The sequence below is a fragment of the Girardinichthys multiradiatus genome, chromosome 2 (genome assembly GCF_021462225.1).
Source record: "Girardinichthys multiradiatus isolate DD_20200921_A chromosome 2, DD_fGirMul_XY1, whole genome shotgun sequence".
Taxonomy (NCBI): domain Eukaryota; kingdom Metazoa; phylum Chordata; class Actinopteri; order Cyprinodontiformes; family Goodeidae; genus Girardinichthys; species Girardinichthys multiradiatus.
In genome coordinates, this window is record NC_061795.1 from 5881279 (window position 1) to 6132870 (window position 251592).

Genomic DNA, 251592 nt, shown 5'->3' on the forward strand with positions numbered 1-251592 from the left:
GGTACGCTTCTTTGGGGCTTCTCCACACCGTAACTCTCCCGGATGTGGGGAAAACAGTAAAGGTGGACTCATCAGAGAACAATACATGTTTCACATTGTCCACAGCCCAAGATTTGCGCTCCTTGCACCATTGAAACCGACGTTTGGCCTTGGCATGAGTGACCAAAGGTGTGGCTATTGCAGCCCGGCCGTGTACAGGTCCTTCTCAAAAAATTTGCATATTGTGATGAAGTTCATTATTTTCTATAATGTAATGATGAAAATTTAATATTCATATATTTTAGATTCATTGCACACTAACTGAAATATTTCAGGTCTTTTATTGTCTTAATACAGATGATTTTGGCATACAGCTCATGAAAACCCAAAATTCCTATCTCACAAAATTAGCATATTTCATCCGACTAATAAAAGAAAAGTGTTTTTAATACAAAAAACGTCAACCTTCAAATAATCATGTACAGTTATGCACTCAATACTTGGTTGGGAATCCTTTTGCAGAAATGACTGCTTCAATGCGGCGTGGCATGGAGGCAATCAGCCTGTGGCACTGCTGAGGTCTTATGGAGGCCCAGGATGCTTCGATAGCGGCCTTTAGCTATCCCAACCCAGAGTGTTGGGTCTTGAGTCTCTCAACGTTCTCTTCACAATATCCCACAGATTCTCTATGGGGTTCAGGTCAGGAGAGTTGGCAGGCCAATTGAGCACAGTGATACCACGGTCAGTAAACCATTTACCAGTGGTTTTGGCACTGTGAGCAGGTGCCAGGTCGTGCTGAAAAATGAAATCTTCATCTCCATAAAGCTTTTCAGCAGATGGAAGCATGAAGTGCTCCAAAATCTCCTGATAGCTAGCTGCATTGACCCTGCCCTTGATAAAACACAGTGGACCAACACCAGCAGCTGACACGGCACCCCAGACCATCGCTGACTGTGGGTACTTGACACTGGACTTCTGGCATTTCCTTCTCCCCAGTCTTCCTCCAGACTTTGGCACCTTGATTTCCGAATGACATGCAGAATTTGCTTTCATCCGAAAAAAGTACTTTGGACCACTGAGCCACAGTCCAGTGCTGCTTCTCTGTAGCCCAGGTCAGGCGCTTCTGCCGCTGTTTCTGGTTCAAAAGTGGCTTGACCTGGGGAATGCGGCACCTGTAGCCCATTTCCTGCACACGCCTGTGCACGGTGGCTCTGGATGTTTCTACTCCGGACTCGGTCCACTGCTTCCGCAGGTCCCCCAAGGTCTGGAATCGGCCCTTCTCCACAATCTTCCTCAGGGTCCGGTCACCTCTTCTCGTTGTGCAGCGTTTTCTGCCACACTTTTTCCTTCCCACAGACTTCCCACTGAAGTGCCTTGATACAGCACTCTGGGAACAGCCTATTCATTCAGAAATTTCTTTCTGTGTCTTACCCTCTTGCTTGAGGGTGTCGATAGTGGCCTTCTGGACAGCAGTCAGGTCGGCAGTCTTACCCATGATTGGGGTTTTGAGTGATGAACCAGGCTGGGAGTTTTAAAGGCCTCAGGAATCTTTTGCAGGTGTTTAGAGTTAACTCGTTGATTCAGATGATTAGGTTCATAGCTCGTTTAGAGACCCTTTTAATGATATGCTAATTTTGTGAGATAGGAATTTTGGGTTTTCATGAGCTGTATGCCAAAATCATCCATATTAAGACAATAAAAGACCTGAAATATTTCAGTTAGTGTGCAATGAATCTAAAATATATGAATGTTAAATTTTCATCATGACATTATGGAAAATAATTAACTTTATCACAATATGCTAATTTTTTGAGAAGGACCTGTATATTGACCCTGTGGAGCTCCCGACAGACAGTTCTGGTGGAAACAGGAGAGTTGAGGTGCACATTTAATTCTGCCATGATTTGGGCAGCCGTGGTTTTATGTTTTTTGGATACAATCCAGGTTAGCACCCGAACATCCCTTTCAGACAGCTTCCTCTTGCGTCCACAGTTAATCCTGTTGGATGTGGTCCGTCCTTCTTGGTGGTATGCTGACATTACCCTGGATACCGTGGCTCTTGATACATCACAAAGACTTGCTGTCTTGGTCTCAGATGTGCCAGCAAGACGTGCACCAACAATTTGTCCTCTTTTGAACTCTGGTATGTCACCCATAATGTTGTGTGCATTTCAATATTTTGAGCAAAACTGTGCTCTTACCCTGCTAATTGAACCTTCACACTCTGCTCTTACTGGTGCAATGTGCAATCAATGAAGACTGGCTACCAGGCTGGTCCAATTTAGCCATGAAACCTCCCACACTAAAATGACAGGTGTTTCAGTTTCATTGTCCAACCCCTGTATATATAGAACCCTAAAATAAATCAGTCGAAACGTGTATTTATTTATTTACTTCCTTTAGTGGTGCCGAACTTCAGCTTAGAGTAGACCTTAAATCGTTGTGGTTTCATGTTTAAGCTAAAAATGGTCAAAAATCAAGTTTAATGAGTTCCGTTATTGCTGAAGGAAATGCGCATAGAAAATCGTCATTATTGGCCAGTGTCCCATCGGGTCAACTCGTATTCTTTCGGCATTTTCCGGTTTATCGCTTGCCGTAGATTTCTAATAAAAAGAAATTACGATCGCCCTTTATTTTGCCGGGTTACCTTCTCTAACATAATATTATCCGCGAGTTTCGGGTAAATAGAGTTCATTTCAGTGAATATAGTTGACGTGTTTCGTAGCTTTTGCATCGTTTTTTGCAAAGCTCGGATCTACCTCTTTGTTCCGCGGCCGCTCGGCCCTACTCGGTTCTTGTCGTTCCGCTGAAGAATGGACGAGGCAGCCTCGGCCACGAAGGCACTCGGGCTGGATGAACCGCCCATCGATGGGTCGCCGGTGGAGGGAGTGGGCTCGGAGACGGAGTCGGAGGCCGAAGTCGCTACGATGGCTGTGATGGCGGAACCGGGAAACATCGTCATGAGAGCCGAGCCCCTCCCGAACTCAGACGAGGCCGAGGCGGCATTCGCAGGTAGGCAGCAACAGAAGGCCATGGCTGTTCAGTCGGGCGTTAAACAGGAGGTTGGGGTTAGTTAGCATAAGAAGCCTAACGAATGTATGAATTATTGTTGGTATATCTCACATAAACCACAGAAAGCATCTTAGCAGTATCCTGAATTTTAAAAGAACTACCGAAAGGTTGTGGTTCACATCAGGACGCAACTTCATTCAAATATATGCCAAAAATAATGTCGGAGTCACACTAATTTAGCCAATGTTCTTACAGTCTCCGGTAAGATTACTCATCAATGTAACTCCACAGCTTCGAGAAAATGTCAGTTTAGGAAATAAATTATGGAAGATTCTTCAGTAGCAGTGTAGACATACAAAACAAACAAACATTTCACTTTACAAAATGAGACAAATTCAATTCTGTGTTTTATTTCAATTCTGTTTTATTTCTATAGCGCCAATTCACAACACGTCATCTCAAGGCACTTTACAAAGTCAATTCAATCGAATCGTAAAGATTTCAAGTTAGGTACATACATTCCAATTAATCCCAACTATCAAACAGTGCAGTCGGATTCAGTTATTTATTCAAATGGGATAAAAAGTTTTTCTATCTAAGAAAACCCAGCAGATTGCATCCAGTCAGTGACTTGCAGCATTCCCTCCTCCTGGATGAGCATGTAGAGACAGTGGAGAGGAAAACTGCCTTTAACCTTTAGCAGAACCAGAACCAGGCTCAGTGTGAGGCTCTGACACGGGTTTGAGAGAGCAGAGTAGAGTTGCCAACCGTCCCTTGAAAAACGGAATCGTCCCATATTTAGAATAAAAAGTTCGCATCCCGTATTGAGCTGAAACGGGACGCACGTAGTCCCGTATTATTAGGTGGATCAAAAATCTTCACTAAAATGTCAATAGAAGTAATAAATGATTATATTTAACATTACGGTAAATTCATTACCAGCCATATCCTGCTCTGTAACCAATGAGCTGACAGAATATTTCGGCTCATCTCATTGGCCAGCAGGTACCGTTGCTAAGGATAGATACAGACGTCGATTCGCGTTTCCCCATCAGATACGGTTTCCCCAGCGTCTCCTCGCCGCTTACGCGACAAAAAAGGCGCGTGCTTGTTCAGCGCTCGTAACCAGCGCGCCGTGCTTCCGCCGCAGGAAATCTACGGGCACCGTGAAAGCTCAAACAATGTGTTTCGGCGAAGCTGTGCCAATTTTTGTGCAACTGTGTTCTCATCATGGATGGATGGATGGATGGATGGATAGAGAGATAGATAGAGAGATAGAGAGATAGATGGAGAGATAGATAGATAGATAGATAGATAGAGAGAGATAGATAGGTTAAACCTGTCCATGGATGAGCTTTATGAGGAATGTGTTCCTGCAAACTGCCTACTAGAGTCCCTCACTACAGTCTCTCGGGGAAAAGGCGAAGTGTCAGTCCAGTGGAACAGCAGAGAGGTGGATGCAAGTTCTTCAGACAGCTGACATCCCCAACATCCAGGCTATTGTACCCTTTGTCCTCAGCATCCCTTCTTCTAGTGGGTTTGTAGAAAATATTTTCTCCATCATGAAAAATAAGGGGACTGATGTGAGGAACAAATGTTCTACAGAATTAATGAGAAGTGAGCTAATTGTCAGTCTAATTAATGAAATGTCCTGCTCAGAGTTTTACTCGGTAGTCCTGAAAAGCAAAATGAAATATAAATGGAAAAAATAGGTTGTTTCCACATAATTCAGCACTGCAGTTTTTAGTTCACTAGTTCAATATGTTTTTCACCACAACTGTACAGTCATGGCCTTTAAGGCACAAGTGTTTATGTTTACATCTTTTCTACAGACTTTTTGTTTGCACTAAATGCACTATTACAAAAATGTTTTGCATTATACTGTTATGCTTTTTTATATTGTTTTAAGTTAAGCAGGATGGAGGTTTTTCAATAGTGGTTTATTTATTTTAGAAGGATATTTGTTTTTGTCTAGTAATTTTATTTTGCAAAAATAATAAATTATTTTATAAATTGCTGAATAATTGTTTTTCCATGGATATTTGTATCAGTCAAAACATGCATCGAATTAAACTTTGGTTCGAGTCCAATGTTTCCAAAGTCATTTCACACAAAGAAAAAGGGTGAAAAAAAATCACCAGGCCGGTAGAGGTGCAGACAGTGGGGTAGGATAGCCCTACCAAAAGATGTTCCTTATTTATTTATCAAGGAGTTGGCAACCCTAGAGCAGAGACACAAAAAGAACACAGAAGTACTGATCCAGGAGTACTTTCTATAGAAAAGAAAAGTGAAACATAATGGTTACAGCTCCTTTAGAGGCTTCATCTAGGACAGAAAGACAGCTAAGCAGATGAACTCTGAGCCAGTTTTCAAGTCTAGAGGATGAAAGAGAGCACATACAGTTATGTACCGTATGTCTAGGAGAGACAGGGCTAAACACTGAGAGACAGGGCAAAATGGATCATCTGTAGAAGGTGAGCATTGAGTTGTTGCATCATCATTTCACCCTGGGAAAAAAATTTAGTACAACATTTATACCTAAGGTGAATATATGTAAACTTCTGACGCCCGTCCTGTATGAAGAGAAGTAGTGACACTTATAGTGCATTGAATTTGTACTCAGAAGTAGCAAAGTCTGAGTCCCAGTCTAAAAACCCAACTACAATGTCCCCTGAAGTCAGACTTCTGATTGGGTCCTCACCAATACCAGATTCAAAATCCAATATGTCTGCCAAGTGTATAAAACATTCAAATAAACAAGGGAGTTTTGAGATTTTGACTCGGATTGCCATAAGAAAAATTTCAAAAGTCGAGAAGCCATGCCATAATTGGAAAGACTCAAAGCTGCTGGAAAAAACTTCTGCTACAAAGATCAGGATGGATACAGTGATGGAATTAAAGTTCTTGCCAACAAAACAAAAATAGGATCTGTCTACCTAACTAGCTTGTGCCTAACTTCCTTATTGGAAGCATCTGTATCCTCGTCAATATGGTGGGCTCATCTGATTTCTTCATGCAGACTGGATTCCACTTCATCCATGATAGTCAAAATCATCTCCCCACATCGGACGTGGTGGTTGTAGGATGGAGTGCTCCATACTTTTTGCAAAGGGGTACGTTGGTGAAAGGTAGCTCTTCTTTTGCGATGCCATAAGCCAAATCAGAGAGCATCCTCATCTGCTCTGGTCTCCAGTCTTTAGAGAGTGGATGACAGTGCAAGCACACTGGTTGTTGCTTTAAGATGAATGCATCCTTGGCCTGAATATGTCGGTATGATGTGTGGTGTTTTTGAACATTCCCTCTTTGAAATTTCTTGTTTCCCAGTGTGATGTCTGATCATCTATTTCAGTTTTTCTGTGCAGTATTGACAAAATAAAAGTTGTGCGTTAGCATCGTAAATCCGCAACAGAAAGTCCTTTTTCCACTTGCTGTTGTAACTATAAACTTTTCCTTTCTTGTCAGATGTACCTTAATGTGTTCCAGTTTGTATTTGTTTCTTCCTAATGGGCTTGTTTGCTTTCTGTTTAAAGGTTTAAAATATTGCTCCAGCAAGGACATACTGGCAGCAAACACACAGTAACTGTGGGAATTGTTGTAGGTTGAAGGATGTCTACACTGATATGGTCACAATTTGTTATCACAGTAGACTACAACTATTATGTAGCCATGTGACGTTCCATCGCCTCATCTGTGGCGGCTGTCTTACAGTTAGGTAAAAAAAGTGGCTTGCAAAGCTGTCGCACAAGTATTAAGTGTGCAAAATAATTTATCGCCCTGCTTTTTTCATCGCATGTGTGGCATTTTTGCCACGCTGTACAGCCCTGGTCTTGGGTTGTAGAATGACAATCCTTGCAGGAATGGGGTTTACCATACAGTTCTCCATTGCAATGCTTAGCCCCACCCTGCACCGCAATGTTAATGCAATACACACACATAAGGCTTTAAGGTTGGGGTGGGGGAGACTCCACTGTTGGCAATCAGTGGTCACCAACACTACAATTGCAACCCAATTTTAATGCATTTTAGACATATACACCTTCATTCATAGCAACATTTCACATTAACACAGATAAACATGCATACATCAGAGACATGGAAGGGGGGTGGGGGCAGGGTGGCCGCCCCCCTTGTTGTGGTGTTGTTTGTACAGGGTCTTTGGCCATCTTGCATCATGGTGGTTCCTGACTGGCAGCCTATGGTTCTTGAGGATTTGCTGTGTGGGCTGTGTCCCCTGGGGACTGGGTTAGGCTCTGGTTGGGATTCCTTCCTCTTGGTCTCCCGGGGGGCTGTTTCACCAGGCACTGCACCCTCCTTCGGTTCTTCTGAGTCATTTAGTTTCTGTCTACCTGGGGCTGATCTGGCTTTCAGAGGCCAAAGCTATATGCACTGTCCTGCTCTTAGACACCGAGTGTCATGTTGTGGTTTGTGAAGGACCCCAATGACGAGCTTGACTCAGGTAAAAAAGAATTCTCTAATAATGAAAATAAATGAAGACTTATAACAGTTGCACAGGTCGAACAGGACATCGAGCATGGGCAGAGTAACAGGCAGCAATGGGCATGGAAAGTAATGGCAAATGAGGCAGAAATGGACATGAAGCAGGTAGACAAACAGAAGAATACAGTGAAGAACAAAAGCCAACAGAGAGCTTAAATGGGTGCAGAATCCAGTAGATTTGCTGAGGGTGGAACTGAGGGTGGAGCATGAATAGAGCAGACAGAAACATAAGGAAGAATCTAACAGACATCTAACAGGAAATAACTATAGATAAGGAAGGAACAATAAAACACAAAATAATGAACTACTAAGAAAATCACAAAACAATAAAGACGGGTAAGGAAAATAAATAAAGAAGGTTAGATCTTAAGAGTAAAGGAAACTGTCCAGAAATGGTCAAAAATACAAAAGAAAATCAAAACTCAAACATGTCAGGATCGTATGATAAGGCACCCTTCACACCATTGTAACACACACACACACATGCAATTAAAAGTTCCTATTTTATTGTTTGATGACAGTTTCAGTCTTGATTAAGAATAGATTTCTGAATTTAATGCTGCTGTCATATGGACCAAACCGACTGGACATTACTTTTATCTTCTTGACCACATACATCTATGTTTTACTAGTTCAAATCGTTGATATCAATGCTTGACCTAAAATGGTCCTCTCACAACTTTCTTTTAGATGTGTAGCAATCTTAAATTCCTGTAAAGGATATCTATTATTGTTTACATGGTAATACAGGTTTTTATTATGTCCCATATTTTCAGCTGTGAAACAGATGTACTGCTGGTTTGACTCTATTCTCGGGTCATAATCCTATCTTTGTAATAGAGCTAATTTGCTGTCATTTTTCTTGGACCTTAACGATTTGTATCTTTTGTGGCTGATCAGAGGTAACTGCAGTGACAGTGGCGGATGTTCAAGCAGAGGACAATGTTTTCACCACCACAGTTGCCACGTCAGGAAGCCTTCCAGAACATGTACTGGTAAATAACACACCTCAATGATCAAATTTGCTCATGTGGTCAATCTCTCTATGTATTTTATGTTTGTCTTCAGGCTTACTTTATGAAAAAATAGCTGTTTCAAAATCCACTTCCACATAGATTGTTTTTCCATAAATATTGTTGTGAGACTGTGAAAAACAATGTGTCTAGAAATTCCTCAAAAAAGTCTGTTTACCCCTTTTAACTTTAAAAAACTTTAATCATGGTGGATATTAATAGCTTATATTACACCAGTTCCTTAACACCAAATCTGAAAACAACTGAACCGTTCACTAGAGTAATTGTTTTAGGGCTGAAACAATGAATCAGATTAATTAATTGATTATTGAAATATTTGTCAACTAATTTAGTAATCTAGTAATCATTAACTGGAGTATACAGACTCTATAACTTGTCATTTGCTGATAGAGCAACTCACTCAGAGCAGTCTTTAGACCATAATTAACATTTTAGATGGAAAAACCTTCTTTGTCTGTAAATATGATCTATCCAGAACTCCAGAAGTGGCATAGTTTTAGCTTCATCTGGTTGAAAGTCTCGGGTGGGGGTGTCATTATTATCGGGCTGCAGTGACAGTTTCAATTACACTGTAGTTCACTGCAGAACCATTTTAATGATTAAAACAAAAACTTAAATAACATAAAATGTTACATTTAATCATTTAAATATGTATTTAGCAAATTATCGACACATGGAAATAATTATGAACACTTTCATGCTTTTATATATAGTTACATATTTTTATTTCAATTTTTATTTTATTTAGACATCTATAAATAATATTTTAATGGTTTATTTATTTTACTGTACCACTTGTAGCACTTGATCATTTCCATATCTGACACTATGCAGTGTTTGCATGTTTACAGAGTGGCAGAACTACTCTCCAACTGGGTGAAGGTCTCGGTACCCAGAAGGCCACCCTGATTGTGGTTCACACTGATGGCAGCATCGTAGAAGCAGCAGGCCTCAAATCTGCAGCCACCATCACATCAGGTATGTGCATGTTGTGGTCCTGGGAACATGTCGCTTTTGCTTTGTTGATTTTATCACCATGATCACAGATAATCTGTAACCCTCTATGTGCGTCTTCCAGGCCCGCAGACTCCACCCACTCCTTTGACTCCGCTGCAGGACAAAGACTCCTACTCCAAATACAACTGGGACCCCTCCGTGTACAACAACGAGCTGCCGGTCCGCTGCAGGAATACAAGCGGAGTCCTTTACAAGAATCGACTGGGATCAGGTGACGATTCTTTGAGAGGGTTTCGCATCTTTTGTTAGTTGTCAAAGCACCAAAACATTGGTTTTGTGTTTCAGTAGAGGCTTTGTGTGAGTTAGCTGAGTTTCCTCTCTAACATTGTTGTGTTTTGTTCAGGGGGAAAAGGTCGCTGCATCAAACACAACCATCAGTGGTTCACTCCGACAGAGTTTGAAGCTTTAGCAGGACGAGCGAGCAGCAAAGACTGGAAGAGGAGCATCAGATATGCTGGCAGACCTTTGCTCTGCCTCATACAGGTATTCAACAGTGAAAGTGCTAGATTATAGGACTACAACTGTGCTGAATGGTTTCATGTTGAACAAAGCATTCGAGTGTTCTCCATTGTCGTGCAGGTCTGCTGATTCTAAACAGAAAGCTGGAAAATGTTTCTGCCTGCTCTGTATTTAAACTTGTGTGTGTTTGTGTGCTTTTAGGAACATATCCTGAACCCTCATGCTGCTTCTTGTACCTGTGCAGCCTGCTGTGATGACCTGACACATGTGAGTGAGCAAGACTGGTCTTAGTTGGCCTGTAAGGTTCAAGACATTCCATCATCAAGGAAAACATTCATAGACTAGAGGAATACTAATGGAATAGGGTAAATGGCATAGACTACAGCTTCCTGGCCAACTAAGGTTTTCATATTTTCTATATGCCTAAATCTAAACTAAAATCTGAAACTGCACTGCCTCAGTGAGGCAAAAAAACATTTGTAAGAGCTCTGTAGAAATGTTCAACTCTCTAGATGGCTAAAGCTGTTAGCGTTTTAAATATAGATGTTATATAGACGTCATATAGAGGTTTAATAATACATGTAACTAATATACAAAGCGAGGTGTAACAAAATCTCATGTCATAATATTAAACATCAGAAGACTTTGTGAAAGGGATGTCTGCACTCCTCTATCTATGCCTGAGACTCCTATTATGGACTAAGACAGGAAGTAGTTCTTGAACTGTCCCGCGAACAATGACTTCTTATTGAGCTGACCGACAACACTTGTTACCTAAACATTGAAAATGCCCTAAACACTTTTAAATCACTTGTGTGGCAGAAATTTGTGCATTCAGTAGAAAAAAATAAACAGTGACAGAGTAATCAGCAAGATAAGAATGATTTGTAAGCACTGTGAAAAAACTGCAACTGGCCGGTGTCCTGCATGCTGTAGATTTACCCCTAGTTCAGCACATCTGAATCCAATGATTGAGTCATTAGCATGTTCCTGCAAAACCTAATGACAAGCTAAGAAGCTATTTAAGGCTGAATATGCTGTGTTGGTACAGGAACACATCTAAAATATACAGGGTTATTTCACAGTTCTTATTTACTCTGGACTGCATTTGTTAACCTCTGGTTAAAAATCTATCAAATTGGGTCTGTATGATGTAAAAGTGATTTGCTTTGTTGCTTTGCAGGAAAAAACCTCTCTGGGGTGTTTTTGCATGAAATCGGCATGCTTCACTGTGCATGCGTGGTTTCTCTTCAGGTACTTCGACATCACCCTGAAGTCCAAAAACATCAGTGTTAGATTAACTTGTCTCTCTAAGTTGCCCCTAAGGTCAATTTATGCTCCCCTTTTCACAAGTAAATAGGGTTGCCTGTTTCTAATGTTGCAAAGTGTCACAGACCTCATGCTTTCAATGCGTTAAGCTGGCATGTCTGTTTTTCAATGTAGCAACTAGAAGACAGTTCTCAGTTATAATTCAAAGGCTAGTTTCAGACAACAACAAACATGGTGATGGGTGGGAACACTTCACTTTGATAATCTACATTCTCAGAAAGAAAGTAGATGGATGTAGTAGAGTGATGTCGTTTATGTGGCTATTAAATACAACGCGGCATGTAGATGGAGAAGTTCCACCGTTTCTGTCATTGTCTTCTTCTTCGTACGTTTTGCTGATTGCACACCATCTATGCTGCTCCACACTGCCCCTAAATGGGTTTAACCAATACTAGTGGTTGGTTTTGAGCTGGGTAACTCTACACTGTTAAACCATTCTTTAAAACACTGGTTGACATTTGTAACACAATTTGAGTAAACAAACAAAAAGAGTGTTCTTAGCTTCCCCAGTCTTGTGAAATTAGTGTCAGGTGAGTGTCTTTCAATCTCGTCTCGTGAGCTGGACGTATTGTTATACCCCTAACACATAATCATAATCATAATCATGAGAATCAAATAATTAAATCTTTATTTATCCAAAGTTCTTACAAAAAGCTGGGTGGGCTCAACTGTTATATCACATGTTCAAGTGGCAGAATAAGGATTTTCTTATGCAGATGTATTTATCAGTATGCAATGCTTTTTTTTATAGTCACCAAAGGATGGGGACTCTCTGTCACCAGAAAGTATCACCATGGTAAGTGATTATTGTTTTTCTGTCCCTATGATGTAAAGATTCTACTTACTTTTAACCTGTTGCCTGTGTCGTTGGGGAAAAATAAAAAACGTTTCAGTAGGAAGGTTGCCTAAGTGTGCACACCCTTAGATGTGTTCCCACTTTAGGAAACCTTTTTCTGGGGCCATTATTAACCCCCACCCTGTATCTCCATCCCCATTTACCTGGGTTAAAAACAAATGACCAGGGTAGAAATTTACACCAGTAAAGGCCCTGGTAGTGAAGGTAGTACTTTATCAGGAACGTTTGAGAGGGGCCCATCTGGAGACACTGCATCTAGCAGATTACTGGAGGAGGCACCTGTTTTCTGCTTGTTTTTATATTAGATCCACTGATATTGTATAAATTATTATTACCTCTGGCAGATTTAAATAAAACATCATTTTCATTTAGCCAAGAAGTTTGTTTCTGGTAGAAAACGACACTAGTATCTCTCAGAAAATGTGGAAAATATAAAAGAAAAAAAAAGGTTTTTATTTATATTAATTTCTTTAAATGGAAATTTATATGTCCAAAAGTACTGATACCTTCTCAATAATCCAATGAACAATTATTATTGGCATTACAGAAAACAAACTCTTCTCATAATTGCTGAAGAGCTTTCTGTTTTGGCTGGTATTTTGAAGATACGTATATATTTGCTGATTGGAGTACTTACAACCTACCTCATGCTTTTTTTATATTGGCTGGGATAAAAACAAGATAGAAGCAAGTGAAGGCAATCACTTTTAGGGTTACCAAGCTCCAGGTAATGAAGCCTCCTCAAAGCTAGAAGCACACACACTAAGCCAAATAGTGCTGTCATGCAGTTGTATATCGCTCAATAGGTTTCAGGCATTTACTTTGATAACTGGATGTTTTGTGTAATTAATTCTTAAAACAGCATTATTGCTTTAAATAATGATGATCAATTATCTTCATAACAGCTGATAAAAAATCAGGGGATATCCCTAACAAACCGGATCTAGCCAGTGCTCACATGGGGCTTTGTTACAATTCCCTTCACAAACAAATGACCCTTCACCTATTGGATAAAGAAAAATGCATTTTGCTACATAAGGTGTTGACTGGCCTAATCTAAGAACCATCAATCTGACAGCAGACGTCTGTAGGAACACAGAACCAATAGGAACAGCTTGTAGTACCAGAACATACGCCTTAGCGAAGCTGAAATGAGAGAAAACTGTACTGCAGCACAAAGCGCACATTATGGCTTATTGATTGTCAATCCATAAAAATGCTTCGATCAAACCAATGCCTGAGAAAGAAATGTTTATTTCTGTAAAGTAGTATTATTCCAGAGGTGCTATCTCTGTGTAGAGGAGATGTGTTTGTGAATGATTATCTTATATGCTTAAATGTGTTGCTTGTGAAAATTGAACAGTTCACCTGTAATTTTTATTTTGTATATGCACATTTATTGATCAAAGACAAATTTAAGTATAAAATTATACAGGAAGGAGATTTTTATTTTAAAAACTGTTTTCGCCTCAATATTGGATGTAATCTGCTAACATTATGATGGATTTTTTAAAGACAAGGTGGAAAGGTAGACAAACGACATAGCTCCTCAAAGAAATCCCATTACAATTATAAGATCACACGTTTCTGACATGCTCCCGCCATCTAGAGGAGCTCCGCCAGATACAGTGTCTGCAGGCAAGCGTTGCATGCAGCAGAACAGGAGAAGGGTCCGGCAACAGACACTGTGTCAATCAGTAAGCGGAAGAAATTAATAAAAAAATACATAATTCCTAGCATGGGAATGGCTTCAAGACGGCTAAAATAATAATTTTTTAGCTCTTAGCAAGCAGTCGCTGTACTTTAAATAAAATTTTGTAAGATGTTTTTTTTTAACAAAGACTGTAGTAAAAAGCCATACAAATATAAATGTCTTATTATTGCTACACTCCAGTTGCTGAGGCATGAACCGTTTAACTGGTTCAGACAAGACTAGAAGTCACATTGAATGTTTTATTCAAAAATGCAGTTTGAAGCAAGAAAGAAACCAAATCTTCTAAAATGGTGTTTGTCTCAAGAATCTCATCAGCACTCATTTAATGCACGAATGCTGATGGATGCTTTTTTTGTCCAGACCGGCCCTGTCCGCCTCTTTGTCCCTTACAAGAGACGGAAGAAGGACAATGAGCTTCCAGTTGTACCAGTCAAGAAGGATCTCAGCCCCCTAAAGAACATCCAACTGACTCCAGGGACAACATGTATGTCGCAGGAATAACCTTTCATGTGTGATTAATGGCTCAGAATAAATTAACTTTTAACTGATGTATGGTTTATGATTTGAGCCCAAGCAACATAGCTCTTATCTATGGGGGAAATTTACTGCCAAAAATCAAGAGCACATATTTTCAATTTGAGAGCAGGATTTCATTCTGCGTGTACTCAAACTTAGTAAGGCTTGCACTCAAAACTTCTGCATTTTTTCAAATATACTCTGTTCTCTCTCAAATCTTTGTTTCTGGAAACAAAGGAAACAAGCAGCCCTGGTAGGGCTGCAAGAAAGAAAAAAAAGCATCCATATTTTTCTGTTCCTGCAACTTATTCTTGACACATTCTGAGCAGATCACTGATCTTGCATGGTGTCCATTAAATATTGTGTAAATGGTCATACATTTATAGTTACCACACTGCAGTGTGAGGGACCTTTGAGATCTTTCCAGGAGTTTTGCACTTGAGTTATTGTGAAGTATGAAATGTCCTGGAAACTATTGTGTCATGTGTGCCTTTTTCTAACAGTCACAGTGTCCCCGTCAGGACAGTTTGCTACCTCTAGCACGTTGACCTTTGATCGTGCGCCAACAAGCGACGCTGCCTCAGCTGCCATCATCTCAGACGAGACGGCGCAGAGTGACGTGTTTGCCGGTACCACAGGTATGGTTACAGTGTTTTGTTTTGTTTTTTATCAAAATTGGAAAATATTATTTTACAAGGGTAGTTTGAAAATAACCAAATGTTACTTTTTTGAGAATTCATACAAGGATAGAGATCAGCAATTTATTTGGTACACCTTTTTATTTGCTTTTTGAAACAAATAGCAAAACAGGCATCATCTTAATGCTGAAGTTTAAATCCAGCATAAGAATGGGGTAGAAAAGGGGATTTTTAAGTGACTTTGAACGTGGCCTGGTTGTTGGTGCCAGGCGGGATGGTCTGAGTTTTTCAGAGACTGCTGATCTACTGGGATTTTCACCAACAACTGGAACTGTTTTTGAAGAATGGTCAGAAAAAGAGAAAATCTCCATTGAGCAGCAGTTGTGTTGATGAAAATAGGTTGACAACAGTAGGCAACAGTAACTCAAATAATCTACATAGTGTTCAGAATACCATCACACGTTGAACCTTGAAGGAGCAGAAGACTCCTGTCAGCTTAGAATGGGAAACCGAGGCTACAATTCCCACAGGCTCATCAAACTTGGACAATAACAGACTGGTAAAGCCCTGCATGGTCTGATGATTCTTGATTTCAGCTGCAACATTCTGATGGTAAGACCACAGCCTGGAGTAAGCAACTTGAAAGCATCAATAATTCAGGCTTGTAGTAATGATTTAATTCCCCTATAATGCAGAATATTTTCTTGGTACATTTTGGGCCAATAAGTACCATCTGAGTAGTTTAAACACCACAGCCTACCTGAGTGTGGCTGAACTTTATAAGTGCATTGTACCCACTATTTGTTGGCTACTCCCAGCAGGATAATGATCTGTGTCACAAAGCCACCAGAAATAATCTTAAACTGGTTTCTTAAACATGACTGTGGGTCAGAACAAATCTCAGTCCAGTAGACCACCTATGGGATGCGGTAGTATCTGGCATCATGTAGGTGCAGCTGGCAAGTCTGCAGCAAGTAACTGAAGTAACTGTCTTTCTGCGCCATGCCCTTATGGATGACCGATCCTGACAAAATAAAAACAGAAATACATATATTTTCCTTTTCCTTACACATGCCTTTGTTCTTTTTACATTTCCTCGTCTCTCTTTTTCCTTTACCGTATGCATTTCTGCTTCATTATGCAAATTAGGAGGGCTGCCTTCTTCTCTCCAGCTCCTCTCCTATTGGTCAATAAACAGGAAGAAGGAGGATCCATGTGCAGGCCGAGGGTGTGTCCCAATTCAGGGGCTGGATCCTTCCAAGTAGTGGGCCGATTACATCACAGCGCGGCGCGGAAGGTCTGTCAGATGCTGCCGACAAATGTGTCCTTCTTTTGCCCGATTTGAAGGATGCGTTGTGAGTATCCTTCGCGGTCCAACTTTTCCCATGATTCATTACGGGTCAAAGCGGTTTGGTCAAACAGGGGCAGCCATGGCGGACCACAGTGGCAAAAGCTGTGAGTAAACTGTGAAAAATTACACTTTCTGTGACACAAATTAACTTTTACAATGTTTTTAGTGCGGGAATATAACTGTGTAGACGTGAAAAATCTGCTTGATTTATCAAGACATCACTTAATTTCAAACGTGCTCCGACGTGTTCGGAGTTTTCCGCTCCCACCGTAGTAACTGCCGGCTTGCTTCGCCAGCCCTACCGGTGGTGGGGCGAGCTAGACCCGGTAGAGATCTGACTGGACTATCGGCACTGAGCTCCTGCTGGCAGTCATCACAGTGAACGTTAAACACAAGTGATTTCTAACAGTTTATGTTAGTGTTATTTTAATGTATTGTCTCATTTGTTCATGTAAGTCGATTTGACATTACAGGTGATATTAACGCTAAGAAATATTTTTATTTGTGTGTGACATGAGAACTTCTGAACATACTTTATATTTCCTTTTCATATTGTCCCACTTTTTTTTGGGCCTGCAAGGGGGTGACCTTCCCCTGGTGGCCCATCTTCTCCAGAATTGTCCTAAACAAGCAAAAGGAAAGAGGGAAAACCAAAAGAAGAATGTTAATCACTGGATGGATATTTATGAAAGTTAGAAAGATAGGAGTTATTGAAACTGGACAGAAACTGACTGCAAAGAATGTTGTTATTGTACCTCCAAGCCACGGTGGCTGAGTTTTTATCTCCAGTAAAAAGGTGCTCATTCTCACCCTTGAGCTTAATAAATTGGCCCGTCTGCTCCTTTGTCCCTAAACAACAATAAAAAACCCATCTTGCTTAAAATCAGTGTAAAAAAAGCCTTTTTTTAAATTTTAAATTTATCTTAATTTGCAGAAAATATTAAAATATTTCTACTCAAATGCCTAAAACAAGCTCTTTCAAACTTTTCACTTCTTTACTGAGATTTCCTTGCATTTGAAAGTGTATTTCTCTTCAGCTGTACCTGGAATCACGAATTATAATGCTAGCTGATTTATAAACACATATAGCACATTTCTTCATCAAAAATGAATATTTAAAAGCTTATTTATTCTCAATCACACTCTCCAGCGATACGGTAGGATTACATAAAATCATCCATTTATTCAGGTTAACTCTAATATCACCTGTAATGTCAAATCGACTTACATGAACAAATGACACAATACATTAAAATAACACTAACATAAACTGTTAGAAATCACTTGTGTTTAACGTTCACTGTGATGACTGGTAGCAGGAGCTCAGTGCCGATAGACCGGTCAGATCTCTACCGGGTCTAGCTTGCTGGCGAGGCAAGCCGGCAAATACTATTGGATCGGTAAACTCCGAACATGTCGGAGCATGTTTGAAATTAAGCGATGTCTTGATAAATCAAGCTGATTTTTCATGTCTACACAGTTATATTCTCGTACTAAAAACATTGTAAAAGTTCATTTGTGTCACAGAAAGTGTAATTTTTCACAGACCAATCCGCTTTGACCCGCAATGAATCATGGGAAAAGATGGACCGCGAAGGATACTCACAACGCATCCTTCAAATCGGGCAAAAGAAGGACACATTTGTCGGCAGCATTTGACAGACCTTACGTGCCGCGCTGTGATGTAATCAGCCCACAAGTACGCACTTGGAAGGATCCAGCCCCTGAATTGGGACACACCCTCGGCCTGCACATGGATCCTCCTTCTTCCTGTTTATTGACCAATAGTAGAGGAGCTGGAGAGAAGAAGGCAGCCCTCCTCATTTGCATAATGGAGGAGAAATGCATACGGTAAAGGAAAAAGAGAGACGAGGAAATGTAAAAAGAACAAAGGCATGTCTAAGGAAAAGGAAAAAGAAAATATATGTATTTCTGCTTTAATTTTTAATTTGGTCAGGATCAGTCCTCCATACATTTCAGGTCAGTGAGGCCCAGTTTATGAGGAGTTTTTAGTACAGCAGGTTAAATGTACAGAATCAGATTTAATACCCAAAATAATTTCAGCTGCCAGATATTCCTGGCCAATGTTGGCCAATTTTAAGAATATCTATTTAAGCAGAAGGCTTAGAAATGATAGCTAATGATTCATATTTAAACTGGAAAATATTTATCAAGTTCTCGATGTGTGACACAGCTCAATCTACTATGGGAAATATCTTCATAGGAAGCTGCTGCAGTTATTCACAGGGCTCTCCTGACTCCTGCATTGACTCAACTGAAATAAAAATCATGTCCTGCTTTGTAAATATTTTCTGAGAACAGAGAAATTGAGAAGTTTGATCTGATGCAGTCCACAAATTTGGTTTGAAGCACACATTTTACACTTTAGAATAGATCATTTGTTGCTCAAAAATGCTCAAACACGGTCTTGGAATTTGGATCTTAATCTTAATGTGGTGTAAATGGGCAGAAACTTTCTTAAAACTGGTGTAAGACATCTTAGTTTAAATCAATCTCAGTTGCTGCTGAATAGCTAAAGGTTTTCAGACAATGTACAAGAACTTGAAGAGTTCTTGATCTATTAAAAGAAAAACTATTAATAAATAGTAGCTGGGATAATCAGCAAGTCATTGAAGCATAATGGGATAATCATGCTCATGCAGAGTCCAGTTCTATCCCTTAAACAAGCTGGTGGTCTAGTTTAAGTAAATTTCTCTTTGGTTGCTTGTTAACAGCTTCTCATTTAAAAACAGTCCTGTGATATTCCTCTGCCTGTGTCTTGCTTTCAGTGCTCACAGCATTGCCAGCGCTGGCTGTTGCTCCTCAATCGATCCAAGCCAAAGTAGCAGTGGCCTCCGCAGCATCATCTCCGTCTGCAACACTAGTGGCGGGACTGGAGGTGGCGCCTGTGGGGGGCGGATGTTCGGCAGTGAACGAGGGCGAGAAGAACACGTGGGTTTACCTAGAGGAACTCGCTAACACGCTGATGAACAATGTGCAGCAGCTGAAAGCTCTGATAGAACAGGCCAAAAACTCTGCTGGGGAGACAGGAGGGGTCAAAGATCAGGGAAGCAGAAAGGAGGTGAGGCCACACACTCAATTAGAGGTTCTAGTAATTAGATACAAACGCTCAAACAACTCAGTGACTTACAGTGCCTTGCAAAAGTTTTAAGAACTGTGCAATATGTCCTGTTACCGCCACAAACTTGAATGTATTTTATTGGGATTTTCTGTGATTGACCAACCCAAAGTAGTACATAACTGTGAAGGAAAAGGAAATGATACGGGTTTTGATTTATTTATTTTTTTACAAATAAAAGTCTGAAGTCTGGTTTGCATATGTATTCAGTCCCTTTGATTTGGTTTAGTACTACCAACAGCCTTCAGAAGTCACCTAATTAGTAAATAGAGACCTCCTGTATGTAATTTAGTCTGACTATAAATACAGCTGTCATCTGAAGGAGTTTTTTTTAGAGAACATTAGTAAAGAAACATTGTCATGAAGACCAAGGGACATAGCAAACAAGGGATCAGGTCCGTTGTGGAGAAGTTTAAAGTAGGTCTGATTATTAAACCATGTTCCGAGTTTTGAAAATATCACAGAGCATTGTTTAATCCATCATCCAAAAATGGTAAGTAATATGTAAGTAACTGCAAACCTACCAAGTCATTTCTGTCCAACTAAACTGACAGGCTCAGCAAAAGAAGCATTACTCAACAAAGAACCCACGAGGCCCATGGTAGATCTGTGGTTTTTATGGAAGAGTAGTAGGAGGAAAGCCAATGTTGAAAGAAACTTATAAGGAATCCTGTTTGCTACAAGCCATGTAGGGCACACAGAAAACATGTGATAAAAGATGCTCTGGTCAGATGAAAATGTATATTTTTGGTCCACATTAAAAATGCTATTTGTGGCAGAAAACTAACAATGCATATCACCCTGAAAACACCATCCTCTATGGTAAAACATAGTGGTAGGATAATGCTGCTTCAGTGCTTTTCCTCAGCATGGGCAAGGACATTGGTCAGAGTTGGAGGCATGATGGATAAAGTTAAACACAGGACTATCACAACAGAAAAGCTGTTAGAGGCTGTAAAACACTTGAGACTGGGATAGAGGTTCCCTTTCAGAAGGACAGGGATCTTAAACATACAGCCAGAGCTAAAAAGGGAACGATCAGATCAAAGCAAGAATTAAAAAATACTGTTCACAGTCCCTCTCTCTCTAACCTAACTGAGCCTGAGCTACGTTTTTAGCTTTTTATTTGTAAAAAACATTTAAACCAAATACTATTTTCAGTCCACTTTACAGAAATTTGCACTAATTTGTGTATTTATATAAAATCACATAAAAAAAGAATTTTATTGTGAAAACGTGTAAAAGGTCCAATAAGTATGGATACTTTTGTAAGGCACTAGATAATATTTAGAAAAGTTTGGATAATAACTTAATAAGTGTCTGAATATTTGTGTTTTCATCTTTAGTGTGGCCTTGGTCAGCCGTTTCAAAGCCACATCTCGTTTCAACAGCCAGATGACTCAGAGCCCAAGAGGAACTCTGACATCACAGAGATCATCATCAATGTATAAAAAACTTAACTTCCACAATGTCAGTGAGGCTATGAAATATCCTCAGTAGCCTGAAATGTTCTGTTCTGGTTCTGCAGGAGATGTGTGTGAACTGTGGTCGGATGGCAATGAGCGAGTGTACAGGCTGTCGCAAAGTCAATTACTGTTCCACGTTCTGTCAGAGGAAGGTGGGTCTCACATGACCACTTTTAAATTAGTTCTTTTCTCTATGAATGTGAAAATGTGTTTTCAGTTCAATAATGCCCTTTTCCAAGATGCTCACAAAGTGGCTCCCTGGCACTATGGGTCATAGAAAAAACAGCCATACCAAACAAGCATGGACTCGTCATCACTTTTAAAGTATACCATGTATGGTTGTCAAAATAATGACATCCCACCACATACTGTTGCCCCTCTATTAAACTGGGGAAACGCATCCTGATGGGTCTAAACACCCCGTCAGACACTTGTTCCTCCTCTGTTAAACTGGGGAAACGCATCCTGATGGGTCTAAACACCCCGTCAGACACTTGTTCCCCCTCTGTTAAACTGGGGAAACGCATCCTGATGGGTCTAAACACCCCGTCAGACACTTGTTCCTCCTCTGTTAAACTGGGGAAATCATTCCTGATGGGTCTAAACACCCCGTCAGACACTTGTTCCTCCTCTGTTAAACTGGGGAAATCATTCCTGATGGGTCTAAACACCCCGTCAGACACTTGTTCCTCCTCTGTTAAACTGGGGAAATCATTCCTGATGGGTCTAAACACCCCGTCAGACACTTGTTCCCCCTCTGTTAAACTGGGGAAACGCATCCTGATGGGTCTAAACACCCCGTCAGACACTTGTTCCCCCTCTGTTAAACTGGGGAAACGCATCCTGATGGGTCTAAACACCCCGTCAGACACTTGTTCCCCCTCTATTAAACTGGGGAAATCATTCCTGATGGGTCTAAACACCCCGTCAGACACTTGTTCCCCCTCTGTTAAACTGGGGAAACGCATCCTGATGGGTCTAAACACACCGTCAGACACTTGTTCCCCCTCTGTTAAACTGGGGAAATCATTCCTGATGGGTCTAAACACACCGTCAGACACTTGTTCCCCCTCTGTTAAACTGGGGAAATCATTCCTGATGGGTCTAAACACCCCGTCAGACACTTGTTCCCCCTCTGTTAAACTGGGGAAATCATTCCTGATGGGTCTAAACACACCGTCAGACACTTGTTCCCCCTCTGTTAAACTGGGGAAACGCATCCTGATGGGTCTAAACACACCGTCAGACACTTGTTCCCCCTCTGTTAAACTGGGGAAATCATTCCTGATGGGTCTAAACACACCGTCAGACACTTGTTCCCCCTCTGTTAAACTGGGGAAACGCATCCTGATGGGTCTAAACACACTGTCAGACACTTGTTCCCCCTCTGTTAAACTGGGGAAATCATTCCTGATGGGTCTAAACACCCCGTCAGACACTTGTTCCCCCTCTGTTAAACTGGGGAAATCATTCCTGATGGGTCTAAACACACCGTCAGACACTTGTTCCCCCTCTGTTAAACTGGGGAAATCATTCCTGATGGGTCTAAACACACCGTCAGACACTTGTTCCCCCTCTGTTAAACTGGGGAAACGCATCCTGATGGGTCTAAACACACCGTCAGACACTTGTTCCCCCTCTATTAAACTGGGGAAATCATTCCTGATGGGTCTAAACACACCGTCAGACACTTGTTCCCCCTCTGTTAAACTGGGGAAATCATTCCTGATGGGTCTAAACACCCCGTCAGACACTTGTTCCCCCTCTGTTAAACTGGGGAAATCATTCCTGATGGGTCTAAACACACCGTCAGACACTTGTTCCCCCTCTGTTAAACTGGGGAAATCATTCCTGATGGGTCTAAACACCCTGTCAGACACTTGTTCCCCCTCTGTTAAACTGGGGAAATCATTCCTGATGGGTCTAAACACACCGTCAGACACTTGTTCCCCCTCTGTTAAACTGGGGAAATCATTCCTGATGGGTCTAAACACACCGTCAGACACTTGTTCCCCCTCTGTTAAACTGGGGAAACGCATCCTGATGGGTCTAAACACACCGTCAGACACTTGTTCCCCCTCTGTTAAACTGGGGAAATCATTCCTGATGGGTCTAAACACCCAGTCAGACACTTGTTCCCCCTCTGTTAAACTGGGGAAATCATTCCTGATGGGTCTAAACACACCGTCAGACACTTGTTCCCCCTCTGTTAAACTGGGGAAATCATTCCTGATGGGTCTAAACACCCTGTCAGACACTTGTTCCCCCTCTGTTAAACTGAGGAAATCATTCCTGATGGGTCTAAACACACCGTCAGACACTTGTTCCCCCTCTGTTAAACTGGGGAAACGCATCCTGATGGGTCTAAACACCCCGTCAGACACTTGTTCCCCCTCTGTTAAACTGGGGAAATCATTCCTGATGGGTCTAAACACCCCGTCAGACACTTGTTCCCCCTCTGTTAAACTGGGGAAATCATTCCTGATGGGTCTAAACACACCGTCAGACACTTGTTCCCCCTCTGTTAAACTGGGGAAACGCATCCTGATGGGTCTAAACACACCGTCAGACACTTGTTCCCCCTCTGTTAAACTGGGGAAATCATTCCTGATGGGTCTAAACACCCCGTCAGACACTTGTTCCCCCTCTGTTAAACTGGGGAAACGCATCCTGATGGGTCTAAACACACCGTCAGACACTTGTTCCCCCTCTGTTAAACTGGGGAAATCATTCCTGATGGGTCTAAACACCCTGTCAGACACTTGTTCCCCCTCTGTTAAACTGGGGAAATCATTCCTGATGGGTCTAAACACCCCGTCAGACACTTGTTCCCCCTCTGTTAAACTGGGGAAATCATTCCTGATGGGTCTAAACACACCGTCAGACACTTGTTCCCCCTCTGTTAAACTGGGGAAATCATTCCTGATGGGTCTAAACACCCCGTCAGACACTTGTTCCCCCTCTGTTAAACTGGGGAAACGCATCCTGATGGGTCTAAACACACCGTCAGACACTTGTTCCCCCTCTGTTAAACTGGGGAAATCATTCCTGATGGGTCTAAACACCCTGTCAGACACTTGTTCCCCCTCTGTTAAACTGGGGAAATCATTCCTGATGGGTCTAAACACCCTGTCAGACACTTGTTCCCCCTCTGTTAAACTGGGGAAATCATTCCTGATGGGTCTAAACACACCGTCAGACACTTGTTCCCCCTCTGTTAAACTGGGGAAATCATTCCTGATGGGTCTAAACACCCTGTCAGACACTTGTTCCCCCTCTGTTAAACTGGGGAAATCATTCCTGATGGGTCTAAACACACCGTCAGACACTTGTTCCCCCTCTGTTAAACTGGGGAAATCATTCCTGATGGGTCTAAACACCCCGTCAGACACTTGTTCCCCCTCTGTTAAACTGGGGAAACGCATCCTGATGGGTCTAAACACACCGTCAGACACTTGTTCCCCCTCTGTTAAACTGGGGAAATCATTCCTGATGGGTCTAAACACCCTGTCAGACACTTGTTCCCCCTCTGTTAAACTGGGGAAATCATTCCTGATGGGTCTAAACACCCTGTCAGACACTTGTTCCCCCTCTGTTAAACTGGGGAAATCATTCCTGATGGGTCTAAACACACCGTCAGACACTTGTTCCCCCTCTGTTAAACTGGGGAAATCATTCCTGATGGGTCTAAACACCCTGTCAGACACTTGTTCCCCCTCTGTTAAACTGGGGAAATCATTCCTGATGGGTCTAAACACACCGTCAGACACTTGTTCCCCCTCTGTTAAACTGGGGAAACGCATCCTGATGGGTCTAAACACACCGTCAGACACTTGTTCCCCCTCTGTTAAACTGGGGAAACGCATCCTGATGGGTCTAAACACACCGTCAGACACTTGTTCCCCCTCTGTTAAACTGAGGAAATCATTCCTGATGGGTCTAAACACACCGTCAGACACTTGTTCCCCCTCTGTTAAACTGGGGAAATCATTCCTGATGGGTCTAAACACACCGTCAGACACTTGTTCCCCCTCTGTTAAACTGGGGAAACGCATCCTGATGGGTCTAAACACACCGTCAGACACTTGTTCCCCCTCTGTTAAACTGGGGAAACGCATCCTGATGGGTCTAAACACACCGTCAGACACTTGTTCCCCCTCTGTTAAACTGAGGAAATCATTCCTGATGGGTCTAAACACACCGTCAGACACTTGTTCCCCCTCTGTTAAACTGGGGAAACGCATCCTGATGGGTCTAAACACCCCGTCAGACACTTGTTCCCCCTCTGTTAAACTGGGGAAATCATTCCTGATGGGTCTAAACACCCTGTCAGACACTTGTTCCCCCTCTGTTAAACTGAGGAAATCATTCCTGATGGGTCTAAACACACCGTCAGACACTTGTTCCCCCTCTGTTAAACTGGGGAAATCATTCCTGATGGGTCTAAACACCCCGTCAGACACTTGTTCCCCCTCTGTTAAACTGGGGAAACGCATCCTGATGGGTCTAAACACACCGTCAGACACTTGTTCCCCCTCTGTTAAACTGGGGAAATCATTCCTGATGGGTCTAAACACCCTGTCAGACACTTGTTCCCCCTCTGTTAAACTGGGGAAATCATTCCTGATGGGTCTAAACACCCTGTCAGACACTTGTTCCCCCTCTGTTAAACTGGGGAAATCATTCCTGATGGGTCTAAACACACCGTCAGACACTTGTTCCCCCTCTGTTAAACTGGGGAAATCATTCCTGATGGGTCTAAACACACCGTCAGACACTTGTTCCCCCTCTGTTAAACTGGGGAAACGCATCCTGATGGGTCTAAACACACCGTCAGACACTTGTTCCCCCTCTGTTAAACTGGTTCATATACAGTGGTGTGAGAAAGTATTTGGCCCTTCCTGATTTATTTTTTTGTATGTTTGTCACACTTAAGTGTTTCAAATCATCAAACAAATGTAAATGTTAGTCAAATGCATCACAAGTAAACACAAAATGCAGTTTTTAAATGAAGGTTTTTATTATTAAGGGAGAAATAAAATCCAAACCTACATTGCCCTGTGTGAAAAAGTGGTCTGATTGATTACTAATAGACGTTTGATTTAAATATTGTTCTCAGTAATCAGTGTACTTAGACCATCTTTAGAGGTGCAGGCTCAACCTGACAAGCTAATAAATGTGCTACTTCCTGATAGTAGAGATGGTGTCCTTTAAAAGTGTTGCAGCACAGCGGCATTTAGGCACATTCGATTATCATACAATATAACTAACTCTGTCCAAAACAATATACACCAAATAATTAGTTTTTATTTTCAGCTACCTGTAATTATCAATCACAATGCCTTATATCTATCATATACCAACTAGAAACATCAAACAAGTATAGCGGTAAAATGACAGTGAGCCCTGCCAAGATCAGGCATTACTCCGCAGAGTGAGCGAGGTCTAATTCCTGCTGAATCCTGTGTCTAATGTAGACCTTTGCGTCTCAGAAACCATCGTTGTGAATTTAAAAGCAGGCGCATTTTTTAAAGGACTGACTTCTTATATGGCCTTTTAAGGTCTCATCTAAAAACATCCCATACCATTATTTAAAACCAGACTTGCAGATTTTTTTAAATAAATATTACTTTCTGCAGTCACCTTCACAGAGCTGGCTGGCTGGCTGCTCCACCCCTTTTGTGGACAGAAGAGGTATTACAAATATACACAGACGACAGAATTGACATTCCAGGCTTGAGATGAGAAAAAAAAAGCTTAGAAAAATAAACTAAGATTTTTTTTTACACTCTGTTGATTGAGGTATTTTTTCCAGTTACTTTTTATTTAGTTGTTGTCACTAAAATATAAACAAATGAATACATGTACACATCATTAAAAGGGTTCATATTTAAATTTTTGGCTGATAATTTAATATACCCCTTTCTAATCTATTGTGATAAGCATGTACTGACAGCAGGTTTTAAGGTAATTTGCAAAATACAGTCATGGTCTCAAGAAAGTGCAGTCATGGTGGGTAATTGTTATTTGACCTACAATCATCCTTGATCAGTGCTGTAGTTAATTCTATATCACACATGAATATACAAGCTTGGTATGATACCAACATAGAATGGCCAACAAATTCACTATTTATGTGCTTTTATTGTATTTTATTTTACTTTGTAACAATTTCATTTAGAAAGGTTTTGTACACTTTACCCACAGTAAAATTCAAGCAGTGTTTAAGCATTTTTAAGGTAAATTCTCAAACGTTTCCAGCAACAAACCTTGGAGCTAACTGTATCTTTGTGCGCCTTTTCTTCATTGAGCTTTATAATCACGGCATACACAGCGTTCCCTATGAGATGGGAGCCTATCAATCTAAAATACTGTGCAACTGATTAAAATTCTGCCACTCATGGTATTAATATGAGATGCACATATAGACAGAATTAATTACAAAACTGTGTAGAATATCAAGCACTTTTAAGGACATTATGCAGAAATCAAGCACTCTCCGAACCTTGAAAACACCTAAATTTCAAGCATTTTCAAGGATTTCAAGGACCTGTACGATCTCTGTTTAGAAAATAGGACATTGGTTCTTGGAAACGAGCCTTTTGACTACCCATTTGAACAATTCAGCGGTTAGTGGAGCTGATGCTTTTATCCCAGTGCCTCTAGTGGCAGAGCAAAATATTACAAGAACACTTCTCACCTTTCAGGGCAGAAAAAGAACTCGAAAAGCACAACAGGACAGGACATGAAAACAAAAACATGACCTAACATGACATGACCTACAAGGGCAATAAACAACATGAAATTAAAAAAAAGTATTGAATGAGCACCTAAGAAAATCATCAGAAAACACAAACCAAAACCCAGATACTTAAGAATCGTAACATTCTTTTTGTTACATAACAAATGCTGACCTTAACTGAGGCAAATGAGACCTCCATTGCATTAGCTGTCATTCAGGCTTCATTTATCACCTCCCGAATGAGGTGTTGATGAACTCTTAGAGCAGTTTTGGTTGCCTGGTCATTCCTGGGAAGGTTCACTTGGTTCATTCGAGTCCTAACGTTTTTTTAATCTGTTGCAACCCCTTTCAGATGTCAGTGATGTCTTTAATTTCTATAGATTGGGGCATGATTTGTTTCCTATTTGAGATATTTTAGCCTACCTCATGTTGTCGTCATAATTTAACTTTTCCTTCTTTAGTTTTGTGTTATTTTCTTATTGTTAGTACTGGCTCTTACTTCTTCATTTTCAAAGAAAAGTTGGTATTGTATCACCAAAAGCGTTGATTAATTTGGTCACCTATACAATATACAGGAATGATTCTCCTCAATTTTCCCTCGTTCTGTATTTGGTTAGCATAAGAGAGCTACTCTGTTAAAGTATTAATGTAACTAAGGCTTACATTTAAGTAACATGAAATAAATGTTGTGTATAAAGAGAGAACAGAAGCATAACAAACTTATTTTTCCCTTTAACTGAGGATCACACTTATTCTTTCCAGACTCCCAGGTAAAGTTGAAGTTCTAGAAAGGAGTGGCGCTGAAAGAGTTACTAAACTAAGCGGAGGAGATGATGAATCTCAGGCTCTGGTTCATAAGTGGGAGCTGAACAGAACACAAAGTTGGAAGACAGATTGGCTATTGTGGTGTGGAGAGAGCTGAGCTGGGTTAAACTAAAATGGGGAGTTTGATCATCATGGCCTGTTGGTTATGACTAGAAGAAAGAGACTGAAGATTCGTTTTAGCATTGGAACATTTCACTTTCAGATTATGTCAAACTCACTCATTTTCTGATAAAACAAACACAGGTGACCTGTTATTTTGTCATCACTGATATTAATAGCACTCCGTATTGATTATTACTATTTTTTTACCGCTATATTTTATGCAGGACTGGAAGGATCATCAACATTTATGCTGCCAGTCATCATCAGGTGGCGTAGCTGTTCAGGAGGAGGAGCCAATCACAGCTATTGACATGGACAAAGTGAAATGAAGCTGGAGCAGGCTACCTGCTGATCATCCTTCCATCTTCAGCTGCCGTGTAAATAGTGGCAACAATTTCACCTCAGCTCAGGAGTGAAGTACTGCATCATCATCACAGCAGCATCTAGTGTTTGTAAGAGGAACTACATCTAAACCATCTGGAAAACAGTTCAGCAGATAACTGCAATTCAGTGGAGCTCAGTAATTATGCCAACATGGAATCCATGTCGGTATGTTATGCTGTTTTGTAAAGTTGTAAAATCAAACTACAAATATTACTTTCTCTGCAATGACAGCCGCGGTAAAATGAGGTGAGACAAATCATTCACAGATAGAAGTTATCTTACATACTGTATGTTACAGTAACCATGCGCTGAAAACTGAAAATACCCTGATCTCAAATAATTCTTGTTCCTGAAATATTTTTATATCATTACGATGGAAAGTTTCATTTTCCATTTTGTTATGAATTAAATATAAATGATGAAAATAAAGGTTAATCAAATTGCAGTTTGTTGTGTATATAAACTGATTTCTGAAGGTCTCTTTCTGTGTAGGTCTCATGGTCATGTTGGCAAATTTCTATTGGAATTAAGCTGCCAAAAAACAACAACAATTGCTTGGGGGGACAGTGTTGCCGGTGGTATAGGATCATCCTGTAACCGGTGGGTTGCTGGTTAGAACCCCCGCTCTGTCTGATTCAGCCATTGTGTCCTTAGGCAAGGCACTCGCCATGCCTGCTGATGGGTGTTGCCCATTATGATTCAGTCAAAAACAGAAAGTGGAAGCTGCAGAAAAATTGAACTTTGCTCAAACGTAGTGTTCATCACACCTCAGAAGAACAGAGCCACAGGTCTGCATGAGGCTGAGTGAAGCAATGGCAATGAAGCCAAATGAACTGCAATCCTTTCCTGTTTGTGTTGCTGCAGCAACATCATGTTTGGATCAGAACATTGTAGGCATGTGTCTGGAATAGCACACAGAAACTGTAAGTTGATTTTTGATTAGACATTTTGGATGAAGATCATTTGCCATGTAGATGATTTTATTTAACCACTTCTTTCATCATATTAATGCCAGTAACATTTAATTAATCCTACTACCCTTACAAAGAACTAGATTGGAGATATTCGAGTCCAAATATTTTATTCATCTCAATGGGAGGTAGAATATTGTTGTAGCTCATATTATCCAAGGTCTTTCAAAGAGTTGTAGATGGTGATGGGCAGCAAAGATCTCTTGTAGTGATCGGTTTTACAATGGATTTAAAGAAGCCTCTGACTGAAGACAGAGATTTTGTATTACAGTCTCATGAAGAGAATAATCAGCGTTTGTCACGGTTCTGTCACGGTTTACTTGGAATTGGACCCCAGAATGCAGACGAGCAGGCAGCGTGATGGTAAGTGAAAAAAAAAAGGTTTAATAACAAAAACTCACACTCAGCAGGAGGCAGGAACAAAACAAACGGGCAGACAAGACAGGCATGGCATGATAAAAAAAAAACAAGACTTGGTTAGAGAACTAGACATGAGAGCTAGACATGAACATGAGAGTGAAAGATGTCTCCGCGACGACTAACAGAACAGGTGTGAATATATGGCGTGAAAACCAGGTGGAGTAAGGAGACAGATTAACTTGAAGCAGGTGAACTGAATAAACTTAATTAACAGAACAAAACGTGACTGGAGCAAAACAGAGACTCTTGAACACAAACTAGAAAAACATGAAGCAAAAGCCTAACCAGATCCGAAAACCAAACTTGACAAAACATGAACAAGACGACAAAACAAAAGCATGAACAGGAAAATAAACAGAAACATGATTCAAAACTTGAACAGTGAAAAACATAAGGAAAAACCCTGAAACCAAAAACCAAACAGCGTTGTCTGCAATGTTCTTCAGTTTAGAAAAACCGTCTTTGCACAAGCATCTCCAGAGGTTCCAGAGCAGCCCCCAGAACAGAACCAGGCTTTTTTTTTTGGCTTGTTAAGTTTTTAAGTCACTGGCTTTGATGCAAACCCAATAGATACTGAAGATGGTACTCTCTACAACAGACTTGTGGACGATATGCAGCATCTTGCTGCAAACACTGTAGGATTTCCTCAGAAAGTATGGTCTGCCCAGTCCCTTCTCGTATACAGCATCTTAATCCTTACTCTTAAAAATGAGTTAAATGGGATAGAATATTTTAAAATTTTAGGCACCCATGCTCCAACAACGGAAGACAGTAGAATGCCCAGTAGCTGCCTGATAAACTGATAATAGAACAGAATAGAGTAGAAAAACCCTTTATTGTCACACAATGGGGAAATTCAGGTGTGTCAGCAACAAAGTAAAAGGCAAATAGTGCATACAGGTACTCACAAACATAAAAAAAACAATAAAGATCAAAAAGTAAGTAGACTGAACAGTAAAGATAAAAAAAATTACAACATAAGAAAAAGAAATATTGTACAGTTACTAAAATGGCACACTCAGATTAATCAAAATTGCAACTGATTTGAGCAGTGATGGTTATAAGATCTACCAGTTGCCGGGAGGAAAGATCTGTGATAACGCTCCTTTGTGCACCTAGGATGCAGCAGTATTTCACTGAAGGAGCTCTCCAGTTCTGCAACAGCTTCATGCATGGGGTGGGAGATGTCCAACAGTCATGTTATTTTTACTTCCTTCTGTCTCTCACCACCTGCACTGGGCCAAGAGGGTATCCAAGGACAGAGCTGGTTTTCCTGATGAGCTTATCTAATTCCTCTCAGCTGTAGAGAAACTGCTGCTACAACATACTACACCATAGAAGATGGCTGATGCCACTTTAGTCAAAAAAGGTCATCATCTGCACTCCAAAAGATCTCAGTCTCCTTTGCAGGTAGAGTTTGCTCAGACCCTTCCTGTCAAAAGCATTAATGTCATGACTTCAGACCAGTTTATTGTTCAGGTGAACACCCAGGTACTTATAAGAGTCCACTATCTCAACGTCAGTTCCCTGGAAGTTTACCATATGGTGAGTCTGTGCCTGCGAAACTCCACTACCAGGTCCTTGATTTTCCCTGCGTTGATGAGGAGGCGGTTCCGCTGGCACCAGTCCATACGTCCACTGTCTGTAATCTGCCATAGTCGGACTCACCAGTGATGACCCCGACCATGGCAGAGTCATCAGAGAATTACTGTAGATGGCAACCTGGGGAGTTGATGGAGAAGTCTGCAGTGTAGAGGGTGAAGAGGAACGGTGCCAGCATAGGTAGAGACACAGTCCCATGTCCTCAAATACTGTGGCCGGCCAATGAGGTATCCACTGGAACAGATGGTGGTCCACTCCTGGCTGCTCCAGCTTGTCCCTCAGACGTCCATCCTGGATGGTATTAAAAGCACTGGAGAAATCAAAGAACATGATCCTCGCAGTACTTCCAGGCTTCTCCAGAAGGGTTAAAGCTCGGTGCAGGAGATAGATGATGGCATTATCCATCCCTTTGATAGTTAAATGCCCAGACTTGCACCATCTATCATTCACAAACATAGCCAGACCCCCAATTCTCCTCTTAGCACTCTCTTTGGTTCTGTCAGCCTGAATTAAAACAAAACTGTCCATGTTTATGTGTGTGTCCGGAATTAAAATTGTTTTTTTAAGCAAAAGAAACACTTAAAAATTTGTCTGAATATTGTCAACACCTCTGATAAAAAGCTGTAAGCAATGTTTCCAACAAGGACAGGCACTTCAGCTGGAACATTTACAATTTTATAACTCACAGCAGTTTTAGAGGGAAATAAATTTGATAATAATAATAATCATCTTTATTGGTCATTGCAACAAAATTTGTCCTCTGCATTTAACCCACCCCTTACAGGGAGAAGTGGGCTGCCATTGTGTGGCACCTGGGGAGCATTCTGGGGCTAAGGGTCTTGCTCAGGGACCCAGAGTGGTAATCTGTGGGATATGAACCTGGCCCCTTGTGTCCCCTCTGGAACACAAACCTCCTATTCTAACCACTAGGCCACCACACCCCAAAAGAACAAAATGATTCACATGGAGATTCTCCAGGAAAATGGGGAGTCTTGTTTTGATATTGATCTGGTACTAAAAACAGTGGGAAATGAAATTTCAATCTGAAAAGACTCACAAAGAGAGGGTTGGCAATTAGAAAAGTTTTAATGATGTGAAATTACATTATTATATCTTTGGTGCTCGGACCTGGGAGGAAGACATGAATGCTGTGAATGATATGAGCTAAGATGATCATTTGTAAGGGTTAGATTTAGAGATGTCTTCCCCTCAAAAAATAAGGTCGTGACGTGACGAGGCCTAATTGAGTACTAGAGGGGACATCTATCAGGAGAGTGGGATGAAAGAGGAAAGGATGAGAGAAGTGAAAGACGCAGGAAAAATTAAAGCAGAAAAAAGAAGTTTGTAAACATGGTATGAAGTAAGGAAAATAATTGAGAAGCAGAGGAGATGATAGATATGCCGAGAGAGGCAATACGTAATGATAGATATGCCCATAAGGCTGTTGGGGCCATCCATTTTGGTCGCACATTTTGACGCACGCAGCTCAACAGACGTCGCAGCTCTGACATCACTGGGAGTATAAACCGGCTGAGATGCAAAGTTTCGTTGCCATTCTTCCGCCTGTCGCAGGACAGCGTATAGGAGGCGCATTTCTGGTGAGACAAGAGCTCGCAGGCGAACTTTTGCTCCACAAGGCCATTCCTGGAAGAGCTCGAAAGCTGGAAATCTGTTTGATACGAGAAGATCAGAGGATTTATTTGCCAATTGAAGACCCCGCCACAACCGGCGCAGGTGAAAACCTACAGAGGTTCTATGTCCAAGGAGAAGAGTTTCCTCCTTGTGTATGCAGTCGACTAAAGGTTCTTCATATTCTCCCCTCGTGGACGGATGAGAAGTTACCGTTTTTTTTTTTCTTCCTTTAATTCGATCACGGACGCATGATCCCTCCCCTCCTTTTCTTCAGACCTGATCCATCCTCAACCTGTGGAGAGCAGAAATCAACTTCAAAGTAATTTCGTTCTTTTCATAGTAAACCGGATAGGTGCATTTAGAGGTCCGGGCAGGATGAGGCAGTTAAGGTGATTTAGAATCACCAGTAGTTAATCTAAGGTATTAACTTGTTGCTTGCAATACTGATTAAAGTGTTTTATGCTGAGCTGTATTTTTGTTTGCTGCGCAAGCGCTGCTGAATTGTGGTTAATGGCTGATCCCAAATCAGCCAGGAGTTAGAAGTTGGACTTTTAAAAGTTTTTCATTCAAGGCAGCTGCGGTCTGGGCCTCGCCCGACCACTCTTTCTTCCAGTTTTATTGCTGGAAATTTTCCACTGGGTTCCCGCCTCAAGAGTTTTATGACCCTTTGTCAAGATTTGGGGCGATCAGCTGGTTGTGGCTAAAGGGGCGTGGCCCCACCGTTTATCAACTGATCGCTGCGATCGAGACATCAACACGACAGGAGGACTTCTTCCCATTTAACCCAAATTACACATTTTGTCCATAAACTGCTGGTTTGATCTTCATAGGCACTAAATGCATATATATATTTTTCTTTTATTATTATTGTTAGGTAGTCATTGTTATTCCCTTTGTGTAGAACGGTGCTTGTTAGTTAGGTGAAGGTTTTTGGACCAGAATAATGGTATGTCAGGATTATTTGGCTTCAATAAATCTTCATATATATAATTAAGAGAAGCGTTTGTGTTTATTTCGTGCAAGAGAGATTTATCTGTCAAAACAAGGTCGAAGTTCCCCCACCTTTAGTGAAGCGGTTGAATAAACAGTGACAGTTTGTGGTTTTGGTTAATAATTTCTAATTATTAAAGAGCTTTGAGCCCATAATCACAACACCAGAGGATATCTCTGATTTCTATTCGTAAGTGATGATTTTTGGTTAAAAAATTTATATTTTTCAAATTATTATTTTAAATTATGATTCTTGATGAATATTAATTAATCAATAATCATATTCCTTACAAGGCGATGCGAGGTGATAGATATACCATTTGGTAATGCTTGATTATTATGCTTAGATCAGATCAAGGTGATAGATATGCCGAGCTGGCACTGCAAGGCGATGCAACGCTTGATGAAAAAGCTTAGAGAGCAGAGTAAGGTGATAGATATGCCGCTTGGCAATGCGTGATTATTTCAAACTTGGAGAGCAGAGCAAGATGATAGATATGCCGTGTTGGCAATGCATGATTAGAGGTATATTCCGCTGAGGATTTTTGAATAAAGATATGAAGTTATGAACTGATCAGCTAGCAAAGAACACATAGAACGTGTAATGAAAGAAAAAAAAGCAGGAAATGAGAGAGTAATTAAAGGAAGAAGTATAATCGAAATGAGTAATAGGATTGGTTAACGGGGAAAGCTAAATAAGATGAAGAAATTTCAGAAACTATGGAGTGCTGAAAATGCCATAAAAGAAATGCAGATGAAGATAAGAAATAAAGTTAAAGATCTATGAGTCCGGGTTGAAGAATAAATTGAACGTCAAGGTGAAAGCAGGAAGATGAGTAAAGTAATTTAATAAAGAATGAGAAGACAAGGAATAATCGGCCTCCAATTAAGGAAGGGCAAAACAAATAGAAGTACTTTTCGAAGAACATAGGTGAGCTACAGTGAGGGAGAAAATTAGACAAGACTGGCAGGTGCTGAGGGGAAGAGACCTGCAAAACAGTAACTTGACGATTGAACAAAGCCAATGATGGATAAAGGCCAACCACCACCAGAAATTGTTGGGAGCTCTTACCTGAGAGCTGATAAAACAATGAGCAGATAGAACGGAGTGGAAATCAGGGTGAACATAGGAAGAGAAGGTTGAAAAAGACTAATGACCCAATTGCTGGAGAGCGGCTGAGGGAGAGACATTGGGTCGCTGCCATAGTGGCTGCTCCTATTCTGAAGGAATGGCGTGAAAACTGGATGGGGCGTAATGCATGAACTGGGACATGCCTATAATATTGAGGAACCAGGATGCGGACATAGGGCTCCTTCTAGCGTGAGAAATGGGGCATGTGAAGGAAAAGGATTTGACAGTAGAAAAAGGCTAAACCTGATAAATAATAGAATGCGGGTTGATATTAGCAAGGATGAAGAGATGGATTCAATCAACCTTAGACTTTAAAAAGGAGAAATTGAAGTAGACTGATGGGGAGAAACAACAGAAGACCTAGGAACTTAATAGAATAACCTGGAACATGATGGGCAGGAATGATGAAGTTATAAGTTATGACTTGCCAGGATGCACTGGAGGTAAGGCATAATGCCTTAGAGGACGAGCGGCTTTAACTAACGGGATTGACCACTGCTGCATTATCAGAAAAGCAGCGATGCACTTCTTCCAGAAATGCCCCAAATGCAGCAGGCTATAGTGATGGGATGATCTCATAGAAAGCTGGGGATTCAGATCGGGGAAGAAAGGAGGCCTTACAGCGGAAACGAATTGCCCTGAGAAACCCCCCCAAAACCCACGAACGGAGCTGCGTCCGTGTAAATAACCTTACTAAAGATTGACTGTTCATAAATTGTTTCATAAGAGTTTGTTAATCTGCTGCGGCAGCAGCACAATTAGTACTTATGTTGAAACGCATAGTCCGGGGAGATGCTGTAAACCACTGAACAGAGCAGCGCCAATAATGTGCAGAGAAAGTGTGCTTTACAATCATCACGGGAAAAGATAGTAATGATGAATATCGTAGCAGGAAATAGTTTTAGCGCCTGGTTGATAAGGGAACAAGGTTGAAATATTATAATAATAATCCCTGACTGGCTGCTTGGGGTTCCGCCATCAGGAGATAACGGTCGGTAGTAAATGAGAGGCACGTTGCTGAACTCCACCCCTGGCGGGTCATATCCACCTGTTCGCAGGTTACGGTGGAGCATGGTGCCAGTTGCCACAGACAGGAAGAAAGAAGAAATGTTCAATGATCTCTTAGCCGTGCACTAAGGAAACATCTCAATGTGTTACTCAGATGATAAACACCTAAATGAATTCATAGCTGAACTCTGCTATTAAAATGACTCTCAAATCCTTTGGGGAAGAAGACCATGTGGACGAGCCATTCTCGTCAACTAGAAAACTGGCTGCTTCCGGCAAAAATAAGTGCTTACATATTAAAAGCTGCGTCGAGGACAAAGATTTGTCGCTCAAGTACAATTTCCTTTTTGTTGAGTCACAGAGAAGCACACACAGGCTCTTCCATTACATCTCGGTGTTTAAATGGAAGACAAACAGAAGAGAAGGTGTGCAGCAAGGTCATGTGCTGAGCTTATTTGACATGCGAATACCAAGTTACATTTTTATAAATTTTTTTTTTTAGTAGAGGGTGCCAATATTCTTAGAACGATATGCACGCTCAATCGCAACGCGAAAGTTTATCGGGTTCGATATCATAAACTAAGTAAAGTAACAGACAGTTGAAATATATATTTTATATCATTTCATGGCACTGGGAAATATAGGGAGGGGAGATGTTTAATAAATATATGGCGAAACGGGGTAAAAGCACTCAAGGGAAAGATTGTCAAGGACAAAAGGGTTGTAATAATTAAAGATAAATACGTCTTTTATGGTAAGGTAATGAGGCGAAGAAGTTAAAAGCTGCATATAGATTGAGTTATTAAAAGGCGTTACATTCTGCATATCCTTACATCTTACAATGTGATCACATGCAAGGCTCTTTCAACCAAAGGATTGTGAACCATCCGCTGAGAGACCTTCTTTTAAATCGGGATGCTACAGACTGTAAAACTTAAGACGAGTCAGCTGAGCGAACGACGACGCTGGAAGAGAAGGAGATACCGTTCCAGTTAGAAAGGAGACTGGAGCGGAAAGCCCGGCAATTTATGACCGTGCCGAAGTTCTGGAAAAAGGAAGAGAAAAGCAAAGCATTGATGGCCAACTAAGTCACTGGAATCAGAAGGTGGCTTGCAATATAAATTGTCAGTGGAAAGAACAACGCAGTCTTAAGCGGGCTCTTGATTGAGCGAGGGTGGATGCAGCTAAGGCTGAGAAGGACTAGAGATACTGATGAAAAACGAGCAGCCAAATTAGAAATAGGACAACGATGAGGGACGGAAAGTATTGAATTATCTATGCTCGGGTGAAACTATGTAGCTGGCGACTCTGAATGCCTAGAGACGGCTGAGCGCCAAAAGATGATCCTAAGAAATGTTAGGGAGAACCTTTAATAATATTAAGCATAGCTGATTTCTTCCATACATCCCATAAAGATAAGAATACACATCGACGTACATACAAGGATTAATGGCCTAAGGTTTTGACATGAATGACCTGTGGCTGGGGCACTGGTTTTTTTTTAAAGGGTGTAGCCGATAACTGTTTGATTAGAAAGCCACAGCACACTTAGATTAAAAATGGACACCAGCTACTACACAACCTATCAGACAGACACCGCAATGGTGACACGTAATCTACTGATAAACACTAGGGGAGTGCACATCTATTGCTTTGGAGTGCCAGATAAAAAACCACATGTGACCTTCTTCGGGGCTCTTTGTCATCCTTTCATATACGGCGATGATCCAAGATAGGAGCCTCAGCGCTGATCTCTGTAATCATTCCTCTGCTTAATTTAGAATAAAAGAGCAGAAGTTAGAAGCTGTTTGAGAGTCGTTCCTTTAAGAGTCAGTGTTAGATAGACAGTGTGACCACTTCTGGGGATCAAGGAACGGAGAAACTCCAAGAGGTCTGACCGGCAGCACGGTGCGGTAGTTCGGACAGAAAGCCGGGGACGAGATGATTTAAACGAAACAGAAAGTTATCAGAGGAAGCGATACATTTAGACAGCCTCGGGAGATGGTAAAAATGAGAGAAACCAGATTAATGAGTTGCCTCCGTAGGATTTAGAGCTGAGCCTGAACGAGATGGTAAAATACATGGGAGTTAATGATCAACCTGAATGAAAAGAGGGGTGGGAAACACCGCACGTTTAAAGAGCACATTAATGAAAAAGATAGAGAAGAGAGAGTGGATTGATACATCTCACCTAGAGACAAGATAGGCCGGGCGCTAGCAAGGGCGAACGGCAGTGGGAGGACAGGAGGATCAGGCAGCTACGATGGATCGGGAAAGAGGAAATGCTGATGTGGCAGAGATGGTGGCGAACTCACAGAGCAGGTGAGTGAAGGATGACGTGGAACGCTGGAGAGAATCCATGAACGAGATGAATGAAGCATGGAAATTTGTAGGATGATCGGTTTGAGGGATGAAGATGGAAGGAGAAACTGCTGGAGAAACCAGGCCGGGTGACAGAGCAGCGGGAGCCGGTGAGGAGGCAGGGCTACCTCGGCGACGCTTAGCAGGAGAAGTGTAGGAGGTCTTGATGCGCTTTCCACTTGCCCAGAGCTGAGACAAGGAAGAAATGAGCCATGAAGCGAGGTGAGCGCTCCTACGAGCGGTAGGGGAGGAAGGATTATGAGAGTCTGTTATGAACAGTGCGAGGAGGCGTTGGAGTCGTAGATGAGCTCAGCTGACAAGCGAGGAGGAACACAGCCGAAGGTCCTTTAAAAACAAGGCGTCGGAAGGTGATTGGATGATGAATCAGGCGGACAGGATGCTGATTGGAAGGCCGGGAGACGCACGGGGAAGTCATTAGATGGTGGAGACGGCAAGGGTAAGTCTTTCATTCTGAATTTTCATTTAAACTCCATATAGTTGTTTTAATACTTGCAATAATTCCTTATTGTTTAATGATCCATTTTTAGATGAGATTCGTTCGTTCGTTCGTCGTCTTCCGCTTATCCAGGACCGGGTCGCAGGGGCAGCAGACTCAGCAGAGACGCCCAGACGTCCCTCTCTCCAGACACCTCCTCCAGTTCCTCCAGGGGGAGCCCAAGGCGTTCCCAGGCCAGCCGAGAGACATAGTCCCTCCAGCGTGTCCTGGGCCGTCCCCTGGGCCTCCTCCCGGTGGGACGTGCCTGGAACACCTCCCGAGGAAGGCGTCCAGGAGGCATCCGGTATAGATGCCCGAGCCACCTCAACTGGCTCCTCTCGATGTGGAGGAGCAGCGGCTCTACTCCGAGTCCCTCCCGGATGGCCGAGCTCCTCACCCTATCTCTAAGGGAGTGCCCGGCCACCCTACGGAGGAAGCTCATTTCAGCCGCTTGTATCCGTGATCTCGTTCTTTCGGTCATGACCCAAAGTTCATGGCCATAGGTGAGGTGTTTGTAAAGTAAAACATGAGCTTTAAGCTGGAATGAGGCCAATTCCTAAATCTCCAAAAGTTGACCTATTAGTTCCTTAGAATTTCAGAAGTATCAGCCTGATGAGCACAGTGTATAAAATATATTCTGGAATACTTAATCACTGATTAGGTAATTACTTAATGACTTATGATGTACTGGTGGGTTGTTTTAGGGTGTATTCACACTTGCCACTTTTGGTCTGCTTTAAACGGACCAGAGTTCGTTTCCCCCCTTGGTCCGGACCTTTTGTGCAGGTGTGAATACACTCAAGCGAACCCTGGTCCGGACCAAACAACCGGACCGAGATCCACTGTTTGAGGTGGTCTCGGTCCGCTTCCAAATGGACTCTGGTACGGTTCGCTTATGGTCTGAATGCAAACCGGCCCCGATCCGAACCGACTACAAAAAGCATATGTCTCTTTGGACATAAAAAGCCACCGTAGCCGGTAGCAAAGGTGTGTGTTGTAAGGTGATCATACCTGATAAGCTGTGTGTTGCTTAGCAACGCTACCGGCTTGTTGTGGGACAAGCCACGTGGAGAACGTCAGCGTTCAGCACGCATTCTCCGACGGGGTTCCAAAATTATAAATGGAACGTCTCGAAGTCTGTGTTGAATGAGCTGCTCTTCACCCTCACAATAATATTGCAGCTGTGATAACGGTATAAATATGCAGAACAGAGGTGCTGCACGCAGCATGTCTACAGATGTTTTCCTCAATTTCCGGGTTTGTGCTCTGTCCCGCCCCCGTCATTTCTGTCCAATGGGAGCCAGGATTGTAACCCGCGTGGCTTTGTTTACAAATAATTGTTCACTTGCAAAAAGTACAATGTGAAAACAAGCAGCACCAAATGAAAAAAATAAAGTTCACTTTTAGTCTGGACCAAACAAGCGAACCAAATGACTTTCCTGATGTGAAGACACCGAGTCGAGCTTGTATTGATCATATTTATGTTTTGGCCACAGTAGTAAATACTTCTGCTTGTTTTGTTGATCTTTAGAAAGCTTTTGATAGCATTAAATAAGACCTTCTACATGATATATCATAAAATCTTGGCATTAGTGAAAATTGTTATAGTGTTATTTAAGGTCTTTATAATGATCCATTTTCATGTTTACAATTTAATCACTTTTTGTCTGGTTTGTCCAAGCTAACGCACCCTGTTGGTGGTTAGATGCCTTTCTGTTGTCTATCTGATAGAATGTGTAATAGCAGGTGTCCAATCCTTAATCTAAGTGTTGCTGCAGCATTCTAATCAACCCGGTTATAGACTGTTCCACAATCAAACCCAATGTACTGAACTTTATGTCAAACTGTAGGTCATTTGTCCTTGTAATTTACATCAATGAGGATTCTTATCCATATCCTAACAAAAATGAAAACATTAGCATTTATACTTTACCATTATGGAGTGTGTGTGTGAAAGCTCATCTAAAAGTAATAATAAGAAAGGTTATTCCCAACAGGTTGGTTTCCAATTGTTCATGGAGTAAAAGAAGGAGATGTACTTTCATCATTATTTACTCTTTATATAAATGGCCTACCTGAAGATATTAATTTAGGCATTTGTATTTATGGTTGAGATTTAGTATTTCATCATATGCTGATGATATTATGTTGGTTGCAGAAACTGAGATTAAGCTACAGAAAATGTTGCTATACTGTTTTAGTAAAACTAAATAATAAAAGAAACACAGAGACTGCGCAGTTTCTTTGCCCGGCCGGGGAGAGGTTTTCAGCTGCATCACCACGAAGACTTCTGAACTGTTTCTCCCCAGAACAGGGTTTTTATTCAACAGCAAGGCGTATACATTTGCAAAGAAAAAACACACTTGTCTCAGTTGAACTCTTACACCTGGCATTCAGCTGACTGTTCGTCCTTCACAACGTTATCTGCAGACTTGGACAGAAATCTGCAGACACATACAGAAATATCTTCACTGTTGCAAGGCAGATTATAGCTAAGTCAAACACACAAAGGCCTGTTTTGAGCAAGCCACTAAGTTACACAATACATTTTATTTCACACATTATTAAACATAACTTGAGCATAGCAATGCAGACCCTATTAAGCATTTGAAATGTTTTCCAACACAACCCAGCAGCAGGACCGCTACCTCCGGCTTTCTGCAAGAAGGAACACATGAGGAGCACTGCCAGAGCCCTGCAAAATGACCCCCGGGAGGCCACAAATGTGCATGTGTCTGCACAAACAGTTAGAAACCGACTATGAGGGCCTGACGTCCACAAATGGGGGTTGTGCTCACAGCCCAACACTGTGCAAGACGATTGGCATTTGCCAGAGAACACCAGGATCAGCAAATTCGCCACTGGCGCCCTGTGCCCTTCACAGATGAAAGCAGGTTCACATTGAACACATGTGACAGATGTGATAATGTCTGGAGACACCGTGGAGAGCGATCTGCTGCCAGCAACATCCTTCAGCATGACCGGTTTGGCAGTGAGTCAGTAATGGTGTGGGGTGGCATTTCTTTGGAGGGCCGCACGGCTGTCCATGTGCTCGCCAGAGGTAGCCTGAGTGCCATTAGGTGCTGAGATGAGATCCTCAGACCCCTTGTGAGACCATATGCTGGTGCGGTTGGCCCTGGGTTCCTCCTAATGCAGGACAATGCTAGACCTCATGTGGCTGGAGTGTGTCAGCAGTTCCTGCAAGATGAAGACATTGAAGCTATGGACTGGCCTGCCCGTTCCCCAGACCTGAATCCGATTGAGCACATCTGGGACATCATGTCTCGCTCCATCCACCAACGTCACATTGCACCACAGACTGTCCAGGAGTTGGCGGATGCTTTAGTCCAGGTCTGGGAGGAGATCCCTCAAGAGACCATCCACCGTCTCATCAGGAGCATGCCCAGGCGTTGTAGGGAGGTCATACAGACACGTGGAGGCCACACACAATACTGAGCCTCATTTTGACTTGTTTTAAGGACATTACAGGGGTTGGACAATGAACCTGAACACCTTTTATACATAGTTTTGTCATGATCTGCCTGTTAGGTTTTGAGTTTGAGTTGCTTGTCTGCTTTCTCAATTGTTAGTTATTTCTGTTTACTTAGATGTTTTGTTGCTTCACTGGATTCACTGCTCATCGGTGTTAATGAGCCCCCCTCCTTCAATTGTCTTACGCTCTTTCCCCCACCAGCTGCTACATATTTTTCCTGATTAGCTTCCATTGTTTATTGGTCCACTTTCCTTCCTACATCATTATTTATACTCTATGGTTTTCTTTTCATTTCACGCCACTGGATCATGCTGTTTGTTACCCCATTTCACGTCTGATGTCCTACCCATTTTCCATATCCTTCTTCTGCATGTAAGTTTTCAGATTTATGTCATTAAAGAACTTTGACTCACCAAGCACCTCTAAAGTTCCTGATCTGTACGTTTGCCCTGGTATACCTCCACTCCAAACCATGGCAGTTTCATTGTCTTTTGAGTGAAGGTCGTCTCATTTCTTATCAGAAACACTTCTTGGATGAATGAAAATCTATGTATGGGGTATTCATACTTTTTGGCCTCAACTGTATCTGCATGAAACATAACACATATTCGGCCGTTGGATCCCAAATAATTTGAATGAAAACGTTACAATTTTCTTTGACTGTCAACAACTTTTTCAACACATTGGAAAATGTCACATTTAACTATTTCAACACAGATAGATTTTAGATATTTTTGCTGTTTTAGATAAAGTAATGTTTCGCTTTTGTTTGTGTATTGTGTCCATAATAAACGGTGGTGGTCTGATTTACAGTTTTTTCTTGAGTTGGTTAAGAGCTGTATTCATTTCAATATCTCAAAGAAAGTTTAAAGTTTCACATTTAATTATGCTAGATGAAATAGTTTCCAATTTTAGCATAAAACCTTACTAAAGTAGTTTATTTTTTTATTTTGCTTTGTCTATCCAGAAACTTTTGTCGTCTCTCGACAGGAATCTCATCAAGACTTATACCGTGATGACTGGCCCTGGGAAAGAACAAACACAGATGCAGAATAAGAAAGACAGACAGAGAAAACAAAGAAAAGCTCAGATGTTCAATAACAATTACTTTGATTTTTGGTTTAAGCAACAAAGTGAGTTCTTTCTAAAATCTGGTTTCACAATAGAACATTTTAATCAAAAATCAAAATATGCCAATGACATTAATTACTAATATTAATTACATATGATAAGTCAGTGAGTGTCAATATGACATTCAGTAATTTTTATGACCAAGATCAGAAGTTGACATACTACAATATTTTCAGTTTTTTTCCAATTCTGCAAATTTACATAAAGATAGTTCTTCCATATGTCATGTGTTCTTACCCTCCAGCAAGATCAGGGGGAATAGGAAGAGGTTTATCAAAACCATCTCGACCCATCAACCAGTATGTGTCCTCTGCGCCCTTTACCTTCAAAACACAAGAGCATGGAAACATCACTGTGTTGCTAGACAGATGGCAGTCTCATTCAAATAAATTACATCCATTTATTCCACCCTTTATCATAGTAAATGTTTGAGCAGGTGGGTATACCTGTGCCTTTCTGGTGTCTATGTGATAACCCACTTTGAGACTGGTCAGAACCTTGACAGTGGAAAGACTGATGTGGATCCTGTAGGCTGAAGAAAACAAGTATAAAGCAAGACTGAATGTTTGAGACCCAACAGAAGGCAGGCTTGAGATTCAAAAACAACATCTTTAGCAGCAAAAAGGACTGGGAATCCAACCAAAAACTGTGAGTTTAAAACTCATAAGCAAGATTAAACTGTCACAGGAGATAACTATGAGAAGGATATTACCCCAAGGTGTGCTCGGGTCAAAATTGCAAATAGAACCAGATGGGAAAAAACATCAGAGAAGCAAGACTCGAGATTAAACTAATTAGAACAACAGGTGAGCTCACAACTCTGGCAGTCCGCTGATGGTTGACCCATGGAGTAGTCCAGAAGAGGGTTGTGTAAAAAGTCTGGACCGAGTTAATGCTGAGTTTGGGTTTTCTGTTCCAGGAAAGGATGTAAGTCCTCTATATATATATATATATATATATATATGTATATATATATATATATATATATCAGACTCTGGGAAGCTGTGGACCAACTAATGGACCAGCTAAGGATTAATGTGGACCAGCTAATAATGGGTCCACACCCAGGAATTCATGCTGTTAATCACATTGAAATAATCTTTAAATTAACCAAAACAAGAGCTGCTAAACTGTGTTTTTTTTTGTTTTTGTTTATGGAATAAAAACAGTAATATTGTATTTTACTGTAAATAAAGAACATTGAAGTAAACCAGACCGTGACATTTATTGATTTGTTCCATATTTTTAGTCGTACTTACGCAGCCCACTGGATTCCATGAGGGATGCTGTGGTCACTGTGTCTCCAAACAGACAATACCTGGGCATGGTAAGTCCAACCACACCTGCAACCACTGGTCCTGAACACATTGAAAAGTGTGAGAGGCTGCTTGGCAAATAGTTCACTCTTGCTTTTGGATACACCATTATGGTTTCTCACATATACTGTATTAGTCAATAACATCATCAACTGACCCACCATTTGTAAAGGTTATCTTGATTATTATTATTTTTTTTGGTCTACCTAGAGTTTCCTGTTGTGACCGTACACTCAAGACTAATTAAATTACATGTTGTTGACTTAAGCTGGCATTTAATTATTAATTGTAAGGTTAGAGATAAGTCCTGATTATCAGTTGCGATGAGTTTTAGGGGCTACAAACTGGACAACTTTGTCAGAGATTATACCAACAGAGTGCCTTCGGATGCCAGCGGTGAACTCTCTGAAAGGTAGAAAGTGGGAACCTCTCTGGGATATTAGCGGGTAGGTGGATATAATTCTGTCTGGATAAAATAGACTGATGCGTTCCACCTCCATGTTCGCTGGTAGTCCAGGGAAGGTTGTAATGTTTGTTGTTTACCAAAACAATACGTTTTTCTTAGTTAGGTGGTTCGGTGAGACCACATTTGTCTACCAGGAGAAATTTCCTGCTTAAAAGGGTTTCATCGCCTGAAGAGGATTGTTTGTCATGGGGAACACAGTGGGCACTGGGCAGCACAGAGGAAGACTGAGCTGAAAGGCATTGACACTGTGTTAGTGCTACTCCATAGTGTAGCTAATTATCTTCAAGGGTTAGTTCAGATTTTCTGAAGTGAGGTTCTGTTAAGTTATTATTGGTAATAGTTCCCTTACCTGTCGTAAAAAGATTTCACATCACAGTGAGCTTTTCATTGTAGTAGATGTGGTGGATAGCTAGTCAGCTAAAACCAGCAGTGTTAGTTAACGTTAGCATCTTAAAACTATTCATAATGAATAATGAATGTTGATATTAATATGAACACAATATATTATGGCATATAAAACAGACAAAACGGACAACAATTTCACATCAGACTGTTTTGATATTTGTAACTGGTTTGTCCAGCCAAACAACGTCCCTGTTTCTATGTGAAGTTAGGTTGGCTGCAGCTCTTCCACCAGAAGACTCTGCCAAGAATGGAGTAAACGTTTGGTTTTTGCATCAGTCATGCAGCAACATCGGAGATTTTTACCTCCGCCAAGGAGGTAATGTTTTTGTCTGCTTATGCCTTTCTGTCTGTCATGATGTGTCACCATGTGGGAAGCTGCTTCACACTCGGCTGCAAACCGCTTCAGTGAGTTGGGGTTCAGTGCCTTGCTCATGCCTCTGAGGATAGCACTGAACCCCAAGTTCCCTATTCATCTGTGCAGGTGTGTGCGTTTGTAAGTGTGACTGGATGAATGTGGCTCTATTGTATATTGTTTTCAGCGGTCAGCATGACTAGAAAAGTTCTATATAAAATCTATCCATTTACCCTAGACTAGTGTAGTGTTATAGCAGCACTCGGGTCTCTCCCAGAGAGCTGTCGGTTGAGCTTCACCAGTTGGACTGGGTCCGGATTGACATGCCATTGAGAATCACTAGTAGCCGGTAATGATATATGTAGCTAAAACACTAGTGATGTTTGTACGTTAGCAACTATGATAGTAAATGTGAAAGATGATTTAAAAGCAAGAATGAGTCCCCTATTTGATCTACAATATCTCATACAGGAAGAGTTTGAAGATTTAAAGCTTTCAGAGTAATGCTTTTAGTAAGATCAACTGTATCCTCAGGTCAGTCAAGTTTTTATAAGATTGTGTATAAGGGTGGTAATGTACCTGAGTGCAATCCAATGCGTATTTTCACTTTGATTTCAGGCATGTGTTTGATCTTAAATGCTCCTATTGAATGCAGGATGTCAAGAGACATGTTTGACACTTCAGCTGCGTGTCGATTTCCATTTCTGTTGGGAACCCCTGAAGCCACCATGTAGGCATCCCCAATAGTTTCTACCTAAACATAAAACACATTTTCATTTAGTTAATTATGTTAACAAAAATAGCAGGGGAAATAATAGTGCCCTTTGTCTTTTAATAAAAAACAATTATATTACATCAAGTTATTGGTCTGATATGATGAGTGAAAAGAAGCATAGATGTACAAATGTAGGTCCTTACTTTGTAGACATCATGAGTAGCAATGATGGCATCAAACATGGTGTAAAGGTCATTAAGCAAGTCGACCACCTAAAAACACAATTTCAATTAAACAGTGAAAATGGATAGAATGAGCAGATGTTTAAGTTATTTTTACCTCGATGGGTTCACTTAGAGCTGAGATGGTTGTAAATCCAACGATGTCACTGAAGTAAAGTGTGCAATCTAAATAGTCTTCAGGTTGGACAGGCTTTCCCTTTTTTAAGGCCTGAGCCACAGACCTGAAACATGCAAGTCAAAGGAAGTTTATTTTTATATCACATCTCAGCAACAAAACTATTCAAAGTGCATTACATGATGACAAAAACATAAAAAGTAAATTGCAGTGGTATGATAAAGGAAAGTAAAGAAAAGTAAGGAAAAGCTATACTACAGACTGAAATTAATTACACCAACTTTTTTGCAAAATCATAATAATAAACGAACCAGCTGCAGGAATATTTACATCTTTAACCCATTCACTGACGCACTCGTTGCTTTATGGTTCATATGTTTTTACCATAAAATGAAACGTTTCTCCGTGGGGAGGAAGTATTCTTTAAATCTGTGCTGATTCTAAACATGTAGCTCTGGGTTTAAAAAGGATAATTAAGAAATAAATCATAGCAATTAATCACAGGTGGACCATTGATTAGTTAACTATTTTATTTTTCTAAATTACACATGTAATATTATATAAACTAAACTAATTAAACAAGGATACAGTTTTACAGAAGGTGAGACATACATACCATATGTATACAGTTATTAATAACTAAAAAAGGTGATCTGCTTCTCACTGCATCTAGCTAGATCCGCCTTGCTCACTTCTAAAGTGGAAACTCCCAATTTACAACTATAAATGTAATGTCATATAATATATAATGATCTCCACAAAAGATGTTCAGCTTTTATCGCAGTAATATTATCTATCTGGTCTTCTTCTACACTCTGTTCACTTCATGATGCCCTAATAGGTTTTCTGTAGGTTTTAGGGAGGAAGACTGAGATGCCATGGGCTCTAACATGACTTCTAATGGCATTTTGGGAGAGAAAAAGAAAAACTCACTAATCCTCCATCAAACGTAACAGTTGTCACAGAGTGCTTTTCCACATGTAGCAGCGATTCCATTGTTTGTTAAATTAAAGATCCAAGGATTAAAGAGCCACTGCGGCACTGAGGGTATATTTAGTATGCAGCCAAAAAGAAGTCCAGCGTCCAAAACTTGAAAGTTGCTTTTTGCAATTTATTTATCCCGTCTGGCAAGTAATAAACAAAGATCTATTTTTGTTTGTTTTCTGCTGCTTCTTCTGCTCTGGTAAAAAAAACGTATGCCTCATTGCATGCTGGTCCTATACCAGCATCTTTACTTATAGAATGGCCCCACAGTTCTTCCACACTAAATTAATTACAAAGCACACAGTAAAAACAAAACAAAAATTTAATTACTGACCAACAAATAAATCTTGTACAACCCAAAAATATAAAGTAAACCAAGAATACATTTTAAGAAAATTCCAGTAATACAGAATAAATAACTCCAACATGTTGGACTTTATCTATGCATACAATCACACTTACTTTAAAGTTCTTTAAAAAAGGAGCTGTTCCCTCAAAACATGCCCTTATCCTTCTTGATGATGTTTTGAGCAGCAAAAGAAGTTTTGCAACTTGCCTTTCCAAAACACTGTTCTTTATTATTGTCGAAATAGGGACCATCCTAAGCTCTGTTTAGCTTGGGAGGGGAACTGCAGACCCTTAGTTAAGATATAATGGAGAGAGCCACTGCTCAACATCAGTAGGAGTCTGTTAATGCCTTGTGGTTGCCTCCCTTTAGACGTTCTTCAGGCACGTCCTACTAAAGGAGATCCCGGGGGAGACCATGTTTGCTTCATACCTTACATGGCATATGGTAAATATAAAATGATTTCTGATGGCTTTCTTTCAACAATAGTTTTTTTTCCAGATTTCTGCAGGGTGCTAATAACAGCTGTCATGTCAACGGATTCTCCCATATGAGCTGTGGATTTCTGTAGCTCCTCCACAGTAAGCATTGACACATTTGCTGCTTCTCAGATTAAGTCTTTCCCCGTCCAGCTTGGTAAGTTTAGATGGACGACCATAACCATAGGTTTTTAGTTGTGCCATAATGCCCAGCTTTTTGCTGTTCCTGCTGAAAACAATACACCTACAGCTGGTCCCTGCACATCTTTCACAGTGGGGATGGTATGTTGATGGAGAGGCAATGGTGTTAGTTATCCTCCACACATTGCATTTAGTGTAAAGACCATAACATTTAATTCTAGTCTCATTTGATCAGAGCACCTTCTTGCACATGTTTGCTGTGTTCCCTACAAGACTTGTAGTAAACTTCAAATTGGAATTTTTATGGCTTTCATTCAACAATGGCTTTCCTCTCGTGTCTTTTCCATAAAGGTCAGATTTTTGTTGTGTACAAATTGTCCAGTCAACAGATTTTCCAACCTGAGCTGTGGATCTCTGCAGCTAGTACAGAGATACCCTGGGCCCCTTGGATCTTTATCTCATTAATGGTCTTGCCTGGCCTTTCATTTTAAGTGGGCAGCCATGTGTTGGTATTTTTGAATTTGTGCCACACTCTTTCTATTTTTAGGTGATGGATGGACATCCAGCCACAGTCCAAAGACATGACTGTTAGGTCAAATGTGTGCATGCATGTTTGTTTTTCTGTATGTCTCTGTAATGCGCCCCTACCCCGCACAGATAAGTGGGTACAGGCAATGAATGGAGCGATACCAGTCATACATCGACTCATTCTTATTCGAAAGCTGCAAACAGAAAAATAAACATGTTTTACATGAATATACTTCAGCATTTCTCATGAACCAAGTCTTACTTTGGCAGGAGCTGTCCAATTAACTTATCCGTCTTGGTCCTCTCAACCTCTAGTTCGTCTGTTCGTTCCCTGATAAGATCCTCAAGGTTAGAGCTGTACTGCTCCAACATCCGTAACATAGAGTCAATGATGTTTGCCCTCCTCCCTCTGCTAATGCCTCGGAACTAAAAACACAAAAATGACAAACAGTTACAGAAACTCACATACTTGTACTGTCTGAGCTATTGATTTCTAGGCAGCACTCAAAGGTTTTCACATAAAGATGCATCTGTTCCACAAATTGTTGGTAAATCCCATTTGTATAAATACTGAACCTACTGTCATGATTTGAGGGTGTTAAAGTTTTGTCTTAGGTTTTCTCTGATTATGTTTTCCAAATTGTATTTTTGGATCCTGTTTCTGATCTTTTTCCAGGTGGTGTTTTAGTTCTTTCCTTAAGTTTAGTTTCTCACGATTCTTGTAGTCTGTTTTGAGTGCATTTTAAGTTTATGTTTCTTAGGTTTTATGTCCACTCCTGCCATAGCCTATAATCAGCTTCATTTGGTCCACCTGCAGAATACCAATCAGTCTCACTGCTCCTCCATTGCCATGTCCATATATGCACAGTCACTCCATTCATTCTCTGTGGAAACATTCACTGGTCTCTGTCGTGCTGAGCCTTTCTGCTTTACCTGTCCAGTTGTCATGCCTGCCTCTGTTACCACCTGCCTGAGTGAGTTTTTATTTAATTAAAGCCCTTATTTACTGCTGTTCTGCCTGCCTGTCTGCATGCTGGGGTCCACCTGTACACCACAACCTGACACCTATTGCAGAATGAGTTTAATTCTTTACCTTTGTCCAAACCTCTGATCCTCCTTCTGCTTGAAACCTGTGGCCTTCTTCATCTTTGCCCACACATCTCTTACATTGTTTTGCTGGAGCTTATTCTCCAACAAGCATTTTTTTCTTGTTTAGCAGTTCTTGTTATGATTCACTGGTGTTAAACATTTGAGTTCCTTGTTTGTTTCTCTGCATTTCCTTGTTTATGTCCTCTAGTTGCTGTTATTTCTGGTAGATTAGTTTCTTGGTTCATTTTTGTGTTACTTCTCTGGATTGCTCTGTGTTCCCACTCATCTGTGTTAATTTGTCTCTTTGCCTCTAGTTGCCCCACCTCTCATTTAATTAGCTCCAATTGTCCATTGGTCATTTCTCCACCCTGCCACTGTTTTTATACTCTGGTTTTCATTGCTTGCCTCCTGTTGACTACCAATTCTATGTCTGTTGCCTCAATTTCTTTGTTTACCTGCTTCTCCATGTAAGTTTACCAGTTTATCTTAAACTATTCTACTCACCATTTGGGTCCAAGGCTCTGGTCTGCACGCTGGTCCTGCTAAACATTATGATAGTTCTTTCACTTAACTAATGATCCAGGTTCTGTTATTGGAGTAGGCCATTACTGTTCTGGTGGGGATGTCCTTATCCACACAGATCATTAAATGGTGAGTCACACTCAGTTGTATCCACAAAACAACCTCAAATGGCTTGTTTAGCTTGCTGTGGCCATCTTCTCACAGCTCTTTACATAACAGGATCCCTCGAAGCAACAGATTTATACACCGAGGGGAGAAAGGCAAGATTATGATCTGCTTTGACAAGAGCAGGTCTAACAGTGAAAGTACATGCAACCTTGACTTTGCATAATACAAATCAAACATCTAGTTTGACAATTGTTGTCTCAATTCACCCACTGCATCCTTTGAAGGAAGTGTCTTTCATACACTATGTTTACATTATGCTGCATTATCTGAAGACCGCAAAGGCTTGATGGAGTTCCAGTGGAAGAGACGTTCTAGCCTAGCTGGGCAAGACCATCAAAAATTTCATGGAAAGATGACAACCTGCTCCCACTTTTCCACGCAGACTCCAACATGTGATTTTATTTTTGACAAAAGTTGACTTACCAAGGTAAAATAGCTTTTATAAAGCAGTGTGACTTTAAACAACAACAATGTTAACATTAGCTAGTTAAAATAACCCATGCTTCTATCAATTAAAGTAGCTACTCTTCTCTGCTTGGAGTTATAGTTGGCAAAATAAAAATAAGGAAATTCTGGTGTACTTAGTCTGTTTGGCTCAGATTAGGACATGTGGGTTTCCTGAAGTAAGACAATGGCTGCTTATGAGTTTTTAGGTTGATCTATTATTTTATACTTTTAATGTCTGATTCCTTGAACATTTCAAGTGACAAATTGTATTGACTCAACTATGAGGTCTAAACTAAGTTTGTATTTGTAAGTGTGTGTGTGTGTTATTTAGTATTATAAACTAATTTCATAATTTCAGTTGTGATGTTGCCGTAATGTCAATGTGTGGAAAGTAATTTGTATATTTTGATTTGTGGGTGAACAATTAAGAGAATATTGGCCGGGTACATTCATTCCAATTAATCCTAATCATTAAACAGCGCAGTCAGATTCTGTTTATTATTCAAATTGGTTATAAAGTTTTTCTATTTGAGGAAACCCAGCAGATTGCATCCAGTCAGTGACTTGCAGCATTCCCTCCTCCTGGATGAGCATGTAGAGACAGTGGACAGTCACTGGCGTTGACTTTGCAGCAATCCCTCATACTGAGCATGCATGTAGCGACAGTGGAGAGGAAAAAATCCCTTTTTAACAGGAAGAAACCTCCAACAGAACCAGGCTCAGAGTGAGCGGCCATTTGCCAAAACCGACTGGGAGTTTGAGAAAACAGAGCAGAGACACAAAGAGAACGCAGAAGGAAAACAAAAGTAAAGTATAAGAAAGAAAAGAAAAGTGAAACATTAATGGTTCTCCTTTAGCTCCTTTAGAGGCTTCATCTAGGACAGAAAGACAGCTAAGCAGATGAACTCAGAGCCAGTTTTCAAGTCTAGAGGATGAAAGAGAGCACATGCAATTAGTCACAGTAGAAGCTCAGACAGTAGCTATGTCTAGGGGAGAGACAGGGTTAAACACTGAAAGACAGAGCCAAGTGTATCATCTGTAAAAGGAGAGCATTAAGTTGTTGGCAGCAGCAGCTTGGCAGCTTGGCAGCTAAACACAGAACCAGGTCAGATGTAGCTTCTAGAAAGAGAAAAAACAAAAGGAGAACATAAAGAATAAAAAAAAGTTCATGGTTTCCTCCTTTTTAGATAATTTTTTTATCTATTCAATTTTGGCTGTGGGCAAGACACTGTCTTAATAGGGTAATGGGTGGGTAACAGTAAAGAAACTGCAGAGAGGACTGTTAAACTACAACTCTGCTTCCTGGTCTTAATCTAAAGAGTTGTTAAAGTTGAGGTGAACAGGATGTGCACTAACAACAAGCTTTCTGGAAGCCATCAGAGACAAAGTTCAAGTTCGCATCATCAGAAAAATATCTGTTGTGCAGCAGGAATAGCAATTTCCAACTAGAACAATACTACACAGAGCTTCATTGTTCAGAACCCAGAGAGAGCACAGCGATATCAGAATGCCGCTGAAGCAGATGAGTTTAAGTTGTATTTCAATTTTTTTATTGCAAGAATAACAATCTAAATGTGGAAAGGTCTTTGACTTACTATATTTGCTGTAAACTTTGTATCCTCATAAAAAGGCTGGGTGCTGTCAGGTTATTTTGCATGCTGGTAATCTTGGCTAAAACTGGTCTACATTTAGACTTTTAATAAATGTCTGAAACCAATTTACATGGGGTGAATGACACCTTTTCTCATGCCTATAAGAGGCAAGATCTTCCACCTATACAGGTAAATGGACTGATTTTATATAGCACTCTTCTAGTCATATTGCCCATTCAAACCAATTTGAACTACAGCCACATTCACCCATTAACATGCAGACACCAATATGCAGATAAGTCGGCAACCTGTGGCTACGTTCCTTGCCCAAGGTCAAATCAACATGTGACAGGAGGAAGCTGAACCTACAACTTTCCTGCTGCAAGACAAATATACTGAGCCAAAGTCACCTACAAGGTAGAAGTTTCCTTGCACCGGCATGGCTTTATTTCTAGCAATGCCCCTGTTCGTTATCCTGATTCTCACCTTTGTTGTTTCTGCTTCTGCAGCTTTACATTGTTGCCCTGTTTCCTGTGTCACAAAACTGTTCCACAAAACTGAAAAGCACAATTTTAAAGTACAGCAAAAATATACTGGATGAGTGTGTTTGGAAAAACATACTTTGTATTTGTGGGGATAAGATGATTAGTTATTTGAATCATTTCTTTAAGCCCTTACAATAATGTACTTTTTTATTGTTACTTTTTTGTTTTTACCTCCTTTATACATTAGTCTGAATAAACCTGTTTTTAATCCATCTATCTGAGTCCTTGTTCAGCTTTGCACGGTGGAATTTTGTCATTCCCACTCGTTAACACAACACTAAGCCTTCAGCAACCCAAAAAACATGTCCAGGATAAAAGTATGCATGCTGTGATGTTAGGCTCCACAAACAAGACAAGTTACAGCAAAGATCATATCACCTGTTTAAAAATCTCGTCAAAGCTCGGCCGCTTGCTCGGGTCTTCATTCCAACATTCATTCATCAAATTGAGACACTCAGCTGGAGCTTCGTCCACTGAAACGAAAGGTCTGCAGAGAGGAGGTAGCTTCTTCAGACGCTCCACAATCTCTTTAATAGTTTGACAGACAGTGAGAGAGGTTTGGATGATTGGATACACAAGTGGTTGCTAAGATGGGTTCAGTCAGATCAACAGATCTTTAGATGAGGGAAGCATTCTTACCATGAGCAGGCATATCCATCATGGCATATGGCAGTGTTCGTGAGATCACTTCCTGTATAATGATAGAAAAACTAAAGACATCTCCAGCAAAAGAACCTGTTTGTACTACATTCCTCAGAAGTTCAGGAGCCGTCCACAGAAGATCTAAGAGAAAGGTGAGAAGACTTAGATGAGTTTAAGTCAAAAGCTGAAGTCAAATGTTTGAATCTCATCCGTATATTTAAACACTTTGCTACAAGCAGCAGTAAGCATTCGGACTGGGAATCAGCTTCTAAAACCACTTATCATGAAATAAAAAATAAGTTGTAGCAAAGCTGATGAAGCAAGGAACTGATGAAGACCGTCTCAGATTCTGGTCCACTGAAGATGCCAGATGTTCATAAATTCTCATTTTCCCGACAGCATCCTCTCTTGTACACTTGCGTTTAATCTCTTTCAGTTTTTGTTCTGGTTCTGATTACAGAATTCAAATTTAAATAAAACAGATTCTATGCTCTGGCTCACTGAAGACTCTGTTTCACAGTCCAGGGTTTGTTTGAGTAAGTTGAATTTAAGATTCTTTAAAACCCCTTTAAGACCATTATGAATAAAATTTTAGACCTACATGAAATAACTTAATTAACTCATTAACATCCATCCATTGTCTATACCCATTTATCCATGCAGGGTCACCGGGGATCGGGTGCCTATCTCCAGCAGCCATTAAGTGAAAGGAGGTGTACTCCCTGGTCAGTTTGCCGGTCCATCACATGGCCACTAATTACTTACTTACCAAATATCTTGAATTTAACTTAAAGTGCTGTTAAAGTACTTCCCCCCTCAAAGATGTCTTGTTTATGCTTTTTGGTCACACTTTAAAGTTTCAGCTCATAAAACAAATTTTATGTCAGACAACAACAACATTAATAAACACAAAAAGTAGATTTCAAATAATAACTTGTTAAGTAATGAATTACCTGTAACCAACCACATTTTTAGGAAAGCTGAGTTTCGTTTTACTAGCAATGCCTATGTAGTAAAGTGGACTGGATGGTGCATAAAATTTCTCATTAAAGTATACCAACAATGCAAGGGCAGCATCAGGGCAGATCTCTTTATTTAAAATTATATCAGTCTCACTTAAAAAATATATTAATCAGTCTGAAATCTCCAAAAAATCAATCTGAAGAGTAAGTTCTCTTTACAAGAATGTTATAGAATTACAGAAGAATATTTTATAAAAAAAAAAAAAAAAAAACTTTTAATGCTCTGGTTCGATCTATTATCTGGTGCATAAAATCAAAAGTTACTAGAGTCTGCCATATATGACCCTAAAATTCAGCAGTCCAGATTTATTTCAGAATCAATCTGTAATTCCCTACTTTTCTGACATTAATTCAGTTTAATTTTGCATTTGTTAGATCTCTGGTTATCTATTTTCTGTCTTATTAGATCTTTTCAAAAAAAATATCTGTCTGGTTTATTATTATTGGGTTTTTCTTCTATACACCTTTGGTATTTCTTTCTTATGATATTTTATTTTATTGAAGACACCTTCATGAGGACCATAAAATTGAGGCACGTGACGTTGCCCGGTATGGCGGAGCTGGGGTCCGACCCTGGAGCCAGGCCTGGGGTCAGGACTCGTCGGAGAGCGCCTAGTTGCTGGGTTGCTCCATGTGGGACCTGGCCGGGCCAAGCCCGAACAAGTGACACGAGGCCATCCCCCAGTGGGCCCATCACCTGCAGGGGGAACTGTGAGGGACCGGTGCAAAGTGTGAGGGACCAGTGCAAAGAGGATTTGGCGGCAGACGAAGGTAGAGACCTCGGCGGTCCAATCTCTGGATGCTTAGGCTGGCTCTAGAAACGTGGAATGTCACTTCACTGGGGGGGAAGGAGCCTGAACTTGTGCGGGAGGTCGAGAGATTTCAACTAGAAATAGTCAGGCTTGCCTCCATGGACAGCGTGGGCTCTGGAACCCAGCTTCTCAAGAGGGGCTGGACTCTCTTCTACTCTGGAGTGGCCCACGGGGAGAGGCAGCAGGCTGGGGTGGGTTTGCTTGTTGCCCCCCAGCTCAGCCATCTCGTGTTGGGGTTTACCCCAGTGGATGAGAGGGTCGCATCCCTGCGCCTTCAGGTTGGAGACAAGTCTCTGACTGTCGTTTCGACCTACGGGCCGAGTGGTAGTGCGGAGTACCCGGCCTTCTTGGCATCCCTGTCGAAGGTGCTGGACAGTGCCCCTCCTGGGGACTCCATTATTCTGCTGGTGGACTTCAACGTCCACGTGGGAAATGACATTGACACCTGGAGAAGCGTGATCAGGAGGAATGGCCTCCCCAATCTGAATCCGAGTGGTGTTTCGTTATTGAACTTCTGTGCTTGTCGTGGATTGTCCATAATGAACACCATGTTCAAGCATAAGTGTGTTCATCAGTGCACTTGGCACCAGGACACTCTAGTCAGGAGGTCGATGATATACTTTGTTGTCGTGTCTTCAGACCTTCGGCCGCATGTTTTGGACACTCAGGTGAAGAAAGGAGCTGAGCTGTCCACTGATCACCACCTGGTGGTGAGTTGGATCTGCTGGAAGAGGAGAAAGCCGGACAGACTTGGCAGGCCCAAGCGCATAGTGAGGGTCTGCTGGGAACATCTGGCAGAGCCCTCGGCCATGGATGTATTCAACTCCCACCTCCGGGACAGCTTTGACCATATTCCAGGGGATGTTGGAAACAAAGAGTCCGAGTGGACCATGTTCTCCGCATCTATTGTTGATACTGCTGCCCGTAGCTGCGGCTGTAAGGTCTGCGCTGCCTGTCGTGGCGGCAATCCCCGAACCCGGTGGTGGACACCGGCAGTAAGGGACGCTATCAAGCTGAAGAAGGGTTCCTATTGGCTGTGGTTGGCTTTTGGGACTCCTGAGGCGACTGATGGGTACCGTGAGGCCAAGTGTGTCGCGGCCTGGGCTGTGGTAGAGGCTGCCCTTTGTCACCGGTCCTCTTCATAACTTTTATGGACAGGATTTCTAGGCACAGCCAAGGCCCGGAAGGAGTCTGGTTTGGGGACCAGTGGATTTCTTCTCTTCTTTTTGCAGATGATGTGGTCCTGCTGGCCCCCTCTAGCCAAGACCAACAGCATGGGGCAGTTCACAGCCGAGTGTGAAGCGGCTGGGATGAAGATCAGCTCCTCCAAGTTCGAGGCCATGGTTCTCGACCGGAAAAGGCTGGCTTGTCCTCTTCAGGTTGGAAGGGAGTTCCTGCCTCAAGTGGAGGAGTTCAAGTATCTCAGGGTCTTGTTCACAAGCAAGGGAAGAATGGAGCAGGAGATCGACAGACAGATCGGTGCGGCTGCAGCAGTAATGGGAGCGCTGTGCCGCTCTGTTTTGGTGAAGAGAGAGCTGAGCCAAAAAGCAAAGCTCTCAATTTACTGGTCGGTCTACGTTCCTACCCTCATCTATGGCCATGAACTTTGGGTCATGACCGAAAGAACGAGATCCCGGATACAAGTGGCTGAAATGAGCTTCCTCCGTAGGGCGGCTGGGCACTCCCTTAGAGATAAGGTGAGGAGCTCAGCCATCCGGGAGGGGCTCGGAATAGAGCCGCTGCTCCTCCACATCAAGAGGAGCCAGTTGAGGTGGCTCGGGCATCTATTAGTATTACAGATTTATTCTTGCTGTTTTATATTCCACTTTCTGAGCTGTTATATGCTGGTTTGTGTGTAAGTCGCACACACAAGTACTCTGTGTGTTATCTCAGTCACTTATAGGAAGAACTATACACTAATAACTGCATGAGACATTTTGTTATTCTAATGGGAGGAAAGACACACTAAAAATGGTTTTGAAAAATAAGTAAATTTCTCCAATGTTAGTTAAACACAGTTTAAGTAACTGGTGCAATTTTCCAATATTTAGGAAATAGACAAATACTGTTAATTCTGTTTTACCTTGTGCATCGTCAGAAATATTGACACCTTGAGACTGAAGAATCATGGGCAGACCATAGTCTGTGATTTTCAAAACAAATCGCCCATCAACCAAGCAATTTGTGGACTTCAGGCGACCGTGAGCCAACCCTCGTAGGTGAAGATACTTCATTCCCTATAACAAAGTAAAGACAATACAAGATGTCAGACATTTAATCTGAGACCAGTTTGATCAAGCATAGCTTGATAATGTAATAGTTTTAGAGTACACTGACTGCTGGCATCAGAATTTATTTTGAAGTGAAACAGAATCAATTCCTTATGGCTATGGGATCAATGAAGAGAAACAGAAAACAGTGATATGAAACACATTTTGGCAAATGTTAACAGATACTTCATTCTGTATCATCAGTATTTTGTTTCAAAATCAGATCGGAAAACTGTAATATAAAACTAAACCCAAAATATGCACGCCCCTGACAGATTTAGATAAAACATTATTTACATTCAACCGACAATATAAGTATATATGTGTGTGTGTATACAGCGGTTGGACAATGAAACTGAAACACCTGTCATTTTAGTGTGGGAGGTTTCATGGCTAAATTGGACCAGCCTGGTAGCCAGTGAAGGTTCAATTAGCAGGGTAAGAGCAAAGTTTTGCTCAATATATTGAAATGCACAAAACATTATGGGTGACATACCAGAGTTCAAAAGAGGACAAATTGTTGGTGCACGTCTTGCTGGCGCATCTGTGACCAAGACAGCAAGTCTTTGTGATATATCAAGAGCCACGGTATCCAGGGTAATGTCAGCATACCACCAAGAAGGACGAACCACATCCAACAGGATTAACTGTGGACGCAAGACCCGGATTGTATCCAAAAAACATAAAACCACGGCTGCCCAAATCACGGCAGAATTAAATGTGCACCTCAACTCTCCTGTTTCCACCAGAACTGTCCGTTGGGAACTCCACAGGGTCAATATACAGGTACTTCTCAAAATATTAGCACATTGTGATAAAGTTCATTATTTTCCATAATGTCATGAAGAAAATTTAACATTCATACATTTTAGATTCATTGCACACTAACTGAAATATTTCAGGTCTTTTATTGTCTTAATACGGATGATTTTGGCATACAGCTCATGAAAACCCAAAATTCCTATCTCACAAAATTAGCATATTTCATCCGACCAATAAAAGAAAAGTGTTTTTAATACAAAAAACGTCAACCTTCAAATAATCATGTACAGTTATGCACTCAATACTTGGTCGGGAATCCTTTTGCAGAAATGACTGCTTCAATGCGGCGTGGCATGGAGGCAATCAGCCTGTGGCACTGCTGAGGTCTTATGGAGGCCCAGGATGCTTCGATAGCGGCCTTTAGCTCATCCAGAGTGTTGGGTCTTGAGTCTCTCAACGTTCTCTTCACAATATCCCATAGATTCTCTATGGGGTTCAGGTCAGGAGAGTTGGCAGGCCAATTGAGCACAGTGATACCATGGTCAGTAAACCATTTACCAGTGGTTTTGGCACTGTGAGCAGGTGCCAGGTCGTGCTGAAAAATGAAATCTTCATCTCCATAAAGCTTTTCAGCAGATGGAAGCATGAAGTGCTCCAAAATCTCCTGATAGCTAGCTGCATTGACCCTGCCCTTGATAAAACACAGTGGACCAACACCAGCAGCTGACACGGCACCCCAGACCATCACTGACTGTGGGTACTTGACACTGGACTTCTGGCATTTCGGTATTTCCTTCTCCCCAGTCTTCCTCCAGACTCTGGCACCTTGATTTCCGAATGACATGCAGAATTTGCTTTCATCCGAAAAAAGTACTTTGGACCACTGAGCAACAGTAGAGTGCTGCTTCTCTGTAGCCCAGGTCAGGCGCTTCTGCCGCTGTTTCTGGTTCAAAAGTAGCTTGACCTGGGGAATGCGGCACCTGTAGCCCATTTCCTGCACACGCCTGTGCACGGTGGCTCTGGATGTTTCTATTCCAGACTCAGTCCACTGCTTCCGCAGGTCCCCCGAGGTCTGGAATCGGCCCTTCTCCACAATCTTCCTCAGGGTCCGGTCACCTCTTCTCGTTGTGCAGCGTTTTCTGCCACACTTTTTCCTTCCTACAGACTTCCCACTGAGGTGCCTTGATACAGCACTCTGGGAACAGCCTATTCGTTCAGAAATTTCTTTCTGTGTCTTACCCTCTTGCTTGAGGGTGTCAATAGTGGCCTTCTGGACAGCAGTCAGGTCGGCAGTCTTACCCATGATTGGGGTTTTGAGTGATGAACCAGGCTGGGAGTTTTAAAGGCCTCAGGAATCTTTTGCAGGTGTTTCGAGTTAACTTGTTGATTCAGATGATTAGGTTCATAGCTCGTTTAGAGACCCTTTTAATGATATGCTAATTTTGTGAGATATGAATTTTGGGTTTTCATGAGCTGTATGCCAAAATCATCCGTATTAAGACAATAAAAGTCCTGAAATATTTCAGTTAGTGTGCAATGAATCTAAAATATATGAATGTTAAATTTTCATCATGACATTATGAAAAATAATGAACTTTATCACAATATGCTAATATTTTGAGAAGGACCTGTACACGGCCAAGCTGCTATAGCCAAACCTTTGGTCACTCATGCCAATGCCAAACGTCAGTTTCAATGGTGCAAGGAGCGCAAATCTAGGGCTGTGGACAATGTGGAACATGTATTGTTCTCTGATGAGTCCACCTTTACTGTTTTCCCCACATCCGGGAGAGTTATGGTGTGGAGAAGCCCCAAAGAAGCGTACCACCCAGACTGTTGCATGCCCAGAGTGAAGCATGGGGGTGGATCAGTGATGGTTTGGGCTGCCATATCATGGCATTCCCTTGGCCCAATACTTGTGCTAGATGGGCGTGTCACTGCCAAGGACTACCGAACCATTCTTGAGGACCATGTGCATCCAATGGTTCAAACATTGTATCCTGAAGGCGGTGCCGTGTATCAGGATGACAATGCACCAATACACACAGCAAGACTGGTGAAAGATTGGTTTGATGAACATGAAAGTGAAGTTGAACATCTCCCATGGTCTGCACAGTAACCAGATCTAAATATTATTGAGCCACTTTGGGGTGTTTTGGAGGAGCGAGTCAGGAAACATTTTCCTCCACCAGTATCACGTAGAGACCTGGCCACTATCCTGCAAGAAGAATGGCTTAAAATCCCTCTGACCACTGTGCAGGACTTGTATATGTCATTCCCAAGACGAATTGACGCTGTATTGGCTGCAAAAGGAGGCCCTGCACCATACTAATAAATTATTGTAGTCTAAAACCAGGTGTTTCAGTTTCATTGTACAACCCCTGTATGTATGTATGTGTATATATATATATATATATAATATATATATATATATATATATATATAGTGTTTGATTCACTGTCGATTTCACAGGTTTTCCCACTTGCAAAGCATGTAGAAGTCTTTAACTTTTATCATAGGTACTCTGTGAGTACTGGAATCTGAAACAAAAATCCAGAAAATCACATTGTGTGATTTTTAATTAATCATTTGCATTTTATTTCATGACATAAGTATTTGATCACCTACCAATCAGTAGGAATCCCGGCTCTCACAGGCCTGTTAGCGTTTCTTTAAGAAGCCCTGCTGTTCCCCACTCATTACCTGTATTAACTGCACCTGTTTAAACTCATCTATATAAAAGACACCTGTCCACACACTCAATAAACAAACTACAATCTCTCCACAAATAAGCAGCTTATTATTTTTCCGTTGCCTCTTTGCGGGGCAATTTGGGGACTTTGCCAAGCCCCTAGATGCGTGTGCATCTAGGGGTTATGATTATTGATTGATTAATCTTGATCAGTAATTATAATTACAAATCATAATTTGACAAAATCAATTTCTTAACCAAAATCCTCATTTATAAATCGAGACCAGAGATGTTTCTGGTGTTGTAATTGCGGCTCAACGCCTTTGACAATTACAGCCGTTAAATACTCAGTAATAATTAATAACTATTACCGGAGATGTCACTATTTAATCGACCGTTTCTGCCGAAACGTATGGAACTTTTAACCTTATCTTGACTGACAAATCACTTTTTGCACACAATGAACACAAAATGCTCTCTCTTTATCTATGTGAATATTTATTAATCTTCACCTACTCAACATGCAAAATTCTACATAACAAGGGTAACACATCTAAATAAGCAAAATAAAGAACACAGCAGTGGGTGTTGAATCAACCAGCATTTATGGCAAAATTGAGAATATGGCGAAGAGGTGTGGGATGAGTGGAGAGTGGGCGGGGGCGCAACTCCAACTGTATTCAGTGATGTCTTGATCATAAAACGTCCCCCAACTCCTGAGCAGACAAAGAGTTATAAACCTTTTGGCGGCAAGCTAGCAAGCAGTGAGGTTGAAGACAAAGGAAAATGGAGAATTTTACCATGAGGTGATTTTAACAGTCCAGTCTTACCACACACCTGCGTTGACTCTCATGTGGTAAAACACGCACAGAGCTAGGAAAGCTGCGGCTCCAGATATCAAAATAACACATCAAAGTTTCAATAACAAGGTTACATGCACATATCATTCAGAACACATTAGATCCTAACTAGCGATTCTGATCGCTTCTACAACCTCTGACCCTGCCCAGGCCTTCTAATAAAGAAATAAAAATAAAGGATGGGTTTTACTTGGTGAAGTTTCCTTCTGGGTCAGCAAGTGGGAGGGAAAGATGGGGGGTTGAAGCGTTGTGCGCGTCCGCAGCTCAACTCCAGGAAAGCGGTCAGTCCCCGTCCTTTGGCCTTCTTGATGAAAAGGAAAAATATGATCTGACCATCAAAGTCGACTTGGGATGAAAACACGGTGGCGGTTCGTTCCTCGAACTCCGTGTTTTTAGTTACGTGTTAAACTCACGTCTTCGATCGGCAAAGTGAAATTTCTGGCCTTCCTAGTCCAGAAACCTCAGTTATGAATTGTTCGTTGGCCAACGAGAGAGAATAATTGAAGACTCCACGTGGGATCTCTTCTTCTCCAGAGGATGCTTCAGTTGCGTGGTAACCGTGTCAAGATTTCCAGCTGAAGGCGGGGTTTTCAACATGGAGGCCTCCATATATAGCGCCCTGTGACGTCAGACTTGGGGCGTGTCATATCAGCCGCCATGTCCTGGATACAAAATGGCCGAAAGCACCAGGAGGCCTGGTGTCTGTGCAAGTAGTCCAATATTCAGCAACAAGTGGTCCAACAAAAGTTATCAAAATCGTGAGTTTTCCGCCATGTTTAGCGGACGTGGTCGGGGCACGAAAATGGCGTTCACGCCCAAAGTGAAAAAATGCAATAACTTTCCCAAAGAAACGCCAAATCACACCAAAGTTGGTATGGTGGATGCTTCTACCACCACCACAAAGTGTTAGTATTGTTTCATTGTTTTACATTTATTAGTTTCAGATGACACTATACATAAGTTTAAGTTATTTTATTTAGACAGATATTTTCTAATGGGTGCTCACTTTAGTTAAGATTTGTCTGAATGGTTTACTTATACTTGGTTTTTTTTTCTTTGAGGTTCTGCAAATGCAGAACAGCTGGAGATGGAAGCCAGGAACATACCATTATGCCAAAAGACTGAGGGGGGGACTTAACTTCTTAACTTGGTAAAGTTGTTAGTTATTTTGTCACTTTAGTATTCACTTATTTGTGTTAAGTTAAAGAGTAATTTGTGTCATTTATGTTTAATTAGTTTGTATGTATTTTTCTCATTTGTTCTTATGTTGTGCCTTCCCCATTTGAGTCTAGGTTATTCCACCCCTATTTAAGTAGTCTTTGTTTTTTGGTCTGGAGGTCAGTTTTGTTTGAGTTTTGTTGCTGTTCAGTTGTCCTCAGCTGAGTTGGGCCCAAACCCATGTCATTTATTATCTGAGTTATTTTTGTATTGAAGTTGACCTTTTGTTAACTATTTTTGACAGTATTAAATTGAAGCTTTTCCAATTTTTGAACACCTTTTGTCCTTGCTTAAGCCTGGTCCACCACAGTTGGCATGAAGGAGAACCTTCGGGTTCCCGACGATCCTATGGGATCATATGCTGACATCACCAAAGCCGTGGCATTGGCCCCTGAGAACAGGAAGTCACTTTTTTTACTGGGAAAGGTTGCTATCTGGCTGTCTACACTCAATCAACTTCAAACAGTGTCAGATGACTGATAACTAGTGGGTCTAACTTCATTTGAAGCACAGTGACCTTTCATAAAATGGCGTGGCTGTGGTGGCGGGGCGAAGTTGGACGTCACGCCATGGCCATACGTTTGGCTTTAATTTCCATATACATCATCTGATCTGCACCATATTCAATGTGATTGATTGATCCTAGTCCAGTCCCCAACAGAGATCTGATGACATGTTTGGTGGGTGTGGCCTAATTCCTCCACAGCCCCCCCTAGAAAATTTTAAAAAATCAGCCCCAAGCCATGCTTTGAAATTGTGAAATTTGGTACACATATGTAACTTGTCAAGACCTACAAAAAAGTATCTTGGAGCATTGGTCCAAACCCCACAAGAAGTCGGCCATTTTGGATTGAATTTGCCATTTTGACCCCAGTTTTGCTGTTTCTAGACCGCATATCTGAGCGAACTCCTCCTACAGCTTTTGACTTGGAGACTTGAAAATCACTCAGTATACTCTTAAGGCACTGGGGAGCAAAAGTTATCAGAAGCTTTTTGATACATGAAACTGTGGGTGTGGTCATGCCTCAAAATATGACTTCTTGCCATGAAAGACAAAATTAAAATAGCTCCTACAAGGAAAGTCACAGAGACCTGATACCTTCTGAGATTGATCTGCCTCTGGCCCTGAACAATATTCACTGATCAGATGGTGATTATGGTTGATCTTTGTCAGCCTCAAACAGCTCTATTGGATTACATTGGAATTTGGATCAACAGCGCCCCCTAGGACACTTCAAGGGCTATATCTCCCTCATACATCATCGGATCCACTTGAAATGCAGTATACATAATCATGAGTTAATGATGGACATGTTGACACAGTCAATAGATTACATCACTTTAGCCCCACCCACTAATAAACAAATGAGTGTAGCTTCCATATGGAATGTCCGATTTACTCCAAATTTTGAATGCTTCTCACCAGACCAAAACTCTGCGTGACCGGAGATCATATGGCATGTTGCTCACAATGCCACCAAGTGGCAACGTGTTGAAGTGAAGCCGTGTCATCGTCAGTGGCGTGTAGGAGGTGATGCCAGGCTCCCGCGGTCGCTGCACAGGCCGAGTTGCGATGAGGTGTGAGGGCCTTCAGTGCTGCTTGCAGCTTTAATCTTTTATTATTATTGTTAGGTAGTCATTTTACCCCCTTCTGTAGAATAGTACATATTTATTTACGTGAAGATTTTTGGACCAGAATAGTAATTGTACTGCTACATGGTCAATAAATGTTCACATAAATAAAGAGAAGTGTTTGTGTTTATTTCATGCAAGAGTGATTTATCTGTCAAAGTAAGGTCAAAGTTCCTCCACCAATCGGTGGAGCAGCTGATTAAACAGTGACATTTAGGGTGATTTTGGTTAATAATTATCAAATATTAATGATAATTAACTAATTGTAATTATTAAGTGCTTCTGAGCCCATAATCACAACACCAGAGTGCATCTCTGATTTCTATTCGTAAGCAGTGATTGTTGGTTAGGAACTATTTTTTGTAAATTATGATTTTTAATTAATTTAATAAATTTTTTGATAAATATTAATTAATCAAGAATCATAATCCTTACACCGTCACTCACAGTTGAAGAGTACCTATGATAAAAATCTAAGTATTCTACACGCTTTGCAAGTGGGAAAACATGCAAAATCTTCTCCCCACAATGTATATATATATATATATATATATATATATATATATATATATATATATATATATATATATATATATATATATATATATATATATATATATATAGGAATGAATAGTCTTAGAAGAACCTTAATGAGGTCCATGAGCAGTGATGACTTGAACATCCAGTCTAGCCTCACATCGCTGTCTGCCAGCAGGTCTGCCAGACTTCCCCGTGGACAGTGCTCGACCACCAGAGCTAGAATTCCTGAATCCACAAACAATCCCAGGTACAGATTCAGGTTCTCATGACGCATCTCACGCAGCTGGAAACAAACACACAAGAACCATGTTGAAACAGTTATCCAACTTTTAAAGTGTTGAAATGTACTGACAAACTAAAGGTTATATATGTGTTGTATGTACCTTGCTTGGATCCTTTAGCTGTGGAGCTGCGATGTTGTGTGATTTGTGTACTTACTGTGTTTCCTCTGTCTGCTCTGTGTATACTGTGTTTGGGTTGTTTATTCATTATGTTCTTAGTCTCTGTGCATTTTGACAGTACAGAAATTCCTTAAAAATACATAGTTTGTCATATAAATTACCAAAATATTCCCATTTAAACATGTGTATATCTACAATAATATATATTGTTTATAACGTCCGTAAATGTAATAGTCCTTGAACAAAAAAATGAAAAGGCTTTGTTTATACATTAATAACCTATAATGAACCGAATTTAAATATTCATTAAAAATCCATATTTAATCAACAAATTCCCAAAATATTTTTAGATCTCCGTGACTATAGAAGAAACAATATAACTGTTTATTCAAGTGCCTAAGTTCATTACCTTTTCAACCAAAAATCATTAACAGTCATATCCATAGTACTTAACCAAATTAAAAACATTATATAAAATATATGGTAATGCTAATAAAAGTCCCTAAACATTCTCAGAAATCCATATCTTTATGTGGAATGATATACATTGTCTGTCATGTCTCATTTCAATATTAGTAATAATGACCAAAATTGAAAGATTCATGTAAAATCCATACTTTGTCAGAACAATCTCAAAATATTTATCAATAACCTCGTTCACATGTAGAATAGGCCAGATGTTCTTCAGCCAGAACAATGTAATGAGTTCATCAAAAGTAATTTATAATTGCCATTATTGATTAGCATATATATTTATGAATTAATTGTACACAAGTTGGCAGTCCAAATTGAACCATGTTTATTGGGGATTATAGCCATTGTCTACTTAAGTAGTGTGCAAAAGTCCACGGCATTTGGCCCAACAGAACTTGAGATACAACTGCTAGGTTTATTAGCAAACATTGCACACTGTAGTGACGCGCTTTGGGATAGAGCTTTAACTAGAATAGGTAGTTTTCAGGATTATATACAGAACATATCCTGAGGGTTTGGGCTCTCTAGGTACGACGAGTGATTTTTGGGGAATTGTTTTATAAGTGAAGGGTCGGAGGTACATTTTCACACATAAGCTACGCCCACTTTGCTCAATCATTACCATATTGATAACATATTCTCTAGGTGGTATCCTGAAGAAATGTACCAAATTTTATAAAAATCCATTCAGCCATTTTGGCTATATACATTTCTCTTGCCTTTAGTGTCCCCTAGGCTTAGATCCCTCTGAAAATGAGTACATACCTACAGTTTGACCTTATGCACTACTGGTATGAAAATTATTTGTACATCTTAATCTATTTTCAAGTTGGGCCAAAAAAAGTTTTTTTTTGCTTAAAAAAAGTTTGATTGCAATATAATATATCTGTAATTTTCCCGACAAAATCTTTTAAATTCACTGAGTTCAAAGGTCAAATGTGAGATAGCATATAAGCCACGCCCACTTTTAAATTATATTAAAAGTATGTCCTGAGATCAAGGTCTTGAGCATATGGACCAAGTTGCGTGTCAATCCATCAATCCGTTATGCAGATATAAACTTCTGGTGCCTATAGCGCCCTTCTATTACTGAATGTGTATCAAACTCAATGTATAGGCACAATAGCTCATTCTCTATCAGGTTCTCCAATCTTGTTTGGAAATCATGAAATATAGCAGAGATATAGTCAATTAACTTTTGTGCTAGTTCGCGAATAAAGTTTGTCCGCATGTAGCTTTAACAACTTTTGAACATTTGACAAAGATTTCATACCATTTTGTCCCGCTAACTCTGTAAATGGTATGTACAGAGTTTTATCTTGATTGAGCTCAAAATGTAGGAGGAGTTGTGGAAAATAGATTTTGCCGTTGTCGTGACATAGCAAAAAATCTATTTAGGCGGAAGTGGGCGTGGCCAATTACAAAGTGATGCAGAATCATCCAAATGCCAAACGTCGCTTTCAATAGTGCAACATGTATTGTTCTCTGATGAGTCCACCTTTACTGTTTTCCCCACATCCGGCAGAGTTACGGTGTGGAGAAGCCCCAAAGAAGCGTACCACCCAGACTGTTGCATGCCCAGAGTGAAGCATGGGGGTGGATCAGTGATGGTTTGGGCTGCCATATCATGGCATTCCCTTGGTCCAATACTTGTGCTAGATGGGCGCGTCACTGCCAAGGACTACCGAACCATTCTTGAGGACCATGTGCATCCAATGGTTCAAACATTGTATCCTGAAGGCGGTGCCGTGTATCAGGATGACAATGCACCAATACACACAGCAAGACTGGTGAAGGATTGGTTTGATGAACATGAAAGTGAAGTTGAACATCTCCCATGGCCTGCACAGTCACCAGATCTAAATATTATTGAGCCACTTTGGGGTGTTTTGGAGGAGCGAGTCAGGAAACGTTTTCCTCCACCAGTATCACGTAGTGACCTGGCCACTATCCTGTAAGAAGAATGGCTTAAAATCCCTCTGACCACTGTGCAGGACTTGTATGTCATTCCCAAGACGAATTGACGCTGTATTGGCCACAAAAGGAGGCCCTACACCATACTAATAAATTATTGTAGTCTAAAGCCAGGTGTTTCAGTTTCATTGTCCAACCCCTGTATGTACCAAAATGTCAACTCTCTACGACTTACAAGTTGGCCTATCTCACTTTAGCGGGCGATGTAGAGCCGTTTGGCCACGCCCATTTTCAATTCCATTAAAAACCTTAAATTTCACTAGGTCTCTGTAGGTCTCTGTGTAATCCAATAGAGCTGTTTGGGGGTTGTCAAAGATCAACCATATTCAGTTTGGAGTGTATCGGACCTTCCATTTGGAAGCTACACTCATTTGTTTATTAGTGGGCGGGGCTAAAGTGATGTCATCAATAAACTGTGTCAACATGTCCATCATTAACTCATGATTATGTATGCTACATTTCAAGTGGACCCAATGATGTATGAGGGAGATATAGCCCTTGAAGTGTCCTAGGGGGCGCTGTTGATCCAAATTCCAATGTAATCCAATAGAGGTGTTTAGGGGTTGTCAAAGATCAGCCATATTCAGTTTGGAATAAATTGGACCATGCATGTGTAATTTAGAGCCAAACGTATGGCCGTGGCGTGACATCAGAATTTGCCACGCCGCCACAGCCACACCCTCCAGCCAAGCCAGTTAGTACTGGAGTCTTGGGCCTAATTACAATAGGCCCTTGCAGGCCTTCCTGCTCGGGCCTAATTATGAAAAAACGAAGCAGAAACAATAGGGTTCCCTGCTCCGCTGGGAGCAGGCGAACGGCCATACCTTGCATGGCCTCGCCCGCACCCGCGGGCTTGGAACCCTAAAAATCTCTAGTCAAGGGATAATCTCTTGCTATATATGTGTAGTGCATATGCTACAGTAAATTGAACAATTCATACCTGTACTAACTGTTTTTCATGTCACTCTTTGAATTTCTGTGGAACACTTGTTAATTATGTGTGTGTACGTTTGTGCCTGTGTGTGTGTGTACGTGGGTGTGTTCATCAACTATTTGTGAATCTTATTCATCTGCTGTGTGACTACTATATGTGTTTTCGTATGATGTTCATTGTACCTGGCTGAATAGATTTTGGGTGTTTTGGGTGACAGAGGTTGTTGTCTTTTCAAAAGGAATTTTCTTCAGCCAAACCCAGTCTCCCTGGAAACAAACCAACCAATCAAAGCAGAATTAATGTGATGGCAAAAGCAAACAAAATGAAACAGATATAAATAACTTTAGAGATACTTAACCATACAATACCTCCATAGTTACACCCCCACCCGAAGAAAAACAGCAGTTTTAAAATAAATGAAACTTTTTTTCACAGTAATACATTCTTTCAGTGAAAATGTTTCTTAAGTCAAAACATTAATTTGAGCGCATTTTTTTCATTAGGTAAAAATGCAAAGATTTATTTATGAATTTATGTATTTATTTAATGCCCAGTGTAAAACATATTAGCACATCTAACAACTCCTATGAAGAACCTGTAACTGAAATATTCTTTTGAATTTACATAGTCTCTAGGTACTGTAGATCAGAATGTTTAGGAACTTTATATTTATAATTCAATTTTCCCTAAAGTATAAATATAATGTGACACAGGGGCAGACAGTGTTGATTTCTGTAGGTCAGTAAATGCCAAAAGGACAATAGTTTATCGCTTTAACACTTACAGTCAGAGCAACAATTAAAAAGGTTTAAAACAAATGGGAGTGAGTCAAACAAGGACACAAATCTATTATGGAACCATGCAAAGCATAGATGGTAGGACAGGTTTAAAACAAACCCTCTAAAACTCATTGTTGTAAGAACTGCAGGAAAGAGTGACATCTTTGGCTTAATAAGTGTGTATAACAACCATTACTCTAAGACTGATTTGGAAGGCATTTTAGGAAAAAGCTTTTTTATGTTCTACTGTCACAAATGTAAACTGAGTGGAGTTTGCTAAATGCTACTAAAAATACAAGCAAGTTTTTGGTTTCAAACACTCAAACTAGGGCTGATATCAAACAAATCATTAATATGTGGAAATGCACTTGAGGCCTACTTCTAGATATGATGCTGTGGGCATGTTTTTCTTCAAAAAGCTCCTGGAAACCACATCACAGATTTATTAAAGTATGAATAATTAATAAATATAGGTAAGTTCTGAAAAACAAAATGAGAAATGGAACGTCATTGGGTCTTTTAGCAGGGTAAAGATCCAAAACATGTGGGGAATCAACACCAATTCCACCAAAAAGAAAAATTAAACCATGGCTATCTAGGTCTCCCGAAACTAATTCATGGAAAAACTTGTATGGTACTGGCTATTTTGTATAAATGTATTATTTTTAAAGTGGATTTTTTTCCCTTAATAGGTCATTTTAATGGGTTTTACACATCTTTACCAGTGATCCCAATAACACAGATGCATACAAACACAAGTACCTCTAATATCCCAATGTTGGAACTCTCAGGTGTTGTCAGGATGTAACTTCTGGCAATCGAGCGGAGCGGAGTTTTAATTTCCAAAAGACTCCTCATGATCGACTCGTCATTTAATTTCTGGAAACAAACAGTTAGCTTGTAAATATCAAACTTATGTGGTATACCCTAAGGTGAGATCTTGTATTTCTATCTCTGAAAAAAAAACTTGTAATTATTTGTTGTCTATCCTTGATTAGTTTTTTTCCTAAATCAACACTATATAAGATTAAATTGCAAAGGAGACATTAAACATTATAAATATATGGCATATATAATTATGTTATTGGTTTTAACCTATGCAAATTGTTCTTATTTTGGCATACTGCACTGACATTTAATTCATTCAGAAGCTTTAAAGAGCTTTATAGAATGCCATCCGTTTTATTCTTTTAATAACAGTTGGTGTCATTTTTTTCCATAAAAAATGATTAATTAGGACTTTAACATTTCAGAAGAAAGGTATTTATACCAATGGTGGATATTTATAAGAAAATGTCTTCTTTTTCTGTAAATTGTCATTGGAGTTATTTGCTGTGATGTGCGCACCTAAAAGAATTGTTCAACAAAATGAAAAACAACTGAATATTTTGTAAAATAGTTTTTCAACTCCTCTACCTTTGCCTAAATAGTTTGGCTGCAATAAGAAAAACAATATATATATATTTGTTTTATATAAATAAAAAAAAACATTCTGTTCAATTTCTGTAGAACAATGTGCCAGCTTACTTATTTTAGTTGCTCTACATCGTTTGCTTTTTGTGTTTTTCAGCCCATAGTTCATATTAGATTATGTTAGAAGACATCTTCCCAAGAACAATGTTAAAGGAAAGTTTGCAATGTTAAAGCAGTTTAACTCTATTTTGGTGTATTTTAAACAAAGGCATGCATGGCTTTCTAACCATGTTTCAAATAGTAACAAAAACAGTTTCTGACCTTTTTACTAACTTGAGTGTCGATGAACACAATGTCGTCCATGGTCAGGATTAATTTGGTGACGTTGGCTGTTCTCTTGTACTTCCTATGCACATAAAGACGATTCAAAGCATTTGTTATTCTGATCAGACTTAACAAAATAAATCTATTCATTTTTATTCAATTTATGATATTTATAATAATTTATATCTTCTGATTACAGTTTGTAGCAAAAAAAAAAAAAAAAAAAAACATTATCTTGCAAGCCAGTTAAAAAACTAAACACGAGGTTTCAAAAAATGTATGTTTTGGCAGGAACAAGTATTGGACATACTGCCTAGCTGTACCTATGAATTATTAGCTGAACTTGTGAATTTATTCAACTACAAAAACAAGAATGTCTATCAATCTTATTGGGAATGATATGAATACGGAGGATACTGGGATAGCAGGGTGCAGTGGGACAGAAGCAGAATAGAGGCAAGTGAAGCTGCTCGATAGCAAGGCTATTGGCTACACCTGACAGACCACCAATCCTGTCTGTTTTTCTTGCCAGTCTCTGGCCCTTGAACAATGAATTGAACTTTATTTGATTGACACTGGGGTCCTCCTGAGAAATAATGAACTGTGCTGCGCCCTGCTTAACAAAATAGGCTAACATGCCTTTCAGATGCATGGCTTTCTACTACTAAATTGTTTGGAAAAACTCATAGCACAAACTGTGCTCTGGTGATCAGCCACTGTTCTAAAGCAATGACGCACTTAAATGAGAATTGCTGGCCACACTATCTCCCTCATGAGTACACAGGAATGTTTGACATTTACAACCTGTCGGATCAACATCAACGAATTGCTAAAGTAGTCATACAACAAGATCTGTCAGTTCTAGAATAAGCATGATTTTTCTAGACTCCACTTTCCAGTGCTCCCTATCTCCTAGAAAAAGGGCTTCCAGCATCATAGAAGATGCCACCCTCCCAGCAGGACCCTTCCCCTCAGGTAGGAAGCTGTAGAGCATCAGCTGCTGAGTTACCAGACAGAGAAACAGCATCTTAGCAAAGGTTGTTGAGCTTTGGTCATTGATTAATTTGGGTAATGTGAGGTTACATGACATTTGATGACCAACTCCTAAACTTTTGTTAATACCTTTAAAATGACAGAGGTACAAACAAAAATGCTTGCAGGCCGAATCATCGGCAGCAATAATGTAGTAGAAACATTTGACACCATTTTTGTTGGATCTGTAGAATATATCCACACACAAGTCAAGATGTACAGTACTGTGCAAAAGTTTTAGGCAGGTGTGAAAAAAATTATGTAAACAAAGAATGCTTTCAAAAATGGAAGTGTTAATCATTTATTTTCATCAATCAACAAAATGCAGAGAATAAACAAAAGAGAAATCTAAATCAAATCAATATTTGGTGTGACCACCCTTTGCCTTCAAAACAGCATCAATTTTTCTAGGTACACTTGTACACAGTTTTTGAAGGAACTCGGCTGGTAGGTTGTTCTAAATATCTTGGAGAACAAACCGCAGATCTAATGTGGATGTAGGCTTCCTCACATCCTTCTGTCTCTTCATGTAATCCCAGACACACTCAATGATGTTGGGATCAGGGCTCTTCCAGTAATTCTTGTTCTTCTTTACGCTGAAGATATTTCTTAATGACTTTGGCTGTATGTTTGGGTTCGCTCACTTAGCATTTAGTAAATAGATAAAAATAAACAATCATTTATATTTCTGAAATAATTCTTTGTTTACAGCATGTTTTCACAGCTGCCTAAAACATTTGCACAGTACTGTATGTAGCACATAGTTTGAATAATATGATAGGAAATTTGGCTAAATTACAACACGATTTGCAAAATAAGTGAATAAGCGAGAATAAGTGTAATACTCGGTGTGATCTTTACACATTAAATAGATAAATAGGGGTCATGTCCTCTGTAAAAACCTATACTTGTGCCTCGTGTAGTCTGCATATACATCCACAAGTCTGTATTAGAATACTGTAGTAAAAGGAAAAAAAATAGATGTAATATTATATCAGCCACGCTGAATGGTAAAAATGGTGTTGGCATCAGAAATAACCGCTGTCATTTTTTCTTTTTTAATTCATAGTCTGACATCTCTGCACTGCAAAGGAGCACCTTTTTAATCTCCTTGTACATTTGCATAATGACAGTAAACTTATTCTATTCTAAAACCGAGAGGTTGCGCCCAATCAGACTAACCAAGGCTTAATCAACTGGGTTAAAGCTTGGTTGCTTTGTTTTTATTCACCGTCATATTCTTTAATCTTCCAGCAATATATTTTTTTGAACTTCTCACAACCAACAGCTTCTGAGAACTCAGAGTAACCTGCCTTTGCAGATGGCACTTGTGGCATTTTCAGCCAACAGACTTAAAGTCCAGGGCTGATGGAACTACTCTGGTACTATTTCTGCTGAATTCCTCGTTCCTTCACAAACATTACCTAAAGTTAAGACAAGTATTCAGAAAAGCTTACATTTCTGTGGAAACCTTGATTACATTTCAGAGAGAGTTCTGATAACAGCCATACTGATCAAGTTACATCTTTAATCAACTAAAGCCAATTTGAATTTGAATAAATAATTAAATCTGACTGCACTGTTTGATGGTTAGGTACATACAATTAATCCTAACTTAAAATCTGTATGATTCGATTTAATTGACTTTGTGAAGTGCCTTTAGACGACATGTTGTGAATTAGCGCTATATAAATAAAATTGAATTGAATTGAAATAAAGAGAATCTCAATGGTCATGTTTAATTCCCCTGAGAATTGCCCTTTAAGTAGTAATATTTCATATTTGTTCTCAGCATGCCAGAAAGCATAAACCGAAACAGCTTTATTTGATTCAGTATGAAATACTGTTTTCTGTGTTGATACTTTTTTGTTATTTGACATTGTGGTAATAATATCAGTATGCATGACAAAAATGTGTTGTTTGTTTAATTAAGAGCTAAAAAGAAATGTGACAAGATATTATTTGTGCTATACTGGAGGAAGGGATCACATAACTCAGTCTTAAGAGTTAAAAACATTTGAGCTGTAGGCTAATCACGGTTTTCTCCATAACATCAGAGATAAAGTTTAGCTTATTTAAAAACAGTAAAACTGTCAGTTTTTAAGAAAGAATTGTAATTTCCAAACAGGATTTCACACTCATGTAGTAGCTGCTCAGTGACTATGTTTGTTAGTAGCACAAAGAAGATGCAGCGCTGACAGAATATTTCTGAGTCATATAAGAGATGGATAACATGAAATTGCAAAAACGAAATGTCCTTAATTCACAAATAACAACAATAAAACGATCAATACATAACAATTCTCCTGGACTAGTATATTATTTGTTCAGTTATTATACAGTATGTGGCTTCATGGCTTATTTGGTTTAAGTGCTTGAACAGTCATTGAGAGAACTCAGTTTTCTCTTTTTAAATCCATATCAATGTTGACTAAAACAGATCTAAATTTAAACCTCTAATAAATGTCTAAAACCAAATCTAAAGTTTGAAGAAATGTTTACTTTTAAACTAAATATCTACCAAATTTAGCTTAGATGTCTAAGAACCATTTAGACATTATTTAGATACACTTCTCAAAAAAATGTAGGATATTTGGCTTTTGGGTGAAATGTCAGGATGAAGCTAAAATGCACTATATAACCTTTACAGGTCAACTTAATGTGACCTTCTCTAAACGTTTGAATGCCTTTGAAGTCCAACGGTTCAATGTTTCAGTACTTTTTGCACAACTTGCTGTTCTATAAATAGAGCTTAATGACAAAGTTAACAGGATATGTTTGATGCATTAATCAACCAATTCATTTCCTGGTTCTATCAGAACTGGTTTTTAAACAGTTCTCCTCATCATCACATTCTGACATCATGAGAACAAGATGACCCGTAACAAATGAGCAACAGTACCTCATCATTGCGAGGCTTCAAACAGGATGTTGTCAGATGGAAGAGACCACTGAGCTTAGAGTGTCACTGAGAATCATCAGCAGGTTGCAACAGAGAGTGGAAGAGTCACAGAAAGTCATAGAAGTGGACGTCCTTTGGCTACAACCCACACTGATGACCACTTCATTTTTAACAGAGCCCTGCAGAACCAGATGATGAAGGCCATTGAATTCCAGGCACATAAGGGGGTGAGAGGCATCCAAGTGTCACCTTAGACCATTAGAAACCATTTACATCAGAGTAGTCTGCATGCTAGATGACCTACAAGGGTACCTGACCACACAACCAGGCACAGACATCATCATCTTGCCTGGACCGTGGAGCATTTATGCTGGATGAGGGACCAGTGGGCCTCATTGCTGTTCTCTGATGAAAAAGTTTCACACTGAGCAGAAATGATGGCCGCCAACCATGTTGGAGACGTCAAGGATAGCTCTATGCATCAGCCACTGTGTCTAGTCAATACAAAACTGTCTTCACACTTTGTAAATTGTACAGTGATTAGACCATACTACCTAAATAACATCATTAATCCAGTCATTGTTCTGCATGAACAACACAGGCCTAATTTCATCTTAATGCTCCAGCTCATCGAGGGACTATTGGAATGTCTACTTGAGACCCATTTGTCTAAATAAATAGTTTGAGATGAGGAAATCAACATCACATGCTTCTACTTAAATGCCCTGCTTTTATGATATAATATCACCATAGCATAAACAATTTCTATAAATTTCACCCAAAAACCAAATATCCCTAAGGTTTTGTGAGTAGTGTATCTAAAGTAGAAACACAGAGAAGATGCAGTGTGATAGAATACCTCTGGGGCATATGAGAAATGGACAATTTATAATTGTCAAAAAATCCTTAATTCTTTCATAACAATAAAACCATAATTAAGGTACAACTAGTGTCCTAAGATGTTCTGTGGGTTTTCTTGATAAAACTGTTTGAACAGTAATAGAGAGGTTCAGCATCTCAGACTAGCTGACTTCATTTTATTGCATTTGAATGTCAGCTACAACCCTAATAAACATCTAAAACCAATTCTAGTTATTGAAAGAAGTTTCACTTTTAAACCGTATTTAATCTAAACGTCTATGAACCATTCAATCATTACATAGTTGTACCTTCATCTAAAACATGTTCAGTGGGTAGTAATACAGAATTCATACAGCAGAGAACTAACGAGGCACAAAATTATTCTAAAGAAAATATTAAAACATGTTAACTGTTATTATTTGAATAGATAAGAAAGAATACCATACAGAACTTTTGAATGATAATAGATGTCAAAGAAATATGGAAGGTTTTAAATTGCATTGTTAAAACTGGTTATACACAAATGTTTACCTTACATTTTACCACTCTAGATGGTTAATTGCTTCAACAACGTTTGGTCAATGTTAGGCCTGCACTGGTAGAAAGACTTTCTGACTCAAAACCATCTATAGAAATCAACTCTACTGTTACAAATCTGAGCCCCAAGTTACTAACAACAGTGGAGGAGAAAGAAATTGTTGGAATGTGTCTTAAAACATGTCATGTTTTACACAATATTTGATGCTCATTTTGTACATCGTTTAAACCTGGGCTGGCGTTTTGCTGCTTGTGGTAAATGATTTGTTTATATTTAGGCAATCCTAAAAACATTAAAAACCCTTTAATAATTGGTATAGGTAAAGTTGAAAATAGGTTTTAATCTCAATTATATTTAAACATAGCACAAAAAGGTAAAGGAAATGTTTGTTTGTTTGATTGTTTATTGTATCAATGCTTCTAGGTAATAAATCTTTCTGTTTAAAAGTTGTTTTACTTCCATATATGTGCCAGATTTGTATGGAATTATTCATTTTTGGGTTGAGCATCGGGGTGATCATTTGTGTTGCACCCATGAATAAGTTGCCAAATCTTTGTCAGTTCCAAACAGTTCTTGGTTAAAACATTGTGATGGTGTCAAGCAGCATCTTCCTCAATGGAAAAACAAAGCTTGTCATCCTTGGGGGCAATCTCAATGCAAGAGAGATATCAAGATTAGATTCTGCACCCAGCTGAAATTCCATATCTCCATTCTTAATGATGAAACTCTATTCAGAAAAGATGTTAATGCTTGTCCCCACAGAGCAGGGTTAATCAGAGGAGGAGACGCTATAGCCAGTCCTGACCTAAAACACAAATCTTAGTGAAAGAATGGGATGCATTTTTACAGGAGTGTGTGACTAAGATGGTGACCAGCATCAGGAGCAGGTACCATGCTTTTGTGGCTGTCTGTGTATGGTTTTCCCACACACTCTGAAGCCCCTGTTTTATTTATTGGATAAATTGCAAAATGACCAAGATGCCACCACTCATTATTACAGTGTTTTCACATAAAGCTGTCTGGCTTTGGTGTAAAGGATATGCCAGGTGTTTCATGGCTGTAACCTGCATATTTAACTCAGTTCATAAAGGCATTTTCTCTATAAATATGGGATCATTTAAAAACAAATAAACAGCCTTTTTATTACTATCAGATTTATTGCTAAGAGCAATGTTACAAAAACAAAAAAATACAGCACCAAACATAAATGGCCATAGATTTTGTGCTCTGTAAATATATATATAACTTTAACAGAGACCTATACAATATAACATAAAAAAGCTAAAAAGTAAAGGAAATAAAGAAAAAGTGAAGTGTTGGTGTGTGGGTGTGTGTGTGTATACCTATACCTGAAAAAAAAGAAAAAAGCTGCAGTCAGACCACAAAGCAACAGGAAGATAAAAAACAGTGTCACTGAATCCACACCTGAAAGAGAGAAAATGTCTTCAGATCAACTAAGATTTCTGGGTCCTCTTCATTCATAGGCAGATTTCTACAAAAACTAAAGTATCACATTTTCTGACATCACAGACAGTAGGGGAATACCTGACCTTAAAATCACCTCATGACCCCCACAAAAACAAAGATTTAATTCAGGGAACCTCTGGAATCTACTGTCTCCTTGTGTCATTAACCCTACCTCCGCTGCAAGCTTCTTCTGGACTGAACCAACAAAAGCTGGCTTTGGGGGGTTTTCCTCCTGGAAAGAAGAATGACCGGCTCAGAGGTGTCAGACCTCCAACCATTCCATCCATGTGTTTCGGTCCAAGTGAATGTGTCGGCACGAGACGGTCGCCTTCACTGTCCAACACCACATATTTGGCCTGAAGGCCAACCCCACCTTTACCTCCATATAAAACCTGTTTAAAGCAAATAAGAAATAAAGGCCAGTGGTAAATTGAATGTCACAGTTGTTGAGGAGTGATGTAAAATACAATGTAAGACAAAAAAAAAAAAAGCAGAAGGCTGACGCTTTAATAGGATAATGCCTGTTTGTAAGGTATTTGTATGCAAAACATAAAGGTGACTAAACACAACTTTACTAGATTTATTTTCTTAGAGATGACTCTGAACAGCTTGAAGACACAAATTTAACTCTTCTTTTTGTCGTTGTCTTCCGCCTCATCCAGGACCGAGTCGTAGGGGCTGCAGACTCAGCAGAGATACCTAAACATCCCCATCTCCTCCAGCTCCTCCAGGGGGATCCCAAGGTGTTCCCAGGCCAGCCGAGAGACATAGTCCCTCCAGCGTGTCCTGGGCCATGTCCTGGGCCTCCTCCCAGTGGGACGTGCCTGGAACACCTCCCGAGGAAGGCGTCCAGGAGGTATCCAATACAGATTCCCGAGCCACCTCAACTCACTCCTCTCACTGTGGAGGAGCAGCGGCTCTACTCTGAGCTCCTCCCAGATGGCCGAGCTCCTTACCCTATCTTTAAGGGAGTGCTCTGCCGCTTGTATCCGGGATCTCATTCTTTTGGTCATGACCCAAAGTTCATGCCCATAGGTGAGGGTAGGAACATAGACCGACCGGTAAATCGAGAGCTTCGCTTTTCAGCTCAGCTCTCTCCTCACCACAATGGACCAGCACAGCGTCTCCATTACTGCGGCAGACGCACCAATCCGTCTGTCAATCTCCTGCTCCATTCTCCTTCTCCATCCCCTCACTAGTAAACAAGACCCCAAGATACTTGAACTCTTCCACTTGAGGCAGGAACTCCACTCCAAGCCACTCTTCTTTTCTTCAGGTCTACAGGAATTTTGTAACTTGTTTAAATTTAAAACAATCTTTCTTAAAGTGTGGAAATATACCCATAACTGAGCTGTTATGTACTGTACTTTTCTTATAAAGTACAGTTCTCACTACATGTACATTATTGGCTGTGTTTTAATTTATCAAAGGCAATTCAGTGTTTTATTCCATTATTGTTTTTACGTGCTTGAGATTTAACTCAGCCAACCCTAAAACAGACTGCTGCTTGCTTTGAAAAATAAAAGGTTTTAAATTTTATTACTATTAAAAAGATTCTACTCTTTGTTTATCCACTACTGAAGCAACATTTATATTATAAAATAAATATGCATCATTGTCTGAACTTCTAAATCTAATGCCGGCAAACATTTATGTTTGTAATACCAGTCAATATAAATAATGCAAAGGTTTACTTAATTATAGATTATAAAAGAAATTATTATTTTAAAAACAAAAATACTCAAATACAAATTTTAATTTCATCAAAATGAGCACAGTTAGGGACATCCTATGCAACAGCCGGCCCTAAAAATAAGCAGTATTATGGTCCAAAACTTTTGCACAGGATGCAAACTTTGTTGAGACAGAGGAAAACTAACTCATAATAAATAACACAATCTTAACTTTTCAACAGTTCCAGAAATTTACTGTTGAAATATCCCACACGTATATTTGTCATGTCCATGTTGTGGAGGGTTTAGAGTAATCTCGTTAACTTTGGGACTGAGCTTTTTTGGCCATTAGTCCCTGTTAGAGTTTCCAATGGCAAATTGGCCAAAGGAGCAATGAACCTCAGTGAAGCAAGACAGCAGGAAAACAGCTATTTTGCACTGAAAATGGAACTGAGCTATCAATTAATCACTGTCTTGTGGTGATTTGGATTCAGAGGTGAGAAGGTAGCATTGTAAACAGCCAGATCAGATACAATCAATGGGTTAATCAAGATGAAGAAATAACATCTAGTCGAGACCCAGATTTTGAAAGAAACCGAAACAACTTTGACAGCATAATTGATGTCCTCTTAGAAAATCTTTAACTTACATCTCTACGAGAATTACATATCTTTTAAAAGAGCCATGTTTAATGTTCTTATTGCAAAAAGATGATCTAGGAGAGGCAGTCACAGTGGCAACTGGATGACCCACTGGCAAAAAATGTGACTTTTTCTGGCTTTGCTATCAGTATCTGGACACTGCTGGCTGGTGCAGAGTGACTTTTGTGGATGAAAGGTAAAATCTTGAATGTGGAAGAAATCTGGAAAGGTCATGAGGAAGGATGTTTTGACAAAATATTTGAGAATTGAAAAGGAAAAATGGACCTGTTTTAAGCTGTCTTTGGTTTGAGTGGGAAACTGTTGACTCATACTGGGGGATATTTATGAAAAGTCCACTAATGAGGAGTCAGAGTCTGAGGAAACAGCAACGTCAAGTTCATTACCTTGTGGCAGCCTTTCTCAAAGTCCAGAGTTTGGTCCAGATCCAAATCAAATGGCAAGTCGATTCAGACCCAGCCAGTTGTGCAATAATATGTTTGTTATTTAAATTTTAATTATATAACTTTCGGTCTGTGTTGTCCTGTGAATTCGAGCCAAATGTACGGTGGTATTAGAACAATAGATAAATAAATGATTTGAGCGCTGCAATTCTCAAAACAGCAAGTTCTGCATGCATATGGAATAAATTTACTACAACTTCTTTTCAAAATATAAGAATTTATTAAAGGAAACAGTTCAAATCCAACGTAAACAAATTTCAGTCAATAACTTTAACTGGCAAGAAACAATTCAACTAAAGAATACCTGTCACGGTTTACTTGATATAGGACCCCAGAATGCAGACGAGCAGGCAGAGTGATGGTAAGTGGAAAAAAAGGTTTAATTACAAAAACTCATACTCAGCAGGAGGCAGGAACAAAACAAACGGGCAGGCAAGACAGGCATGGCATGATCAAAAAAACAAGACTTGGTTTGAAAACAAGACATTAGCATGAGAAATGTCTCCGCGACGACTAACAGAACAGGTGTGAATATATGGCGTGAAAACCAGGTGGAACAAGGAGACAGATTAACTTGAAGCAGGTGAACCGAATAAACTTAATTAACAGAACAAAACGTGACTGGAGCAAAACAGACTCTTGAACACAAACTAAAAAAACATGAAGCAAAAGCATAACCAGATCCGAAAACCAAACTTGACAAAACATGAACAAGACGACAAAACAAAAAGCATGACCAGGAAAATAAACAGAAACATGATTCAAAACTTGAACAGTGAAAAACATAAGGAAAAAACCCGAAACCAAAAACCAAACAACCCCAAATCATGACAGAACCTTTTGCCCTCGCTATCCCCAGACTTCTCATCTACCCTGTTTTCTATCTTCATGGTGTCCGTCTTGAAGTTGTCTCTGACAGAGGATCCTCGGTTCATAAGCAAAGTGTGAAAAGACTTTTCCTTAGCTATCTGAGCCAAGTCACAACTCTCTTCTGGTTTTCACTCCCTAACAGACAATGTGAGAGAATAAATCAAGATATGTAAAATTCCCTGTGTTTTGTGTGCTCATCCAATCCCACCACCTACCATGGTTTAAGTATGCACACAATTGCCACACCTCAGCACTACAGTATGAGCACCTTTTGCATACTCTGTAGGTTATCAACCATCTCTCCTTCTTCCGTCTTTCCCCCAAACCATTCTCCCTTCCATCAGATATCAACTTACCTACTTTCTCTGAGTCTGGTTGCACACCTGCACTGCTGAACAGAAAACTGCTGAACAAAACCAGAAAATAGCTGACCGCAAAGCAATTCCTTCCTCCTAGTACTCACATGGTCAGAAAGTTTGGCTCTAGACCAAAGAGCCAAGCCAACTTCATTCTCCGATCCATTCTCCAAAAAGCTATCTCTCAAATTGCTTGGTCTTATTGAAATAGAATCCATAATCAGTCCTCCAGCTGTCCAAAGTGCCATGTCTCAAACATCAAACCTGTTCTTTTTGGCACTTTGTGCTCTTCAGCCAATATCCCTCCACCTGCCCTCTGTCATTGATGGATATCACGCCTTTACAGAGCTTTGCGTCATTGACAGGGAGGGTCATGGTCCTGGGGACCATTCTTGGGTTCTTCGATTCATCATCTTGAATCCTTTGCTCAACGCTTCTCACATTCCAGACTGGTGCCTGAAAGCAGCGGAACGACATATTAATCTCCTTGGCAGATTTATTCTCCTGCACCCGCTGTGCCAACAGCAGACATTGCTTCTCTGTCCAGTTTGCTTTCTCCACTTTTTTTCTCCATTTTGTTGGGCTCATTTTACCAAATCAGAACTCTTTATACAAAAAGGAAATCACAGTAAATTGCTGACGAGTGAGTGTCGACATTAATATCAAATAGATGAAGTAGGAAAATGACCAGCATGGCGAGCAGACATAATAGTAGGCAAATCAAAATAAATAAGGTTCAAACATTTTGATGCTGTGTGACAATTTCATTCTGCTAAGTTTTGTCAGCATGACTTGGACATTTCTGAATCCAGTCTAAATTCTATGATTGGTTAATTTCTCTCCATTGATTACTAGGGGATCATGTTTTATTTTTTGCTGAATAACTCTTTGGACTGAGACTCCTTGGCACGAATTTTTAGGCTAAGTTAGTAGCTCTCTGAAAGGACTCTCAGATTCTTTGACAATACGGGCCCTGATCTCCGAAAATTAATACCAGCAGGTCAGGGGGTTCTTGGGTCCTCTTCATTCATAGGCAGAAATCCTGGGGGTGACAGAGAGGATTTTCTTTTTCATTTGCATTTTAAACAAAATTCCCTTAACGGTTAAGAGTAGTGTCTAATCACTAGTCCCTCCAAAGAAAGGTGAAAAATTAATGCTAAAATCACAAAATATCCTTAGAGAAAGACGTTGTAACACTCAGAGCATAGTGTTGTCACAAGTCACAGGTTAAATGATCAACTTGTGCGCCCGTTTTACAATCATACAAATGTTTGCAGTATATGTATAGTCAAATACAGGTCCTTCTCAAAATATAAGCATATTGTGATAAAGTTAATTATTTTCCATAATGTAATGATGAAAATTTAACATTCATATATTTTAGATTCATTGCACACTAACTGAAATATTTCAGGACTTTTATTGTCTTAATACGAATGATTTTGGCATACAGCTCATGAAAACCCAAAATTCCTATCTCACAAGATTAGCATATTTCATCCGACCAATAAAATAAAAGTGTTTTTAATACAAAAAACATCAACCTTCAAATAATCATGTACAGTTATGCACTCAATACTTGGTCGGGAATCCTTTTGCAGAAATGACTGCTTCAATGCGGCGTGGCATGGAGGCAATCAGCCTGTGGCACTGCTGAGGTCTTATGGAGGCCCAGGATGCTTCGATAGCGGCCTTTAGCTCATCCAGAGTGTTGGGTCTTGAGTCTCTCAACGTTCTCTTCACAATATCCCACAGATTCTCTATGGGGTTCAGGTCAGGAGAGTTGGCAGGCCAATTGAGCACAGTGATACCATGGTCAGTAAACCATTTACCAGTGGTTTTGGCAGTGTGAGCAGGTGCCAGGTCGTGCTGAAAAATGAAATCTTCATCTCCATAAAGCTTTTCAGCAGATGGAAGCATGAAGTGCTCCAAAATCTCCTGACAGCTAGCTGCATTGACCCTGCCCTTGATAAAACACAGTGGACCAACACCAGCAGCTGACACAGCACCCCAGACCATCACTGACTGTGGGTACTTGACACTGGACTTCTGGCATTTTGGCATTTCCTTCTCCCCAGTCTTCCTCCAGACTCTGGCACCTTGATTTCCGAATGACATGCAGAATTTGCTTTCATCCGAAAAAAGTACTTTGGACCACTGAGCAACAGTCCAGTGCTGCTTCTCTGTAGCCCAGGTCAGGCGCTTCTGCCGCTGTTTCTGGTTCAAAAGTGGCTTGACCTGGGGAATGCGGCACCTGTAGCCCATTTCCTGCACACGCCTGTGCACGGTGGCTCTGGATGTTTCTACTCCAGACTCAGTCCACTGCTTCCGAAGGTCCCCCAAGGTCTGGAATCGGCCCTTCTCCACAATCTTCCTCAGGGTCCGGTCACCTCTTCTCGTTGTGCAGTGTTTTCTGCCACACTTTTTTCTTCCCACAGACTTCCCACTGAGGTGCCTTGATACAGCACTCTGGGAACAGCCTATTCGTTCAGAAATTTCTTTCTGTGTCTTACCCTCTTGCTTGAGGGTGTCAATAGTGGCCTTCTGGACAGCAGTCAGGTCGGCAGTCTTACTCATGATTGAGGTTTTGAGTGATGAACCAGGCTGGGAGTTTTAAAGGCCTCAGGAATCTTTTGCAGGTGTTTAGAGTTAACTCGTTGATTCAGATGATTAGGTTCATAGCTCGTTTAGAGACCCTTTTAATGATATGCTAATTTTGTGAGATAGGAATTTTGGGTTTTCATGAGCTGTATGCCAAAATCATCTGTATTAAGACAACAAAAGACCTGAAATATTTCAGTTAGTGTGCAATGAATCTAAAATATATGAATGTTAAATTTTCATCATGACATTATGGAAAATAATGAACTTTATCACAATATGCTAATATTTTGAGAAGGACCTGTATACATATATAGCTGGACGTACATTCGTTAGATGTTGTTGCTTTTAGCAATTTCTCAAAACTTTGTTGTTGTTTTGTAGTGTCTGCCAGAATGATGGAATCAAACTCCATGATGAATTCAGCAGATGTGGAGATGCAAAAGGTTGTTGTTGCTGATCTCATCCGTTTGTCTGCAGATGAGCGGGATGTTTTAAATCAGTTTGACCTTGCTGCATGTGATGAGAGGATTCAGGAGTTTGTAAACTTCATTAAGTATTTCAGATGTTCTTTGTCAGCTTACCATGTTGTATCAGCAGAAATCACAACTGGAAGCTAAAAGATATCTTCAGATACAGACTGCCCATCAGATGACTCTCCAAAGAGAGAATGCTACAAAGCTTGAGCTCTCAAAAGCTGAAGAGAGGATGGAGATAGCTGAAGCAAAGTTAGTGGACCTGACGGCAGATGAGGTCACGAAAGCTTCAGCCCAAAGGGGGGAACAGACCCCCACCTTTCAGGTACCTGATTTGCATTTTCACTCACAGCAGCTGCAGCAGCCACAGCAGGGGGCAGACTCAGACAGCAGACATCCAGCACCTAGGTCAGAGTCTTCCCTTCCTAAATTTAGTCAAAGTGTTCAACTTACTTCCACAAACCTTAACAAAAGTGTTGGAAGTCAGATGGTCTCCAGTGGTGTCTTGCCAAATCCCATTGCAGTGAACAACCACCAAGATGACCAGGTGCCGGACTCGGCGTGCACAAGTGGTCCAATTGGGTGGAAGGAGCACCCTTCCGGCCTGATCGGCACCTCTCCCTTCTGACTATGTCGACCCCTAGGGACCAGGAGAGACGCACATGGTTTTCAGGTGACTCACTCCAACCTGACCCACCACCATTTGCATGAGTCTATTCATTAGAAAGCTCTCATTTAAATCATGAGAAAACTTGTTTTCTTCCCCAGAGGTTAGATCACGATCTTCCGCCATTTTATGAATCTAACCAGCGTGACTTCTCAGATGGACATGATCCACCTTGGGAGCATGGTGTCCCTTTTAAGCAGCTTGAATCCCTTGCTAAGGACATAGAAGTTTTTGATCCAGGTAGCCAGGAGTCAAATATTGATGCTTACCTGTTTGAGGTTGAATATTGTCTTCTTGACTTTCATTTTCCTTCTGATCTTGAGAAGCTGAGGCTTATTTGGAAAACAACAGCTAAGAGTGTTCATGTGTTCATAAAAACTCTTCCTCCAGAAATTAGTGACAGCTATCCAGCTCTCTGCCAGGCTCTTAGAGAAGAGTACTATGTTTACAGAGATGAAGCCGCTGCCACTATTAATGCTTTGACAGTTTTGTAAAAACAGGACGAACCTCCCCGAGAATATTTCCACTGTTTAAAAACCACACTTTTAAGTCGTTGTTTCTTCACAACTTCCACGTTAGCGTGGAGTATGAAGTGACCATGCATTGCATAACAGAGAATCTCTCCATGCAGGAGACTCGTTCAGTCTCAGCAGGAAAAGGCAAAGTTAGAGTTAGAGTTAGAGTTAGAGAACAGGCCTAATAAGAAGCGCAAAGTCAGTCCCCAAGTGATGCAACAGAACCAGGGGGGTGGTAACTGGTGCCAGCCAAAAGACAAGCAGCCAGGTAAAAGACAAACACCTTTTCACAGTGCAACATCAAACTGTAAGGTTGGTGGTAAAGAGTAGAGCCACTCCAAAGATGTCATCACAAAGGAGGAGTTTGAGATGATCTGCAGGTGTGTTATAACTGAGGTAACGGCGTTCTTAAAAGACATGGCAAGCCATTGCAGTCCAGAATCAACCCTGTAAAATCTATCAAACAAGGTATGAAGATGGTAAATAATTTCCAACACCCTATATTCTGTTTTAATCTTTTTCTTTCTTATGGTTTTGAACTTGAGAAATTATTAAGGTTTTAAAAGCAGTATTATTATAGTGTGATAATTATTACATGACATTTGTTTTGTTTAAAAAAAAAAACCATTTTATTAGTGTTAGTCTCTGCCCAAACCTGCCTCACTCCTGTCCAAACACTAACCTCTGAACCAAAATGAACTGTTGAATTCTGCCTACCTACAGGAAACCAGTGACTCTCTTCATATGGCTGAGGACTGATTATTAGTCCCGAAGACTGTGGACTTCATCCCATTCTTTGAAACTAAAAGGGGTGATGTTGGGACCACAGCCATGGATTTCAACATCAAAACTCCGGTACAAACTTTTCTGGAACTTTCAAAATAAATTGCATTTAACCGACTTCCAGCACAACTTCAAAAGGAGGAAACGGGATAACTGCGGAGTTCCTGTGACGTCACTGCCCAAATAAAAACACCGCTCTTGCTACATCCTGCCTCTTCCACGCCGGTGATCATCGGGATAGGAAGGGAAACAGCGTGCTAATGTCTCTTTGCTGGCAAAAAGACATCAACTCCTCAAACTGGATCCAAGGCTGTCATAAGATCACGCGATCATATGCAAAGTTAAGTACGAGTGAATCACTGTTTGTGTACCCGGTGATTTCATTCATAAAGAGAGGAAATTAAGGTATAAGCATTGCTTTACTTAGTCTCTGAGGCCTGCAGAAGGAAACTGTGTCCCAGAGGATTCCCCGTAGAGACGCTGTGGTAATGTGCAGTGTGGTCAGCGGACAGAAGGAGCCTTCCAGCCACTACTCCGGAGGTTAGCTGGAAGCTAACCCTTTCTTCATTAAGCGGCCGCACCTTCAAACCCCTAACCCTTGTGTCCCTAACATCATTTTACTAAATTTGATAACTAAGTAAACACCATTAAGCCCCATTTCTCCAGAAAGATTTGTCTCTTTTCCAAAATATTCCCTTAAATATTTTATCATTTCCTTTAGTAATATTTCTTTAAATATTATTTCAATAAATAAAGGCAGCTAATGAGACACCATTGAGAATTAGTCATCCAGAAGGTTGGTTGTATTCAGCAGATCATTCTCTAAAACATTATTTTATTAAAATAATATTTTATCTGATATTGCATTGTGAATGGTTGTCTAAACATTGCTGATTATTGCCTAAGTTGGTTCCAAGACTAACTTGACTTCACTTCCAGATCCTTCAAGATAATCCTTGGTTCTCAAACATAAATAACATTGCATCGTAATGTTGCATCACTCTTTCTGTCATGGTTTTCAACCATCTTTAATCAACTTGTTTATATTGTACATAGCCCAATAGTCTTCCTTATTCTTTAATTCTGCTTGGTAGTTTAGTTGGATTGTTTTAGCATAGTAAAGACTTTGTTGATTGAAATATGTTTGACTTTGAGTTTACTTATTTTTGTTAATAAATTCTTGTATTTTAAGAAACTGTGTGAATTCATTCCATGTGTGTACAGAGTTTATGCTGTTCAATAATGTCAGAGCTCATCTCACACCTTTCTATTTTGTCCTAATACCATCGCCTTACTGGGCTGGTATTCACAGGACAACCCTTAACAGACCAAAATATTATTTGATAAAATATAAAAAATATTTAATTATTAATATTAAATATTAAATAATATTCTCAGATTCATAATCACAACAAAACCTAATTCATATTTTGCTAATATTTTAGATTTGTTCCCTGTGAGAGATCTAGATTTTGAAATATCTATGTATTCGCAATTTAAGTTTGTGGTCAGAGTTGTGATTGTGTTTTGTAGCCTAGTTGTTATTATATGACTTAAATGTTTGGTTTGACAGATATCTAATTTATTTTTAAGTCCAAGACTTAAGACATTGGAACTTTGAGATTAAATTTCTTCTAAAACTACTTTCATGGACAAGAATGTAAATTAGAGCAAGATGCAAATAAATTCTGTTGGATGTAATCATAAAGATGGACCATTGCTACCTTCCATCCACTGTTGACATTGCTGGTTGACCATAGAAAAACCTGGGGTAAAATATGGACTAATAAAGAACAATGCTATAACTACAAATATTACTTTCAATAACATCATTTTAACATACTGAAAAATTGCCAAGGAGCAGGAAAGAAGGGTCTTAGGGTTTTGGATGATGGACCTTGATGACATGAGGGCATTACCTTTTCTCTTTCTCTCTAGTCATAAATCAGCCAAAAGAAACTTGATCCTCTCTCAGTTGTTAATTGGCTCAAAAAAACTGATATGGAGGAAATGCAAAATATTCACCTGCCCATTGTGCTCATACAGGTACTCGTGACATTCATATCTACATACCTGTGTGAATGAGGTTTCTCCAGTGTTAACATTGATCAAAAACAAGTACTGGTCAAGCCTGCAGATAGAGGATGATATATGTTTATTCATGTAAACAGTGCATTCCCGCATCCGATGCTTGTTCAGATCAAAGCAGACTCATTGCTCTCACTAAGATGAGGCAATAAAAGGGGTTGTGGTGATGTGAGGTTTTAAATGTATTTTTAAAAAAAGCATGGATGTTTAAAATGTGTAAAAAATGATGTTTTTAAAAGGCAGATGTTTAGAATATGTAAAAGAAATAATAAAAGTGTACAACAACCAGTTTCTTTTATGCTGTGCTGAAGTGATTTGGATCAGCAATCCCAAAGCTGCGGTGCCTGGATCCCTGAGGGTCTGCGAGCCATAGATTGGGGTAAGTGTCAAGAATATGAGCTAGTGCATCAATTCGAAGACAACATTGTGAGCCAATAAGGGGTTCTGAAGTCAACTAGAGAGACTGAACTGGAATAAGGCTGTAGGTCCAGATGGTGTCAGCCCTAGAGTCCTGAAGGCCTGTGCAGAGCAGCTCTGTGGGATTCTGCAGCAGCTCTTCAAACTTAGCTTGGCCCAGGAGAAGGTTCCAGTGTTGTGGAAGACCTCCTGTCTTGTTTCGGTACCAAAGAAAACTCACTCATCGGTCCTCAATGACTATAGACCGGTTGCCCTGACATTCCACATCATGAAGGTCCTAGAGAGACTCCTGTTGGCCCACCTGAGTAGGCAAACAATGAACTATCAGGACCCCCTTCAGTTTGCTTATCGCTGTGGAGTTGGAGTTGAAGATGCCATCATACACCTGCTTCAACAAACCCACTGTCATCTGGACAAAGCCAGCAACACTGTGAGGATCATGTTCTTTGATTTCTCCAGTGCATTTAATACAATCCAACCTGATTTGCTTTTTCAGAAACTCCAGAAGATTCAGATGGAGGCCTCAACAATCTCCTGGATCAAAGACTACCTGACAAACAGACGTTTTTGGGGGGTGGATCAGAGATGGACAAGAAGCTGAATACAGGGAGGTGGTGGACCGCTTTGTGGCATGGTCTGGAAACAATCATCTCATCTTAAACACGAATAAAACAAAGGAGATTATTGTAGACAAAACAAAAATAGGTCAAACTCTATTGTCATGGGAGAAGAAGTGGAGGTGGTGGAGAAGTATAAATACCTCAGTGTTCACCTCAACAACTGACAAAGAACAGATGGGCTTGTATATAGAGATAGAGAATACACCTTTTTGAGTTTGTGTTGACTAAATCTGGACTAAAATAATAACATAAAGAAATGACTAAAATATGACACAAAAAAAAAAGAGCATTTTTGTCCAAAAGACTTAGGCAAAAACTAAGATGGCTGATAAAAAAACACTGATTGCGGATACCTTGCTCCCAGCAATGGTTAGACTTTATAACATCACTGCTCTCAATAAGCTCAATAATTGTTTAGATCACTGCTGTTATTTGCACATAGTTTGGCTGCTTTGTGTGACAGGCAGAGCAGATACAGGGAAACAACACAAAAGAAAGAGCACATGTAGCAACAGCACACAGTGGGCTGGCTCATGCTATGGACCCTGAACTCTGAACTTGCCAACCATATTTTAGACATGTATTATATAGTAAATAATTTATAATTGGGGCAGTCATAGGCAATTTATATTTTGAAATATTCATATTTAGAGGCTCCACTGCATTTAGAAATTCCAAATTATGCACAATCTTTTTACATTTTTATTAAGGTACATTTTTTTAAGCAAAAGAAAACCTGAACATTCATTTTTCAAACCTTTCAAAATTCTGTGTAGGTTACTTAGATTTCATTTTTGTTTATTTGTGCCATGTTCATTAATGTATCATTGCATTATTGTGATTGCTAATAGATTAAGTATTGATTCTTTTGCAGACTAGATCCAGTATAATTATCAAGTTTCCAGTTAAAGTGTTAATATTGTGATTTTGAGAATACAATTTTTTTAATATATTCCTCTTATGAAATGAACAATATAAGATCCCCGAAAAAGAAAATTCAATCTTCAAAACAGCTTTGAGACTAATAAATGATATATTATATTAATGAGATATATAATTTAATACATATTGATGCTACCCATGCATTGTATGTAGGCTTGAGAGAGACTTTATGCCATAACATTCATTACAATAGGTCACTTTAATAAAAGTGTTCTTTTTCATGTGTTTTCACCTGGTTGAAGCCCTTAAAGTCAAAGCCTCCCTCTGAGTTGAAGAACTGGCTGCCTGTCACCCAGTGCCCACCACCTGCCTGACGACGCTCTTCCACAGACTTAGCAACAAAGTACACCATATTGAAGATGGTTCCAAACAGTGGAGACACCTTTGAAGAAAATCAGAGAAAAACGTTTAATGGCAAAAGTGGATAATAAAAATACACAGATTTTGACATTTATTCATAGAATGTTTTAAGGATCTATATTTATTTCAAGCCTTTGGGAGATAATTGAAGTTCTGTTGGATCTGTAGTAGAACCTCCAGGATATTCCACAGGTACTTCAAGGTTATGGTAATTTGAATAAATTGGAGGAAAGCTTTGCAGATTTTGCTTTCTTGAAACCATTTGTGTAGCAATTCTATAGGTGTTTTGGGATCTGAAAAAATTGTATGCATCATAGATGAAGTTTGTAATCATCTACCTCTTCATTTAGGTTTGTGGTATGATGAAATCAACCGCTATTGTGTTTTTTTTTATTGCTTATAGTGATATTCAAGAATCCCTGCACCCAATAGCTTCTGTTCCATGCTGAATAGCTTTTATTTATTTGGCCAATATGGCAATGTTCTTTGTTTTTTACCCCACATCAGAATTTTATTACTGTCTTTTGGCACTGAAGATCTGCATAGTAGTACACAGAAATGAGCTGCCTGAAGTAGAAGCTTCCTTCTCAGTTGACTCAAATGCACCACCAGACCTGCTTTGTTTTGCCCCCAAGTCTTTAAGGAATAACCCAGATACAGTCGCTTTAAGATCTTCTCTGTCAGTCAGAACTCATAACTCCCTGAAGCTATATTGCCACTGCAGGTATAAATGCTTGTTTCCGATTTTTTTGATGAACTCAAATTTTTGCTTTGTTTTCTCCACATAGTTGTTGAAATTATAACTTTGATGCAACCACCATCATACTGCAATGTAAACAGTCCCTAAAGTGACCCTCATGTGCAGTTAAAAGAACATGAAGTCCCATGTGGCTTTATTCTGAACGAAGAGTAATGAAAAAAGAGCAACTAAAACCTGCAACTCCAAACAACGGCGAGAGTGTGCAATTGTGAAACTGAGTAATAGTTACACCATCCGTCCTGCTTCTTTTGGCCATTTTTTACATTCAATTTTGCTCTCACATGGAATGACGTGAAAGACAGATTATATGCAAAAATCTAATTTGTGTTGTTCAAACTCTAATAGAAAAATCAGATTTTGGTCATATATGGCCAAAATGTTTGATTTGATCTACTCCTACCTGCAGTGTGAATGTAGCCTAAGATGCAGGTTTTTGAAAAGGTTATCTATTAATTTAACAGAAAAACAATTTATCAGCTCACTAGTGTGTTACATTTTTATCTGATTTACATGGAAACCAAGATATTAATGTTTTCACACTGATTAAAGCAGCACACTGTGGTTTGAGTTTCAACAGTTAGTGGCTCCTTCCTTCTCTGTGGTCCAGGAACTCTCCTTTATTTAAATCTCCTTAAAATTGTCTTTTGTATAATTGATTGTTTGTACAGATAATAATCAAAAATATTATATTCGTTATGCTATTGTATATGAAAGGTTGCCTAAAAACCTCTTTGCAGTTGTCAAAATTAGCTGGTGCCTATCTACATCAGTCTATAGACAGCAGGTAGGGTACACCCTGGTCCATCGCAGGGTAAAACAGACACACACACAGGACAAACAACCACGCACACAGTCATTCACACCTAAGGGCAATTTAGAGAGACCAATTAACCTAATAGTCATGTTTTTGGACTGTGGGAGGAAGCCGGAGTACAGAGAGAAACCACGCATGCACGAGGAGAACATGCAAACTCCATGCAGAAAGACCCTTGGTCAGGAATTGAACCCAGGACCTTCTTGCTGCAAGGCAACAGTGCTACCAACTGCGCTAAAGTTAACCAAAAATTAAACAGAATAGCAAATAAAATGCAGCTGAGAGATGCTAATTAATCTCAAAACAGTTACTGAAGTTGAGCTTACATGTCTTTTGTACTCCAATATGTTCGTTCGTTCGTTCGTCGTCTTCCGCTTATCCAGGACCGGGTCGCGGGGGCAGCAGACTCAGCAGAGACGCCCAGACGTCCCTCTCTCCAGACACCTCCTCCAGCTCCTCCAGGGGGAGCCCAAGGCGTTCCCAGGCCAGCCGAGAGACATAGTCCCTCCAGCGTGTCCTGGGCCGTCCCCTGGGCCTCCTCCCGGTGGGACGTGCCTGGAACACCTCCCGAGGAAGGCGTCCAGGAGGCATCCGGTATAGATGCCCGAGCCACCTCAACTGGCTCCTCTCATTGTGGAGGAGCAGCGGCTCTACTCCGAGCTCCTCCCGGATCTCGTTCTTTCGGTCATGACCCAAAGTTCATGGCCATAGGTGAGGGTAGGAACGTAGACCGATCAGTAAATTGAGAGCTTTGCTTTTCGGCTCAGCTCTCTCTTCACCACAATGGACCGGCACAGCGCCCCCATTACTGTGGCAGCTGCACCGATCCGTCTGTCGATCTCCCGCTCCATTCTTCCCTCACTCGTGAACAAGACCCCGAGATACTTAAACTCCTCCACTTGAGGCAGGAACTCCCCTCCAACCTGAAGAGGACAAGCCACCCTTTTCCGGTCGAGTACCATGGCCTCGGACTTGGAGGAGCTGATCCTCATCCCAGCCGCTTCACACTCGGCCGCGAACCGCCACAGCGCATGCTGTAGGTCTTGGCTAGAGGGGGCCAGCAGGACCACGTCATCCGCAAAAAGAAGAGACGAAATCCACTGGTCCCCAAACCAGACCCCCTCCGGCCCTTGGCTGCGTCTAGAAATCCTGTCCATAAAAGTTATGAACAGGACCGGCGACAAAGGGCAGCCCTGCCGGAGTCCAACATGCACTGGGAACAGGTCCGACTTAGTGCCGGCAATGCGGACCAAACTCCTGCTCCGCTCGTACAGGGACCGGATGGCCCCTAATAAAGGGCCCCCGATTCCATACTCCTGGAGCACCCCCCACAGGGCATCACGAGGGACACAGTCGAATGCCTTCTCCAGGTCCACAAAACACATGTGAACCGGTTGGGCAAACTCCCATGAACCCTCAAGCACCCTGTAGAGGGTATAGAGCTGGTCCAGTGTTCCACGGCTGGGACGAAAACCACACTGTTCCTCCTGAAGCCGAGGTTCGACTATCGGTCGGACTCTCCTCTCCAATACCCTGGCGTAGGCCTTACCAGGGAGGCTGAGGAGTGTGATCCCCCTGTAGTTGGAACACACCCTCCGGTCCCCCTTCTTATAAAGGGGGTCCACCACCCCAGTCTGCCAGTCCAGAGGCACTGTCCCCGACCGCCACGCAATGTTGAAGAGGCGTGTCAACCATGACAGCCCTACAACATCCAGACACTTGAGGTACTCAGGGCGGATCTCATCCACCCCCGAAGCCTTGCCACCGCGGAGCTTTTTAACCACCTCGGTGACTTCAGCCTGGGTGATGAAAGAATCCAACCCCGGGTCCCCAGCCTCTGTTTCCACCACGGAATGCGTGATGGCAGGATTGAGGAGATCCTCGAAGTACTCCTTCCACCGCCCGATAATGTCCTCAGTCGAGGTCAGCAGTCTCCCGCCCCCACTATAAACAGTGTTGGCAAAGCACTGCTTCCCCCTCCTGAGGCGCCGGACGGTTTGCCAGAATCGCTTCGAGGCCAACCGGTAGTCCTTCTCCATGGCCTCACCGAACTCTTCCCGGGCCCGAGTTTTTGCCTCTGCCACAGCCCGGGCCGCAGCACGCTTGGCCTCACGGTACCCGTCAGCCGCCTCAGGAGTCCCACAAGCCAACCACAGCCGATAGGACTCCTTCTTCAGCTTAACAGCATCCCTTACTGCCGGTGTCCACCACCGGGTTCTGGGATTGCCGCCACGATAGGCACCGCAGACCTTACGGCCGCAGCTATGGGCAGCAGCATCGACAATAGATGCAGAGAACATGGTCCACTCGGACTCTATGTCTCCAACATCCCCCGGGATCTGGTCGAAGCTCTCCCGGAGGTGGGAGTTGAATACATCCCTTGCCGAGGGCTCCGCCAGGCGTTCCCAGCAGACCCTCACTATGCGCTTGGGCCTGCCGAGTCTGTCCGGCTTTCTCCTCCAGCGGATCCAACTCACCACCAGGTGATGATCAGTGGACAGCTCAGCCCCTCTCTTCACCCGAGTGTCCAAAACATGCGGCCGAAGGTCTGATGATACGACAACAAAGTCGATCATGGACCTCCTGCCTAGGGTGTCCTGGTGCCAAGTGCACTGATGGACACCCTTATGTTTGAACATGGTGTTCGTTATGGACAATCCGTGACTAGCACAGAAGTCCAATAACAAAACACCACTCGGATTCAGATCGGGGAGGCCATTCCTCCCGATCACGCCTCTCCAGGTGTCACTGTCGTTCCCCACGTGGGCGTTGAAGTCCCCCAGCAGAATAATGGAGTCCCCGGGAGGGGCACTATCCAGCACCCCCGACAGGGACGCCAAGAAGGCAGGGTACTCTGCACTACCACTCGGCCCGTAGGCTGAAATGATAGTCAGAGACCTCTCCCCAACCCGAAGGCGCAGGGATACAACCCTCTCATCCACTGGGGTAAACCCCAACACGAGACGGCTGAGCTGGGGGGCAACAAGCAAACCCACACCAGCCCGCCGCCTCTCCCCGTGGGCCACTCCAGAGTAGAAGAGAGTCCAACCCCTCTCAAGGAGATGGGTTCCAGAGCCCACGCTGTGCGTGGAGGCGAGCCCGACTATTTCTAGTCGATATCTCTCGACCTCCCGCACAAGCTCAGGCTCCTTCCCCCCCAGCGAGGTGACATAGAGCCTAGAGCCAGCCTAAGCATCCGGGGATCGGGCCGTTGAGGTCTCCACCTTCGTCCGCCACCCAATCCTCTTTGCACCGGTCCCTCACGGTTCCCCCTGCAGGTGGTGGGCCCACTGGGGGATGGCCTCGCGTCTCTCGTTCGGGCTTGGCCCGGCCGGGTCCCGCGAGGAGCAACCCGGCCACCAGGCGCTTTCCGACGAGTCCCGACCCCAGGCCTGGCTCCAGGGTGGGACCCCGGCTCCGCCGTACCGGGCGACGTCACGTGCCTCGATATTGTGTTCTTCATGAGGGGTTCTTGAACTATTCTTTGTCTGACCCATCACCTAGAACCTGTTTGCCATGGGAGACCCTACCAGGGGCATTTAGGCCCCAGACAACATAGCCTCTAGGATCATTTGAGCACTCAAACCCCTCCACCACGTTAAGGTGACGGTTCAATATGTTTTCCAAATTATCACGCTGATCAATACTTCATCTTGATGTTAACATTTTGCTGCTGTTTATTTCCTTACCTCTGTAGCAGATATAGCAGAGCGAATCTCTCGAGTAATCTGAGCCTGGCGAAAGGTTTCATAGAAACTCTCATCAGAGGCCATGGTGACAGTCAGGACGGCGCTGTAGGCGTGACGAAGCTGGGTGTTGTTGGTTAGCAGGGGGAATGTTATGTCCTAATTTAACAAATTAGAGGGCAAATATCTCATTAGATTTTTGAATCAAAAATTAAGATTTTCACAAACTAAATCCACATGTTTAAACTGTTCACCACCAGAAATATCAAAACAAAATGAAAGGAAAAAAATACATGAAGTATAGGCATATTTAGCAGTTTCTATAGTTTCATTTAGTAGCTTAGTAAAGTTCAACAGGAGCTTACCTTAAAAATCATTAACTTTTTTTAGTATGTAGATGTTGTCATATGTCACAAATGAACAAAAACACGTTTCACTATATGTGACCAAAGTCAGCAAACAATATTGATGAGGGTGAAAGATCTATTAGAGTAGGATTAAAAGGATTTTCTTACTTGGTAAGGCATGGCATATAGCAGAGCATCATAGGGAATAAAGATGTAACCATCAGCAACCATCCCCATGTCTAGAGCAGCCAACAAGAGTTCTTTCTGGTGCTCTCCACCAATCAGAATGGAGCTCATACACATGATGACCACTTAAAAAGAAAAATAAAGTTAAGTTCCATGTCATAGCAAACACATCTAATGACAGCTGAAGATAAACTATTGGTTAGTCAAATCTTTTTATGAAAGGATTGATGAATTGATTTATTTTACTAACAAACTCGTCTAGGTTAAGACATCTTCGGCTAAACATGGCTGGATATTTTCCAAAGTGATACGCCGTCTGGGCTCTTTTCCTGTATCAGAACAACATTTCCCTGGGGCAGACTTGTCATGAATGCCTCGGACAGGACGACTTTTGGACATGAGAGAATATCAACGTTTTTTCTAGTAAATTTGTGAGGTTTTTGGGTGGAAATTTACATCTCGGTGGCCATATTGTTTTTCTTCAATCCACAAAGGCTCTAATACTCCAAATACAGAGAACCCTCTGTATTTGTGACATATTAATAAAACTTAATTAAAAAAGACAAAGAAAGCATTTTATGTGGGTGATTCCTTTGTTTGACATGATGGAGAGGTGGGTTTTTGAAAACATATATAAATTTTTTATTTGAATGAAAAACAGTTCCATTATGAATTCATAGAAGAGAACTTAGAATATTTCACCCGAGGTCTACCGCACACAATGCCGAAACATTTGTGGCAGCCATCCCATACTTACATTTAATGTCGATACAAACGGTGGTAGCACTCACACTACTGTTTCTAGGCTTCCATTTAAGGATTGTGCTTCTGTCTGCACTTAATATATTACTGAAAGTGTCTTAACATTATCGTGCAGGTTGCATATGTAACATAGTGCTTGGGTGACACAGTGCCCAGCTGTTTTTTTGTTTTTCCAACTTTGTGCACAGCTCTTTAATAGTGCTGACTGACAGGACCTTCCCACCATTGTTTGCCTCTTTGCTGTCATTGTAGGATGCAGAAGAAAGTCAGATGAACAACAAATTGTAAATATTTGCAAATGGCCAGAAGCAAGCAGCGGTTTGGATTGCGTGCCTGGTACACTATGATAGAACTGTGCCAGATGTACAGCTCCACTGAGACACACTTCAGGTTGGTTTCAGGTCTCAAATCTTTTCAAGTCAAACAGTTCAAGTCTAAGTGAAGTCATAAGTCATTATTGTGAGAGTCCAACACAAGTCGTAAGCCTTTTGTGATTTTATCCAGTTGTGTCTAATGTAATTACAGTTGTAACAATTGTGTCTGACTTGATTCTAAGTAACCTGAATCCATACCTCTGGCATTTCAGCTTTTAAATGTAAAATGTACCTGTCACACTGTAAAACAGTAATCCTAACATCATATGATGCAAATAATAAGGAGGAGGAGGTAAAAGCTCAACCAGGAGGTTACAGGGTTTATAATATAAATGTACAATAGCAGCTCTGCAATTCACTAAAACATTTTCAGGGTTCAGATTCAGTGCAGTCAGTTTCCTTTGATAGACAATTTTATAATTAATTTTTTTTGCAGCACTAGAGGCCTTTATTTTTTCATTTTTCAGACAGCAGGTAGACAGGAAAGAGGGCAAAGAGAGGGGGAGACATTCAGCAAGGGTCGCCGGGTCCAGGACTCGAACTCGGGACACTGCATCAAGGACTATAGCCTCTGCACATGGTCGCCTGCTTAACCCCTACACCACCAACGCCACGCCACAACTTTATACTTCAGTAGACAACCTTAATTCCCCTGAAACTGTATTGTTTAATTATTTAAATTATTTAATTATTTTCATCTTAGTTGCAAATAATTACATGGGAATTCAATCTGTTTTCATGTAAAGTTCTGTTTTGCTCTAATTTGGCACTTTTAAATAAACTTGGACACTAGTAATCAGTAAAATCTTTCCAATTTTTTTTCAAACAGGGCACCCTTACACAAGTTTTGAAAATGTATTGATTAAAATCATATTCATACGTTAAGTAAGCAAGACAGGCCAAAGTTAAACAACAGTATAAGTATAGCAAATGTCAAAATTTATAAGATAAGCTCGAGCCATTGTGCCCCTGCTAGTTTTTGTTTCTGGCTCCATGCAGCTAGGTCATTTAACAGTAGCAGGATCACATTCAAGTCTTAGAGCTGACCTTTGGCCTTGTTGGTCTGTCTGATCTCGTTCAGTGCGTCCCGAGCCCCGCCCTTGTTCTTTGTTTCCATAGTAACCACAGGATCAATTGGCAAACCCATAGCCCGGAGAGCAGAGGCCACTTCTTCTCCAGTACTTTCCCAGAGATCGGTTTGAGCTGAAAATAAAATCAAACAGAAAGACAAAAAAAAAAAGCTTTTCTGTGAATTTAATGTTTAGAGTCCTCATTTTCAAGCAGGTGCAAAGACTCATGAATATTTGTCCAAAATATGAAAGAAATCTAATGCACCAAAGAAAAGTAAGAGAAAAACAAAAATCATTTATAGCAACATTTTCAGTTAAATTTAAGTCGAGTAGGAGGCCAGGTGATATGGTCTTTAGGGGATGATACAGGATGGTGGAACAAATGTGACGTAGAGATATGATACAAAGCAAGGACAGATGCTCATATTAATGCTGGGAGATGTAAGCCACAAACATTTGGCCCTGCAATCTCTACTGCCTGTTTTGAAACCACCCAGGGACCATAATTTTGACAGATCAGTATGAAAGTCAGATAACAAGGTAATTCATAGCGGGGGAATCGTGGTTGCATGTTTGTTGGGGCACTCTGAACTGGAAGTGGCTCATCGCTTTGCATTTTTTATATATTTAAACAAACTAATTATAAGCTCAAGTTGAATAACTGAATACACCTTGCATCTGAACATATTTGCAGAGTAAAATGATTTACTGATGTTGATGTGCAGGTTATGTTAAAGAGAATAAAGCAGGTGAATGTGTGTGTGTGTGTGTGTGTGTGTGTGTGTGTGTGTGTGTGTGTGTGTGTTTTAATGCCGTGTGTGTGTATGTCTTTTCTATTTTTTGCTACAAAACACTAAAACTTTGGACCCAAACCAAAGAAAGTGGGAGTAATTTTAGGTACTCCCTTTATCAGGAACATCACGACCCTGCTTCTGTTATCAATGCCCACTAAATGGTTCTAAACAGCACCAAGACAGGTCCTCCTTCCGAACCATTTTTGTTTCAATTGACTGCAAGTTTGCCTTTTAACCCATTAGCCCTCTTCTATTTTCTATTTTACCAATCTCATCCCTGAATCACTATTTTTTTTTAAATGTCTCTCATGTCTCTTCAGGAATAAATTAGCACTACACTGCCAACACTATTTGATCACGTAAATTTAACAATGTTTTAAAATTACAATAACATGGAAAGGAGGAAGTCTTCATTTCATGGAACATATTATTTGGTTTTTATGACGAAATTGTTTTTGGACAGTGTTCTGTGTACTTATTTGGGGGGTGAGAGGAGGGTAGAGCGTTGGGATGAGATCCTGTTCAATTTTGATTACTTTTTGAATAAATTAGGTAAAGTAATTCAAGCTTCTCACATAACCAAACATGATGTTTTTATGTATTCATACAAATACCACATTATTTCAGACTTGATGATGTTACATCCTCACCTGAAATGACTGCAACGTGGGCCCAGCGGAAAAATCTGAGAACAGTGATGAGAACTTTAGCAGGAGATGTTATGGGGGGCAGGTTCAGCCAATCAGCATCTAAACAGCCTGGAGATGCCAGCCCAGCCTCCCAATGCTGGGCAAATAAGGAGGCTGCATGGCAAAGGGTGGGATTAAAAGGTCCAATGTATGCATGGCCATAACCCTCCATCTCCCCTAGCTCAGTCAAGGCTGAAAAGAGACAAGTTTCACAGGTTTCGTTAAGATATTAATTCTAATGTTATAGTAACAGGATTATAAGATTAACTGAAATATAAAAAATAAGAGTGGCTACACTAAAAACTCAAGTTGCTCTTTTCAGTTTTGTACTGTTCTTCATCTCAACCTTAAAAATTTGCAGTGTGTATTACTGTTTCTGACTAGTTGGTACCGCTAATAAGTTTATGCTATTCTCATTACTTGGTTAGTAATTGGTAGCTGGTACTTGTTTAACACACCTTTGGAAACAGAGCAGTCCTCGTTGAGTAGTTTTACATCATACCAGTATCCTCTGCTCAGATAGATGTCGGTTCTTAGCCGTGACAATGCCAGGTTAGCTGCTGCTACTGGCATTGCTCTGGAGAACAGGGGATCACATGACCATGGGCCAACCAGGGCAAGCTTAAAGGTTGCTGCCCCCACATCCTTATTGTAAAGTAACCAGATAGACAGCCCTAGCAATGAGGCAAGCTGCATCTTGGTGACCTGCAAAACATACATTAAATTATTTGGGGTTTGCTTTACATAAATTCATTCTTTAGAGCGCTGTTAATCGACCTCTCATACATAGACATTTAACAATTTTTTCCCCCTGGCTGACAATAAATCTGACCAATGTTTTCCTGTTTTCCTGAAAATATCTACTTCCTAAATGCTTGAATAATAAGGGAGATAACGTTCATCAAATTTTACTGATTCTTTTTCTTCCAAATTTAGAAGTTTCGTATTTCCATAATACTTGGTATGATTGCCATTTCAATCAGATTTTTTCAGGGGCACTCTTTCACAATCTTCTCTTTGTTGGTACTTTGGCCCATTTGTCCTGACATAACATATAACCATTTCTTGCTGAAGGATCGGTTGGAAAAACCTTAGCTTGGTTGGAAAAAGTAAATTAAAGTGTTTTGTCATTACCAACCCAGAGCTAGACTGACCACTCAAACAAGCAGTGAAACTTGTCTAATGTTAATTGATTCACTTTGAAGTGACTAATAGTTAAGATACAGAAGAAAGGCTTTTCCTTTTTTAATGTCTGCTTTTTGGGGAAAATGGCCCTTGGTCTTGGACTGGATTCATGGATTTAAAACATCTTCAGAGAATATTTTGAAACATAACAGCAGTACAATGCATTTGGACAAATGTGCGAAGCTAGGTCAAGGCCAAGTTGAATACTGCAACCCAAAGGAATAGTATACAGTATGCAGGTCTTTGAGCTCTGCACCAACCATCTGTTATAATGTTAGAAAATGTGAAACAGCACTCCAGGGCCAGGACAGGTTCGCCGATACTTTCAATCTAGGAATATTCATATTTCACATGGTATAATATACTGAAAAAAGACATTTAATTGGATTTACTTAATTCAACTAAGTGGATATTAGTTGCACACAAACATTTTGCTTTGGCAGCGGTCTCCAGTGTTGTGTTGATTTAACACGAATTTGGTGTGTTAAGTGAACAAATGTATTTTGGGTTGTTACAAAATGCCTGATTTTTTTCCTTTTTTGCAGCACTAGGGGCCCTAATCTTTTAACATTAAGCTTACAGGAAAGGGGTGAAGAGAGGGGGAAGACTTCCAGCAAATGTTGCCTGGTCCGGTAGTCAAACCCGCAACTGCTGTTTCCAGGACTGAAGCCTCTGAATATGGTCATGCTTTATATATACCCCTGTGCCACTGCTGCGCCCTGAATTTGTTTGATTAAAAAAATTAAGCACTGCATTGATTTCACTCCTATGCAGTTTGGTCACTTTACTTCAACACAGCTGTGTTATGATTATGCAGTCTTTGTCTGCTTCATCTCTGTCTGCCTGCTGATCTTCTCTGTGCTGCAGCTATTAGGAGTATTTATTTCACCTACTCTTTCCCAGCCAGCTCCCTCCTGTGCACCTGGCTTTATAAGCAGCACTCTGGCAGACAAATCGCACCAGATTATCAAAAGCCTTGTGTGAGTAAATGTCCAGCGTTCCTTCTTTGCCTGCCTGCCTGATTCTGATCTTGTTAATGCCCTCTGGATTTCTCTGTACTGCTTTGCTCACGTCGAATATTCTTTTGGCTTCTGATTTCTGGACATTGACCCTGCTTCTGCCTCCTGACTACCGCTCTCTGCCAAACCCCCGGATCCGTTCTCCGTGAATCTGCCTCCCTGTTCATGATCTTGCCTCTGTGCCCTGATCAACAATTCAAGCCTCTGCCTCGGATCCTGTCGCCTTCCCCGGCTTTGACCCAGTTTCTGTCCCCTGAATACCACACTCTGCTCACTCACTGGGAGTACAAACCTGAGAGCCCGTTTGACGTTGTACTGCTGTCACTGGATCATCCTACCTAAGAGTCAAAATTCAGTTTATCTCTCAACGGATTCTGAAAAGAGGTTCCTGAGCCTGCCGTTGGCGGTTTTCTGTAGACCATCTTCCAGAGCTTTTAATAAATCTTTTGAATCTTACCTGTTGTGTCTGGCTGAAATTTCGGGACCTCTAGATTATTCGTTGCATTCAATCCCTTTTCTGCCAACACTATTTGATCACTTAAATTTGACAATGTTTTAAAATTACAATAACATGGAAAGGAGGAAGTCTTCATTTCATGGAACATATTATTTGGTTTTTATGACGAAATTGTTTTTGGACAGTGTTCTGTGTACTTATTTGGGGGGTGAGAGGAGGGTAGAGCGTTGGGGTGAGATCCTGTTCAATTTTGATTACTTCTTGAACATGAACATACTTGGACATGAAGTTACATCTGTCTATAACTGCATGAAGCAATGCTACAATTTCGCAGAATTTTTTGCCTCATGCCTCATTCTCTTTTTTTAGAGACCTGATATTGCGAGAAACTTAAATTGATATAAGCGGTAAAAAATGACTGACTGACTGACTGACTGACTTAAATTGATATGATTGATTCACTTTATCCCAAGATGAATAGAACATGTTAATAGACAAACTCTAGATATAATGCATCTACGCAATACTATTACACTTTTTTCAGTACATGAAACAATACTGTTAAAGTAATTGGAGTTGCCTGGATAGATCCAACAGATGCCAGTTTCCTTTTTTCAGTGTGCATCTGCTAGCTTAGAAAGGCATTGCATCATCTGGGCTTTTCAAAATTGTTTAACATAGTAATCTTAGTACATGTAAGCTTCTGAAGAAATAAAACACCTAAACAAAAACAATCTCTCTGATTATTTTTTTTTTTTGACATTTAATATTTTTTTGGTCAAAAACATTAAAAAATAATATTAGTAGTCATATATCTGACCTAAACAGGAAATGTTTTGTCTGATTTCATTCCAGACACTGTCTTTTTATACAGTGTATAAATTCACACATACACATGCACACACACACACACAGTATGGCGTACACTGCTATTACTATAAATAATGAAGGACCCCTTCATTCAGAAATGGAAAAAAAAAAACAATTTCAAGGTTAGCAATTATAGCTCTTACAGAGAAATCAAAATTGGGACCACTATTAATCTTGAGCTGGTACAGCAAAATCAAACGCCATAGCATAAGTTTTAAACTATTCTTAGTCATATTTATTTATTTGAAAAATAAAACTGCAATTTGGGAGTTATAGAGGAAAATGATTGCTCTCAGAAACCTGCAGCTTTTTAAGAAAATCTACATCATATGTCATCACCAGGGTTTTATCCAGGTTTCTTTTGCTTTATAAATCTGAGTTGAGTTTTTAACACAACAGTTCAAAATATATTGACATCTATCTATAGATATAATTATGTGATATCAATTGAAGCACATTTGCACGAGAAATACCTGATCAGTGTTTCATAGACTGTGGTATACACTATTCAAAAACATAGATAATATTAATAATCTAAGTTTTAGAATTTTAATTCAATCCTGAAAGTGCAAAAGTGCATTGAAAAAAGTTTTACCTTTGTCTTAGAGTTTCATATGTCCACAGAAATGTTCAGCTTCACTCAACATGAGTTTGTGAAAGACTAAGAATAAAACAGAAGGCTGCTACTGAAATCCTGAGAGGATTTACCTTAATCCTATTAAAAGCTCAAACTCGTTCAGGATGTTTAGTGTGAGCTCAGAGGTTGTGATTTGTGCTTCTATGTAAATTTGTCTTTGCATATGCTGCAACCCTTTATCAGTGTGAAAGAGCAGCAATTACACTCCATTAATAAAGGTGGAGTTATGCAAATATGGGCCAAAATTCTTTATAGAATTCTGTAGGAAAATAATTTTGTCCTTTCCTATTATGCACTTGTTAAAGGGCATCATAAAGATACAATATTTCACACAAAGAGGTGAATCCAGAGGCAGACATTGTTGCCTTTTTAGTTTAGGAAGCGTAACAGATTTGAAAAAATCTTCAATGTCAGACATATATGGAGGACCAATCCGGCCATAATTAAGAATAAACAGAGAAATAAACAAATGACTCAACGAAATAATTACTGGGCCAAAACGTAGCTAGACTAATGCAACAAAATAATAAAAAGGAGATTTATTCAATAATTGATCAATTTACCAGATATAAATATAAATATTTCTATGCTAATCTTTAACTGTTCTAATTGATCTCTTTGCTATTTTTTATTTAAACCACTAATTTTCAGTCATACTTTTTTAACTCTATTTTTTCCTTTGTTTATTTAACAAAGTTTTTTTTCTGTTGTTTTATTTTAAAGCTCTTTTATTTCTTTTACATCTATTCCCACCAAAATATTTTTTCCCCAAAAATATACAATGCTCAAAAAAATATAGGGAACACTTAAATAACACATCCTATATCTGAATGAATGAAATATTCTCATTGAATACTTGTTGAATGTGTTGATGACAAAATCACACAAAAATCATCAATGGAAATCAAATGTATTAACCAATGGAGGCCTGAATTTGGAGTCACACACAAAATAAAGTGGAGAAACACACTACAGGCTGATCCAACTTTGATGTAATTTCCTTAAAACAAGTCAAAATGAGGCTCAGTATTATGTGTGACCTCCACGTGCCTGTATGACCTCCCTACAATGCCTGGGTATGCTCCTGATGAGACGGCGGATGGTCTCCTGAGGGATCTCCTCCCAGACCTGGACTAATGCATCCGCCAACTCCTGGACAGTCTGTGGTACAACGTGACATCAGTGGATGGAGCGAGACATGATGTCCCAGATGTGCTCAATCTGGGAGGTCTTCATCTTGCAGGAACTGCTGACACACTCCAGCTACATGTCCTGTATTGTCCTGCATTAGGAGGAACCCAGGGTCAACTGCACCAGCATATGGTCTCACAAGGGGTCTGAGGATCTCATCTCGGTACCTAATGGCAGTCAGGCTACCTCTGGCGAGCACTTGGAAGGCCGTATGGCCTTCCAAAGAAATGTCATTCCACACCATTACTGACCCACTGCCAAACCGGTCATGCTGAAGGATGTTGCTGGCAGCAGATCGCTCTCCACGGTGTCTCCAGTCTCTGTCACGTCTGTCATATGTGCTCAGTGTGAACCTGGTTTCATCTGTGAAGAGCACAGGGCGCCAGTGGTGAATTTGCCAATTCTGGTGTTCTCTGGCAAATGCCAAGCGTCCTGCAGGTGTTGGGCTGTGAGCACAACCCCCATTTGTGGACGTTGGGCCCCCATACATTCTCATGGAGTCGGTTTCTAACCGTTTGTGCACACATGCACATTTGTGGCCTGCTGGAGGTCATTTTGCAGGGCTCTGGCAGTGCTCCTCCTGTTCCTCCTTGCACAAAGGTGGAGGTAGCAATCCTGCTGCTGGGTTGTTGCCCTCCTACGGCCTCCTCCACATCTCCTGGTGTACTGGCCTGTCTCCTGGTAGCGCCTCCAGGCTCTGGACACTACGCTGACAGACACAGCAAACCTTCTGGCCACAGCTCGCATTGATGTGCCATCCTGGATGAGCTGCACTACCTGAACCACTTCTGTGGGTTGTAGAGTCTCATGCTACCGCGAGTGTGAAAGCACCACCAACATTCAAAAGTGACCAAAACATCAGCCAGAAAGCATAGGTTCTGAGAAGTGGTCTGTGGTCCCCACCTGCAGAACCACTCCTTTATTGAGTGTGTCTTGCTAATTGCCAAATATTTCCTCCTGTTGTCTATTCCATTTGCACAGCAGCATGTGAAATTGATTGTCAATCATTGTTGCTTCCTAAGTGGACAGTTCGATTTCACAGAAGTTTGATTTACTTGGAGTTATGTTGTGTTGTTTAAGTGTTCCCTTTATTTTTTTGAGCAGTGCATATTTTTCCAAATTATTTTATGGTCCTTTCATTTCTTAAGCACTGATATATTTTCTCCTCTAATATATCCCTGTTGTATTTTCTTACCCACTGTATTTCCCTGAGCCCATTTATTTACATGTTTGTTTGTTTTTTGCATTCCTTGGATGCTTGCTGCATTGTCTTTTCCACCTCAGCATGCTTCTGGAAATGTAAAAATGAATGGGATGGGACAGAGATGATCTTTGAACAGCATCACCATCTCAGCTACTCTTGTATTGTCTGAGGTCAAGCCTCGGGGAGGTAGGTCGTGAGTCTCATTATGGCTGCCTGCCTGGTTCTGAAAAAGGGCTACTAGGAATGTAATAAATTAAGATGGATAAATTGATCAATTACTGAATAAATCTATTCTTTGTATTATTTTGTTGCATTTAATGGCACTCTGATTTATGTGTCTTGCAACATTTTGGCCAAGTGATTATTTTATAATTTATTTATTTCTGTATTTATTCTTAATTATAGCAGGATTGGTCCTACATTTAGCACAAGGTCCAGAGTATGAAGACCAAAGCGGGTAGGTTTGCGGATGTTTTGAGCAAAGCCAATTGAGTCTAAGAAAGCATTAAAGGCTATATTTAAGCTGTATTTATATCATTTTCAGTGTCAACATGAATATTAAAATCCCGTTCTATAATGACTTTATTTAACACTAAATCAGATAAGATATCTGAGAACTGAAGTAAAAATTGTGAAAAAGGGCCTGGTGGACGATACTAACCCTTACCCTTATACAGAAGTGATTTTAATGCTTTGCAATTTGGATAAGGAAATCTAAGGGTTAAATATTCAAAAGAATTTTAGCTAATAATAGGTCTGGGACTAATCAATAAATCGGGCTGGAAGATGGTTGCTACTACTCCTCCTCGGCCCGTATTTCGAGGTATGTGAAAATTAAAACAATTAGAAGGAGCTGATTCATTTATACTAACAAAATTATTTCACAGTAGCCAGGTGTCTGTGAGAAAAATGATCACAATACATGTCACTAACCAACAAAGTCTTTAAAGAGAGATATTTTATGTTCAGTAACCCACATTTGAATATTTAATTTTTCTGTTCAGTTATTTTTTTATGTGATTTTCATGCTTTGCTCCTTTTAGATTAGTTTTTAATCTAATTGATTTTGACAGGAAAGACACTGTCTTAATAGGGTAATGGGTGGGTAACAGTACAGAAGCTGCACAGAGGTGTGTTAAACAACGGCTCTTCTTCCTGGTCTGGACCCTGGAAGATTTGGAGAAATAAGAAAATTGTCCAGATTCCTAGAAAGAAGAGCAGCTCTGTGCAAAGTCGGATGGATCTTGTCTTTCCGGATCAGACAAGGTTTTCACCAAAATGTTCGCCAATTAACAGTGTAGCCCACACTGTTTTCAGGACACCACCTAGACATGTCGTTACTGGTCAGTTCAGGGAGGGGATCAGAGAAAATCACAGAGTCCAACATTGTTTTGACAAACTTGCACACCAAAGCAACATTAATTTTAGTGAACTCCGATTGGCCAACCAGACATTATCACCAGTGGCGCCGCCAGGGTGGGGCCAGAGAGGGTCACAGCGTCCCCTGGAATAACATTGGCCACCCCAGTAACTAAACAGTGAATATCATCAAAAGCCGAGTATGAATGCAGCTTATGTAGTATCTTTGAAAGTGTGCATCTATAAGGGTGGTGAGTTGTGTTCTATAAGAATATTTGTTGATTATGTTTGTTGTTCTGAACATTTTCTGTTAGTTCTTTTTACTTAATATAAGATATGGTTTTTACCTTAAGTTGGTGATTTTTTTATATTGAGTAGCGTTTTTTTATCTTGATCTTCACATCTTAAGTTACTGAAACACAGGACTGCAGTAATGATAAAAGGGTATATTTCATTTGTTATCAAGTTTCAGGCTACCAAGAATCACCTTTTGGCCAATCAGTAAGCCAACAAAACAGCTTATGGCTGTAGTATTTTCTTGAAATATGGTGTGTTCGTTTTTGTAGAACCACACACACCTGTACCTGGCAACTGAATATGCTTATTAAAGAACCCATAGAGCATCACCTGGCCTGGTCTTTGACTTGGAGTTCGTACAGGCATTTTACTAGTGTACACTCTACGATCACCACCATAGTAAACTGGTCATTAATCTTAGAAATCACCATTACAGTTAATGTATTCAGTTATGTTTTTAACTTTGTTTATCAAGCACTGAATGAAAACCTCGTTCGTTCGTTCGTCGTCTTCCGCTTATCCAGGACCGGGTCGCGGGGGCAGCAGACTCAGCAGAGACGCCCAGACGTCCCTCTCTCCAGACACCTCCTCCAGCTCCTCCAGGGGGAGCCCAAGGCGTTCCCAGGCCGGCCGAGAGACATAGTCCCTCCAGCGTGTCCTGGGCCGTCCCCTGGGCCTCCTCCCGGTGGGACGTGCCTGGAACACCTCCCGAGGAAGGCGTCAAGGAGGCATCCGGTATAGATGCCCGAGCCACCTCAACTGGCTCCTCTCAATGTGGAGGAGCAGCGGCTCTACTCCGAGCTCCTCCCGGATGGCCGAGCTCCTCACCCTATCTCTAAGGGAGTGCCCGGCCACCCTACGGAGGAAGCTCATTTCAGCCGCTTGTATCCGTGATCTCGTTCTTTCAGTCATGACCCAAAGTTCATGGCCATAGGTGAGGGTAGGAACGTAGACCGACCAGTAAATTGAGAGCTTTGCTTTTCGGCTCAGCTCTCTCTTCACCACAATGGACCGGCACAGCGCCCCCATTACTGTGGCATCACAGCATTTTTCAGTCATTTGTTTCGATTTTAGTGTGCCTCAACCAGATTTTTAATGGCCTTATGGGGCCCTCCTGTGAAAAATTTCTGGTGGCGCCAATGCTTGGTTTTTATGGCTAACACTAATGCAGACTTAAAAATTATTTCAAACTGATTTAGCCTAAATGAATTATTACTTAATGTAGATATTTTATTTCAAGCAAAATATCAAAATCTGTTGGGATCATTAGTGCTTGATAGAAATGCTTGATAACTCTTTATGACAGTTTATCTATATATTTATGGGAAGGTGTATTCTTATATTTATAGGCTATTTGTTCTGCAAAAAAAGAAGTTGAATTGTGTCATTTAGTTCCATGTTTGATCATTCAGTGCCTCAAATTTAAATACCGTAAGATCTTTACAATTTTTGACATACCAATATTTAACTATTTTAATAATGAAATTAGCTACTTGCCAGCATTCTCTTTAGGTCCTCTTAAAACCTTATTTGTGAAAAATAGTAAAGTATACTATCATAATAAAAGACACATTGATTAGCTCCACCTTCCACATTGTAGTGCTAAACCTCTTTTCTTTTTATTGTTATATTCTTTGTCATGGTTCATTTTTCTATTTCACTTATAATATGGTGATTTGAGTTTAGCTGTCATTTTATATTAGCTGCAGTGATATTTATAATGAGTCCTTTGGGATTTTCTCATCCCATCTGCCCATTTAGCTTATTTCCTTGTGGATCCTTGTTTTGAATTGTGTTTTATTATGTAAACAGTGCAAATAAAGAGCTTGCTAACTAACTAACTAACTAACTAATGTGTTTAATTTGTTATTTATTTTTTATTTAAGTACACAGCTCGGTGTTTGATTTAGAGACAGATAATCTCGCCTCAGTCTCAATTTTGGGTTTGACATTCGGATTCTGGGCCGCACTCCAATCCAAAGGGGGGCAGTAATTAGAGCTGAAAGTGGTTTGCCAACGTCCTTAGAAAGAAGAACACATTTCATAAGCCCTTCCTTGCTCGGCTAACCTTCTTGTAGGTTACTTCCTCTCTGTCAGGGACACAGAAAACATGCAGAGCTGTACACAGCTTTACCGTTCTCTGGCCACGGTAAGAATGAGCATTGTTTCTAACTGGTGTCAGAAGTTGCACCTAAAGGGTCTACCAGCTTGCGGACTTGTTCAAATGAGGCTTTATTTTGACTAGCGGCCTGGGGCTTGCTAACAGCTCAGCTAACAGCCTTTCTCCGGTAAAGTGGCGTGTAGAACTCTTATTGCTTAGTTCTGTGGGAAAGAACCACTGTACAAATGTGTTAATAAGTAAGTTAATATGATATCAATGTCCTTGCAGATTGTGGCATGTTTTTTTTCGTAAGGTTGACAGTTTTGTTGGCGAGGTTTAAATCTGCAACTCTGAATGTGTTGAATCTCAAATCCCCTTTAAAAGCTCCTGTTTTCATAGACCCATAGACTTCTAGTGCACATCTGTTGTCTCTGGACACAAGAACATTCTAATAAAGAAAATATATTATTGCATCGCCCATCCATTTTAGATTGCCTTGAACTTTTTGATTATGAAACTGATCTCTACTCTGATTTTTTGGATGAGCTACTTGTATGTGTTTTTAACTTATGCCTTATTTGCTCATCAGCGAAGTCACCATCTCACCTTCAAGCTCCATGGAGCCACGGCGTTGTCTGTCAGAACATATGCTGACAAAGCAGAAAGTAAGCTAACTGTAAACCTAACTTTTAAATAATGAAAAGGACTATGTGACACTTTATTGTTACAGACGCACTGAGCAGAGACCTGTGGTTTTGGGAAGCTTTGACCTGTTGGTTTTAGCAAATTATTTTTAAGAGCTTTGATTTGCTTTATTGAAAATATTTTTCCTAGCCTTCCCTGCATGAGGGGTCAATAATTAAAAGTAATGAAGAGCCAAGCTCACATCCTGTGTGAAACTGTCGATAAAGCTGGATTTTACTATCATATCACCGGTTGACACATCAAAACACCAAATGGTGCCAACACCATGAAATTATCAGTGAAACGTAACACCGGCGACAAAGGGCAGGTCCTGTTCATAACTTTTATGGACAGGATTTCTAGACGCAGCCAAGGGCTGGAGGGGGTCTGGTTTGGGGACCAGTGGATTTCGTCTCTTCTTTTTGCAGATGACGTGGTCCTGCTGGCTCCCTCTAGCCAAGACCTACAGCATGCGCTGTGGCGGTTCGCAGCCGAGTGTGAAGCGGCTGGGATGAGGATCAGCTCCTCCAAGTCTGAGGCCATGGAACTCGACCGGAAAAGTGTGGCTTGTCCTCTTCAGGTTGGAGGGGAGTTCCTGCCTCAAGTGGAGGAGTTTAAGTATCTCGGGGTCTTGTTCACGAGTGAGGGAAGAATGGAGCAGGAGATCGACAGACGGATCGGTGCGGCTGCCACTGTAATGGGGGCGCTGTGCCGGTCCGTTGTGGTGAAGAGAGAGCTGTCCCGAAAAGCAAAGCTCTCAATTTACTGGTCGGTCTACGTTCCTACCCTCAACCTATGGCCATGAACTTTGGGTCATGACCGAAAGAACGAGATCACGGATACAAGCGGCTGAAATGAGCTTCCTCCGTAGGGTGGCCAGGCTCTCCCTTAGAGATAGGGTGAGGAGCTCGGCCATCCGGGAGGGGCTCGGAGTAGAGCCGCTGCTCCTCCACATTGAGAGGAGCCAGTTGAGGTGGCTTGGGCATCTATACCGGATGCCTCCTGGACGCCTTCCTTGGGAGGTGTTCCAGGCACGTCCCACCGGGAGGAGGCCCAGGGGACGGCCCAGGACACGCTGGAGGGACTATGTCTCTCGGCTGGCCTGGGAACACCTTGGGCTCCCCCTGGAGGAACTGGAGGAGGTGTCTGGAGAGAGGGACGTCTGGGCGTCTCTGCTGAGTCTGCTGCCCCCGCGACCCGGTCCTGGATAAGCGAAAGACGACGAACGAACGAACGTAACAATATCTGAGAGTAAAGCTGCTTTCGCAGTACGTTGTGTGCATAGTTTAGACAATAGATCACAGCTTATTCACCAGCTCTTTTAACTCCATGGTTCTGATATAAAGAATTTGATGCACATTTAGACATATCACTTTAGTTGGATTTCTGCTAATAAAAGTAAGGCCTACTAATGCCATAAATGTAACTGCTGTCGTGTCAATAAGGTTTTCCATTGGTTTATTAAGAAGGGCATAAATATTCTTTGGAATGCCATTTTTTTTATTAAGTATAAATAACAGATTATATAATTTTAAAATTCATACTTCTTTTACATTGTATTATCAATTGACTGATTATTTTAAATCTAAATCTGCCATGGGTAACAATGAACTGTTATTTACTGTTGCAGGTTGATGTTTCAGGCCCTGCTTAAATATATTTTACAAAAATGAACTACGGTTTTACTGTGCTGAAATAAAAAATAACTAGACTTTCCTTGTACAGATAAGTTGTCTTATATGCTCCATGTTTGCTGGTAATAAATGTCCAGGTGTTGCCTCTCCACAGTCGACGCAGATGTCACCGTGGTGGGTTCTGGTCCTGGCGGTTATGTCGCAGCCATCAAAGCAGCACAGCTTGGTTTTAAGGTGAGCCGCCTTCTCATTTATGAAATCTCTTTTTATTTTGACTATATACAACTTTTGATTGTAGATGTGGGTCTAAATGCATTTTTGTTTTAATTTAATACTTTAAAATTTTTTTGATAGACGGTATGTGTTGAGAAAAATGTCACACTGGGTGGGACCTGTCTCAATGTTGGCTGCATCCCCTCGAAGGTAAGAAACAGTTTCATAAAGATTGAGCCATTAGCTTCTCAATAAAGTTCTCAATAATTTACACGTAAATGTAAGAGTGAACTAGAAAGAAACAAAATCCAGGGCGATTAGTGTTAGTTCTGATAGCGGAAACAATGGCGAGAATATTTCATACGTATCCTTATTTTAGTGTACGAAACTTGACTTCAAAAGTTAGTTGGAAAGATTATAACTATGATCATGAAAGATTCATCTACGAATAAAAAATGAAACGAAAATAGTGTTTGGAGATTAAATTAAATCAGATCTAATCTCATTCTTGTGAAAGGCGGGACTAGGTTAAAAAAAAAAATAGCCAATGAGATTCAATCCGTAAGTGGTAGGAAGTGAAAAATGGCTTGCGTCTCGCTTCAGGCGGAGGTCATGTTTCTCCAGCGGAGATTCTCTCCATAGTCTGCAGCGAGAGGCTCTCAGAGCGAAAGGTCACACTGGAAGCAGGTCATCCTGGGGTCACGGCAGAGGTGTAAAAATGTTTTTATTGGCAATGATCTGAAAAGGATTTGCTGTCGTCATGTTAACATCATTATTCGTCATCTTGCCACAGAAAACCTCAGATAATTTCTGGCTGACATACAAGCACCTCATGCTACATTCAATCATTCTGCAATGTATAGATTCATAGAGATTAATAACCGTTTGACATCTCAAAAGTTCAACTATTCACTACATTTTGAACCCCAGATGAGTTAAAAAGATGTTGTGGTTGCAGAGCAGAAGAAAAGCAAACACAGCAGGTGAACTAGCAACGCTAACCAGGACCCACACTGAGATTAGCAGTGCTTGTCGGACGGTTTACTCCAAGACATGCTACTGTCAAGTATCGTTTTCTGCAGCCTGAATATTGAACTGCTAGCTGAAAGTTTCAGTCCATATTATCTAAACAGGGAGTTCTCCAGTGTTTTCTTGTCGACTGTATACATTCTGTGTCACTGTGCACATCAGTGTGCATTAATACTGCAGTGACAATAAATCTATGCTTTATTGTGCAGCCCTAGCCCAGATGGTGCCGACCCCAGAGTGCTGAAGGTCTGTGTGGACCAGCTCTGTGGGATTCACCAGCAGAAGGCTCTAGTACTGTGTAGAACATCCTACCATGTCCAGGATCAATAAAAAACTCAATCATTTGTGCTTAAAGAAATTTGACCTGTTGCTTTGACATCTTACATTACGAAAGTCCAGGAGAGACTTGCGTTGTCCCACCTGGATATGCCAACAAGCATGTTTCAGGATCTCTGTTTATCATCATAGAGCTGCAGTGGAAGATTCCATCATACGCTTGCTTCAACAAACCCACTGTTACCAGGACAAAACGGGCAGCTCTGTGGGGATCATTTCTTTCATTCTTTTTTTTCAATTGCTGTTAACACAGTAAAGCTCAGTTTACTGTCCAGAAGCTCCAGACCACAGTTAGATGCCTCCATAATCGTGCAGATCAAAGACTACTTGACGAACAGACCACAGTTTGTTAGACTCGAGGCTTGTGTATCTTACCAGGTGTTCAGCTGCATAGGAGCACCAAAGGGGGCTGTACATTCATTTTCACGCTTAGAATTTCTATGTTCAGTACGAGTCGGAGACCTGTCATCTACAGAAATACTCAGATGGCTCTGCAGTTGTTGCTTGTGTCTGAGCTGAGTACAGAGAACTGGTGGACTGCTTTGTGGCATGCTGTTGGAACGATCATCTGATCTCGAGGGTAAACAGAATAGGACAGGATTTAGGTTACAGGTAAACAAGAATGTATAAACTATTTCCATCATGGAGATGAAGTTGAGGTGGTGGTGGAGTATAGATGTTTTCACATGGACAGCAGCCTGGACCGGGGATGCAACAGTGATGCTTTAAACAAAATGGGAGACTGTACTTCTTTAGAAACCTTAGGTTCTTCAATGTTTGCAGCAAGATGCTGTGTATCTTCTGTAAGTCTCTTGTGGAGAGTGCGATCTCTTCTGCTGTCCTTGGTTGGGATGTTGGCCTCAGAACCAGCGATTTTATAAAGCTGAGCACGTTGATGAAGAAGGCTGCCTCTGTTCTGGGGATGGTTCTTGAGCTGATTGTACAGAGAATGATTCTTAAGAAGAACATAATGGACAGCCCTGAGCATCCTCTTCACAAGACTGTAATACAATATTTGCACTAATTGAACCTTGTGGTCTTCTTTTGTAATAATATGTAAATATAATAATTCTTCTTAAAATAAAAAGATTTTGATTTTCCATTAAATGTATCTATGTATATACATGTTTGTGTAATGAGCTGCATTAGGATGTTTTTGTAATTTCTTTTAATGAAACTGTATTGAATTGAAGTTTGTTCCTGTTTTTGTTTCTTCAGGCTCTGCTAAACAACTCTCACTTGTACAAGATGGCACATGGCAAAGACTTTGAGAGCAGAGGCATTGAAAGTAAGTCAACTGTAAAATTTCTTTTTTTAACAAATAATGACAACCTTGTGTGTCCTGACGCATTCGTACAGGGTTAGTTTTAAACAGGAGTCAATGCTTATATTACTAATATAAATTTTTGCGGAGTAATATTTGGGAAAGCCAGTCTGTGAGAAGTTGTCTAAAGATGACTCGGCAAAAAGGTCGTCTTTATATCTTTTATCATGTTGCAGATTCTGACAGAGGTTGGGGCTCTGCAGATGTTGTGACCGTTTCAGAGTCCTTTCCCTGCTCACTCAGCCAGTCAACACAGGTGTTTAACACAATGCTAACGTGTCTGACAATGGTCTGTAATTGTAATCTTACATATGAAGACCCATTAAATGTCATAGTAAATCTCCTAAAGGTTCAGATATTGATTCCCAAAAGAAATGTCATTTTGTACTTATGTGCCCATAATGTGAGTATAAGGCATAATTCACTAAATAAACTTCAAGTTACCGTATTTTCCGCACTATAATCCGGAGCGCCTTACATATGGATCAATTGGTTAATTGGTTGATCCATACTGGTTGTACACGGCGCTCTGTCAAAATGTTTCAGTACGACTGGTAAACTACAAAGCCGCACCGCTTGCAGCAATACGGGTACCGTAGTCAGGGGCGTCGCCGAAGTAATAGCGGTAAACACCTGTACTGTGCTTACTCCTAGTCCAACACCACTTGTGTGTGTATAACGACCCCAAAATGGCACCTTTCAAGAGACACGCTTACGATGCTGAGTTCAAACTCAAGGCTGTCAGCTACGCAGTCGAACATGGGAATAGAGCAGCAGCGAGAGAATTCAACAGTTAACGCTACTATATTGTGAATGTACTAACGTTTGATTTAGTGCATCAAACTGTTTCTTTTACGTGTTTACTGAATCAGGGAAAAGTTCCCTTTCACGTTTTAACTAACGTTTGATTTCAACTTCATAGACTCCAATGCATTTGGCTCTATTCAATAGAATTCTATGTAGATGAGACCTTACCATGGGAGTGAATGGAGTTATCAGAACGCTGGTTTGTAGTGTATTAATAAAGTTTGACTGACTGACTTATCTGACTGTTTTGTTGACATTCTCTTTAGCACAGCTCCATCTAGTGGATGCATAACGCAACCCCAGTCAAACGTTTGACTGCAGTAGCTTCTATTCTATGCGCCTTATAATCCGGTGCGCCCTATATATGAAAAAAGTTCTAAAATAGGCCATTCATTGAAGGTGCGCCTTATAATCCGGTGCGCCTTATAGTGCGGAAAATACGGTACCCCTCACAATTCTTTGCAATGAAGGCCAATCATCATACAGTGTTGCCAAACAGAGCATTGTAGAGGAAGGACATGTTGGAAGCTTCTTAATGGCCTGCTCCAAGATGTCAGCCGACAACTTACTTTCTAGCAAAGTGACTGTTAAGAACATTTTAAGACCCCAGTTTGATTCAGGTAAAAGTAGAGTTTAAATGCAAATAGACGCGTAGCACCATTACCCAATGTGCTGTCAACTAATCAGAACCAGACCTGTCAATTTGCAGACTTTAACCAATTTAACAGCTAGGTTTTTTATAGTGCAAGAAATAATAAAATATAAAGCATCCATTAAAACATTTGATGTACTATTCTCTGTAACTTTTATAATTGCACTGAGGTAGGTAATAAAGTGCGTGTTAGCATTCGGCTAGTCACGGTTCTAGCTGTATGTACAAAACTATTCCTGAGTCTGTTGGTTCTTTAATTATCTCTAGCTGCTGTTGGCAGGGCAAGCAGATGTTGGTGTGTTTGTGAACGGTTTCATGCATTGGTGTGGATGTTGTCTAGGGTGCTCTGTAACTTTCTGGTGAAGTACAGTTGCTGCTGGGTCTTCTTAATGACTGTGGTTAAGGTTACATCTGCTGAGATGAATGTGTGGACACCCTCTACAAGTCTCCATTACATGAAGAGTGAGGTCAGGTCTGTTCTCTGTGAACCTGACAGTGATTACTTGACAGTGGTTTTTGTTATGTTCAGCAACTGATTCTTTGAGGAGCACCGCTTTGTCTGCTTCAGTCAGGTTTTCGCTTGGAATCAGCCATGCCACACTGATGTCATCAGAGAATTTTATGATGAACATCTCAGAATGGGTGGGAGTGTAGTCATGCATGTAGGGACAACAATGTAAATCTTTACTGTCTGAAGACCAAGATGTAGTCTCTGAAAACCAGGGTGAGGTGGCGAGGTGTGGAAGCCGTGACTCTAGCCTCTCCTATAGATATGTATACATAGCTGAGATACTGCTGTGGGTCGTAGCTGGGAAGGGGACAGACTTTTATGTGACGTTGTACCAGCCTCTCATAGTGTTGCTGGAACAAATCTGTGTGACAGGGTGCTTATCTTTTAAGACTGTCTGTGGTTTGCTTCTTTGCAACAGTGGTGATTGTGGATCATTTCAAGAAAGATGGAGGAGAGACTGTGACATTTAGAAGTTGAAGATGGAGGTAAAGCCATGGGAGAGCTCTGAGAACTATTCCCAGTTCTCTTTCTGGGCCAGCAGCTTTGTAGATTTTCATTGTCCTGATCACCTGCCTTACATCATGCTCGGGTTAAATATGACCGAGTGGCTGGGTGTTCAACTCCTGGGCCGGTGATATACAGGTGCATCTAAATAAATGAAAATATCATCAAAAAGTTTATTACTGTCAGGAATTCTACTTTTAAAATAATTTAAAAAGTAAAACAAACTCATAGGGAGTGATATTTTTGAAGATTCAGATTTAGTCATTTATTTATTACAGGGACAGTGCATATTAATAACATTTCTGTCAATTTAATTAACATTTAATAAAAATACTATAAAAGCTCAAATGTTATTAGTAACACACAGGCCAACTCAAAAAAAAACTTCAAAGATAATAAAAACAGACACGAGATGAGATGATAGCGGAGCCAGCAAGAGCAGGTCTAATTATAGCCTAATGTTGATAACTCTGATTTTAAACAAGCCATTGCATCCGAAATGCTTTGTAGTCATTTCGATTTCTGATGGTCGTGGGGGTGAGGTTCCATTCAGTAGCAGCTCGAACAGAAAAAGCAGTTTGGCCAAATGGACTAAAAGAATTAATTCAATCTCCCTCGCTGCACCTCTGGTTCTGCTCCGATTAGATGTTTGGATATTAACAAACTGGTGAAGTGGGGGGGATGATAAACCATGACTAGTCTTATAGATAAAACATAGATTTGAATATTTGACCATGTTGTGCCAACTGTGTAGACTGTATTTTTGTAGCATTGGACAACGATGACGCATGTTTGTTCTCTTTTCAGAGTTTTTATAGCTTGTTTATAGAGTGATTGCAGAGGTTTCATAGTTGTAACATCAGCTTGAGACCAGCTAGGTAAACAGGAAGTAATATGGGACAAAATCATAGAATGCTTGAACATTTTTGCTGCCTGTATGGGCAACTGACGACGAATGTGTCTGAAATTACTGAGGTTAAATTTAATCTCATTACAGACCCTTTTTGTCTGATTTTTAAATGACAAATCTGAATCAATTACCACCCCAGATATTTATATTCTGACACAATCTGCAGTGACTTCCAGCTATTTAAAACTCCGAATTGTATTTATTGCAAAATTTGAATATTACATATAAGCAACAAAACCTAGGTTTTTGGATGCAGAAATGTGGGCCTACTGAATTTGTATGGTATAAACCTTCCTGGTAGATTGCTGCACTGAATTTGGACTTATTGAAACACAGTGGGCCATATCTAGCAGATTACTTGGCTTTGAAATTTCAACTTGACCTCAATCAACTTGGGTTCTCCTGATTTCCAAATGAAATCTCAGTAGAGGACTTTAGACCAAACAGCAACAGTCCAGGTCTTTTTAACCATAGCAGATGTAAGACGCTTAGAGGACTTCTCCTCAAGTTCCACCAGCAGATGAATTTAAAATGTTGCCATTGGCCTGTAAAGCACCAAATGATCTTGTGCTGAAATACATTTCTGAGTTATTTGTCAAATATAACAATAAAGGCCCCTCAGGTGATCAGAAATCTGCTTACTTATTGTTCCCAGGACCAGAACTAAAGAACAGGTGGTAGAATTTAGTTTCTATGCTCTGAAACAAACCCACTGAAAACCTCAGGTGTGCAGAAACTGCCTGCCTCTGTAAATAAGGACTGAAAACATTATTATTATTGTTATTATTGCTTGCTGCAGCATTTGATTTAAAGGGGCCAACTAATGAACTATTTCCCAGATGAGTGATTGAAGGGTGAGATTTAAGAATACAATGCATTTTACCATTTGTTTTTCAAGGGTTAAAGGTTTTTGTTGTTTAATGTTTTCCCTTTGATATTTTGTAAGGTATCAGCCATGCCACACTGGTGTCATCAAATAATTTTATGATGAACATCTCAGGGTGGGTGGGAGTGTAGTCATGCATGGAGGGACAACAATGTAAAGCTTTACTATCTGAAGGCCAAGCTGTAGTCTCTGTAAGGTACTTTGGACCGCCTGGTGTAGAAATAGAGCTTAATAAAAATCCTTGTCTTTTTTGCTGCATCTTTCTGTTTAAGCTAAATGCAAAACAACTCAAAAGCCAATTCTACCTTCTCTGTATGTATCTGATGATGATTATCATGATTAATGTTCAAAGCAGTCCTGATTTCAGTGACTGTCTTAATTAAAGGGGAACATTTACTGTAAGCAGGCCAAGATAAGTTGTAGATTTATGCTCATTTTTCTTGTGGTTTTAACTATTTATTAGTTCCACAAAATGATTTTAATGTAATTTGAACATCATCATAAAGGATTTTCTGCATTTTTCTAACATGGTTGAAATTCACACACTTTAAACATCAGTTAGAGAAACATTTTGTAAACTATACAGGAAAATGAACAACCGACATTTGGGATTAGCCTCTTACACAATAAGATAATGCAATAATGATGTTAGCTGACCTTAATGACCTTAATTAGACAGAAATGCTCCATGGTAGCTCATCGTCTCTCTTTCTCTCAGTTTCTGGAATCTCATTAAACCTGGAGAAGATGATGGCTCAGAAGAGCGGGGCAGTCAAAGCGCTGACTGGAGGAATTGCACATCTGTTTAAACAGAACAAGGTAAAGATTTTGTATTTTCTCTTTGCTGCTTCACAGCTAATATATTAGGTACAACTGGTTTTTACTATATGATGTGTCTGTGTTCAGGTAACCCATGTTAACGGTTTTGGTAAAATAACTGGTAAAAATCAAGTGACCGCCACTGCTGCAGATGGCACCCAGCAGGTTATCAACACTAAGAACATTTTAATTGCCACTGGCTCAGAGGTCACCCCATTTCCTGGCATCCAGGTACCATCTCATCTCTAATTCACGTTCAGTTACTAAACTTGCAAGAAGTGTTTGCTCTTTGTCTCATTCTGCGAAATAAACCTTTATTAATGTGTTTTATTAGATTGACGAAGAGTCTGTTGTGTCATCGACTGGAGCTCTGTCCCTAAACAAAGTGCCAGAGGAAATGATTGTAATCGGAGCAGGAGTTATTGGAGTCGAGCTGGTTAGCAACACTTTAGCTTCCAACTTACAGCAACAGTCTTTGCCTCTCATGGTCCACAAGATGCAAAGGCAAGTCCAGCTTTTTTTCTCACGGACATGTCCACATTGTCTTGCAGGGGTCAGTGTGGCAGCGTCTGGGTTCCACAGTAACAGCAGTGGAGTTCCTGGGCCATGTAGGTGGCTTGGGCATCGACATGGAGATCTCCAAGAACTTCCAGCGCATCCTGCAGAAGCAGGGCCTGAAGTTCAAGCTGGGCACCAAAGTCCTGGGAGCCGCCAAGAGGCCTGATGGCAAGATTGATGTGGCGTGAGTCAGCAAGAGGGAAAAGTCTCTTGTGCTTTTGTAATCAATGACTAGTGTTGCATAGTTTGTAACTCTTAGGAGTTTATTGTTGCAGAGTCGAGGCAGCAGCTGGTGGGAAGAATGAGACTCTGACTTGTGACGTGCTGCTGGTCTGCATCGGCAGAAGGCCATACACCGGGAACTTGGGTCTGGAAACTGTTGGTATCGAGTTGGACAACAGAGGTCGTATACCAGTAAACAACCGCTTCCAGACGAAAGTACATGGGTATAACACCTAAGCTTGTCTCGTACTTATCCAGATACATCCATTGTGTGGAGCTGCTTGTTCCTACCTTAGGGCTGTGGGGGAGCTGGTGCCTGTCCCCACCAATCATTGAGCTAGAGGCGGGGCCCTATGGGGCCCTAAGAGCAATTAAAATGAATAAAAAGTTAGTGCTCACATTAAGTAAGTGCATCCACTGACATTTTACTGTTATGTTGCATTCTGGAGAATATCTGTATCAGACTAATGGGATCTATTGAAAGCAGGTCTTATTTACAGAAACCATGAAAATATACTGGTCTCAACACATCTGTTGCTGAGGTCCCAGTACCAGACACACTAGGTGACAACCAGATGCTCTTTAATACCAAAATACTGACCAGAACTGAAAGACCTTAAGCTTAGAGAATAGAATTGCAGCTCAGTACTCTATAGCTGTGTTTGTATTTAGTGTTGTAAATAAGTCTGATTTAAAAACAAAACTGTTATAAATGTTTCTGTTTGTTTTCCCACCAACCCTTTCTTTAGCATTCATGCAATTGGTGATGTGATCGCTGGCCCAATGTTGGCCCACAAGGCTGAGGATGAGGGCATCATCTGCATCGAAGGCATGGCTGGTGGTGCAGTGCACATAGACTACAACTGTGTTCCCTCAGTCATCTACACTCACCCTGAGGTGGCCTGGGTGGGGAAAACAGAAGAGCAGCTTAAGCAGGAGGTGAGGCTGCCTAATGGACATGCATAGAGTAGTTAGTTATGAGCCTGTTTGGTGTCAGAGATGACAACAAAGCTCAAGACTTGAGGTAAATATTGGCCCTCACCGAAAAATTAACTTGTGAGATTCAATAATAATAATAATATATTTTATTTGTAGGCGCCTTTTTAGACACTCAAGGTCACCTTGCATAGTTTAACATAAATACAGACACAATATTAAAATACACAGTAAACATAAGTACAAAATAGGATTTTAAGTAATTGCAATCCCAATGTGTATGCTACTTTAAACAGATGAGTTAAGGAGGGGGAAGGTTGTGGACAGCTTTGAAGGTAAGGAGAAGTATTTTGTAGATGTGAAATGGGATGGGAAGCCAATGAAGCTGTTTTAGAACAGGTGTTATATAATGAATTGAGGGGGGTTCGTATGATGATACGGGCGGCTGAATTTTGAACCAGTTGTAATTATGGAGGGTTTTCTGTGGTATGCCAAAGAGAAGAGAATTACAGTAATCTCAACGACAGGTGAGCAGACTGTGGTCCAGAACAGCAGTGGAGTGAGAGAAGGACGGAAATGATTAATATTTCGAGGATGGAAGTTGGCTGACCGAGTGATATTATTGACATGGGAAGCAAAGGAGAGGGTGCTAATGAGGATGACACCCAGCCTCTTGACCTGAGGGGGAGGGAAAGATGGAGGAGTTATCAATCAGAAGATATAAGGTTAGTATTGATTTAGTGCCAATTAAAAGAAGTTCAGTTTTATTGTAATTTAATTTAAGAACGTTTATGGTCAACCAGCGTTTTATTTCAAGGAGACAATTCGTGAGGGATGAAGGCATAGTAGTGAAACTGAATATGATGCTTATGAATAATATAACCAAGGGGGAGAAGGTAAATGATGAACAACAAGGGTCCCAGAACAGAGCCCTGGGGAACACCTGAGATGACAGGAACAGATTTAGATGTGAATGATTTTAACTGAACAGAGTGTGGCCTGAAAGATATGAATGGAACCAGTTGAGAGGTGTTTTTACAATGGCAAGAGAGGAAAGTGTATCAAGAAGGATGTTGTGTGAAATTGTATTAAAGGCTGCAGTCAGATCAAGCAGAAGAAGTATGGATAATAGACCAGAATCAGCAGCAAGGAGAAGGTCATTGGTGATTTTAAGAAGTGCTGTGAAAAGGACAAAAAAACAGATTGGAATTGTTCATATAAATTATTGCAAGACAGATGAGCATGAAGTTGCAAAGCAACTGTTTTTTCAAGAATTTCGGAAATTAATGGAAGATTTGAAATGGAGCAAAAATTCTTACAGTTATTGGGATCTAAACCAGGTTTCTTGAGCATTGGGGTTACAGCTGCTGTTTTGAGCGTGAGAGGAACAACACCAATGGTGAGGGAATAATGTATTATGTCTGTGATGAGAGGGGACAGAGAAGGAAGGGTAGCTTTAACAAGAACAGTTGGAAAAGGATCTAATTGACAGGTTGAAGATTTTGATTTGTGAATTAATTTGAAGACGTTATTGACTTAAGAGAGGGTGAAGACTGAAAGTGAATTTGTTGGGGCAACCGGAACTGGAACAGATGATACTAAAGCAGCAGTGGGTAGAAGTTGCTCGTGGATATGTGCTATTTTTGAAGAGAAAAATGATACCACAGTGTTACAAAAATCAGAGGAATACAGATGAGGAGGAAGTGAATCAAATGGTTTTGTAATATTTGCAAATGGGGACAACCTCATTTGAACTGATTAAACTGGAATAATATATGGATTTGGTTGCTGATTACATGAACATTATCTCCCTTTAACACTGAACTACTGTTGTTACCAGCATCAAACTAACTTGGTAATATTTCATTGTTCTAATTTTTATCAGGGCCTCTGACAGCGGACATTTAGTTGCATTTTATGCCCATATTTAGGGACGTTCTGTGAGTGTGTGTGCCTATATGTCTTATGCGAGAACTAAGGCGTTGTAGGTGAGAAAATTGCTCTGTTTCCTTGCAAGGTGTCCTGCTGTATGAACCCTGGTAAGACACTCGCTGTCCCATGCTGAATGTCTCTTTTGGTGGCTCTAGAAAATCTGAAAGCAACAAGTAAACACATACTCCATGACAGAGCAGAGATTCTGATCAGAGTGAGATGTATAATCAGAGGATTTTCAAAGATACAACAGTTCATCAAGCACTTGGACGGTTTTTCTAACTCATGCAGATTATAACAATCATTAACATGTTAACTCACCCCTCTATAGATACGGAAAGCAGCCAAGAAACATCCTGAATGACACAGCAGATGTTAAAAGGCAACACATGGATGTAGTAGCTGACTTTGGAAAGAACAGGGGTGTGTGTGTGTGTGTGTGTGTATGCAGCTATTTAAAGACTTGTTCAAATTGAGTCAACATGCGACTTCAGTAATGTTTTCTGCTCATGAACTGTTGAAGGCTAGTGATAAATGTTTTTTAAAAGCTGTTATAATATTTCAGAAATATCTAGCTGCTGTGTTTAAAATATCTTTATTCATAAACCTTTCCATTGACATATAAAATGGAATTTGTCATTACTTAATAATGGCTGTTTATTATGTAATAAAAAGGAATTCTGAATAAGTTTTTTGTTTTTTTAAAATCAACTTAATTTGTTAAATTGATCTAATGGCGCTGTCCTTTTTGTTTCCTCTATTAAGGAGACCAGATCTGCTTTTAAAAAAAGCTACCGTGAAGCAGTGTATAAATACATTCATGCATCTTAATTCTTATCCTGGTGAAACATTAAAGAGTTTTCCTTTTTTTATAGGTATTGAATTTGCCGTTTTTCTGACCAAGTTTGAGAAAGGATGATTTGTGTGTGTAGATGCGAATGGCCTTTAGGTGTAGCTTTTGCCTGCAGGTTTTCATAGATTGTCACTTTTCCTCGCAAAATTCAAAAACTGAGTTATGTAGAAAATGTAACAATACTTTGACCTGACCAGATAAGATGATGATTAAACAGGGTTTAGGACAACAAGACGGGTTGAGATTTTAACAGTAGTTTCAGTAAACCAAGAAAAACCCTGTTATTTTTTTTGTCTTCTCATGTAGAATCAAGGATTGGGAATAATTTCATGTTAGTTTTGACTTTTTTTTAAATGCTGCTGTTGTGAGACATGACTCCATCTAAGGTGGTCCTGATACCCAAAACGGTGATCAACGGAACTTTTCAGTTTTTACATAAACAGAATAAAAGTTTTTTTACACTTCGGATCCTTCTTGGTTGGTTTTTCGTCATGCATTGACACCCAACTTATTTATTTTTAAAATAACGTCATCACTGTTTAGCGTATTTCGCCTGCTTTCGTGACTGCTTTGTGCTCTGGACACTTGTTTTACACTTTATTGTGTTTTACACATTTCTCAAATTCTGACATAAAAAGAAACGTGCCCATTGTGAGCTGCAGAGTATTGAACAAATATGAAGGTGAAATGCAAGTTTGAAAGTTAAAAAATTACATAAACTAATGTATAATATACTCATCTGACTTCCATGTGCCTTATATAGCTTCTGGCTAACAGCAAATGCGGCTTCTTTCGGATTTCCTTAAACGGTTGAAAGAAGAGAAAATAGTCTTTCTTGTCAGTCTTCCATCAAGGCCAGTTTTGTGCAGGGCACCACTGTCAACAATCATGGTCCTCTTGGCAGCTTCCATGATGAATTCTTTACTCGCATGGCCTTTCTAAGTGGATGGCCACGTCTAGGTAGGTTTGCAGCTGTTCCCTTTTCAGATGAGGGTGTGAATTAATTTCTTGATGACCTAACCCAGCTTTAAACTGGTCCACATCCCTGATCTGTCTGGTGTTCCCTGGTCTTCAGGATGCTACAGGAATGTTCTCTAACAAGGCTGAGGCTTTTCAGTACAGCTGTAAAGTTGTTGATTAACTTGCATACCAGGCACTAGGCCAGACTTTGGCAAGGTTTTTCCAGGGATCTATCCTTTTTTTTCTTTTAATCACAGGATGTTCATCCAACACTGCGACTTAGGTTTCGGAAGAGGTACAAACTCGTATCACTAAGAGTTGCTTCAAGTTGTTGGACTTTTACCAGGCAAGAATTTCAAAATGATGTCACAGCCTCACCCACCACCCAAGCATGTGAAATGTAATGTTTAAATCTTTTTATGGACTGCTGCGTGAGATTGGCACCAGCCCCCCAGCTCTTGTTTTTTTCTTGCTTTATTAAACTAAAATCTGTTAAAATGAGGATGTTATTGTTATGTTTTTTCATGGAAAACCTCAGAATGTTCTGATGCTTTTTTATTTTTTTTTATTTTTTTTTTCACTTTTTAAATTATTGTTGGTCAAGTGATGATTACAACCACCACACAGTCATTCCCTTGGTGTAGTAACTCATAGAATGGAGTAAAAGGTCATTCAGATGTCAAATCTGATCATTGTTTGGTTTGCCAATACCTAGTATTTTAATATTAGAATGTTTTCAGCATCATTTCAGAATAAATATCTTCCCTTTTTTCTTCCCAGGGTGTCTCATACAAAGTTGGCAAGTTTCCTTTTGCTGCCAACAGCAGAGCTAAGACCAACGCAGACACTGATGGCCTCGTGAAGATTCTAAGTCACAAGGAGACTGATAGGATGCTTGGAGCGCACATCCTTGGAACAGTAAGGGCTCAGAAATATTAACATTAATAACTATGGACTCAGTGTGTTGTTGCAGGCATCTTCTATCCTGCATTGATTAACCAACTTGTTGTTGAAACAGTTTTTCTGATTAAAAATAAGAGATGGCGCTTAGAAATTTGAAAATCGTGTAAATGTTCTGCTTTTTTTGTGACTTATTTTAGAAATTGAAACTCAAAAATATATCTTAAAGGAGAAGTTGCCGCATTTGCAGTTACCAATACTTTTCCGCACATGTCACGAAAAAAAAAAAAAATTCAATAAACAATTCATACATATATTCATTCAGAAACAATTTTCAAATGTTTCATATCACATTTGAAGCAGTCGCCAAAACTATAGCAGTATATCCACAGGATAACCTAAGCTAACTAACTATAAGCTTTATCAATAAACATACTACATCCATTCATTACAACAGTTTCTACTTTTGAATATTTAGGCTGTTTTGAATAAATTGTTCTTTCAATTCCAGTTTGTAGCGATTCTGATAAACGCCGTTCAGGGAGATCTTAAAACAAGGTTCCTAAGTGAGTTGGTGTTATTGGGACATGTGGGATTAAGATTTAAATGTGGTTTTGTGGTTATTGTCCTGGTTCTTTTATTTAGTCCTGGAATCAGATAGGGGCATCTCTACTAATGCTAAAACAAAATGGTTTCAGCTTTAGTGTGAAAGACTACAGGTTTTCAGTTTAGTAAAAATCAATGAACCTATTCAAGGTTAAAATGTTTGAAGTGTAAACTCTAAACATGGACTATTACAACTAACATGCTTGTTCTGCATGTGGCAAAAGGTTGAAGTGTGTCTGCAGCCTTTTCTATTTTACTCTATTTCCTGTTTATAAAATGAGCCACCTGTTCTGTTCATCTTTGAACCTTAAATTATGAACTCATGTTTATGCACCACCTCCTGATGTCAGTCTTTTGTAATTGATTACAGCTTGTGTTTTGTTTTGTTCTGTTTGGACTGTAGCTGTCTGTACCAGAGTACCAAAAATGTCCCAGGTACCGAATCTACGCTAGAAATCCATCTGTTGCTTGCTTTCTAACAGTTATCCTGTTTGGTAACTCTAGCTTACAGCAAGGAGCCGATGTTGTCAGGTGGCATCAACTTTTAATGAGGGGTTTTCAACCTTAAGCCACAACACTTTTAGTTGGTGGGTTGGTGGTGGCCAGTTTACTGCCATCTGCTCTCCCAGCTTTGCTTCTCTCTTGCCCATCTACTAGAAAGAAGTTTGCTGTCCCATCCTCTAAAAACCTGCTTCGTACTCCTATCTTCCATAAACAGAACTGTTACCTACCATGTTGATTTGACTGTAAGGTTTCTACCGACATCTCGCCAGCCTCCCTTTAATCCACTCAATAAGAAGTTGGTAAGTCAAGGTCTTCCTCTCATGAACCTTGTCCAGCCCTCTTTTTGGAATACCATTGTGACCTAAGTGAAAGGGTGCCACTGGATAACTTAGCATAGCGTTTTTAGCCGTTTATATCACCTAGGTTCTCAGCTGCCATCTGGCCTTGAAGCCTTTTGTCAGTGTTTCTTGATCCGGGACTTAAGCTACTGTGGTTTTGTAGGTCAGTGAGATCTGGATTTCGCAGCAATTGCAGGCATTCAGTTGTCTTTTTTTTTTAGATCTGCTTGTTGCTTCGTTTTCTAGCTCTTTGTCAGGAGAGCAATGACAGATTCTTGAGGACCTGTAGAAGGACACAACCTAGTCCTTGGTACAGGTATGAGGACATCACTTAGGTCACAATTAAAATGTAGCTTACATTAAATGCCTTAATAAATGAATAAAAACATCCAGAGGAATAACTTGGTCTATGCAGTCCAATGAGTTGAAGAATACCCAGAGAAACCAAACAACTGTATAGTTGACTCATGGCTCAGTACACTAGAGATGGTGCTTTAGGTCAAGATTCAAGGGTGTAGCTACATCTTAGGAAAAAAAAACACTTTTGAGGGCACACATTATAGAAAAGTAAGGATGCAAAGCCTTTGTATGGATGTGGAGTTTTGAGATATCTAAAACGTCTAAATTGGGGATAAATAGAACTGTGGATAAGAAAAATGTATCGATTTTGTAGCTGATGTCCAACTGGATAAAATATTGTTGATTAGCTTGTCTTTGATACCTTTTTTAGTATCTGGTTATCTAAGCCTTTTAGCTGACACATTGTAATATGCAGCCATCACAAATGATCTGCGTGTGCAATGAAATAAAAAAAAAAAACAGCAGGGAAAATACAGCTCAGCTCCAGGGCTAGAGGTCAGTAAAACAATGTGAATACGAATTTTTTGACAATCTTAGAATGTGCCTGGGATTAGGGAGAGAAAGCCAATAAGTTAGACGTTTGGAATCTGATCACATGTTTATGTTTCAATGCAGGGAGCTGGAGAGATGATCAATGAAGCTGCGCTGGCCATGGAGTATGGTGCTTCCTGTGAGGACATTGCCCGGGTCTGCCACGCACATCCTGTATGTTCCCTGCTTCATCCTAACTTTACTAAACACTTCAAGGCATCATCCCTATAGCAGACACCTTGCAGTCTTGCAGATGAATAAGATTTTGAGAGGAGAATAATTGTTTAGACATTATCCCCTAACCGTATCTAATTTAAACAGTGATTAGAACTATGCAACATCTGGTAGCAGTCCAAACTCATTTAAAGTGAAACTAAATCACAGATAAACTGTATAAACTGTGGCTTATGGATGCTATCTTTGATGTCTTAGTGCTGCCCTCTTTGGGTTGATCGGTGGCTACTACAGTTGAATTTTCCTATTGGTTCAACCGGTACGGTTTGTTACATGTCTACGTCACAGCCCCAGTTTTGGGTATAAAACCATCTCACTCCGACACACACCCCCATGGCGAGTCAAGAGTAGTTAGCAATGATGCTGATAACGCCACTTTACCACTCAGAAACTGGACCCATTCTGTCCTCCACTGCCTAGGCATTGCTGCCAGTGGAGCCTAGTGGGTTCAGGCCCACTGGGTCCAAAAAGCCTCCTTAAACCTCCAGAGATGAAGGGGATGAAACATCCTCGACCACAAAGGACCGATCCATGGTGGAACTACTCTGATTACTCTCGTCCTTCTGACCACACCCCTGCTTAACCCCCTCCACTAATCCCACTATTGGCCGCTCCCCTCAGTGTCTCTTTGCACTACCCACTTAGGTGGCATTTTTTCAAAATTTGTCTGGGGGTGGGGTTATGATTTTACATCGGGGTGGTTGGGGTTTAAACTTTAAACTACACAGTGAAAGGTTTTAGTTAATGCATTGTGTCTGCACAACATGCTGTAAAAATGTACAGTATGCATGATGACCCCTCTGCCTCGTGCTGCTTTGGAGCAGAAATGTCATTTATTTAATTTTTTTTTCTGTAAATAATGAATCCAAAATCCCAGCCGTAACTTACTTGGATAGAAGGATAAGCCCCTTCTCCACTGAATGTCCCAGGACTTAAATACCTGGGATTTGTGTGCTTTCTGTTTCCACTGTTCTGAAAGGCTGCAGAACATTTATTTAAACCAGCCTAATCATATCTGTGGACGTTGTGAAGAACTGCACTACACCTTCAGTCCAAAATTAAAGAATAATAAAATCAAAAGGAAAAAAAGTTACATATTTTTAAAGCTTTTTTTAGTCTCGGTCCATTATTGAGAAATGATTTACTAAAATTTGGCTTATGATTGAAGAAATTGGATTTATGAATTTAGAATTTGGACAGTAAAATGAGCTGGTTAATAGCATAAAAGTGAGAATTAAGGTTACTGTGAATATCTGTTTAACCAAACACAATATTCTTCCTCAAAAAATCTGGATAAATGTGATCAAAAATAAAATGTGAAAGTCTGCTCTAAAGTTGAAACTCATCAATACCAGAATAAATGAACCATTGGTTTCCTATCAGCTTCACAAAAAGTACAATTTACATTAACAAAGCCTCTGAAGGTAGTGGTTAGCTGGATCGATCCTATGAAGCATTTGTGAGGTCATCAGTTACCACCTCTTCTATTGAATGAGTAGTTGTATTTCATTTTGAATGATTTTTCTCACTTCAAAAAGTAGGAGGAATTTTGCTTTCCTTTCTCTAACCAGTCTTTCCTAGTTCTCATAAATGCCCCCTCCTGTATGCTATCCAGCCTCTATTTTATCCCCTCTCTGTTCGAGACTGGAGAAATCTGTAAGAGAAGCCCATATTCCCTCATTTGTTCACAAAACATAAAAAATAATAGATTATGAGCAGCTTTAGAGTTATACAATTGATTAATCTTTTTCCATTAATCCTTAAATTTGATTGGATCCATAAGCAGGAAAAGTTTAAATAATTACTTTACATTTCATTTTTTACCAAGCTGCTTCAGGCCAGAGTTGTTGCTTTACAACTGCATGATTCAGTTACAATAACTGCTAAACGCAGATTAACACACTTATTTTTCTTTTATTATCATCAGGTAAACTCATATAACTACAGCACAAATGGAGACAAACGTTTTTAGTAAAATTGTGTTTATTAGAATAACAAAGCAGTTAATCAGCCAGCAGGTAGAGGGATTTGATACCCGAACTGTCTAATCATAAGCAAATGTTAACTAATACAATTTAAAAATGTAAAAGAAGATACGTAGACACTGGAGCAGTTGATGGCAGAACACAGGGGTGAAGAGGATCACTGGGAGCTTTTGGGAAACTTCACACAGTCCACAAAATGACAGTGTGATTAGCTGGGCTTTTTACTAACTGTGATTATAAGCTAAGTTTATATTTAAATTGAGATGATGGCAGTTTGAATCTATATGATAGATTTGTGTTTAAAAAAAATAAAAAAATAAAAAAAGAATCTGTCCTGTGCGTTAAGATGACATTTGTTTTGAATTGGCACTATCCCAGAGATGAGTTCTCCACACTGTCTTGCCTTAACTTTAATAGTGATGAATATTCTCCTGAGTGGAGAGAATGTAAATCATCAGCTTTACTGTGGAACAGATATCCAAATAATTTAAAGATTAAAATCTATTTATTATTGAAATGAAACATGTTTTCCTTCATTTGTTATGCATAAACTCTGTACTGTTAGTTTATTAAGGTTGTTAGTTAACAGTTTTACTTTGGGTTAACCCTTCTTCTCGTTTTCCTGTCTCTGTTCTGCCCTCCTCCTGTAGACTGTGTCGGAGGCTTTTAGAGAAGCCAACCTGGCAGCATCGTTTGGCAAAGCCATCAACTTTTGAGGTGCCTGCGGACGCACACTGTCGTTGGACATGGCGGTGGAGAAATAAGATGCTCACAGTCTGCATCCAGACCTTCACTGACTTAAAACCACCTATGATCCCATATCCATCACATCGGCATAATTACAATTAGTTTTATGTTATTTAAGTGTTCCAAAAACAATATTAAAAGGGGTTTTATTGGTAAACAAATGCTGACTTGTGTGATACTGCTTTGTTTTCAGCGCATACTTTAACGTTTCTGTAGGAGAATTTTCTTCACCCGTTTTTGGAACAGGGAGATGGACGATATTTTGAGGTGGTTGCATTCTCTGCTAACCTAAGGAAACAATGTGTTTGTTGGAGTTGTTTTTTTTACTATGTGAAAGAATTGTGAAAAGTCTAATTGGAGCTGGAGCAGAAATATTTGCTATAGATTAAAACCTTTCTATTGTGTCACAGATATTTTACAAAAGTCGTCTCTATGTTTGCACCCGTTCCCCACATGTAAACAACACATTTTTCCAAAATGTTGTCTTCTCCACAACTCTGTTTCGGTCATTATTGACTCTGTTTAGAAAGAGAACTATTGGAGAGGCCTTTCCTGATTGGGTTGTTGACTACGATTGCTCTTCTCATCCAAACCAATAAATACAGTTCCATACATTGTGGCAGTTATTATGGGGTGATGTTTCTATTCAGGTTTATGAAGGTTTCAAGCCAACTGAATACACTTTCTATATCTGCTTGTCTTAAATCTAAATCTTTCTCCCCTGCTGTCAAATCAACACATTAAGATAGTCTGGACATAAAACGGATTGCTTTATTTCCTGTAGAGGGAAACTATGTCAAATGCTCACATAATACAAAGATGTCTTGACTGATGTCATCGGTACAAATGTACAGGCTTTGTTGGTTATTGAGCCAACCAAACGTATGAGGACCCAAGCAGAAAATCATTTGGGGGCACCATCTGGAGTTACCAAAACTTTGAATATTGTGAAAAAGTTGTTTTTTGTCACTCATTTGAGAAAGTGAAAGTTGCATATAGATTCATTAAACGTGAAATATTTTATTTAAATCAAAAATTTTGAGGAGTTTCATAAGGACTGAATTGAGGTTGGAGTTACGCATCAAGAGCAACAACTCATAGACTAATGTTAAACATGGACCACAAATGTTGCACTCCTCATCTCAAGCTACTCCTGAACCAGAAACTGGACTGCCAACCCCCAGTGGCCCAAAGACTGGTTTTCATTTGGAAGGCAAGGTCCCACAGGTTGGAAAAACAGGGAAGAGGCACGGATTCCACGTTGCTTGAGGTCCAGTATGAAGTTTCCACACTCTGATGATCTTGGGTGCCATGTTGTCTGCTGGTGTTGGTCCACTATGTTTTCTAAAGTCTACACTCAATGCAGCCATCTCCCAGGAAATTCCAGAGCACTGCATGCTTTCTTTTCCAGACAAGCTTTGTGGAGATGCTTATTTTATTTTCCAGCAGGACTTGGGACTGACCCACACTGCTAAAGGTACCAAAAGCTGGTACAATGAACATGGTGTTACTGTTCTTGATTGACCAGCAAACTGGCCTGATTTTAACCCCATAGAGACCCCATGGAGTATTGTCAAGAGGAAGATGAGAGACACCAGACCCAACAATGCACATAAATTGAACGCAATTGAAGCAACCTAGGCTTCTATCACACTTGACAAGTGCTGTATAATAAAGTGAAAAGTATGATTAATTTTATTGATCTTATGTTCTAAATGTCTGACAGAGTTTTGGGTTTTCATTATCTGTCAGCCATACTGAGTTTCATATATTTAACTCTAATGAATTTATATAATGTGAGTTTTACTTTTTGACACAAGTGACAAAAATATAAAACTTTTTGCACAATATTTAAATTTGTTTTGACATGTACTTGTATCTGCTTGGTCATTTTTGCTTTCACCAATTTTTTTAACTTAACTTTTAGGCCAAAGCTAAGTTGATCCCAACAGAAGGTTACTTGCTTGATATCAGTCCTCTGACATCAGTTTTTAAATAAACTGCACAAAAAATAAAATGTTAACTAAAATATTTCAGTTTTTTAGTATCTGATTTCCAGGATGATTTAATGAAGCTTTCCTCATCACTGAAGCAAACTTTGTGACACCTTGGGGCCCCCAGCAGGGAGACATAGACAATCACAAAGTTAGCTTGGATTTCCTGATTAATATGTTGGACTTTTCATTTAGTGCATTTAACTTGTTCTTATATCTTATGTACCACACTTAAAATGGAAACATGTAAGAGATACAAAACTATATCAAAATGTTTTAGAAAAAAAACTGAATATATACATCTCACAGACTTTTTAAGGTAACTTCAGTCATTAGTACATTATAAAAAATTTTACTGACTACTTGGACACAAAAAAAGGAAAACGTATTAGGTGCTAAAACGTTTCTGTTTAAAATGAGTGGACATTTTTTCTCTTAGGCAGAAACATGGGACCAGCAGAAACTTACATATTGGCCACTAAAAACAATGATTCTTAAAACTAAAACGTCTAAAGATGTTTTAAGACTTTTTATACACTGGTGTTGTGAAGAGAGCAGTTTGTTTTGTCAGCAGAAGCTGTTCTGCTAGATGACACATGCTCTCATTAAATAAGAAATACAGGTCCTTCTCAAAATATTAGCATATTGTCATAAAGTTCATTATTTTCCATAATATCATGATGAAAATTTAACATTCATATATATTAGATTCACTGCACACTAACTGAAATATTTCAGGTCTTTTATTGTCTTAATACGGATGATTTTGGCATACAGCTCATGAAAACCCAAAATTCCTATCTCACAAAATTAGCATATTTCATCCGACCAATAAAAGAAAAGTGTTTTTAATACAAAAAACGTCAAACTTCAAATAATCATGTACAGTTATGCACTCAATACTTGGTCAGGAATCCTTTGGCAGAAATGACTGCTTCAATGCGGCGTGGCATGGAGGCAATCAGCCTGTGGCACTGCTGAGGTCTTATGGAGGCCCAGGATGCTTCGATAGCGGCCTTTAGCTCATCCAGAGTGTTGGGTCTTGAGTCTCTCAACCTTCTCTTCACAATATCCCACAGATTCTCTATGGGGTTCAGGTCAGGAGAGTTGGCAGGCCAATTGAGCACAGTGATACCATGGTCAGTAAACCATTTACCAGTGGTTTTGGCACTGTGAGCAGGTGCCAGGTCGTGCTGAAAAATGAAATCTTCATCTCCATAAAGCTTTTCAGCAGATGGAAGCATGAAGTGCTCCAAAATCTCCTGATAGCTAGCTGCATTGACCCTGCCCTTGATAAAACACAGTGGACCAACACCAGCAGCTGACACGGCACCCAGACCATCACTGACTGTGGGTACTTGACACTGGACTTCTGGCATTTTGGCATTTCCTTCTCCCCAGTCTTCCTCCAGACTCTGGCACCTTGATTTCCAAATGACATGCAGAATTTGCTTTCATCCGAAAAAAGTACTTTGGACCACTGAGCAACAGTCCAGTGCTGCTTCTCTGTAGCCCAGGTCAGGCGCTTCTGCCGCTGTTTCTGGTTCAAAAGTGGCTTGACCTGGGGAATGCGGCACCTGTAGCCCATTTCCTGCACACGCCTGTGCACGGTGGCTCTGGATGTTTCTACTCCAGACTCAGTCCACTGCTTCCGCAGGTCCCCCAAGGTCTGGAATCGGCCCTTCTCCACAATCTTCCTCAGGGTCCGGTCACCTCTTCTCGTTGTGCAGCGTTTTCTGCCACACTTTTTCCTTCCCACAGACTTCCCACTGAGGTGCCTTGATACAGCACTCTGGGAACCGCCTATTCGTTCAGAAATTTCTTTCTGTGTCTTACCCTCTTGCTTGAGGGTGTCAATAGTGGCCTTCTGGACAGCAGTCAGGTCGGCAGTCTTACCCATGATTGGGGTTTTGAGTGATGAACCAGGCTGGGAGTTTTAAAGGCCTCAGGAATCTTTTGCAGGTGTTTAGAGTTAACTCGTTGATTCAGATGATTAGGTTCAGAGCTCGTTTAGAGACCCTTTTAATGATATGCTAATTTTGTGAAATAGGAATTTTGGGTTTTCATGAGCTGTATGCCAAAATCATCCGTATTAAGACAATAAAAGACCTGAAATATTTCAGTTAGTGTGCAATGAATCTAAAATATATGAATGTTAAATTTTCATCATGATATTATGGAAAATAATGAACTTTATCACAATATGCTAATATTTTGAGAAGGACCTGTATGCCTGAAACTCCACCTGTGTTTGAACACTGACGGTGCAGGTTAGGGTGTGGTGGTGCCACAGGCTGAAGTAAATAGAATCAACAAGCTGAAGATGACGGACCTGAGCAGAGCAGAACACACACACACATTTTCCAATAGTATGAACTAATACAAGAAAATACAACATTTTGGACCAGCTGACTCAGGTATTGTACTGGTTATATTTTTTTTCTATAGATGTGGCGTCACATTAATACAATATGATCTTCAGGAATGAGTAAAGATATTGCAAGTACTTTATCATAATAGTTAGTCAAACAATCCCATTGCCTTTACATTTATTAGTTTGTGTTTCAGTCATAACAAAAACACATTTTCTGTTATAAGCTGAAATAAACATTTGAAATAAACTTAATGCAAGTTAATAAAGCAGATGTTCAACAGACTTTCAAATGTTTTACTCTTTACTCTTTTAGTCCAACACACTACAGGTTGACCTCTCTGGGTTCAAAATATAACACAAGTTTAAGGTTTACATACCTTCATTTCAGAATAAATGGGACACCATCTTTATTACCTCAAGTAACATGGGAAACACTGTTGATTTGGCATACATGGTGTGTGGAGCTTTATGTACTGTACACAGATCTAACGAGTGATCAGCGCAACCTCAGGACTCAGGCTCTCAGTCCCGAGTGCAGTGGTTGAATGGATTTTATTATTAGTTTCATTTGGAATTATACCTGAAATATTACAAAGTTATCAGTCAAATGAAATCATTGTGGAATAAATAAAAATCCGTAATAAATTTAAACTACATTTCACACACAAGTAACAAATAGCTGGGGCAGGTTGGCCAGTTCTATAATTCCCATGCATGTACAGCTCTAAAATATTACAATATCATAAAAAAGTTCTGTATTTTTTGTCACTCATTTCAGACAGTGAAACTCATATATTATAGATTCATATAACAAGGAATTAAATATTTATTTCTTATCAGTTTGATGATTAGGACTTACAGATAATGAAAACCCAATATTTAGCATATCAGAAAATTGGAATATTGTGAAAAAGAAAAATATTGGAAACTCATTGTGTCACACCCTGTGTGCCTGCTTTCTTTCTTCTTTTCCTTTGGTTTGTCCCTTGCACCTTGCAAGACGTGCACCAACAATTTGTCCTCTTTTGAACTCTGGTATGTCACCCATAATGTTGTGTGCATTTCAATATTTTGAGCAAAACTGTGCTCTTACCCTGCTAATTGAACCTTCACACTCTGCTCTTACTGGTGCAATGTGCAATCAATGAAGACTGGCTACCAGGCTGGTCCAATTTAGCCATGAAGCATCCCACATTAAAACGACAGGTGTTTCAGTTTTATTGTGCAACCTCTGTACTTGAAGCTTGTGATCTTCTATCATAGTAGTTTACAAATCATCAATAGTTTCCTAGCATACCTTCTAGCAATTGCTAAAGGGGTCAATAAGTAAAGAAACATGCTTACATCAGCTTTGGGGTTGTAGTTCAATTTAAATTCATTATTGATACATCTGAACCTTTGCGTGGAAAAAGCTGTACACAGGCTTTTTGTGTGTAAACTGTGCTGTCTGATCTATGTTTTTGCATATATTCTTCAGACTGGGACTGAGATTTTAATGATGATTAAAAACAACATTTATTTTAATTTCTTTAAAATAATTCTCATCAGGTTATCCAATCAGGTTATTCAATTCAAGTATGTATGCCTGCTTTATTCAATCTTGATAGAATTGCCATCTTAATGTGATGGAGAGGTTTCAGATCCAGAGGGCCATGTTATCTCGCACCTATTTATTTCAGTGTAATGTTACCTGAAAGTCTTTTCAGTGTTTGGTTGTTGAACACAGAAATTGAAGAAACAGGACTTTGTTGTTGCTATTATCATGTCTAATTCTCATTTTATATTTTGTGAGATTCAATACATTTGTGCTTTACTTAACAAAAAGGATTTTGTGTTTGTGTTTGTTTAAAGCCTTGGGAGATAAAAATTTGTCTTTTATTTTTTTTAGGTTTTTAGGTTTGTAGGGTCTTCAGGAAGAACTCTTTAAAACTTAAATATCTTATAGGTCAAAAGAGCGACCTGACTGTCACCCCTACGAATAACCCCAAACCATCACAAGTTACAAAAGGATTGCAGCTGTGCCACCTATGAGCCATACGTCTAGCAAATTAAAACCAGGAACCTCTTATTACAGATTTTTTCAAAATGTCCATAAAAGTTTGATGTGCCTCAGAGACAAAAGGAGGCTTAGTACAGAGCCTTTGAAAACCTTTACCTGACATAATAGGGGATTTAGCAGTGCGCTCATTTAAATTATGAAACTAAAAAAACTGAGTTTCAAAGAAGTTTGACACTTTTTCATTATTTTTTTAGCCTATCAACATGAATGCAACTTTTAATGGCAGTTTTTCTTTTTCAGCTAAACGTTGCATAAAATGCACATTTTACTGAGACATTTCCTGATATATTTTCCTGATTACACTTAGACAAAAGACTGAGACTGAGTGTAAATGCAGGAAGGAGACGTTTCCTCCCTCTGATCAAAATGCTTAGACTCCAGTTCAGCAGTGAAATGTCCCTTCCTTCCTCTTCAGTCTCACTAAAACACAACTTTTCTTTTAGTCAGAGTCAGATAACTCAGTAGCAGTGGTCTGGGCAGAAAAAGGATGTTGACTTCTCTGTGAAACATACCCAGAAGTGAGTACAACATTTAAATTACTGCTTGACTCTGTTTTGTGATCAAAAAAAGTTAATCTTTGACTCAAGGGTTTACTGCTATTTTTTCAAGAGATTTATGAATGGAAACTGAGGTAATAGGAGCTAAGGTTAGATTTATTTTCATATACTGAATGAAAATTGGTCAGCATAAAATTAAAAGAAAAATTGGTTTGTGTTTAATCAGAATGGATGTAGTAAAAGTGAAAATGTGTGTATTGAAACTAGTTTTAAGCCTTTTGAAGAATTATATGAAGAGGTTGGTTGTACCAAAAAATATATGAAAGCGTTGTAAAGAAGGCCTTTATCAGTGGAGGAATCTCACAAGAAGTTAATGTGCTGTATGTAGTTGTTTATTCAGGGTGGAGGCCTATGGGTGGAATTTCAACCATGCATGCTAGTAGGCATGTTGTTTATCTGTAGCTGCTGATCCTTCTGTTGCTCCTGCAGGTTAATTTAGCAGACTTCATTCTGCTCTTCAGGAGCAGAGCAATATCCTTGCCCGTTAGCCATTTGGCAGTGTGTAATCTACATGGTGGTTCATGTTGCCTTTTGTGTAAAGCCTGGTCTCATCTTTGATGACAAAGTTTTGTGGCGTAGGTTTCATAGAAGAAAGGTGACTGTGTTCTCACTCCTTTTTGAAAAGGAGAGGGTAGTTTGGCCTACTTATTTGGTGTTACATTGACTTTGGTTTTGTACTAACCCTTTGTTTCTTTCCAGGGTTTGGATTTTAAATGATTTCTTAATTATTTTTTCAAAAGTTGTTGTTATTTTCTCTGACTATTGTCTCTTCATTACGCCTCACCACCAATAACAGGGAATGTAACATCAGCATACTGAAATATGATAGAAGATCTGTTAATTTAGATTTCACATCGGTGTTAAAGAGCTTCAAAATCCAGAGGAGGATGTGAAGCGAGTTTAATTAAGATGGACCTTTTTATTGTAGGCCAGTTTAACAAGCCCCCGGGGACATTACTAAAGGAGAACATGCACCAGTGTATGATGTAATTTTGTTAACTCAGGCTTTCCATTACAGATCTGAAGTTAATATGTTAACTAGGGACTAGGGCCACACCTCTGATAATCCAGTTTACTTACTATACATTACAGCTATATTTCTGGAACATCCTGAAGACAAACAGCATTATTTTTCTTGAGACCTTGAACATTGTTCAAAAACGAAATAAATGCTTTTTCAAGATTTCAGATTTTTGCTTCAAAACATCAAGTGCGCCTTGATGAGCTTTTTCCACTATTGCATGCTCTACCATGTTCATCAATATTTTCTATTAGATATCAGACACCATATGATTGACAAAACAAAGTAGTTTGGTGTTTTCTTGCTGCAAATGTGTCTAAACTCATTCATACCTCCATCACCCACTATAAGGGTTCATGGCCTGGTGGCTGGCTCTTTCTGAAGCCATTGAGGAGCAAACCGTTTCAAGGACAATCTGTTCTTATAACTGTCACTGGTGAAGGATGATCTTTCCATCTGGGGGGTCAGAGTCTTGCAGAAGTGAAGCAAACCTTTTTTCTTGTGGAATTCCCAGTTTTTCCGTTGGTTTGCTCCTGTCATTTGTTGTGAGAACAGTTCACAACAGTTCTCCTTTTTGCTGAGGTTGAAAAGATGCTTCATCTAGGTGCAGGGTTCTTCCTGTTAGCGGTCTTCCCAGATCTGAAGGAAGGGATTCATCTCTTGGCTTTTCACCAAGAAAGTTCTGGGAGGACTGTTGGTTTACTGTCATTTACTGCAGCATTCTGTTTCTTGATGGTGCCAGTTGTCTGCCAGTTTTATCACGGTAGGTAGGGTCATTTCATTTTCATACCCAGCATTTATCTCCACATTCACTTCGAGCCGAAGAAGTTTCGTTTCCATCACTGTTATTTTCATGAGAGGTTTGGCCCAGTCATCTGTGGAGGAATCTTTTTCGGATTAGCTTGTGCTGCCACAATAAATGCAGCTGCTCCTAGCGTTGTCTGGTTCTTCTCTCCAAAGCAATTAAAATAAAAAAAAACCTTGAAAAAAATTCTTGAGTGTTACTGATTTAATGTAGTTTCAACCAACTTTTTTGTAGTTTTTGGCTGAGAGAAGTTAAGAGTAAAAGAACGCAAGCACACAGCAAGGAGAAAGCATCCGAGCCACCAGAGAGGTGGAAGTTGATGCCACTGGATGTTTTAACATTCGGAACAGGAACAGTTTTTGATCTTTTGAACTATGATTGTATCCACAATGTTACACGCAAGAGGGTGTAGAATGTAGTAAAGACCTCTGCAAACTCAGATGCAATGACGTTGCACAACATCTGGTGGTGGAGTGTGTGTATGTGTGTGTGTGGGGGTGCTTTTAATCAGTGATCGCTCTATTACTTGCTGGAAGTTGAAGGAGTTGTTAAAATGAGCTTGAGTGTAGTTTTTATGCCAATTTGGATAGAAAAAATGCCCCTTTACAGTGCAGACCTGGCAACACTATGGTTTATAAGCTGTATCTCTTGATAAATAACTTTGCTTCATGCATCATCCAAGGTTTCTAATTTGGAAAAAAAACAAATCTTCTTCCAACATGGAACACTATCCCCACAGAGGTTGATGTAATCCAAGACTGAGTTTGAAAATTCCTCCAAAGACCACTGTGTCCACTAGTTTCTAAACACCCCGGAGTCTGGGGTGCGGAACCAGTCCTGAAGCCTTAGGATGGCATGTTCTGACCATGACCTCATAGATCTGACTGTGGGTTTCGTGGTTTTAAATTTAGGGGGTATACCAAGGATATAGCAAAAGCAATACATGGCCTGACATACTTAGTTAACAGTACACATGGGCTCTATATGCATGGGCTACCTTAGTTTACACTTTGGCCCTGATCTTCAAAAGGTTTGCATGTACAAAACCACAAGCGAACCTGTTTGCGTCCACACCTGTTTGCTGATCTACAAGCCAGGTTCTAATCAGATTGCGTGTATAAAATCAGCGGAACAGCGGCGCAAACTTTTTAGTGTGTTTGCCTTCATAAATTTGTAAAACATATGATAATGACCCAAACACACAAATTTATGGAAATGCAAATGTGATCCTTTACCACCCGCAATGGTGGATCATTGCAGCACACCACAGGCTTAAATATTGTGGCTGTTTATGATAAACTCCGAACTCTTCAAACACGGTGAGTCTCTGAAAATAATTAAAAGTTCAATGGAAACAAACCTCCAATAAATGTATTCACAGACATGTTTGTCTTTTTTATTGTTAATATTGATTGGCCAATTTCTAAGTGCAAATGCTGCAAGTTACGTTGAGCAACACAGTTAACAAGCTGTGTGCGCTCCTGTGGTGAAGCGCGCCACTCTGGACACTGCTCTGCCCTCCTGCGCAATAGCTTGTCATCCATCATTCTGATTAAAGGTGAAGCAGGATGTAGTCTTTGCCTCACTGGGTCTGTCCAGACCACAAACATAAAGCATCTGCTTGAAGAACTTCAAACTCAGCCTTCTGCATGCGCAATTACGCACTCAGAGGCACCCTACAAATGAACATAGAGGGGGTCCAATCGAGTCAGAGCATAGACTACAATGACAAACCTGCTGCTGTAAAAAGACGAGAATGTCGGAGAAGGATTTTGGGTCGGACCAAAGCGCAGACAAGAGCTCGGTAGCCGCATCATAGTTACTTCCTTGTTTATTCATAAAAGTCCAAAAACTTAACAAAAGCACTGCAGGAATAAAACAAAGACAAGATCAAAAACTTGCGCTAATCTGCAGGTACTCATGGCAAAGCATAGCATAGTCAAAACGAAGCATAGGTATCCAAGGCATAGCATAGTCCGAAGCGTAGCATAAACAAAGCATAGACGTGGTAAAGGGGTAGTGACAGACACAAGGAACACAAAGAACACAGAGTACAGAGAGGGGAACAAAAGGCAGGTAATCAAAGAAACAGGAAACAGGTGTGACAAGGAACAGGTGAAACAAATACAAAGGCAGAGGATGGGTGAAAGGACTAAACAAACAGAAAACACAAACTAAGCAAGAGAATAAATCAGAGGAGGAAATAAAGAACTAGAATAACTATGAACTAAAGTAAACAGAGAAACTAGAGGGGAACATAGACACAATAACTTAAGAAATAAACAAAGAGCCATAAGGAGAATCTAAATTACAAAATAAACCATCAAGTCCAAAATGTCACTCCATGACAGAGAAAGGTTAACAAACTTAGCAGTCCAGAAAAGCAGAAGCAGAACTGAACAAAAGGAAAAAATCAACATCTGGATCATTTATAATGATGCAGCTAACAACCCCTGCATGCTTCAAGGACCACAGCTTTTGTTCGCTTTTCCTCTGGTTCTGCTGGGGGCAGTAGCAGCCAGTAGCACACACAATTATGTCATTTAAATGGGGCGGTCTGCACCTCTTTTGCACCTGCCATCCATTGCAGGTGAAATCTTTGACGATGGCTTCCAATGCGTCCACTTATTGCATGTGCAATTTTATTTTTGTGCAAGCAGTTTAGTGCCCCTTATTTGGAATCTTTGAAGATCAGGCCCTAGTCTTAGGTCTTCTTTTCTTTAGTCATGCTGTTGACGTTCTAATGAAACATGAAGAGCTTTATGTAGATTTGGTTGATTGAAGTCATCTGCAGCAATAAAGGCATTGTAAGGATGTGCCCCAAGGCTTGTGTGTAAAGCTTCATGGAACCATACAAGTGCTACCATAGTGTTGGCGCTGGTACTCTATACACAGCACATTTAAAAACTCCAGTAAATTATCTGAGTAGGTAGTGTGGATCTCTGGGCCGCATAATGTATCGACCTCCTTTCTGTTTGTAGACCAAGGGTCATTAATGTAATTACACGGGCCTCTGCTGGTCGTCTAATATCTGCAGTCCGGTCTGCTAGGTAGGCTGTGTGACCTGATAACTAAAAAGCCACCTCTGGTGTTGTGGAGTCCAGCCCAGTTTCAGTAAAGATCCAGGTGCAGCAGTGGTTTTTGTTGAGCTGTTTTACCAATCTGAGACAGATTTCATCACCTTTTGAATCAACCAGCCACTTGAAAGGAGGATGGAGGGCAGTGGAGGCTTGAACAAGTTAGTTTTCAGCATTGTTCATACGTCCAACCACCTTCCTCTCAACTGCCTGCGCTCATAGTATCTCCTTCTCTGGCTTGAGTGATTTAAAATAAGATCAATCACTATGCTGCTGTGTCTATGATTACAATCATTTTTCTTCTGTCTTATGTTATATGTAGCTTTGCTGCTGTGTTTGGGATCATTGTTTGCTTGGATGACCTAGTTTTAGCAAAGCTTCCAATTTGGAATTGTGAGATGGCCTCACATTTACCACAACAATACCCAACAATAAATGACAACATGATTCTTCTGGAATTTTAGCATGCTTGAGTTTATGTGCAAACAATCTTAGAATCTGGTCAAAGAAAAAGGCAGAGTTTTAAAGTATGTCCCAGAAAGTCAAATCCTAGATTTAAATAGAGGCATGCTTTCTTTTATGCCACTTTTAGACCCTTTTTACTAATGACGACTGGACTGCACTATAAGTTCAATATTTTGATGACACACAAATATTAAATTATTAATTTTTTCTATGTAAAGAAAAATACTGCTGTTACCTTCTTTCTTTATGCGTGAAGCAAAAATACTGAATAAAGTAGATTCTCAGAGGGAAATGTTTTCACATCTTTTGCTTTTAGACCTTTTCAGAATGCCCACAATTCAACAACCTTTAAGATCTTCAAATCTGATACGTAAGGGATCAAAACCACGGGCTCAGATGAAAGCTGGATCACCAAGTCTGATTGTCACCAATCAACCCATCCACACCATCTCCACCATGTCGACCCACACTAATGCGTCTGTTAATCCAGCTGCCGGCTTCTTTGAAGACCTGCTGATCCACCTTCACTGTAAGTCAGTAAACACATCAGGGCAAGAATGACTTGTTTATTTACATATTCAGGACAAGGGACACTCCTTTAAACACAACATGTGCACATTTTGGACATGTGTCCTAACTGACCCATTAGAGACCTTAATGGCTCTCCTAGGTTGATTGTTCTGACTACAATTTAGAAGCCTGTTAGTTCCAATGAGATGAATGTCTTTAAGAAAAATTATTTTTTTTGCCTCATACTTAAGCATTTAGGATGGCTTGATCTGTTTATGTATTTTCAACGATAAAGTAAGAAATCTTTTAATAGGGTGCTTAGGCTGAGTGCATCACCATCACTGTCACAGAAAACAATTGTCTGTCTTTTCTTTTGGAGGCTTGCAGGCCATTGAAACGAGTGACAGTAAGGTTGGCGCTTTAAGAGGGAGGCCTAATATATATGCAAGAGCATTATTCTTGAGTCCACATAAATGTACCTGTTGTTGTGCAGGAGAGCAGCTGTTCACTGGATTCCCAGGACAAGCTAAAATAAACACATGTCTAAATTGTGTCATACAATGTGCAAGGCTTGGGGACAGTGAAGCTCCTTATTCAGTGAGGCCTAGTTTTGAATAAGCTCCTTGGCAACTTGTAATATACTGTGTTCAACGGACCTATTAGGAAAAGGACCCCTCACTTTCAGTCAAAAAAGTGATTTAAGACCCCTAATGACTTTTAGTCATACATAAGTAATTTAAAGGCAATTTATAGCCCCTATACACAATTATATACCAATGCATACTCCAGTGCACACTGCAATATTTTCCCTGTTATATTACATTTCAATCAAAGTTAGTTGATCATATAATGCCAATTGGCAAAACAATTCCCAATCTAAAGAAGCCCACTTTCAAGCATCTGGCGACAGTGGATGGCTGATTGCATCGCTTCTTAAAGCAGTCCCTCACCATGATCAAGCATGTGTTGACAGTGGAAAGGAACAACTCCCCCTGCTGGAAGACTGCTTTAAGCAAACACTCCTGGTGTCTTTGTGCTGTCTCTGCAGGCTTGGCTGTTGTGTTTTTAACATTGCAAAGCCGTGCTCCAACTTTCAACTGCTATTGAAGTGTTCATATACACTGCTCTAAAAATTAAAGGAACACTTTTTAATCAGAATATATTATAAAGTCAGTTTAACTTCTGGAATATTGATCTGGTTAGTTCGGTAATAGAGGGGGTTGTTAATCAGTGTCAACTGTTTTGGAGTTAATGAAATTAACAACAGCTGCACTAAAGAGGCAACAATGACCCCAAAAACAGGAATGGTTTTGGAGGTGGAGGCCACAAATATTTGTTCTTTATTTTCTTAGACTGCTATTCAGTAGTTTTGCATTTGACCAGGGTCAATGTCACTACTGGTAGCATGAGAAGATACCCTTGCACAGGCAGTCCAACTCCACCAGGTTGACTCTTTAATATCTGCCATTGCCTGAAGGTTTGCTGTGTCTCTCAGCACAGTCTCAAACCCATGGAGGAGATTCCAGGAGACAGGTAGCTACTGTAGGACAGCTGAACAGGGCTGTCGGAGTTCCTGAACCCATCAGTAGGACTGGTATCTGCTCCTTTGTGCAAGGAGGAGCCGGATGAGTACTATCAGAGCCCTACAAAGTGACCTTCTGCGGCCACTGACAAGAATGTCTCTGACCAAATCATTAGAAACAGACTCCATGAGGGTAACCTGAATGCCCAATGTCCTCTAGTAGGCCCTGTACTCACTGCCCAGCATTGTGGAGCTTGACTGACATTTACAAGAGAACACCGGAATTGGCAGATTTGGCACTGGCGCCCTGTTCTTTCTACAGATAAGAGCAGGTTAACCCTGAGCTCATGCCAGACATGAAAATCTTTGGACGAGCTACGGTGAACGTTATGCTGCCTTCAACACTGCTCAGCATGATGGATTTGGTGAGGGATCCGAGTTGGTCTGGGGAGTCATATCCATGGAGGGACGCACAGACTTATACAGTATAAATGATGGCAGCCTGACTGCCATTAGGTATCTCGGTGAATTCCATAGACTCATTGTTAGACCCTTCACCGATGCAGTTGGTACTGAGTTCCTGGTGGTGCATGATAATGTCCGGCCTTAGGTGGCAAGTGTATGCAGGCAGTTCCTGGTAGATGAAGGAATTGATACCAGTGACTGGCCTCCACGTTCCACTAACTTAATCCAATGGAACATCTCTGGGACATCTTGTTTAGGTCCATCTGATGCCACGAGGGTGCACCTCAGACTGTCCAGGAGCTCAGTGATCCAGCACGATTTTTTTTCCAGTTGAGATTTAATGTGTTTTCAAAGGTTCCTATAATTTTTTGAGCAGTGAATTTATATATGTATAATCATTATTTAAAACTGATAACATGACAATCTTTTGGCTATAAAATTTTACAGATAATTTATACTATTACAATATCAGACCATGGTGTCTGAACCACTTGATGGATCCCCTGAATCAGATGGTTGCTCAATCAATAAATGGTCAATGCCCTGGATGTTCTGAAAGAGAAAAAAACACTACAAAGATCCCATCTAACTGCTTTTTCATTTTATGTTCTGCAGTGCCGCGATGGGCAATCTACACCATCTTTGGAGCTGGTGGCCTAATTATCCTGCTTTGTTGCTTTTGTATCTGCATTAAATGCTGCTGCAAAAGAAAGAGGAGACAGAAAAAGGATCAGCAGATTATTTTGAAGGGGTTAGACGGGAGAACAGCCACAGCTCTGGTAAGAAAGAGTTAATAGAGTTCATGTGGAAATCTGACATTCACGTATTTGGGATAAATGACATCAAATATGGGGTTTAATAACATATTTGAATATCACCAGGTTGAGATGAGTTTGAACAGTTTCAGTAAATACTAAATCTAGAAGTTGTTCAAAACTTTAAACTTGATTTGGCTTTTCTAATCCACATGTGGCTACCGTTATAATTACAGGTTCAAATATACTTACACACATACATAAACTACATTTAAACTGTTTTCCTAGCACATTTTATGGTGTCATGGGCAAAAGGAAGGGCAAGAAAAGTCAGAAACATTTTCATATTGCCTTGCAAAGTTATCATTCCTCTTTAAAATTGTAATATTCTATCATATTACAACTACAAACTTCAGTATACTTCATGGGATTTAATTTGATAGACCAACACAAAGTAGTGGCTAATCGTGCAGATTAAGAGAAAGTTTATAGTTTTTTATGTATTCAGCCTGTCATAATGTGCTGGCTTATTGGACCAACGTGCAGATCAGACCATGGGAGCCACATGGTGAGTTGCAGTGCTCTAATAATACTAAAGCTGGAAACTTACAGGCAATGACAGGACACGGAAACACAGGTGGGTATACAGACATGGAGCAGGTAGTACACAGGAGGATCCAGTGGTGAGCACTGAAAACCACAGAGTATAAATATGGAGGCAAGGTGGAGAATAGACAAATGAACCAGAATAGCTAATCAGATGGAATGTGAAGCAGCTGGTGGCTGGAAAATGCAGAGCAACTTCAGAAGGGAGACTAATTAAGACAAAGGAGCAGAGAACTCCAGGTAAGTAGTATTAAAATCTAAATACAAGAATAATCTAATCTAATAAAAATAACAGTAACTAAGCAGATAAGGGCAGAGAAATAGACAAGAATCTCAAAACACAAACACCTAACACAGCAAGATCATGACACAGTCCCCTGAGTCAATGCTTTGCAGAATCACCATTTGCTGCAATCACAGCTGCAAGACCTTTGGGGTATGTTTCTACCAACTTTACTCACCTAGAGGCTGAAATTCTTGCCCATTCTTCTTTGCAAAAAAGATTATCAATAATAGTTAAGGCTGGACTTTGGCTGGACCATTCTAACACATGCATATTCTTTAAGATAAACCCTTCAGTTGGAAATCTGTCCACGTTTAGGGTTTTCGTCCAGCTGGAAGGTAAACCTCTTAGCCTTTCTTTCAGCATTGCCCTGTGTTTATCCTCATCCATCCTCCCATCAACTCTTTCAGCTTTTCCTGTCGCTGCTGAAGGAAAGCGTGCCAACAGCACGATGCTGGAACCACCATGTCTCACTATAGGGATGGTGTTTTCAGGGTAATCTGCCCTGTCAGTTTTGCTCTACACATAGGACCGTGTATACATGCCCACTACATGTTTTTATGGCAAACGTTAAGCAAGTAGCTTTCTTCTAGCCATTAATGATAGTTGTCCTGTCAACACACTTCTTCACTTTAACTGTGGATTTCTGCCAATATAACTACGGGCCTTTTGACTGCTTTTCTGATGCCTTCTTTGCCCAAGCTGACAGTTTAAGTGCCATGTCTTGGAAGGTTTGCAGCTGTGCCATACTCTTCTTGTTTGATGATTGTTAGATGATGGATTGAATAGTGCTCTGTAAGAGGTTCAGAATTTGGGATATTGCTTTAGAATTCTATTCTAGTAATGGAACTAATGGCTTTTTGAAGGGAAAAGAATCTTCAGGATCCGTTCGCTTCAAAGAGCCATTCTAAAGAGCCATTGAAATGATCTTTTGAAAATGTACATATTTTGAAGAACAATTAGTTTTACCCTTAACATAAAGTCATATCCAATAAATTAGAATATGCAATGGCTCATTAGTTAGATTAAAACTACATTTCTAAACTAACCACCTATAGGGAGGTACTTTTTAATTAAGCCCACATTTCTGTGTTACAAAATGCTTTTTTATCAGTCTGATGTAATATTCTAATCCTAAATGTCATATTTTCATTAGCTGAAGTAAAAAATAATCATAATTAACAGAAATACAGGCTGTAAAACATCAGTCTATCTGTAAATAGTCTTTATAATGTGTTTTACCAACTGAATTGAGTTAGTGAAATAAATGAACTTTTAAAATTCAAATCTATTGAATATTAATGTTGTGTTAAATATATTCATTTTTGGGAAACCTGACTTGTGTGGGTGAAATTTAGAATTAGAACTAAATCTGTATTTAAGTAATCTTAATATATTTATCTAAAAAGCACAAAATAAAACCACAGTATGTTCATGCAAAAGATTTTTATTAAATCAAGTATAAAATATCAAAACATAAATATCAAATAACAATGTAGTCCTTTACTAAAAGTGTTGTGTGCATTAATAGCATTTTAATGCAACATGTAATATAGAAACAAAATAAAGAAAGCAAAATAAAACAAAATAGAAGAAAAACGTCCACTTGAGTTGCTTTGGCAGAAATAAAAATCACCAACTGCAGCATTAAATATAACTATGAGGGCAACACACTAACGGCAAACAACACTTAACCAAATAAAGTGTGCAAACTTTTTTTGCGCCAGTTGTTGTTTCATCTTTGAGCAACAAGCACACTGTGACTGTTCTTCTTTATCCCACTGCGTGTGTCGCCATAGCAGCCAGGTCTCACACAGCGCCTGGCACCCTGCAGCCATGACAGGTGACGGAAAAAAACAGTGAGCAATGAGCACGTCTGCTGTATGCTCATACCTCTCTCCCTTTTGGTTTTCTTATTTAATTGCCTTAGTAATATTACATAATTTGAAATTAAATTATATTTAAAAAGTAGCATTAAAAGAAACCAAAGTAGTAAAAAACAAAGGATGGCTCTCACTAACTAAGACCCGAGTCCTATTGCTCAAGGTAAGGAGCCGTTCAAAAAATTGATTCGTTAGTGAACGTCACATCACTGTTCTCTACAACTTTCTTCCTGACTTGTCTGCTGTGTTCTTTTATGTGCCCTTCAAGTGTCTTTATGATGCTGTTTTTTGACCGATGTTCTCCACCAAACCTTTGAAGTCTTTACAGTTGCATTCATAGTGAGATGAAATTACGCCCAGGTGGACTCATTTTTCTCTTCTATTTGTGAATAAAAAACCTTTTCCTTCCACTTAAGTTATGTACTACATTGTGTTGGTCAAACACATTAAATCACAGCAAATACGAAGGAATTATTGATTGTAATTACAATATAAAATAGTTTATAAATACTTTTGCAAGGAACATTATGGCACAGAAAAATGTGTAGTCAAGATGTGAGCTGCAAATAGCCATTTAACCAAAGATTAGTAGGGGTGTGTTTAGATATTGGTGGACTAATTGGTGGACTAATTTTGACCCTCTGATTTGCTTTCTGTGTGGTTTAAAGAAAATCCACCATAAATTAAAACTGAAACACCTAGCTTCTTGCTTATAAGATTCATTAAAGTTGTTGATTACAACAGTTTAAATAAGTAATTTAAATCCTGAAATAATTTCATTCATGCCCATGATGAGTTTATGTAAACATCCCTTGTTCTTAAAGCTTTACATTATCACACAAATAATTAACTGTATCTCTTAAAGAGCAGTATACAGTATGAGAGAGCAGGCAGTATGAGGCCTCAGCCAATCACCCAACAGGTATAGAAAAGCACTTGATTGCTTTTTCAATTCTTAAATACCTGTCAACTTGCGGTGGTGGTAGAAAGGACCCATAAGCACACAACCAAAAGTAAGTCTGGCAGAGTTTAAGGGAAAGTGGTAAGAAAAGTTATCTGAGACTGACTGAAAGAAGTGGCTAAACAAACAACAGGAAGCACAGACCAGGAACACAAAATAAAAAGCAAAATTAACAAGCACAAAAAATCACAAAAACAGAAAAACTAGCACAAAACCTCAAAAATACAAAACCAAGCCCAACACATGATGGACCTAAAGAACAAACACGGTACACAAAACTCAACCCCACCTGAGGCATAGCTTCTAGGCATTCCAAAAAATATAAAAAATATAACTAAGAAAACTAAAATTAAATCCAAAATCCAACGGGAGGAGAAGTTCCCAAAAGGAGAGAACAAAACAAATCACTTGAGAAAGATGATCTGTAGGCCATCAAGACAAGTAAGTAGTCATGAGGGTGGTTTGAAGGCCCCAGAGACCAGCAATGGGGCTCTGGAGGCTGCAGGATATGGCAAAAGAGCACTGGAGGGTAGTCAGTAGATAATAAGCAAAGGAACATTTACCTCCAGTTGAGGTTTGACCTCGACACCCCTTAGGGACCAGAGAAGCAATCACTTACTTGTAAACCCAGGTATCTCCAACACCCTCGGCAGGAACATAAACGTGCAGAAGTAGCTAATCGTCAGCTCCTTTGGCAAGATCTCAGCTAGAGGTGTTTCATCCAATTCCCTGTTTGGAGATAGACCACCTTGACATCTACAAAAGGAGCAAAGGTGAAGCAGAACATGCCAATGGCTGACCAACCTGGATCGACTTAACGGACCCTCCAAGACTAAAGAAGGGGGATGAGGAACGTGACAGCGATGGTGAGCCTTAACCTTTACGAGAGCTGTGAAGCTCTGGGGAAGAGTGGGTGAACACCACATTTACTGGGCTTCCTTTCCAGTCCTAAACCCTAGAAAGATGTCTTCCTCCAATTCGCTATAACCATCAAGGGAGACAGCAAGATGTCTACATTCTGGATGTGGTCCTTTTTGCCCCCTGCTTTATCTCCTTGACGTGGCCTTCATTGCTGCCCTGGGTCGAGGACGAGGTAAATTAACCCTCACTGGGAGGAGAAAGGTTTAACATTCATGTGAAACAACCACCAGATACCTGAGCAGTTTAAGTTTTTTTATGAAATGAGAAAAATTAATATTTTGTCAGGGGATTCTGCTTAGCTGATCAGGTTCTCTAGAACATCTTGGTGGAAGAGAAACCAGGCTAAAGATTCCAGTAATGGCTTAATTATTAAGCCATTACTGGAATCTTTATTATAAAATTCTCACATCTATTAAGCCTTTATAGATGTGAGAATTTTATAATAATTTTCCAACTTCACTGCAGGAAGAGGCTGAATTGTGAAGGTTGGTGACTTATTCCAGTTGGAGGAGTTTTCTGGAACCTGATCACCATGAGTTCTTCACTGACTGACAAACAGCTTCACCCTCCAATTTTCTGCTTCAACAAATAGAGCTGCCTTAGCAATGTCAAAAGCAAAAAAGTGTATTGTCCCTTTTTAAAATCAAGATGTTCCCTTGTAAATAAACACAGATCAATATAAAATAAATGAAAACAACAGTATATTTTCTGATATATATTGTACTCTAAAACAAGCTTTATGAATAAATAACAGTTAAAAAGGAATTAGACATTAGATGTAACAAGTGCTGGATGTTTATAGCAGGATATGATCAATTCTAATAAGATATAAACAAAGATTATCAATGAGGACACACTCAGAGTTAGTTAGCCTCTATTTTCAGTATGTTTGGTGTAATAGACAGTCTGTCAACTGTGCATGTTGAGGTACAATCAGGGGGATACTAAACAACTGAGGGAGAGTCTGAGAAACAAACTTGTCAACTTGAGAAAAATGTCAACTAAACACAGAATAAACTCGTGGATCACAGGGTTAGACTGAAAATAAGAGTCTAAACCAGGGACAAGTCTTCTGGGGAGCTACTATCCTGCACCTGAATCAGATGAATGCCTCATTAGCAAGCCTCTGCACAGCAAAATGTGTCCAATGCTGATGAGGGAATTCAGTCAATTGATTCAGGTGTGTCAGAGCAGGGGTGCAAAAAGTTGCAGAATAGTAGCTCTTGAGGACTGGACTCGGGCACCCCTGGTCTAAAGTAAAATACACAGAGAAGAGAACACAAGAAATACCTAAGGAACTCAACACAACGGAATAAACCAACATGGAAAGATCTTAATGACAAGAGTAAACACCTCTAAATGATCAAAATACCAACACATGTGAGGATCAAAAATTACACCTATGCATCACAACCCTATTGTCCTTAAGAAACCACAAAAATACTTAAAACATCATAAATTATCATACGAATTCTTTGAGATATGTCAAAAAATGAAATACTCTGAGGCAGTACTTCATTTGAATATCAGATGTTTGATATACAGGTCCTTCTCAAAATATTAGCATATTGTGATAAAGTTCATTATTTTCCATAATGTCATGATGGAAATTTAACATTCATATATTTTAGATTCATTGCACACTAACTGAAATATTTCAGGTCTTTTATTGTCTTAATACGGATGATTTTGGCATACAGCTCATGAAAACCCAAAATTCCTATCTCACAAAATTAGCAAATTTCATCCGACCAATAAAAAAAAAGTGTTTTTAATACAAAAAACGCCAACCTTCAAATAATCATGTACAGTTATGCACTCAATACTTGGTCGGGAATCCTTTTGCAGAAATGACTGCTTCAATGCAGCGTGGCATGGAGGCAATCAGCCTGTGGCACTGCTGAGGTCTTATGGAGGCCCAGGATGCTTCGATAGCGGCCTTTAGCTCATCCAGAGTGTTGGGTCTTGAGTCTCTCAACGTTCTCTTCACAATATCCCACAGATTTTCTATGGGGTTCAGGTCAGGAGAGTTGGCAGGCCAATTGAGCACAGTGATACCATGGTCAGTAAACCATTTACCAGTGGTTTTGGCACTGTGAGCAGGTGCCAGGTCGTGCTGAAAAATGAAATCTTCATCTCCATAAAGCTTTTCAGCAGATGGAAGCATGAAGTGCTCCAAAATCTCCTGATAGCTAGCTGCATTGACCCTGCCCTTGATAAAACACAGTGGACCAACACCAGCAGCTGACACGGCACCCCAGACCATCACTGATTGTGGGTACTTGACACTGGACTTCTGGCATTTTGGCATTTCCTTCTCCCCAGTCTTCCTCCAGACTCTGGCACCTTGATTTCCGAATGACATGCAGAATTTGCTTTCATCCGAAAAAAGTACTTTGGACCACTGAGCAACAGTCCAGTGCTGCTTCTCTGTAGCCCAGGTCAGGCGCTTCTGCCGCTGTTTCCGGTTCAAAAGTGGCTTGACCTGGTGAATGCGGCACCTGTAGCCCATTTCCTGCACACGCCTGTGCACGGTGGCTCTGGATGTTTCTACTCCAGACTCAGTCCACTGCTTCCGCAGGTCCCCCAAGGTCTGGAATCGGCCCTTCTCCACAATCTTCCTCAGGGTCCAGTCACCTCTTCTCGTTGTGCGGCGTTTTCTGCCACACTTTTTCCTTCCCACAGACTTCCCACTGAAGTGCCTTGATACAGCACTCTGGGAACAGCCTATTCGTTCAGAAATTTCTTTCTGTGTCTTACCCTCTTGCTTGAGGGTGTCAATAGTGGCCTTCTGGACAGCAGTCAGGTCGGCAGTCTTACCCATGATTGGGGTTTTGAGTGATGAACCAGGCTGGGAGTTTTAAAGGCCTCAGGAATCTTTTGCAGGTGTTTAGAGTTAACTCGTTGATTCAGATGATTAGGTTCATAGCTCGTTTAGAGACCCTTTTAATGATATGCTAATTTTGTGAGATAGGAATTTTGGGTTTTCATGAGCTGTATGCCACAATCATCCGTATTAAGACAATAAAAGACTTGAAATATTTCAGTTAGTGTGCAATGAATCTAAAATATATGAATGTTAAATTTTCATTATGGAAAATAATGAACTTTATCACAATATGCTAATATTTTGAGAAGGACCTGTAGATTGCACCCTAATAACTCATGTCCTTAAATTTTCAATAAAACAGCACATGTATGAGTTATTCTAATCTCTGATCACCTCATGCACCACTCAGCACTCTGTTCTCTCAGCACCACGTGCTTGTCAAATTTCATCTCTGCCAGCACACAGCTTAATAGAACCAGATAAGCTCTACCAGGGGTGTGGTACAACTATCTTGACTTCATCATTTCCACGCCCCAAGAAGCTCACCTCTGGTCCTAAGTGTCCAAGACTAATGGTTAGAGATCTCATGACTACAAAAACAACGACCAACCTTTTAAACCAGGTGTTTGCGATAACCTTATGGTTGAACAAGATGTTAATTAGTGACAGCCCTGAATGGGAATTGAAGTCCCGCAAAGTTAGATCAGAGTGCAAAGATTATTCCCACTAATAAAGCAAGCAAACTCAAACATTGAGTAGGTGAGATGGGGGTCATTAATAAACTTGCCAATATCTGCAGTCTTGATTGCAGACTGTAATGGAGTCCAAAACTTCTTCGCAGAACACTTTGGTAGAACATGACTCTTTCTCTCCACTCAATAGCTATATAATCCATGCCCTTCATAAAGTCATTGAGTATACCTGTTATATTCTGTTGACATCACCTTAGCTGGTATTCTTACTGTGCTCCACTAATAGGTTCAGCCAGACATGGGGGATGTTGACTACGGTTCAACCAAACAGTATAGAGGAAAGCTTCTCTACTCGTTGGGGTACAATGCCACTCTGTCTGAGGTACGCTCTGTGAACTGCTGGGATAAAATAACATTGCATATACACTAAGAGATATATACACTTTATCATTTAATGGTTTTCTTCATGTTTATTACCACTTATATTGTACGTAGATTCTCATTGAAGACCTCAAAACATTCAGAGTTCATTCATAGTTTTGTTGCCTTTGGTGAGAATCTACAATGTAAGTAGTCATGAAAGTAAAGAGACCCATTAAGTGAGAAAGTGTAACTAAGACCTTTGACCGGTAGTGTAGATAGAATGAGAGAGATAGAGATGATGATGTAAAAACTAACATAAGTTTATCATAGAAAAAATATAACTCATGAAGTGTATTAAATAAGTACATTTATAATTAGGACATGTATTTTCTGCTCTTAGAACTGTCCTTAACAGTCATTTTGGCAATGGGCTGTCCTGTAAGCATCTCTGTTACCATCATTGCTGGCTTGTACTGTTCTCTAAGTACACCTAGAGTATTTGTTTTATATGACCCATATAGAAGTGATAAAAGTCAGCTCAGTTATGCTCTGTTTTGTTTTACAGCTTACAGTGGGGATCAAACAAGCTGTCAATTTGAAAGCAATGGACTTGGGAGGAAGCTCTGATCCATATGTCAAAGTCTACATCCTCCCGGAAAAGTTCAAGGTTTTTGAGACTAAAGTCTTCAAAAACACACTGAACCCCTTCTTCAATGAGCAGTTCACCTTTCAGGTAGAAGGTTCTTGTTAAATGTTGTTTCAATGTTATGGCAAAAAGTGCAACAGGAAAACCCAATTCTATATTCAGAATATTTGATCTGTAGCAAAATTTCATGAGGTTTAATGCTCTTCCCACAGAGTCTGAGAATGAAAAATATTTCTGCAAGGGTAACATTGCATATGGAACAAAGAGTCAGAAAGGGCTGTCAGTAAAACTATCAAAACATCCGTCCATCCATCTTCTAAACCCACTTCTTCCATACAGGGTTGCGAGGGAGCTGATGCCTATCTCCAGCGTTCTACTTGTTATCCTAAAGTTTGAAATGAAACTTGAATATATGAAATGAAAGTCTGCATATCTTAAACAAAACACAATTGGAGATCACGAAGAAAGGACGATAATCTTTACATCTATAGCTACATGCGTGTGACTGCAGGAGAGCAATACACCGGACTCACCAAGGAGCCAAGCTGCAGCAATGCTAAATGTTGCATAATAATAATAATAATAATAGTAATTAATAATAATAATAATAATAATAATAATGTTGCATCTTCTTTTTCACAAAGTTCTCAACAATGACTTTCTGTATTTCTGCTGGTATGGGGAGTTATTACATGAAGTTGTTCAATATGAGCAGCAACAGTGTTATGCAAACCATATTAACATTCAATAATAAAAAAAAAAGACTTATTTCCAATTACCATTTAAATGAAGATATCTTAAATACAACTTTCTATCCACGGTGTACATTCTAGGGTTATACAAACACAGGATTCAGGCTTCCCACATAACCCAGCCTAGTTCCAGCACCTCACAGTTAGTCGACACATCCTCTAAATCCACCAGGCTGCTACCTGGTTCTAGTTCCCGCACAAAACAAACAAACAAACAAAAAAAAAAACACTGCAGGCCCTCCCTCCCAATATTTCCATAGGTCATCCCCACACCACCAGTAGGAAGAAACAGGGACATGTCTACTGACCTAAAGGACATAAACAAGGGGGGGAAACAAGACCTATGAGGAAAAATAAACTAAACACAAGGAATATAAATAAACCTGGTTGAACAGAAAGTAAACAAACTCAAACCTAACAGACAGATCCTGACAGGTCCCCATACCTTTTCGTCCCCAGTCAACCAAGATCCAGAGACTGTAACTTTCTTGGTGAGGTCAGATTCCATTTCATTTTATGTTTTCAAACTTCAATTGAAAATATTCAGACTTCAGTTCTATATATTCCAAAATGTTATTCAGCACATTCTGTTGGACTAATTTAGACTTTATTCTATTTATTCAAGTTTAATATTTAAACTTTCTTTTCATTAGACACTAATTTCAACTTCTAGGGTACCTATATAAGGTGCTGAGAAAAAGTGTTTGCCCTCTTGAATATTTGTTTACTTTTCTCTACCACTCCTAAATATTTCAGATTTTTTTTAAATATTAATACCCGACAAAGATAATCTTCATAAATACAAAATGCAATTTTTAACGTTGATTTTATTTATTAAATCTAAATGTCATGATATGTTATTACAGTTCATGTTTAGATTCATCACTCCACCCTTGTGTTTGAATTACTTTCTTGGATTCCTGTGTTATATGAGTTCCTTCTATTTCCTTATAATTATGGTTCCTCCCTGTTTATGTTCCTCAGTTCGTTTCATAAATAACTCTTTAACTCATCATGTGGCTCCCTCGCCCTGCTCTGCACCTTGGTCCAGCACAACTCCAGCAAACCCTGACCCAAAAGCTATCCAAATCAACCTTAACACATGTAAAAAATAATTACATTCTAAACCTTCTAAACCTATAAACAAACTGGCTTTGACTCTTTAACACTTCTTTGTAGAATTGTTTTCAGTCGGCAACATCTGAGGAGTTTCAAGATGGGACAACCTGTGTTAGGTCATGCCACAGGTTCTTAAGAAAAGAAACTATTTTTTAAAAAGATATCCCTTACACATTATCTCTCTATCTTTTGGGATATTGACTAACAAAGGATCTTAAGCCTAAAAAACTTAGAAATGATCATTTTTAGCCTAACTGTATTCAAGTGAGCCCAACATTATTCATATACCTAGCAGATTTAGGTTTATACTAATCTTTTATTTTAATTCTTGTGTTTGGAAGCAATATAGATGTTTTCAAATGGCCCGACCAGAGTCCAGACTTTGGAAGTATCTATGGAAGTATCTAGAGATTAGGGAGATGGTAAGGAGGCTGTCCAACCTTAAAGACCTGGAGCTCATTGCCAAAGATAGATTATCCAAATACGAGTGGAAAGGAGGAAAAGCTGCTCTGAAGAATTTTGTACACAACCATTTTAACATGCCATTTTTAAAATAAAATGCACATAAAAACTAAACTTTTTTTTAAATTGATGCTTGTTTTTTGATATTATTTTAAGAGATGCCTGTCTCATTTCCTATTCGTAGCAAAAATGGAAATGAAAATAAATATTAATCTAAATCTGCGTGTTAATCGTGATAAATGTTGGCCATGGTGTCATTCACTAAGACAGTGTTTAGTACATAAAATCAAATTGAACTGTAATATTCCTCATCATCAGTAGGTATCACATAAGCTGATGCTTAAATTTGTTTAAATTAGTTAAAAAGAAACAGCCTTTAATACAATTATTATTTTGCAGCTATCCAAGTCCACCCTTCAGAAGTCCACAGCCGTAATGAAGGTGTTTGACTTTAATCGCTTTACCAAACATGAGATCATCGGTGAGCTCAGAGTACAGCTCTGCAACATCGACTGGAACCATGTCATCGAGGAGTGGCAAGACCTTGCAAAGCCTGCCAAGTTTGAGGTGTCATTTTCGTACTGTTTTTTTCTAAAAGCTCTACAGGTGCCATTAAGGTAAAAGTGGAATGTTTTCTTTATTGTGTATTGAAATTTGTTATAACACAGGAGCTTGATTGGCTTCTTACAGTAAGAAGGTCCTGGGTTCAATCATAGTAAATGGACTTCCCTTGTATAACACTGCTGTAGTCATACCCAACCTCCTAAAGCATTTCTGCACTTCAGTTGGCAAGCTGCACTCACAATGCTCATACATTCACACACCAATATGCAGATCTGTAGACAATTTGGGATTAAGTGCCTTGCCCAAGGCCCAGGCTGGACTTGAGCTCATTACCGTTTGATTACCAGATGACTATTTCCTCTTTTGAATGGAGTCTTTTAGTGTGGAGTTTACAGTTTATCTGTCCATATGTTTGTCTGTCTGTCTGTCTGTCTGTCTGTCTGTCTGTCTGTCTGTCTGTCTGTCTGTCTGCCTGCCTGCCTGCCTGCCTGCCTGCCTGCCTGTCTGTCTGTCTGTCTGTCTGTCTGTCTGTCTGTCTGTCTGTCTGTCTGTCTGTCTGTCTGTCTGTCTGTCTGTCTGTCTGTCTGTCTATCTATCTATCTATCTATCTATCTATCTATCTATCTATCTATCTATCTATCTATCTATCTATCTATCTATCTATCTATCTATCTATCTATCTATCTATCTATCTATCTATCTATCTATCTATCTATCTATCTATCTATCTATCTATCTATCTATCTATCTATCTATCTATCTATCTATCTATCTATCTATCTATCTATCTATCTATCTATCTAATAGAAGAATAGTATAGGACTTTGCTTTGTTAAAACAGAGCCACTTATGAAACACCTAAAACAAAGGTAAGCTAATATTGATCATTATAAATGCTGATGGCAGGAAGGACTTGTTTCTACGTTGAGTCCTGCACTGAGGTGGTACCAGTCTATGACTGAAGGTGCTCTCCCTACTCTATGCCGTGGTCTCAGTGCCAAAATAAAGACTATTGCACACACAGCGGTGGCTACTTCCTTGTTAATTTTGGCACTGATATTGCACGCCACACCCTATGTGATATACTTGAAAACTTTGGCTTGACTCAAAATGTTAATTAGCTGACATAGATAGGGGAACTGCGCCATCTACCTTTAAAAAAGAGAAGAAAAAAGGCAGGGTAGTCACTAGCCTCTCCAATGCTATCGCCAGCCTCTTCAAAGCTAACACAAGTGAGTACTTGCCTTCTCATTTGCTGGGGCCAGCCGCTCAGTTACCAGTGCCAGCCTATCGTTAATCAGATCAGTAGCCCGTTGGGTATGCAATAGTCTTCATTGTGGCACTGATACCGCGCCATACCTATGTGACACACTTAAAAATTTTGGCTTGACTCAACATGTTAAATAGTCCCCCTAACACATAGGAACCTATGTATTATGGACTTAATCATCTGTAAGAGTCTGAACATTTCCAAGGTCTTTGTGGCTGATGTTACCCTATCTGGCTACTTTTTTGTTATCCTTGAAAGTGTCATTTCCATCAACCCAGTTAGACAAAGAGATATTATAAGTAAATGTTTTTTAAGGACAATTCAACTGAAACATTTAATTGAATTTACTATTCCATTTCCACTTCATCCTGTGACTCCATGGATGAGCTGCTAGATAACTTCCTTTCTAAAATTCAGACATCATTGACTCCATTTCTGCCATAAAGGTAAAGGTTGTCTCTTGTAAGAAGAAATCTGCATGGTGAAATGATCCATAAGTGAGAAGTGAGAAACGAGAGTGTCAAAAAGCTGAATAGAGGTGGCGAAAGACTGGACTCCAGGTTCACTGTGACATCTATAGAGAGACTTCACATGTTTTATTTACAACCAAAAATATGCAAGTGAAGCTTTTTTTTTTTTTTTTTTTTACTGAAATCATCAAAAAAAAGGAGGCCTGCAATTAATTTGCTAACTTCAGCAGCGGTGCCCCCCAGGGGTGTGTTCTCTCTCCCACTCCTCTTGTCCCTCTACACAAATGACTGCACCTTAGCGGACTTGCCTGTAAAACTCTTGAAGTTTGCAGATGACACCACTGTTATTGGACTGTTCCAGGACAGTGATGAGTCTGCATACAGACAGGAGGTGGATCGTCTGGTACACTGGTGTGGTCAGAACCACCTGGAACTTAACCCACTCAAGATAGTAGAGATGATGGTGGACTTTAAGAGAACACCACCCCCACATACCCCCCTCACCATCCTCAGCAACACTGTGTCTGCTGTGGACCAGTTCCGGTTCCTAGGAACCACCATTTCTCGAAACCTGAGATGGTCCTCACACGTAGACAATGTTCAGAAGAAGACCCAGCAGAGACTGTACTTCCTGAGGCAACTCAAGAAGTTCAACCTTCCACAGGAGCTGCTGGTCATCTTCTGCACTGCCATCATTCAGTCTGTCCTGTCTTCGTCCATCTCAGTGTGGTTTGGCTCATCCTCCAAACAGGACAGGTCCAGACTGCAATGAACAATCAGGTCTGCAGAGAGAATCATCAGGGCTGACCTTCCCTCTATCCAGGACTTATATAGGTCTAGAGTCAGGACACGGTAGACTAAAATCTCTGCAGACCCCACACACCCTGCACACAAACTGTTTAGGCTTTTACCATCAGGTGGCGCTACAGAGTGCTGTCTGCTAAAACCAGCCATCACAGAGACACTTTCTTCCCCCAGGCTGTTTCTCTGATGAAAACCTGACAGTCAGAGTTCCAGAGCAAGACCAAGCATACTTGGACTGATCTCACATTATAATCTATTGTAAAGTCAATTGTGTATATACGGTGCATTGCGAAAGTACTCAGCCTCCTTGAACTGGTCAACGTCTTGCCACATTTCAGGCTTCAAACATAAAGATGTAAAATTCTAATTTTTTGTGAAGAATCAACAACAAGTAAGACACAATCGTGAAGTGGAATGAAATTTATTGGATTTGTCAAACTTTTTTAACAAATAAACTGAAAATGGGGCGTGCAATATTATTTGGCCCCCTTGCGTTAATACTTTGTAGCTCCACCCTTTGCTGCAATTACAGCTGCAAGTCGCTTGGGGTATGTCTCTATCAGTTTTGCACATCGAGAGACTGAAATTCTTGCTCATTCTTCCTTGCTAAACAGCTGGAGCTCAGTGAGGTTGGATGGAGAGCGTTCATGAACAGCAGTCTTCAGCTCTTTCCACAGATTCTCGATTGGATTCAGGTCTGGACTTTGACTTGGCCATTCCAACACCTGGATATATTTATCTGTGAACCCTTCCATTGTAGATTTGGCTTTATGTTTTGGATCATTGTCTTGTTGGAAGATAACTCTCCGTCCCAGTCTCAGGTCTCTTGCAGACTCCAACAGGTTTTCTTCCAGAATGGTCCTGTATTTGGCCCCATCCATCTTCCCATCAATTTTGACCATCTTCCCTGTCCCTGCTGATGAAAAGCAGGCCCAAACCATGATGCTGCCACCCCCACCATGTTTGACAGTGGGGATGGTGTGTTCAGGGTGATGAGCTGTGTTGCTTTTACGCAAAACATATCGTTTTGCATTGTGGCCAAACAGTTCGATTTTGGTTTCATCTGACCAGAGCACCTTCTTCCACATGTTTGGTGTGTCTCCCAGGTGGCTTGTGGCAAACTTTAAACAAGACTTTTTATGGATATCTTTGAGAAATGGCTTTCTTCTTGCCACTCTTCCATAAAGGCCAGATTTATGCAGTGTACGACTGATTGTTGTCCTATGGACAGACTCTCCCACCTCAGCTGTAGATCTCTGCAGTTCATCCAGAGTGATCATGGGCCTCTTGGCTGCATCTCTGATCAGTCTTCTCCTTGTTCGAGATGAAAGTTTAGAGGGACGGCCGGGTCTTGGTAGATTTGCAGTGGTCTGATACTCCTTCTATTTCAATATGATTGCTTGCACAGTGCTCCTTGGGATGTTTAAAGCTTGGGAAATCTTTTTGTATCCAAATCTGGCTTTAAACTTCTCCACAACAGTATCTCGGACCTGCCTGGTGTGTTCTTGGTCTTCATGATTCTCTCTGCGCTTTGAACAGAACCCTGAGACTATCACAGAGCTGGTGCATTTATACGGAGACTTGATTACACACAGGTGGATTCTATTTATCATCATCAGTCATTTGGGACAACATTGGATCATTCAGAGATCCTCAATGAACATCTGGAGTGAGTTTGCGGCACTGAAAGTAAAGGGGCCGAATAAAATTGCACGCCCCAATTTTCAGTTTTTTATTTGTTAAAAAAGTTTGACACATCCAATGAATTTCATTCCACTTCACGATTGTGTCCCACTTGTTGTTGATTCTTCACAAAAAATTAGGATTTTATATCTTTATGTTTGAAGCCTGAAATGTGGCAAGAGGTTGAAAAGTTCAAGGGGGCCAAATACTTTCACAAGGCACTGTATGTAGATTAAAAAACTATTCTTTATTATTGAGAGCAAAGTGTACCAGAGTCAAATTCCTTGTTTGTCTGAACAAACTTGGCAATAAAGCTGATTCTGCTTTTTTACTGAGAAAATTCAGATTAGAAGAGTAGTCCAGAAGAGTAGTCCAGGTCCTCCTCTTGCTGTCTCAATATTTTACCCAGCTATCTCTAAGAAGATTTTGCCAATTATAGTATCTGATTTGATTCAAATAATAAACTCATCCATGTTGTCTGGTGTTTTCCTTGAGGCCTTAAAACAGCAGTTGTCAAACCCAAGTTGAAAAAGAATAATATGGACAAATTGATATAGCAACTTTACAGCCTTATCTCAAATCTCGGCATTTATCAGTAAGGTTATTGAAAAAGCTGCATTTGAACAGTTAAATACTTTCTTAACAATAACCAGCCACTTTGACATCTTCCAATCAGGTTTCCATGCCTACCACAGTACCGAGACTGTCCTTGTCAAGGTGTTCAATGCCATCTGCATAAATGCAGACTTTGGAACATTTACAGTGCTCATATTACTGGACCTTAGTGCAGCATTCGACACTGTTTATCATGTTATATTATTGAAGCGACTGGAGAACTGAGTCGATCTGTCTGGTACAGCACTTGACTGGTTTGAGTCTTATTTGAAGGGCAGCATGATCGGATTGGGGGCATACCATGGAGGGATGCACTGACCTGTACAGAATAAATGATGGAACCCTGACTGCCATTATGTATCAGAAATAAATCCTTAGACCCATTGTTAGACCCTTTGCAGTGGCAGTGGGTCCTGGGTTCCTCCTGGAGCATCATAATGTCTGGCCTCATGTGGCAAGAGGCAGGCAAGTAATTTCTGGAGGATGAAGGAATTGATACCACTGACTGGCCTCCACGCTCCCCTGACCTAAGTCCAATAGAACATCTGTGGGACATCATGTTTAGGTCTATATGATGCAACCAGGTTGCATTGTCTATGGGCTCAGTGATGCCTTGGTTGGGATCTGTGAGGAGATATCCTAAGACACTATATGTCATTGTATAGTGAGCATGCTCTGACGTTGTCAGCATGCATACAAGCACATGGGGGCCATACAAACTGCTGAGTGTCATTCTGAGTGGCTGGAATGGCATTTCAGCAAATTGGACTAGCCTGCTGCATCAGTTTTTCATCTTTAATTTCTTGGTTGATTTCAGGTTAAGCCTTCTGTGAGCTGATCATTTCCATCAAATCCTTTTGTTCCTAACACATTACCCAAACATACTTAAATTTTTTAATTGGGATCTTATGTGTGTACAAGGCATACACACATCATATTGAACATTTTTAAAGTTTAGTCAGTCATTCATCTTCATCATTTTTAAAGGTTTTTTACAATTTTCTGTTTGCTACATTATTCTATATCTGTTCATTCACAGTTTTTAAGCCTTCAGTGAGAATCTATGTACAGTGTTAATAGTCATGGAGATAAAGAAAACATATATATATATATATATATATTTATATATACATATATATATATATATATATATATATATATACACATACATGATTTGCTTTTTGTTTTTGTTCCTCTGCCTATTACATCCATTGTTATATTTTGTGGCTTTTCCAACCAGAAGGTCTAGTTCATAAAGATAGCATGATAGCCTAGTTGTGTATGTGCATGTATGGCATTGAGGCCAGATATGCTTTTGGCTGTAAATGGATGTAATGATTGCTGGCTTTACACACATTTAACATAGTTTCAGCAGTCAGTTTGCTTTCTGTGACCAAAATGTATGAGCACACGTTCAGTGTTTCAGTCTGACATTTTTTTATTGCAGGAAGAAAGCTTGGGGGAGATCTGCTTCTCCCTGTGCTATGTTCCAACAATTAGCAAGCTTACCATATTAATACTCGAGGCCAAAAACCTGAAGAGCATGGACATAGGAGGAAGCTCAGGTAAGACTAAAACATTAACCCGTATAATAATTTACGATGAGATAGGTCAGACTCAGTTTTGTTCCCAAATGTTTCTTAAAACACTTTTTTGGACATATTAAAGGAGCAGAAATAAAATAATTGGAGTTCACTGTCAGTTTGTTAAAGCTAATCAGTTTCAAACCTAGCTTTCAGTCTCATCAATGTAGCTACATTTTGTACATTCAAGCGATAGTAATTAATTAATAGCTAATTAATGAAATTCTTAAGCATGGCAACCAAAACCTGGTTAATCTGTTTTCTGTCTGAGCTCTGGGTATTGTTCAGGGACAGAGTTTATGAAATTTGATTCCAGAAATTCTGTGATTTTCTTCCACTTGATGTTTTATATAGATCCGTATGTGAAAGTACAGCTGGCTTTGGACAAGAGGAAGTGGAAGAAAAGAACAACATCTATTAAAAAGAAATCACTGAACCCCTATTTCAATGAGTCCTTTACTTTTGATGTGTCATTGGATCAAATACAGGTAAGAATTATTAGTTATATTTAATAAATTAGAAGATTATTGAAAAGTTCATTTGGTTTAGTAACTGAATTTTTTTGTAATTAAAATAAGTGAAACAGATGCTACAGATTGATTACACACAGACTGATGTTTTCCAGTCTTTGTTTCTGTTAATTATGATGATTTTCGATACCAGTTACAGAAGCTATAAGACCAATGTGGTAATGAGGGCTTAATAAATAGTATGTTTAATACCTCCGTAAAGGTTGTTATTTTGAAAAGGTGCTTTTTGATCTGACAAAAGAGCCTCATCGGAACACATAACCTATTTTACTGGAAATTATTATACAATTTTAAATTAAAATTGATGTTGCACAAAAAACTGCACTAAAAACTGTTAGTATACCAGTAGTAATATATATATATAAGAGAATTTAAGTACACCCTTTCATCAAACTTTTTGACAGGTGGGTGGGACTTCCGGTGAGGGCGGGATTTCCGGTGGGGGCCATATGGGCGCCATGTGGTTGCCACGTGGGCAGGAGGTCACGTGGTCAAGCAGGTGGTGTGTCCAAGGGGGGCGTAACAGTGGATGCTGATTGGTTGTCGTCATTAGGGGCAATACCTTAAATGAGTCAATTAAAACACAGGGGTGTGTTTGTTATAAATAGAACAAGACAAATATGGTATTATCGGAAACTGTTTGGCATCAGCACCAATTAAAAATAGAGGGGGTGTGTTTGTAAGCATCGTTAAACCTTGAATAACCCAATGAAAACAATAGGGCGTGCCTTAGTGTTTACTTTAAATACAGAGATAAAACTCTGCACTTTACATGCAGCCTTCGTTGGAAAAAAAAAGAACACCCGTTCAACAATGGCTAGAGTTAAGAGAGTTTATCGTCAAGCGGAGGAGAAACGCAACGCGTGCCAAGATGATGATGATGAACAAGCAACTGCATCATATACTTCCTCAACGGAGATACCTATCGGAATTCCCGTCGTGACATACTCTACCGATGATGAGGATCCAAAATCAACTTCAACAACCATGGTTGAAAATCAGACCTCGGTTCGGCCAAGAGGTATGTCAGTTCTGTGCGAAACCCCAGTGACCGTCTACCAGTATTCATCCCGTGAATTGAATGCTCCTAAGAAATCAACATACTACATCTGCAGGGTACAAAGACCCCCGTTCAAGACTCTGCAGGAAGAATGGTCTTTGGAGCCATATGGCCTGGTTGGCAGCTGGGGTTATATTTTCATGTATGAAATAGGAGAGCTTTGCCTGTATCAATTGGATCAAGACGAGGTATTTAATGGATCACTGGCTCTGTGTACACTCACCCACAGCGACTGGGCTGTGTTAAAGCTTGCAATCCCGCACCTTAATGATAGCCCTGAAAAAGTCTCAAGGCAGGAGAGGGAGAAAGAAGAAGAAGAAGAAAATGAACTGTCTCCTCGACCTGTAAAACGGGCGAGAATGTTTCATATACCATCCGATGTTGAAATAGCTGAGAGAGAACCTCTCTTTAGCGCAGTGTGGGGGTCAAAAACCACAGCAAATGGCCGCTGGTCTTTTCGGGCAAGCAGACGCAGGAACAACCGGACGAGTCCCTCAGATCTGTTTGTGTTGGAGGCTTTCAATCAGGACTGCGGCGTATTCAAGACAATGCTGGCTCTGCCGTTTGAAGCTTGGGCAGAGAAGATGAGTGAAATTGGACATCGTCTTTCCGACCTTTTCCAAAAGTCACGAAGTTGGATCGATGTCATGTCAGTGAAAAAAACGCTGACGTTTCCTGTTTTACGTTTAGAACGAACCCTCTTCTGAGGACACGCCCCTTCCTATGATATATATACGGGGGGATAACTGCAAGCTCACAGACACTGAGAATCGTATCATGAGAATGAGTGGACCGACACCATACAGGGATCTCTACAACCACCGAGCAGAGATCCACTTCTCTCCTGAGCACGATGAAAGCTTCAACATTGGACCATATCATCCGCCTTCCCCTGACCTCTTCTCACCATCCACCTCAACATCCTCATTCTCAGAGAACCACTACAGTCCTGCATCACCTACAGGATACAACATGAAATATCTACCGCTTTCTCCAGACCTCTGCTCACCATCACCGCTATTCATGGCTGAGTCTGTAGACGCGAATGTCCTGCCTGAAGACATGAAGGTGGTCGTGGAGGAGGAGGTAGCCACCGGCTACTCACCCTCTACCGAAGCCCCTACACAAACCCTGGAACCGATGGAGGACCCTCAGCCTTCAGCAGAGGATGAGAGTAACCAGGAGGACGAAATTGACGGTTGGTTCTCAACCACCCTCATCAATACGGTGAAAACAGCGATACTTCATTTATTCAACATAACCTCTTTGAACTATCTCAGAGAAACCTGCTATGGATGTATAACGAACCACCCAAGCCAGCGTCAACACCATTGCCTGGAGGTACTGGGGGAGGATTATTACCAAGTCAACTTTCAACGCATCGTACGACGACTCGTAACCCCCAAACTCATTCCTGCTATTCAGAATCTTCTGGTACTTCGAAGCATACAAGCGGATGACTTCAGAGTGAAGACGATTGCCAAGACGGTTTTATATGAACTGAAATCGGTACAAGGCATCCACAGTGCAATAGTGCACGTTTATGATCGCATGGTCGATGAGAAACATCTCAAACAACTTAACTCTGTTTCAGAGTGCTATGGACTGACAAACTGATCTCACATGTTTGATGACTTGTTGTTGTATCATTTTTTTTTTTAGTATTCCAGTACTTTAGTTAATCTGCATTATATGATTTTTCTTCTTTTTTCTTTTTTACTATTAAATACAATTAAAGTAGGAACATAGTAACCTTTCCCAAAAAGTGTTGTTTAAAAAAGCTAGTAGTGTTTGAATTCATCTGCATTTTATCTGATTTTGTTTTCTGGTTGTTTTTTGTTTATATTAAATAAAAAAAAAAAAATAAAAAAAAATAAGGATAAATCTACCCTCCTGTGTGTTTTTTCTCATTATTTAACAAGTAATCGGCAGAGATGGCAGGAAGACGGCTGATGAAGAAAGTATATTATAGCCCTTCAAATCCGGGAAGTTTTGGGGGTGTAGATAGGCTGAGGAGGGTTATGCAAGATGAAACGGGAAAGAAGGTTGCGGTTGAAAAAGTTAAAGATTTTTTATCAGGAGAAGATACCTATACTCTACATAAACCTGCAAGAATAAAGTTCCCGAGAAACAGAGTTTTTGTCACCAGACCATTGAGGCAGTTCCAGGCCGATCTCTGTGACATGCAAGCTCTGGCCATGGAAAATGATGGTTATAATTATTTATTAACAGTCATTGACATCTTTTCAAAAAGGGCGTATGTACGAGTTTTGAAGAGGAAAACAGCCGCTGAGGTGGTAAAGGCATTTGAATCAGTTTTTACAGAAAGTCAGATCCCCAAAAAACTTCAGACTGATGCCGGTAAAGAATTTTTTAACAAGAAATTTAAAGTTTTAATGGAGAAACACGGTATTGAACATTTTGCCACAGCGAGTGAAGCAAAAGCTTCAGTGGTCGAGAGATTTAACCGCACATTAAAAACAAGGATGTGGAGATATTTTACAGCTAACAATACCCGGCGGTACGTCGATGTACTGCAAAACCTAGCTAGAAGCTACAACCATTCCTACCACTCCAGCATTAAAATGAGCCCTATGGAAGTGACCCCAGAAAATGCCTTTCAAGTGTTTCAGAATCTGTATGATGTCAAGTCCAACAGATATTGCAAGGACTCAGTGACAACGTTTAAACAAGGGGATCTTGTCACAATATCCAAGGTCCGTGGAGTGTTTGACAAAAAATACGAACAGAGTTTTACGGATGAAGTGTTTACAGTCTATGACCGGATACCCCGTTCTCCTCCTGTATACAAACTCAAAGATTTGGATGGAGAACCTATCGAGGGTTCCTTTTACGCTGAGGAACTTCAAAAAGTAAAAATATTTAACGACAAGATGTATCAAGTGGAAAAAATATTAAAACGACGTACGGTCAAGGGAGTCAAACAGGTTTTTGTAAGCTGGAAAAACTGGCCTGAGAAATTCAACAGTTGGATCAAGTTTGATGAACTTCGAAACGTATAAAAAAGGTTTGCACTAAACCTCACAGTTGACACAGCATCATGAACCGTCAGGTAGAGGATGATGGCTTTTACGTTACTCTTCCATCTAATGCTAGCATGGAAGTGTTTAAAAATAATACCAGTTCAAGTTTCCGTGTAAATTTAGCTCAACACATTGATTTAGAAGGCCAATGGATGGTTGCATTAGCCGAGATTTCATACCCTCATACATGGCATAATTTACCGGATTATGATGCCTACTTTGAATGGAGGAAGGTTGGTGATGTGGAGATCAATACGCAAAGGATCAGAAGTGGCTACTATAACAGCGTTGTTCAACTCGAGACAGAGATGGAAATGTTTTTCAAAAAATTGAAATCGGGTTTACGCATTAAATTCAGCAAAGTTCAAAAGAGATTTGCATTTCAAGCAAATAGTCCGTATGAAATACGCTTCTTCAGCACTCTAGCTTATATGATTGGCGTGAAACCAGGGGAATGGATTCATGTTTCTGAACCAAAACTGGCTCCTTTTCCGGCGGATATAAAGGCTGGTTTCTATCACCTATACTGTTACAGCGACGTGGTCAGCCCTCAAATAGTAGGCGACACTTTTGCACCTTTACTGCGGACCGTCAAAGTACAAGGCACATTCAGTGATATGATTACTCAGACGTTTAACCCCGCCCACTACCTTCCAGTCTCCAGAAGACATATTGAAAATATCAATATAGAAATTAAATCGGACCAAAACGTTCCTGTAAATTTCGTCTATGGAAAGACCGTCATAAGACTACACTTCAGACCGGTGATATCACAACGTAGCCTGAGATAAATTTTATTTGTATAAACTATTCCAGAGATATGTATATAACCTCTAAGATTGATTGGTTATCATTCATATTACGCTGGTCATTCAACACTGCATCAAGCAGGCAAGAGAGAACATGGCACATCTAAGTCTGAGACGTGATCCAAATCGCTTTGTAAATTACTATGTAAGTCAATCAGGCGGTAATCTGCCAGGGTTTTATGGGGCCCCGGTCATGTACGGACGCGGAATTGGATCATTATTTTCAAAATTATTCCGCTTCGTATCCCCTCTGGTTAAAAAAGGATTTGCAATTGCAAAACCCCATCTTAAAACGGCTGCATCAAATATCGCTTCGGATGTCATCGGTAGAGCCGTGAGTAAAATGAGTGGTTCTGCACACATCGACGGTCAAGAAGGTTCAGGAATTATGGTTTTATCCAAAAGACCCAGAACAAGACCCCCTGGTGATCGTTTAAGGACGGTTAAAAAACAACGACAAACGCGAAAAAGGAGATCAGTCGCAGCTGACAAACGAAGAGGAAGGAAGTCATCCGCAAGTTTTGATATATTTAAATAATGGCTCTTTTACATAACAAATTATCAGAGTGCACGCTGGCAGAGTTGGACTTATTTTCTGCCCCGATGACGCAGCTATCGATCGAAGATAAAATTTACACCGAGATCCAGCCTTTATCAGCAATCACTGATGGAGGCCCGATCGAGTTTTTCATTCCGGGAGACGGAGAAAAGTATCTGGATCTCAACGATACGCTGTTGCATCTCAGAGTGAAAATTACTAACGAGAATGGAACAAACCTGCCAGATGATGCACCTGTAGGGCTCATCAACTACCCGTTAAACACCATCTTCAGTCAGTGTGACGTCACTCTCGGAGATCGAATGATTTCACAATCCAGCGCTACACATCCATATAGAGCCATGATTGAGACATTGTTAAACTTTTCTGAAGATTCTTTAAAAACCCAGTTTAGCTCTGGTCTTTTTTATAAAGACACTGCAGGTGCTCTGAACTCTATTGTTACAACTAACGGCCCTAACCAAGGTCTTAACAGCAGAGCAGGCTTTACGGAAAATTCCAGGGAGGTACATCTCCTAGGCCCCCTGCATGCCGACATATTTTTCTGCGAGAGACTTCTTTTAAACTCTGTTGACCTTAAAATTAAACTTACAAGAGCCAACGATGCCTTTTGTCTCATGGCCGCAAGAGACTCCACTTACAAACTCAGGATATTAGGAGCATCTCTTTTTATCAAAAAAGTTACTGTCTCTCCAGCTGTACGACTGGGGCACGCTTCAGCTTTAATGAAAGCAAATGCTCTGTATCCACTTTCACGTGTGAATGTAAAAACATATTCCATCCCTGAAAATTCAAGGGTATGCAACCAAGAGAATCTTTTCTTAGGCATCTTTCCCAAGTATGTGGTGATTGCGTTACTGGATCATGACGCTTTTACAGGAACACGCAATCTCAATCCGTTTGACTTTAATCATTTTGATATGGAATATTTAGCTTTGTGTAAGGATGGCAGACAAATTCCTGCTAAAGCCTTCCAGCCAAATTTTAACCAAGGTCATTCAGTGAGAGAGTATTACAACTTGTTTACGGCTACAGGACGACATCTAAAAGATCTTCCACTGAGTATATCACGTCAGGAATTTAATCAAGGATACTCTCTATTCACATTTAATCTTAACCCGGGTGAGGACACAGATGCTCTATCTCCAGTTTCCAGTGGGAATTTAAGATTGGAAATGCGCTTCAGAAACCCGTTGCCATATACCACCACGCTGATCATCTACGCTTGTTATGATTCTATTTTAGAGATTGATTCAAAGAGGCGTGTGCTGGTGGATTATTATTAATCTAATCAGGCATGAATAATCATGAAATTGAGAGCCTGATGCGTCATCTGCTGGGAGATTTGTTTTGCGGTGTGTGGCCGTGCGACCAGCTGCCGCTGCTAGCTGACAAATTCCCAGGGCCGGCCTACTTTATCGTGAATACACATCCTTCACACATGCCGGGGGAACACTGGCTAGCTCTGACATTGGATGAGAATGGTCAATCCAGCTTTTTTGACTCTTATGGATTCTCTCCGGATTTCGAGTTCTACCCGTCAAGCATCGTAACATTTTTAGAAGACAGATCCTCAAAAATATTGTATCATAATAATCAGCTTCAAAACACTCTGTCCACTGTGTGCGGTCACCATTGCATTTTTTATCTATGTCATAGAGCGTGCGGATTATCAATGCAGCAAGTGTTGTCGAAATACACCGGAGATGTGATTAAGAATGATTTAATGGTATCTAACTTTGTGAAAAAATATCAGAAATGTGTCATTAATCAAAGTTGTACATTTTATACTCACGGAACATGCTCTTTGGAGATGTTTCTGGATTGTTATGGAATTTAAAATGTCTTATTTTTTTTTTCATTGTTTGTTTTTTTTTTCTTCTTATGATTTAATATTTGTGTAATGATATCATATGTTAGTGTGTGAAGTAGAGAACGAAGTTAGACTTGAAAAATATAATCAATAAATATTTTATTGAATAAAAGAAATAGGCTACATGTTTCATTTTCTTATAACGGTTTATGGTGAAAATGTAATCCATCGGGGTGGTAGTGTCGTCTTACGAAGAGACCTTTTTGATCTCCCATCAGCATTTTTTGGATCTTCCAGCTCAGATCTCGACCAGTAGGGAGAATGAGTTATCTGCCTTCTTCTTCTTCTTTTTCTACTCTGCTTAACGCTGGTGGGTGTACCCCCATTTTCAATCGATGTACCCTCTGTTTTGAAACGTCTATATTCTTCACGAGCATAAGGGTTAATGACTGAAGATATAGGGATGTTTACTTCTGACATGGAGTGTAGAAAATCAGACCATCCTCGGGTTTGTGATGCTCCAGATTTTTTAAACGGAAGCATGAGATTTTTCAACAAATCAATCATGTGGGACCCTTTTATAACATTCCCTTTAAATACAAATTCACCTCGCGAAGTCCAACTCTCACTTCTTTCGGATAATTTCTTCAAAATGTACTCGGCATTTTTACGATTGTGTTTAGGAAGGCTTTTCAGTACTTCCGTAAGAACCTGATCCTTAGGGGCCTCGTCCTGCCCTGGGCCTTGTTTTTCTTGGGACCGCTCATGTTCAGGAACCTCTGTGTCACGCTGCAGCGTTAAACTGACCCGCTGTTTTTCTTCTTTGACACCTTGCTTAAGTAAAGTCAGATACCTCTGGAGAAGAGCATCGTATCTCTTGATTTTTTCATAAGAAGTCAAACCCGGCTCGTTTAATATCGCTCTCATTTCAGCATCCAAATTCTCCTCCGCCGTCTGTCTGATGGACGTGTCTGACTGGGTCAGACGCTTGAATTGATGAGGGGAAATGAGAAACATCTTCTGCGATGTTCTGAGAGACATTATCTCCTGATGATTCCACCCACTAGATCACCGATCAAGGGTGCAAGAGCCGTTAAGATGGGCAGAATAAAACCACCTCGTTGCTTTTTGAGAGCCAACTGTTTAGTTTTTATCCCGGTTCTTTTATCACCCAACAATCTGATGATATTTCTTTGTTTCTTCAATTGTCGGTGTTGAGAGGGTGATAGTTTAATGTTACCTTTTAGGATATTCAGTGCAATCTCGCACAGAGCCTGAATAAAGTCGGGAGAGCAGTGTGCGAGAATATCTTTACGTTTCTGTGGACAGGCCTGGTACAAAGCTCTGAATAATGGTAAATTCCTTTTTATACGCGCTGACATGATGACTTACTTTGTTCTGGGTACGTACACAGCAGGCCACTGCTGAGGAAGTATCCCCGTTCTCAGTCTGAAATGTTCTGGGCAGGTAGGCGTAAAATCGATGATTAAATATCCATGAGCTTCTCTCGTTGCGTCTTCAAAACTCTCCAAGAAGAGACCCTTTTGAGATGGAAACATTTGGCGGGCCAGTATATTCAGCTGGAGTTTATCTCTCGGGTTCTTAAACAACACCATATAATTACAGTTCAAACTAATAGTGCGACTGAACTTTCCCTGATGAAATACATTCTGAGTCAACATCATAACACTCATATTACGATGGTGACGAAACTGGGTAAAGACTTTCATCACGTTTTCATCATCTGAGGCTTGAGCAATAACATCGTCTAGAATGATCAAATGATTCTGATCAGGAGGAAACAGGTTTTCATCTTCAAAAGAATGAGGCAATCCTTCCACAAAGGTAATATTTTTATTCATCTTCTGCAATTCAGCATACATGGGTTGAAAAGATGTGTAAATCCATACAATATTTTCTGGAACAATATCCATGACATGATTACAGTTTTGTAAAATACTTTTTACAAAGAAAGTTTTCCCGCAGCCGCTGGGTCCAACTATCATACATGAGAAAGGGACTCTAAATCTAGGATCAAAATCAATCTCCTGTAAATCCATGTGACTTTTTATTTTATTTCTTCTTCAACTCTAATAACCGAAAGGCAGAGTTGTCCCGTCAGAAAAAAGACGTCTCTTATCATACACCAGTCGAAACTTTTTAAGAAATGTCGCGTTTGTCAAACGGAATCTCTTTTTATCCCTCCTGATCGTGTGCTGAGGGATTTCAATGACACCCTCACTTGACCCCTGTAAGTAGCCCTCGACCAGCCCTTTGATGCTGTCAAAATTGACCCTCTCGCTGCATTCATGCGTCTGAGTGATGCCTTTAGCACGTATCATTACATTTTTACGGTTTTTGGTCTGGTATGCATAACTCTTGGGTCCTGTCGATGCAAACTCCGAAATGCTGTCACCATCTAACTCGTCAGTAAGATCACCCAGATAATTCCCCAATTCCAGAGGAGTTTCACCACTTTTTGTCACATAAATCAAACTGTCCGTGTCAATATAAATCAATCTGTCCTGTAACTTCTCCATGCTGCTGAGAAGTTTTAAACGTGCATAAGCGGTGGTGAATGCTGCTATAAACACATTATTTGTCTTACTTGGTGGATATATGACACGTTTATTGAAATTCCACTGCACTACACACATTTCAGGGTTGAAAAAATGAAAATAGTTAACCCTGTATTTACTCGAGAACATGAAGCTGAAAAAGTCTTCAGGGTTAGTGATGACTGTGGTCTGAGACAGATCGCTTCTTTGCGCAAATTTCCCCCAAAAACTGTTTAAACACAATTTTGCAACCTGCCTTTTGGCAGGATTCATCTCGATTTTCTCAGGGTCTAATTGGATGCCCTGATGCAGTTTGTAGTCGCTTATATACTTTGACTTACTCTCCTGATCCACTGCTTCAGATGGATAGCCTGAAGCCTCCTGCTTACCCTTTAAAAAGCAATGAATGTAACCTTTAAAGATTGTATCACTTCTCTTTTCAAAATGCCACACCTCTGTGATTTTAGCAAGACGATAACCACACTGCAACGCTTTACAAAACTCTACAGTCACCCACACACCCGTCAGAGCTCTGTCTTCATCATTATGCATGCAGGGACCTGACTGGTAATTTAATTCAGCGCATGAGCGGCAGAGAGTGAACACAAGTTTACCTTGGGATGTTCTGTAAGGTAAAACAGGGAACAACAGGTTACGTGGTGGGTAGACCACAGCTTTGATTATACCGAAGTAGCTGCTGGGGTCATCAAAATCTTTGTAAATGATGGTGGGGTGTCCGAGGGGAAAAACGCAGTTGGCGTTTACATAAGGGTACAGAGATGTGTAATCCACATAGTGTACAGTTTCATCCGGTTCCGCTGTGTACCTCAACTTCATAGGACAGGTGCGTCCACCATACAGCGCATCCCGGGGGGATAGCGGTTCGGGTGCATTAACTTTCTCAAGAAAGCTGATCACCCCTGGGTCTGATTTTTTCATTTCAATCCACTCATGCTCCCATATGACTTCGAGACGAAGGCCGTACACAGTTTGTAACACCTTGCTTCTCTCAACAGTGGCTGCGTAAAACTGTTCAAATGCGACCCCTCTCAACGGACACTTGTCATGAGGCATGTAACACTTTTTACAGCCGTGGAAAAAACAGCCATAAAATTCAAACGCAACTTTGACACCGTTAATCTCTGCATACCCATCCACTGAATATGGCCCGATTTTCTTTTCACCCCTATTTAATGCATGCTCGATAAATATGGCTCTGCTGTCTGCAATCCAGCCGAGCCATTGAATGGACGCGCTGGAGAACGTTTTACTGCTACGTCTGTAGTCCAGAGGTGATGGAATGGCTAAGGTTTGAGGAGGAAGGAAATTGGTTACAAAAACCTTCATGCAGGCTGATGCTATTGTGATACTTTTAAACGGATCCACACTTGTCTCCTTAAAGAACTCGTCTCTGAATTTTAAGCATCCTTGAAAAAGAATTTCAACGTCATTTTTACAATAACGAATTGCTTCTTTCTTAAAGTCAAAGACCTCTTTGCTCGCTTCTCTGTACCAGCTGCTAAACACCTGTTGTTCTTGAAGACTCATGCGTTCTACAGCGTAGCAGGATGGAGGAGGAAAAGCCCCTACATACTGGAGATGTTGTTCAGAGGAAAATAGGTGGGGGAAAAAACCCTTGCTTTGATCGGTAAAGCCTAACGCTTTCGGCATGGCACTAAGCTTCATGCACATGAAGGACAGGCTATCAATGTATTTTAACCTGTAATCAGGGTCGGTTAAACAGAGAACTTTACTCCCTACCATGACGATATGTGGTTTAATGCCTAACTGCAGCATTGCTGTGAGAATCAGGTAACCATCGTACCCCCGCGCATTGTGCGCTATTAAGGTGTAACCTTTGTACATTGGCCTCCTGAAATGCAGGAGAAATTTTTGGGTGCAATTCAGTCCATAAGCGTACCATTCATCACCTTTCAACGTTTTAGCACAGACCAGAAAGGGGGTATGCACGCCGCTCTCATTGACGAGGCATTCGAAATCATAAAAAATCAGTTTATCATCAAGCTGATTAATTGCACTGCAAGGCAGAATGTAACATTTATGATCATCGCATGTAACGTCTAGGCTGGGGGGTACATTTTCACCGCAAATACTGCATTTTACATTACACACGTGTGGTTTTTTCGGTTTACTGATTGGAATAACGTATATCCGTTTGCATACTTTACACAGTTTTACCAACTCACAGTCACTGATAGGCCTTTCAGCACTATTTCTGATGCGCGGTTCCCTGTGTCTGCTGAAACATGAAGAATTACGACAGATTCTTTGACAGCCTGCACAGCTTACAGGATTGCTAATCTCTTGCATACATTTATATGTTCGACACACTGGACAATAACCTTCACAATGGTGTGTATTGGCATTCTGATAGCTGGCGTAACAGTAATTACAAATATATCTGCACCCCATAAAACCTTTGAGATTTTTTATCCCATAGTAATGACCTTGAAATAACAGCAAAAACAGAGGGTTTGAACGATCGGGGAAACTGGTCTCAAATTTACACAGAGCAGTAGAGCCCGTGGTTCTGTGAAACACTACAATTTTTCTCTTCAGAATGGTTTCAAATTTACCAATATCACTAAAAGTAACTGCTGTTTGCTCGTCAAGGCCTGCCTGATGGTGCCATCTCCTCCCCAGTTCTACAGCACGGTGATCCGTGAGCTCAGGATCAGAGACGTGTGCGAGGCTGATTGCAAAACATAACTGATTACCGGTATTGTTTATAATATACAAATGACGCATTTTCTTATTAAACAGTTCACAGTCTAACGTTCCTGCAGCTTTACGCTTAGAACCTCCTGCTGGGTCATTAACAACCTGAAGAACAAATTCCATGTTATTATCTACAGGTATATTTGCATTCGATTGTACTAAATCGTCGAGGAAGTTTTCGAAAGCAGGCAGGATCATATTTCCATCATCTGTAACAGTAAATGTGATGTGACGATTGAGATTTTCACCCACTAATTCCAGCTGCACAACGTCGTTACGTCTGGTTAACGATCTCGCAGCGTCGGCTAATTCAATTATAATACGCATGATGTCTGTATAGAATGCTGCTAAATCTGGAACGTCACTTGGACAGGGCGGCGGTATGGTAAAAGGTCTCCTTATTTCATGGTTATTAAAATGTTCACGTTCAACCACAGCTGGAGGATCTCGCTCTATTTGATCAGAACTAACCGCTACTCCCGTATTGAAATTACCCCCGTGATGATCTGCGGAGTGTGACGTAGAAGGATTCTGATGAGTGTCAGGTGAATCATTTTCCTCAATGCTGCTGTGTGGAGACGGTTCGCTGTTCAAATCGGAAAGAGCCTGATTGATTACGTTTAAAACGTCACCGTGCCGATCTGCGGCGTGTGCAGGTGAATCATTTTCCTCAATGCTGCTGTGTGGAGACGGTTCGCTGTTCAAATCGGAAAGAGCCTGATTGATTACGTTTAAAACGTCACCGTGCTGATGTTCATTTATTAAATTTTCACTGTTAGCAGGAGATGCATTAACGGGGATTTCGTTAAGTTCATTAACTAAATTTCTTATTTCATCCAGGGCAAGTCTGATTACTTGATCAGAACTAACCGCTACTCCCGTATTGAAATGACCCCCGTGATGATCTGCGGAGTGTGACGTAGAGGGGTTATGATAATTTTGCTCAATGCTGTGTGGAGACGGTGTGCTATTTTCTTCTGCATTAACGGGAATTTCGTTAAGTTCATTAACTAAATTTCTTATTTCATCCAGGGCAAGTCTGATTCGGTTATCCATTTTCTATGAACATAAGAAACGAAAATAAAAAAAAAACTAACCTACAGAAAAAAAAACAAACAAAAAAAAAAAAAAAACACAGTGATCAGTTCAGTTTAAAATCACCTTGATGTCACCAAAATGCTTCTTTAACAGAATCTGACATGCAGCCAGAAGCGTTAACGATGAGGTCTTATTACGAAGATTCCGTGAGGCTGTAGAGACTGTCTTCCTGCGCTGTCTGTTTCTGTGACCAATCTGTCCTACCATCAACGTAACCTCTGTAAGGAGAATGAACAAAAAATAAATAAATAGATAATAAATATATATATATATATATATATATATTGAAATAATCACATTAAAGCTGAAAAAAAAAAAAAAAAAAAAAAAAAAAAAAAAAAGGGGAATTAAAATTAATTCAGTATGTATGTATGAATTAAAACGTACCGTTCATTAAACCACTCACTAGCGTTGCTCGGGTTTGTAGCGCAAAGAGTCGCTGTCTTTTGGCCGGGGTTAAATATTCTGTAAAAACAGAAGACAATAAAAAGTTATCTTACGCTGCGCAGCACAGCGTTCATAAATAAAACGAAAATAGTTTTTAAAATACACAAGTTTTTTTTTAATCTTACTCCGATTCTTTGCGGTAAAACCTCCAGATTTCACTTCTTGTTGGACTGAAACTGTGCCGTTCTGCTGAAAGCTGTCTTGATCTTTGAAAAGCGACCTTCTGGTGGGCGGATTTAATGTGGCATCTTTGGATGTATCTGTAAACAGGTTTATATGACATTTTTATTGAACTATGCTTAAAATACATATATATATATATATATATTGTTTTTATTTAATTTTTATTTCCTTACCTTGCTCCTGCTCGACAACTATGTCTTCCACAGAGCTCTCAGTCGAATCTGTAAAAAGTTTTATCTGAGGTTTAAAACAAAAGTCTCTAATAACACATAAATAAAATACATTCACTCTCAAAGAAAAACAGTTAGTTCTTAGGACTTACTTTCTGGAGGTGCCGGTAACTTATCCGGTGTGTCTTCAGGGGAAATGATGATAATTGGCGGAGGAGTATTCAAAGAATCTGTCGTAATTTCTGTGTTAGAAGAAAGTTCAGATGTAGTTGGGAGTTTTTCTTGTTTGGAGATAATTCGCCTTCTTAATTTGGAGTGTCGATTCCAGCAGCTGAACCCTCCAACTTGATCATTCGGGTTTACCTCTCTCATCAAATCTATAAATTGAAACATTGTCAAGGATTAACTATAATATATATATATATATATATATATATATATATATATTTTATTGCATTTAACATTTACTTACCATAATCTGATTGTGTCAAGATGAAATCATCAAGGTCATCAGCGGTGGGTTCTATGACAAAGAAACAAATATATATATATATATATATATATATATATATATAAACAATATATATAAACAAAATTTGAGAACATTCACATGCATTTAATGATACTTACTTACTTACTTACGTTTTAAGATGTCATTGTGCTTTTGTGAATTATCAGAAGAAGAAGCCACAATTTCCGGGTTTCCTGAAATATTTACCGACATTTTTTCTTGTCAGTACTGGTATTTTTCAATGTAACAAGTGTTATGGTTCAAAGACATTCAGCATTTGAAGACCCTGACACTGAGGTTAACCAATGAAACAGAGCCCCCAACATTTACACACAGTATTTATACCAGAACATGACAGTGTTATCTCAACTGCAAAGACTATGTTTTTAAGACCAAAACCCTTCTTGAGTTCAAAGGTGATATGTTATCTAAGAAACAGACGTAACTGCCCCTTCCTGACATCGCCCCTAACAGTTGGGATATAGAATAACTGTAACCCTGTAACTCTAAGATGAAAAAGTAAAATGTTTTAGAAAAGCTACAGGTAACTAAAATTATCATTCCTTTTTCCTAAAATGGAGTCTCTCATGATTCAAAAACAAACACATCATTGCTAGTCAATTTGTAACTTGGAAACAGTATACTGATGTTCTTTTTTTTTCTGTTAATCTGATATTCGTCTTACCTATTTCAGCTGCCTATGTTTTTAAGACCAAAACCCTTCTTGAGTTCAAAGGTGATATGTTATCTAAGAAACAGACGTAACTGCCCCTTTCCTGACATTGCCCCTAACAGTTGTAACCCCCTGTAACTCTAAGATGAAAAAGTAAAAATGTTTTTTAGAAAAGCTACAGGTAACTTAAATTATCATTCCTTTTTCCTAAAATGGAGTCTCTCATGATTCAAAAACAAACACATCATTGCTAGTCAATTTGTAACTTGGAAACAGTATACTGATGTTCTTTTTTTTTTCTGTTAATCTGATATTCGTCTTACCTATTTTCAGCTGCTTTTCCAGTATGTTGACGCAGAAGCTGAAGGTTTTTCTCGTTCCATCGATGTAGTGAAGCACAATTTTTTTTTATTTACTTTTTTAGGTCTTTTCTATTTTGAACGGATTTAGACTGGCTCATATATTCAACAAATAGGTCCTGCTGTAAAGCAAAATTAACTTACAATTCTGTCAGGTTACACAGTTCCTTTATTAGGATTTCATGTGATAGGTCAACATTAAGTTGATTATACCTTTAAAAATATAAAAGGATGCATGTCTTTTTTTTTGTTGTTTTGTTTTTTAGATGTATTAACGCCTGAAAAAACATACAGATTATTAATAACACCCTTAAACACACCCCTGTGTGTTTTAATTGGCTCATTTAAGGCCTTCCCCGTAACACCCTTAAACACACCCCTGTGTTTTAATTGACTCATTTAAGGTATCGCCCCTAATGACGACAACCAATCAACATCCACTGTTACGCCCCTTGGACACACCCCCCCTGCCCACATGGCAACCACATGGCGCCCATATGCCCCCCACCGGAAGTCCCGCCCTCACCGGAAGTCCCGCCCACCTGTCAAAATGTTTGATGGAAGGGTGCACTTAAATTCTCTTATATATACAGGGGTTGGACAATGAAACTGAAACACCTGGTTTTAGACTACAATAATTTATTAGTATGGTGTAGGGCCTCCTTTTGCAGCCAGTACAGCGTCAATTCGTCTTGGGAATGACATATACAAGTCCTGCACAGTGGTCAGAGGGATTTTAAGCCATTCTTCTTGCAGGATAGTGGCCAGGTCACTACGTGATACTGGTGGAGGAAAACGTTTCCTGACTCGCTCCTCCAAAACACCCCAAAGTGGCTGAATAATATTTAGATCTGGTGACTGTGCAGGCCATGGGAGATGTTCAACTTCACTTTCATGTTCATCAAACCAATCTTTCACCAGTCTTGCTGTGTGTATTGGTGCATTGTCATCCTGATACACGGCACCGCCTTCAGGATAAAATGTTTGAAACATTGGATGCACATGGTTCTCAAGAATGGTTCGGTAGTCCTTGGCAGTGATGCGACCATCTAGTATTGGGCCAAGGGAATGCCATGATATGGCAGCTCAAACCATCACTGATTCACCCCCATGCTTCACTCTGGGCATGCAACAGTCTGGGTGGTACGCTTCCTTGGGGCTTCTCCACACCGTAACTCTCCCGGATGTGGGGAAAACAGTAAAGGTGGACTCATCAGAGAACAATACATGTTTCACATTGTCCACAGCCCAAGATTTGCACTCCTTGCACCATTGAAACCAAAGGTTTCCAAAGGTTTGGCTATAGCAGCCCGGCCGTGTATATTGACCCTGTGGAGCTCCCGACGGACAGTTCTGGTGGAAACAGGAGAGTTGAGGTGCACATTTAATTCTGCCGTGATTTGGGCAGCCGTGGTTTTATGTTTTTTGGATACAATCCGGGTTAGCGCCTGAACATCCCTTTCAGACAGCTTCCTCTTGCGTCCACAGTTAATCCTGTTGGATGTGGTTCATCCTTCTTGGTGGTATGCTGACATTACCCTGGATACCGTGGCTCTTGATACATCACAAAGACTTGCTGTCTTGGTCACAGATGCGCCAGCAAGACGTGCACCAACAATTTGTCCTCTTTTGAACTCTGGTATGTCACCCATAATGTGTGCATTTCAATATTTTGAGCAAAACTGTGCTCTTACCCTGCTAATTGAACCTTCACACTCTGCTCTTACTGGTGCAATGTGCAATCAATGAAGACTGGCTACCAGGCTGGTCCAATTTAGCCATGAAACCTCCCACACTAAAATGACAGGTGTTTCAGTTTCATTGTGCAACCCCTGTATATATATATATATATATATATAGATATATATGTATATTAATACAAACTGGAAGAACAAATTAAAATAAGCATTATTAACTGGATTAAAAAAAAACTCAATTCTCTTAGACATTGTGGGACATGATGTGAAAAAGGGTAGATGATCAAGTAAAATGTGCGCCAGTCCAAATATGTCAACATGCAAAACTAATAACACGCGGGCCAAGTATGCATTACAACTGCAATAAGTATCTACCACCACTTTTAAAGATAATCTTTAAATAAAATAAGCTTTTCCTTTAATGTAGTGTAACGTTTTTATGTTTGAACAACTGCACGTGAACATCATTAACAAGGATATGCAAACATGTTTTAAAAACCTGGTACAGTGTTCAGGATGTGCAAATATGTCCAAATACATTTAAATAATATAAGATAAGCACTACTGGCAACACTACCAACTGTCTACTCTCATTCTCCACCTCTTTAAACTCTGAGACCAACAATTTGAGCTTTATTTCTGTCACATAAACAAAATATACATTTATTTTATACACAGTAGAGATTTTTGACTTAGAAGACCAGCATGGTCACAGCTTTGGCCCTTTCGGATTGCACAATGCTGCCCTCTGCTAAAAACTCTCTCTGACTGGTGGCTAAGATGCAGAGATAATGCTTTACTAGAAGGCTGACCCTAGAAAACACAGCTGTGTGGAATTTTCACATTCCGCGGGACTAGTTTCACTGTTCACACAAGGAATTTGGAGGCAGTTTTCAAGTTGGTCACAGGTTAGAGCTATTAGCTACTCCCTAAATACATCACAAGCCATGCCATGACAGCTTATAGCCATAAGGTGTCTGGTCTGCTTGTCTCTAGCCTTTTCCAAATATATGGCTCTTTCCATCCTGCTGTCTTCTGTAGCTCCTGATATAGATAAAAATTAAATAACTTAACTTAACTTAGTAATAATGGTAAAAGCAACAATGATGTTATAGCTTTATGGAGTTGTAATCCAATTAAACTGTGAATAAACTGAACCGAAATTGAATAAACTAGAAGGTTAGTTTGAAGGATTGAGTATTTGAGATGTGCACAAAGCACAATCAGTGCTGTATATTAGTGAACAACCAATCCCTGACATAAGAATGCTGATCTACCCAACAACTCTCGCCTCATCTAATATAAATAATAAACACACAAGCAAACAAATAAATAAATGATCTAATCTCATGTCTGAAGCACTGAAGCTCTGTTGCTTTGCACTCTGTCATAATGAGGATAATGATCTCCTGCTGGTCTTCTCTAAGCCCCCAGGATGATGGTGCACCCTGATTTACCACCGCAATGGCTTCTACTCTTTGGGCCTCTGGAAAATAGGAAGTTTGAAAACATGTGTCAGGCAAATGCCATTCTGTGACACTTAAGTATTGCTCAGATAGCCAACTTATCCAAAGGTCCTGACGATTTTGTATTCTGTCTCTGACCTCTCCTGACCTTTATTGTGGAGCTGTGGGAGTGCAGTTTGAGAGAAATGTTTTTGGCTGGGGAGCTGATACTATGGGTCCACAGTTCCATGAATCCTTCTTTTTCAATCAAACCATTGAATGTAAAACACAAACCTGCAGGTGCAACATGACTATGCCATAAGATAAAATCCAATATTTAAACAAAGTTTGTGTGTTTAAAATGTGTTACTTTCATTAATTAATTACCATTAATAAATATAATATTATACATCATTACTAGGACTTGTGTCAAAGTAAAACTAACTAAAAGACAAAAACAGGTGCTGCACAAACATGCCCTTTAAAAAAATCATAAAATGGGAAAAAAACAACATGTTGGAGCATTGCTTTGTGCTTTCACTGTCTGGTGGGCAAATAAAATCAAAATTATGGAAGAGATTGGTTGGCCTGTCTGGTGAGATACTGTTATGGGGTTATTAGCAGTAAATATTTTAGCTACAGGAGACAACTCTTAATATCTTCACTTTAATAATAAAACATTTGCTTTAGTGTTATAATAGATACTTTCTCCAGCCAAATACACAACTTATTCTGTTTTGCAGTGCTCCTTTTATATGGGATTTTTATTGTTATGGACCAATAAAATCCTATAGACTTCCAATAAAAAATATTTTCCTTTTTCTTATCTTTGTTAAAAAATGAGGAAAAGAAGAAATTCTGAAAGAATTTAGTTTAAAAAAAACTTTTAACAATTATTGTGAAAAAAAAAACCACAAAAAACTATACAACCCTAAAAATAAACACCCCATTTATTTGCTGTTTTTCAGTGTGATTGTCTTGTTTCTGTCTGTTGTCCTCAGAGGGTGAACCTGGTGATCTCAGTTTGGGACCACGATGCCATGACCAGGAATGACACCATGGGAAAGGTTTCCCTTGGTTGCGATTCCACGGGAAATCAACTGAGGCACTGGGCTGACATGCTGTCCAACCCGCGACGGCCAGTTGCTCAGTGGCACAGCCTGCTGTCAGCTGAGCAGGTCAATGCCACCCTTGCACTGAAAAAAACATTCCCAGTGCCCAGCAAATTTAAAGAAAATAAACTGTTAAACAAACATTTTAAATAAACAAAAATGTAATTTGAAGAAACATTTAGTGATGATATTGATTATCCAGCAGGAACTCAAATTTGGACAGCAGTTTCAAGCTGAAACTGTGTAAAAAAAAGTGTTTAGATTTCCATTGAAATTATAAGGGCACACAAAGAAAATCTCCTTAAATGGTGCAACAGGACATGTAGTGTCTCTCTGTGCTGGTCAATTTTAACCATATTTAAGAGTTTTTATGTGTACATTTTTGGGAAGTCCTCCCAGGTTTACTATATGAAGAAATAATTTTAAAATATTCATATCTCCTGAACCTTTTCACATTTTATGAAGGTATAACCAGAAACTTCAATGTATTTTATTGTGATTTTATGTGAGAAACCACCACAAAGTGATTGAACAGTGGAAGCAAAATTTGCTGCTTTCAGTTTTTGTTTTTATTTTTTTAACAATAAATCTAAAAAGTGTGTCCTGTAGTGGTAGAACCACATCTTAAGTCTTTGTAGTATGTCTCTACTTGCCCATTCTTTTTTGTAAAATAGCTCAGACTCAGTCAGATTGTTTGTAACTCTGACGAGCTTTCATGCCCCTGCTTATGTGCTGATATTTAACTTTCCTTCCCAACAAGGTAGAGCTTAATATATTAAAATCTTTTAACTCTTTTAGCACTTTTTCCCCTTTCCTGAACTCTACTGGCTGTCTGTGAGAAAACAAACACATCATTCCGTTAGTTGAATAAGTTACAAACTACAATGTAGGTTGCAGAGCTTTGGATATTAGTAATTTAACTTGGCACAGTCATTGAAGTAATGCCATTTTAGTGGTATAGTAACTTTACAGCCTCCACATAAAATGTTTTTAAATGTAACATGCATTGGCATGGCAACACTGTCAGGTTGTAAGTAGAATTAGTAATGTTCAGCTGTTTGCAGCCGGCTGCTCTCACTATTTAAGGATTTCTTTGCAGCTGTTTTCTGGCTTCTGAAATATTAGCGCTGTAATATTCAAATACTCTTCAATTTACCTACATGCCTGGTCCCGCTCTGTTTATTTATGTAACAGCATCATTAAATGGTCTTGCTTTTATTACTTTACTATACCTGCTCCATGCGCACAAAAAAACAAGATGGCCGCAGTCCACAATATACAGGTCATTCTCAAAATATTAGCATATTGTGATAAAGTTCATTATTTTCCATAATGTCATGATGAAAATTTAACATTCATATATTTTAGATTCATTGCACACTAACTGAAATATTTCAGGTCTTTTATTGTCTTAATACAGATGATTTTGGCATACAGCTCATGAAAACCCAAAATTCCTATCTCACAAAATTAGCATATTTCATCCAACCAATAAAAGAAAAGTGTTTTTAATACAAAAAACGTCAACCTTCAAATAATCATGTACAGTTATGCACTCAATACTTGGTCGGGAATCCTTTGGCAGAAATGACTGCTTCAATGTGGCGTGGCATGGAGGCAATCAGCCTGTGGCACTGATGAGGTCTTATGGAGGCCCAGGATGCTTCAATAGCAGCCTTTAGCTCATCCAGAGTGTTGGGTCTTGAGTCTCTCAACGTTCTCTTCACAATATCCCACAGATTCTCTATGGGGTTCAGGTCAGCAGAGTTGGCAGGCCAATTGAGCACAGTGATACCATGGTCAATAAACCATTTACCAGTGGTTTTGGCACTGTGAGCAGGTGCCAGGTCGTGCTGAAAAATGAAATCTTCATCTCCATAAGGCTTTTCAGCAGATGGAAGCATGAAGTGCTCCAAAATCTCCTGATAGTGTGCTGCATTGACCCTGCCCTTGATAAAACACAGTGGACCAACACCAGCAGCTGACACGGCACCCCAGACCATCACTGACTGTGGGTACTTGACACTGGACTTCTGGCATTTTGGCATTTCCTTCTCCCCAGTCTTCCTCCAGACTCTGGCACCTTGATTTCCGAATGACATGCAGAATTTGCTTTCATCCGAAAAAAGTACTTTGGACCACTGAGCAACAGTCCAGTGCTGCTTCTCTGTAGCCCAGGTCAGGCGCTTCTGCCGCTGTTTCTGGTTCAAAAGTGGCTTGACCTGGGGAATGCGGCACCTGTAGCCCATTTCCTGCACACGCCTGTGCACGATGGCTCTGGATGTTTCTACTCCAGACTCAGTCCACTGCTTCCGCAGGTCCCCCAAGGTCTGGAATCGGCCCTTCTCCACAATCTTCCTCAGGGTCCGGTCACCTCTTCTCGTTGTGCAGCGTTTTCTGCCACACCTTTTCCTTCCCACAGACTTCCCACTGAGGTGCCTTGATACAGCACTCTGGGAACAGCCTATTCGTTCAGAAATTTCTTTCTGTGTCTTACCCTCTTGCTTGAGGGTGTCAATAGTGGCCTTCTGGAAAGCAGTCAGGTCGGCAGTCTTACCCATGATTGGGGTTTTGAGTGATGAACCAGGCTGGGAGTTTTAAAGGCCTCAGGAATCTTTTGCAGGTGTTTAGAGTTAACTCGTTGATTCAGATGATTAGGTTCATAGCTCGTTTAGAGACCCTTTTAATGATATGCTAATTTTGTGAGATAGGAATTTTGGGTTTTCATGAGCTGTATGCCAAAATCATCCGTATTAAGACAATAAAAGACCTGAAATATTTCAGTTAGTGTGCAATGAATCTAAAATATATGAATGTTAAATTTTCATCATGACATTATGGAAAATAATGAACTTTATCACAATATGCTAATATTTTGAGAAGGACCTGTAGTTGTGCAACATTTTATGATGCATTCACTTAATGTGGGAATCTGATATTTTCCCTTGTAAACCATCAAGCATCTATCTAGATGGCTAAAAAGAGTAAGAAAATAAAACTCACTCGTCACCTCGCTGGGGGAGAAGGAGCCTGAGCTTGTGCGGGAGGTTGAGAGATATTGACTAGAAATAGTCGGACCCGCCTCCACGCATTACGTGGGCTCTGGAACCCATCTCCTCGAGAGGGGCTGGACTCTCGTCTTACTTTGAGTGGCTCATGGGGAGAGGCGGCGAGCTGGGGTGAGTTTGCTTTTTGCCCCCCAGCTCAGCCGTCTCGTTTTGGAGTTTACCCCAGTGGATGAGAGGATCGCATTCCTGCGCCTTCGGGTTGCGGACAGGTCTCTGACTGTCGTTTCGGCTTATGGGCGAGCGGTAGTGCGGGGTACCCTGCCTTCTTGGTGTCCCTGTCGGAGGTGCTGGATAGTGCCCCTCCTGGGGACTCCATTATTCTGCTGGGGGACTTCAACGCCCACGTGGGAAACGACAGTGACACTTGAAGAGGCGTGATCGGGAGGAATGGCCTCCCGATCTGAATGAGTAGTGTTTTGTTATTGGACTTCTGTGCTAGTCATGGATTGTCCAAAATGAACACCAAGTTTAAGCATAAAGGTGTTCATCAGTGCACTTGGCACCAGGACACCCTAGGCAGGTGGTCGATGATCGCTTTGTCGTGTCGTCAGACCTTCAGCCGCATGTTTTGGACACTCGGGTGAAGAGAGGGGCTGAGCTGTCCACTGATCACCACCTGGTGGTGAGTAGGATCCGCTGGAGAGGAGAAATCCGGACAGACTTGGCAGGCCCAAGCGCATAGTGAGGATCTGCTGGGAATGTCTGGCAGAGCCCTCGGCCAGCGATATATTCAACTTCCACCTCCAGGAGAGCTTTGACCAGATTCCCGGGGATGTTGGAGACATAGAGTCAGAGTGGACCATGTTCTCTGCATCTATTGTCAATGGTGCTTACCGCAGCTGCAGCCGGAAGGTCTGTAGTGCCTGTCGCGGTGGCCATCCCCTAGCCCGGTGGTGGACACCGGCAGTAAGGGACGCTGTCAAGCTGAAGAAGGAGTCCTATCATATGTGGTTGGCTTGTGGGACTCCTGAAGCAGCTGACAGGTACAGTGAGGCCAAATGTGCCGTGGCCCGGGCTGTGGCAGAGGCAAAAACTCAGGCCTGGGAGGAGTTCGGTGAGGCCATGGAGAAGGACAACCGGTTGGCCTCGAAGCAATTCTGGCAAACCATCCGGCGCCTCAGGAGAGGGAAGCAGTGCTTTGCCAACACTGTTTACAGTGGGGGCGGGAAGCTGCTGACCTCGGCTGGGGATATTATCGGGTGGTTGAAAGAGTACTTCGAGGATCTCCTCAATCCTGTCATCACGCATTCCCTGTCCTTTTATGGACAGGATTTGTAGGTGCAGCCAAGGGCCGAAGGGGGTCTGGTTTGGGGACCAGTGGATTTTGTCTCTTCTTTTTGCAGATGACATGGTCCTGCTGGCCCCCTCTAGCCAAGACCTACACCATGCACTGGGGCGGTTCGCAGCCGAGTGTGAAGTGGCTGGGATGAAGATCAGCTCCTCCAAGTCCAAGGCCATGGTTCTCTACCAGAAAAGCGTGGCTTGTCCTCTTCAGGTTAGAGGAGAGTTCCTGACTCAAGTGGAGGAGTTCAAGTGTCTCGGGGTCTTGTTCACTAGCGAGGGAAGAATGTAGCAGGAGATCGACAGATGGATCGGTGCGGCTGCCGCTGTTGTGGGGGCACTGTGTCTGTCCATTTTGGTGAAGAGAGAGCTGAGCTGAAAAGCGAAGCTCTCAATTTACAGGTCGGTCTATGTTCCTACCCTTACCTATGGCCATGAACTTTGGGTCATGACCGAAAGAACGGGATCCTGGATACAAGCGGCTGGAATGAGCTTCCGCCGCAGGGAAGCTAATTCCTGCTCCTCCACATCGAGAGGAGCCAGGTGAGGGGCTCAGGCATCTATACCGGATGCCTCCTGGACGCCTTCCTCGGGAGGTGTTCCAGGCACGTCCGACCAGGAGGAGGCCCAGGCGACAGCCCGGACACGCTGGAGAGACTATGTCTCTCGGCTGGCATGGGAACGCCTAGGGCTCCCCCTGGAGGAGCTGGAGGAGGTGTCTCTGCTGAGTCTGCTGCCCCCGCGACACGGTCCCAGATAAAGCGGAACACGACAAGTATGACAAAATAAAAACTACATATTAACAAGCACACTGATTGCCTTTTACAACCCCAATTCCAATGAAGTTGTGATGTTGTGTAAAACGTAAGTAAAAACTGTTGGGTTTATGATTATTGATTGATTAATCTTGATCAATAATTATAATTACAGATCATGACCTGACAAAATCAATTTCTTAACCAAAAATCCTCATTTATGAATCGAGATCAGAGATGTTTCTGGTGTTGTAATTGCGGCTCAACGCCTTTGACAATTACAACCGTTAAATACTCCGTAATAATTAATAATTATTGCCGGAGATGTCACTGTTTAATTGACCGTTTCTGCCGAAACGTGTGGAACTTGAACCTTATTTTGACTGACCAATCACTTTCGCACACAATGAAACACAAAACGCTCTCTCTTTATCTATGTGAATATTTATTAATTTTCACCTACCCAACATGCAAAATTCTACAAACACAGGGGTAACACATCTAAATAAGCAAAAATCAACAAACGGTAGTGGGTATGTATTGAATCAACCAGCAGTTTATGGCACTACAGACGAAGGAAATGAGAATATGAGTGGTGGTGTGGTGGCGAGTGGTGGGGGGTTGGAGCGCAGCTCCGACTGTCCTTTATGGTCATCTGATCATAAAATTTCCCCCTAACTCCTGAGCACAAAGGATTCTAACTTTTGGCGGCAAGCTAGCACAGTGAGATTGAAGACAAAGGGGAGATGGAGAATTTTACCATGAGGTCGTTTTAACAGTCCAGTCTAACAACGCACCCGCGTTGACTCTCAGATAGTAAACACAAGCAGCTCCAGGACCGCGGCGGATCCCAATATCAACATAACACATCAAAGTTTCAATAAGCAAGGTTACATGCACATATTATTCAGAACACATGAGATCCTAACCAGCGATTCTGATCGCTTCTACAACCTCTGACCCTGCCCAGGCCTTCTAATAAAGAAATAAAAGATTAAATAAAAGATGGGTTTTACTTGGTGTCGTCTTCTTCCTGAGCGAGGGAATTCGAGCGAGGAAAAGTGGGGGTAAGTTAATTGTGCGTCCACAATTAACTTCAGGGAAAGCGGTCAGTCTTCGTCCTTTGGTCTTCTTGACAAAAAGGAAAAATATGATCTGACCATCAAAGTCGACTTGGAAATGAAACACGGTAGCGGTTCGTCTCTCCGAAACTCCGTGTTCTCAGTTACGTGTTCAACTCATGTCTTCGATCGGCAAAGTGAAATCTCTTGCCTTCTTAGTCCAAAAACCTCAGTTATGAATTATTCGTTGTCCAACGAGAGAGAATGAATGAACTCTGCAAAGAGCTCTTCTCTTGAAGTGGCGCACTTCAGTCACTAGTCCGGTTCCTAGCAGAAGGCGTATGTTCAAAGTGAGCGCCTTCCTATATAGCGTCCTGTGACGTCAGACTTGGGACGCCCAGTCATATCAGTCGCAATGCTCGATGGGATATGTAGGAGCGGGCTGTCCTGGGTACAAAATGGCCGATGCCATTGGAGGGGCACAGTGACGTCCAACAACGTGCAGATAGTCCAATACTCAGCAAACAAGTGGTCCAACAAAACAAAATACAATGATCTGCAAATCCAGTTCAACCTATATGCAACTGAACACACTACAAAGACAACATATTTAATGTTCAAAGTGATAAAGTTTTTTTTTGCATGTATTAACTCATTTAGAGTTTGATGCTCGCAACACGTTCCAACAAAGCTAGGACAGGAGCATGATAACCACGGTGCTCCATCACCTTTCCTTTTAACATCACTGAATAAACGTTTGGGAACTGAGGACTGATTATTGAAGCTTTGTAGTCGTAATTCTTTCCCATTCTTGCTTAATGTACATCTTCAATTGCTCAACAGTTCGGGTTCTCCGTTGTCATATTTTGCACTTCATCATGCGCCACATATTTTCAATGGAAGACAGGTCTGGACTACAGGGAGGCCAGTCCAGTGACCGCTCTCCTTTTACTACGAAGCCACGCTGTTGTAAAATGTTGCTTGGATGACAGAAGATGTTGTTCCAAAATGTCATCGTTTTACCGAGCTTCTTGACCCACATGCAGAAACTTTCAGGAGATAAATGAAGTTTTAAGAGATTTATTTAGAAGGGATATGACATGAATGAGGAATTCAGGGCAGCTCTGGCGGAACGTCCTCTGAGGAGGGAAATCAGAACGGTGAGTATTGTTTCAGAGTGAGGAGGGGTAGATTGAGTGATGAAGGCTTACTGTTGCTGGCTGGAATGGAGTCCAGGAGGGGTGGTCAGTTCTTGGATGGAAGGTCCTTGTTTCCAAAAGGTAAGCAGTTCGTTGGAGGGTGGACAGGTTAGGCAGCTGAGCATCTAGAACCCGGTGCCTCCTTCAGAAGGAGAGTGAGAACAGGTTGCACAGGAACCACCAGAAGGATCCAGGAAGGCACCTTAAAAAAGGAACAGAGCTAGGTCACAAGAAGACCTAAGAGAGCTTGTAAAACAAGAACAGGATACAGGGCTTGAGGTACCACAAATGACGACACTCCGGCGTCAAATGCTCGGCAACCCTCTCCTTAAGAAGCTGCCATAACGACCCTAACGACTCACAGGTGTGAGAAGCAGTGCGCAGCTCCTCCCTCCAACTGAACCTGCTGAAAAAAAACACAAAGTGGAACAGACACAGACAGATCCTGACAGTATGTACCTTTTAGCATTAATGGTGCCTTCACAGATATGAAAGTTAGCCATGCCATGGGCACTAACACCCCCATACCATCACTGATGCTGGCTTTTGAACTTTGCCCTGATAACAATCCAGATAGTCCTTTTCCTCTTTGGCCCAGAAGGTTTCCCAAATAATTTGAGATGCGGACTCATCAGACCACAGCACACTTTTCCACTTTGTGTCCGTCCATCTCAGATAAACTAGGGCCCAGAGAAGCCAGCGGCTGTTTCCTTTTTCAGCACTGCTCAACTTTCCAAGTCTTTTGTTGCCCCTGTCGCACTTGTTTTGGAGCCTCAAACTGAAAATGAGTGAATATTGGCAAGAAAACTATAAGGTTTATCAGTTTGAACATTAAATATATTTTCTTTGTAGTGTATCCAGTTGCATAAAGGTTGAACAGGAGTTGCAAATAATCATATTCTGTTTTGTTATGTTTTACACAATGTCCTAATTTCATTGGAATTGGGGTTGTAAACAGTACATAGTAAGATGTAACACAAGCTGTAATCAAGAGAATTTTAATAACTGCAGTTTAATTACATGTTTCCATCAGTCACTGTAATGAATTACAGTTACTTGTATTTCGTAATTAGGTTACAGAATATCATAACATGTAGCTAGTTACTACCCAAACCTGCGGGAATATAAACTTGGGTAGGGTCAGAATGTCCTATTTTAGACTGTTCTACAACTGGAAACACACTGTAGCATTACAGGTGTTAAGAAAACTGACCTTTTATATACATATGCCGACACACACAGATACCCACAGATGTGCACCTTTCATCCACTGGCCAGGAGTGTGGAAAAAGCCTTCATTATGACTTTAAATTGAGCTAAAACCATTTATTTCAAAGAGGATGGCACTTTGATTGTCAAACCGATATGACTCTGAAGCTATTACTATACACAGTTTTTTTGGATGCACGTCAATATGTGCCAAATTATGCTCTTTAATCTAAATGATCCTATTCTGCAAGTTACTCATTGATGATCTTATCCAAGCTTTGTTATAACTCAGTGCTCTCTGAAATGTAAAGAAAAGGTTTTGAAAAAAATGCTGAATCTATTTTCCTAATTGTTATCTTTGAAAAAATGGTAAATATTCCTCTGTTGTCAGTGATGGGATGATTACTTAGACCTCTAAGTGCTGAGTCAGTGCAACGAGAGACTGAGTAAGAATCGTGGCCTGACTATGATTAAAGTCCCATTTACAGTTTGCTACAAACTATTTAGGGGACATAGCAAACATGTAGAAAAAGTGCTCTGGTCAGATGAGAAGAGAATCTAACTTTTTGACCACCATGGAAAATTCAGTTTGGTGAAAAACTAACACTGCACATCACTCTGAAAACAACATCCCCATGATGAAACATGGTGGTGGCAGCATCATGCTGAGGAGATGCTTCTGATCAGCAGAGACTCAGAGGCTGGTCAGAGTTGATGGGTAGGGTTCCACCTTTCAGCAGGACAACGATAATAAACATATAGCCAAAGCTAAAATGAAATGGTTATGATCAAAGCCTCTATAGCTTATGTGTTAGAATGGCCTAGACAAAGTCCAGACCAAAATCTCATAAACTGTGGCAAGATTTGTTGCCACAGCTTTTGTTCCCAGATGCTGTCCATCTATTCTGACTGAACCTAAAGGACCTGCAAGAAAAACTGTCAAGACTTTGGAACTAATGGTTTGTGTGATATGGATGAATATCTCTGTAAAGAGGTAAAGTATGAGGGGAAGGTGAAATGAAGCAAGGGTGAATTATTGTACATGTTTATGTAAACTATTTGTGTATATTAAAACTGTTCCAAAAAAGAAACTACAACCCCTACAACTGACTTAAAGATACTTAAGCACGATCTTCCTGCTGGCATTAAAGGAACTGAGCTTCCTCAAGAAATAGTCTGCTCAGTCCCTTCTTGTAGAGAGTATCACTGTTCCAGTTTCATTTGAGTTTATTGTCCAGGAGAACCCTTGAGGTATTTTCACTCCTCCGCCAACTCCACTTCTACAAGAAAGCTCGGATTAGCTAGGAGTATATTGAGCTGCCCAGGGTTTGTGCCTCTCAGTTTCAGTTTTGATATTCCCTAACCCAACAATATAAAAGATGGAAGAAGAAATATGTAATTTATTATTTAAATGTTCTAAATAAAATCTCAAGCATGTGATGAAGCATGCCCATCCCTTTGCTAATGGCCCAGGCCGATCTGTTACCTAACATCTTTTTCATGGACCTGACCTCTTTCTTCCATTTTTTACTGTCTTAATCTCATTCATTAGCGTTGTATTGTTCTCTACAGCCTATTATCCCTCCCAGGCCATCTCCAGGAGCAGATATCCAGTACCTCTTTATTTGGTTTAAACAACATGTCTACATGTTACATGGCAGGTTCTTTCCATGATAACATAGACAGTGAACATTAGGTTGGTTTTGCACAGCAGTACAGGGTTATTGTAAACATTATTTACTGTGTGCATGAGTTTCTGAGAATTTCCACTGCATTTGCATGGGGGCGATTTATTTCTTTTGAAAAAATTTTTGGGATTGAGTTTTGGGTTTCTTTTATGTTTCAGTTTTCCCCTGTCGTTTATCCGTTTAGTTTGTTTGTGGATTTGGTTCTTAATTTGTTCTTGTGTTCTATGTACATTTTGTATTAATTCTGCTCGATTTCTTCCCTGTGTTTCTCAGTGTTCAGATTCTGCTCATTACTTTCATCCCCTCAGTATTCTCTGCCTTCATTTGTCTCAGCTATTCTTCATCTCCAACTGATTACTCTCAGTTGTTTTGCCATGTTTTTCTCCACACTTCCCTCTGCACATAACCTCTCTGGTTGTCATACTCTTTGCTGGTTCCTTCCATTGCATTTCCTGTGTTCCGTTTTTTTATTATGCCATTTGCTTCCCGTTGTATCCATGACCCATTCCTCTGGTGCAGCTCTGCAAGTTTGCTTTCATTTTTATTAAATATTTTCACCTCTTTATCTCTGGCTTCGTTCTGCAGTTTGGTCTTACTACAAACCTTACATCACAATTTATTGTCCATTGTAATGATTTCATTCAATTAAGGATCATATTTATTTAAGCAGTGTCATTTAATTCATGTTTGGTGTAACACTGTCAGCCTGAAAATAATAGAAGTTTCCATTTTAGTCACTCTGGATGTGTGTTTATTGCTGCCATTTGAGACAACACCGCCATGGCCGCTTGACTAGTGTAACAGGAAATTTTTGGCTTAGTGATCACCGTTGTTTGTACTAAAATGAAGACATTTTTCTTTTCTCCAAGTGACCCTAATACTCCGTAGAAGACTTCTGAATTAAAGCTGCAGTAAAGTATCTTCCTATCAGGAACCCAAACCTAAATACATCAGTCATTAACAGATATCACCTCACACAAAGGAAAATGTTTATGTGGGATTTGTGGACACTTGCTTGCACACATTGTACCCTGGGATTACTTTCATAGCACATGTTGACTTGTTCTGGATATCAGTACCTGGAAAAACTACCATTTTTAGCTTAAAGTCCTTGTTTCTCCTTCCATCCCTCTGCTGGCTTGGCAGGCACGTTGGTTGAAAATCTCAAACACAGATCCCTTTTTTCCACTATTGGCAAGACAATAATTCTAAACTGGAAATCAAAGAAACCTACCTCGGGACGAAGCCATTCATTAAAAAAAACAAAAAACAAAACAAAACATTAATATTGCTGTATAACCAATAAAATAAATAAGAGATAATATTATGTATTGCACAGTTGCTGTTCTCTTGCATTTGTTTGCAATAAAAACAGTTCTAAAAAATTATAATATAAGCAACTAGTTTAAGTCTTGTATGACGTTTTGTAAGTCTTTTATTTTTATTGTTTTCTACGTTTTCCTCAAGCATTCACGCAATTCCTCAACGACGCGTAAAAAGCCAGATGTTTTTTGGTCCTGCTGACTTCCCATATCCACCAACCAGCAGCAGTTAGCTGGTGCGCATTCTGTCTTCGTCCCGTTCAGCTGGACCAATATAACTGCTTCATTCCTCATGTCAGTCCAGGCTGGCTGTGAGCATGTCTTCTCTCATTTTACCCCGGATTCTCCCACCGTGCTAACCGACTGGCTTTAACTCCCAGTGAGTTAGCTGGTGCTCGGCTAGCAGCGAACCGAGCTGCTAAAGGCTGGAGCGATGCTTGTGGGATGCAGCTGAAGTGCTGTTCGGCCTGGCAAAGATGACGTGCCTACTGCGCCTGGGTGATGTTCCTCTGTCAGCAGGAGGTAGAACATGGAAACCAGGGACGAGTGGACAAAAGAACCGAGCGCTCACGAACTTCTGAAGCCGGAGTTGCTTTGCAGACACAATGGGAGAATCGGTAAGAGATATGTTCTGTGATGTCTTTAACACTGGTCGGGTGAATGGTTTGGTTTGGTTCCCAGCAGCAGCAGATGTAGAAGGGAGCCCACAGCCTCCAGTAAACCCAGAACACGTTGCTGACTCGGTTCATCACGATTTTCGCGGTTTAGACACAAAAACCCCACTCTAATAATGTTAGGTTGCATCGCATGATTTAATGTATTCTGTTATTACGAAGGAGATGAAATCGCGGTTTATTAAAGCATCACATTAACTAAGGGTCGGTAATGACTGAGTCAGCGATGCCGTTCAGACATGGAGATATTCTAGTCCTAGGGGAACACTTGTGATCAGGCCTCATTTACCTGCTCTGTTTGTGGTACCAGCTCAGCTGATGTTTCTGTAAAACCCAGGTTTTATTCTGCAACCTCTGCTGTGTCATTGTGGCAAATGTTTTATGAGAGACATAAATGAAGCCATTATTACCTGATGCACTTTGTTTTGAGCCTGAGTTTTACTAGTTGGAAGGGAAAAGTGTTCTTACCTCTTAAGATTTGGAGCCAGACCTGTCACAATACTCTAAACTGGCAGGTCTCTATCACTATGCTATGGCATTCATCTTGTTTATAAACCATAATCCTGGAATTGTAAAAAAAACAGGATGGATAGAAGCGGAAATCCTTGCTGCACTAATTATTCAATGCTTATAATGTGCTGCATGCTCAAATTGCTACAGAACCGGTGTTTCTTCAAAACTCTTCTATAAATTTGCATGGTGTCACTAATCATGGCTGGGAGACTGCAGTACACTGATGAGGGTAATTACATGTGATTCATGGCTTTCAACAAGCAGCAGTTTAATGCAGTTTGTACAGTTAGTTGAAGTATTCCTCGATATTTTTCAGTTATATGGTATTATATGGTACTCTCACTGCTAAAGGCTTTTAGATAATGATCACTGACTGTGCTGCACTTGTTTTTTTTATGTAGAAATGTCAAAAAATAAAACTATCCTATCCAGTGTTTACAGCAGTCAGTGTTGTTACCTCAAACCTCGTCACAGTTTATGTGTTAATCTGTGGTTCACATCACCCTGATGATCACCAGGGGGAGAGGAATGTGATGGTGAGAAAACTGTGATGGAATGTTGTGCTGACTTTGATTTAAGATTTAAGTTGGCTTATAGACCTTTTATATTAATGTGAGCAATCCTTATGTATAGTTATAGCTCATCAGTGCAAGCATAAATAGCACTGCCATTTAGAATATGTGTGATAAAGTCGATCTATGATTAAAGTTTAATATAAAGTGAAATTGAATGTCTGAGAAGAATCATGATGCAGTGTGGCTTCAATTCCCCGCCTCGCCATCTGCGTTGCCAGTCTCCACCTTCTCCAAAACGAACGTACATATGGGTCTCCCGTCATGTTTGGTTTTTATAGAACACAACTTTGTGTGGAAAGTGACGAACGGCAGTTTCTGGCCCTGGTCTGTGCGTACGCAACGTTTCTAAATGAGACTCCTGGATTTTCTGACATTGTAAAACAAGGTAAATTGTGTTAAATGCACTGAAGAAATCAAACAACGTGATCCTTCCAGTGCTGCCTAATTTATCCAGAGGATAGTAGGTTTGTTTAAGCAAATGTATGATCTATTATTGAACTTGCAAGCAAAAAATGTATTTGATGAAGTAGAAGTTATAAAGAAGGAAAAAAGCAGCAAAGTTAATATCAGTCATATTACAATTTCCACCTCTGAAGTCCACACTACAGAGAAAACTCACTCTTCCACCGCCTCGTGTGACCCTCTGATTTAAAAATAAATAAATGAATGGTGACAACCAAGAGGCCCAGGGTAGGAAGCAGAATTGTAGATTAACACACCTCTCTGCAGCTGCTGTATTTTTACCCACCCATCAACCCATTGAGGAAATGTCCTGCTAACATTCGAAATTAAATAGATTAACAGCAAAATTAAATGGAGTAAGATGATGATAATCGCATAAAAATAAATCCTACTTTAACTGAGAAAAAAATAAAACTATTCATTATGCTTTGTTGTATGGAGGTAAATTTGTCTCAATATTATTCAATCAAAAAAAACTAATCTCAATCAAAAAATATTAAGTTGTGATCAAAACTTTCAGAGTTGTAACAATTTTGTTTTTTATGGAATATTTTATTTCGGTGAGAAAAAAAAATTGTTTGAAAAAACTTTTTTTGATTAAATTGACAAATTTTTTCTCATAAAGAGAAAAAAGTTATTTGCAAAACATAAACTTTTATTTGCGCATGTCAAAAATCTTTGGCTACGACTCGCTCTTTTGGTTTTGACGCTCTCTGTTTTTGGTTGAACTCAAAGAATTTTGAGTGCTGGGAACATGAACATCCTGGGCGGGGCCTAAAGACGAACGCTGTAAGACGTTAGCGCTGACTAAAGCGGCCGCTCGAACTGCAGGTCTTGTACAGAAGAAAACTGCGGTCAAGTGAGCAGACAGTCAGAAATACGTGGTGACGCCAGCCGACACCAGCTCTCTCTTAAAGATTAGCGTCGGCCCTACAAGTTGCATTACTTATGGAGCAGAAAGGACCCTGATCCTGGCAACGGTTGAGAAAACAAGAGGTAAACAGAAAAGGAACCTACAGAACATTTATATTAATTACATTTTTACAACTTTTACATTCATGTTTTATGTAAAATAATAAATATTTAATATTTTACTGTACAGTTTTGGAGAAATATCTTGTCAAAATACCTAAAAAATGCTCAACCATTATATGCATTTGTCCCACTTTCAGGAATTTATTTCTCCCAAAACCATGAGAGGCGACAACACAATCTCTTCAGATTATATTAGAGGGTTATCTATATTATAAACAGAATTAGTATTTCATAATCTCACTGTAGATTTCTGGAGAAATACACACAACTCCTGTCATCTGCAGAAATACTCATACAACTCCCACAACTGCAGAGTCATCTTAGATGGATATGAAGAGAGCAATTTGACAGCAGTGTGGCATGGTGTCAAAGTAATTCAGGCTGCAGGGTGTTGGGAAAACATGCGATATCCGTCAATATTGGTGAATTTTGTACAAATTATTTGACTTAAGAGAAATAAACAAATGATTAAAGTCTTACACTCTTCTAGCTTTAGCTTCATAGCAAACATAGACCCCAGATATTGAGTAGAGCTACAGGAAACAATGACATTCATTATTTCATTTATTTCATGGTACATACATAATAAGGTAACACTTATTGGAGTTCTAGCATTTTTATTTTAATAAATGAAAAAAAAAATGTTTTGAAGTGACGTTTGAACAGTGTTCCCTCACTCGTTGTGACATGTAACCTTTGTGTATTGCAGGCTCTTGTCCTAATGTAAGAATGAGTAGGAGCGAGCATACTAACACAAGGCATGTCCCTGTGGCCCTCACCCCCCAGCTACCTCTTAGAGCCCATCGGCCCCTGTGTGCGTCGGTCTCCTCCGACAGCAGTGGCCGCTTCAAGGCTCTGGAGACTCAGGAGTGGAAGAACAACCTTAAAGCTCAGGTACAGGCAAATAAAAGCTTGTTTTCTCTGGCCTTGGCAACGGTGAACCTGAACAAAACAAATAACTGCTTAATAAAGATTTCTCACTTGACCTAGAAATATCTTAAATTCCTACAACGGGTAAAATTGTCATCATGATTTTACTGATGTACCACTCCTTTTATTTATTGGTGCATTGAAAAGAAAATATTGTGAAAATTATACATGTTTGTTTGTTACACATATTCAGAAAGTGAAACTCATATTAATCAAAGATGGCAAACCTAAAACTGGTACAATATGTTGTCAAAAGTATTGGGTCCCACCAACCAAATCAATGAATGGTTTCACTAAAACCAGCCGCCACAGAGACAGTTTCTTCGCCCAGGCTGTTTTTCTGTTGAACATTTAATAAAACAACAGCATACAGATGTAGCAAATGCACCATTTTATTATATATGTGTATATTGTACATTGTAAATATGTATATTCTGTAATACAAAAACAGAACAAAAGAGCAAAGTGTACCGGAGTCAAATTCCTTGTTTGTATGTACGAACTTGGCAATAAAGCTGATTCTGATTCTGAATCCTGGTGTTCCAACCACTTCCAGGGCTGCAGGTGTATAAAGGTTGGTGAGGAGAAACGTGACTGGGCTGCACAGAGTCCTGACCTCAACCTTCTTGAACACCTTTGGGATGAATTAGAACAGAGGCTGCAGTTCTGGTTTTCTCATCTAACTATGAACACACTCCTAAACCTTGAGGAAGATGTTTACACAATAGTTAAAGTTGCTGTTGCTGGGAACAATGGGCCCATCAACACATTGGACCTTGGAGATTAAGAAAAGGATTTTGGCATGTACATGTAAACGTAGAGAGACAAATACTTTTGGCAGTATAGTGTATCAGAACCTGTGTTTCTTCAGAGACACTCAGTACCGTTCATTAAAAATGCTGTAATCCGGGCACTGAGTGGGTGTCTGGGTTTGAATTGGTACATGCCTAAATCATGGTATAGACTGACACCAAGATGTAAAGGGAAATAACCCACAATACATCCCGGCAATGCGGGATGTAATGAGGTGTTGTATGGAATTAATGTCAATGTAAAATTTGCATCGGGATTCTCCCCATACCACTCCTTTAAAACAAATGGTGAAATAACTCAAAGTAGCGATGTTGTTGTTGGCCAACCAAATGCTTCACATATAAATGAAATGCTGTATCTCATCTTCTTACTCTTCTCATCTCAAATGATTTTGCTGTCTTCTTTACAATTTTAAATCCTGCGGCTGGCTGGTCGGTCAAACCATAGCTCATCAGTACATCACACCCGTAACCTTCGAAGCAGTCTTGCCCCAATCGATACAGGCCTGTGACTACCTTGCTTTGGTAAGTCAAATGGTCTAATGAAGGCAGGCTAGCTTCTACCTCCCCCTCGCCACATCGATTATTTCAGAAAACACCTTGAAGTGGTTTGTAAAAGGGGCTTTTATTATCTTACGGGTCCGGCTTGGATGCTTGGGCATGGAAACCTATTCCATGCAGCTTTCTAGTCACGTTTCAAACGTTTGGAGGTCTGTAGTTTTTGACTGCAGACTGCTGAGGACTTCTGCACTTTTGTTTTCTTTCCCATGATATAGTTTCCGTTGTTGCTATTTGCTATATATGATACCACTAACAGTGGCCGTGGAACGTTTAGTAGGGAGGACTTATTGCACAGGTGGTGCCGGATCACAGTACTACGCTGGAATTCACTATGTTGTTGAGAGCGACCCATTCTTTCACAAAAGTTTGAGGAAGCATTCTGCCTGCCTCAGTGCTGGATGGTATTTGTCTGTGGCCATGCAACTGATTGGAATACCTGAATCCACTGATGTGGAGGGGTAAGTCCACATTAGTGGACCAAATACTGCCTAAGTAGACCATCCATGCTGCACGTTTTCATATCTGAGAATGATTACAAAGGACATCCACAGATTTTTTTGCATTTTAAGAAAATTAGGCTTTAAAAATAGTTAAAACTGGGATAAGTTTCTATGAGGACTTTAAACACTACATTACTTATTTTATCATACTGAAAGTTAGCAAACTAAAAGCTTAGAATTGCAGATGTGTGTTTTTCTCTGAGGTATTGTTACATTTGCAAATGCTGATCTGATGTTTTGGAACCAACTAAAAATAAAAAACATTTTCTGTCCACCTAAAAATGACACACCTTGAGAAATAAAAAAATGTTGGCAGCAGATTGAAGGGTGTGGACTGGACTATCAAGATGTCAAGATTCATATCAGCTGTTTATGTGTTATTACAGATGGAGCTGGCCCACAGTGCAGGAGCTGCCAGCAGCACAGGTTCTCTAGAGCGAGCATCGATGTTCTGTGCCTCAGCATCTACCACGTTGTCCAGCTCTGGCCTGCCCAGCCCTGTGGAGATCTTCAACAAGAGTAAATCCTCCAGCCGCTTCTCTCTGTTCTCTCCACCATGGAACAGCAGCTCGGAATCAGACTCGAATCCCCCGTCACGCACTGGCTCCAAGAAGCTGCGCAATTACAGTAGGAGAGCTGCCACAGGGCCGGCTGGAGCCAGGGCCCCTGATGTGCTTGAGCCCAAACCAAGCGGCCCAGAACACTTCCAGTACTCTGAACCGGTCATTTCCAAAGTGACAGATTACATCTACGTTGGCAACCTGAATGCAGCATACAATGGACGTACACTGTGTCGTAACAATATTGACAGCATCATTGACATGAGCAGTGTGCCTGGAGAGCCAGCCCCCTCCCTCAGCCTCATCCCCTGCACCTGCTCCCGCGGTTCCCGGCACTGCTGGTCCCGCCTCAAGGTGGACATTGGGGACATGCCGGACACTCTGGCTGACCACCCAGCTCTCAAGCACTGCTGCTTTGAAGACATCAACGAGTGCATAAACGCGTCCACGGAGAAGAGGAAGCGTGTTCTAGTCCACTGTCGGGACGGTTTCTCTCTGGCACCGATGTGTATCATACAGTATCTGATGGTGAAGCAGAACATGAGGCTAATTGCTGCTTATGAGCTGCTGAGGGCCAAGTACCCGGTCAACATCAAAGAACGCCACCAGAACGTTCTAGTGAGCCTGGAGAGAGCTCTGTGGCCTGGCGGTGAAGTTGACCCCGAGTGCTTCAAACAGGCTCTCTCCCGCAAAGTGGCCTGGACATGATGCATCTTACAGTCTACTTGGCTGTTACTTTCCTTGGTTTTTGACATTTTCCACTAAAACAACCAACTTGTCCCTCTGGATATTGTTGGACCTTCTTTTAATTCATTTGGTAAAGATGAGTAATTTCCATGTTTTTCAAATCTTTAAATGGAATCTGGTTGTGACTTTCTTCTCCATCTTTTCTGGACAGGACATGCAATAGCCCCTTGATTTGACAGTGTTTTATTTGGGGCTGTACAGTGGGCTTTTCCCTGTTTCAGTTCTATGTCATGCTTCTGTGCTGTTTCTCTATATCAGGGCAAATTTTCAGTGGGATTTCTCAGGAGACTGTTGATGTCAAAGTGATGCAGCGTTTAAATTCTTCTTTTGCGACATTCACAAATAGAAGATGCCTCGGAATACTGGGAGTATTTTATGGTGAAAGTCGAAGTTTAGACATTAATCTCAGCTAAGTTGTGCGGATAATCTAAGTGGAGCAAAATGTCCACAGACCAAAACTAAGATGATGGAGATGTGCATTAAGAACATCTAAACAGAGAAATTTTAGACATGGTAAGCATGCCAGTGGTTGACCCATACAAGTTTTTTATTGTCTGGTGCTGACTGTGGATCAGTGGTTCCCAGCCTTTTTTCTAGTGATTTGTTTCTGTGAACCAGTACTGTCATACAGGATTCTGCTGCAGAGTTTTATACCATCAGTTTTACGACCTCAGCAATTGCAACATGCAAGTTGTTCTGTGGTTACGTCTGGTTATGAAGGATTTGCGTTCTGCTTGTTCTGATTGTTGTAGTTGTGCATTGTAGGAGCATTATTTTCTTCACTGCAAGGAGAGCAACATTGACTTTAGCACTTCACAACCAGTGATAATGACTTCTCAGCTCCTTAGAGCCATAACTAGTGGTAGACTAGATTTTGTCATAATCATGTCTGAACCTGTCTATTGCATAGCTTGACATAATGGTCCAAATGTGTTTGCATTTATAGATCTCATATAAATTACATTAATGAAATCTGTCCAAATTAGTTGTTCCTATGCTTTAATTACCATCAGTACCATCATTTTGCTATATTGTAAGAGCAAAGCTGCACAAGCTAAAAGTAACAGCTGTTACCATTGGCTAGTCTTTTGGACTAAAACTGATGTGGTGGGTTACACAGTGGAGGTACCAAGAGAAACGGGGTCGAGACTTTATTGAAGGGAGCTGGTGATGCACCGAGACATTCATTCCACTGCCTGATGAAAATTTAACGTGTGTGTGTGTGTGTGTGTGTGTGTGTGTGTGTGTGTGTGTGTGTGTGTGTGTGTGTGTGTGTTCTAGCATTTGTTACAGTGTAAGGCCCATGTTCCCCAACATGTACTACGTTGTGAGGACCCACTACTCCTAATAGGGCCCCCCCTTCATAAAGTCTTGTCCTGCTTTATGAAGATGCTAACTTTAACCTGGACTTGTTGCTCCCTCGACCTGATCTCTGATAATATGGATGGATGGATGGATGGATAGAGGGGTAGATGGATGGATGGTGGGGTAGATGGATGGGTGGGTGGATGGATGGAGGGGTAGATGGATGGATGGAGGGGTAGATGGATGGGTGGATGGATGGATGGTGGGGTAGATGGATGGATGGAGGGGTAGATGGATGGATGGAGGGGTAGATGGATGGATGGATGGGTAGATGGATGGGTAGATGGATGGATGGTGGGGTAGATGGATGGGTGGAGGGGTAGATGGATGGGTGGAGGGGTAGATGGATGGTGGGGTAGATGGATGGATGGTGGGGTAGATGGATGGGTGGGTGGATGGATGGAGGTGTAGATGGATGGGTGGATGGATGGATGGTGGGGTAGATGGATGGGTGGATGGATGGATGGATGGTGGGGTAGATGGATGGGTGGGTGGATGGATGGAAGGGTAGATGGATGGGTGGATGGATGGATGGGTGGAGGGGTAGATGGATGGTGGGGTAGATGGATGGATGGTGGGGTAGATGGATGGGTGGGTGGATGGATGGTGGGGTAGATGGATGGGTGGGTGGATGGATGGAGGTGTAGATGGATGGGTGGATGGATGGATGGGTGGAGGGTAGATGGATGGTGGGGTAGATGGATGGATGGTGGGGTAGATGGATGGGTGGGTGGATGGACGGTGGGGTAGATGGATGGGTGGGTGGATGGATGGAGGTGTAGATGGATGGGTGGATGGATGGATGGTGGGGTAGATGGATGGGTGGAGGGGTAGATGGATGGATGGATGGTGGGGTAGATGGATGGGTGGATGGATGGATGGATGGTGGGGTAGATGGATGGGTGGGTGGATGGATGGAAGGGTAGATGGATGGGTGGATGGATGGATGGTGGGGTAGATGGATGGATGGAGGGGTAGATGGATGGATGGAGGGGTAGATGGATGGATGGTTGGTGGGGTAGATGGATGGGTGGAGGGGTAGATGGATGGGTAGATGGATGGATGGTGGGGTAGATGGATGGGTGGAGGGGTAGATGGATGGGTAGATGGATGGATGGTGGGGTAGATGGATGGGTGGAGGGGTAAATGGATGGGTGGGTGGATGGATGGATGGATGGAACATGGACATTACTTTTGAATAAACCCACAGCTGGTCTAAAATGTCCTTTTGAATGTCTGAAAACATTTTCAAATTTTCTGGAAAATTGAATTTTGGGTTGGCTGTTTGCCATAGTTATAAACAAGTATATTGACACTCTGTGTAATGTATACAACATAAGTTTCACATTTTAAATTGAATTCCTAAAAGAGACCTGGACTGGTATTATGGTGACAGAGATTTGTCACAACATTTACCTTTACTGTGAAAACATGAAAAGTGGCAATTTTATTGTTTTGTTTTAAATCAGGACCACCTTAATTTTTGACTAGCCTAAATAATTATATATTAATCTTAGAAAACTAAGCTTGGATTTGGAACTCCTGCTCAAAGGAACAACACAAAGGTACTCTTGGTTTATTAAAATATGTTAAAATGCGTTTCTTGCAGACACAAACCCAATATCTTGTATTGTCTTACCTGGCTTGGAAGCTTAGTGCATCGTTACATGTCCTTTTGTCATGAAAATATTTGATGTCAGCTCCAAGGACCCAGCCTTTTTTCACTGCGGAGGAATTCCATGACCCAAAGGATGGAGATGCACAGCTTTCGTGCTTCCTTTTAACGAGTATGTGTTGAATATGAAGTCAAAGAAACAAAAACATGTCTTCATCAGAATCACTGTGGCTTTCTGTTTTATGCTTTTCCCACTCTGTATTCCAGTTTCCACACAGGGAAACAACAAGCAACAACTTTATTGGTAACATTTCAGATGGTTAGAATTACCGTTACAGTTTCTTTAAAATCATATTCATGTCCGCCTTGTTAAAACCTTTAGTGTTACACTTACAATTGATATTTACCTTAGAGACATTGGCTAGATTCGTTAACTTTAGTAGTCACTGCCTGTAAAAAAAAACTTCAAGCTGCAGTAGGCCGTTCCAAGAAAACCGATGACTTGGCCTGAAAATTTAACCAAGCACACGTTGCAGGTCCCTGTCCCCTGCTCTCCCTCCCTCCACAGCGGAGCCTGCCGTGAACGCTCGGCTTGCTTTTCCTCATCGGTCTTCAAACATAGCTTTGAACATTCAATTCATATGAGTTTGTTAATTTTACAAAGCTGTGCTTTCTGTCTTTGTACTTAATACTAAAGGAGTTCTGCTCTAGTCATAGGCTGAAAAATATTTTTCATGAAAATTGATGCCAATATTCTCACCTGTCAAATTAATTTACCCTAATCAGGTTAAGGCAATGAATCAGCAGTATGGACTCACCTTTACATTCATGGTAACCATAGATTCTGCCCACATCTCAGCTGAATGAAGGACGAGATGCTGATAATACAAACTTTGGTTTGTGTTTTTGAACACTTGAGGTTAATCATCTAAATTTCGAACCTGTTCCATGCCATGCCATGCCATTTATGTCAAAGTCAAATTTATTTGAATAGCGCATTTAATAGCAACGCCTAATGTTGACCAAAGTGCTTCACTAAATGCAAACAAAATAACTACATGAGATGGACGTAAAACCAAAAAACCGACAACATCTGATTAAATCTGCCCTTGTCTGAGGTTTTGGTTCAGTTGAATGGCGTTGTCTTGGCGGGTTTCCAGTTGTGCCATTCTCTTTAAATGTTCTGATTGTTGCCGTTTAAATTCGGTAGGTGTTACAGTTCGGCTGCAGCTTATTTTGGTAGTGGGATTATGACCCAGCTGATGTAAAACAGTCGTAGCTGAGGTATCCTTTGTGACCCGATCCTGGCCCATTCAGTACTTTAAATTAACCCCCCCCTCCAAAAAAAAAAAAAAAAGTTATTTTAATGGCCGCATTTGAGTTTCAGTGTCCAGTTTGGTCACAAAGTTATTCTCTTCTCAGATTTTTATATGTGGAGCTGATTCTTTCATAAAACTTTTTTCAACATAGGTTTTAAACGCTGCATTTTTACTTCAGTAGGAAACGGAACCATAGCAGCTACAGTTCATCTCTCATGAAGGTGTGGTATTTTGTAATTTGCTTCATTTGATTTTGCTTGAGTCACATTTTAGTATTTGCTATATTTGGTACCTATCAGACTTTCTAAGCACATTAGTCATGTGAAAGGTGTGGTAGGAGTGGAAGTATGGTGCCTTTATTCACCGTTGTTTTGTACCCATGTGGTGACATTTGCACAATTTGTATGAAGTTAACCTCTTGATATCTTGTACAGAATCAATAAATATTTCTGGATGTTTTATTTTGATCGAAGGCGTGCATGTGACATTTGAGTGATGTGGTTTTTGCTGTTCTAATCAGTGGTTATGAAAGCCAGGTAGAGGAGCAGATGGTGAAATATGCTGTAAAATCAGCAGTGTTTTGATGTCTTCTTGTTGTAAATGATCCACATCAGTCAGATGCTAATTTGTTCTCTCAGGTGATTTCTTACTGGCCCACAATGTTTTCAATGAATGCAATGTTTAAAAAATGTGAAACAATTCATTTTTCATCTTAGTTTTCTTAAGTTTGTTTTTATTTATATTGTTGAAACATTAAAAAGCTGCTGCACTCCTTAGTTGACTTGTTTTTTATGACCCATTTAGTCGTACACTAGTTAACTTTGTTTCCTAACATGATAAAAGAGAACTTTTTTTTCTGTAAAAATCCTGAGTGGACATGGATCTCATCTTTGTGTTTCAGCGGTCCATCTTTTAGGGGGCTTGGAAAACCCCCACCATCAAAGAAGCTCTCTAATATCCTCCACCTGCTGTAACCTCAGTTTTCAACACCATTGCTCCCTGGTGTCCCGAACCCATTAAAATTAACCACCATCCATTTTCTTTCTACATAAACCTTTTCAGTTGTACAAAGCAACATTCAAGACGAGCAGTTAGTTGCAGTACAACCATAAAGGGAGAAGATTGTTTTTGGATGAGGGGTGGCCAGATATAATTTCTCCAGGGCTTGGAAGCTCATTGGTGACTAGAAATTTCATTTCCAAAAATGGACATTTGGGTATATGAGGAAATGAATATTTAAGACCTTATGGAACCAGAAATTGAGTTGCTATCTAACACTGTCACTTGGTTCTGAGAAAGGTAAGTCATCTTTGTTAGCACTTTTGTCATTGATATTTTTTGTTCTGCCATTAACTTCCTAGTTCTTTTTATTAACTTTAAACAGGATGTGTTTCTTTTGGTTATGAGTGGGTAAACTGTAAGGATATAGCACCACCTGTATAGACTGGAGTTCTTGGATGTTATTGTTGATGTAAAACAAGCAGTGCTACATTATGATGAAGAAAGAAAGCGTCGAAACTGCCACAGCTGGAGGAGGGTCCTGGGAAGCTTGAGTTCCAATGCTTTTAATTATTCTCCAAGATTCAAAGAGCTAGTGTGGTATGGATCTCCAATCTACATCTTTACTACAGTTAAACCCACACAACTTTTATTAGGATTACAGTGACATCAGCAAAAGTAGTCGTATATAAATGTAAAGGAATTTGATCGTAGGCAACAAAATAACTAGCCTTGATTAAAGGCATCAAGAAATAAAACATGATGTTTTATTATAGAATAGTCTTAAGGAAAATGTGCAGTAAGGAAATCCTCTGAATGTGTGACATTATATATGCCTATACTTGATACAGAAGTGTTTTGTGTTATTGCTGTTGCTTTTTAGGTCTTTATTTGACTTTTGGATAATTGCTTTCTGTGTTTATAAAAACTGTTCATCTGTTATTCTACAGTAATCCTAATAAATACTTTAGACAGTCCTACAAGAGTAGGACAATGTGTTTATGCAGTTCTATGAAAATGGTGGTGAATTGTGCTCTTATTTACACTGCAAAAAAACTAAAATCATAGAAGTCTTTATATTATTGAGATGATTTTTAAAATTAAATTAAGGCATTTGCATGTGTCTGTACATGTACTGTAGTAAGGAAATTCAGTTTGAATGCAGTCATTGTTAATTTATTTGCTTTTTGCCCCTATTGTCATACTGTCAGAGGTATTTCCATCAGCAGCGAACGTATCAGCTGTTTGCTGCTGATCTTTTAATGTCGGTGGTGGTGGGTGGGGTTATTTGAGGGGCTTTACGTGATAGGCTTCCCTTAGGGAGAACAAGATTTTAGTTCTTATCCTCATAAGACAAGAGAATTCTGCCTGAAGTGGCTTGTTGAAGCTTCTGTCGGGTTTCTCTGACCTGGAAGCATTATTTCCTCAGAATCAATGCTTTCTTGAATAGGTTTTACACTCACTTACCTGCACTAGGATTTCCACAATCATCTGTTTCTGTAAACTCTATTTATCTTCAGTTTATTATTTGACTTCATACAGGGATTTAAAGCCTAATCAACACCAAGATGTCAGAGTGAGTAATTCAGACCTTTTATGGTTACTGGCCAAATTATGTAAATTGAATAGAATTGTTGGTCCTAACAAATGTTTTCTTGTATAATCAAGGAAAAAGTTGTCTTCATGCCGCAAGCATCATCTAAAGGTAAAATACTTATATTCCTATTATATTTATTTAAGATAAATATGTTTTTCAGAAAAGTGAGGAAAACTTGTTGAGAAGGCCTCTAAATACTTTTTTTTTTGTTGTTTGTAAGAGTTTGATACTGGCCATTGCTAAAGGTTTACTAGAGGAGGAAGAAAGAAAGCGGAAGGAGGAGAGGAAGAGGTACATGGCGGAAAGCTGTCCTCCTCTGCCCTTGCCCAGATCCATGCACGAGCTGCAGGTGTGTCACCAGTCATCATGTATCGACACACTTACACCTGTTTTCATACATGTTAACACTAATTCGTAAACCCGACCAGATTGGTTCCAGTGGTAGCACACGGAGTCACAGCTCTGTATCTGATCAGTCAAATAAAGATTGACATCCAGACCTCTTTTCACTAAACTTCATTCCAAAGCAAATTACAACTTCATTTAGTAGGACTGTTTACTGTGCCACAGTGCTGTAATCTCAGCGCATAACTTGCTCCTTCCTGTTTTGTTTTGTTGAACTTTATTATTAAATAGAACATTTTTACCTGCAATCAGGACCAAAATTAGTCATTCCCCTGGTGTATTTAGATTAGTTTGAATTAATCAACATGTTTCTTCTGTCTGAAAGTACAGTCTGAAGACATTCTGGAGTGCAACAAGCTAAAGAATGGGGCAACACTTTTGAGGCGGTGCACCCTTTTTTTCTGTAAGATTTTGTCATTTGACTTTAAAACAGGTCTGCCTTAAACATGAGACCTTATGCCTTAATGGGATTATCTGTGTAGAAAAGTTTTAAGTAGGAAATAATTTCGAACATTATGAAAAATAGAATAATCCTGCAAAAATATAGAATGAGTTTTATTTTTGTTAAGCAAAGAAGGAAAGACCAATTCTAAATGTATTAAATGCTTGTACCTGTGACACTAAAAAGTCTTAAAAGATATTTTTCCTTTCACCCTATTGAGATGAAACAGCCAAAATTTCCCTCATTTGGGGATACATTTTGGTGGAAGTTCCTTCAAGTGAAAACTAAAAAAGATTTTGAAACCTCTTTCAGTCATAAAATCTCTGGAGTAAAGATAAATTCAATTCAAAATTCTATTCAAAAATACTTTATTCATCTCAAAAGGAAAATAAATGTTGTAGCTCATATTATGCAGGTTTCTTCAAAGAGCCGTTGTAGATGCTGATGGCTGTGGGCAGGAAGGATCTCCTGTAGCGGTCTGTCTTACAGCAGATCTGATGAAGCCTCTGAGTGAAGACACTCTGTTGTTGTAGGACAGTCTCATGAAGAGGATGCTCAGGGTTCTCCATAATGTTCTTCATTTTATGAAGATTCCTTATTTGCACAGTGATCTCCAGAGGTTCCAGAGGAGTCCCCAGAACAGAGCCAGCCTTTTTTATCAGATTGTTGAGCTTTTTTAAGTCCGTGGCTCTGATGCTGCTTCCCCAGCAGATGATGGCAGAAGAGATCACACTCTCTACAACAGACTTATTGAAGATATGCAGCATCTTGCTGCAAACACCAAAGGACCTAAGCTTCCTCAAGAAGTACAGGGGTTGGACAATGAAACTGAAAACCTGTCATTTTAGTGTGGGAGGTTTCATGGCTAAATTGGACCAGCCTGGTAGCCACTCTTCATTGATTGCACATTGCACCAGTAAGAGCAGAGTGTGAAGGTTCAATTAGCAGGGTAAGAGCACAGTTTTACTCAAAATATTGAAATGCACACAACATTATGGGTGACATATCAGAGTTCAAAAGAGGACAAATTGTTGGTGCACGTCTTGCTGTCGCATCTGTGACCAAGACAGCAAGTCTTTGTGATGTATCAAGAGCCACGGTATCCAGGGTAATGTCAGCATACCACCAAGAAGGACGAACCACATCCAACAGGATTAACTGTGGACGCAAGAGGAAGCTGTCTGAAAGGGTGTTCGGGTGCTAACCCGGATTGTATCCAAAAAAACATAAAACCACAGCTGCCCAAATCACGGTAGAATTAAATGTGCACCTCAACTCTCCTGTTTCCACCAGAACTGTCCGTCGGGAGCTCCACAGGGTCAATATACACGGCCGGGCTGCTATAGCCAAACCTTTGGTCACTCATGCCAATGCCAAATGTCGGTTTCAATGGTGCAAGGATCACAAATCTTGGGCTGTGGACAATGTGAAACATGTATTGTTCCCTGATGACTCCACCTTTACTGTTTTCCCCACATCCGGGAGAGTTACGGTGTGGAGAACCCCCAAAGAAGGGTACCACCCAGACTGTTGCATGCCCAGAGTTAAGCATGGGGGTGGATCAGTGATGGTTTGGGCTGCCATATCATGGCATTCCCTTGGCCCAATACTTGTGCTAGATGGTCGCGTCACTGCCAAGGACTACGGAACCATTCTTGAGGACCATTTGCATCCAATGGTTCAAACATTGTATCCTGAAGGCGGTGCCGTGTATCAGGATGACAATGCACCAGTACACACAGCAAGACTAGTGAAAGATTGGTTTGATGAACATGAAAGTGAAGCTGAACATCTCCCATGGCCTGCACAGTCACCAGATCTAAATATTATTGAGCCACTTTAGGGTGTTTTGGAGGAGCGAGTCAGGAAACGTTTTCCTCCACCAGTATCACGTAGTGACCTGGCCACTATCCTGCAAGAAGAATGGCTTAAAATCCCTCTGACCACTGTGCAGGACTTGTATATGTCATTCCCAAGACGAATTGACGCTGTATTGGCCGCAAAAGGAGGTCCTACATCATACTAATAAATGATTGTGGTCTAAAACCAGGTGTTTCAGTTTCATTGTCCAACCCCTGTACAGTCTGCTCTGTCCCTTGTAGATGGCTTCATTGTTGCATCTCCACTCCAGTCTTTTGTCCAGGTGAACATCGAGGTATTTGTACTCCTCCACAACCTCCACTTCTTCTCCCATGATGGAAATAGTGTTTGACCTATTCTTGTTTCTCTTGTTTACAATCATCTCCTTTGTTTTATTCACGTTCAAGATGAGATGATTGTTTCCACACCTTGCCACAAAGTGGTCCACCAGCTCCCTGTATTCAGCTTCTTGTCCATCTCTGATTCACTCCACGACTGCAGAATCATCCGAGTATTTCTGCAGGTGACAGGAGTCTGTCTTGTACTGAAAGTCTGAGGTGTACAGAGTGAAAAGGAATTCGTATAAGAATAAATTATAATGGAATAAGGCAGAGAAGATCTAGCCATCACACCTCCTACTGGACATAAAATATTAATGAGGGAAATTGTTTCTGGAACAAATTAAGACTTATAAATACCCCAGACCTTAGGCATTGAAAAATCTGACTGTAAGGAAAACCTCAAAATTATTTGTTGAAATGTTCAATGAATCACATGTCTTGCCATGGGTAAACACATAGACCATTAGAATAACTGTAGAATTACTTTTCTTTGTATTTCAAGGGTAAACCCTGTGCTACACCACTATCAAGTGCCTTAACCTAACCAGAAGAACATGCAATTCAGTGATGAAGGCAGTCCTTTTAAATTATATGTTTATATTTTTCCAAAGGTTCTCTTTAACTCAGTGTATTTTATTAAATTTTTTTAACCTGTTTTCATTGTGGTCTGATGCAATATAATTCCATTCTGCAGTGCACATGTGATGTTATCTCTGAATAACAATAACATATAAAGCTGCAAGCAGCATTGGAACACCCTCGCAGCTTCACATGACTTTCTGTCATGCAGAATTCTACTTCAGTGAAAAGCGTTCAAAATTTGGACGAAATCCAATCTTCCTGTGTGAATCTGCGCTCACTTCCTGTTTGGTGGCAAAGGATGACAAAGACTTCCTGTCATGCTTTAGAATGTCATCTAAAATTAGTATGTCTTATCAGACATTCTCTGAAATCTCTGGAGACTGTCAAGAAAGGTCAATCACCTAAGAATGATCTAATTTGGTTCTCGGTGGGCGGAGCTAAAGTGATGTCATCAATTGACCATACCAGCGTGTTCAACATTCCTCCACGATGATGCATGCAAAATTTGGTATGGATCCTATAATCTATGCGGGAGATAAAGCGGTTGAATTTTCTTAGGGGGCGCCATTGATCCAATTTCCAATGTAATCTAACAGAGCTGTTTGGGGGTTACAAAGATCAACGATGTTCAGTTTGGAGTAAATCAAACCATGCGTTTGTTATTTAGAACCAAACATCAGGCAATGGCGTGACGTCAGACTTCGCCATGCTTCGGCCACACCCTCCAGCCAAACCTCTCAGAGACCAACTTAGACCATCATGTTATCTGTCACTGGGGACAGTTTCACACTTCCTGTTTTCAGGGAGTGAGTTCAACGATGTCAGCATTCAACCATTCACTATTGTTCAGAGCCCAATGTGGATCAAGAATGTTTCATGTCTCTGCAACTTTCCTTGTAGGAGCTATAACAGTTTTGTCTTTATGGCAAGTAGTCATATTTTGAGGCTTGGACATGCCCACATAGCTTTTGATAACTCTTTAATCCCCAATGCCTTGAGAGTATGCTTAGTCATTTTGAAGTCTGTAATGCCTGGTTCACATGGCAGGATTTTTATGCTGATTTTTGCCCCAATCTTCCCCTTCCGACATGCCCCAATTATCGTGATGACTCTCAAAATAATCCAGTGAGATAATCCTGCTCTGTGTGGTGTGTTAAGAGTGTTCTAGTCTACTTGGAAGGACGTCGGGACCGCTCCAACCTCAATTCAGGGATATTCAACATATTGGATTGTCTTGCCTCGATTCCTGTGGGGTGTCCCTCTAGCCAAAGCTCTCAGAACTGGAGACCAACTTAGACCATCATGTTATGTGTCACTGGAGACAGTTTCGTGTTGATTAGGTGGAGGGGGTCAAATATGGACCTTCCAAAGTAAAACATTACACTCCCTGTTCTCAGGGGGCGGGTCTTCTATGATGTCAGGATTTGACCAATGAATATTTGGCCAAATGTGGATCAGTTCCAGAAGGTTTAATGTCTCTGCAACTTTCTTTGTAGGAGCTATAACAATTTCTTTTTTTTTGGTGAGAAGTCAAACTTTGAGGTCTGGCTCCGCCCCTTCAACATACATGAAACCCTTAAAATATGTGAATTTTCACCAGGACTGACGTGTGTGCAAAATGTTTGGATTTTCCGTATATGTTTAGGCTTCCAAAATGGTGCTTTTTTTTTTGGGAAGAGAAAAATAATAAACATTCGAATTACAATATGCCTTTGCAGCGCTTCGCTGCGCCGGCCTAATTACCTTAGGTGGAGTAAAACACCAGAAAATAACTGAAACATTGCTGAGACTATTCATCTAAAAGAAAATGTTTCCACTCTTTTCCCATGAAGCTCCACATGGTAGGTTCACGGTAGTTTCTAAAGTGCCTCCTTTCATAAAACGCTGCTGAAGCTTAGAACCTAATGGTCCCTGGTACCATATGGCTCATTACTTTGGTGCGTAACCTGAGACCCTGAAAGCTATTTTGGTGGCACAAATAGGGCAATAGTTCTGAAGTTTGCTAAAGTATCCAGTCTGTCCTCTCTGGCTTACGTGGACCCTTGTGGAAGTCACATATGCAGCTTCAGAAGCTTTGGCTCAAAATAGTGGTTTTAAAGCAGCTGGTTTTCTTAATCTCCCCTTTCAAAACTTGCCAATTTCCTAACACATTGGAAAAAAAATGTTTAACAAGGTAAAAGGTTTATAAAGTATTCACACATGATGCAGGGTGTGTTTATTTTCAGGAACTGTGTAGGGAGATCCACCACAAGATCGATGTTATTGATGAGGAGCGATACAACCTGGAGATCAAAGTCAACAAAACCAACAAAGAGGTATGGTAGCCATAAAATACCAGACATGGAGTGATGTCATGAAATCAGCCTAGTTTAAACAGCTGCTGTGTGTTATTAACACAGCCTGTGACAGACAAGCTGCACATCCTATACCTGTCTAACATTAGAGGCTGTTGGTCATGTTGGCTCAATGTTAGCTTTCTACACCATAAATGAACTTTGGCTTTGTCACTAACAGTTCTAACTCACTACTGATTGTATCTTAATCATAATTATTATTGCAGTATAAAACTTATATATATTTTAGAATTGTAAGGGCTTATATAATACTTTCTCAATCATCATGCAACCCATGTTCTTGCTTAGAAAACATAATATAGGGATAATGTAGCAACTAAAATTAGATATTATTAGGTGTATTCTCTCTCCTTTTGTAAGCAGCTGATCCTGTTGAAGCATTACTGTGGCCCTAAGTAGGTCATTAGGGGGCTAGAAGTAAATGTCAACAAACAAATTCATGCTTTAGGTTCCAGTCTCTACTCCGTCTCATAATTATTCATTATAGAGCCTTTATCACCTAAATAAATTTCAGCTCATGAATATACCATGTTAGAATTTTGGTAAAACTTTTAAAATTATTTAAAAAAATTCACTAAAAGCTTATTGATAGAGCTTTAAGTACTCTAAAACTTTAAGTACTAGATGTACTGTTGGATACCATTTAGCTTCTCCTCAAATGTATAAATACCTTGACTATTTCTGTTTATTATGATGATGTTGCCTGCAGGTAATGAAAACAGGACATTTAACACAAAAATATTACATTAGACCAATAGAAAATACAGAAATAATATGGAAATCTGGAATTAATGAAAGGTATGTGTAATACTTGCATAAAGGAAGTTATGTTTTAAACTTACTTTTAATCTGACAAATAAGCCTCAAAGGAATGCATGTTCTTTTTTTTTTTTACTGAAAAAGACTGTATATATAGTTGTCCTGTGCAATGCTTTGCATTTTCCTTATTTTTTGATGAATAAATGTTTCAAACTGTTGTCTTAGTAATGTTTGGACATGGTGAGGACTGAATGATATTTTTTAGTTTAAATAAGTACATCTTTAGGCTTGTAAGAAAATGTACTTGTTTTTTGAACATGATTGCTGATAAAAAATATTTTATTCCATAACATTAACCATATAATATGAAGGTTATTCAAAATAGTTTTATAAACCCAGACCATTGTTTGACGAGTAAAATGAAATTTATTTTACTTCTTACTTGAAAATGTTTTTCGGTTACTTAGTGAGTCAGATGTTGCAATCTGAAAAATCAGATTTTAAGTGAAATCCGTAGATTTTCTTAACTGGACAGTAAACAAATTGACATTTTCTAAAGATTATAAATATACTCAACCTGCTGTTAAATTAATTTAAATGTAAGTGAAAATATTTAAAATTTTAATCAATTGTATTACTTTTGGATAGAATGATTGTACCTGAGTAAAAACAAAATCAATATTGTAAATAAAGGCAATTGAATTTTATATAATATAACTACACTCAGATGGTTTTGTCTGCACTTTTATTTTACAGATCGATGACCTGAAGATCAAAGTTCAGGACCTTACGGGGAGGTTCAAAAAGCCCGTCCTGAGAAAAGTCCGTATGTCAGCGGATGCAATGCTAAAGGCTCTGCTGGGCTCCAAACACACAGTCAATCTTGAACTGAGGGCGCACTTAAAGCAAGTCAAGAAGGACGCCAAAGAGGAAGTGAGAAATAATCTGTTAATTTTGAACTGGATTTGATCCAATTATGTAAAGTAGAAGATTTTGTGGTTTTTAGTTTATGGTTTTCTGTCTTTAGCTAGTGATGCTTGCCTCTTATGTTGACAGTGGATGAAATATTACAGTATATTAAAGAATTTATCAGACATATTGAAAGTGAGATTGAAATATCTGTTTTTGACGTAAAACAAATCCAGACCAACATTTGTTTTCTCGTTCTATTGACAGAACAGCTTACAGGTCAATGCCAGTGTCCAGTATAGTTACCGTATATGGTACTTTCTAAACAAATAGTTTTGCTGCACAGCATTGCTTTAACAAACAAAGAGCATAACTTAACCACTAATTACACAGAGATCTAGGTTAACATGAGAATAATCTCATTTTGTATTATAGTACAGTTCCAAGTAATGTTTCTGTTCAACTGTGAGCCTATCTCTCCTTTTGGGCCTTTCTATTATTTCAGTACAGTTAAATTAGAAGCTCCATTTCAAGTAAAATACCAACCTGAGATCCATTAATTGCTTAGCTACTTAGTTTTACAAACAGCAGGGTCAATCACTTTGACTCAAGTAAGAACCCCAGACAGTCAGCGTTATGTTTGTTTAATCAGGCATATTATAAAGGATGTTAACTTTAGGAAAGGATCAACATGTTTAAGTTGAATTTATAAATCACAAAACATAGAATTATGATTTTATTGATATTTCTTTATTAGGTGATCCTGTTTCCGACATGTGGAGTAAATTAACAGTTTTTGTGGTCTCATTTAAGGCAAGGCGAGTTTATTTGTATAGCATTCAACAACAACACAAATCAAAGTGCTTTACATGATGAAAAAGGTGCATTACAGTGGCATGAAAAAGGAAAGTAAAGCTGGACTAAAAACTGAAAAAAATGTATGCACTCAATGCTTTTAGATCCCTATTTTCTTAACATAAAATCAAGTTTTTCTCCCTGCAGAGGAGGAAACTCCTAGGAACTGTTATGAACCATTATGCGTCTCAATAATGGGGGGATTTCCTTTTAAACCTGGTCCACGTCTGGACCAAAAGTCAGACTTCCTGGTGCTCTGTACCTTCCTGGTGTGGTATATAGTAAACTGTAAAGACTGGGAAAGGTTTAAAAACTGTTGGGTGTTAAAAAAAAAGAAATATTACATGTCATATTATATCATAAACATTGTCGAAAGGATTCATTCACTGGAAAGTATCGTTACCAGACCAGTTATTGTTTTCCTGTATAGATGGCTCAGAGGACATTCTAAATCTGAGAACTAATGATATCGCATTATTAAGCCACATGTCTAAGCTAAATTTTGGGATGTTTTGCTGTTTCAGGATAAGGAACTTTGGGACATTGGTGATTGGCGCAAAAACATTGAGGACAAATCAGGAATGGATGGGAGAAAGAAGATGTTTGAGGCTGAAGCGTGAAACGAGTTACATTATTTACCATCGACAGTTTCATTTTTTACAAGATGTGCAAGTTGAAATTTGCAACAACTGAAGAAGAAGGTGTTTGTCTTCTTGCAGAAATAAAACGTTTTTGGAACAATCAGGACTAATTGAGTAATATTACTGAAGTCCATACATTTGTGAAATGTATCTCATATATTTATTTTTGTAAAACAATTCCATACAATACTGGGAAGGTTCTGAATATTAAGGTTTCTTACTGACTTATTCAATTCAATTCAATTCAAAGATTCTTTATTGATCCCCGAGGGGAAAATTAGAATTCCAGTACAACCCATCCAAATATACATCATGACACAAGACAAAGGGGGAACGGGTCACCGAGGCTTTGCTGCCCACTCACAGGCTCTGCCCTTGTTAGATGAGAAAAGAGGCCACATTAGGTAAGTACAGGGAAAAAAATCATATTTCACACTTTATCCTTAGTAGGATACAGTTTGAGATTGCAAAAAAACCTCAGCACAAAGAAGCAACAAGTTTACAAAACAACATCATGCCGGGAACGGTGAAGGTGGTGTGAGGGGGTGCATATGTTTATCTTGAGCATGTGTGTGTGTGCAAGTGAGTGTGTGCAAGTAAGTCCATGAAGCATTGTCACAGAGGCCATTGTCCTTGATAGTACGTTGGAATGTTCATCAACCGGCCTCAAAGTTTTGAGCAGGTCCATAGATGTCCTCAGTGAAGGGAGGGAGCGTCATGTTTACATAACTTCCAGGAGAAGTTGAAGATAGCCAGCCATCAAGGCCATGCAGGGGAGCCAGATTCAGAAAAACAATAATTATTTGGGTTAGGCTGACTCTTAATTTTCCGTCAGCCTTGAGAGTCTCGCTGGTGCTTCTCAAAGGCAAATCCAAACAGCCAAATTCCTGGTCTTTCGCCAGATCCGAGCGAACAACTTTCTCCAAGATTTATCCCATTTCACCCCTGTGTCCAGTAACCGCAACCTGCCTGCGATCCTGTGTAAGGATCACATCCAGTCTGCGATTCAGCTCACATAACATCTCAGTCAAAGTGCTGATCGCACTGAAGATCCCATCACACATGCCAGGCAGCCTCACAATTGCCAGAATAGCTGCTGACATTCTCCGAATTTCTCGATATGCCAGGTAACCGCTGACTCCAAAAAGCAGAAATCCTGATATCAAACATCCAATTATATACATATCTTCCACATCCTCGACTGACATTATCGACAGACATACAATCCTCCACTTCTGCCAGGAGTCCATTGTGTATTGATTGGTGAACATTGATATGCCCACAAATATTGTTCGGCTGTTTGTTTTAACATAACTTAGAGATTAAAAGAGGAAGAACAAAAAAACATTCACTGTTGTAGGTTTTTTTTTCAGTAGTGTAAAAACCAAATAAAATAATTGTTATGAAGTTTGTCCATGGTATGAGTAAACTAAAGTTTTTCATGAGGACATGTTGTACAAAGATATAAAGAATAACCAACCCAAGCTTTTATAGCCATCGCTGAAAGTGAATTTCAATCCGTCTACATGATTGCATTGTTTTGATTTTATTATACATTTCTGCAATATGAAATTGACTGGTTTTTCATCCTTGAGAAGCACCACAACATAAATAAACTAAATTGTCATATTGTAAACAAAACCCAATGTGCTTGTCAATAAGATAGCTTTAGGTTCAATTTTGTTAATTCTAGTCCCCATTTTTAGACCAAGTCGTCCCTTTCTACTTCCATTTCCCACCTTAGAACAAACCATTTCAAATCTATTTATATAATACCCAGCACAGACCCGGCTCTAGCCCTGTTGTTTCCCAAGGCAAGATAATGGTTTGGTGTCCCCCTTCACCCCTCTCTCTTAACGGACCTAACAGCTGTGTGTAATAAAGGTTTAATTATGTCAGTAGGTTCTTCCAGCTTTTAATATGTCCTGTAGAAAACTTGAATACATATTGTACTCTGCTTAGCTTTAGAAAAGTGTAAAGGTTTAGCCATTTTAATAGGCACAGTAAAAATTGACTAAGTGAGGACACATTTAGCAACAAAAAAAATCCTCAGTGCATCTGTCCAGGACAGATTGGGAATATACAGCATTTACCTGTTGCTATACTGTGTGCAAAACACAATGGTGCTGCAGACAGACTACATGATATGTTCAACATAACACATTACCATGTTCAGAATGAGGATTTATAAAATAAAGAATGTCTCACTCACGTACACAGAAATAGACGAAAAGATCAGAGAATGAACTAAGCGTCTGTTTTGAAGTTGAAAAAATAGCACAGCAAGTATGACAAGTTCTGAAGTGCTGAATGAAACAGATTGATGCTACCAAGAAGACAACAGTCAACTTGTAATTTTGATCCAACCTTTTTGCAAGTTTTCCAACTCGTTCAATATGTGCTGGATTAATGCCACAATGCAGAGCATTCTGAACCTGAGCATTGCCAAAAGGTTTGTGTCACAGTATCCCGAAGATATTTTTGGAGCTTTGTCAGGAACTCCATTATGTGCCAGCCTTCTACTAACAGTCACACGCCATCCAGGGAAGCCTTTTCCCTACAAGAAATTCACCAAGGTCAAACTACTACTCACAAAAACCCAGAACAATAAGAAGTAAGCAGTATTTTTATTGGAAAAAAACAACAAAAAAACTAACATAAAAAGAACCATAATAAATAAATAAAAGTAACAAAATCATTATTATTTTATTATGATTAAAAAACATTTTGTTTTGTACTAGAAAATGATGTTTTATATACCGAAATACAAAAGAAATAGAATTAAAAACACCCCCCCCACTCCCGCCACCCCACAAAATAAAAATACTACAAAGGCCCCCTAAAAAACTAAACAAAGGGAACATAAGAAAAAAAAAAACTGAATGAAAAGAGACCAAAAATGCTATATTGGGCTTCAAGGTGTTGCAGTTCAGGACTGTTGCCTTGCAGGTCATTGGTGTGAATCCTACCTGGGGTGTTCCTGCATGAAGTTTCCATGTTCTCTCTTTCTATGCATGGGTTCTTTCCGGGTACCCCCACAGTCCAAACATATGCATGTAAGGTTAATTGGCAACTCTAGATTACCCATAGCTGTGATTATGTGCATGCTTTATATTGTTTTATCAATTTCTTGAAGACATATTGATTTTGGCTGCACGGTGGCGCAGTTGGTAGCACTGTTGCCTTGCAGCAAGAAAGTCCTGGTTTCGATTCCCAACCGGGGGACTTTCTGCATGGAGTTTGCATGTTCTCCCCGTGCATGCGTGGGTTCTCACCGGGTACTCTGGCTTCCTCCCACAGTCCAAAGACATGCCTGTTAGGTTAATTGGTCACTCTAAATTGCCCTTAGGTGTATGAATGAGTGTGTGCATGGTTGTTTGTGTGTTGCCCTGCGATGGACTGGCGACCTGTCCAGGGTGTACCCTGCCTCTTGCCCATAGACTGCTGGAGATAGGCACCAGCTCCCCTGTGACCCACTATGAAATAAGCGGTACAAAATGACTGACTGACATATTGATTTTCATAAAAGTAACCAAAATAACCAATAACAAAAATACTGTCCCCCAAAAGAATACAAAAAAACAACCACCCAACCCAAGAATGAGCGAAAAAGCTTGCAAAAATAATACTAAAACCTACAATTACACAACTCTTGAGACATTTTTATCTGACCTCAAGTTCACAGTCACAATGCACAACTAGTTTTGCACCAGAAATACCTCCATGTGTCTTTCTCTTGGACTGCTCTCAAATCTTCTGTAACGTTTTTCCAAAGGTGAAAGCTGTAATAAATGAAAGGTGCCTTTATATGAATTGTATTTTCCACTTCATATAAACAGAAGACCTGTAGGGTCCGGGAGCCCTGTAGGATGAAACAAGATCTGATAAGAAGTTTGGACTGGGACAGTCCTTAAATGCACAGATAATCTGAAGTAGTTATTAAGTGAGCTCCTTTCTGGAATTAGAACATTACAATAAAACATTCTGACTTATAGGTTAGAAAAGCATGTACCAAAGTCTCTGCATTAGGCAGAGAGTGAATTATTTAACTAGCTCAACATGGAGCATCAGAATAGTGTCAGAAGTCTCACTCCTCTCTGTGTGGATTTATTTATTATGGTTTTATTCTGACAAGAACATGGCATATGCAGTGGCTTAAAAATGGAAGATTTTCCCAGTCTGGACTGGACAGCAGGGGCTAACTTTCAATCCTAACTGGACGACAGCATGGAGGAGGGAAGCTAAAAATATGACACTTACAGAGGAATAATGACTTGCTTTTCTGGTATAGACTTCCAATGTTATATCTTCACTTTTTTACAACAGGGAAGTGTAAGTTTTAGATTTCAAATCTTCAGAAAAGTTGCAGCTCAAGAATGTGTTTTTATGTGGACCAGCAGTTCTATTTTAGGGAGCAACATATAGGGAAACAGTGATGTTTCCCAATTGTTCCTCAGTAGTTTGGCTCCTCATATATTGTATTTTATCTGGCAGGCAGGTGTAAATGTTGGATCTTCACATCAAACATATTCAAGCTCTGGTAATATTTTGAAAAAGTAAATCATCTTGCTAAAATACAAAAAAACGTCCCTAGAAAATACGGTGGTAAATGTCGTGCATATTATAGGCATAGGCTGGCAGTTTGTAAATGTATAGCATTGGATATGAAAAAACTTTCATGTCTTATTTCATGATCTAAAAGAAAAAATTTAAGTTAAACAAATAAAGAGCTTAATGCATTTATTATTATTTAAATTTGCTCCTTATGTCTGTTTTACCTCATCATGCACTGAGTTTTGGTCTTTTGATTGATAGCTTTACAGGGCCTTTCAACCTAAATACAAGGATCAAAGTTATGTTACAACTTACGTTACAAAATCTAAACGGCAAAGATGTTGTAAGGCACAAGGTGTAACACAAAAAAACTACTAACCACTGAATATTTAATGTCAGTAGAAAATAAGTATTTATTTTACAATTAAGGCAAACCAACCAGTTACTGCACAAAAAAGCTTTAACCTTCAGGTTCTCCAAGGCTGAGCTCCTGGTCTAACCTCAATACAAGAGAAAACGGGCTGTAACAAAAATGCCAGAGAACCCCTATCAGCTTTCACTGTCAAATGGACTTGCCTTTCAGAGAGGTTATTTAAACAACAGTAAAAATATAAAACAGAAAGTAAGAATTACAGGGTGTACAGATACAAGTACCTGAAAACTAAAGAATTTTCAAAATGTGTCTACATCTTTTAATCAGGATCTATTTTTGTTTTTGACATGAAGTGTACATTTTTTACTAGAAATGCAAAATTTTATTTAACCTTCTCAGGCTTTGCTCATATCTGCTTTCAATACTCCATGTAGCTACATGCCTGGCACACACACCCTGGCTGGATGTGGGAATTCACCCACTCTTTTCTCAATAACCCAGGCTGGAGCCCCACTCACCCAGGCAGGACTACTGTCATATGTCCCCTGAGATGGAACAAAATACAGCAGATTCTAAGATCATGTAACTGAGCTGATTATATTTTGCAACTTTGGTTGATAAGGTCCCCCTGTTCTTTCAGTTCTGCATTACAATCTTTTCAGTTTGCATTAAATAACAGGGCCTTTCAGTTTAATAAATACCTGAAAATATAGCAATTTCAAAAGACATTATGGTGCTCAAAACAGGAAATGCAAATTGTTTACTAGAAATGCAAAATGTCATTTGAATCTATCTAAACTCTTGCATCATCACTCCAACAAGTAACCATCTGTGCAGGGACTTGTGTGGACTCAACAATCCACTCTGCCGCAGCATAGCACCCGCCAAATTCACCCGCCAAATGAGGGTGAATTTAGCAGTGGCGGGTAACACAGCCACTCTGACTAGTCACTTTGGCGGATTGAATTATATATACAGTTTTTAATTGTAGTTTTCTCAAATGGGATCCGAAATAATAAGCAAGTTGAAATGCGACACTACGATATTTACAACTCCCATGAGCACTGCCTGCGTACAGTGTAAGCTCTCTGGTCTGTTCATGACCGACGTCGCTTTAGACAGACGGTCCCTGTGGAGAACACAGTTGTGAAGCGGTGGGGGCGGTAATGTGGAGGTAATGTTTCTACTTTGTACACTGCTAGTGTTGCCAAGTCCGCTTATTATAAGCGACTTTGGGCTTGTTTTTCTCTAAAGTCGCTGGCAAATCTCATGGGTTGCGGTTTTGTGGGCTTGTTTTTGGCATTCCTTCCGAGTGAAACTCCTCTATTATCTCCCAGCTACCACAATAAAGCAAAACACAAGTGGTAGGTAGTTTGTCCTTTCCACGTCGATGTTTCCTGGTTATAGCTCCCACCAGAGTTGACGGCACACCCAGAACACACTCACGCTAGAGTCCAGAGTGACAGGGAAACGAGTAATGAGACAGCGTCAATAAGATGCAGTAAATGGAGAAAATATGGGAAAAATTTTAATACAGAGGGGGAGAAACAGAGCGCACTGCAAGACAGGATCTGACCTGAGATGGGAGCATCCCTTGTGATTCTGCAATGTGAAATATGTGCTCACCATGACTTTCCTTTTAAACAGACTTTAAAGAAAGTTTTTTCTTGACTGTTTATTGTCATTTTGTTGTTAGGTATGCAAAATACACTTTTCTTTTGATCAGTTGTTATTCAAAATTTTAAGTTATTCAAAACGTTTATGGTAAAATGTTAATAATAATTTTGCTGTTGCTTTTGTATAATGCCATAATACATTTATGCTGTTTACAACAGGCCTCTGTTTTACACAGCGGTGTAAAGCCATTTGGGCTTCTTTTAGGCTTGTTTTAAAAGAGCTGGTTGCTTTTGGCACCATTGATCACTGCACATTTTCATATAAAAGGAGCTTTACACTGAACCTTGTCTGAGCTGAATACTTGATAATGACCCGAAGTGGTAAACATTTTATTTAATCTTGATATGATTGTGTAAAAGGGTCATTTACATTTAAAAATGTTGTAAATCTAGTTAAAGTAAACTTTAGCATGCTATAGTCAGCTTTAATCATATTAAACAAATTCTCAACAACAAAATTGTGGCTGCTGAAAATACGGAGTGGCTAGTAACTTTGGAAAACCACTAGCCACAGTGGCTGGTGAACAAAAACGTTAATGTCAAGCCATCGCATGTCAAACGTTCCTATGCTACATTCCTTATTGCAAAAATTCTTATAGGATGTATTCACACCAGGAAAGTCATTTGGTCCGCTTGTTCGGTCTGGACCAAAAACTGACTTTATTTTTTCATTTGGTGCGGTTTGTTTTCACATTGTACTTTTTGCAAGTGAACTATTACTTGTAAACAAAGCCACGCGGGTGACAATCATGGATCCCATTGGACAAAAATGACGGGGGCGGGACAGTGCACAGAACCGGAAATTTAGGAAAGCAGCTGTAGACGTGTTGCGTGCAGCACCTCTGTTCTGCATATTTATGCCGTTATTACAGCTGCAATATTATTGTGAGGGTGAAGAGCAGCTCATTCAACACAGATTTTGAGACGTTCCATTTATAATTTTGGAACCCCGTCGGAGAACGTGTGCTGAACGCCGACGTTCTCTATGTGCCTTGTCCCACAACAAGCCAGTAGCGTTGCTAAGCAACACAGCTTATCAGGTATGATTACCTTACAACACACACCTTTGCTACCGGCTACGGTGGCTTTTTATGTCCAAAGAGACGTACGCTTTTTGTAGTTGGTTCGGATCGGGGCCGGTTTGTATTCAGACCATAAGCGAACTGCACCAGAGTCCGTTTGGAAGAGGACCGAGAGATAAACTGATGGGTAGATTTTAAAGAGCTTTACAAACATCAATCGATTGTCGTCTTCCGCTTTATCCGGGACCGGGTCGCGGGGCAGCAGACTCAACAGAGACGCCCAGACGTCCCTCTCTCCAGACACCTCCTCCAGTTCCTCCAGGGGGAGCCCAAGGCGTTCCCAGGCCAGCTGAGAGACATAGTCCCTCCAGCGTGTCCTGGGCCGTCCCCTGGGCCTCCTCCCTGTGGGACGTGCCTGGAACACCTCCCAAGGAAGGCGTCCAGGAGGCATCCGGTATAGATGCCCGAGCCACCTCAACTGGCTCCTCTCGATGTGGAGGAGCAGCGGCTCTACTCCGAGCCCCTCCCGGATGGCCGAGCTCCTCACCCTATCTCTAAGGGAGTGCCCGGCCACCCTACGGAGGAAGCTCATTTCAGCCGCTTGTATCCGGGATCTCGTTTTTTCGGTCATGACCCAAGGTTCATGGCCGACCGACCAGTAAATTGAGAGCTTTGCTTTTCGGCTCAGCTCTCTCTTCACCACAACGGACCGGCACAGCGCCCCATTACTGTGGCAGCCGCACCGATCCGTCTGTCGATCTCCCGCTCCATTCTTCCCTCACTCGTGAACAAGACCCCAAGATACTTAAACTCCTCCACTTGAGGCAGGAACTCCCCTCCAACCTGAAGAGGACAAGCCACCCTTTTCCGGTCGAGTACCACGGCCTCGGACTTGGAGGAGCTGATCCTCATCCCAGCCGGTACTCAGGGCGGATCTCATCCCCGAAGCCTTGCCACCGCGGAGCTTTTTAACCACCTCCGTGACTTCAGCCTGGGTGATGAAAGAGTCCGACCCAGAGTCCCCAGCCTCTGTTTCCACCACGGAATGCGTGATGGCAGGATTGAGGAGATCCTCGAAGTACTCCTTCCACCGCCCGATAATGTCCTCAGTCGAGGTCAGCAGTCTCCCGTCCCCAGTATAAACAGTGTTGGCGAAGCACTGCTTCCCCCTCCTGAGGCGACGGACGGTTTGCCAGAATCGCTTCGAGGCCAACCGGTAGTCCTTCTCCTTGGCCTCACTGAACTCCTCCCAGGCCCGTGTTTTTGCCTCTGCCACAGCCCGGGCCACAGCACGCTTGGCCTCACGGTACCCGTCAGACGCCTCAGGAGTCCCACAAGCCAACCACAGCCGATAGGACTCCTTCTTCAGCTTAACAGCATCCCTTACTGCCGGTGTCCACCACCGGGTTCTGGGATTGCCGCCGCGACAGGCACCGCAGACCTTACGGCCACAGCTACGGGCAGCAGCATCGACAATAGATGCGGAGAACATGGTCCACTCGGACTCTATGTCTCCAACATCCCCCGGGATCTGGTCGAAGCTCTCCCTGAGGTGGGAGTTGAATACATCCCTGGACGAGGGCTCCGCCAGACGTTCCCAGCAGACCCTCACTATGCGCCTGGGCCTGCCAAGTCTGACTGGCTTTCTCCTCCTCCAGCGGATCCAACTCACCACCAGGTGATGATCAGTGGACAGCTCAGCCCCTCTCTTCACCCGAGTGTCCAAAACATGCGGCCGAAGATCTGATGATACGACAACAAAGTCGATCATCGACCTCCTGCCTAGGGTGTTCTGGTGCCAAGTCCACTGATGGACACCCTTATATTTGAACATGGTGTTCGTTATGGACAATCCGTGACTAGCACAGAAGTCCAATAAAAAAACACCACTCGGATTCAGATCGGGGAGGCCATTCCTCCCGATCACGCCTCTCCAGGTGTCACTGTCGTTCCCCACGTGGGCGTTGAAGTCCCCCAGCAGAATAATGGAGTCCCCGGGAGGGGCACTATCCAGCACCCCCGACAGGGACGCCAAGAAGGCCGGGTACTCTGCACTGCTACTCGGCCTATAGGCTGAAATGATAGTCAGAGACCTCTCCCCAACCCAAAGGCGCAGGGATACGACCCTCTCATCCACTGGGGTAAACCCCAACACGAGACGGCTGAGCTGGGGGGCAACAAGCAAACCCACACCAGCCCGCCGCCTCTCCCCGTGGGCCACTCCAGAGTAGAACAGAGTCCAACCCCTCTCAAGGAGATGGGTTCCAGAGCCCACGCTGTGTGTGGAGGCAAGCCCGACTATTTCTAGTCGATATCTCTCGAACTCCTGCACAAGCTCAGGCTCCTTCCCCCCCAGCGAGGTGACATTCCACGTCCCTAGAGCCAGCCTAAGCATCCGGGGATCGGGCCGCTGAGATCTCCACCTTTGTCCGCCACCCAATCCTCTTTGCACCGGTCCCTCACGGTTCCCCCTGCAGGTGGTGGGCCCACTGGGGGATGGCCTCGCGTCTCTCGTTCGGGCTTGGCCCGGCCGGGTCCCGCGAGGAGCAACCCGGCCACCAGGCGCTCTCCGACGAGTCCCGACCCCAGGCCTGGCTCCACGGTGGGACCCAGGCTCCGCCGTACCGGGCGACGTCACGTGCTTCGATATTTTTTTCTTCATGAGGGATTCTTGAACCACTCTTTGTCTGACCCATCACCTAGAGCCTGTTTGCCATGGGAGACCCTACCAGGGGCATTTAGGCACCAGACAACATAGCCTCTAGGATCATTTGAGCACTCAAACCCCTCCACCACGTTAAGGTGGTGGTTCAAGGAGGGGCTTTACAAACATATAACATATATTTCTAAAATCAGGCCACGGAATTTGGTTCATTTTTCTATTGCTGTCATGTTCTGCCTGTGTTAGGTTTTGAGTTTCTTGTCTGTTTTCTCTACTTACTTTTTCAGTTTTCCTGTGTTAGATGTTTTTAGTTTGTATTTTCATAAAGATCTGGTTCCTCCCTGTTTATGTTCTTTAGTTAATTCCATTATTTACTTATTTCTGTTCACTTAGATGTTTTGTTATTCCCCTGGATTCCCTGCTCATCTGTGTTAATTAGCCTCCCTCCTTCAGTTTGCTCTGCATTCCTTGTCACCAGCTGCTCCAGATTTCTCCTGATTAGGTCCCATTGTTCATTGGTCCACTTGCCACCCTACACCAGAATTTATGCTCTATGGTTTTCATTTCACGCCGTTTCTACCTGGTCCATGCCTGCATTACTGCCAGTGTTCCAAATCCTGTTTTTTCCATTTGTAAGTTACTTGCATTTTTATTATTAGGCCTGAGCAGGAAGCCTGCAGGGGCCTATTGTAATTGTAGTGTTAGGCCTGAGCAGGAAGCCTGAAAGGGCCTATTGTAATCGTAGTGATTCTTATTCTTTTTTTTTGTTGCCTTTTTGTGGGGCAATTTTGGGACTTTGCCAAGCCCCTAGATGCACACAATATTACCCAAAATTGTACCCCGCATGACCGTTTTGGTCTTTAATGTCGTCATCAGTGGGTGTGCCCAAGCCTCTTAGCCACGCCCACAAACGTGAGATAGGCCGAACCGTAAGTCGTAGTGATCTGAAATTGGGCACACTGGTAGAGCTCCTCAAACCAAGAAAAAATGTCACGCCATGGCCATACGTTTGGCTCTAATTTCCACATAGATCATCTGATCTGCACCAAATTCAATATGATTGATCCTGGTCCACTCCCCAAAAGAGATCTGATGAGATTGCCATGCTTTGACTGAGTATTGTGAAATTTGGTACACATATGTATCTTCTCAGGACCTACAAAAAAGTATCTTGGAGCAATGGTCCAAAACCCACAGGAAGTTGGCTATTTTGGATTGAAGTTGCCATTTTGACCCCGGTTTGCTGTTTCTAGCCCGCATATCTGAGCAAACTCCTCCTACAGCTTTTGACTTGGAGACTTGAAAATCACTTAGTATACTCTTAAGGCACTGGGGATCAAAAGTTATCAAAGGTTTTTTGATACATGAAACTGTGTGGGCGTGGCCACACCTCAAAATATGACTTCTCGCCATAAAAGACGAAATTGATATAGCCCCTACAAGGAAAGTCCCAGAGACCTGAAACCTTCTAAGATTGATCTGTCTTGGGCCCTGAGCAATATTCATTGATCAGATGCTGACATCATCGAAGCCCCGCCCCCTGTTTTCTTTTAGAGAGTCAATGTTTGAGGTCCTTCAACTAATCAATGTGAAACTGTCTCCAATGACAGATAATATGATGGTCTAAGACAGTCTCCAGTACTGACTTGCTTGGCTGGAGGGTGTGGCTGTGGCGACGTGGCGAATTCTGATGTCACGCCATGGCCATACGTTTGGCTCTAAATTACGCATGCATGGTCCGATTCACACCAAAATAATTATGGTTGGTCTTTGTCAACCCCCACAGATAAACAAGTGAGCGCAGCTTCCATCTGGAAGGTCCGATTTGCTCCAAACTGAATATGGTTGATCTTTGTCAGCCCCCAAACAGCTCTATTGGATTACATTGGAATTTGAATCAAAAGCGCCCCCTGGACATTTCAAGTGCTCTATCTCCCTCATACATCATCGGATCCACTTGAAATGTAGTATACATAATCATGGGTTAATGCCGAAAATGTTGACACAGTCAATTGATGACATCATTCAGCCCCGCCCACTAATAAACCAGTGAGTGCAGCTTCCATCTGGAAGGTCCGATTTGTTCCAAACTGAATATGGTTGATCTTTGACAACCCCCAAACATCTCTATTGGATTACATTGGAATTTGGATCAACAGCGCTCCTAGGACACTTCTAGTGCTCTATCTCCCTCATACATCGTCAGATCCACTTCAGATGTAGTATACATCATCAGGGATCAATGCTGAACATGTTGCCACAATCAGTTCATAACATCATTTCAGCCCTGCCCACTAATTAACAACTGAATGCAGCTTCCATCTGGATGGTCGGATTTTCCCCCAAATTTTAAATGCTTCTCGCCAGACCAGAACACTGCATGTCCGAAGATCATATGACATGTCGCTCACAGTCCCACCTAATGGCGACGTGTGGAATTAAACGGTGGCCTCATCGGTGGCGTGCAGGCGACGATGCCAGGCTCCCGTGGTCGCTGCACAGGCCGATTTGATTCCAAAGGGCTCCTCGAGGTAACATATGTTTTATTGAGTTCCATAAAATTACATAATAATTCTGTAATTGCTCATCACAATCATTTTTTAATAAAAAAATTTGTAATACCCCGGTTCTGTCAATATATCTACCATGGTGGCCTGACTGCTGCCCCACTGTGTGCTGTTTGTGTTAATCCAGAATCCAGAGACAGAAATGAATTGTAGGGGAAGGAAGGTTTAGATGCAGGATGATGTGCATCTTAAGCTGCATTCAAGTGCAGTTGGACAACAGATATTTGCTCACCCAAATGTGCGTCAGTCAATGTCTTAATTTTTGAAAGCTTACATTTGGGGTGGCAGCTGTGTTGGCAAGTTGTTCTTTGGGGTGGCAACTGCCACTGATGTCAACCTTGTAGATCAGTTCATTATAACGTAGTTATGCATGAATTTCTAGAATTGCGCCGCTCAAGGTGGCAGCAGGTTGGAGTAGCTCTGTTACTTTTGATTCTGATTTATTCTTTTTTGGGAACTATTCCTCTTGTGGTGGATACAGTTGATTTTTTTTGTATGACTGTCCACTCCAGTGTCGGATGCTGTGCAGCTTGGAGGATTTTTCTTAATACTTTCTATTTTTGGACATTTGTTATGATGCATTGCCATGGCAATGAGGTTGTTTCTTACAACCGGGAGCAGCTGATTAATATCTCAAAAGCTCAAATAATACTTCAGCTACAACCCCAAATCCCTGATGAGTTGAAAAGGAGACGCCGTGGATGCAGAGCAGGAGCTAAGAGAAGAGAGAGAAGGAGGAAGTTCATACCATGTCTTCCGTCGATTTTGATGGGCAATGCGATATCGTTGGGAAACAAGTTGGATGAACTCCAAGCCCTACAAAGGACCCAGCCAGAGTACCGGGCATGCAGTATCATGTGTTTTACTGAGACATGGCTGCAGGATCATATCCCCGACTCCAGCGTCTCTCTGCTGGGCTTTTTAACCGTACGAGCAGACAGAGATTTAAAGAGGAGCGGCAAATGTAAAGGAGGTGGACTGGCAGTACTTGTGAACAACAGATGGTGTAATCCAGGACATGTTACTGTGAAGTGTCATCTCTGCAGTCCAGATATTGAACTGTTCGCAGTAAGTTTTCATCCATATTATTTACCCAGAGAGTTCACCAGTGTTATTTTGGCAACAGTTTACGTTCCACCTTCCGCTGTTGCTGACACTGCATGTGATGCCATCAGCTCAGTTGTTGCTAAGCTACAGACACAAAACCCCAATGCTTTTGTGGCAATTTCTGGTGATTTTAACCATGCTTCAGTCTCTGCTACACTTCCAACGTTTCAACAATTTGTCAGCTGCTCTTCCAGAGAAAACATTTTATGCAAATGTCAAGGACTCATACATCTCTACAGCATGACCTCCTCTAGGCAAATCAGATCACAATCTTGTTTTTCTCTGCTCGAAATATAAGCCCCTTGTTCAGAGACAACATGTAATGAAGAGGACTGTGAGAAAATGGTCACAGGAAGCTGAAGAAGCTCTGCAAGGTTGCTTTGAGGCTACAGACTGGGACGCAATGTGCCAGCCACATGGAGAGGACATCAATGCCATGACTGAGTGTGTAACCGACTATATAAACTTCTGTGTGGATAACATCATCCCCACCAGAACCGTGAGATACTTCCCCAATAACAAACCTTGGATCACCAGTGACCTGAAGGACCTGCTTAACAAGAAAAAAAGAGCCTTCAGACAGGGAGACAGAGAATTATTGAGGATTATACAGAAGCAACTTAAAGTCAAGATAAGAGACAGCAAGGGGGTGTACAAGAAGAAGCTGGAGAGCAAGCTCCAGCAAAACAATATCAGAGATGTGTGGACAGGGATGAAGAAGATCACAGGCTTCTAGCAGAAAGAAGATCAGACCGATGGAGGTCTGGACAGAGCAAATGAACTGAACGCATTCTTCAATAGGTTCAGTTCAGAAACCAGCTTCGCATCCTCCTCTCCTGCTAACAGCCAAACAGACATTCCATCTTCCTTTGACCCACAGCTGTCCAGTAACACCTCACATTTTTTATCTTCCACCTCAGCCCTAGACCGTTCTGCTTCTACATGTTTGCCTTCAACCATATCAGAAGATGCTGAAGCTTCCTTTGCTTCCCCCTTCCACCTGTGTGTCTCAAGCAGTCAGGTGAAGAGACAACTGGAGAGACTGAATAGGAATAAGGCTGCAGGTCCAGATCATGTCAGCCCTAGAGTCCTGAAGGCCTGTGCAGAGCAGCTCTGTGGGATTCTGCAGCACCTCTTCAACCTTAGCCTGGCCCAGAAGAAGGTTCCGGTGTTGTGGTAGACCTCCTGTCTTGTTCCGGTACCAAAGAAAACTCACCCATCAGTCCTCAATGACTATAGACCTGTTGCCCTGACATCTCACATCATGAAGGTCCTAGAGAGACTCCTGTTGGCCCACCTGAGTAAGCAAACAGTAAACCATCAGGACCCCCTTCAGTTTGCTTATCGCTGTGGAGTTGGAGTTGAAGATGCCATCATACACCTGCTTCAACAAACCCACTGTCATCTGGACAAAGCCAGTAGAACTGTGAGGATCCTGTTCTTTGATTTCTCCAGTGCATTTAATACAATCCAACCTGATTTGCTTTGTCAGAAACTCCAGAAGACTCAGGTGGAGGCCTCAATAATCTCCTGGATCAAAGACTACCTGACAAACAGACCACAGTTTGTGAGACTGAAGGGTTGTGAGTCCAGGTAGTCAGCAGCACAGGAGCACCACAGGGGACTGTACTCTCACCATTCCTTTTTGGTGTTCCTCGGTGTTCACCTGGACAACAGACTAGAGTGGAGATACAACTGTGAAGCCATCTACAAGAAGGGACAGAGCAGACTGTACTTCTTGATGAAGCTTAGGTCCTTTGGTGTTTGCAGCAAGATGCTGCATATCTTCAATAAGTCTGTTGTGGAAAGTGTGATCTCTTCTACCATCATCTGCTGGGGAAGCAGCATCCGAGCCAGGGACTTAAAAAAACTCAACAAGCTGATAAAAAAGGCTTGCTCTGTTCTGGGGACTCCTCTGGAACCTCTGGAGATCATTGTGGAAAGAAGGATTCTTCATAAAATGAAGAACATTATGGAGAACCCTGAGCATCCTTTTCATGAGACTGTCCTACAACAACAGAGTGTCTTCAGTCAGAGGCTTCTTCAGATCTGCTGTAAGACGGAGCGCTACAGGAGATCCTTCCTGCCCACAGCCTTCAGCATCTACAACGGCTCTTTGAGGAAACCCTCATAACATGAGCTACAACAACATTTAATTTCCCTTTGGGATTAATAAAGTATTTTTGAATTGAATTGAATTGAATGCATATAACTACTGTTCCCTGAAGGAGAGTAACGAAGTACAACACATGAGTATGGGATATCACGCCCTGTGTGTCCTGGCTGAAGCCACCTCTAATCACACCTCCTAGACAAATGATGTGATGATTACAGGTGACAGGCCCCGCCTGCACTATATACCTGTCTGTCATTGTCGTCATTATTCAGTTTGATAGCTGCTATTCACCGAGCCCAGCTGAGTAACGGGGCAGCCATGTGTTGTACTTCGTTACTCTCCTTCAGGGAACAGTAGTTATATGCATAACTTTACATTCCCTTTCAGTCGATTCACTCAGTACAACACATGCGTATAGGACATATCCCACAGAACAGCCATCAAACCTGGTCATGCACTTCATGCTAGTGCAGCACCTCAGACCCAGCAGAAAGAACAGAGTGAGCCACAGAAGGGGCTGTCGCATCCAAATGGTAAAACTGTACAAATGTGACCCCCTGGGCCCTCTAAATTCCTCAAATGCAAAAGGAGGTAGACAAAAACTAGAAAGCTCTATTTTTAAGGAGCTGTAGGCCAAAGGTATCACCTTACAAGATAAGCTGCAATAGGCTGCAATTTAACCTTGGAACCATCAGGTGAAAAGTGTATCCAGTTGGGATTTACAGATAAAGCATGGAGGTCCCCAACCTGTTTTGCACTTGTCAGAGCAAGAAGCAGAGCAACCTTATATGAAAGGAACTTCATATGTACTGACTCCAATGGTTCAAATGGAGGGTTACAAAGAGCTTTTATTACCAATGTGAGATCCCAGGAAAGAAAACTGGGTTTAATCACAGGTCTGAGCCTACAAACCCCCTTTAAAAAGTGTACAGCCAGAGGATGAGCACCTGGTATGACTCCACTAAAACCAATATGGCAGGCAGAAATGGCAGCCAAGTAGACCTTTATCCAGCAGTTCCTGCAAAAACGATAAAACTTCTACCATTGAGCACTGAAATGGAACAATGTGCTTGTCCTCACACCACTGCTCAAAAGCCCGCCATTTATAAGCATATAAGCCTCTAGTGGAGGATGCTCTTGCATTCTGGATTGTTGCCAACACATCAGGGGGGAGGCCTTTGGCTAATAAGCTGGACCTCTCAGCAGGTAGGCATGCAACTTCCACAGCTCTGGGTGTGGATGAAATATCTCCCCCCCCCCCGATGATTGAGGAGATCGTGGCAAATAGGGAGTTGCCACGGGTCTGCTTCCAGCAGGCTGATTATCTCAGAATACCATGACTTTGCAGGCCAATGGGGTGCTACCAAAATTGGGGACAGACCCTGTTTGCGCACCCTCTCTAGGACCGGTAGTATCAATTCCACTGGGGGGAACGCATACAGGAGTACATTGGGCCATGAATGGGCCAGGGCATCCACTCCCAGTGGAGCGTCCTGATCTGTTATGGAAAAGAACAGAGGACAGTGGGTGTTGGCTCTGGTGGCAAAAAGATCTACTGCAGCTGTCCCAAACAGACACCATATCTGCGCCACCACGGAGGGTGAAGCCTCAACTCTCTCACCCGAGGCCCGCCTCTGGAGAGCAAATCTGCACCTAGATTCAGTCGTCCCTGGACATGAGTAGCTCTGATAGACAGAAAGCGTATGCTGCACCACTGCAAGAGGGTGTGTGATAGCTTCAGGAGAGGAAGTGAACAAGTCCCTCCCTGTCTGTTTATGTATGAAATCACAGTGGTGTTGTCTGTCCTGACCCGAACATGTTGGTTTAACAGCACTTGGCAGAAATGTTGCAGAGCCGGCAAAACCGCTAAGAGCTCCAGGTAGTTTATGTGGAGTTTGAATTGTACTGGTGTCCAAACCCCACTCACCGCCACGCCATCGCACAAAGCCCCCCACCCCCTCAGGGAGGCATCCATGGATACCACCTTGCGAAAGGTTACTCTCCCTATTGGCGAACCTCGGCAAAACAGTCCTGGTTCCCGCCAAGGGCTGAGAGCCAACATACAGGGAGTGGTTATCGTTAGCTTTCTGCTGCAATGACGCCATCCACACAACCGGTGAGAACGGGTCCACCGCTGGAACGGGCGCATCTTCAGTAGACCGAGCGGTACTACTGCAATCATAGATGCCATCATACCCATCAGTTGTAAGATAGTCTGGAAACGCAGTTTGTGTCCCAACTGAAACTGAGCGAGGCAGCGGTGAAACACGGCAACTCTGTGGTCGCAAAGACGTGCCCTGCTTGTAAGGGAGTTTTTTTCAAGACCGAGAAATTAATATTGCTGACTTGGGATCAGCGAACTTTTCTGAGAGTTGACCAAAAATCCTAGGGCCTGAATGTGTGACAAAACCTGAGAAAGCTGCAATGTCGCCTGCTCTCTGGAACTGGCTATTAAAGCCCAGTCATCCAGGTAAGTTAAAATGCGGACGCCTGTTTCTCTGAGAGGTGCTATCGCTGCCTCTACTAATTTTGTATAGGTGCGAGGCGCTAGAGACTGACCGAAAGGCAGTACGAGGTACTCGTAAGCCTTGCCCTCTAAGGCGAATCTCAGAAACTGTCCGTGGTCCGGGTGTATCGCTACGTGAAAGTAAGTGTCTGTCAGGTCGATCGTGGAGAACCAATCGCCCGGGCTGATAGCACTCAAAAGCTGCTTGAGTGTTAACATTTTGAACTAGTATGTTCGGAGGTATTTGTTCCGAACTCTCAAGTCCAGGATTGGACAAAGCCCGCCCCTTTTTTTTGGAACAACAAAATAACGGCTGTACCAACCTCTGTTCATCTCTGACTCGGGAACCACACGGATAGCTCCTTTTGCCAACAGTGTATTTATTTCCTCTCTCAGAACCTCTGCTGCTTGGGCCATTATCACCGTGTTTACCACACCAAGAAAACGCGGTGGTTTCTGGCGAAACTAAATGGTAAATGGTAACCCATAGCAACGGTCCTCTCCACCCAAGGTTGGAGTGTGCATGCGCGCCACATATGGAGATGGGCAGCTAGGCGACTGGCCTGCGGCACTGTTGGCGGAACGGTGCTGCCCTCTCCCGATGTGCGAGAGAGGTGCAGCCTCATTTGGCTGTCGCCTGCAGCCACTTTTTTCCATAGAAAAAGCTGTCTTTATTGAAACATTTGGAACATACATACAAACATTTGCAACAACTGTAGTGCTCAGAAACACATTCAACGCACCCAAACTGGGGGCTTTTAGTGCAAATGCATTTGTGGTGAAATTGTGGTTGGGAGATTGTGTGGGGGAAATGCAGCGCCTCTTCAGGACTGGTATCCTGAACAACACCAGCAAAACATCTTTTGGACAGCAGCCACCGAAAACTGGCAAACATGTCTCCCTGGTCCTGAAACCCCTGAATCTCAAGTCCCACAGCTAGGAGGACTGTGTCTTCTTCTTCTGGGACGTTGAGTCCCTCTGGAGCCCCGGAGGAGGACCCCTGCTCCAGGCCGTCTTTCGGGGAGCTTGGCCGTGGTTCTGTGGCTGTACCGTCTGAGGGCTCAAGCTCACGCGCCGCGTCATCCTCTTTGGTGGGGGTGGCGGTACAGCTGGTTTGCGAGTCCCCGAGCTGGATTTGGGTCTCACATCTCGCCTGGGAATGATACAGCGCAGTGCTTCGGTCTGCTTTTTCTTCAACTCAAATTTCGCCTGTATGGCATCGAGAGATTGCCCAAACAGCCCGTCGGCTACCACCTATTCATCCAGGTAGACGGGTCTATCCCTATCCGGAATGTCAGAGAGCATCAGCCACAGGTGCCTTTGTGCAACCACCGTTGATGCCATCCCTCTGCCCAGGGACAGTGCTGCACAGTGGGATACTCAGAGGATGTAGTCAGTGGTGATTCTCGCCTCATTCAAGAGTGGCATCAAAGGGATCTCTGGCGGTGTTGTGGCCCCAAGCTTCACCAAGCACATAGCTTGGTATATTTGCAGCATGATAATGGAGCTCAGGGCACGAGCGGTGGTCGCTTGAGCCCTGTAGATTTTTTCCAATTGAGCAGCGGAGGACCTACAGTGCTTAGAAGCGATGTTGGACCACCCACACCAAGATTATGGGATGGTTCCATAGGCAGGATATTCACCAGTCCAGCTTTTTCTGCGCCTTCCAGGTCCAGATACTGTCCATAACCCAGCACCGTGTCACAGGAGGACAATGGCTTTTTCCACGTAGACATCAACTCAGAAACGAAGTCTGGGAACATGGGTGGATGGTGCTTAACTGTGGCTGGAGATAAAACCCGGCGAATCACGATGGCTTCTCCGCAGGAGGTGGGGAGGGCCATTCTACGTCCAGGGTATCAGCTGCACAACGGCAGAGAAAGAAAAAAGACGTGTTGCCCGAGTCTGCTGGCGCAGCAGCAGCAGCCTGACTCGGCAGAGACTCATCCTCATCATTGGACAGACCATGAACCGATGTCCAGTACGTTCTCCTCTCCCTGAAGGGGTTCTAGTTGAAGTGGAGACTGTTATGGACATTTTCTGTGCCTTGCTTGATTTGCTCTTTGATACTCTACAGAAACTGACAAAAGTATTAGAACCCCTCAGTGTTGTTCCATTCTTCTCTTATAAAGTCTTAGAGTAATGGTTTCTCAGCCTTCTGCTTGCAGCTGTGTGAGATAATATGTATGCCACATTCTTAAGATTATGTCTAGGACAACAGGTCTCATGAGAGTCACGTTGAAAACTGCTGTAGCTTATAGGAGAACTTTTGCTTTGTCTAGGCAGAACTATTTGGCAGCACTACTGAGCGCATCTCCAATGCTGTAAAAAATCCTTCTCTCTTGCAAGATTATAATAAAGCTGATTCTGAGTGACAATCATCGGTCTCTGTAAAAACAAATTTTTCTGCAACAAATGGTGACGAGGATGGGATTCCTTGACTGGGTTCTTCCGAGGACATCGGCAGGAGTGTCTGATCAACCTGGGAAGAGCTTCCCTGCCTCAAACACTTTTAGTGTTAAGGGGAGGAGGACTGCTGACTCGGTGTTCTTGGAGACTTAGCACTGGAATCCAAAAGAACCAAATTTTTTTTTCTTCCAGAGATGGTGAGAAACAATGAATCAGCATAATTTAATTAATTATCATCAATAATAATTTGCTTAATAGTTTGATAATTATAACCAAAGGCCTATAAATTAAATTGCAAAATATTTAAAACAAAAAGCAGAAACAGAGAAAATAATAAAAGGGTTTATAATAATAAGGACTTCTTACATTTTAACTAAAAGGTTAAACTGACAGTTTTCTATTGGGGACAAAGGGGATCTGGGATTTTTCCTGCCTTGGAACAAGAGCGAGGTGTACGGACCTCGCTGGCGCGGTTGATGCCACGCTGCGCGCGGGTGAACAGTACTTCACCAGTAGAGACCCCTCCCTGTACGGTTGAGTGAGGCTCCCCTAACGTGTAAGTTAGGGGGAAGGCGATTAGGGTGCCATAAAGCTCTAAACTCTTGTGGAGACGTCTGCAGGTTTTAAAGGAATATTCCCCCATTTACCAGTAAGTAAAGGGTGTGGCAAGGCTGTCAGTATGGGACAGCACTTCAGTTCTAAGAGATTACCTCCTCCTCCCCAGGACGTGTGAAAAAATATGGAACACAACGCACCAAGTGCATCAATATATGGGTTAAAACGTTTGGAGCTCTACAATATTAAAAGGACTGAGGAAGCAACAAAAGAGAAAATAGGGGAAAAAAAACAATGGATGACAGGTATGTGAAAAACTAACTGACTGACAATACTTCTGTTTGTGCAAAATCTGAACCATGTACTAAACCTTTTTCTCTGCCTCTTACTCACATACACACACACATACACATGGGGATTTGATCGCTCCCTGGACATTAGACACCTGCCCTCCCCACGGCTTCACTCCACCAGAGACGCTTCTTCAGCACGACCTGAAAGGGAGAGGTCCTGCCCGCCTGCCTGCCTGCTGATGACAGCGTGAGAGTTTCCACCAGAACAAAACTCAGAAGAAGTCTGGTAAAAAGCCCAAAACCCATTGAGATGGGCAACAATCCTTGCTGTTTGCCAGAGCCAGAAGAGCGTTACACAGGACTCATCTTGAGAGCACATCTTATGCAGGCAGAGGAGAAACATGTCTGGAGCAGAGTTTTCCCTCCCTCCTGAAGAAGTTAAAGTGGACAAGGAAAGAGCAAATGTCCACCAACAGGCCAGGGGAGGGTCTGGTTTTTTGAACTGATAGGGGACTGTATGCGACAACAGTCCGACTCTGGACCAGTCAAGAAACTGAGGGGGGTAACGTACAAACAAACACACATTTGCAAATATCTTTTCCAATCCAATCCAATCCAACTTTATTTATAAAGCACTTTTGCACCACAGCAGACCAAAGTGCAGTACAGAAACTAGATTCAACACAGCTTATAATACAAACAAAAAACACAACTAATTCAAACAAAACACAACACCTTACACAGTGTCAAAAGCCAAAGAAAACAAGTAGGTTTTAAGACGCGTTTTAAAAACAGACAGTGAAGAGGACGGTCTGAGTTGGAGGGGCAGCTCGTTCCAAAGTTTAGGAGCTGCTGCAGCAAAAGATCGATCTCCCAGTTTAAGTCTGGTATTAGGGACCCTCAGGAGAAGTTGATCAGCTGATCTAAGGGAGCGGGAGGGATATCTTTTGTGTTTTTCTGCAATGAAGAAAGCTTATTAACTGCAGCTGATGTGGTTTTGACGTTGACAGACGTAACAAGAGGTTAAATGTTATTCCTGTGTTAAAGAGATTATTTTCCAAAAGTAATTGTTTTAGAGAAACAAGTTCTCTCTCTCTCATCATGGTAGATTCAGGGTCAAATATTTCCAATATAAGTTCTTAAAAGAAAGAGTAATTTTAAACACCTCCAAAACTCAGTGGTAACCATGTGTTTTCTATGTCAGCCTCAGGACAGATCCCACTGAGGAGCATTTTAAAGTCCATCGCATGTGTAACACCTAATGGACTCTCCTTCAGGTATTGTTTCCTGTTGTCAGAGTGTACCCTGTAAATCTAACGGGTAGAGACCTCTGAGAATAGGGTTAGTTTTACCGCAGAGGGTCTCCATACAGTCTGACACAGTACTTCCAGTGGGGTACAGCTTTGGCCACAAGCGTTAACTGAAGCTTGAATGGAAGGTGCAAATTCATTGTTTTCACAGCAGCTGCTGGGAAGAGATTAAATTAGCTAATTTTCCCACTCTTATGAGTTTATGAAGCCTGCTGACTTACACTGTAACTCATATCTGGTCCTGACAAAACTATGAAACGCTTGGTTCTGCATTTTCTCCTCTGGGAAAAGAAAGAAAATCTAATCACTTCTGTGTTGCATTGGAATGTAAACACACTTGTTATTTTCTCTAACACCCCAACAGCAAAATGTTTCAGAGTAATGGGTTCAGTTAAACACATCTTCCCTGGCAAAAACCTGTAAAATGAGAATGGAAAGATGTATTTTTAGTTCTGAAGGTAAGAAAGAATGTAATTAGACAAGTGGTACCACAAAAAACTCTAGTATCATGTTCTCTAAAGAGTCTGCTTAGAAAGGCATTCTTTCAGAAACTGTGGAACTATTTCCCACCACAGTACCAGATTTTGAAGCATGCTTTTCCTTTAATCCAAAACAGATCTATGTTGTTTTATTATAATGTCTGAAGCTCCTTATGAACTCTGGGTTAAAAGAAAATATGACGTGGGGCTAATTTAGAGCTGTGAACTAGTGATTGAAACTGTTAAACTCTTAAAAGGTACCAAAATATTTAAGGTATTTAATCCATTTTCTTTAATCTCTGCAGAAAGCTGGCATCGGTGTTTAAAGCAGTGGTCCTCAACCTGTGGTTCCTGGTCGCCTGAGGCCCTTGAGCCATAGATTGTGGGTCAGTGAAGAAAATTTAAATAAATCAATAAAGGTATGCCATTTAACTGAACAGAGTACATTCAAATAATAAAATAAAAACAACCCAAAATACTACACTTATTAAATAAAAGATCTAAGGCAATGATGGGTTCTGGCTTTAAAATCTATTAATACTCAAATTAGGTTTCTACTCTGGGGAACACAGATTGAGGCTGAAGGTTGTTTTGTAGCCAGGGCTAGGATTCAGGAAATTAAAACTCATAGTGAGTAAAGTCCTTTATAACAGAATAAAGGCAGAAGTAATTAGGGTTCAGGAATTAGGAAAGACCTTTATGGGACATAAAGGCAGGTAAAGTCCTTTATTTTAGGGATAAATAAAGGCCCCTCTTTTAACATTAAAGAGGAAGAGCAGCTCAAACTCCAGTCTGCAACAAGACCGACCACCTTCATTATCGGCAAACCCATCAACATACTCCATATGGTCCGCCCAGCTGGAAGCGGGGACTTCGACCGAAAAACCGTCCTTGTCAGAATCGGACTGGGTTTCTCGCCTCGGAGAGCAGTAAGTCTCGCCATGAGACAGCAGCCCCTCCAAGCACCTTCTCAAGGAATTTAACCCGCCTCTCCAGGGTCGAGCGACGAGGCTGGCGACAGAACACACATGCTTTGGGCTCCCCCAACGCTGTGCGAGCGTGAACGGTCCCGAGACAGACGGGACAAGCCTCATGCTGGTCCTTCTCATGAAGCGAGAAGCCGCAACCCTGAGGACAGGGACAAATAGATGACTTCTGCTTCACTTGCGTTAGCTTTGTGCTCATCCCAAACCACGAAAGCCAGACCGAACTGCTTGAAATTAGCGCTTCGCGGGCAGACACTCTTACCAGCAGGCAGCAGTGGCTAACTCCAACAAAAGAAGTTTAACTAATTCCAAGTAGCCTTTTGAAAAGAGACACAGAGTTAACCAGCAGCAGCTAGCTAGCCTGACTCAAGAGTTGTTCTTAGCGAGGTGAAGAGCGTAAGAACTGAATAATGACGACGATGACGGACAGGTATATAGTGCATGCGGGGCCTGTCATTTGTCGTCATCACATCATTTGCCTAGGAGGCGGTATTAGAGGTGGCTTCAGCCAGGACACGCGGGGCGTGATATCCCATACTCAGGTGTTGTACTGAGTGAATCGACTGAAGTTGAACAGTCATTCAGTCTCATCTGTTGATGTATTCATATAATCTATCTCTGTTTATCAAGGGAATGCTTCACCTTCCTAATAAACAATTCTTATCAGACATTTATAAACATAGGGAGTTTTCTGCAATACAGATCGCTACAGGAGATCCTTCCTGCCAACAGCCAACAGCATCTACAACAGCTCTTTGAAGAAACCTGGATAATATAAGCTACAGCAGTTATTTTCCCTTTGGGATTGATAAAGTATTTTTGAATTGACTTAAACTGAATTTGTTGGAAAAGCTACATAAAGCCCCCTCTAGGTGGGCTCACCACTCAGAACTGTTAGTTTCAGGCACCGTGAAAGCTAAGTGGCAGACAAGGCTGGTAGCATAGTCTGACATTAATCTGACTAGTAATAAGACAGAGGTGGTGTGTGTAGCTAAGCAATGCCAGCTATAGCTAAACTCACCTCCATGCACAGCTTGGACTCTGATACCCAACTCCTTAAATACGTCAAGAAATGTAAAAACCTAGAATTAAAAGATGTTATGATCCTTAGTTTAGTTCTTTGTTTTCTGTGTTATTTTGTTTCCATTTAGTTTTTTTTACGATTAACAGATTCTTGTGTTTAGTAATTTGCTCCTCCGTTTACTTGTATGTAGTTATTGCTCTATTTGCTTTCTGATCCCTGTGTATCCCTGCTCTTTATTTCCTGCCATTAATTTCCTTACTTTTCCTCAGTGCTTCTGTTCCCTATTTTGTTCCCACTTCACCATCAGCCATTTGTTCTAACATGTTTCCTATAATCATGACATCCATCACATGCTCTTTCCTTCACCTGTCACTGTATTCTCCAGTTACTTTCTCATGTTTCTTTGCTAATCAGCTCTTTTATGAGTAAATTCATCTGTTGTTCAGTTCATTTATACTAATGTCATGAGATGTATACTAACATCTCACTATGATTT

General features: G+C 40.7%; 6 protein-coding genes and 1 long non-coding RNA gene across 14 annotated transcripts; 6 read left to right on the plus strand and 1 right to left on the minus strand.

The window, feature by feature from the left end:
* Nucleotides 1–2561: 2561 nt before the first annotated feature.
* On the plus strand, nt 2562–29505 carry deaf1 (DEAF1 transcription factor). Of its 4 annotated transcripts, none has more exons than XM_047381137.1 (13): nt 2564–2991; nt 8389–8483; nt 9374–9500; nt 9601–9750; nt 9883–10022; nt 10200–10265; nt 12079–12123; nt 14258–14381; nt 14917–15051; nt 19192–19484; nt 20888–20986; nt 21070–21159; nt 28901–29505. In XM_047381137.1, the coding sequence occupies exons 1-13, from the start codon at nt 2793–2795 to the stop codon at nt 29003–29005; spliced, it is 1668 nt and encodes a 555-aa protein (XP_047237093.1). In that variant the 5' UTR covers nt 2564–2792; the 3' UTR covers nt 29006–29505. The 4 variants fall into 4 exon arrangements, with proteins under 4 accessions (XP_047237119.1, XP_047237093.1, XP_047237101.1 ...); XM_047381145.1 differs by lacking the exon at nt 2564–2991 and adding an exon at nt 4205–4528; XM_047381155.1 differs by lacking the exon at nt 2564–2991 and adding an exon at nt 4304–4524.
* Nucleotides 29506–43780: 14275 nt separating this feature from the next.
* LOC124878347 (retinal guanylyl cyclase 1-like) lies at nt 43781–107463 on the minus strand. Of its 2 annotated transcripts, none has more exons than XM_047382254.1 (24): nt 107376–107463; nt 103708–103954; nt 103211–103441; nt 101744–101899; nt 99543–99685; nt 99031–99186; nt 93640–93789; nt 80470–80689; nt 80180–80255; nt 73495–73579; nt 72523–72639; nt 71164–71247; nt 67356–67481; nt 59308–59461; nt 55388–55531; nt 55127–55275; nt 50648–50811; nt 47890–48013; nt 47754–47822; nt 47415–47589; nt 45556–45654; nt 44743–44828; nt 44534–44619; nt 43781–44190 (listed from the first exon to the last, which is right to left on the minus strand). In XM_047382254.1, exons 2-24 carry the CDS (start codon nt 103943–103945, stop codon nt 44103–44105), a joined length of 3120 nt encoding a protein of 1039 aa, XP_047238210.1. In that variant the 5' UTR covers nt 103946–103954; nt 107376–107463; the 3' UTR covers nt 43781–44102. The 2 variants fall into 2 exon arrangements, with proteins under 2 accessions (XP_047238210.1, XP_047238201.1); XM_047382245.1 differs by having other exon boundaries at nt 67305–67481.
* On the plus strand, nt 50972–52968 carry LOC124878358. Its single transcript, XR_007040728.1, has 3 exons — nt 50972–51359; nt 52076–52125; nt 52216–52968. It is a non-coding gene; the product is annotated as an uncharacterized LOC124878358 (long non-coding RNA).
* A 5999-nt stretch (nt 107464–113462) lies between the features above and the next one.
* Nucleotides 113463–136158, plus strand: dldh (dihydrolipoamide dehydrogenase). The gene is made up of 14 exons (XM_047345580.1): nt 113463–113617; nt 114159–114234; nt 116042–116121; nt 116242–116310; nt 118684–118753; nt 123778–123878; nt 123966–124109; nt 124213–124314; nt 124430–124620; nt 124712–124882; nt 125408–125597; nt 130120–130257; nt 132663–132752; nt 135448–136158. Exons 1-14 carry the CDS (start codon nt 113579–113581, stop codon nt 135511–135513), a joined length of 1527 nt encoding a protein of 508 aa, XP_047201536.1. The 5' UTR covers nt 113463–113578; the 3' UTR covers nt 135514–136158.
* Nucleotides 136159–139863: 3705 nt separating this feature from the next.
* syt8 (synaptotagmin VIII) lies at nt 139864–191259 on the plus strand. Of its 2 annotated transcripts, none has more exons than XM_047349131.1 (9): nt 139864–139955; nt 148213–148425; nt 151009–151172; nt 159611–159706; nt 160253–160420; nt 163066–163233; nt 169520–169637; nt 170010–170143; nt 190352–191259. In XM_047349131.1, the coding sequence occupies exons 2-9, from the start codon at nt 148224–148226 to the stop codon at nt 190613–190615; spliced, it is 1314 nt and encodes a 437-aa protein (XP_047205087.1). In that variant the 5' UTR covers nt 139864–139955; nt 148213–148223; the 3' UTR covers nt 190616–191259. The 2 variants fall into 2 exon arrangements, with proteins under 2 accessions (XP_047205087.1, XP_047205078.1); XM_047349122.1 differs by lacking the exon at nt 139864–139955 and adding an exon at nt 142353–142489.
* A 10395-nt stretch (nt 191260–201654) lies between these two features.
* On the plus strand, nt 201655–210774 carry LOC124858142. Its single transcript, XM_047350017.1, has 3 exons — nt 201655–202662; nt 206014–206198; nt 208494–210774. Exons 1-3 carry the CDS (start codon nt 202575–202577, stop codon nt 209373–209375), a joined length of 1155 nt encoding a protein of 384 aa, XP_047205973.1. The 5' UTR covers nt 201655–202574; the 3' UTR covers nt 209376–210774.
* A 4016-nt stretch (nt 210775–214790) lies between these two features.
* LOC124884482 (troponin I, fast skeletal muscle-like) lies at nt 214791–225557 on the plus strand. 3 transcript variants are annotated; one of them, XM_047392435.1, is made up of 7 exons: nt 214791–215012; nt 216255–216288; nt 216381–216417; nt 216555–216658; nt 222165–222254; nt 223809–223985; nt 225341–225557. In XM_047392435.1, exons 3-7 carry the CDS (start codon nt 216396–216398, stop codon nt 225434–225436), a joined length of 489 nt encoding a protein of 162 aa, XP_047248391.1. In that variant the 5' UTR covers nt 214791–215012; nt 216255–216288; nt 216381–216395; the 3' UTR covers nt 225437–225557. The 3 variants fall into 3 exon arrangements, with proteins under 3 accessions (XP_047248391.1, XP_047248383.1, XP_047248375.1); XM_047392427.1 differs by having other exon boundaries at nt 214793–215012; nt 216233–216288; nt 216530–216658; XM_047392419.1 differs by having other exon boundaries at nt 214794–215012; nt 216530–216658.
* The last annotated feature ends 26035 nt before the right edge of the window (nt 225558–251592 follow it).

Coding starts and splice junctions, on each gene's coding strand:
- dldh (XM_047345580.1), top strand. CDS start 113,579: ATGCAGAGCTGTACACAGCTTTACCGTTCTCTGGCCACG. Junction 124,883..125,407: donor TTCCAGACGAAAGTACATGG/GTATAACACCTA, acceptor CCCTTTCTTTAG/CATTCATGCAATTGGTGATG. Junction 130,258..132,662: donor GAGCGCACATCCTTGGAACA/GTAAGGGCTCAG, acceptor GTTTCAATGCAG/GGAGCTGGAGAGATGATCAA.
- LOC124884482 (XM_047392427.1), top strand. Junction 216,418..216,529: donor GCCGCAAGCATCATCTAAAG/GTAAAATACTTA, acceptor GTTGTTTGTAAG/AGTTTGATACTGGCCATTGC. Junction 222,255..223,808: donor TCAACAAAACCAACAAAGAG/GTATGGTAGCCA, acceptor TTTATTTTACAG/ATCGATGACCTGAAGATCAA.
- syt8 (XM_047349131.1), top strand. CDS start 148,224: ATGCCCACAATTCAACAACCTTTAAGATCTTCAAATCTGATACGTAAG. Junction 163,234..169,519: donor CAAAGCCTGCCAAGTTTGAG/GTGTCATTTTCG, acceptor TTTTTATTGCAG/GAAGAAAGCTTGGGGGAGAT. Junction 170,144..190,351: donor TGTCATTGGATCAAATACAG/GTAAGAATTATT, acceptor TGTTGTCCTCAG/AGGGTGAACCTGGTGATCTC.
- LOC124858142 (XM_047350017.1), top strand. CDS start 202,575: ATGGAAACCAGGGACGAGTGGACAAAAGAACCGAGCGCTCACGAACTT. Junction 202,663..206,013: donor CAGACACAATGGGAGAATCG/GTAAGAGATATG, acceptor TGTGTATTGCAG/GCTCTTGTCCTAATGTAAGA. Junction 206,199..208,493: donor AGAACAACCTTAAAGCTCAG/GTACAGGCAAAT, acceptor GTGTTATTACAG/ATGGAGCTGGCCCACAGTGC.
- LOC124878347 (XM_047382245.1), bottom strand. CDS start 103,945: ATGCAGCTTGCCTCATTGCTAGGGCTGTCTATCTGGTTACTTTACAAT. Junction 99,686..101,743: donor ACAGACCAACAAGGCCAAAG/GTCAGCTCTAAG, acceptor TTTCTTTTTAAG/TGGTCATCATGTGTATGAGC. Junction 50,812..55,126: donor TTGACGAGATTTTTAAACAG/GTGATATGATCT, acceptor TTGTGTTTTTAG/TTCCGAGGCATTAGCAGAGG.
- deaf1 (XM_047381137.1), top strand. CDS start 2,793: ATGGACGAGGCAGCCTCGGCCACGAAGGCACTCGGGCTGGATGAACCG. Junction 9,501..9,600: donor TGCAGCCACCATCACATCAG/GTATGTGCATGT, acceptor TGCGTCTTCCAG/GCCCGCAGACTCCACCCACT. Junction 10,023..10,199: donor CTTTGCTCTGCCTCATACAG/GTATTCAACAGT, acceptor GTGTGCTTTTAG/GAACATATCCTGAACCCTCA.